The 246,882-nt window shown below is 34.1% G+C and overlaps 4 protein-coding genes across 5 annotated transcripts in view; all 4 read right to left on the bottom strand.

The window, feature by feature from the left end:
• Positions 1 to 6,816: 6,816 nt before the first annotated feature.
• N (neurogenic locus Notch protein) lies at positions 6,817 to 203,160 on the bottom strand. Of its 2 annotated transcripts, XM_023158033.2 has the most exons (17): positions 202,857 to 203,160; positions 188,261 to 188,339; positions 121,434 to 121,708; positions 116,305 to 116,500; positions 90,096 to 90,229; positions 49,333 to 49,689; positions 43,459 to 43,614; positions 30,986 to 31,168; positions 15,658 to 16,201; positions 15,568 to 15,588; positions 14,651 to 15,414; positions 14,298 to 14,592; positions 13,949 to 14,238; positions 11,445 to 13,896; positions 10,105 to 10,474; positions 9,829 to 10,048; positions 6,817 to 9,772 (listed from the first exon to the last, which is right to left on the bottom strand). In XM_023158033.2, exons 1-17 carry the CDS (start codon positions 202,942 to 202,944, stop codon positions 8,796 to 8,798), a joined length of 7,401 nt encoding a protein of 2,466 aa, XP_023013801.2. In that variant the 5' UTR covers positions 202,945 to 203,160; the 3' UTR covers positions 6,817 to 8,795. The 2 variants fall into 2 exon arrangements, with proteins under 2 accessions (XP_023013801.2, XP_023013802.2); XM_023158034.2 differs by lacking the exon at positions 15,568 to 15,588 and having other exon boundaries at positions 202,857 to 203,159.
• On the bottom strand, positions 135,798 to 136,709 carry LOC111503673 (vesicle-associated membrane protein-associated protein B/C). The gene has a single exon (XM_023158035.2). The coding sequence runs from the start codon at positions 136,597 to 136,599 to the stop codon at positions 135,919 to 135,921; it is 681 nt and encodes a 226-aa protein (XP_023013803.1). The 5' UTR covers positions 136,600 to 136,709; the 3' UTR covers positions 135,798 to 135,918.
• Positions 203,161 to 205,881: 2,721 nt separating the features above from the next.
• LOC141481544 (uncharacterized) lies at positions 205,882 to 206,574 on the bottom strand. Its single transcript, XM_074173170.1, has one exon. It carries the CDS (start codon positions 206,572 to 206,574, stop codon positions 205,882 to 205,884), a length of 693 nt encoding a protein of 230 aa, XP_074029271.1.
• A 40,288-nt stretch (positions 206,575 to 246,862) lies between these two features.
• The window catches only part of LOC141481543 (uncharacterized), a 1,307-nt gene continuing 1,287 nt past the window's right edge, over positions 246,863 to 246,882 (bottom strand). Inside the window, exon 2 of the mRNA XM_074173169.1 lies at positions 246,863 to 246,882. This exon is cut by the window's right edge and continues 1,088 nt beyond it. Within this exon, the coding sequence (XP_074029270.1) occupies positions 246,863 to 246,882 (20 nt within the window).

Genomic DNA, 246,882 nt, shown 5'->3' with positions numbered 1-246,882 from the left:
TGGCTACCCTTCCCATAAAATGGTTTGCTTTCTGGGCACACTCATCAAGGTCTTCAGTAAAAAACTGGAATATTATACCATGATTTTTGGTATCAGTGAAAAACAAACTATTTCATGAAGTTCATCTAAAGGTCAAAAATGTCTGTTTTGATTACAAGTGTCTTATTCTTACCTAGTTTGACTGCATCATCATATAAATCGTCAAACTCGGATAACTCGGGTGGAAATTTTCATAATTTATGAAAAATGGAAAATAAAACTTTTTCTCATTTTTCATGATTTCCTACCACGTAGTAACGGCTACATCTATCATTTAATTTAATTTCACCAAATCATCATATAAATCATCAAACTCAGATAAATCAGGTGGAAGTTTTCATAATTTAATTCCAAAGTATTTTGAAAGATTCTGAATCTTGGAGGCATAAAGGAGAAAAAACAACTGAATAAGACAAAAATACACAAGAAGAGAATTTTAATCACGTTTGTGACATTTGTTCCGTTCAAAATTGAAAACTAAAATAATAAAAAAGAAAAAGGAAAAAAGTGAAACATGCGATACAGTGATTGACATTAACTTCATAAGGATAAACTATAAAGATGAGAAGAAATTCGATTGCAACTAAGGTAAGCAGAAAAACTGAAGTCTATGATCAAATCATGAAATAATAACTCCCAACATTATGGAAAAAATACAATTGTGGAAAGTATTTATAAAATTACCGATTGAATTGAACAAATGGAAAAAGTTGTATAGTATTTCCAATACTAATTGGAACAGCACAGAGAAGGAATTCCCGTCTCGACATAGGCGTAGGCGTAGGCATATTATTTTTCAGTTACTTATTCTTACAATCATAGCAATTGATCACCCCATGAAAAAGTTATCTCAACTGAATTTTTCCACCATGGGTAATTATGAAAAACTTCAAAATTTAAGGTAGTTGATTTCCGAGTCTAAAATACAATGAAAACACAAATAATCACACCGAATTCTCGTGAAATATATATTTACAAAATAATAGAGGCCAACAAAATTGTTAGAAAAATCAAAATTCTTCGCTATATTCGGATGAGGTGGAATCATCATCGGGTTGAATAACGAGCGGATTCATGGAACTTTGCACATAATATTTGTTCTCTTCTTTTATAACGTGGGCCACACAGTTTTTCCACACATCACTGTTACCTACTTCATTCACCACTCGCCTTATATTGTCAAGCACCACAGCATTCAAAGTCGGTGACTAATTACTTTCCACAAGCTTTCTTTCATTGTGGACCAAACCATTTCAATTGGATTGAACACACAATAGTATGGAGACAAACGTAAGAGAATATGACCACGTGTTTCACACATCGAATCAATGATATACTCTTTTTTGAAATTACGTTGTTTTATGGTAGCCAGTAATACCTTTTTCGTTGGAATCTTTTCAGGTATTTCCATGTCATGATTTCGTATGAAATCAACAATATCTGTTTTTTGTTATTTTCTTTTGTGTTATTGTTTGGTATTGTAGTCAATTACCGAGAATGATACGAAACGTTATCCGTAACAATAACCGATATTGGAAGAATATTTGGGAAAAGCTGCTCACTGAACCAGGTTTCGAATAAAGCCGCAGTTATATCTTCGTGGTAATCAGCGGACGAATCTTTTATATTTTTGGCCGACAGACGCAAGGCGTTAGGTACGAAACCACTTTCGTTCCTGGCATGCAAAATTATAACACGTTTTCCCCTTGAAGAAGGTGTGTTCAAAGCACAATACTTGGTTTCGTCTACCCAGCCATATTTGACATCATGGGTGTCAAACCAAGTTTCGTCGAGGTAGATTATATGTCCGCTGGATTCTTGGTAGCTTTTCATTCGCCTCAAATATTCTTGAAGGAGTTGAACAATGCGTGTCGATTCCATTATGACCATCCGATTGTTCAATTTTTTATATTTGAAACCACAAGACAATAAGACACCTCGTAGAGTTTCTAAAGATTTGTAATTGTAATCGGGATATATATCATAAATTGTTCGCCGAATCACATCTTTTGTAGCACCATCAACGTTTGCGAATTTTTTATTCCTTTGTTTTCGTTTCATTGCATGGTCAATGACACCCCTTATTTTAATAACTCGAAGAACTGTCGAACGAGATAGTTTCGTTAACTCGCATATTCTATTCACAATAGCATTCTGTGAAGTGTGACAGTTTTCCTTCTTCAAGCATTCATGAATATTTAAAATTACTCGCTGAACTTGAACATGTAAATTCTTATTTTTAAATTCCGGATCCCTGTCGATTGACAAAGATTCCTCACACGTAATGTTATCATTTGTTTCAAAAGGTCTCCAGAAAGCCATATTGATGAAAGTACCGAAAAACACTAAGATTTTCACAAAAATCGGTTTAAATGATGAGATTTTAACCTTTGGTGTAAAAGTTGAAAACGTTTTCTAGAGATAAATAATACCAAACTGATATTTTTGCACTCGACGCGCGTTTCGATAACAAGGTTAGCATCTTCAGGATAATCAAATTGATACTGAATCTAACAAGGGTTAGCTGTTTATATACCTAAAGTTTTTTGGTCCGATGTGGACTTTGTTTGTTAAATGATGATTATCCTAATTGATTGTTTGGTAATTAACTAGTGGAACCACTACCTGTAAATTAATTTGTCTGCTTTTTAATCTATTGTTGACAAAGTAATTTGTAGGTAGTGGTTCCACTACTTAATTACCGAAAAATCAATTAGGATAATCATCATTTAACAAACAAAGTCCACATCGGACCAAAAAACTTTAGGTATATAAACAGCTAACCCTTGTCTTTAGATTCAGTATCAATTTGCTTCTCCTGAAGATGCTAACCTTGTTAGCGAAACGCGCGTCGAGCGCAAAAATATCAGTTTGGTGTTAGGGTAATTGATCTCTGGAAAAAGTTTTCAAAAATAGGTTTGCAAAACCACTCACTACCTCACCTAACCCCACGAACACGCAGCACTGATAAAGAAATATTGTGAAACGGCCAAATAATTAGTATTCAGCCAGTCCAGCTAGCCGAGCCTTTATTCCTTAACTACATTTGATAGCACGTTTACTAACTATCTGGGCGACTAGGAGCCACAGGCCAGAAATGTTTATGACTGTACCAGGGACGCTTTGAACATAAACGCACTGGTAGTATATACATTTCCCATTTGCCAGGTAGTGATTATGAACACCCCTCATAGTGCTCTTATTTTTATTGCCGTTCCAATTGAGAATGGATAGACTATAATTAGCTCCATTAATACACAAGTTGCAGGATCACAAGAAAAAAGACTCGAGTCATATTCCCAATTGATAATTAATAACCCAAACAAAATACAAATGAAATAAAACAATTTTACAAAAACACAACTCGTGTTTTTATAGCCAGGCGGTTCGACGTGGGTGCTTTGTTCACTCACTAAAATTGACTGCCGTGTTGGTCAGTGGTCCAAGCCCTAATCTGAACGATCGATTTTCACTTGCTATCATCCAACCCGTGTTAGGAATCACACGTTAAAAAGGTAAGACTACGTTAATCCAAGTTTTGACTTCTGAGGTTTGTCGTTCGTAGAGGTGCGACAGCTGGTTAACGGAAAAACATATTTTAAACAGATTTTTTTTCGCTATACAATAGCTTCTTCAGGCAGGTCTTTACTGACACGCCTGTGCCTGTAGAAGCTATTCTATAGCGAAACACGTGTTGCGTTTTTATAAAACTGTTTAGTGAAAATCTCGTAATGAAGTGTTTCTTGAATGTTATGGATTTTCATAAGTATCGGACAATTCCATCATATATTTAAATAAAACAAGATTCAAATAAAGTTATTGATCTTGATTAACTCAAAATTTCTGTTACCAGAATTTTAAAAAAACAGAGGAATTGGAGGTTTCGTAGTGAAATGTAAGGACAGGAGTGATTTCGTGAATTTGAAAAGAAAACAATTACTCGATTGGAGAAAAAAACTTTCCAATCCAAAAATAAAAATTGTGAAAACAACCACAAATATAAAACCTGCAGATATTGTTATCACAACAAAATCATTTCATAAATGAAGATGACATTTAAAAGGCAAATTTTATTAGCATGTTCCTCGACAAAATTGATACACGTTATTTGCTAAGTTTATTTAGAAAAATATTACAGGAAAATGATGGAAAACTATTTATTTCAGAGCAGAATTCACCTGTGTTTGATGTCAACAAGGTTTCACAATGCTTTGCTGTCACACATCAAGAAAATGCCAGAATGTCCTTGTTGTGGAGATAATAATCAAAAAGACAGTTGTCCAAACAGAACAACTTTAAAATACCCAAATTGTGTCAACTCCAATCAAAAATTCAATTCAAACCACTGCATCAATTTTTCAGCTACTAGCAAAATTAACTAGTTTATGGTTTACATCAAAGAAAAGTTCATTTTCGAATCAATTACGGATAATAAAAATTCAAAGTTAATGATTATTCGACATCAGGACAACAAAAAACCAACAACATATGACAAACTGGTTATTTTGTATATGAACGGAAGATTATCATTAATGAAGATAAATATTCTTGTAGTAACAGAAACCTGGCACATAACCATAAGCTGACATACTCCAGTCAGGTAGTGGGACATTGGTTTGAACAATAGTTTCAAGTTTTAGACTTCAAATGACGTAAAATATAATATTTTTAGAGGAATATGCAATTTAGACTATGAAAGAACAAAGGTTGATGCTCTGAAATACGGGAAAATTTCCCAATCACAAGAAATGTAATACTCTTCTCGACGCGCGTGTCAGCAACTAAGATGGCGTCTTCAGGAGATGAAAAAACCAATTCCTAACTCATTCTAATTGACTCATAGTCAAATAGAAGACATAATGAAATATTTTTCTTTTTCTAATATTGGAAAATTATCTTTCGATATAATAAAAGTTTTTCACAATGAAAACGATATCAACATTTCTAGAAAGAATATTGAAGTTATTGGAAATATTAAAACACAGTTGAAAGATTCTACACCTGATTTGAAAAAAATCAAACGTTGTTTACAATATAACATGTAATAATTGTGATTTAAATTACAATGTAACAACTTATAGAACATTATCAAACAGATTAACCGAAAATTCATGTGCACTAGCTCAAAATTCTATTGAAACCTGACACGAAATGAAATTTGATCAAGCAAAAGTTTTATATTCAGAAAAAATATGTCTAAAGGCTTTTTCAAGAAATGGTCCTAATCAACAAAAATCCTAATAATATGAACAAAAAAACAGAGATTGAAAATCTAAGTATAATTTACAATTATTCATTAGACATAGATACATCTCCGTAATATTCTCAATTTAAAATAGTCACACGTTGTATCATTGTGTAAAATTCATTCAATGTGCATTTATGAAATAGAAATCTTTTCAATCATAATGCCACTCCTGTCATTGCAGTAAGCTTTGAACATGACATTACTAATATCCTATACCTGAAAATTATGACATTATTAACAACAAAGCGCCCATTTTGTGAAAAATTTGCATCAACATTAAATTTTCAATTGTGAAACTCAGATATCGATCATCCGTCTGTCGAGCTCAAACCACCATTCACATAGAAAAATCCACTCACGCTAATTAACCAATTGCCATATTAAGACGTATTTTGTCTTACATTTTTCATAGGTTTTTTAAAGATTTCCATATGCTTTTAACGGTTCCTAGACCCTCTTTGAGCACTTTTAGACCGCTTTCTGATGTTTTCTAAATATTTTCATGTAAGCTCATATATTATACTCTTTACAATTGAAGTTAACAAAGTTGATCACATCCCAACCTTAAATTTTCTTCAAATTTGCAATTTTTCCATGCTGTGGATATTTTTATGATCAATATAATAATTTTGATGAGATGAAATTGTTTGAAAAATCACACATTATAGCCTTCAACAAGGAATTCAACAAGGCATTCAAAAAATATATTCAAGTATTGATTAGCAATCGATTAATTGGAGTGGTTTTGAAGCATATAATAATCTAACAAATTCTTTGAAAAATGTCTTCAAAATAAAGTTCAAAAAACATCTTGCAAAATATATTTAGTCATAAATTATTATATCATCACCAATATTTCATACATTTTTATTTAAGCGAATCAGTTGAACGTTTTCATTATTTTCTATATTTTTTTCCCAAGTATAAACAACTTATGTTTATTGGAATTGTTATTATTACTATACTTTGGAAGAGCTTTATAATTCAAGAAGTCAAATTCAACTCTTCCGTTCATGGTAAAGTAATGACAAATGCTTTAAAGGTTTTATTATAGTATTTAGTTAATATTAGTGTATTTAAGGTTATAAATATTTTACATTGTTTGACTTTCCATATATACACTAGTACACCGTGTTAGGAATCACACGTTAAAAGGTAAGACCTCGTTAGTCCTTAGCTCGCACAAGTTTCTCAACTTCTGAGAGTTGTCGTTCGTATGGGGGCGGCAGCTGATTAACGGTGAATAGTTCTATTCATAAGTTAAAAGATAAAAAGAAAAAAAAGACGAAAATAGAATAATTTCCCAAAAAATAAATCTAAAATGAGACAAAAATAGTTATGAATTTCTTATACATACTAGAGTTTATAATGAATGGATTATAAATTAGAACTTGATAGGACAATTTATTATGGACTGAAATGTCACACAAAATATAGTAGGGGAGAGGGCAAGAAATTCCCCGGATTTGAAGGTTATTTTAAATTTTCATTTGAGAAGTTTTGTAACTCCAAATCATTTATTAAAAAAAAAAAAAATATTATTACAAAACGTATTTATTTAAAAGTATATAGTACAAAGCATGTGACCTTAAACTAAAATAAAAGATGAAAAAGCAACTGCTGATAACTGGATAGCAGCATTTGCTAAAACAAAAACTAATTATCAAAATCATGATCATTACCATAAAATATCTAATCAGTACTTTTTACAATAAAAATCAGCTGATTTCAATAGGAATATATAATTATAAATATATGATCTACTACCAACTGATTTTTTAATATACACAAAGTGTAACATACATTATAGAACAGCAATTACGGCGTTAGTATCTTTATTTCTGAGATTCTTCAAGATGAAAGATATATTAACTCCTAAATCACGTTTCTACTGCATACGTTTGTCTATATGAACTGTATAACAATTGAAAGACATTTTTTCAATCCAAAAGGTGGAATGTGCGTTTTTTATATAAAAATTATCAAAAATATGATTTTAATTTATTCTTAATATCACTAACGTCATACGATATTGTCAAATTGTTGTTATAATTACATTTGAATCACAGACTCGCAAAATAAAACCTTACGAATTTTAAATTTCTGCACAAAAATACAAGGAAAAATAGAGAGACTGAACTAATCTACCAGTAAAATTACAAAAAAATGTCATGAATTTTGAGTAATTAAATTAATACCAAGAAGAAAATTCATATGTTTGCATTTATCAATAACAGATATTACAAGGATTTCAGAAAGAAGGAAAATATACTCATTTGTTGAAGAAATATAATAAATAAAATGTTTCTTTGCAAACATATAAATTTAAATAGTGAAATACTTGTTGGATCAATGTAACACTAATCTAACAATAATATACTAAGATATGTACAAAATGAATTTATGTATTCTATATAATATTACAAACACATTCAAAATAACAAGGCATATCAAGGCACAAGAGTAAGATTTTTGGATATTTGATTGGTCCAAATGGATGTTGGCAGTACTGTAACTTAGTACATTAGCCTTCAATCGATAGGCACTTACTAAAAATGAGACCACTTATTACATTGTGCCGCACTCAATCGATGCAAAACTTTTTAATTTTTATATAATGAAGATTATATTGACAGGTATATTCTTCTTCTAAATACAGAAATTAAAATACCAATTTTGAACAAAAAATTGAGAAACTGAAATCAACATTTTGGGATAACGATTGATAACTTCCTATCATTGTAACATACAGAAACATAAAATTGCATAAAAGAATAGGACAGGATATTGATTCAAAACTCCGGAGTTGTCATGAACCAGGAATTTTAGTAACTGAAATATACAGTTAAAACTCAGAAATTATGAAAAATAAATAATATATAAAAATGTTGATAAAAAAAACTTATCAGAATATGGTTTTGACACATACTAATTACTGGCAATAGTGTGCTTTACTTTGTAGTTGTGCGATATTCACTTTTGAAATTCTGTCACTAGTATTGAACACAATGAATTTTGTTCAAAATAATAGTTCAAATGCCATATTTACGAGTAGGTATTATTCTTCAATTATTTCTGGCAGTTAGAAAATAGTTTTGAACTGTGCATACTATAAAAAAATTAGGATCACACTTCTTCTTTCCTTTTGAATCACCCTGAGTTTTCAATACATTAACTGCAACAACATTTAACTTATTTCCAAAATATTCATGAATAACCTGTCTTGCTAAAATCCATTAGAAAACTTTGTTTATTTTATCTCACATGCTGAACACGAACATGAAATATGGAATGTATTTTGGTATTAAAGCAATTTACTTTCAATTATGTTATGAAATTTGAATTGAATATAAAATATTTGAGATTTTGAAAAATTGTGTGCAATACCATGAAATTGTGAGAATAAAAAAAACTTCCCAAAAGGTTTCACATTATTTGAGTGCGGCCTGTCATTTTGTGCAAAACATCTCAATCGAGATATAACAAGATCACAACTCGTGTCCAACACTTAAATATATATAGCATCGGAGCCTTTGTTGGTCTGATGTCCTGAGGACACATAAGTATTCGGACTGGCTATGTTTTCCGACCAATCCGAGTTGCATGACCGCGGTGAACTTGATGACCAATGTCCAGGACTCTCTGGGCTAGGAGTGGGAAAATTATCGGGTAGTAAATGGTCAGTATGTTGAGAAGGGGGTGTTAAATAATAGTTCTGATGTTGAAATTGTTGGGGGTGCAACGAGGCTGGAGTGGTACTCGTTAAACCAGAATAGGTCATGGGAAGATCAAGTCCTGTCTGACTGAAGTCAAAGCCCATCTGGAGAATTTGTGTTTGAGGAACGCCGCCGTGTTTTTGTTGTGTTGCTGCTCTCATAGCAGCAATATGCGTAGGACTGGTGGGAAGGGAAGGTCGGTTTTTTGCCGGAGATGGCGAACCGTTATACCCCTGGGGAGAGAGAGACATGTTTGATTGAACCGAATGAGGGGGAGACTGGTTGGAATATGGGGGACTGAGTGTATTAGCTTGCATTTGCCGTTGTTGCATCAACACTGGGTCTGGAAATATATTGAAGGCACTATAATTATTGTCCAAAGTGAAAGCATGATTATTTTGCGGGTTTTTCATAGCATCTTCGTAGGGAGGAGGTTGTTTGTTACCCATGAGACTTTGTAAACTCATGTTAGTGTACAGTGATGTCGCATCATATGGACTGGGCAGATTTGTCATGGGAGACTCAACTGGACTGAGAGTGGAAGTTATAGAATCTACACTTTGGGGAACTTCATTGTGTTGAGAAGTCTTCTTGTTATTATTATTATTGTTGTTCTTTTTAACACTGGCTTTCCGACGTATACTTCCGGGATTAGGTATTGCATCACCTTCTGGACTTGTAGGACTGCTATTTTTACTAGGCCTCTTAGATTTCTGCCTCTTAGGAACAATAACTGTTGGTTGTTGCAACATGTGACCAGTAGGCGATGCTGAAATTGTAAAATTTGTATTAATTTTGTAAACAAATATCCATTAGTTGACTTACTCATCATATTATTATTGGGAATGACGTTGACCATTTGTGGACTCCTGGGGACATGTTCGTCTAACAGTCGCACAATATCATGGTGCAGTCTTTCACTGGCGACATCTCGGGGTAGTCTATCCATGTGGTCAGTAATTTCTCTGTTTGCATAAGCTTCCAGTAAAGCCTTACAAGCCTGATATGAACCTTCACGAGCAGCTAGGAACAGTGGTGTTTCATCCTAAAAAACATTACATATTATACACAAACCAAGTAATAAAAAACAATTTCACCCACCTTATCATCTTGAGCATCTCTGTTCGCTCCATTAGATAATAAAATATTAACAGCTTCTACATTGTTAACGGCTGCAGCCCAATGGAGAGCGGTTTTTCCTGAGTTATCTGCAGCATTGATATCAGCTTCGGCACTTATGAGATCCTGTACCATTCCTTCAATAGCTAGACGTGCTGCAAGAATCAAGGGTGTAGTGCCCTCGTGCATTCTAGCATTGAGATTGGTGGCTCTGTTCCTTAACAAAATCTGGAATACTCCAAGAGCATCAGCAGCAACAGCTGCGTGAAGAGGTGTCCTTCCAGTGTTGTCTTGAGCATTAGCATCTGCTCCTGCATCTAGAAGCCTCTTTGCGGCATCTGCTCTGGCATATCTGGAAAGTAATTGTACTGTAATTATATGTGGAAGTTTCAGTATTCTTTCATACTAAAAACAAGGAAGATAACAAATTATATTGTCTGCCTATTAATGCCTCATGACATAAATACACATCTCTTTTACAATAAATGCAGTATCAGATATGCAGAAAATTCAATTTTTTATGTTCATACATTGATGAAGTTTTGTAATAGAGTACCTACAAATATTCAAAGTTTGAGATAGAAAATATCACTAGTCATAATGTAAAATATATTGAGTTGTACAGTAAGTGAGTAAGTTGTAAAGTTAAGTGAGTAAGTTGTACACCTTACACATGTGTTCATAAACAAGAGTTCTTGAAAAGGGTCTATTTTATTGAAAAATAATCTTATTTATTTCTATCCAGTGTTCAGGAATGGCATGGTTTCAGTGGAACACCATGATAGAAAAACTAACACATATCATATTTTCTTTTAAACCAAAACAAGATACTAAATAATAATACATTTCTATTTGAATTGAACTCATAATAACTAATAATCGACCACAACATTAAATTTGTAATCATCGTTTAATTTAAACCCTAAAACATACTAGAATAACTAAATGTTACCATGTTGAAACAAAATTTTCAATTTTGAATTTTTTTGGTTGGTGTGAGGTATTTCGTACCTGAATTATTTTTAGTTGAACACTAAACTTTTTTGTGTGGAATATTATTTATGAATCTTGAGTCACAGAAAATTCCTGAAAATCTGCCAAAAACATTGAACAAAAAGCCTATTTGACTCAACATGTAAACAACAAATAATAACCGAAAAATCATAGATGTGGGATATATTTGGATGTAAGGAATCTAATTTAATTTTTTCCCAAAAAAATCGGACCTATGCTACAATGACTAAAATCAGTCTGTCTGTATACTTTTTCAACAAATAATTTGAGACCCAACAGTTAATTCCAAAACAAGAAGTAATTATTACCTGGCCGCTAGATGAAGAGATGTCTCTCCTGTCTTGTCCATGGTAGCGTTCAGCTCTGCCCCTTGTGCCACCAAGTCTTGTATAATAGCTCCTGCTCCATCGTCCTCGTCTTCGTCGATGCCGGTATCCATTCCGCCGCCTCTAACCGCCGCAACCATGATGGGAGTCATTCCGCAAGGTCCTCTTGCATTTATGTCTACATGTTCATTTCCTTGAGGTGGCGTCAGCATAGCAACAGGCCTTATATCAGCGGCATCGAGATGTTGCTGTGTCCAACGAGGCTCGGCAGCTTCTTCATATTCTGTGATAACCGTGTGATCACTGGAATATCCCAAGTCGTTGCCTCTGAAACGTTTAGGCTGTGGCATATCGCTTTCATCATCTGACCATTGGGGAATGTGACCATGATGACTGTTGGGATCGACTTCCATTCCAGGTATTGATGGGTTTTTACTAAGATTTCGGAGTTCCTGACCTTCTGGACCGCGCCTACGAGATCTTCTTCTGGTTCCAGAGTTGGTTCTTAAAAATCCTTCAGGAAACCAAGTTATACCAGCCGCTCGTTTTCTTTGAGTCTGTACGATCAAAAACACGACCGAGCACAAAACAATTACCAACAAAACACCTATCAAAACATATTTCGCATTGGCCGGTGGATTTTCATCTTCATCTAATCCATTTGAACCATTCACCTGATAGATGGGAAAAGTTGATGACAGAGTATGTTTCGATGCCTTAGCTGCCAAAAATTCAGCAGCAGCACTAGCTGTTTGGAAACAGTTTTCCAGGTTTTCGTTTATTGTCGAACATTTTCTGTTATCAATTTCAAGGTATACTTTAACACCTGTTTGGGTTTGCTCCGAATAAACTATATGGTGTTTCTGCTTGAAATTGTAGTCCTGTAGGCTGTTTGTTGGTGCAGTGCCCATCCAAGGATAAATCATGTCATTTCCTAGCTGGTCTTTCTTTACCACCAATATAGTTCTCAGCTGATGACTAGTATCTCTTAAAAAAGCAACCAGGTTTTTCTTGAAGCCTTCCATATCCATTAAAATAATCATGGATATAACACCATCTGCTAAATTTGGCGGTTCGTTTTCACAATCCAAACCATCCCAATTACATTCGGCATTATTACAACCATAATCGCAATATCCATTTGCATAATGTTTTTGACAGTAAGCATCATAGATTGGATTACAGGCTTGAAGTTTCTTTTCGCAATCTCTTCCATCAAAAAGGCACTGGGCATTATTACAGTCCTCATTGCATTTGCCGTCTCCAAACACCTGCCAACATTTAGTAGGAGCTGTACAGTTCGCATAAGGATTGATTCCTAGTGAACAATCTTGACCATCGAAATCACAAGCATAAGTGTTACACTCTTCATCACACACCATGTCTCCTCTTTTCATTGGGCATTTGTTCATCAGGCACTGCTGACGCTGTTTTTCTAGATCTTTTTCGTAAAAGCTTTTGAAGTCTTGAGATGGCCTGATGGGTTTTCCGATTCCTGCTGGAGCGGTACGATCATAAATCTCGCAATTTTTACCAATGTGTCTAGCTGGACAGTAGCAAATGTAGTCACCTAATTTATTCTGGCAAACTGCATCAGGATGTAAACAGGGATTGCTATCGCATTCGTTTATCAGATCTACCTCACAATTTATGCCTGTAGTCTCAGGTGGGCAATCGCAAACATAACCACCTCCGTCTGATATTCGGCAAATTCCACCATTCTTGCAAGGATCTGAATCACAATCGTATCCACTAAACTCGCATCTGGTACCATAGAAACCGTCTGGACATGTGCATTTATGACCTGAATGAGTAGGAATACATACTCCTCCATTAACACAAGGGTTACCCGCGCATATATCTACTTTGCGCTCGCAATGGTGTCCTATATAACCAGGTCGACAGTTGCACTGATAGTCGTTCACCAGTTGAACACAGTCTAATGTTCCCGGATTGGAACAAGGATTTGATAAACATTCATTAATATCCCCTTCACATCGCGGTCCAACAAATCCAGGCGGACATTTGCAATCAAATCCTCTCACTCGATCTATACATGTTCCATTGTTGTGACAAGATTCGAGTCGGCAATCATCTATATTTATTTCACAGATGTAACCCAAAGTTCCAGGTGGACAAGAACACAGAAAGCTGTCAACCAAGTCATGACAAGTACCACCATTCTGGCAAGGATTAGGTTGGCAATCATCAACATTCAGTTCACAATTTTGGCCTTGGAATCCTTTAGGACATATACAACTGTAGGAACCTATCAAATCCTTACAGGTCGCACCATTCTGACATGGAGCTGATTCACATTCATTTATTTCTTTTTGGCAGTATGACCCAGTATATCCCTCCTTGCAGTGACATCTATGTGAATTTCCAATTGTTTCACAAGTTCCATTATTGCACAGTAATTTCCACGGAACACCTAAAAAATGAATTAAATACCTCGAAGAACTAAATGCTTATAATCGTATTACCTTTTTTTGTTGCAGCATCTTTGCAACTAACCATTTCAACATCACATACTTTTCCAGTCCAGCCAGGTCCACATACACAAGAATATTGATTTTTGACTTGTTGACAAGTAGAGTGGTTCTCACAAGGATTTGTTGCACACCAATCGACATATTCACCACAGTTCTTTCCAGTGTAGCCGAAAGGACAGTGACAGGTATAATGTGATGTATGGTCCTGACAAGTAGCGCCATTCAAGCACGGAGAACTGTCACATAGGTTGATTCTGTTTTGACAATTAGAACCAGTGTAGCTGTAAAGCAAATAATTGATAACAAATTGATGAAGAGTAATAATGAACACAGTACTTACCCAGGCTTGCATGTGCAAATATATGAGTTGATACCATCGATACAAGTTCCTCCGTACATACAGCTACTTTCAGTGCAGTCTTCATCATTCGTCTGACAGTTTATACCGGAGAATCCTAGAGGACAGGTACAAGTGTATGAGTTGACATATTGGTTACATGTTGCTCCATTTTGACAAGGGTTTGAAAAACATTCATCTATATCTATTTCGCATTGCCTTCCTTCAAATCCATTAACGCAAAGGCACAAAAACTGTCCTATCTCGTCCAAACAGGTTCCTCCATTCTGGCAGGGAGCTGAAGAAAATGAACAATAGGGTCACAGTTCAAACGCTAGTGAGAACATGTTACTTACATGAAGCACAGTCATCAGTGTTGGTGGCACAGTCTTTTCCTTGATAACCCCTCATACAAATACACATGTAGGATCCATTGGTGTTTCTACAAGTAGCGCCATTTCTGCAAGGTTTCGAAACAACACATTCGTCAACATCTTGTTCGCAGAATCTCCCGGTATATCCTACACTGCAGGTGCAGGCAAAGTCCATGAAATTCGAACTTGGTGTGCATTTGGCGTTGTGTTGACACAAATTTGGTTGACAAGGATCTAATCTCTCTTGACATTCCCTTCCAGTGAAAGGTACTTCACAAACACATTTGAAATCATTCACCAGGTCAATGCAGCTGCCACCATTTTTGCAAGGATTCATAGCACAATCGTCAATGTTGTATTCGCAATTGATTCCTGAATAACCAGGAATGCATTCGCAAGTATAGGAAGCAAGATGATCCCGACAGTTACCACCATGTTGGCAAGGATTTGAGGCGCATTCATCAATATTGATCTCGCACTGCTTTCCTCCATACCCAGGCAAGCAATGGCAAATAAATTGATTGACTCCGTCTTCGCAACTACCTCCGTGTTTACAGGGATTAGATTTACATTCATCAACGTCGCTCAGGCAGCGTGCATCGAAATATCCTCTGGGACATTCACATCTAAATCCGTTAACCAGATCAATGCACACCCCTCCATTTGCACATGGATTTGATGAACATTCATCTATGTCATTCTCACAATGCCTTCCAGTATATCCAGGTATGCATTCGCAAACATAACTGAAATAAAAAATCAATTAGTTTCATTTCCCTGAACTGAATCACTACATGCCTATAATGCTTTTGTTTTTGAGGACAACCAGATGCCCAGATTTCATGCACAATAGTAACATCCACAAACAAAAGACAAACAAACATCAACATATAACTTACGGATCATAATATGGGTAACCACTGAGTGCATGAAAAAAATTTAGAGCAAATTATTTCCTCATTTAAAACTGGGTTATTCTCTAAAAGTACCTGTTAATGCCATCCACGCATCTGGCGCTGTTCCTACAAGGGTTGCTATGGCATTCGTTGACGTTGATTTCACAGTTAGGTCCCGAAGTGCCAGGTTTGCAGAGGCACTGGTATCCATTGACCAAATCTTGACACGTACCACCATATTGACAAGGATTAGACTCACACTCGTTGATTTGATGTTGACAAAGGTTACCGGAATATCCGGGATGACATGTGCAAGTGAAAGAATTTTCCCCATCGATGCACTCTCCGTGCAAGCAAGGCGAAGAAAGGCAGTCATTGATGTTCGTTTCGCAGGATAATCCGTTGAATCCGGGAGGACATTCACAGGTATACGCGGCTATGGAATCGTGGCAGACGCCTCCGTTCCGGCAAGGATTCGATAGGCAGTCGTCTATGTTTATTTGGCATCTTGATCCGGTGAAACCCGTGGCGCAGGAACATTTGAAGGAATTGATAAGGTCGTGACAGATACCTCCGTTCAAGCATGGTTTATCTTTGCATTCGTCGATGTCAATTTCACATTGAGTGCCAGTGAAGCCTGTAATATATAACATCATTGCTTTAAACACATTTTTCAACATTAAAAAAAATTATTTATTACAAAAGTTCATATGAAAAAGCAGAATATGCCTACTAGAACAAGAAAGTACTTTCAGCTGATTTTTAGGATATTGAGGGTGCATTCGGTAATATGGCCTTTGAAGCAATAGCCCAGGCTCCGAGATTATATATATGGCACGGTATCCGGTTGGGTTGTCGAAAAATGGTTTGTTTCACTTATTCAATCGACCGTTAGGCGAAACGGTGTTTGAGCCCAGGGGCCTGACAATGGATTTTCACTACCTATCAGTTCAACCTATATCGCAGAAAATCGCATGTTAAACTATAAGATCTCGTTAATCCTTGCCCCGCACATGTTTCGACTTTTGAGGGTTAAAGTTCGTAGGGGACTATCGGCAAGCAAACGGAAAAACATATTTCGACAGACATATCGGCACAAAATTTACATTAGGGTACTAGAACATCCTGTTGATTCATTTGAATATATCTCTCTTAAATAACATTGAGTAACTATAAGTTATAATCATTTTAAAATGTTACATATAGATTCCTAGGGGTAAATAATGTTACATTATATATTTCAATTTTGTAGATAAACGTATTTAGCCCTCATTTTTAAATATATCCACCACTTTATTTGCTTTAATTCCGAAGGTAAACTGTTGAATATAATCAATCCTTTACTAAATAATGTTGAAATTTTCAAATTGAAGTTTACGTAAAAATCATTTTAGAATCTTCTACGAGTACCATGGTGGTCATGTATATTGTTAATACATGTTAATTGATCTGAGAGATAAGTTGGTAACACTTTTATTTCGAGTATGTTATTACTAGTTATCTGTCTTACTAACATCAATATTAAAGTATTCAACATTTGGTGTACGTTCCTCATAATTCAGTATTGCCCCCTAGCTTTATTTTGTAATTTTTGTAAGATATTACATTGCTCACAATTTAAAAAAACATAATTGTACTGCAACAATCAAAATTTACTACAATTACTGCCTTATACAGGGTGTCCCTGGACTTCCTCTTTTCCTCTCGGGAATGTATAGATGGGGTCAAAATATCACCAGTACTTCATATAACTTTTTTCCTAAAAGTCTTCGTAACCAAGTTACGAGATAGAAAATATCACTCAAGTTCAACTAATATTTTCGAATAATGGTAGACATCTCAGGATAAATGTTGTTGAATTAACGTTATCATTATTATTTCTGCTTTGATAATTATTCATTTCAAATAATGGTGGAGGAGCGGGTTTGATGTCGTCGAGTGAAACTACATTTTTATCAAGACTCGTTGCTCCGATCGACTTTCCACACGAGTACTTTTATTCATAAAATTGTCCAAGTAACCTTAATTTGTTGAAAAATATTGAAAAATATCTGTCATTTCAAAGTTTTGGGGTGTGGACCATCGGGGGTAGTCCGTTCCTGACTTTGTAGCAAAACAACTGACTCCTGCATGAAAGCTCATCGAAGGAATTCATTTGTTTAGTCAATTACCAAAATTTGGATGATTTTGAATATTCACTTGAAAAGTTATCAAAGAAAAACATTTTTCATTTTGTAACTTCGAGGGCCCGTTACTTGGTAACGAAGGATTTTAGGAAAAAAAGTTATATGAAGTACTGGTGATATTTTGACCCCATCTATACATTCCCGAGAGGAAAAGAGGAAGTCCAGGGACACCCTGTATAATGGTGAGTTTTGAAAATTTGGATACCTTGTTATTTATTCAATCTGTAACTTTTTCTGCAACCTTCATTTCAATTTAGTCAACATATGCATTCATACTCAACTGTAGGTTTATAAGTTCAAGTTTCGATTCAGAGCGAGATTGATATACACATCGATCAATACACATCCCCGTCTTTCAGGTGGAAGAATATGCAATCATGCACAAGGAATAAATAATTTGAGACCTCAACTGCATGGCAAATTCTGAACTCTGGTCAGTAGGGCAAAAACATCAGTCAAATAACACGGAACAGTTTCAAAGAAACGCAAGTTTTATGATTCATTACCTTAAATTCATTTAGGTATGGTTATTCCACCAAAGTAAGAGAAATATCCACATGATATAAATTCTTGGGTTATTTTACCGTAAATAAAATTGCCAGTCTACCATCAGAACCACATCTTTGTTTGGATCATTTGTCGAGGGTGAAACAAGTTTCAATCAATTTGGGACATTTCATTTTATTCAAGAAAATTACAGGGTTCCGCTACTTTCCTTCCATTTAACGAGGTTGCACTTCATTTAATCAACATAACAAATATCTGCTCTCATAAAAGAGACGGCAGGCATAATTACAATGTTGAAACACAAGAGTTGAATTGGACAGAGTATGATTAACCCACATATACTGGTACGAACTGGCCATTAAAACTGGGGTCACATGTAGGTACTGTGATTACAAGGGCGGTCAGTAATCGGTGGTATATACACAGGCATTTTTTATTTGCGAGAAAAATACATAAAATTCATCAATTATAAAATGAAAACCTGCCGGATGTTGGATCTAAAACATATATTCCATTAATTTTTTATTTACGAAATCAATTCACCCGTGAGGGGAATTCTTATTAAAAAAATGTATTTCGCAATTTCAAACGAAGCACGTACAAGAAGTATACATTTTTTTCCACCTTGGGAAAATGGTATATCAACAAAATGCAAATGAAAAATACTACGTATTCATACCAGATATTGACAAATTATCTTCTCAAACGGAAGGTGACCATCAATTTTCAACTTTCTGTCTCATCTCTGTAGGCAGTAAACATTTGAACATTCGAAATGGATTTAAAATTCACTGATGAAGCTTCTAAATTGTAAATGAACAGAAGGCGGTAAAGGTCGCTGCGGACCAGTATTTAATTGAATAATAATGCTATTACTGATGGTATCGTCTACAAGCAACAAATAAACCACCAACCTACGTGCTTAGCGATATACGATTAAAGAGACAGTTGAAGTAGTTTTTAAAAACTTTCATTTCAGAACTTCATCAAGAACAAAGATTTCAGCCTGCCTCAAATGTTATAAAAACAATTTCAATTTGTTTTTTCCCAACCAAAATGTTGCCATGTACTTCTCAATAAATTGTTCATTCAATTTGAATGAGAATTCACCGAACCAGGAAATTGATATACACCTTACAGTTGATTTTGAGAGTTAAAACATTTCACACTAAGTATGAAATACACGAACATATTGTATATAGGTAAGTATAAAAATTCTATTGTAAAAACAAGAAATGTCTTGAATGTTCGGATAATAATTGTATTTATTTTATTAAGTAGGCAAGCCTAATATAAAAAAATAAAGAAAAATTACAAATTCATAAATATCTCAGGACATTAACTATGTAAATATAATAACATTTTAAAGTACCTTTCAAGGAAAACCAAATATACATACATATCTATAGATTGTTAGGTTAGTTCACATTAAAAAACAAAAATTACAAATATCATAATGAGCTGTCACTAATATACTTCTTTAATGATGACTTGAATTGGTTTATTGAATTAGATTCTTTTACAAATTGTGGTAGTTTATTAAATTCGTTTAAGCCTTTATGAAATATACTATTCATTCCAAATTTATTGTTAGTTTTATTAATGTAAAATTGTTATTTCTTCTCGTATTGTAATCATTATTTCTCAATAAGAATTTTTGAAAGTAATTGGGTAGCAATCCTTTATTTAGCTTAAATATAAAGATCATAGTCATATATAATATACGTTCTTCAACTGAAAACCAATTTAGACACTGTAACATCGATTCAATTGCTGAGTAACGGCTATTTTATTTTTACCAAGTAGAAAAAGTAATGTTGTACAATAATCAAAATGAGGTTGTATTAGGCTTTTAAAAAGAGTCAACCTAGCATACATGGACACTTTTTTACATATACGAGAGAGAAAAAAAAGTTTTTTAGATATTTTTTTACAAATAAAATCAGCATGACTATTTAGTTTTAAATTTTTATCAACTATAAAACCCAAATATTTTATTTCAGTCACAATTTCAATGCTAACATTATTAATTTGCCCAAACAATTTGATCATACTTATAAGATGATGTCAAAATCATACTTTTTGTTTTACTGACATTTAGTTTCAGTTCATTAATAAATAAATATGTTTCAATGCTATTTAAAGACCTATTCATTTCAACAATTGCCTGATCCAAATTTTCATGTATACATAAACCAATGTATCATCTGCAAAAAGATTTATACAGTGTGATCCAGATATGTGATTAATATCATTTAGGTAAATAATAAAAAGCAATGGACCTGACAAACTACCCTGGGGTATGCCACTCTCAATTATAAGTTCATCTGACAATTCTTTTCCAAATTTAGTTTTTTGTGTTCTGTTTAATGAGTAACTTTGAATCCAATCAAAAACCATCCGTGATATCCCATATTTTAATTTTTCAAGTAGAATATTTCTATCAATTGTTTCAATTGCTACTATTTCAGGTTGAAAAATTAATAAATTCAATGAGATAACGCAGCAATTTCCCTCAATGCTTGAAACCACGAAAAGTTGAATGTTAGTCAACTTTCAGTGTTTTGCAGCCCTGTTCAACCTATTAAAATGAATATAAATCGCTGCTCCATGACAAGCGCTGTCATATTTTTCAGATAATTACAATTATTGTAACTAAATAATTTTCAAAAAATCCTAAAATTTGGATTCAGTGACGTTTTTTAAGTTTATATTATCGTTCCCGATAAGGTAAGACCAAGTTCAACCGATCAAATTACGTGCAATCCCATAGTTTTCGAAATTTTGATCAAGCAAACGCTCTCGTGTATAATTTAAAATAAAATTAGCTCGAATGTGGACTTGCACACATATTAACTTGTTCCACTCGAGATATACCTAACTGTTGGATATAAATCAACGAAGTGTCAGTAAAAGTATTCAATGAGCAAATATCTAAATGATACCAGAGCCCAAAAACATCGCATTCATGATTCAATATCAGATAACAAAGTTTCGATCTGCCTTAAATATCATCAGTGGTACTAAGTCGGGCCATGAATGCGATGTTTGAAGTCATTTTACCTCAACTAAATCGAACCTGAGTAGAAAATATAAAGTTCGTAGGTGATTTGGAGACGTTTTCAGTAAAATTTTGATTATATTATGAATATAACCTGTTTTGGTTGGTTTCCGGGTTTTGCCGTATTCTTTGGTTATAAATCTCCAAAAAAGATCACGGCAAAGCCCGGAAACCAACCAAAACATTGACGCAAGCCCTGAAAGCCTACATTCATATATAAATAAAACCTGTTATATATCGATTATCCAAAGTTTTGTTTTTCATAATAATTGCCTTTTAGACCTTTCGTATAAATTCGAAACAAAATAATTTACAAGCATTTCGAATCGAGTCGATAATATATAATTGATTCTGGATTCAAAAATACCGCTGTAGCAATACGGATAATGTGCAAAATTTTTTCTTTGAAATATTTCTATTTTACTGATCCTTTTTCAAACATCGGTCTCTCAAAAAATTTTCATAAAAAATTTGTAAATCAGAGACATTCTCGTGTGTCTCGTACAATGTGTCCTTATGTAATACTCAGGTAAATCTGATAATTAAAGTATTACTTCAACAAACTATATAGTATACTATTAGGTATTGGTCCACCATCGTTATTCATAATATTATTATGTTTACTTATTTCTAGATGCCTGTTTTTGTTAACTTATCTAACTAATCCTAATGAACTAAAGTCTATGAAATGGTTTTGTTGCAAAATATGATGGGCTACTGCTGACTTTTCTGGTCTGCTGTTTCTTAAATCTTATTTTAATGGATCTTTTTGTCTGTCCATAATATTTTGCATGGCAGTCCTTACGTTTGATTTTGTAAATTCCAAACTTTTCCGAATTCTCGACTTTGTCCTTTGGATTTCCTGAAAGACTCTGTATATAGTGTATGACTTGTTTTAAATACCATCTTAACACCTAGTTCCTTGAAAATCTTTCCAAAGTTCTTCGTGTAGGTATTGGTGAAATAGCTTGTTGAAATAATATTAAGAAAAATAATATTTCAATTGTTAGATTTACCTGACCATTACATAAGGACACATTGTGAAATTAATTTGAGACTAGGTAGTATATAAGACAACATTGTGAAATTGATTTAGGACGCAGGTACCTAGCAGAAGTATCTATGGTATGAATAAGGATATAACAGTGTACGTATATTTAGTTTAATCTTCCTCTTGAAGATGATCACTTGGTGATCGAAGCACGTGTCGAGGTGTTAAAATGGCGGTTTGGTGTTGGGAAAAAACTGCAGCAATATTCATTTCTACACCAAATGTTCCAAACAGTGCATCACAAGTAAGTAATCATGTACGTGAAAATCTAGCTTGCAACGTCGATTTACCTTTCTCTACTGTAGAGTGATGATCGATGAGTCAAGTTAACGTAAAATCCGGAATGATGAACCGTTTTCATAATAAAACAATTCAACAAGAATTTAAAAATAGTATTCAGACATTCCAGTATTAGAGGACGCAGATTTTTCAAACTCGCCAAGGCGCAGAAAGGTCTTGCATTGGCGGTGTGATCACCTATCAAAATATATGAAATATATTGAAGATATCAACCACAATGGTCAGTTCATAGACTTGGAATGTTCTGTTTTAGATGTGTATATTATCGACCGTATTAAAGCTTACAAGAGTTTTTAAGCTGAGACATTTTAAGAATACTTTGGTTTTTATTTTATTGTAGTACAGTATAGTATTTGGTAATTACAAAACTAAAGAATTAGGAACTTTCAAAACATTTTATGATTTACAATGGAGCCAGCAATCTTCGATGGGCGCATGTAGACAAACGAGAAATGAATATTCGATGTGGGAGTAGAGGGCATTGCCGGAGTGATGGTATTCGAGAACACAGCTTAGAAATGGGCGTGCTCAGCGCAAGAACCGTTAATAAAGTTTAAACTCATATAATTCACACACAGGTATAATAAAGATAGATGCTCGAGCAGTGGGTTATTATCATTAACATAGAAGATATGCAATGTGGGAGAACGGTACGTGGATGTCAATTTACAGAAAAATTACTTGAAAACTAAAACTACCGCTTCATTGGATGTCAAATGGAGCGGGGTGTGAAAATTGAAATAAAAATCGAAACGGAAATGCATATATCGCTGACCAATGTAAAAAGTCCGATAGAGGATGGGTTGAACTATTATGAATATGATTACAGTGTTAAAAACTTATTAATCATTAATTCTATTTTCATGACAACAACAACAGCAGTTTCTGGCTATTGGCCTCATCAGCGCGGTGCAGCCAAGTGTAAAGATGGGCAACACTTGTTTCCTGTTTTCGGCAAACAAATGTTGCCCAGAAACACGTGTCCGCGGTTTGCCCCCCCTTTTTTGAGTGTTTTGTCCACGAATTATTTCATTATTGATTTGTATCATACACACCCGATAAAATCTCTATCTGTATTTATATCCTGGACCCGGATGTCACGCAGGTAGCTATAGCTGCCTACGTGGTCATGTTAGATGTAGCCTGGGAATTCTAGGTCTTCTAACTGGAACCACAAATGTGCGGCTGGCTTTTGTTGTTGACTCCGTGCGTATGTGTTGTTTCCTGCTTTCGGCAAACAAGTGTTGCCCATCTTTACAGCGCGGTGGATGCACCGCGCTGATGAGGCCAATAGTCAGAAACACATGTCCGAGGTTTGCCCCCCTTTTTTGAGTGTTTTGTCTAAGAAAACGCTAAAAAACTTCATTAAGTTAAAAGTACTTACTCCCCATGTATCCTGTGTAAAATTGAATTAATAATTTTCTATTTTTGGTAAAATAATATTTTTTAACTCTCCCAACATTAGAAGTGGCACTACAATTTCTCAAATTTCTCAAACTATTCATTGACATGGTCCCTCTGCCCTTTTGTTAACTACTTTATGTCATCCTAAAAAGTATCAGATTGAAAATGTTTGCCGCCGTAAAAAACACTAATAACCAGAACAATTTTGTTTGTGATTGGTTGAAAGATTCTTTCATCATTCGCCTTTTGATTTTTCGAATCAAGACTTGTACACAAAATTACAAATGTTTTGAGGTCAGGAATTCTCCTTTCAGAAAAATTATATCCATGCCATTTGCTGTGTTTTTGAAACGTTTTCTTTATACTTGAGAAAAATTAACGTGAGTTCACCTTTTTTCGTATATTTTCACAAAGGCATTAAACATTCATTACAAACCAAGAGTCAACAACGCCTTCTTGACATTGACAATGCTGGAGATTTTTCTAAGAAATTTTTCAAGATACTCGATACTCGCTCACAAAACAATTTTATGCTTGGAACGAATGAAAATTTGAATTATTTGTATAATATAATTATTATCTATTACAGTCGATAAAAATCAACAAGTCCAGATTATGAAAATTGTACTTTACTATTCAAAAACAATTGATTCTTATTTATTGAAGTTTTATCAATCAATACTTAATAATTTTTTGTTCATTCAAAAATGAATTTTATCCTTACAAAATAAATTATTGTGCAGTTTCCAGCAGTGAGAATTGAAGTTTTCTCATGTTTTTGGTGTTTTCTCACTGGTAGGCACACTTTAACAGCAGATGTCTGTCATCACACTTGACCCAACGATGTTCCATGGTTCAGCATGGACTACAATATTTTACATTGAATTCTATGTCATTCATTGTAATTTTTTCGGTCTTTCTTGTTCTTTGTAACTAGCTCATGGTCTTGTACCGGAAAAATATAATTTAAAAACATTCGAATGTTTTATTGAATTCTGATTAAATAACACCGACTAGCTAACTTCGTCAATTAATAATATGTGAAACACACAAAGAAAAAGGATACATGTAACCCCCTTTTATTCGGTACACTTATAAATTTTGATATAGATAAGTGAGAGTATAGACTGTCATATTTATAGTCAAATATCAATTGTTTTCTTGAAATATTTACCCACATTATATTTGTGCCACATTCTGGAATAGGTATGTTTTGCAACTGTTTCAAATTGTGTAGGACAAAAAAAATTTTTCGAAACAATTTCACGTAAGCTTACACGACACTGAAACAGGTAGAATCGTTTTCACTGTGTAACCTAAAAACAGATAAAAAACCAAAATCTCATTATTTCGAATCGAAGATAACGTTCGCTCGACCTATATGAGAAATAACCGGTATAGTAAAAGGGCGATTCGCGGTCGATATTTAGAGGTCGTTAAAAAACGAACGAGTTCAAACTTGTTGTGACCCCGCATATCACCTGCCCCGAGAGATGATGGACCTGAAAGAACTTCCAACCTTTAAAAATGCGATCTGGCACGCAACCTACACATTATTAACCAAAAATTTCGAACGATTCTCGGGTCTGATTCATCACTAATGAGCCCGCATATTAAACGTGTAATTTTGGATTCGGTCGGTCGTATCCTGGCAAAATTGAAAGGTGAAATGATAATAGCTCCCACAAAACGTATGCATTCTTTTCTATAATCACGACCGATTACAACTTGTAGTTTTTTATTTTATTTTTCTGTGATTCTATGATTCATTACATATTCACAAACTGAAATAATATGTTATTATTTAAATTGGCAATGCTCCCTCGCACCGAGTTTTTTTGTGAGAAACATCAACGATGAACGAAAAATTCTACAATGTTAAGGTTTTCATTTGTTTCAATACTGCTTACATACAATTTTTTCAAAATATTAATTCATGATAAATGATATTTTTTTCAATAGTAGGAGTTGAATAAGAAAAAAAAAAGATCAGTTGGATAACTTTTATAGAGAACTCTATTTCCTTTGAATTACAAAGAAAGGAAAACTGTTTATGAACACCAGGGATTAGAGAAATTCTTTTGAGGAAACTATATAGACTCAATTTTATTTCCAGAAAATAAAAAATCTTGAAAAAATCATCCATAGTTCATCGTCTAGGATAGTAAAGTCTAGTGAAGAAAAAGTGAAAATACGGGAAATAGCAGTCAGTAACGGTTTCTCGAGGGATTTTGTAGATGATATTATAAGGAAGAAAAAGTTGAGGTTAAGAATGAACGAACTCTCGACATTCAGAATAAACGAAAACCAAGATAAATATGTCTTAGTTCCATACCACCAATACACGAAGAACTTTGGGAATATTTTCAAGGAACTAGGTATGAAGGTGGTATTTATTTAAAACAAGTCATACTAACTACAGAGCCTTTTAGAAAATCCAAATGACAAAGTCGGGAATTCGGAAAAGTCTTGAATTTACGAAATTAAATGTAAGGACTGCGATGCAAAATATTGTGGACAGACTAAAAGATCTATTGAAATAAGATATAAGGAACACTTAGCACACCTGAAATAGTTCATCAAGATTAACAAAAACGGCATCTAGATGCCTATGAGAGCATAGAAATAAGTAAACATTATATTATGAATAACGATGGTGGACCAATACCTAATAGTATACTATTAGGTATTGTATAACTAGTAGTATAATACTATACTACTATAATACTATACTACTAGTTATCAGATATACCTGGCTAGTAGATAACGCAACATGGTAAAATTAATTTTAGACAATTAAGACGCAGGTACCTAGCAGATGTATATATTGTATGTACATTTAATTTAATCTTCTTGAATATGATCACTTGGTGATTGAAACACGTGTCAAGGTGTTAAAAATAACGGTTTGGTGTTGGGATAAAACACCAGTAATATTCATTACTACATCAACGGTTCCAAACAGTGCATCATCTGGTGAGCCATACCTCATTATGGGCGTCAACATGACATGAGCTTCAATCAATAATAATATTTCAAAAATTTGAAAATCAATCCTGGTAATGTAAATGACAGGTATTCCTTTCAATTACTTTCTAGATTAATGCTGACGTAGCCAATCCCCCAAGTGAAGCTCCTGGTTCTTTTTTCACTCTTTTTGATATACAGAAAGTTATCCTGTATAAGAAAGACTCCACTTATAATTGTGCGGTAAAGATATATAATGAAGTTTCAAACTGAACTAATTTCACTATCTATCGTCAAATATAAAAATTGGCAGATTGGAAAAGAAAAGTTCACGAAGAAATTATCGAAGAGCCCTCGTGTAACATTGTAAAAATGAAGTCATTCTGTGACGTCAACATAAATATAATAATTCAGAAGAATCATATTTAATAGAACTGAAGTTTGCAGTTAGTCAATGTGAGATAAAAAATGCATTGCCGTTTATAGCAATTTAATATAGTTACTGACTACCCTCGTAACTACATCGACCACAGGCGTGAGTCAGAATATCATCGAGTAAACTATCGATAAGAACATTCTGCAGCACGCCACGTATCTCAAAGTGCCCTTATATGAACATAGATACTAAACAAGACGACTACCTGGATGTTTTACCAAATTCAGATATCCTGCAACTCGTATTGCAGGTTTCTCTTTACGCCGCTGCGGTAAGAATCCGTCTGTGTCGCTTTGAAATAATTTCCAATCAAGCAGTTACTAATTAATCGATACCCCACCTTTGTCTATAAATTTCAAGAAATAATTCAAATGGTTTATTCTGAGTCGAGAGTATACACAACTTTTACAAAGATGGCATATGTCAGATTTCTATCGAACTAGTTGACAAACTAGGCCCATAGAATGAATAACAGTTTAAAAAATTTAAAAACACATGAGTTAATAGCAACACAAACCAAAAAATAATTAGTTCTATGGCTTGATGTAACTGATGCCTTTCAATAAGTCTGAAATCAGAATAAATCTATTTACGAAAAAAAAAATTGTTGTAAAAAAACGTGTGCTGTTTTAAATTTTATTTTTTTTATGACTCCAATCTGGCAAACAGCTCCTAACCAAGTATTTATAACAATGGATATTTAGCACAACACGCTTTGTTACATCAAAATAAATTTTTTTGTAGTCATTAGTTACATGAAGCCATAGGTTAGGTTTGGTATCAAGCTTCATTGTCTTCCAGGCCAGTATGGCCAGGAATCCAGACCAGAGACAATCTGTTAAGTCTTTCTATCGAGGAGAGTCGTTTTTGGCAATTTGCTACCAAATGAGAAGTTGCTCGGTAGGAGCCAAGAGCCTCCAACGCTGCTTGACTATCCGGAACTATTTTTATTGACTTGTGTATGAGGTCGGATTCTTCTAATCTCTACGCACAAAATTCAATAGCGTGAATTTCCGCTTGAAATACAGTCGTGTAGGTACCTAGATAGGTTGATATCTCTGTCCTGGGTCTGTGACCGAAAACAACTGCACCAGAACCGGAAGGTGTTTTTGATCCATCTGTGAACCAACAACTATCCGCTCTTAATATTTCCTTCTCCCGGAGTATCCAGTCCTCTCTACTCGGGAACAGTACTTTATAAGACAGTTCGTAGTTTATAGTTGAAGGCATAAAGTCAGAGATCATTTCCAGAATGCTGTGACTTCCAGTGTCAACCAACAGTCTGTTGCACTCTGCATTAAATTGGTTTGTGTTGCTATTAAAGCGTGTTTTTTTAGTTTTTAATACTATTATTTATTTTTCAGTTTTTAGTTTGGCTTGCTATTTTGAGTCCATTTGTTTCAATATAAAATGTATACGCATGCGCAGACAGTGTGGTTGTCTCACTTGCTCTCACACAGAGACTGTGTGAGGAAATTTTTCAATCCTGACGATCCTGATCAGGATAATGAGATACACTCATCAAATTATTGTACTGACACCGATTCTTGATAAGTGTATAACGTTTCAAATCAATCTGTCTGTTTAAAGTTAGTCAAAATAGAGTCCAAACGAATCGGTTACAGACAAATAAACATACAAGTGAAGCTAATAAAAGCGTTTTAAAAAATAGGGTCGTGGTTCAATAAGAAACGCTTCCTACTGTTAACATAAATTCAAAGTGAGGCGTTACATGTCAATGCTAATTGCTACCATCCTAATGGCAAAACAAGAATCTTGGAACAATAAAAATAGTTTCTGTAAAAACGTTGAACACGGCAAGCGAATGAAAGGAATGCGACATGAGTCAAATAATTTTTCTTCTGCTTGCAAAATACGACACTGAATGTGATTATAGAGAACATCTATCTGAAAAGTGGAAATAGAAAAAATGTTGAAACATTCATTTTACATAAGTTTCTAATAAACTATTAAATGATTCACAAGAACATCTTTTGAATGATATTTTAAAATTAGTTACAGGCGTTTTTCTGTTAATAAAACCCTAGACGTATTTCTGCGACATGGGGTTATTGACACTAAATACAAATTAATACCTTGTTCATCACAAAAATTTAGATTCCTTCTTTCTCACCGTTGGATATTTGGGGAATTTCTTTTGCGGGTATTCCACGCGAATTTTCCAGTACTAGAAAATGTGTCGGATGCCTGCCAAAGGTGCGTACCATGTGCATGTAAATTTTTATCGTAACATAAAATGCAAATCAGTACGTATCCAACCTTTATGTTGCTAATTGTGAAATCCTCACGATTTCTTTCACGCAAATTTCTTGTGACGAAGATGACAGAAATAGCAGATTTTACGATCGAAATATTCGACAGCTTGGCTGGAAATTTTCCTATTCAAAAAACAATGTCAACTGATTAGGTTCCGATTTATTGAATATTGAATATCAATTATTCCATACCTTTGATAATGCTCTCGTTATCTCAGCATGTCATTTTTTCCAAAAATAAAAGCATGATTTCCCAAGTGACATTGATATTATATTACTGCTCTCTAAACTAAGACGATATGTAGCTGCAGCTCTATTTGAATAATCGTAAACAGGCAATGGTTGAATCATTTCCCTGAATATGAATAACGCTGTTTCACACGGTACGATAGATGGTAATGTGCACAATAGTCAAGTTTTGTTAGTTTAAAAACTACTTTCGAGAGCATCGAAGTGCGAAGAGTTACGTTATACAGGGTGTTTATTGAACATGCGGCAAACATTTAAGGGACTATTTTTTATACTACTCTAAGGATATTTTGTCCTTTGATGATTTTTTGGTAGGGCGTTTTGTTTCAAAGATACGGCGCGAAAAAGAATTTCGAAAATAACAATTTATTACCAAAAATTACATGTAATGTTTCTTAATTTACAAGAACTGTTGAAAATGACTACCCTTACTCGGATTTAAGAATCCAATCTTCTCCTCATCGACTTCCGAACTCTTTTAAAAACACCACCAAACACCAATCGTTTCCGATGGCGTTGAACCCAGCAAATTGAATGTCTGCAGCCGTTTGTAGTGATCGGAATGTTGTTGATAAGTACCAACGAAACTGTTAGATTTTCTATTATTGGTAGGTCCAGTGCAGTACGCTATACTTTTATTTCGGCTACGTTAATAATTTTTAAATTACCAAAATTGTTATTGTCGAAATTATTTTTTGACCCGTATCCTCGAAAACAAAACATCCTTATAATAGTCCAAGGAAAAGTCCCTTAATTTTTTGCCGCATATTTAATAAACACCCTGTATTTTGAGTTAATGAATAAACTTGTTGAATCTGTTCAAAAAACCCACACGTGGTAGGTCTTTTGATGCACCTATCGAGCTCTTTGTAATATTTGGCATACTGTACAACATTTTTTACAAGAAATTTATATGGACGTTATGTAACTCTGAATTTAGCCAAAATGTCATTTACTCGTGTAAAATAATTAAAATAAACTCACCTGGCATGCAAACACATCTGAAAGTACCAGGATCATCCAAACATGATCCGTCGTTATGACAGGGATGTGATTCACATTCGTTGACATTGGTTTCGCATCTTGGACCAGTGAAGCCTTGAGTACAGTTGCAGGCAAAACTTCCAGGTGTATTAACGCATATTCCATCATGCTCGCAAGGAGAACCTGGAATGAAGAAATAATTTAATGAAATATTTTACAACTGAAAAATGAGGAAAGCCATTGAAGTAAATTGTTGGCCACCAGTTGGCAGGATATCATCTGCAGAATACTTGCAATATTTTAGTTTACTTCTGCCTAAACGAATACTTACTTTATGGTTAGGTGCGCTTTATGAATGTATCTGATATCATCAAATCTAAAGTACGTTTGATATTGAAAAAGAGTAATGAAAGCTAATCATTAACAAAGACCAGAAAATTACAATTAGTGACCCAGCATAAGTGTCAGGAGTGGTGCTAGGCTGAACCACAAATGCAGTATCAGTGTCAACTGTTCTTGAAGGAGAATAAACTTGAGTAAGAAAAGGCGAATATCATAGATGGAACGAGTCTCCCAAAAGCGGTCCTTAGCAAAACCCTCGACGGTCGAACGAGATTCTTTACTGTTTTTCTCTGCAATACTAATCGTAAGCAATGTAGACACATGCGTAGTAATCTGAGAACTTTAGTAAGCTTGTCCAGGTAACTGAACTTATCAGTCTCCTGTAACAAGTGCCAAATTCTGGTATCTGATGTTGTGCTATGACGGGTCAATTTATAAAGGTTAATTTTAGTCCTAAGACAAGTAACATATCAGTTGTTATAGAAATGCTATTTATCTTGGTAAATTAGAATCTACACTAGAATGATGGACATTGACCAAAATATGCCAACTTCATTATAATATTATCTTAATTATGTTTCTATGAAGGCGTTTCTTTTGTACCAACAAATATGTCTCCTTCTGGATCCATTTCGTACAATAAGAATCTCTGTCACCTGTCAGCAATCAACCGCTATTTGTGGACAATGGATTGCTTGCTTTACTGACTTTTTCTCAATAATAATCTCAAATGTTGAAATTCGAAAAGGTGATGATTTGAATACAAAGACTGAGATAAGAATGTAAAACGTTGTGTAAATGCTTTTAGGAAAACATGGACATTGAACGTTTTCTTGAAACTAAAATCAAAACAGAAGTGAGCACAATGATGTCTAAATTGGCTCCAAATTAACTAATTACAAAGCTTTGGTTGTTTTAATTGAAATTTCTATAGGAACCAGTTTTTAGGATGTTCATACTAAAAAACATACAATATTTCAACTTCTCTATTCACGATCCAAAGCTCATGGGTTCGAACACAACTTCGATCAGAGAATTATTTTACTACGTGGGCAGAAAAGTCTCGAGCCTAACACATAGACCAAGTGATCATCTTCAAGAGGAAGATCAAAACTTAAAGATATGGTGTTGGGAAAAAGCTCCAGTAATATTTATTTACTTATAACTTACAAATGATAATACTCTTTAAGTTTCATTGAACATAAACCTATTTTAATGTGATTTTATGTTTGAAAGGTTTTTTTTCTAATGTTCATACAATATATGCTGCACTGATGATGTTGAATTGAATTCTAGTTAACTTTCAACAACATTTTTTTTTAAATTTTATTTTCTAGTTGGTTATTATTGTTAGATGACATATGCTTCATTTTTCAGTATGTATTGAAATTCATGTTCCAAAGATTAGTTGAACTTTAATTTATTGAATTCTATTAAATTTGGTACACATTCTTGACTAATAGTATTCTGATATGATACAACTCCTTGAAAAAATGATTCAGGTCCATGTACACATTCCTCAGTGAGATATGATAACTCTGTTATACATTGAAATATATATTTGGATTGGACCTTCACATAATAACATATAATTGGATTCGAAAAGACACGTGTTTTGGGCTAGTTGGCCCTTATCAATATAGTGTAGTCAAATGGCATAGATTGGGCAGTTATATGATTTCAAATAAATGCGCAACTATATGCAGACATCAACAGAAGTCAGTCGCACATCTGTGTTTTTCGTAAGAAGATCTAGTATTCACAAAAGGCAGCTATAGCTACCTACGTGGAATTTTCAATCTGGAAATGGTAACAATAGAAATGCTCTGATATATAAATCCAAGAGAAAGATTTATCAGCCATACTTTGCTTTTATTTTAGTGCAATGCTTGATAAAACTTTCCCTTTGATATATAACACTCAACTTTCAAATAAACGTAAAGAAAAAGTGAAACATGTCCATTGTGAAATGACAATGAAATATGTGAAAATACATTGTAAAAATACAGTGAAAATGGAAATATACAATGTAAAAAACACTTTATTAATAAGGTAAATATTACATAAGTTCTTCTGCAAAATTGCGTTACCCATCACAGAATTTTGAGTTACTTTTGAGGAAATTTACTTAAAATATTATTTAAAATTACATTACATATGCAGAATTATTCCAATTCATATTTTACTGTTTCATTAGCATTTGTGGGAAAACACATAAGTTCTCGTGTTATTCTCCATTATATCAACGGTTTTTGTTCTACATGATTTATAATGGACTGTCTTCGTTACAAGCACTGTTGTATTTTCACATGACATTACGTTGGTTATTTGTGGCCAACGTAATGTTATGTGTATTTAAACAAATGTGACACAGTGTAGACGATTCGGGGAGTTATTAACACAGCGTACCTATATAGATCATGAGCCTATACTGACCTTAGCAGTCGATACCGTTGACATAGAGAAAAAAAGTAGTGCAATTTCCAAAATTATTTTTCGACATGCTCATTATAGCATGAATTTGAATTTTCTGATCGAATTGGAAAACTATTGCGAACAGAAGCTATATATTTGAAAAAGCAAACGTGCACTTTTTGTGAGTAGAAGACATTGATCTTCTTGATTTATATAATTGACGATCAATTAGCAACTTGACCTGCGACCCGATCAACGACACCGAAGTAATTGCGAATACCGACCGCATAGCGGTATAGTAATTAATGGAACTTTTCGCTTTTAATTCGTCCCACAATTTCCCCTAGAGAAGCTCAATTAGTCCTTGGGAATATAATAAATAATATTATAATTAATTCATGTATATGCATATAATACAAAACGAAATGGAAGAATGATTGATTACGGTCTAGTCAAATCTGGAGTTATTGCGGTAGCTCGGTAGCCACTGCAAATTGCTAATTACCATCCATCATGGTTTTTCATCCCGTGAAACTGGTAAGTCCAACGCCCGGCGGTTATATGCAATGAACGAAACATGTGAATAACGAAATAATTATTTCGTTATTTTCACAGTCGGAAAAAGTTCAATTCAAGTAATTGATTTCATGTGGTAAGAGAAACACTATTTCTGAATTGCCTGCGAAATTCAAGTTCAAAATGTGAATGGTTTGAATGATAAATTCAGAAGAAGAATCTTTCATCAGAAACCCGGTGTCCAATTTGAAAGAAAAAAAAGATTATTAGAGACTCCATAACAAAAACGAGTGAATATTTCAGGACTATATTGAAGATCAATGAGCTATGTATACTCTTTGGAGGGCTCCAAAACATTATCATGCATAGTGCATGTGATCTCCTAGACAAGGCTGCTTGTACAGAATTGCACTAAGGAACAATTTTATTATATTTTTTAATAATATGCGGCTGGGTATAGGAATTTTTTTCAGGTGGAGTGTATAGGGACACAAATTGGCAGTTTCTTCAGCCGAATCAGTACTTGACATTTTTAAAAAATTTAACTTCAAAATACCGTATGTACACACTACAGGCGTTTACCCAATAGATACAAATGTGCGTAGTGATCAATTTTTGATCACGCATCTATCTTTGTTTGTTAGATGGATATAGTTTAGTGAAGTAGCTCGTTAAGCTTAGTTCAAAGTACTTTTGAGAGTTGCAGTTGGTAAGGGCGTGATAAGCCGTTAAGGAAAAAACACATTTCAACACAAACACAATCAAATATAATGATAAAAAAATCAAAACCTTAAAAGTATAAAAACTGCCAGTCCATTTTGTCAATTCAATAAGCATAGAAATGTTTATTCGAAGGATATAAAAACGGCTCCAATTTTGATGTATTGGTACTACCGTCTAATTTTCTTTGTTAAATGGGGTAGACTGAAAATTATTAAAAGTATCCGATTAGTAGTACCTTAGTTATAGTCATACAATTTTAATAGTAACTATTCTAATAATAGCGTAACAATCCTGATGAATAAATAGAAAGAACTGAAGCGTGTAATAATGTAAAATAAACACCTAATATGTTCTCTCTTACACTGACAAAAGATCTGATAGAATCTATTCAAAATTGTGTTACTTTTTTGTACATCAATACAAACAAACCGGTGAATAATAACTCCACGCTTTTTCCCCGGCTTGCGGAAAGAATTTAATACGATATAGCTAGAAGGCAATTAATTTTTTTGTCGCCGGTATAGTTTGCTTAGCTTATAACCATGTCTAAAGAAGGCATTTGATACACCTTTTGATTCGGTACAAGACTACATAAAAAAAGAACTGTGAATAAAAATAGTCGATCGATGTGGATCAGCGACCTTCTCTCGATTAGATACAGCATTGTCGAACATTGCTTATTCGATGACTTATCGAACGATGCCTGGCAGTAAGTTGTAAAAAGGCGTCGACGTATAGAACACGTACTGAACTGGGGGGTTTGATATCATCGATAAAGAGCCTAACACGGAAGACCCACGTTGGAAAAATGGAAAAATACACATTCTTCAGAAGAACAATAGGTTTTTTTTGAAATTCACTGAAAAATAGGCCTATGTTATGATTTTAGCTCATTTTCATTTATTTCGTCAGCACATATTTTATATTCCTTTTCTCAATTCCGAAATCTAGCAACATCGGAAATGCGGAACATCAGACACAACCATTTCCAATTTCAAGTTGAAATTATAATCCCTACTTCCCTACTAATATTATAAATGCGAATGTAAGTTTATTTGTTACGGTTTCACGCGAAAATTACTCAACCGATCATCACGAAATTTTGTACACATGTTCTTGGAGGTATTAGAGGTAACATAGGAAACTTTAAATATAGCTCTCATATTGATTCATTTCTATTGTACTGACACTTTCGATCGTCCAGCCTCGCGGCTCGAACCACCGTTTCACCTAACGGTCGATTAAATGAGTGGAATAAACCACTCACGCTAACCCAACTGGCCGCCGTAGTTGCTGAAAATCCCTATAAGAGTCGATAAAAACTCTAATTTCCTCCACAACTTTCGTTTAATTCCACTAGTACCGGGTTGGTAATTTCAGACGGAGCGAACGCACTGATGAGGAGCTAGTAATCCGAAACCGGACTGTTGGTGGTCATACCGACCAAATGTAATTAATTTCAACTTTTCATATATAAAAAGTTATGTGTGACGAATCTTCCAAAAGAAAAAACGATGCACAGATGCCTGATGGTTTTACTCAGTTTTCTGCGCGGCATAAGCTCGGTTATCTTCATTTTTCCACCGGGTATCTACCACATATACCTGCAAAAACGTAGGTCTCACATACCAGCAAGGGCTGGTATTTTCATTTGAACTTGGACACATATAATAATAATAAATTTCCTTTCGACATCTAAAATGTATAGGAATAGTCGTTAATGAAATACAATAAAATAAAGTGGTTACAAAACGAAACAAATACCACAAAAACTGGGTGTCACAATGAAAGTGCCGTTTAACTTGTCCATTTCGAACAAATCCCTGGAAAACATTACCAGTACTTCAGGCTTATTGCTGGATGTTTACAATTTTCTTTTGAGCCCAATTTTGGTTATCTGCAAATTATTCACCTTCTGTGATCCAGTGTTTCACATTTGCATAAAATATAACGAGCTATCTCTGTCCCTTTCTTCATTATCTCCTGTTAAGGTCTCCATTATACAACCCTATTTTGTTCAAATGTCCACTAAATGTCCACTAATTGTTCTGAACCGATTCCTGCTTTGTTGAAGTAGTTTTTTTATTTCTTCCTCAAAAGATTCATTCATAAAGATTTTCCAAGTTACTCATTTTCTGAAGATCTTAGATATTGATACCCCCACCACTGGTTCATCCCCGTAGCGTCGATGAATTGATGATTCGTGTCTTGCATACCTTGCAGCATTTTTGTTGCCTGTGGATCACGAGTGTTTTGGCACCAAATTATTCCAGTCCGATAATTTCTTAATATCATTTTTGGGTTCAGCAATGCCCCAGAGTACATTAGCTGTCTGTTGAATATTAAACCGATTGTTTCATTCAAGGATCAAATTAATGTTTCTTACGCATTGCAGGATTGCAACTTCTTGAATAGAAATAATGATATAGCGAATAGTTACAGTTTTCACAAATTAAAAAAGACTGATGCAGAAGCTGCAAATTGACCACTTCGCCAACCTGATTTTCAATGATAATGATACTTAAAAAAGTAGACTTCTGTGTAGCTTATGGGTTCAATTAAAATGTAAATTACAAAATATGCCGTGCAGAGATAACCGCAGGCGTTGATCACTTCATCTCGAGAAAGTATGCATGTACATACAATTTATTTTAGTTCCATTCGATGGGCAGAATAAAAATGAACATTCTGAACGTGACGGTAATGTTTTTGGCTTTTTATACGAATTAAATTTCAATTTAAAGGCAAAAAACAATACTCTCACACATTCCTCTTAGTGAAGTACATATTTATGAGATTGACAGAGAATAACTTTGTTCGAAAGTGACGACGATATTTTCAGTTGAATGGTCAAGGTTTGGACTTCCAATGTTTTGAGATATAACGATTTGAATCTCAATAGCAACTCAATTTGGCATTCCGAAAAAAGTGTTCATGTTTTAGGACACAGAAATCAATAAAGAAGCTGAGGAATATTTCATCAATAAATGTTGAAATCAACATTGTAAAAATATTTGATATATTAAAAAATGTATAAAAACTATCCAAAATAATTTCTTTAAAGCAGTAAAAAAATTTCAAGATAATAATTCTGAATAACTTTATTACCCAAAAGACATTGGGAAACAAAAACGGCTCATGTTCATGGGGGACTATCAGAGTATTTGTCACTTTGAATGTTGCATGCTTTTAAGGAAATTATGCTTTAGGTAGGAGACTTGAGTAGGAGCCTTGGCTCTCCATTCATTATGAAATCAATATATGCTGTATTTACAAGCAGAGTTTTGATGGAGCTATATTTTCTTTACATAATAACACGAGTTAAATTCACGTTTGAAACTTGTAGTTCACTAATTTGTCTACCTGAATAGTTTGAAGACCATTATAATCGGAAGTAATGCACATTGAAGATATTCACTTCTCAGAATATTTCAAGACCCAGAGTTACACTCAATGTATGAGACATATGATTTCCGAAGACAAAACATATTTGAGATGAAATTTCGGATCAACATTGAACTATAATTTTTAAAACGATTCGAAGTGGTACAGGTTACAGAACAGTCAAAATATTTTAGTGTGAGTTTACTTTGAATTTCTTGGTTATCAGTGATTTCGTTTTAAACCCAGGCACCCATTGGATTCAGCCCTCTAATGCAAAATAGGAGGATGCTATACTTTCAAATGACTTCTACGATGAGTTTCGATTTTTCTCCGATGAAGATTATCATGGATAGCTATTTAGTCATCTTCTTGTGAAATCATCGTTGAGCCCTGATCCCACTTGTTCACGAACCATGTTAGAATCGCCAAGTCACAGTTCGAAGCACATACTTCCATCATGTGTTAGAGTCCCATGCTGTGCCTTGTCTCGATGAATACCTCGTTTTTATGTTAGTGTTCTTAATTGATATCGCATTAATTCAACTGTTCCGGAGTTATATCTCTGTGTTATTTTGAATGCAAATCGCTGTATTAATTATTAAAGACATGTAACCAGTGTATATTCAGATTCACGTTACTATAAATTGTGTATTCTGGGCAAATGACTCGGATAAATCATGTTATCCTTAACTATTACAAAACTGGTTCGATCAATTACAAGGACTGATTGCTGGGAGCATTCGTAATGAGAAAAATATTATTATTATTGAGTTAGATCGCCGTTTAACGACGTTTCACTAGGAAAAAAGAAATTCTTTTGTCGACTTTTATAATCATAAAATCATTCCAAAAACGATATGAACGAATTTTGGGTACCTAAACATGCAAAAACAAACAATGAAGACTTTTAGACGGCCTTCTGAATAACCTTTCATATTTCTTATGACTTACTACACCTCCACTTTTTCCTCGCCATGATATATCACTATCCTATCAAAGGCAAAAAATCTACTTACTGAAAGTTTTGAAAACAGAACTGTTAATCAATTGTTAAGGTAGGTTTTCCGAAATTATGTCTATAACTATCGAACCGTACTGGCTTCGAAAGGGTGCAATTAAGAGTTGTAATTTTTATCTTTGTCATTGTCAAAGTTTTATCATAACTTGCCAGCGACTTCGTGAGAATAATAAGATAGAAAGTAGGTAGCCCTTGTTACTTCTGGATGACTTGGCTTTTTAAGAGTGAAAAATGTTTATGTAGACGGCATATAGAGTAAGATAAGAGTATTTGCTCACTTCCTTTAAGTTCAAGTGGAAAGTGCTAATTCAATAACGACAGAAAACTTGGAAATCAGCGATTTGATACTGTTTTGATTTGAATATTTGTTGAATTGGAGATTACTAATTTGTATTGAACGTGTTAGGAATCAGACGTTAAAAGGTAAGACCTCGTTAGTCCTCAGCTCGCACAAGTTTCTCAACTTCTGAGAGTTGTCGTTTGTATGGGAGCGACAGCTGATTAACGGAAAAACAGATTTTTTTTCAAACAGATACTCGTGTATAAAACTCCCCTGGCCGGCTGTTGTATGCTATTTGAAAAACTATTAGTTGAACCCTCAAAACTGGAAGTAAGATACGATGGAAAAATATCAAGTACTCGTGCCTTCGTTTTATTGTAGCGTTTAGAATAAGACGTATATATTTCTAGGTTTTTGTAGCGGATCTTAATATTGAATTATAGTATTGATTTCAGAGTTTTTAATTTCTTCGAATAAAGCATAAATTCAATATTGAGATTGAGATACAATAAATAACCTGGGTAGAACAGAAAAATATCTTGAGCACATTAAAGTTTGTGAGCCACTTATTACTATATTTGGAGTATGAAATCGAATGGGAAACATTCATAACATTTATTCAACTGCTAAAAACACCAGTAACTAGTTCTGGGAAAAGGAAATTATGTAGATCCATTTTATTTTTATCCATTTATTTATTCGGTCGTTAGATATTTAATATAAATGACTATTATATTGCTTTTCCGTTTCGATAAGTTTCTTGGCGACACATAACAATATAAAACGTGTAGAGTCTCTTTCATTTTCAATTTTTTTTGTTGAGTAGATCCCACTCCCGCACCACTGAATTGTGTCTTGGTTCTGGTCGAGAAACGGTACTACATTATACCATGATATCATAGAAATGTATGCTTCCTTTCTGAAATCTTGACAACACATTCTAGGAATTGTCCACATAACACCATTACAAACAAGCATTTACGGTTTTATGAAGTTGGTCAAAAAAGTATGAAATTGTTTTTCATCCCCTTCAGAAAGTTTATGAAAATTTGACCTTTCGTTGCCGTAGTAGGAAATGTATTTATTCCTGAACTTTTGTAATAATTAGAACTGTAGTGATATTAAAATTTTGAAATTCGAGGGTTAAAACGCGAAGAGTCTCAAGCATATGGGACCCCCGAAATTAATCTTCCGCTCGTACGAAAATTCGTCAGTTTCCACAAGTTGACAACCTAATTGTGGGTAGGTTTGCTGTTGCAGGTACTCTTAGGCATCAACTTTCAATAACTCCACTAATAGAAATTCGAATGTTCTACAAAAAACCATTTACAGAAAAAAAAATCGTGCTAGCAATGTTAATACTCTATTTCGAAGGAACCCATCTCAGTCCTATTATACTTTTCTTGTCGTCCCTGACACTAGATGAAGTAAAATTCAGTTACAGTTGAAGAATAATATGACTTTTCAGTTATTTCCGAGTTTCATCAAACATTTCACGTCACAACATTGCTCTAACTTCTCATCCATATAGTTGACAATTACATGTTACGCGAATTCATTGCTATAAATAATATTGCTGACAAGAATTATACGTTTTTTGTTTGAAGACTTATATTGTATATTTACGTATATAGGTACAAAAAACAAAAGTGCAAGTAAATGCTACTCTTATGCCCAATAAAATTTCACCATTCAATATCAACAGAAGAAAAAGTAAAAGAATATCCTCCCCAATAAAAAAACGGTCATATCAAAAACCTATGTATAAATCTATTAAAATGAGAAAAACATTCAAATGACAAATATCTAGACCGATTAGCTACCGCTTCTTGACTCCCGTATCATTTACACAACTTTGTATTCCTCAAGAAAGAACATTACTTAACATTTATATGCAAAATAAGAGAGTTATGGAGGATTACGCCGATTTATTAAAATTCTGAAATAATTGGATAGAAGCAATGCAAATGTTGAGGAGGACTTAATCTTGTTTAATGATCGTGTTCAATTTATCGAGAGAAAAAACGAAATAGGACGAGTAGCCATTTCACAAATAGCGTGTATGGTCATTAACTGCTTTTATGGCATGAAACCATTTTTGTGCCAAAATACTTTTTCAAGAACATAATTGACTTTCGAACCGAGTTACTTCATTGAAATGAAAGTGTCGGGGAAGTTCACAAGCTAACAAGTTATTTTAGATATCGAGGAAATTCTTGGGAAATATGAGAGTAATATGTGCACAAAATAATGAATATTTTCACTGACTCAAAGAAATAGAAGGTTTAGAAAGACGTTTTCTATAGTTCACAAGAATTGAAATGTTCACTATTTCAGAATACTAATGGATTGAATTGGACATATTGGCTTGAACACTTAAATAGATGTGAATGGTATGTGTATTTAAAAAATTGCCAAATCAAATATCGAAAATAAAGGTCTTTCCTAATCGAAGTTGAAATTTCAAAACGAAATTGAATGCAATTTCGTAATCAATTTTCCGTAAATATCTGATATAGAGCAGATATGCAACAAAAAAAATTCTTTATCGTCTATTTCTCTATAGTAAATCTAAGGTCCAATGTACAGAGTATATAATATACAATATTTACAAGGAAAGGGGAGGATCACTAGGATGAGACTTCAATATCGAGCCCCAGGACGTCCACAGGGTGAAGCGCCACTTCATAGTCACACGACAGGCCAATGAGCAATCATCTAGGCTACCAGCGTTCATCTCGGCCCCTCTTTGTTCATACCCATAGCCATCCCCAAGAAAGTTCTGGTTCAGCAGAATCATCACTATCAGAAGAAGACGTGATGAAAGATATTTTTAGATCCGACAATAGCTTGTTCTTATCTTTTTTGAACCACAGTTTGCTTAAGAGAAGGTTAGTTCTTTGAAAAGAGAATATAGGCCACTGATGGATTGTTAGCGTTAAACAAAAGCTCAGCTTGGAAATAGTTGAGATATTCTCTTGCAGGTCTCTATTTAGCAAAACTGTATTGATAAACATTGCAAAATACAAGATACAAAGTAAAGGTTGAAATTCACTGACTTTGTACTTCTCCAATAATATATACACAGTTGACAATTTACAAAAAACAATATCAATCAAAACTCACCACAAATATCATAAACAGAAGTTTCTCTTGAAAAAGGAGAAAACATTTATACTAGACATCTGTTATAAACATGAACTACACGAAATATATTTTTTCTTCCTCAATTTATACACCAATAACTCGTAATGCAATGAGGAAATGTTTCAAAACATAACCTATAAAACAGTATTCATATACAATTTCACTTACAGACACGCCAGGAACTTTAGGATGAGAACACTTCAACTCCTCAAGAAATTTTACGACTATTTGATACCGAAAAAGACAAATCTGCTTCATGACAGTTATTTTGATTCGAGACAGAAAAATAAATTTACTGAATAATAATAATTTCTAGAAGAAATTGTACAAAAAACTTTTTGGCTTCTGTTTGAAATTATTTCTTAGATAAAGACAAATTATATAAGAAACTGAATATCGAACACATTGTAGGTAACCTTTGGAACGGAGATTTTCAAGTTCAAACTCCAGATAGAACTATTCTGAATATTTTTCCAAGTTAGCCCGTTAGGTTGACAACTCGTTCAGATTTTCAGCGTGATTTATATTCAGAAAACGAGTGCTGCGTGTCAGAACTCGCAGACACTCCGCTGATACCTTCACGACGCACAGTAGTTGTAAAGTTTAGCACGTATCGGCGTTATTTACATGTAATAATTTGTAACGTACCTTGTTCGCATTCGTCTATGTCTTCCGAACAGTCGGTTCCCTTATACCCGGAGGCGCAACTGCATGTGTACGATCCGTTTATGGGACTTGTGTCGCAAATGGCATCCGCGTGACACGGGTTACTCGTGCAGGCGTCGTCCAAGTGGCACAGAAGACCTGAAAAAAATTAAGCATCAATTAAGCATGTAGCATAATTAAGATAAATCGAAACTTCTTCGACTTTCCTAATGTTATCGGGGACATAAAAATCAATAAACTTTCTGTTGGGTCACGTCCTCCGATGTTGAAAACTAACACTTGCCTTATTTTATGACTTGAAAAAATTACAATCAAGACATCCTTCATGAAAGTTGTTATTATTCATTGAGTTATGTCTCATGTATCCTATAAACCGGCCCTTACAAAAACAAGTTGGTACCTATAGTTTGCTCACCATTAGATCTAACAGTTCGAGCAAAGCGACCTCAAACGATTGACGTATAAATGTAATTCTACCCCGAATATTGGTTATTTTCTTTACTATTTACCAAGAAGTGTAGGACCTAGCAAAAAACATTTGACAATGGTTGATAGTATCTACTTTCAATGTGATTGGAGGACGTTGGAATAATAGAGCACATATTCTGTACCTGCCCCGTCGTGGATGAAATCGGGCTTACAGTTTTGGCACAGTTTCACTCTTGTCACCTGCTCTGAAAGATCACTCACCAAATAAACCGATCGGTTTTTAAAAAGCTGGACTCATTTCGTTGAGTTTGAATTGGTGTGACCTACAATAAACCCTCGCAAATTGTGGTAGACAGTCAAATAGGTTCACTTACTTTGGGACTACTTATCTACTTCCTTGAACCATGACTAAACCTTTGAAAGAACATGTTATATCAAATTATAATACCAAATGTTAGATTGAAATAGTCCAGAGCACCGTTTTATATATTTTAAGGTTAACATATTAGTTGCCTTAGTAGAGGCAAAAGAAATTTCACACTAAATTCTACAAAGCTAATATTTCTTCTGTCTCATGTTTCCACAGTACATATCAGAGAAGTTACACTCATTAACAATAATTAATATGAACATGTTACGTTAATGTCAAGACTGAAACTCTGTAGAATGACTAATGTTACGTAAAAATGAAGGATGTTGAAGAACTTGATTCCGCTATAGTTCCCTAAATATGATAGATAGCGAAACATTTATACAACTTTTTCGTAGCACCTATTGAATAGAAACGAAGTTTTTTGGGAAGATTTTTCAGAACAAACTCGAACCGTTGCTTATCCCAGATAAGCAAAGGTCTCCACGGCGATCTCTTACAAAGCCAAGCTTCAATAACGACCGCCGGATGGGACATTGTTTTCTGCATCTCTTCCGAGTTTTCTGTCGATCCCATAGCCGTTGAGTACAATCTCCAACAAAACATTTGTGGTTTAGACTAGCATCACTGATGAGACTTATGGTATATCAAAACAGCCCTGCCTGGAGTTGGGTCACGAGTGTTTTGTTTTTAGACTCTTCTCTGATTAAATCCATTGTCACAGTTGTTCGTTTCCAATCTGGCGTTTTCGACATCTTTGTCAAGACAAACAGCATGTGCAGTCAATTTCCAAAGATATATTTGAGCTCATATACGAGCACACTGGTCATCAGATAGATGATTCTTTAAGCTTTTTCCATTCTTTTCGGTGATGCTGTCAAAACATTTTTCATAATGCTATAGCGACCATGAGGAATTGTTTAAGACGAAGTGCATAATAAAATATATAAGTAGATAATCTTAAAGAATTAGATTACGTTATTTTACCTCCTCAAAAAATGTAAATTTATTGAACAGGAAATTTTTCGTGATGGACCAAACATAACTTGTTCCTCTCTGTTTTTCGAGGTCATTGCCTATCTCAAGTATTATGGAATATGATACAAAGATCAGCGATGATATCACATACGAAACTCGAAATGGCACTTCAACAGATATAAAGTTATTACGAATTAACAACGTTTGAAATCGTGCCTAGCCGAGTCGCCTACGATTTTTCCGACGTGGAAAGAGATTTGAAACTAGTCGTCGTTCTAGCTATGTACCAAGTTCGCTCAACTCTCTGACAAGAACGGCTCGCCACACCTACTTTACAGATTTACAGTGATACATAAATCGAACAAAGAATAACAATGCGTCCGTATTGACACACACATACACGTTTTTCGTTAAACATTGAGAATATAATGACCTGAGCTCGTCGAGGTTTCACAGAATGGATGTCTCAATTTTAATTCCTTCGAGGCACGCGATTTTTAATAATCGCTATTCGGATAGAAACTGGATCTCGAGAAATTCCTCGGTAATTCTTAAATACTGTTTTGCATTCTCAATCTTTACGGAGACATTCCAAGGGAAATGTTAAATTTTTACTTTATGAAGCAAATAAAATTGTATTTTGAAGAATTTCCGATATCTAGGTTTCAGAGAATATAGAGAAAATTAAATTTCTGGTTTATTCTCTGGTTTAGTTTTTTCTGTACTACGAAGTTATGAAAAAACGTTTTTTTCACCTTTTAAGGACAACAAAAAGGCTATATAAACTTTATCAATTTTCTCAGCCTCCACTGAATATGACAAAAACTATCAGAATATCGATGGGAGAACAGTTCTTCTATTTTTCGATTTTTTTCTGAAGGCATCTAAACCTCAATTTACCCAACCCAGTCATCGACAAAATAAAATCAGATCGATATTTCATTTCGTTAGTGAGAAACTGGAAAAAAACTTGACAAACAGACAGACAAACAACAAAATAGACCTAAAATTATAATTTTTCCGTTCTATTTATTTCGTATCTACGTACAGAAGTGACAGATCAAACAGCAACAACATAAAAGTTTTTTCTATTAGACGTATTTTAGTGAAATTTCAAACAAGGAAAATATAACGATCATCGAAACTTTTTAATTTCTATATTGAGATACAAAAATATACTACCTAATAATAAAAGTTAATCTAGACCGAAATGAGTTGCAATTAAGGCACTAGAAAGTAAGCTGTGTTTTTCAACGCGGGAACCACCTGAAATCTAGGTATGTTCTTTTCATGCTTTGAAAACTGTCGACTCGAAGCCTTACAAATTATTTTCAGCCCATGGTTCAGATTGATTACCGTTTTCGGAAGACTCGCCTCAACAATTTCAAAAAAAAAATAAGGACAGACTAAAAGGGGGTTATTAAATTGAGTGCAGCCATTATCATAAGCGCAACGGAAAATATTTATTTTTATTTTCAGAGACTTTTAATTATACAAACCTTAAAGCAGCAACGCGCGATTAATTGTTACCTTTCATATCGCGCTGATCTGTAAAGCACTGAAGGTATGTGTTCGTTTTCTTTCTCAATAATCTGTACGTTCTTGCAGATATTGTTTTGCCTCTTGTTTCCAAAGAACAATTTAAAGCATTCTTTTTTGTACTGAATGTTTTCAGTCGTATGTAGTCGAATACCAGTTTGGTACCAACTAGTTGCGCGGATTCCCAATTAAATACCGCTGACGATTGCTCGATGATTTTTCATTGTAATGAAGTTTCGATATACAAATTGAAGAACCAGTTTCAAGAATAAATGTCATGAAATGTTAACGACAGGTTTATAAACACTGTCAGTAAAGTGCTCCAGTATGTAAATTCATATATAAGTAATAATCTAGAACTACTTATCATAACGGTGTGTTTTTTACTGTAGTTATCTCATTAATGCTGAAGAATATACCTACAATGAAAAATTTGATATCAGAGATACAGGGTTTAATGATGCGTCAACATATAACAATAATTTATAATACATGTTGTACATAATTTGGGCAAATTCGGATTTGTGGTTTGTTACCTCCTTCACAGACAGATGGGGCGATGACAAACATGTTGTTTGTCATTCGCTTCAGCCTAGTTCGAGGAAAGATACTCTGAAAGAATTCGATTTTCAATAATGGGAAATCATCGACTTCATGTTGATGATAGACACTACCTTGCACTGACGAGTGGCCAAACAGCCCAAAACCGGCCTGCAAGTGTGTTCCAATAGTTGAAAATCGATTCCTGCAGGTGTATCGCCAACAGCATATGCAGGAATAACTTCCTTGAATCCTGCACTGACACCTGACAGATATAATCCAACGCCCTGCGTGGTATTATCGAGGGGAGTAGTTGTGTCAGTCCATTAACCTACAGTGTGGCCTGAATGAATTGTTCTTATAGATAATTCAATACATGTTGTATATCGTAGCCTAAATATATAATATGATATATAACAACAACCTAATATTTACCCAGAATTCACTGAAAAAGATAAAACTCTCAACAAAAAGAAAACTTGAATTTCAATTTTTTTTGTAATGATTGGAAGTTAACAGATCCAAGAATCTGATGATTACTGAAAGACCAAATGGAATTGAATTCTTCCCCTCGTTATTTGAGGTTGTTAACAATAGGAATGAACTAGAGGAAATGCTTTGATAACCCTGCATCTAATTACTCTAATGTTCTGAAAATAATTATGGTAATACAACTTTCTTGAAACTTAGCTTTATGTGAACTTTCAAGTATTAGGTAAGCAATACTTTGCTTTGCTTATTTTTGATGACATGGGAAACGGAGAGTGTATGAATGGCAACTACCACAGTAATATTCATTTACATACTTTCTGATCTGAACATATATACTTGTCTTTGCTTGAGCGGTAAGGATTAAGAGTTTTTCCCGGAATAAACGACTATTCTCTATTCGCTAAAACTGAATTTTAACGTATTTAACCGTTCCCTTTCACCATCAACGCTGGTAGGCCCCAAGGATTCATATTGCCTCCAATCATCTTTTTATTGCAGGTATATGAACGGCTTATTGGAAAAAACCAAAAATCCAATATATTCCTTTGCTGACGACAGCAGACTTATCTCGTCATTCCATTTGGATTCTAGGACATCGGCTACGGAGGCGCAGCTTCTCCGGCAGCAGGACGTTGCATATCTTAATGAGGAACTAGTAGTTTCGAATTGGGTAAAAGTAACCAGCTTCAATTTAATGCCACAAAAACCCAGGCATCGGTTTTTTCCAAGAAGATAAATGTCCCCGAACCGGATATAATAATGTCAGGTCAAACAAATCCGCTTTCTGCTTCGATAAGTTTGTTGGGGGTTGAAATGGACACCAATATGTCTTGGCACAATTATGTTGCTGGAATTGCAACGGCTGCTTCTCAATAGCTCGGAACACTGTTTTGAACCAGAAAGCAGTACACACCTCAGCAACTTTTGATGCTTTTAAAAACTTATATCAGACCTTCTTTGGAGTATTGATCTCATGTATGAAGCTCTGCACCCAAACATACCCTGAAGTTGCTGGATTCCATCCAGAAAAGAGCCATCCGCCTGATTGAAGACGCGAACATCACGTGCAACCTTGATAGCCTGGATCATCGAAGAAAGGTTGGAGATTTATATCTCTTGTATAGGTACTTTCACGGGAAGTGTTTAAGTAACTCGGCATATTTTATTCCACCAAGAGAGGTGCATATCAGAAATAGGCGACGGACTGTCGCTGCTTATCCTTTTGAGGTTCAACTCAGTGTATCTCGAACTTCACTCTTTCATCTGGCATGTTTCAATTTAATATTTGTTTACCATTGATCATTTTTTCCCATTTTTGAAATTCTTTAAAAATGTCTTGTCATGTAATGTAGATAAATCAAAATTATAAAAATGCTTACGTGATATGAGCTTCACTTGCTTTTGCTGACAAGAAGGACAGTGTTATGAATGACTAGATACTTACGAAATAGTAGAATATTCGATTACCCTATTTTGTCAAATTTTCCTTACGTTCTGAGAAAACTCACCTGTTTTTCCCACAGTGCACCTGCAGTAAAAACTCCCAACCCTATCGATACACGTGGCTCCATTGAAACAAGCGGCTCCTGCGCAGTCGTCGATGTTTACCGAACAATCCGGTCCCGTCCATCCGTTCACGCATATACAAGAAAAACTGCCGATGCTGTTGGTGCACGTGGCGCCGTTTTGGCACACGGACGGTCTCGTCGAACATTCGTCGACGTCCTGCTCACAAAATTGACCGGTGTAGGTGGACTTACATTTGCAAGTGTAGGAATTAATGCCGTCCACGCAGGTGCCGCCGTTCAAGCACTGGTGACCGGGACAGTCGTCAATGTTCTCTTCGCAGTTTTGACCACGAAATCCTGTAACAAGAAAAAGTTGACTGTTGTAATAATGCTATTATTTCATTATTTCTTCAGGCAACCACCCGCCCGAAAAAAAAGAAGATACGAGTATACATATTAGTACGTTTACCAGTGTTTTTCCTTAATTATTTGAAAATCTTTACATTCGATATTTTTCATGGCAGTATAAAACATCAGTATAAATCAAGGCATGATTTTGCCAGCGAAAGATCCACAGTTACATATCTATGGTAATTGCAAAAATATTCAAGTAGACTCCGTCTACACATACCTTAGAGCTATTCACAGAATGAAGGTTTTCTTTTACGGCTATTGAAATAGATACATGATTATCTTACAGATAGGACTCAATTAGTCAAAATGAATAATCGAAGATATTTCTCTATTCAAGATACTTCAGCGACCACCATAAATATCTCACTTGGGTTTTCTCCTGTTTTAACTTATTCATGATTGATACTGAACATATTTTCCAATACTGTTACTTTTTATTTTGAGCCGACGATCCGAAAATCTATTTCTGGATGAAAAGTATGGATGCAAAAAACTAGAAAAATCGTAAAACTCCCCAATCATTGTAAGCTCGTAATGGGATGCCTCTCTCTCGAAATCGAAAAGTGTTTTTGTATGTCACGATTTCTTATCATATACAATTGCCATATCGATGAGGATGTCTAGATCCTAATATTTGTTACAAGTAAAGCAAAGCAAATGTTTGGTTTCCTTTAAGGAATACTGGAAATAATAGTCCGGCTACATATTACTAAAAACGAGGCTAATCACTTCAATACTTCCACAAATACAATATGCTTCAACAATTTGGAATTTTATTTCTATCAACTAACACATAACGCCTTCAAAATAAGTTTCTTTGGTGCTTTGCTTTTAGAATGAGAGTTATATTGGCACTTATGAACTCAAAAGATAAAAATGAAGACACCGGAAGTGAACAGAAAACTAGCACGTGATCATATTGTGCAAATTATTAAAGTTGATATCTGCCGTTCTGGGCTGATTTCAAAATAACTACTGTCAATTAAGGAAACACCTCCATAACATGGGGCTAGTGGACATACCTTTATGCAGGATGTGTGAACAGGAAGATGAGACCGTCAGGCATGTCCTATGCGAGTGCCCGGAGTTATCGTTAAAAAAACAGTATGTATTCGGCGAGTCTTGGCCTACACCTGCCGATATATATGAGATGTCTCCGAGTGACCTGTCCACCTTCCTGGAAAGGACAGTATGGACGATGACCTAGGAGGACAACTCCTTGGGAGGATGTCCAATGGGTCACATGTGGCCTACGTGCTGTGGGCTTACAGTCACCCTCCCTACTCTACAGATACAGATAGCTAGTAGTAATGCTATGTTTGTAGTATCATATCATCGTTTGTAAGTACCTCTTAACCATATTCTTCATATTCTCCAAAACAAACACTTTTTCCAATATATACTTTTCGACATTTATTTAATGTTTGCCTACAGATTTCTCCACCAAAAACTTCTTAATTTTAGTTATAATAGTTTTTTTTATTATTTCATTCAAGCATATTGGAAGTTATGATATCTATAGTTTTGAAGACGGTAATAAAATTGAAATTATCACCGTTTCTATCACTTGATGAACCACTGTTATTTTCAATTCCATTTTGAATCAACAACGGACCTAATTAGTATACCTTCGTTTGAGAGGTTAGATGAAAAAGTAATTTTTTGTTTTCAATCTAATCGTAGCTCGTAACACATGAAAATTGATCTTAATTAGCAGATGAGGACAGCCAAGTTTTCCATTGAGTATATTATTCAGGGTAGTCAGGGAAAAAAGTAGTAAAGCATCAGTTTCAATGTTTGGTGAACGAAATTAATTCAATAAGCATCATGATCAGCCTACCTTCTGCTGAAATAGTAGTTACATTAACTGTATGTGACAATCACTTCAATGACTATTTCACATAGAATGGTAATGTTGATCGTTCATGCAAAATCGATTTTACCGAAAAAACCTACGAGCAACACATAAAAGACAGAAGCGATTTATATTCAATCGATGAAACATTCGATGTAATATTGTATTGTGAGTATAATAATAATAATAATGAATAAGCATGGATGGCTACTAACACCCTTGGCCTTTGGTGAGTTACGACACCACTTACCCAAGCAACTGGTGCAAAACCGGACCGGCAGCCCAGGCGCACCCGGGAAGGAGAACTCTATTCTCCCTTCGGTGCCGGCCGTGGGTCCACAGGGCTAACCACCCGGTGGACCCAACACTTGGTTCCCAATAATCAAGGAAGAGGCCCCCAAATCGACCCGCTCGGAAGGGTCACAGGCAAGGTGGCGGGGCCCATAACGATGATTTGCCTACCGACGACAACCCTGGCAACGACAACGGACGCTTTGAGTGGACGCATGAGCTGAGAGATAGTACGTGGCGAGATTGCATGCTCTGTGGTGTGAAACACATCCGGAGCATGCCGCCTTTTCCGTCCAAAATCTTAAGGATTACGTATCCTATCTTCGGCGGCAGGGCTATATATCTCCTCCCCAGCCTGCTAACGAAGTGGTAGAAGTGGCAGTTCTACCACCCGTTGGCACGGCTGGAGAGGAGACTCGCACCATACCACCAATTGGTGTAATGATGTCCTCTCTACTCTCGAATCTCAAAATCATACCGGCTTGCCGCACTAAGGCAGAAATCTTAGCCGCACAGATGCAAAAGGCTGTCATTCTTGGCTCACTGCGTTTGCTCAGGGCACATGATTCTCGGACCCAATGATCACTTACCCCACGGTGTGTGGAGTGGTCATTAGTTGATTATGCTGGCGCGCCCTCCCGAATGTATCGGGGCTTCGGGGGATTGGGCCTGACCAGCGCACACTACGGTGAAAAAAAGAATAATAACTTTATTCACAACGTATACAGATTAGAGTACAATTAAAACAAAATATGTGAATAAAGTGGTTTGGCGATAAGAGCAGAGCTCTTGTTTCGCAAGAAGATATAAAGAATATGTAAATATACAAATATTTGTAAAAAACTATGGCGTTCACGGAGTAGAAACTACTACTATTAAATTTTGTGAATTCGGTGTTATAATTTAACAAATTATATTTCGACTTGAGGTAAAATAGGCCGATTAAATACTAGACAAACAAAAAATAAGAAAAATAGACGAAACCTTGGAGAAATATTACACGTAAAGAAAGCCAAAAGGTTTTCCAAAGAACTATTCCCCCAAAAAAAAATATTCCCTTATCAATCTGACATGAGTTCATAATATATTATGAATTGGAAAACCCACTCCCAGCTCTTCATTCTTCTGAATAATTTTTAAATCACTTCATTTCGACAGAGTTACAAAAGTTAAACCCACCGTTTTCCTCTAGATGTTTTATCAGTCTTGGTACCAATGTAACCATATAGAAAATTAGCCGCCAACAAATTCTCATTGAGAAACGAAAGATTGTGCATGGATCATTAGCATACAATGCACATGGTACATTTCGCCTTTTGCTCTAGAAAAGGATAAATTCGATCAATTATTTATTTCGCAATCGAAAAGCCGTATCCTGAATATATCCGCCTGTTGATTCGTGAGGCGGCCGAGAGCAATCGTTTATTATTGATACACAATCGTTTTGCAAAAAGCCGTGATTTGTACTGTGCCCGTTCGAGACGACTAACAAACAATCATTAGGCTCATTAGAGAGGTCTGAAGGCGGGCATGTCATAATACGCTCTACAAAATAACACGGAGTCAAATAGCTGGAAAAATCTGATTTTCAGATTGGCCTGAGTAGATTGAGATACTAATATTAGTATATTGTCTCGACATTTGCCGTTGGTATTATCGCTAAGACCATTTGGACTTTGAAACCATATTTTCTCAATGTTAAATATCATATGAACCATGAATACTACTGGAGTTTTTTTCAACACCAAACCGTTATTTTAACACCTCGACACGTGTTTCAATCACCAAGTGATCATCTTCAAGAGGAAGATCAAACTATGCATACTTACAAAGCTATCCTTGAATTAATTTTACAATTCGCTTTATCTATATACTTGTCTCAACATAAGTTAAGAAAACTTAACTTAAGTTAAGAAGTTAAGTGAAGAACCTTCACTTGATTTAAGACAAGTATAGAAACTTAAGTTAAGAAGTCGAGTTACGCCAAACTTGAGTTAAGACAAGTATATAGATAAGGCAAATTGTGAAATTAATTTAAGACACTCAAGACGCAGGTACCTAAAACAGGTATATATGGTATAAATAAGGATAGCTTTGTAAGTATGGTTAGTTTGATCTTCCTCTTGAAGATGATCACTTGGTGATTGAAACACGTGTCGAGGTGTTGAAATAACGCTTTGGTATTGAGAAGAAACTACAATAATATTTATTACTACACCAAAGATTACAAACAGTGCATCACAAATATGAAACATATTTGATAATCTTATAGTACCAAGTTTTGTATCAGACCACATGTACAAAATACTAGTATAAAAACTTCTAGCAACTGTTTCGTCATCTGTAAACTCATAGTTTGAAAGGTAAATAATCTCCGAAAAAGTGATGATTTCATTCTCATTCCAGAATGTTTAAGAATTTGTCGTTCGTATGGGGGCGACAGCTGATCAACGGAAAAACAGATTTTTTTTAACAGATTCAGCTTTTTGAAAAAAATCTAATTTCAAGGAAATGGAAAGATTTATGTATCTTTTTTTCAAAAAAGCATTTTCTCAATGTTATACTCGTAACTATGATATGAAATGAATAATTTATTTTCGATTTATGGTATAATCAGACCATAAAGTGTCAAAAATAATTTCAACAATATTCTACTATTTTGCTATAGATTTTGTAGGTTAATACGTTTGCCAAAAACGAACGTTTTTTAAAAAGCGTTTATTAATGTACTGTCATTTTGACAACGTTCAGATTTTTTTCGGTTTTCCCCTAAACGATACTTCTCTAAATCAATACTAGTGTTTTGATTAATTGATTCCAAAACGTATTAGAAACAAAAATTATGATTTATCGCATACGAATTAACATGTTTAATATTGGCGACAAATTAGTTACCATATAATAAAAAAATGAAAAGTTACAGAAAACAAACTAACTTTCAAATTTCACACGATACACAATAATCCAATTCTAAATAACCTTGTATATTCATTATATTCAAATGTTTTGATTGGTTTCCGGGTTTTGCCGTGGTCTTCTTTGGTTATAACATTTAAACGTTTCAACTGCAACAGTCATCTTCAGTGGCGTGGTTGAAGTATTCTTCTTGACGAGTTTCAGTTGACACGTCAAGAAGGGTACTCCGACCACGCCACTGAAGATGACTGCCGCAGTTGCAGTTAAAACGTGATATTATAACTAAAGAAGACCACGGTAAAACCCGGAAATCAATCAAAATATTGACGCCAGCCGTGAAAGACTACATTCCTATATTATATTCAAATGGTTTTAACGAATAGTACTGGGTGGAAGCGGTTCACATCGACTACTAAGTAAAAGGTATTCGTGGTTTGAAACCCGATTGAAATTCCAACTCCACTTTCAGGGGAGTATGAAAACAATTTTTCGAATATAATTAATTTTTGAGGTTTAATAAAATATGTCGATAAATGGAGCGATGAAAAACATAGGATGTATTACTGGCAACTACCAAAGTACCAAACGGTTGTGTAGATAATTTGTCATGAAACTAATAACTAATACTCGACAAGGATCTCCGATAACTTCTTAACAATGTCATGTTTTTTACATAATTTTAATTGACTTCTGCTTTGAATGTTGTAATTATCACGAAAACTAATTTTATACTGTGGCATCCGTAACTTTAAGTATGGTCAAGCCGTTACCGAACATTCCAAAATGTATAGACAACGTACTGGTATCAATGTTATAACTTCTAATAATTTCCCAAATCCCTCATTATCATACACGAAATTGTTTTCTCGCGATGTCATGTAAATAACTGTAAAGTAATTGATATTTCCTTTCTTGGATATCGCTGTTTTCAATGGCATCATTTACTGAATATTACCGAAATAAAACCGTTTTATCCTCCTCTTGAAGATGATCACTTTGTGATCGAAACACGTGTCGAGGTGTAAAAATAACGATTTGGTCTTGGGAAAAAACTCCAGTAATATTCATTAGTACACCAAAGGTTCCAAACAGTACATCATAAATTTCATTTACTTATAATATGATTAGTTATAGTACGTATTTTGGTAATACTAACAAAGATTCTAGATTAGATATTTTCAATGAAATGGAAAATCGATTTAGAAAGTTCACCTTCTATGAATAACAATTTTCATCATTTGTGTCTTAAAATATCGACCTTATTTCGACAAATCACATCAGGTTACACCAAACCTATGAAAACAACCACTACAATTCTGACATAATCATAGTTCATTCGAGTGGATAGATGAAGTGTACATTGATATTTTTAATATTTCTGTATTATGTTATTATGTGCTTATTAAAGTATTTACTCGCAGATTGAGAAACAAAACCTGGCCGTTCCTTAACAAGCACAAGCCTACCTACTGAATGAAAGTTGCTTATGGAAATCAGGTGGTTGGCGATAAAAAAAGTATTCTTTTAAACGATCGCGATTGAAAATCAGCCAAAAAGCTTGTTATACATTTTGGGTACCCCAAACATATCGCGATATACAACTTTCGAAGCGATGCACGAAAGAGTCATTCGGAACTCAGATTCGAATCATTAATTATCGATCTGCAAGCGATGCTTCCGGCTGGGGCAAGTCGAGAAGCTCTTCTGTTCCTCATCTGGAGCGCAACAATTTCCCACGGTATGTGCTGCTATCTTGTATGCCCACGCCTCTTATTCGCTTATCACCTCGAATTCTCGGAGATATGTTCGTAACTGTGGTTTTATTTCCGGCACCGACCGGCCAAATAATTAAAAAAATAGCACACACACGAAAACAATAATTGTATCGAGAGTGTGTGAATTGTTCGATAAAGTGTTGCGGTAGGCATCGTCAAGGCCTTGATAAAGCGCTGTTTACAGAAGAAATGAATTACAGACATCAACATTGAGGTTAAGTGGTTTGTTTTCACTTTGGCTTTCGTTGAGGATGTTTTCATAGATACAAACCAATACTCAATAAACATGTTTTCTTATTTTCCTAAGAGATATGACAAACAAGAAAATAACCAAAGCAGGATGTGCGTTAACTTAAGAGCTTTTTCAGAATTCAAATATAATGGAGTTAGCCTGCAATGCAATATTCAAATGAAAAAATTATCACCCTTGCCTTTTCATGTTTTATATTCAAGGACAATTTGTAACTGACAAACTCGAAAACTACTTGAGAATTCAATGTATTTTTTTTCATATAAATTCTATAATTTTTTTATGAAAGTCATTATTTGCCATCCGCTGTGAAAACTATTGATGATATATAAAATAACATATAAAACTACTGCCCATAAAAAAATCTGCAAGACTACATATCTATTACAGTTGAGTGACAATAACAGTTTCAAATTAGTCAATCAAAATACAGTAAAATTGAAAGATGATGACATTCATATCATGAACCAACTTAATAGTCTCATAATCAAGGTTGATTATTACGACGGGTATGAAAGCCCCTGAAACAGTTTCGTGATAAAATTACTTCACTAAATTGCACCCGTGCTAAGACGGGGAGGATCGCTACTATTTTTAGGGTTTGAAGGTCGTCGATTTTTGGAATTTTTTCTTGACGTTTCGTTGGCGCAGGTGACTAGCTTCTTCAGAGGTTTAAAGATCCTGCGTGTATCTCCGATGACTGCTTAATAATGTATGATTTCCGTCGAGTAACATTTTATCATATTATTTTACAATGTCACAAGTGAAATTTTCCCTTAATATGTGTTTCATAAATGTTAAATTTGTTAAGAAGTTAGGTTCAAACTGTACGACTGTAAAACTAAAGTTCACAAAAACGTTCAAAGTCACTGCCGATTTTCTAACAAATTAATCACGATAATTATTATTATTATTGTATAACATATATAGCCGTTCAAAACAAACGGTCATTTGAAAGACCATAATATCGAATTATGTTCATTGCCACTGTCAGTATTCTTTCGACTTTTGTATGTTCTTAACTACCAAGACCTGGATGGACTATACTGAAACTTTCAAAATAGATTCCCAAAAAATGATTGGATGTGCCTAAATCTCGCAGACAAATGCTGAATAATTGTTTTTTCTGAAAATTTCATTTCTTTCTTCATATTTTATTATCAAGAATAACTTCAAAATTGAAATATTTGCTGATAAATGGAAATCCTTGGTTGAAAGGTTGATAAAAATGTATGTAGGTATTCATATTTGGTTTCTTCTTCTCGCTCTTCTCTTGTCAGTCTGAAATTCCATGATTCATTGTGTAGAAAAATCTTTGGTACTCTTTTTTCAAATTTGTCGAGAGATTGCTTCATATGCTCTATAATTCGAATAGTAACAAGCAATAAGAGCAATATCGCTATGAGCATTATATTGCAGAGTGTTAATCAAAACGAAAAGACAGAGATAAATAACAATATTCTGTCAACTGTGCAAAAAGCGTAGTTTTTACCAGATTGAACAAAATTTTGAAGAAAACATCTGCAAGAATATTCTGCATTCATTATACTATTATCTCTATGTATATAGTTGGTTCATTTGAATAAGGTAAATTCTGAGATTCTAAAACCCATGTATTCCGACGTTGGATGATATTTTTGAGTTGATTGAACGTCGACCTAACTACACGACAACCTTAAGATTTTGTTCATTTCTGTCCGTGATGATATGATGGGATAAAACTTCTATTTTGTTTATTATGACCATTTATTTGCCTGTCTCTGTATCCTCTCACTAACCATCGGAGAATTAATGTAATGTAATTGACCTCAATTTTTGAAAATAAGCTTGCCCACAGATACATAAACCAGTAGGTTTCATTCTCGCTTCCGTTCGACAATATCGTTATCGAAATTTTATTGTCGCAGCGGAAGGCGCACGAAACGGAAAGGTAGGTACGACCTCGCGAGTACCTTCTTTGCATGATGTAAACTTTCATAAATCGAAAATAAATTTGTAATCGCAATGTAGACCAAACAGATTGCAGCATTTACACGACCGGCACGCCACAGTCCGCCTCTCTCTAGCATAATGCCGGAGTTATGGGTATCGCGAATCCCATCAATAACGGTGGAATGTTCTACGGGCCCCTTTGCAACGCGCGGGAACTACCCGGGGTTAGCACGAGCTCCAGCTACGTCATTTGACTAACTATCGGCCTCGGGCAGCAGTTGAACCACCGATGGATATCCGATCAGTGTTGCCAACCCAATGAAGTTGTTTCGATCGAGATAGATGTCAAAAATAACCATAAAACTTCTCTATCTGAGATTTTACGAAAAGCAAAAAATTTAATACTGAATGGTATTGGGCCTGAGTCCTAAGACACTCTGAGATGGAATTGACTACTGAGAAAAAGTGGCATGGTGTAAAATCCACAAAAACCAGAAAGCGCAACAAATGCGCGAATATACTGAATATTTTGCGCTCTGTTGGCAACACTGGTCGTCTTTTTGTGTATCGATGATTAGGACGAGAGCACACCATTCGATTTTTGCAACAAAAAATCGAAGACCACTCATTTGATGTTTCTGGCAACCGGCGGTTTTGTTTTATTTCGCAAGGCCAGACAACAATAGAACGCGACGACTCGGCCCAGGGACACCGAAATATTCGGAAAAGCAAAAACAATGGCTGATTTGTGACGAAGGGTGATATTTCGAACTCTGGTGTCTTTCATGTATCAATGAAAGCAAAACACAAATTGGGAAGCTGATATGTATCGTACCAACTTTTTCGAAACCCTAGGCGCAAAATTCTTGGCACATTTTCTGAAAAAGCCATCCAAACCATCAATGTTTTAAGTGAGACTAGTGTTTCATTATTAATTCGTTTATACGAAAATATTGAAACAGCTATGCTAACAATCGGGCTTTTCAACATGTCTTTGGAAGTATGACATGGATCCCCTTTATGAGAGTCGTCCTAGAATACCATCGTTATTCGTACCATAACAAACACATTTAACTAACTGCTTTTATTTGAGCTGTCAGCAGTTGAGCTTACCTTTTTATATAATGAAAAAAATTGGAAAATACCGACAGATTACTTTCTTTCTGGATTATTCCATGATTTATATTAGTGACACAATATATTTTGTGAGATAAAATGATGAAAATGAACCGTACTTTTTAAAAAATGAAGCAAAATATTTCTGCATCGATTATAAACTTGCATTTTTTAAAAGAACTGCATTTGATTTGTAGATTTTAAGTAAATATTTTCGTGCATGAATTATATTCAGTGGAAAAATAGATAATTCTTCATTTAATTGGGTTTTCTCCGCCTTTTTCATTAGGTTTAAGCAAGCTCTAAAATCTCAGCTTTTTCTCAGGTCGAACCCCTGGCATCCCGTTTCATGGTTGAATTTTTGTGTCTCTAATTTATTATAAAGCTCACAGTTTCTCTAATCCACTTTCCAAAAAGAGTAAAGTTATTGAAACAGTTTTATAACGATTGGTGAAACTTGTTTTTATACATTTGTTAACGTTGTTTTTAGTAAAATCAGTTGTTAGAAATCATTTTTCAAGATGTCTTGTAATAAAACGAATTTATTGCTTCCATATATAGAATGAAAAGAATACATATACAGGGTGTTCCTTAAACACATGCTAATATTTAAGGAGGTGATTCTTAGACCCATTTTAAGAAAAAAACTTCCTATGGACGTATGTCCTAAACGCCTTAACTTTTGAGATACAGGGTGGCAAAGTTTTCAAAAATAATCAGTTTTTTAATAATAACTGAGATAATTTTGTAGACATCTTTGGCATATTTGGTACATATGTTCCATGCCTCAAGGCGCATTTTCTGCCACCCTGTATCTCAAAAGTTAAGGCGTTTAGGACATCCGTCCATAGGACACCCTGGAACACCATAGGAACACCCTGTATAATGCGAATTTGGCTCAAAGCAAAAGGCAAAGTTCAGTTTATAAGATGATATAAAATCAGCTCATAAACTGTTCTTCCACTTAACCTTAAACATGGTATATTTAATTATTTTACTTTGCCGAAACTGTACTTATTATCATGGCACATCCATAAATTTATTTCGCAGAGGCTGAAGACAATGAGACAATTTTAATAAAAAATATGGACTTGATGAATAAATTAAGATATGAAAATAGGATGTCCAGTAAAAATATGTAAAATTGTGGACACATTGGCGTGGTTGATGAAATTCTACAGACGAGAAGAAGGGTGTTTTTGTGTATTATACCAAAAAATATTTTAAATTGATAAAAGTAGGGTCTTTACTTCGAACTTTCGGAAGTTTGAAATGAGTAATTTATTATTTGTTAATTCTGTGAATATCAACAATCTACGTCATTTCATATACTATTTAAACTATAACTGATTACCATTTACCCAGTTACAATAAATTTAAAACTGCATTGTGAAAAAAAATAGTATCCATTCCATTCAACTACGATGCCTATGGAGAGTATCGTTTTTGGAAAAAATCGAGACTAGGAAATTTGATATACCCATTCGAAGAAGAATACGTCAAAATTTCAGTTTTTCTAACAAAATAAATTTTAATTATATGTGTAAATGAATATTCCAGTTTGTTTTGAAAAAATCTTCATTTCTCGAGCTCTTTTTCTCATTTCCACTTCCGAATATTTTTTAGAAACATATACATATTACTCAGTCTATAAGTTAGTCGTTGAATTATAATTCAAAGTTTTTTAACACCTCAATTTTCTTATAATCAAATTTATAACATTTTAAAAGGATGGAATTTAAATTGAATAATCAAGTAGTGAATTAAAAGAGTTTTTGTGTGCGAAGAGTAAAAGAACAGATGTTAACCAATATTTTTGTATGAAAACTCGAAATCATAAAAATCGGGGTTGTAAATAGAAGCAATCTGTTCCATGGCCAATATCACCCTTTTCTTGTTAACCTATTCATTCTTTCCACAAGGGTGAAAAATCCGGAAGACAATAGGATGCCTGCTTCAGAAGCATTTGAAATCAATATGATTCAATACCTTAGGCACAATGATTCATTTTATACTTGATTTGGAGTAGATATATAATTGATAAGACTTCATCTTTGAGATGAAGGCTTAAAATTTTACTTTAAAAATCAGGGAACACCTTTTTCTTAGCAACTACCTTTCCACACGAAATAAAGTTGAAAATTCGTCGTTGAGAGTTGTCAAAAAATCTGATGCAATTACTATGATTACTCAAACGATTTTCAGATGACTGCTTGTCCTATTTCAGAACCGTTGGCTAAAGTAGTATTATTCTCGGTTGGAAAACATTTATTGTTACAAACATCTTCTTATAAAGAATTCGAAAATTCACTAACTGCTCTGGTTTCAGTAGTTGCCAACTATATTACGAAAAATTTATAAAAACTTACAGTAAACTTCACATATATTTAAACGATACAAACTAAAACCTTGTTCAATTTGTAAATACAAAACGCATCGTCACATCGACGATTCCTCGAAGTCTATAATAGTTGGAATTGCCATATTCCCGGCGATGTATTATTTATACCCATTCGTGAATATAGTTTCAGAAGACAAAATCTTCCGATGCAAATGCTTGTATTGTATAACTCGTGAATCTATTCAAACAGATCATATCGGCTGGTTTTTTCTCGGCAAACGGTTATCGCGGATTCTCCACAATTGACCAGGCAATGTGCCCGGGAAAATACTAGGCGAAAGTGCCTCAAATCACGAAATATGATTCGTTATTTCGATATGAAACAGGAAGGTGATTTATACGTCCGTCTTAGTTTTCAGCTACTCATGGATCTGCAATGCTAATGTTAGATTACTTTTTGAGTCAAAAATAGATCAATTTAATAAAAAAAATACAGTTTAAATTGAATGGAGGGAGTGAAGGTCAGGAATGATTTTTGCGGAGATAAGATGATCTAGTTTGAACCTTAGCACTAAAATTTGTTGAAGAGTACTACTTTTTAGCCACAAATTATGTTACAAGTTTTTTTAACGATTGGGCCAAGACATTTCGCTATCAATTTACACCTAACCACTTCTCCACTACCCAAGCTGAAATTTGTTTGAGGCTTCAGTATCACTCAATAAATTAACATTAGGATTTAGAAAAACTTATTAACTTTAACTTGATTCTCAGGAAACAAAATGTTTCCTTTAATACTATGGTAATACCCAGTTCTCAAACTTGAGGCGCATATGGTCTTCTTTCCAAAGATTCAAAAGTATATGTTTATATTTTGTTGATGATCTGACATTATACGCAAGGATAACTTTGGACTTCACAAAACTTCAGTCAAAATAAGACTTATTGCAGATATGAGAAGTTATCAGAGATTCTCAGGTTTCAAAAGTCCAAAACTAAAAATTTCCACTACCAGAAATCGATCTGGAGTTGTTATATACTTTTCCTATGTGGAATCTTTTATATACTCGTATATCTGAGCACTTGGAACATTCAGAGAAAATTTCTTGATTATTTTATTTTCACTATCGATGGAATTTATCTTGAAATAATTTGAATTTCGAAGAACTCTGCAGTAAAGGAGGGTCACGGCTTCAAAACATCATCTACAGCAATTTTGAACATTTTAATTAAACCCTAATTAAATGATTATTAGTGAATATTTTTGTTATTTTTGACTCTTTCTCCGAAGGTTTTTCGAAAAAATATAATACGATTTTGCAAGATATTTTTGTTTCTGAATTTGTTTAATACTAGTAGACTAGGGGTGGAGACAAAAACTGAAAAGAAGAAAAGGTTTTGGCTTCCTACTTTTCCATATTGATATAAAAAAAGTGGGAATCTTCCAAAGAAAGGAAGGAAGCAGTCAATTTCATATGATTTTTACAACGTTTGGGCAGAATTCAACGTATATAAATTGACTTCTGATGTCGTGGAGACAGCCAAGGGTCAGCGTGTGAGTTTGATATGCAATATCCTCGGCCAGGCATGGTACCACATATTGAAAGGTAAGACGTCGGTAATATTGAATCCGTTCAAGTTTCGATTTATGAGTGTTGTTCAATGAAAATTCTCAGATTTTTTATGTTACCCACTACTCATAATGAGCTTGAATGATATATACATAAACTGTACACATTGCAAAACTATAACTTGCTGAAATAGTATTTCGACGTACATCCCACGAAAAACCATTAAAATGCTGAATTAATTATTATCATAACGAACTCGAACAATGGAAAAAGTTATTCAGAGTTCATCCATCAGTGCAATAGTTTCAGTAATTATATTTCTTCGCACATTATCAGTTCGTCATTATTCAAGAGTTGGATATATTCTGCAATCGTTTATTGCAAAGAAAGGAGTTTGAAAAATATCACGGGCATTTTTTTTGGCAAACGTTCTCTCCAATCATTAGAAGTTAACTACGGCGATTTATAATTTTTATAATTTTGGCATACATCACTGATTTGCACAAAAATTTTGATATAGGTTCCACTTACCCTCTATTTCAAAGTGGACCCTGCATCGGAAGTTGCTTTGACCATGAACGTGGATGCCATACCTTTCGAGGGTGAAAAATGTTTTGAAGAATAGATTTGAGAAATGAAAGAAATCCCAGTTCTTAGTAAATTTCCAACTTGCAAAATATTCAAATAACAAAAGTACGAATAATTCAAAACTGATTTTCTTGTTCCTTGATATTTATATTTAATGGGTTAAAAATAAGAAAACGAATCAAGCAGCGCTGTCAGCCGTTTTTAAAACTATTTTTATCCCTCAAATAAAACTATAAATAATAATATTTCTATATATATATATATATATATATATATATATATATATATATATATATATATATATATATATATATATATATATATATATATTTATATATAATTTGTCGACCTGAAACTAACCTAAGTACTAAGGAATCAAGCATTTCCAGTAAACGGGGACTATTAAGTTGATCATTTAAAAATCGAACATACTCTATGTTCAATGTCAATTGCATTTTTGTAAAGTGGCGATCAATTAAGCGATGTCTGCTTCTAATGAATGTATGTTTAAACTAGAGAAAATAGACCAGTCTCGTACACAGTAACCCACCAATCTCAATGAGGTCGTAACAGTTTATGTCAGGGGTCGGCAAGTAGTTTTGAGTGGAGTCCGGATACTCTGAGAATTTTTTTTTAACGAGGTCCAGAAAAAACAACTGATAATAATTAAGTGCTACCTATGTATTATTTTGGTTTGAAATAAAATTCTGAATTATAAGATAAAAGGCCCAAAATTAATGTGAGAAAACTACACCGACGGTCTTAAGCCAGTTTTTTATAGTTTTGGTTCACGATAGGAACAGCAAATTCAAGCGTGTTTTCTAGGTGGGCGTCCGTTAATTTCGAACGATTTTAAAAAATGCACTTTTGAGAAAGATGTCTCAACATATAGTGGCAAAATTTATAGCTAGTTTATTATAATCTTCATGTTTGGCCCAAAATTCTTCAGTGAATACCGTTTTATAAATTTGCAAAGACACATCTTCTTACAAATCAATTATCTCTATTTGAAGTGATGGCTTTGACAGATTTAACAACTTGGCAGCCACATCTGTCCATTCTGCCGCAACATCAACTAATTCGTACAAACACACACAGGCTAGAAAGGAAACTGATCAAACCATATTAGTTGTAGGTACTTGTAAAACATGTTAACTAGGCAACTTATTGAAGTAAAATAAGTACTAAGTTGAATTATATGTGACTCAAAAATAGTATTTTAATTATTAAAGGTATAGTATACCTTATTTACGTATTAATTTATACTTGGTATACAACACATTACAATATTTGGTGGTCCGAGGTTCGACCTTTCGCGGTCCATCTGTTGCTGACCGTTGCTGACCGTTGGTTTATGTGTTCACTGAACTCCCAAATCTTTGAAATTGAGATATTTCTCGAAAAAATTTGGAAATATTGACATTTATACAATCTTTGAAGCACCAGACCTCTACTGCACTCAACTCTTCTAGATGTGTTATACAATCATTGAAGTCTTATCTAAACAGCTAATTTCAGATTATCTGTATGTAGAGATGTGTACAGTACAGAAGATAAGTCATTCATGAATATGGCGAACAAAAAGGGTCAAGATTGGATCCTTGGAGACAGCTGAGGTAGCTGGATAATGAACATATTCAAAATACTGTATTTTATAAAGTAAAAAGATTCCGAGAGTTCAATCAAAGAATTAGATAATCGATTTGCATTGAGTTTGGAGTTGATTTTTTGGTCATTGAGCCTTGTGGACATAAAGATACCATTCAAAAACAAAAGAAGATTCTGGATAAAAAAAACGCAAAAACACGTTCGGAATGTTCCCGCGCACCGCCGTAGGCGCGTTCCGAATCGAACACCCTCGCGCGCCTCGTCGGGACGGCCCGAGGGGAATTGTCGTCATTGCCTGCACGCATCGGCGGCGCGGCGTTTCCCGCCCACCTCTGCGTTGTTGGCAGCACTGTGAGAAAATATCGGGATGCTCCGGCATTTATTAACATACTATTATTATTTTTGTTTCGAATACAATGCAGAACGAATGTTAATGGACGTTGCCGAGCGACTCTTCGAACCTGCTCATTTCACGGAAAGTAAATTAAAATGCTCATTTTTTGACGTACGCGCCTAGGTAATGTCGATTATCCAACATCGAGAAGGAAGAAAACGTATAGATAATGCTTTTGGAATAACCGAATTCACACTATAAACCTTAATGTTCAAACTATCAGGTATATAGTAATTCGAAGGCGATTAATGTAAATTACTGTAGAACATTTGCAAACAAATGTGCAGGTATAGGTTTATTCGATACGTATTATTGCAATTTTCACATATAACTTTGGATTTTTCAAGGGCATTTACAAGTGAAAACATTGCAAACCGAAAAATCAATTATTCATTAGAATGAAAAGTAAAGTACAAATTAGTAGAGATAATGACTTTTTCCAAGTTTTAATGACATGTATTTTGAAATATATAATATGACGTGTACTCGCCGTTATTATTTTAGTATCGCGTGAAATCTTATTATTCGACAATATCCGAAAATTTAATCCGAATGAATTAGTATTTGTACTCACAATCATTTAAAAAAACTTATCTGGCTGTGAACTAATAGTAATATAATTGTTTAATGGGTAAATAAATAAAGGAGCCCTGTATACTATTTTTTCACTGATATATTCCATTGGCAAATGTAATTTGATTGTTAGTATAATAAGTTTCAACATACTTATATATTATCAGTTACGATGTACGATGTAACCTGAGATTCGTAGCAAATGATGATCAGAATTATAGTTTTGTTCATAAATCCTTAGGAGATACTCATAAATATAAAGAAAACTTACATTGAACAGTCAAGTTACCAAGTTGAAAAGTGCAGGCGTTCTACAATGGTTACCCAGTAATCATATGGACTGGACCATCGAAAATGTATCGCAAATCAAATCTGCTAGAGCAAGAACTTTTAGCAAAAATCCAAAAGCTTGTACGGAGGACAAGTTTTCGACCTGAAGACGATTGTAGAGCATTAAGCGGGGTCATCATCCCCCTTTTTTATGGCAAGGGCGTCGATTATACCTCATCGAAAAAGGCTTTCAATTCCATATATATTCCTGCTTTGCTTGTACCTTTTGTAAGAGCTGCCTATTGACACTTTTAAACGTGTCAATTGAAACTTTTTAAATCTGTCAATTGACACTTCAAAACAGCGAATTAACAGTTTTAAATATTTCAATTATTTATTTAATCCTAAATGACATTGGAGTCCAGTGGGGTCCAATGACATTGGACCCCACTGGATGTATATCCGGATAACCTTCAATGATTATTGGGTCAGCCAGTTCAAATATTATTCCTCTCATTCGTATGGGAGTGTAAGGGAACTGATGAACATACATTGAGGTGATTTAGAACCCAAGTTCTGAAATACACAAAATGGAGAAGGTCCATTTACCGTTAACTTTCTATAATGTAATTTGGAAATTCCGTCTTTGTACTCTTGAGATTAGACGTTTTTTTATTATAACCCAACGTAACCTTACTCACACTAAGATAAATGTTGAAAAAACTTAGAGTTTACAGTAGAAAATTTCGTACATTTTCACTGATGAGGATAACACCTTCCAATTTGTCAATTATCAAATTAGAAAAGCGTTGACAAGTTTAAAAGTGCAAATTTACAATGTTTATTTCTATATCGCCGTAACTGCTTGAAATTTGTCAATTGACACTCTTTAATCTGTCTGTTGACATATATTTTTTAATAAATTTCATCGGGACAATTAGGAATTCTTTTTGTGCAGCGAATGTTGAGTTGTTGCTTGAGAAGAAAAAAACGTGTTTTTGTATTCTTTCTCTGACAGTTATTTGCCGTAATTTTTTGATAATCCTCTGTGTACACGAAAATATTTCTCTTCTAGAAAAATCTTGAAACTAGTTGCACTTGGTCCATATCTGAATGCATATGCCTTTGTTATGAAGATACATTCAACAAAGATATATCAAAAATATGTACTCTCGTAACTGCCTCGTAATAATGGTCAATAGCTGATTACATACAATTACAGAACAGAACACTATTATGCCTCCTAATAGCACACACATTATGTATAACGGACTGTTCTAAGTTCGATCAAAATGATTCTAGTTATTATTGAAATCATTTGAGTCGAAATAAAAAAGTTATCTATCAAGAATACAACCGCGTCAATTATTAGAAACTGATTGAAATTTGAGAGCACGATTAAAAAGTGTTCTCAAGACATACAAACGTCTGGTCGAATCTAAACAAAAAGTTAAGGTGAAAGTTATAGACGTCCGGACGGAATTTATTTTGATTCTCCTAAAATCCTCGACATTGAAACAAATGATGGGAATTTTCCACCTTGTAAAATGAAATTCAAACTGAATTTATGTATCATAATAACTTGTGACATCTTTTCAACTTTTTTTAAAAGTAAATCTGTGATAGACATTTTCATGCCTTCATTTTATAAGTAGTTATATGAAGTAATAGTTTAATATGATTGAATTATTGTGTGAAGTGCACATGAAAACAGGACAATTTTGAACGCGAAAATTACATCCGACAATATAAATTTCCCTAAAAGAAAAACGATTGTCTAGCGTCAAGCTATCATCATTATTAGGCTGTTTGCTGTAACATGTTTCTACAGCTATATCTAATATGATCAACAGTCCCTTATTTTTTCGATTTTTTAGGAAAACATTCGTATTTAAACATTACAGTACGTACCTATTCAAACCAAAATAAAGGATCTCTGCAATTAGATTTTACTTGAAGTATATATACATATTGCCCAATGTTCTCTCCAATGTAAAGTTGGTTCAACTATTGTTTATTGAATATTTATTTTGATTTTAGTATTGCAAAAAAGTTGAAATAAAAAAGCTCACGTCGATTTGAAACGAAAGGGTTCGACATGGAGAGCAGCTGCTATTGAGCACCTACGAGACAGGTTAGAATGTTTCAGTATTCAACAGCAATTTACATTATGAGAACTGGCTAAGGACTTCATAGTATGTAACATTACGGAGTCCATTAAGAGTACAGGATCTTTCAGGCAGGAAAAGTTGTTAATTGTTGCAAGCCATTTTCCACAGAAGTTTTCCACTTTTACAGTAGAGCATAATATATATTTTTACTGTCTCTCACCTACTGTCTTTTATGCGTCTTTCAAAAAACGATGGCGCAAAATGAAACCTACAATTCTCTACTCAGATCCTGAGGGTACTGAGAAAAAAATTTTCAATAATTTTCTAAACTGAATTTCACCTTCACATTCTTCTTATAAATATAGGCATTATCTCGAATTAAGAGTATAGTTTAAGAATAAGCGACCAACAAATATATGCGATTTTTATATTTTTGAACGTAAGTCACAAAAAACCCCCTGATTCTCCCACTGCTTTCCAGATCAGTAGAAAATAAGCTTGTAGCAAGCTTATTTTCTGACGGCGTAAACCTCATAAGCACTCAATACCTCCCCAAGATAGAAGATGCCATAAAAACGGTTCAACTAAACGATGAGGATTTCCATTTGAAACATCACCATTAAATTCCTACTACCGTATTGAAAAGGCATACTTCCAATCAAAGCGGGCATTACAGCATTAATGCTTGCTTTGTGATGAACTATTACATAAATCGCGAAAGAAGTTCCCATTAATATCTTTTATGACAACAATAAATCGTAATTACCTTTGAAATCCAAAACAAATATATACGAACGGATCCTAACATACAATACCATTGGATATTTTTTTAAGAAGCGAGAAGCCTTCTAGATATCTTGCTATGAATACAAAACAGGTGAGTTGGCAAAGAATGACCTGAGTGACGTGTAACGTTTGACCGGAGTATAGGATAGGAAAAGTAAATCTAACAATAGAAATAAATAGAGTAGAAATTGGGAAGACAAAATGATAAGAATCTTACGACGGTACTATATTAAGATACATTTTTCTGAAAATTTTTCAATATTCGGTAAAGTTTCACAAATCTTCTGTAAGCTATAATTGGAATCAAAACAAAACAAAAAAATAATTAAGCAAAGATTCTGGAAGAAGGTGCACTAGCTGATGTTATTGATCAATTTGCAATACATGCCCTAATATCACTTCAGAAGGTCCGTGAATGAGTTTAACCTTTACAAAATTAAGTTTATCCAAGATTTTGCTGTAGAGGATCACGATAGCGATCAAGATAAAATTTTCATTCACTTAATCGGGAATATTTATCATTGAAGGTTTTATATCTCGTGTTAATTCAAAAGAGGCTGCAGTATTTACATTTTAATATTATTTTGACCCCTTTTTTGAATACTGCAATATGCGAGTGTTTATTGTGGCTTACGCCTATTTGAATTAATTCAGATGTTCTTGTGAAGAATAATCCTCTACAAGCTTGAGAGACCATGGTACATTTTCCTCAATCTAATGGGGACCTAATATACCCTGAAAAGTAAAGTTGACGTTTTTTGCCATTTTTTTAGTTTCAATACCGAATGACTCATTCAAGGTTATTCATTTTAACTGGAATGCATTGTAAATAAGTGTTTTTTTTGGGTGAAGTGAATTCACATCTTTCGTAAACTATATATAGCTCAGCAGCATTGAACTATTAGTAGCAGAAAAAATTTTAAAGAACAATTATTTCAAGAGGTGATTGAAGAATCTACTGCTTATCACAAACACTAACTAGCTGGTCGTTTAGTTTGTTGAGTTCGATCGAACGGCCACCTAAACGAACAGACAGAAATTCCGCTTTTGGAATGAAGAATATCCCCGTATTAAAGGAAAGAGAACAGTCAAGTGATTCAAAAGCTGAATGTTCTGGCGGAATTTCTTTTTGGAATTAAAATAATGCAAAGGTAGTTATTTATATGATATTTTTTATTTTCCAGGACTTCGCCTTATCTGTGGCAAACGACAAATATCTACGTATGCCTAATGTTCAATAAAAACAACCATATCCAAAGAATATGTTATTGCTCTTGTTGTCTGCCGTTGTTTTTCCTATTTTTCTGATTAATTTTATGAACTTTCCGAGACGTTTTCTTCATTGATTCGAAACAGTTACGTTATTATCCTCTAAACAAAAATGACAATTATGTTGAAGACATAAAGAGGGAATTGATATTTCCTTAAATGGAGGTTCAATTTTACAAAACGTTTTGCCAAAATGACCAACACTGATGTATTTAGGTATTTATTTATGGCATACAACAAAGCAGCTATCGAATCTATTAGGAAATAACTCGTAAAATCGATTAAAGACCAATAATTGATATCACAAACAGTGTTAAAAGTTTGGAGTCTAATCAATCACTACATAGTGACAGAGAAACATACATCGATTCTATCTCTACAACTTGCTGAATATTTTAGTATACTTACGCATATGCTCTTTTATTAGTTAGTCAGATGCCGAGCTTTGTCTTTGGTATGTATTTGGACTAGGAATCGCACTATACAAGGTGAGACCCCTCCATAAGTTATATATTCGTGGAAAGACGCCAGTTGCTTAGTGTATAAACCTATTTCAAACCCATCCTGACTTCAGTAATAAATGATTTTATAACTGGTATATTTTGATACGATTAATGTCTTCGAAGTTTCAAAATTGAAATTTAATTCGGCTATTAATGAACTCGTCCAAATCATGTCCTATTAACTATATATAAACGTCGGATCCAGCCGAAACCAGTATTCGACAAAATACCCGCGTACACGTCAAATTATTACTCTGGCCCTCCTCGCAGCGGGACGCAAATGTAAATAAAGTGATATTTTATTAATTCTTCCTTCACTTCTCGTCACTCGGTCATAGCTGGATAGTAACCTTGTCATTTCCATGATTTTGCCTCCGAGATACTTTCGCTTCTCATTTTATATCTCCTATTTTCAAGAGAAGAAATTAACCGTCTCCTCCAGCATGACAAACGCCTGAAAAAGTGATAGGTTTGAAGATTAATTATAATTAAGCACAGAGCGACGAAGTTCTGCGAGATTCTGTTTTACTGTTTCCACATTCAAAAAAATTATCTGGAAGATTCTTCTGAGTTTCAAGTGAGTGGGTCTATTCGAACCTCCACTACAACCAGAAAGGATTTATTGGAGGACACTCTGGACTGTCTATAAATTGTTTGCCTCCTATGATCCAGTGCCTCACATTTCCATGAAATAATACGAGCCATCTCTGCTCCTTTGCTATGTTATCGGCAGCTAAGGTCTCTCTTGTACAGCCTACTACTTTCGGGTGTCCTCCAAATAGACATTGTCCAGTGAGTAGCGTGTAATTACTCTGAGCCGATTTATGTGTTGGAGCAGCTCTTAGGTTCATTTTTTCAGACGATTCCTTCATGAAGATCTCCTGGTAGTCTTTATGTTTTATATTTTTTGACCATAGATTTTGGTATCCCCTCAGCTGGTTCAGGGCCAACATAAGAAAAGAGAAATACATGAATTTCGTAAAACCAGAACAAACCTAGAGACTTTCACGGCCGGAGTCATAACTAGAAAAAAAATTCGGGATGATCAGCAGTTGCCGAGACTTCGAAATATAACCTTTGTCCTCGCAGTCAACACATATGTTTAAAATATGCTTTTCCGTTAACCAGCTGTCGCACCCCTACGAACGACAACCCTCAAAAGTCGAAACTTGTGCGAGCTAAGGATTAACGAGGTCTTACCTTTCAAGTGTGATTCCTACATTTTAGTTTTTCCAATGCATTTTGAGTCAACTAATATTTTTGAGGTATTTTAGTTGAAAAGTGCATTTGAAAATTCGGCTTGGATATATATAAGTGAATTAAAAATAAAAAGCACGTGGATGGATCAAAAACTTTTTGCGGTTTTCATTTACTGGTAAAGAAATATAGAAACAATTTTTGAAAGTAAATATGTATTTTTGAACTGGTGTGAACTGGAAATATAACTAATTTAGACCTCCATAACATATTTAATTAAGCACTTGTTTGCATTTTGATGATAATTAAATCAGTTATGTGATGGCCGATACTTGACGAAAATCCATAACTCATTTAAATAATACTTTATCGTGAAGTTTTCACTACACTGTTTAAAAAACCACAAGTAACCGCAAAAACACAAATAACCGGTTATTTGCGGTTTTGCAAACTATCTAGTGAAAATCTCACAATGAAGTGTTATTTAAATATGAATTATATCAGAATGAAGGTTTCATTTTAGGGCTGATTCCTTCGTGCGAAAATCAGAAGCTTACGCAATAGAGACCTGCCTGTAAAGAAACGAGTTTAATAACATTATTAAACTGGAGTAGATACATAAAACGCTACACTTCTAACATTACACTTTAATGGAAATCATAAAATTCAATTGAACTATGCAATCGATGGAGAACTGAAAAAAGTAATTTATTTTTCATGTCAAACGGTGGGAATTAGAAATAATTGGTCTGAAAGGAGACAAATCGAAAAATGATGTTTCAAGTAGGCAAATTGGCAATATCGATTTACAAACAACTTCTGGTATTATAAGAAGTGTGTAATGAAGATGCATTTTCAATGCGGATACTCAGCAGGGAAGAATTTCATTTATTTATTGACGGCAGTGAAAACTTCACCAATTAGCAAAACGGTGCTCTGCATAAACTTCATTCTGAAAAGTTTACTTTCATCTATCGGATCTATCCCATACTATTGATGAAAAGAGATTTGAGACAGTTATTTGAATAAAATGACATATAGTGTCGAAATTTGATGAATCAAGAAAATATTTGAGGAAATATGAGAAAATAATTTTCAAAACAGGTTGCTGTGATTTCATATTTGATATTGAAATCCTATTAAAAATAACTATTCGAAATCAGGTTTCAATATACGAGGTCCGACTAATAAATAACGAGACTGGTTACGAAAAAGGGTTTTATAATAAAAATTATTCTATTTTCGAATGCTCCCCTTCAATATACTCCCCTCCGCACGCCACACACCTTTCCATACGTGTTTTCCATGGATCGAATCAGTGCTGGAAGTCTTTTTTGGCGAAGACCTTTAGGAGTTCTGCCGTTTTTTTTGCTTTACGGCTTCCATCGACTCAAATCGGGTTCTTTTCAAAGCAGATTTTATCTTCGGAAACAAAAAAAAGTCGTTCGGTTCCAAATCGGGCGAGTACGGCGCGTGTTCAACCACTGGATTGCGTTTATTGGTCAAATACCGCTTCACAGATAGCGCGTTATGGGCAGGTACGTTGTCCTGGTGCAAAATCTACAACTCGGAACGTTTCTTACGAACTCGTTTTGGCAGTGTTGCCAAAACTGACAAATAGTGATTCTGATTGTCAGTCTGACCCTCTGAAACCCATTCAGTCATCACGATACCGTTAATGTCTGGAAAAACGATCAACATTACCATGAATTTTGATTTGGACTTCCATGCTCTCTCGGCCCTTACTGAAGCGCTTACAACACACAAAAACACTCGCACGAGATAGAGAATTGTCCCCATAGGTCTCTTGCAACAATTTACAGCACTCAGTCTGAGTTTTTTCAATTTAACGAGAAATTTGAAATTGATACGTTGCTCCTGTTTTTCGGCACGAAGAAAAAACACGTTCGTTTCAAACCGCCACTGCATAAATACTATAACGCAGTTTTGTTATTTAATAGCCGGACCTCGTATAGTCAATGACTTTTTCAACACTGAAATATATTTAATAGCCGGACCTCGTATAGTCAATGACTTTTTCAACACCGAAATATATTAAAATTGTTTTCCTATCATTTGGTTCATTTAAATATTGCAATGTCCTTTTTGGACATAATATGGATAATACTGATTTTTTTACTTCGAAATTGTCAGGTAAAAATTGGGGGTTCTTTACTCTTGAGCAGTTATAAAATGATGAAACTTTTTTCCAAATATTATGATAATTTTTCATTTCATATTGAACAAATCTTACTATGAAATAGCAATTTCTGAAAAAACATAAAAAACCTGATTCATCTACCTTTATAAAATTAACAGAAACCTTGGCGTTTCTTGCACAAGTTGCAGTCGATTTGAACTTAAATCTTTCATTTGATTGTCTCAACACATCAAATTTCATAAAGATGTAACCTGGTTTATTACGTAATATATAAAAAGATCGGTTGGTCAAATTGAAGCATCCGTCCACCAAATGTGTGCCTTATGTCGTTATGAAGATAATACAAAAATAACAGATATCGAGAAAACTCTCACGAAAACATTCAATCGTGTCATTATTCGTTGCATAAATGAATATCGAGGCGGTACCACGTAATGGCATGCATTGAAGCGGTTCGTATTTCCGCAAAAATTATTTTTGCGATCACTATTCAAATCGTAACCGCCATTTTTCGTCGATCATAAAAGAGTCACTTTCATCTTGATGAGCGGTTTGTACGACATGTCGAATATTACGGTAATCATACAGGAGAAGACGGAGAAGTTGGAGCATCCCCATAAGGAAACATTTTCAACTTGTAATTTAGACTATCTTTGGTAGAATGGAACACGTAACTGGGTCAGATGAACAGTAATTTGAATGTTGAATATAACACGAATGACTAGATCCACGTTTCGTACTTTATTTATTTAAATTGGACCTAATCAGGCGGATCTCGGTTCCAGGTCGTGTGCTCCACTCGATAAAAATAGTCATCGGCCGAATGAAACAATCGCTTGTAGCGTTCGACTGATGTATAACTATGTTTACATAGAATAAAATATCGTACACATCTGAAATGATCCACAATATCATATGAAACTATATATACTTTAAAAAAATATAGGTTTTCACGTCACGAATAAAAAAAATAAAATCTGCACTCTTAGGTCATGGTCGAAAGGACCAATGTATATAACGTAGAGGTATTGTTTCCTCGTATACTGAATTGGACTTCCTTTAATAATTTACTTATTGAAATATCATCCTTATTGAGATCAGCGAGGATTTTAAAAAAGAAATAAAATTTCAAGAAATGAAAGTTTCAAGACATCTTCAAATAGAGTTCAGTTCGTTTCTGCCATCAGTTCAAATACGACGACCCTGAATAAAGATGTAAAGCAAGATTATTTATATCCAGAAATCCTATAATAAATGATCATTTCTGAAATCAAAGCAACGTATCATTAGGAAAGTTTTTGGTGTTGCAGTTTTGAGGCAAACGTTTTGCATTCCATTTCTGAATGTTTCTTTTAGTTCATTGCTATCTACTTTCAAGTCAGCGTCAAAATAGTCACTATTCAATCAGCTGGAACTAATATCTAGCCTAATTTAATTCACCCCATTCGAAATTTGTCAAAAATCAAAGTACCACGTAATAGCCAGAAACGTTTGAGTGCAGTAGCAGCCAAATTGAAAGAGGAATAGTTTTCGGAGACGGGAATCTAGAAAATACTGGGTACACCTATATAATGTTTAATATTAAACACAGTTTGGTAGTTGTTTCCCGTGAGCTCTCTCAACATGAGCAGACATTTTATTGGAGTTTTATACAATGAGCTTAAATAGTTTTGTTGAAATTGGTGTTAAGGGGACTGGAGAAACACGAGTTCGGCTCCACCAATTTCACGAAGGAAATAGAGGATTGCACCTCTTCTTGCTGACCCGACATGAACGTGTCGAACGATATTGGGCCTTTCTTTCGTTCAAGCGACCCGGCAGCTATGTCCCCCTCTTCGACACGACTCCAATAATTATCGCTATAGCTCCAGCGCTATAGCGATGGCTTCAGTGTGCACTAGATTAGTTACTTCCATTATGTATGCACGGTTATGAATGATCGGTGTTAAATCAGGATCGGGTTGCTTATTTAATCACCTGTTGCATCGCTTATCGTATCGCTCCAGTGGAAACCGCGCCTCAGAGTGTGCGGGAGATCCCGAGGAAGTCGATTTTGCGTCGCTCTCAAGAACTCGGCTTTTCGCAGACCACATTCTGGCGAATTTTGCGTCGTAACTTGGACCTGCACCCGTACAAATTTTAACTAACCCAGGAACTGAAGGTAAACGACCTGGATTCTGGAGCAGTTGGCAACTAACCTTATTTTCATCGAAAAATCATCTTCAGCGATTAGGCTGTACGATTTGACACCTTTAGACTTTTTCTTGTGGGATTTCCTCATGTCGCAAGTGCATGCGAATGAGTCACAAACCACAGCGGTCCTCAAAGCCAATATAACCCATGCCATCGTTCAAATTCAGCCTGATTTATGCTCAGCCTGATTTATGCGTCAAAGACATGGAAAATTCGACGATTCGGATACGCTCCACCCAGAGAAGCCGCGTGGCGGGCATTTGAACGATGTTATATTCCACACATAATGGCATCAATAGGTTTTTCAAACGAACAAAAAAATTCGATATCACGCACACACTTGTTTTATTTAAATTTAAAGATAGGAAACGATTAATGAAAGACCTTATAGATATACATAACAAGTACTATGTTGCAGTATCGCTGCTGTTTAGGCCCATTTCTGAATGAATGGGTATGTGAACAAACAAAATTGTCGAATTTGGAATGGAACCAATCCACATGAGATCCAAAAGCATCAACGCATCCCGAAAAAGCCACTGCTTGGTGTGGATTTTGGGCTGGCTGCGTCATAGGTCCATATTTCTTTGAAAACGACGTTGGCCAGGCCATCACTGTCAACGGCGAGCACTATAGATCGATGATTTCCATCTTCTTCTGGCCTGAATTGGATGATCTGGACGTCATCGACATGTGGTTCCAACAGGACGGCGCTACGTGCCACATAGGTCATGCCACTTTGGATATTGTGCACGAGCGATTCGAAGGCGTGGTCATCTCACGTGGACGTGATGTGAACTGGCCACCGAGGTCGTACGATTTGACACCTTTAGACTTTTTCTTGTGGGATTTCCTCATGTCGCAAGTGCATGCGAATGAGTCACAAACCACAGCGGTCCTCAAAGCCAATATAACCCATGCCATCGTTCAAATTCAGCCTGATTTATGCTCAGCCTGATTTATGCGTCAAAGACATGGAAAATTCGACGATTCGGATACGCTCCACCCAGAGAAGCCGCGTGGCGGGCATTTGAACGATGTTATATTCCACACATAATGGCATCAATAGGTTTTTCAAACGAACAAAAAAATTCGATATCACGCACACACTTGTTTTATTTAAATTTAAAGATAGGAAACGATTAATGAAAGACCTTATAGATATACATAACAAGTACTATGTTGCAGTATCGCTGCTGTTCCAATGTTTTGACAATCAGAATCAACAGTGCTTTCGAAAAATTGTTCTACAGCGCCATCTAGTGGCGAGTTACAGAAAAAATGATAGCCTAGAAACCTTCTCTGTGAAAAATTACTTATACATGTCAAGTTTCATCACGATCGGTTGAGCGATGTAGAAGTTTATCACTTACCAACCAACAAACATCCATTTTTATATATTAGAAGATTATAGAAAAACCCAAAATGGAATTCTTCTTCAATAGATATACAAGAAATATGCAGCAAAAACGGTTATCCTGATTATGTTAACTTGGTTAGCGAAACACGTGCGAGAGTCACTATTTTTGTTCTGGTATGGGAAAAGTTTTTTTAATGGATTCATTTTATGCTAGAGAAACAGTTCAGTTTCACCTTTTTTGCTAAATGCCGATATTAAAATAGCAAGAGTCACTTTTGATAAGGGAAACAAGTTTTGGAAGACAATTTGGTATAAATTGTAGATGTTATTTCTTACCTATTGAAAGCTTTAATTCGGTTGCCTTAGATTTTTATCTAATGTTCCCCTTATTTAATTTTAAGGCGGTAATGATCTGAAAGCTATCATCAAAATCTCTACAATTCATTCCTAACATAAGTTGTATTTATTATCAGATACCTAATTAAGATGAAATAACTTCTACGGCAGTTCACAAAAGTGCATAACACACATCAAATGAAAATATATCTTTCAAACCTCTCGTGTATATACACTCATAGAAAGTTCACGTCCGCCTTATCGCTCTTCATCTCGTCACGTTACTTTTTCAAAACGAAATACCAACACAGATAACCTATAAGACCGAAGACAATTCTCTGCTACCTACGCAATTAATTCCATCTGATTTATTTTCGCAGCATCGCGTACCAGGTGCAGCATACTTTTATTTTATAGTGCGTTATATCAAAGTCATCGGCTACATAGTTGCCTCGAATATCTTGTGAAGCTCTCTCTCCCCATCAGCGTTGCCAACCCAGTTAAGTTGTTGCGTGAGGTTCATGTCAAAAATACGATCGGAAAGCATGAAACACAAAATCCGGTGTGTATTGCTACTTTTGGGTTTATTGATATTTATTATCGATGGTACGGCAGATAATCTGATAGATCAAATTTTATCTGTTTCACTTTTGCTCTATCTTCTGTTTTATTTACTTTTTTACGAAGGGTTAGAAAATCCATTTTTTCGAGAACAGATAAATCGATAGTTGGTATAGTCGAAGTAAACGATATTGTGCATATTCAAAGCGACGGCACTCTCAAAGACCAAAAAAACCAATACATAGAAAGCCGAACTTGAGCTGCTGCGCCAAAATCTTCAGAATTGGATAAAGAAACTAGGATTTAGGTTTGAAATAATAAACAAACGTCAAGCAGTTATGGAAAGCAGAAGAATTGTGGAATTGCGTAACAAATATTTAGAACAAATAACTAAATATAGACAAGAACGACGGCAAATTTTCTATTTGGACGAAACTTGGCATGACGCTCACCACACAGTTACGAAAGGGTGGACTGATGGTTCGACAATGTGTACGCCTAACATGCCTGGAAACAAAGGATCGCTACTAATCATTGTGTATTGCGGAGGAAGTAAAATATGGGTTTCGAATTCTTTGAAATTACGTGGAAAAAAACTTGAGGACTGTAATGTTGACTATCATAAGAACATGGAAGTTAATATTTTTGAGGAATGGTTTGAAAACACATTGATCCATAACACAGAGTGGTAATAGGATTGAGACATTCGGAGGTGAAATTGATTGAGATTAGGTGGCATTGTGTAAATTGCGCAAAACATCCGCAAAAACCAGAAAGCGAAAAAAAGAAGCAAAACACTGAAAATGGCCAATCTTGGCAACGCTGCACCCATTGCATCTCTGTGAAACGAGATCGTTCAATATATACCGTTGCATTTGTCGGACGGCACATGATATTCGTAATTTTCTTCATTATTCATTTCCACAAGTAGTTCGAGTACTAGTCGCATAAGTTTTTCTTTGAAACATCTTCAGTAACCGTTAGCGAGAGAACGGACGGGACGGTTAGTTGTTAGGCGTTTTCTTACAACCTGATGTTCACGGGAAACGACACACATAGCCTGAATACCTGATTTTGCAATTCATAAGTGTTGCATACATATACATGAGAAATGCGTGTCGATGCGCTGCCACAAAAAATTTGAAACTCGAGGTTAATGTTGCCCACCGGAAATTATTTCAGCATATCATTTAGGTCTTAGATGTCCAGGTCTTAGTTATTTGTTTTTTACTAAAATGTCCCAAAAAAGTATATTTGAATGGTTCTCACCCTGAAGTAGTAGAAACAGATCCTGAACAATTACTTTGATCATCATAAAACGGAGCGGGTTGCTTTAGTATTTTTTGCCTTTACTTGCAGCTTTCACCACGATCAGGCAAATAAAGTGTTCAAGATCCTAATACTAGCATCATCGAAGCCTATGGTAGATTGAAATAACTGTGTGTTTTTATGTTGATTTTTGAGAAAATGATTTTCATTCGGGCTTTTTAAAAACAAAACATTATTTACTATATAAAAGTGTTTATCATTCAATGATATTGTGTGACAGTGTGACTAAAGTCGAAGTCAAAGATCACCGGAACACAAAAATTTAATAAAAGTATATAAAATATGTAACAAAACCATATAATGTGTCAAAATGGTTCAAGCTTTCGCAATCGAGGTTTTCAGTGTCACTATTTCTCGGGTTTGAAGAGAAATAGTGACACCATATGAAGAGGTCAGGGGAAAAAAAAGGAAGGTCCATTATTATTAGATTTTGAGATTGAGGTTATTTTTTGTACATTATAACACAGAATCTTATAGCGCAGTCGTTGTAAGCAAAAAAAAGAGTGTACAAAGTTATTGCAATTCAAAGTTTAGTTGGTTTGGGAAAGAAAGATGAAGGTACCAGCAAATAGAAGTAACTGTCAGGAAGAAATTCCAAAAATCCACGACCTTCAAAGCCGAGAAATAGTGACACCATATGAAGAGGTCAGGTGAAAAATGATGAATGTCCATTATTAGATTTTGAGATTGAGGTTATTTTTTGTAAATTATTACGAACAGAATCGTATAGCGTAGTCGTTGTAAACAAAAAAATGAGGGTACAAAGTTATTGCAGTTTAAAGTTTAGTTGGTTTGGGAAAGAAATATAAAGGTACGAGCGAATGGGAGGAAAAAAGATGAGTGTCCAAGTAAGTTGGCGGCCTTGGTTCACTGTTTCGTTTCTTTTTGTATAGCCTATTCTTATTTTTGGATAGACATATGGGTTATGTTTCAAAATTAATAATAAATTTTGCTTGAATAATTATTCAGGCAACAACTGATCCAGCAGATAGACTACTATCTTTGTTAGAAGATTTCTTTGGTTTTATGTGTAGAGCAGTTTATGTAGAATAAAGGCTTTATTGATATTATATCCGTTACTCTACATTTTTAGGGCCTGATTCTAATTTTAGATGTTTTTTGAACTCAAGTACTTTTACGATGTTATTTCAAATTAATATATTTGGAAAAAATCTTTTTGATGGTTGTATAAGTTAACTTATATGTGTATTACAACATAATGTGAACAAAAATATTGTAGTTTAATTATGCAATTTGCTATGAATTTTGAAAAATTAAATTTACGCTGTCTCAAAATGAAGCGTCTTGGACACTCATCTTTTTTCTCCTAAACTCTTCATAATATAATGTGACAAAATTTACATTTTCATACTCTATGCTTCCTATTGCGCTCATAACAAAATATAGTTAGTCTTGAAATATCCTCAAATGTTTCTAATTGTTTGTGGAGTAATATTCACGATACATTTTCCAACAACCTCATATATACTCATATTTACTTGATCTGTGTCTATAAACTTGTTGACTCAATAGTTTTACCTGATGGATAAGGGAGTGAAATTGGAGGTCAGTATTGAGGAATGAAATACTCTGAAAAAATTTCGATTTTCAATTATGGAATATCATTGACATTTGGTTGATGATGACCACTATCTTGCACTGGCGAGTGGCTAACGAGCCCGAAACCGGTCTGCAAGTGTGCCCGTTCCAAAATTGAAGGTCGACTCTTTCAGTTGTATTGTCAATTGCATATGCAGGAAATTTTCTGTGAAAATTCCTGCATTGACGCCTGTCGGATATAATCCAACGCCGTTCGTGGTATTAGCCAAGAGAGTAGATGTTTTCTGATAGGCGTCAGTCCATTCAACCTACTGTATAGGTATATCCGAGACTGACTTGAATATTTAAAGTTTCTTTCTTTAGATTTGTTTACTGCCTGTCTTCAAGCATAGCACACTGACTAATGAGAAAGGTTCCAGTCATGCCATTCATTAACAAGATGTCCAATATTACTGGAGTTTTTCCCAACACTAAATCGTTATTTTTAACACCTCGACACGTGTTTCGATCACAAGTGATCATCTTCAAAGAGGAAGATTAAAACTCAGTTTTTTAAGGTTTAAGGTTCCAAACAGTGCATCATAAGATGTCCAATGTTTCATCAGTTTCTTCATTCAATTATCTTTCAGAATAAATTTTTGATAAATTTTATATCAATGCTCATTATGTGGAATCAGTTTCTATTTCTAAATACTCATAAGATCCACCTGAAGTTATAAAACACTACAGCAACATATTTTAAACATCAATATTATTCGACTGTTATTTCCAAAACTATACTTTCTTCACTAATAGAATTATAATTAGCTAATTTCTGATACTTTGAATGTTTACCTATTCATTTATTCGGTTGTTGAACTGTAATTTAAAATCAAAGAAGCTGTGTGGTATGTCATTCAGTCTACAGGTATTCGAATGCTTTCTATAGACATTTCTGAACCTGGTCACACGCTCATAAAAATAAGTACGTTCGGCTTTAATAAAATAACAACGATTTGAGAGCCATATGGTTCACTGATTTCAAATTTGTTTCAATATAATATTTTATTTCTCATACGGATTCATATTCAATTTATTCGAAAATTGCCACTTAAAATATAAAACTATTCTAGTGATCGTACTACTGCTTTCCATAGAATCAATGTAATTAATAATCAAGGTAACTAAACGATGAAGAAAATTATAGTATGATCAAACAAAATGTCTTTCATAATATATTTTCATTGTTTCCCCGATTTACATTTCATTAAGCACAATTAGCAGCTTATTTATTCAAATTAGCATGCAATAACAAAAGTTACTCAGACATTGAATCAATAAGTGTTATTCTATGGTAGTATAGTAAAACCGTAAATTATGGGAATTATGTCACAAATAGAGAAACAACTTATAGACTTGACTGTGGGGAATATACTTTATTGTTCTATTAACAATAGTTCAACTCTTTTATTGATATTTGAACTTCAAATGAAAATTTCTTAAATTCCCGCAAATATAAACTATTTTTAGTGAAAAGGAATGCAGAAAACGCTTTTTACTCGAAGAAATCATATTCACTAACCAATTTTCAATACAGTCATTAATAGATTGCCAAGCCAGAACAAGGAGAAATCAAACCACAATGAGGTCAACTAAATCCGGAATTATAATTAATTATAAAATATTTGTATTTAATCGACAAATGATAAGGTGATAAAATTTACGATGTTTGTGATTGTAAATTCACTATGAAATATTTTGAACAATGTTGTTCATTACAGGGGTAACTATTTCTTGAAAAACAAAGAAGCAATGAATATCGAATAAAAGATAACACTGGAACCTTTGGCGTTGAATGAATCCAAAACAAACACTCTCCTTGATGCGCGTTTCACCAACCAAGAAGATGATGAATAATTATCTATATGGAACGATCATTGATGTTTCTTTCAGAATTTGTTTCTAGTTGTGAGATTTGACAAAAAGGCATACAATATTCATTAATGAATATCTTAGGTAGTTAACTATACGCCTAAAAAGAAATAATTATTGATTGAGCTAGAAATGTCACAGAGACGAAACAGCTGTGGTAGGTGTGATACAAATTGTAGTTTCAGAAAATTTATATAAGGTATTATTTATCATTCCTACGAACAGACCAAGAAAAAATTGTCAAAGAGTTATAACTGTTTTGGTGGGTTTTCGAGTGTTGCCATGATCTTCTTTGGTTACTGTAGAAGATCACCCGGTATATTTAGATGAAATGTATGTACTTTAAATGTTCTTAGGGGAAGTAAAATAAACCATTATTTGCCTAGCTATCGTTTCATTCACATGGCGCAGTCGGTAGGATCATGCAGTAGAATGTATTTTTTGGCCAACTTCATAGGTAATTGTTCTATATGTATGAGAAAATCTCAAATGAAATAACCATTATGTCCACATGAAATACCATTATTTACCTAAAAAAAACAAATGATATATATGTAGTTGAAGAACCGAAAGTTTTGAAAGGTAGCAATGATGTTATATTTGTAGAAAATCAGAGTAGTAGAGGAAGAATAATAAAACCAGTTCATAGATATAACCCCATGATATATTAAAAAATGTAAATAAAAGAAGGTGTTTGAGTATTTTGTGTTAGGCAAAAGTAAAATCAATTTGGTTAAGTTTTAGTTTCACAATAGTATATGTTAATTTATTGTAAATTATTATTGGTGTATAATTTTGAAAAAGGGGAAGTTGTAGAGGATCACCAGTTATATTTATTTGAAATCTATGTACTTTAAATTTTCTAGAGGAAGTAAAATAAACCAGTATTTGCCAATCTATCGTTTCATTCAAGTTACAATCTCCAAACGTTTTAACTGCAACTGCGGCAGTCATCTTCAGTGGCGTGGTCGAAGTACTCTTATTGACGTTTCAACTGAAACTGTCATAACTGATTGGCAGGACTATTTTGTGTGGGCAGGAGAAATGAAATACTTTCACATCCTGAACTAAAATAACAAATGATAGAAACCACAAGTATAAGCATTTCAATTTGAAAAATACCTAATGAAGAGACTTCGTGTTCGACGTTTATATAGCAGGAACACTAAGAGGTTCCAGAAGTATAGACAGAATATAAATTTTCTGCCGTAACTGGTACCTTATATACTGAAACTGAATATTTGAGAATATGCAAAATAGTCTTTTCTTCGGATGGAATCGGAAACGACCTCACATCAAATCGCCATCGAAATATCTTTCTAAGAGCCCCAGAAAGTCCACAGGGGTTGCTAGCTCTTTTCTAAGGAGGAATGGACTATGTTTTAGGATGGCATTATGTTGAGTGCGAAAATAACTTTGCTTCCAATGAAGAAATGTTGATTTAGTACTTGAAGCAGTAGTAATCATGTGAAGAGGTACACTTTGAGATACTTACTATTCTATGTATAAGGATAACGCCTATATCAGTAGAATGGAGTACCTTTCTGGCCGTTCTGGACCCTAACCTACCTCATCACAAGATGTCAATCCCACAGAAAATGCATGGGATCCCTTTAAAAGAAGTATTAGAGGTTGTCCAAGTAATCCAGGAAACAATGAGCTGCTGAGACATTAGAGGAATGGGAGAACTTGTCCCTAAAAATATTTTTAAGTTGCTTTGTTCAGGAAAAGGCAACATAATTTTCCTTTTTTCAAAATTTAGAAAATGCAGCTGATTCCATTTTGTTCCTAACAGGAACTCTTAATGTTATCTTTTTTATTATATCTTGCAATACATTTTTTAGTAAAAGTTGAGAGCTAATATCGTATAATTAGTTTGTAAAAAAAAACAAACAACTTATATATTTGTTCAGTTGTGTATAATTTAAATGAAAAATTAAATGAAGAGGGAATGAGAAAGTCTGAATTCAGATGGAAGGGGAGAATTATAATATGGCCGGAAACGAAAAAAAAAACACTAAAAGCAAAAAATTGACGGGATGGAAATAACCAAAATGTTCACTTCATCTCAACATTTTCTTTCATTTTGGTAATGGGGACCCTAAATATATCAATGTGTCAATCGTGACAATTTGAATAACCCTGTTTCCTCGCCGCACAACTACAAACCGATTGTTCAGTTGTATCCAGTATCCATCGACAACAGAATCGAAATCTGATCGCTTCCTTAATGCATCATCATCCGCCGCATACTAAGTTTCTTAAGTCGAGTACAATAAAGTAGATGAATTCTGGATACCGTGGAACTATAGAATCGTACAAAGTGACGTTTACAATGCAGATTCATACTCTTTCTTCATGACGTACACAAGGAACACGAGAACAGGCGCTCCTTAATGCTGCGGAGCGCACAACAATATACCCATTCATTCGGATTGAAATATGACATATGCAGACATTCGACATACGTTATTCAGGCGCTACGAAACGTTTTTGAGAAAAGAACAGAACTCGTCAGCGGTTATGCATAACCCTTCTTTTCATTCCGTCTTCATGTACATGAAATTATTTTGCCTTCCGGATTCGTCTCGTACACTATATTATATAATATTGAATATTATAAAATATAATGGAGACAATAAAATCAAATATCATACGGTACATATCCGTTAGGTGTGATTACATTACTCGTTTATATTCCATTTTATCATAAACAACTCGTATTGTAATAAGTCACCTATACCGGACGTGTAACGTTAAGTACTATTGTTACATCATATTTCGCTTTATTTTGTTTTTTTTCTTAGACTAACACTAATACAAATTCCTATATTTAACAAATCATGTTATCATTATTATTATATGAAAAAAGGGAAAACTAATTTAACTTTTGTAGTTTCACTTTCCAAACAACAATCAACTTTCTATAACCACAATTCAATAATCCAACATATTTTTAGAGTTACCCAACAAATTCGTATCTCGGCAAGTATAGTTTATAGGCAACGTGAAACTTCCTAGTAGTTAAACAAATATTATTTTCAAATGTTGCAAATACTGTAAAACGAATTTGCCTTCTGTTTCTCCGTCATTAAGTGTCTATTTTCCTTTCTTTCGGAGTTTCTCTCATTTTTGTTTATTGTTGGAAAAGTAGAAAGCCAAACTTTTCAATGTGAATTATTTGAAATCAACTTTCAAGTGAAAAATAGCTTTGATGTGGATTTTACTGATTTTCGGAGCAGTGTTCAAGTTATCTTGAATGTAATAACTTATAAAAATAAGTTGCACTGGGGTTAATTTCAAAAGCAAACCCGATTCTGATACTAACATGAATAATGTGAAAGTTTTTGAAGTGATGAAAGAAGGTGTCCACTCTTTTTTTGTTTGACATATAAGGGAACAAAAATATCGTTAGGCGATAAATCCTTTAAAAAATAAATTGTATGATACCGTACTAGTGGTGGCGTTGTAATGATAAAAAATGACGCGACTTTTAAGAATGTTTTACTTTATTGCGTCGATGACTTTTGGCAAAAAATCATTGTTCTGTGAAGTCTAAAAGCAAACGATAATTTTCTTGGTAGTGCTTCATGAATTTACAAATTTTATAGGATTTGGTTCATCACGGAAAACCCAAACAAATGATCGTTACTTAGATTTTGATTCATAGGAATATATCTATGTTTCGTCGTGTTTGTATACAGATTTTGCGGTTGCTAGTTGAATTTTTTGTCAACCAACAAGTTCATGCAAAATCGAATGTATTGTGGTATGTGCAATGACAACATACGCTTTCATCTCACGGTATTTTTTTAATGACCAATATCAATTAACAATTGTCATATTCTTTAATTTTCAACTAATCCAGTTTAACACAAATGTTTACACTTATCAGACTGTGTTAAAATATTTTGCATGTACTATGCATCTATGTATATATATATATATATATATATATAAAATCCAGAAAGGTTAATGCAGTCAAGCTGCTGGAAAATAATTCCATGAAAATCAAAAAATAAATAGATAAGTACTCTTTGATCATTCCCATATTGATTTCAATTTAAGAGCCACCGGTAGACAGCTGTTTCAGCCTATCGGGCATCGTCAGTACCGGGCAAGCGGTCCTCGATTGAAGACAAAATGAGAAAAAACAAAAAAGTGTACTTGATAAAAATAGCTGCGTAAACACAAGCGAAACATAAGTGGAACCACCTATTGGTGTGACACCCAAGTCATTTCTAGAAACATGTGGATTCGTTTTCCGATGGCATTTCAGGTTAGCTTCCCAAATTTCTGCTACCGCAGTTGTTGGTTGATTGGTCAAACCACCAACACTGACATAAAAACTTGGCAAGTTGACGTTTACGCAGCTATTTTTGTCAAGAACTTTCTTGGTTTTTCTCATATATATATATATATATATATATATATATATATATATATATATATATATATATATATATATATATATATATATATATATATATATATATATATATATAACAGAATAATTAGTGACTGGATTAACTATAAATCGATTTAATTCGTGAGGTTGCAGTCAATAGCTGGGCTGTTACAAAGAAAACTCTTTGTTATATGTTTTTGAACCATTTCATATTTTATTCTCACGTTAGTAAGTTCTCCATATTTATATATTTTTTACAAGATATATAATCTTATTATTGTAGTTGTCCTGACGAAGGTGTGAAATATACCGAAAGCTTGACATATAACAAAGAGTTTTCTTTGTAACAGCCCAGCTATTGACTGCAACCTCACGAATTAAATCGATTTATATATATATATATATATATATATATATATATATATATATATATATATACATACAATTTACAATTGCATGTTAATGCCAATAACAGTTATATTTTTTTCACAAGACTGAACTATTACTATTATTATTATGTTATGTCAATGCTCACTAACAGGTGGAATTCCACCTGGTGAGTTGAATCTCCATTTATTCACCATATTATTATTAGACAACTCATCTGTTTTATGTATTTAAATGTGAATAAATTATTTGTATTGTATTGTATTTGTATACTAACAATTTTTTTTTTAATATTTATACCTGATATTGAACATTTGTTAATAAATTTGAATTCACATGCCGATCTTCTTCAATTCAAATATTCACTGTTATGCAGCAATACTAATATCATTTTGGTACATTTCCATAGCGCCACCTATTGGTCGTTTGAAGAAAATCTAAAAGGCATCCCTCGTAGTTTCAACAGAATATTATTAACTACCTACTACCGAAAAATATATTTATATATTTTTATGTAATATCATTCGCCTCATACTTTCGAACAAATGAGATATAAAGATACATTGACCCGATACTAGTTCAATAAAACATCCACGCTCTTAAGGTTCGGTAATTTTTCAACTACCTATAGAGCGACCGGTTCTCTGTAACAAATCGAAATTTCTCCGAAAATCGTCTGTTTAACCTTTAATACGCACCGCTGGAGCGTGCGGATTGAAATATTCTTGGAGATTTGGAGAATCATTCGAATCTTCCGTCGATCGACGATAACAAAGAAAGAAAGAAAGTGAACTTACCGGACGGACAATCGCAGGTGTAGGTGTGTTTGTCTCTCTGCCGACATTGGCCTCCGTTCAGGCACGGGCTCGGCTCGCACGGGATGTACTCGCTTTCGCAATTTTGGCCCGTGTAACCCTCCTCGCAGGTACATCTGAAACAGAAAGGAATTCGTTACTTCAAGTAGTTACTAAATGAAAAAAGAGTACCTCCTGATTATATCATTTACCGAAGTGTGAAATTTACCCAACATGTGATTTATCAAAAAACCCAAATATGATTTTACCCGGATGTGTCATTATATCACGTACAAGCAGTTTGAACTGCTTCTGCGATTCTTCTGTTTATTTGTTTTTTTGCATGTGTATTGGTTTTGTGATATTTTATTTCATTATGCAAATAAACATTATTATTATTATTATTATCAAAGGAAACGAGCTACGGTGCACTAAACCAGAAAACTGTGTGTGTGTGTGTGTGTGAGAGAGAGAGAGAGAGAGATAGAGAGAAAGAGAGAGAGAGAGAGAGAGAGAGAGAGAGAGGAGAGAAGATAGAAAGAGAGAAAAGTGCCACAGTGAACTATAATTATTAGTTTGGAAGTATTAGGACTACGGCAGGTATCACCCGACAACAATGATGGATACAAACAATAATTGAAATATCATCAAATATTAATTTTTACTTTTTTATTTGTTGTATATTTTTGACATCTCACACCAACCATTTGAACCATTCATTACATCATTCCTATTTCAAGTCCCTGTAGTTATTTTTTTTTAAATTAAATAAGTTATCTTATCTGATAAGTTTGTTCCATAAATTGTTTTTGTATTCGTTTGAAAAATCTCAATGTATTTTTTCTTTTTGAGAATGACATTGGTTGTTCAAAATTCATACATACCTAATTCTTTTCAAGAAATCGTGCACATGTATTATATTTTATTGATTGTATATTGATCACTTATAGAATAAAAAATGCCTTTAGTTCTTTATTGACATAATGAAAACAAAAGTTTCATTAAGAGTGATTCAAAGAGTTTGGGAGGAATACTAATAACAATAATAAATAAATTATTGTAATTACCTAGTAATCCTAAAATACCATGCAATACATTTGAATCAATCATTCTTTATTGTTTTCTTAACCATACAAGGTTCAGCAGTGAAACTTTAGACAAGTAATAAGTAATAAAATCTACATATCACATAGTCTTAGTCTAAAAGTAATGAATCGGATTTTATGTAAAATTGGGTGCAACGTCATTTAGTGCAAAAATCAGTTTTCATCATGAATTAAACAGACTGATAGGCAACCTCCGTAACTGAACTATATATATCCTTACAACAAAAAAAGCAACACAAACAAAGACAGATGCGTGATTAAAGCGGAATTCATTGTTTCATGTATATCGTTACAGTGTCGGAATGGTCAGTTACGTTTTAACGCCTATGAGGTGTACATATACGGTATTTTGAAGTTTTGAATTTTAAAAATGTCAAATACTGATACGGCTGAAGAAACTGCTAATTTGTGTTCCTACACTCCACTTAAAAAAATGTCTAAAGCCAGCCGCATATTAAAAAAAATAAAATTTCTGTCTTTCTTTAGTGCGACTTTGTACAAGCAGCCTTGTCTGGGAGATCACGTGCACTAGGCATGATAATGTTTTGGAACACTCCGTTTCTTGGTTGGACAGAGTATAGACTTGATTCTGTATTTAATGAATACTCAAAAATGAGTAGTATAAACTAGAAGCTTTCGTTTTCATCTTAAGAGATAATAAAGAATTGAAAAAGAATAATTTCGCATGATTCCACGTTTGTGTTATCTACCTTTCGAAAATAGTTTTTGTTCATTTGAATTTTGTAATGAAAACTATTGGAAAGGGCAAAATTTTTTAAAGTTTAAATTTTGCCTACCATGTACATATCTTGACATTTAAACGAAATCAACTGGTTCATGATAATGGTCAAATAAGTTCACCACGTCGCCTATTTTCAGTAATAATTACGTCACATATGTAAATCCAGATCGAGATTCAATTCGAAATACGATTGCAACGCTGGTAAATAATTGCTCATTCACTGAATACAATTCAAGTATTCATGGATTTCATTCCTTTTTCCATCATTGTGAGACATGCCATATGGTCGAGAAGGCCTTACCCTGCCTGCGGACTGAACTGGATTCGAAGTCCGATGACGTTTTTATCACCAGCGTCATTGAAATGCCAGCGTTGTTTTTTTTTCGAACGCTGTACCATTTTAGGTAAATTCTCAGACAATAGACGAATAAATACAGTGAAATGCTGACTATATCGAGATTTCAACCTTCGAACAGTTTATGATAATACACATATACCGGAATATTGAATGGAAAGGGTTGTGTCTCAATCAGCTCTGTGATAATAGAGGAAAACATTTCGAGAAAGATAAACTTTTCGAAAGTTATCAGTAGATAACAATGAACATAGAGAATTGTCTTGCAAATGATACAAATATTTTAGAACATCTATCACTTATGATTTTATTGAATCAAACAAGGAGCAAATTTCCAACTGACATTTTCTTCAATGTGTTCATTTTTGATAGCAATTTTATTGCATTTTTACAAACATGCACTTTCTAGAACCCCAACTGAAACTTCCAAGTAAAAATTTCCAAAATCCGTAGAATTAGGCTGAACAGGTTTTATCTTGTGAACTGTTTATTTTTGAGCTATTTGTTACAAAAATTAAGAACACTAATTATGATATTCTGACGTTATGGTTTGAATCTAACAGTTATTAGGTGAGTTAAGGTGTATTTTTATATTGACTCATTGATTTTCTGGAGATTTTCTTGTTCAAAATAATTCTCCAAAATAATCTCCAGAAAATCAATGAGTTTGTTCCAAAATTCCTATTTTATTTTGATGTTTTGTGATTTGATATTATTGAATGCTCTTGTTACAATACTGTATAATTTTGAGTAATTTTCGGTGTCAACGAAAAAAAAAACTTTGAAAATTATTTTACTCTTCAAAAAAAATTGACCGTGGTTAACACCATAGTTGTGTAATTTGTAATATTGCAGGCTTTTGAAATAAACCGTCGTATACAGGATGCTGTCTATTTATATTTTTAGCAAAAATTTTATTCGTACTCCCATTTATTAAAAAATGGAAAAAAAATCAAACTTCACTTAGATGGCCATGACTTCAAATCTAGATGTATTTTTCAATGCTGGACTACTTTTTTAAATAACATTTCCCGAAATTTTTCAAAATAAGAGTACTTTACTCTTGTCTCAAATCAAATATTTGAAGGCTCCTCGTATATTATTGTTAGTGCATGTTTAGTTTTAGGAAATGCACAAACTTTTATCAAGAATAACTTTTTGTCGAAAAACCTTTAATAAACAAGTTTCCTATATGGTGCATACTTTAGGGATGACACTGTATATAGTTACCCTCGTACATTGAATAAGATTAAAGTGATAATATGGAAACTTTTTCTCCATCAATGTGATGCTATAGAAGACTCTGAGAGATGCGATCAATTGAATAGGCAATAAGTACAAATGTTAAACGTACTGATACCACCACAGAACTTCCTACGATGATGCTAGTTCAGGAACAGGTCCAACTCACGAACGGTAATTGTGAAATTTATTACTATAATTATTTCCTGAACTGCTCATTCGAAATGTTTGAAATCATTCATCGATATCAACTTTGATATAAACTGACGTCGAGGCACACAAAAATGTATGTTCTCGGAGCCGAACTATATTATAATAATAATAATAATAATAGCGTATTTATTATCTTCTAATACATTCAAATCGAATTAATCATGTACAGTTCATTTCACCATTCACCATTCAATTGCTCTTCCACTTAACCTCACTATACATTTGACTATACATTTTTGAGTGGGTAAAAGTTGGCATTGAATTGAAAAACTTTAAAGCATACATCTTCAAATCGCAAGCCTTTGAAACTAATTCAACTGTGCCATTTCTTTTTGTGTAGGTAATGGACTTCTAGGTATTTTTAGAGTCATTTACAGCCATCATATATTAACACACAATAAACTTGTTTTTTTTCAATTTAGCTCAAGAGCTTGATATGATTCTTGATACAATTCTTGGTATATTGATTATAAACTGAATTTGAACATTCGAATCCCATTTTTTAGTACATACCTTTCAGATAACAGGAAAAAAAAGGCAAAATATTTCAAAAATTTGCATCAAACAATTTATATTATAGGTATTTTATATATAGAGGAAATATTTTATACATTTTTCTCCTAAAAGTATAATGCATTCATGTCTGAAATTCCGGAGATTTTCAATGTCTAATTCATTATTATTCACAACGGTTTCGTTGTTTTCAGTCTGGGTAACAAATAATTCAAGATTTGCCAAGACTTACAACTTACATCTATATCTCTAATGTTAGTATATTTCTATATCTATATGTATATCAATAATCAGTTTTTCTGCATTCCTGTGAAGTGCTAAAATCGCACTAAAGATGTTAGATATCAATACAGTTATAGATGCTTTGCACGAATGTGTCGAATAATTGTAGATTTATAAATAAATGTTTCTTTATTAAATACAATTTGGCAATACAAATTCCATATATTAATTGATCATCTCGAACATACATTTGTAGATCTCACGAAACATGATTGCACAATTCATTTAATCAAGCCATAACTTGAGGAATTTAAGTGAAGGCGATAGCATCTCTCCTTACGAAAACGCCATCTATGGGATCGACAGAGAACTTAATCCCCGAATATCAAAAATGAAATTATCTGTCGATCCTATAGATGGCGCCTTCGTAAGGGGAGAAGCCATCGCTTTTACTTACTCAGGCGGGTCCTTTAAGGACAATTGACTCTAACTGTTGTCCAGCTTAGCGCCACTGATAAGACCTATGGCGGGTCGGAACATAGCTGTCTGGTGCTGAATCATGAATGCGTTATGTTTGCGTTTTCAGTTTTGAAGTTATCAAATTTCAGCAAACTTTCTGCTAAATTATATCAAGTTAAAGTCTTTGAACAAATTATATAAAAACAATGAAAATTAATTACATACACAAAACGAATGACAAAATTCGGTGTATTAAAAACATTAAAAAAAGATCATAATTATTTCTGGTTACTGGATTCAGCCCAATGATTAACTTCTTTCGAGAATTACCTAGCATCAAATCTCGATTACAATTTCAGAGAATTCAAATGACAACAATAGAGCAATTTAAATAATAATTTTAGCTGAATTTTTCATGAAGAGTAACATCCCATTATCCTTTACCGCTTATTACGTACGTAGGTACACACACATGTAACTCGAAACTATTGTTGAAGTTGAACAACTGGTCTCATGTCTCGTCATATGCCTTTGAAGAAACCGGAACTATTAGAGGCAAGAGTTGACCCTCGCCTTCGTGGGGTCACAGAATACGATTTCTGGGGTTACGTTTTGATGGCATAACAAGTCCGCTGATGATGAAACATTTTTTCTCGGAAACAATAGTTATACCTAATGGTTCAAGTTTTGTACTGCACAGAAATAAAACATAAACTACGTGCGGTTAACAACTATATTTTGTAGAAATAACTATTATTGAGAACTTCTGAGGATTCAAATGTCAATTAAACCCCGAAATCATTCTTCGCTTGAAATTTTGTATATATATATATATATATATATATATATATATATATATATATATATATATATATATATATATATATATATATATACATTTTAAAACAAAATAATTTGAAATGATAGCACCAATGATCATCTTTTCAAATACGTCAATTCAAAATCTTTCGAAACTGAAGAATTCTACCTGATGTGAAATTTTCTCAATTAAACTTTTTGAAAGGTTCTTAAAGGTTCTTTGAGTTTTCTTTTGATTTCGTTCAAATTTTTTCTATATTTCGATATATTATGTTTTGATTTTTATATTCCTAATGATTTAGAGGCCTGACTAGTATTTGTTCGACCATACACACTCGTAACACAAAATATACTTCCTTTATGTTCATATAAGTAACACCAGGCTACTCTGAGGCTAGACTCATCAAATTTGTCCCGTTCGTTTTGAATAATATGTAGATTTGGTATTATCTACGTTTTTGTTCTGACTAAACTCTATTTGAAGGACTTAATGTTAAGTATTTTGGTTTCCCTATATAGTTGCTCTTTCGTGAAACTGGGCTGTTGAAAATTGAGTTTCTGGTACAATAAGAGATATCCAACAGTATGTTATTTTTAATAATCATCATCATAAAGTCATCACATCAGAAACACAACCTCTCTAGAACTTTTTGTCAGTTCTACGTCAACCGTTGATACCAAACGCCTATTGCCACAAAATGTTTAAATTACAATGGCTTATGTAGAAAATATAAAATCACAGCAGTCGAAATTTTTATTCAGGTTAGACTGAAGGGTTAGTAAACAAACGGAGGTTAGCGCTAGTTTTAGTATCAAAATTAACTATAAAATGTATTTTATTTGAGAGCTTGTGAAAAATGCACGATGTTGTTTCAGTATATGAAACAGCGAAAATAACTCTATATTGGAATAGACGTGTTTTTCAACAACATTTTCGTTTTTAAAATATTGTTTTATAGGTGATAATAACTTGGCCTCATCACAAAGTTTTTTCTATAAACCTTCGTTGATAGTTGGTTGTTTTCCTCTATTTATTTAGTGACATTTACCGAGTGTTTACTGCCATAGAGTAAATCAAAAAATTGTTTAGTTTTTCTTTGCCATTTTGCATAGGTATGTACAAAATTCGGATTCCGAAGTTTTGTAGATAAAAATCGTTCGTTAACTGAAAATATGTTGTTGTCACATTTGAAATGAGTAAAATGGAATATTCAGAAAACTGTCGCATTCTTTTTATCAATAGGTACAGGACAACGTGCAGACTAGTACTTAATCATCTCTGCAAATCCAACTATAAGCAGAATGACGATGATGATGAAGTTTCTCTTAATTCACATTCGAAGCCTTGAATTTTGTCGAGTTCACTAGTTCATTAATATATTTTGAAATGCATAAATGATGTTTTCAATAAACTTACGACTTTCAAGGATGAAAGTCCATACTAAATTATCAAAATTTGCTGAATAAATGAAGTGTGTGTGTGTGTGTGTGTGTGTTGCCTTGTTGAAGACCATGGTTTCGAAATATGTTTACACCATTTAACATTATCTTATCTTTTAAAAAATCAATGGCAAAGACAGGATGAACAAATCATTATCGAGTATTTACTTTTCGCTTTGGCGATACAAAGCAAACAGGTATATCCGCCGGTTTCTGTCTTATTCCACTTGAAGCAGCGCCGGTGTTTATCGATTGTTTGTTGATTATCAAGAAAATATATGAACCTAGTGCATAAGCTGACCTGAAGTGGGGTATCTTTCATCGAGTTGTTTTATCGTAAACAAATAGGAGATTCTAGGTTATTGTCTCATTTTCTAGAAATATCAACAATCGTCTAAAAAGTGTTGCCTCTGCATAAAGGCATAACTGTAAACATAGTTTAATGCAACTATTTGATCAAATATTATTCGATTCATAAAAAAATCTCATTAGTCTCTTGATCACCGTTTATTCACCGTTGATAACCGTGAAAACTTTGCGGTGTTTTCTCTATATTTTTTCTCGTACAGTCGTCAGTAACATCAAATCGTTTTCTAGTTAGTGTTCTATCTTTCCCAAAAAATCAATTATTTTTACTCCTATATATGAAGCAAAGAGTATTATGCCATCGATGGCTATTTTGTTTCAAGCTCATAGGAATATTCAAAATCTCTTCCACTTCAACAAGACCGCTTATGAAGTTTTCATCTTTTTCAAAGCTCACACAGATCGAACGCAATGCTTTTACCAATGCTTCATTCAGACATCTGAGGATCCAACTGTGATAAACAATATGATGGAAGCGTTTGATACAATTACGTCATTAACTTCATGGTTATCCACGTGATTGGAAACTAATTCAGCTTCAATAATTTCTTGAAACACGTCGTTTTTCTCATGATGTGGATGAGCCATCGGAAAACGTCAACATGCATAGATAAAGCCTATAGGAGCAACTCAGAATTGCGTTATGTCATAAAAGTTTCGACACCATAAAATGTACACCATATGACAAAAAATACAGGTATCCCCGTTCCAGTAGAACATTAACCAATATAATTGTCATGGTCTATCCTTAATTTAATGATAATAAAATCCAAATAGGAATTATTTTAATTGAGCTCTCATTCAACAATTTCTATGGAAACGATCGATCTTTATACGTATCTGAACGGCTCACTATAAAACAAAGCAATTCATGTTGAAACACTGTTCTCTACCCTACAAGGAATTATGACATTCTTCCTTAAGGGAAACTCGATTGTTTTAATTGCCAAGCATGGTAAATTGGTAAGTGAATTCAGGGCGAACAATCTGTTTGTAAATACCGATAAGATACTGAGAAGAGATCCTTGACATAAACTAATCAACAAGACAACACATACCTACGTGATGGCTTCAAGTTGTTTCCTGGTGATGTCAATTCAACTAAAGAAACGTTAATCGTAAATGAATTTTAGTGGTAATTTGGAAAATGTGCGGTTATGATTACATTGAATATTAGCAGTTATATTAGGCTGACGGCTAATACTCAGTGTAAATTGCTATAGGGATTACAAATTTTCAACAGGTATTTTTTTTTACTACTTGGGAGCCGTCTGAATTGTCCGTTTCCCCAAAGTATCCGTAAAAGTCTCCAGTTTCATGTGCTTGTTGTGTTTTCCTCACATATTTTTCATGACACCTATTCCAACAATCTTGTGCCCTGTACTAGTTTATATAGGAAACTTGATGAACGTATGTCATAATCTCCTGGATATAATTTGTGTTGTTCATTAAATTTTTTCCTCCTGTAATCCCTTTGTTGCATTGCCTGCAGTTGAGGTCTCCGTTATACAGCCCCGTTTTGTCCAGGTGTCCTCTAAATGGACAGTATGCAGTGATTGTTCTGAGCTGATCCCTGTTTTGTTGAGGCTTTCCCGTGTGTGTGTTCTGTGGTATATTTTCCCAGTATTCTCTGAGTTTAGTGCCTAGTAGAGCCTAGATGATGACAGCACGACCAGCTGTCGAAAGGGCTCGCATATAATTAAATAGGAGTTTGAAAATAAATGAAAATTAGTTGCGTCATTCAATATATATATATATATATATATATATATATATATATATATATATATATATATCGTCGACTATTCGATAGTCGACGTTTCGCCATCATCTCAGATGGCATTATCAAGACGAGTTACTGCTTCGCTTCGAGAGGTGTATATATATATATATATATATATATATATATATATATATATATATATATATTTGGGTATGTAGCAGACCAAAAATTAGTGTACTCGTATAACACTAATTTTTGGCCTGCTGCATACCCAAATATTGTTTCACTTATTTTCTGACTAGTCAGGAAAAAGACACTACCTTTTTCTATATATATATATATATATATATATATATATATATATATATATATATATATATACGATAATCCCTCTGGATTATTTGTATTTTCATTTCAATCTGTCATATACTCGTAAATATTGTTTGTCTGTGTATCGAAAAACATTCCTTCAGACTTTTCCACAATCGATTCGAATTGATTGTAATCATTTCGATTGAATCGGCAATTATTCAATGGTCCTACTAAAAAACCTCTCAACAGGAAAGCAACTATCCAAGTATATCGAATATATGAGAATACATCAAGTGAAACCCATGGATTTAAATTAATAAAGAAAAAAGTTACTTGATATTCAACCTATCACTGCATTAAGTTAACTCACACAAATTATAGGGTATGCGTAAAAAGTATATGGTATTTTTAACTGAGGTGTGTCTGTTTGAACAAAACCGTCCAGAGTTAGCAACCTGAGCAGGTGTGTTAATTTTAATGAATGTAGCTGAAAGCAAAACACTAGTAGTTTATGCCGCATTACAGGTTTCTTCTACCGACTAGTACTTTCGTGTGAACTTGATGGTACAGCAAGTGTCGTTGGCCGAGATACTAATTCACTAATACCAATGACGTGTATACTGTATATTCAGAACATATAGTTGGGGTAACGAAAGATTACACATGCGTCATCAATTTGAAAGTAATGAAAACGAAACGACGTGGCTACTACTTCGAACAACCTAACCTTCCAACGAAGGGGTGATTTTATCTCAAATTCACTGAAAAGTAACACTATGTTACGATTTTGGGAAAATTTTATGAAAATCGACATATATATTTCATTATTCATTTTGCAAATATCTTTCATTTCATATTCCATTTTACAACTCTAATATTTCACAAAGAAAATGTTCCTTTAGCTTTATGAAGTCAAATTTGTAGCATTAGAGAAAGGAAGAAATTAGGCATCTGTTTTATTTTTATGTAATTTATTGAATGGTAAAACAGACTGATCTGCATCAGAAACTAAAATCTTTGTTCCAAACCTAGCATCCAGACACAATGATACTTTTTTACAAAAAAAGGGAAAAGCGAACTTGATGTTGAAGTCACCAATTAACTTGTCGTAATGCAAACAAGCTCTCTAATATCGATATTTTTTGTTGCGGCTTATGTGCAATTAGAATAACTCTCATGCGAATCTAGGGTCAATGAGTATAGAAACGTTCACAATTTTTTATTTAGTTTTTCTTTTACTTATTTTTTCTTCTGTATATCAAATAGTACAATTTTTTTTATCACTAATGCATACTGTGTAAATGAGAAACTGTTGGGCAATAAACGCTATTATTATTATTATTAACGAAACATTGGAAAGAGACATTCCTGGTTTGAGTTCAAAATTCATAATTACGAAATAAAAGTTACTGTGAAACATGAATTGCCCATTAGTTGTGTCAACAATTATTTGTGTAGTATAAAATAATTGAAACTGTATAAACTTTTAAATCAACAATTAGAAACTGTCAAACGATAGTAATGAGTTATCCATTGGTTTTTAAAATCTGAAAAATTGTTGAGAACTCAATATTTCTCGTCGATGGATCAAGTGCAAGTTATCATTCAAACAGGAGCTCTTATTAAACGTTAACTTTTTTGTCTTCATTTTTCACATAGAGAATAAAAGGATAATATTTAAGTGTTTTATGACGCATGTGTAATCTCTCGTTGTCCCAAATTTATTCGCATTCTATGCAGTGTTTTAATACAAAAAAACCTAATCTGATGATTTATATTCATCTCACATGTGTGGTTTATCGGAATATTGAAAGTATATAATGAATAAAAGTAACTCAGTTTCTGCAAGAATATCCGCGACAATTTATTTGAGAAAATAAGGAACTGGAAGAGATCATCTTAAAGAGGAAGATCAAGTTTGATCTTAAGGATGATCATTTGGTGATCGAAACACGTGTCGAGGTGTTGAAATAACGGTTTGGTGTTGGGAAAGATCAAGTTTGATATTGAAGATGATCACTTGGTAATCGAAACACGTAACGAGATGTTAAAATAGCGGTATGGTGTAATATTCATTACTACACCAAAAGTTCCAAACAGTGCATCACAAGTACTACATTCTCTTATACTCGCGTATCGTTTTGGTATTATTTATTTACTGAACCATTATGAAATTGTATGGCTTCACATGAAGACATTATAATTAAGATATAGTTTATGAAGTTACAAATTTCGTATAGTAATATACTATTATAGGTTGCTATCGGTTACGAAAATGTTTATTCCTCTATTTCTATGACTTGGCGGCATGATTCAAAAGCTTTCTTTATAATGTCGTATACTTTCATCTTTTTATGGAGTGATTTTATAAATTATGTTAATTTGCTGATACCCCACAACACTATCGACTCATAGAGCCTTCTGACGTCATTGAATTCGGACAAGAATGTTTTCACGTGTGTAGTTGCTGTTTGAATTTCTGTCGAGCCGTTTTTGAAATTATTGTTTAAGGAAAATATTTAGCATACGCGATAACCATATATACATACAGGTTTACTTTTCTACCATTGAAAAGATCTGCAGTGGCCTATCTCAGTCGGCTACTTGGTTGTATTTCTATTCGCAGGGCCAAGCCATTCAATATTATTGAGCAATAATCGTTGGTTTCACCGATTTGGATTCAGCAATTCGAGAATAGCTGATAGTATTATTCGAAACTGTTTCATTCATCCAAAATCGTGGGAAGCTTTTTCTTGATTGATTACAACTAATTAAATAGTTATTGCAACTGAAGGTATGTGCGTTTATTGTTATACGTGTTATAGAGTAATTTGTAATGTTTAATTATGGTCTATGAAGTGATCTAACGATTACTTCAAATGTGAGTAATTATATTTCAAAATTCACCAAGAAAGGGCATAACCATCTTCTGTGTCGTATTATTGTTCATAAAACCCAATTGAAGTACATTCTATCATTATTATATCATGAGAACCCACAAGGAAGCTATAATAATCAAAAAACGTTCAGTACATTTGTTGTAGAGCAAGTAATAACTATAATCCTACAACATAATTGAAAAATATACTGAATTTATAACCAAGTTACTACAAAAATAGTTTATAGATTGACACAAATCAAGTTGAAACAACAGTGTATTAAATAAAAGTCAAAATTAAACTTGAACATAATTTGATACAAGATTGAATCAATTGAAGATAAAATTTCGAAAATTATTTTCGGTAGTTAAATATTCGACAACCTTACGACATCCTCCGACATTCCATCTCAAGAAAAATTGAATTCTTATTGGAGTTTCCTTTTTCTGATGAATTTGCCAGGCAGAGTTCCTCGCATTCTCCAACGTAAGGACTGGTTGAACGGCAATCTTTTTGGAAGTTTATAAACTACCTTGTAAAAATGTTGGATTAAAAAGTGTTAACTAAAGACTTTGATTGATATATTTTTAACAACTCGTAAATTACTCTGAGTGGAAAAGACGTTGATTTATTAGATAATGGTAGAAGATATAATTGAAATATTTGGATGATGGTTTTTTATCAATTTTTGTCTGCATGTCTAAAAATTTGGTGTTTATAATTATTCAAAAATTTCCTCCTGCAAATAGGCTCCACTGTCGAAGGAACGAATTTGATAGGATATGGATAAAACCGAATATTATGTAGAATAAAAACACAAATGATTAATACACAAAGTTATGGATCGAGATATTGTAGAGAAGGTTGGCGCTTCATGGTTATGAAAAAGAAAGTTTTTAAGTGAATAGACTTCGACCTTACAAAATTTGGGTCTCGACGAAATAGTTACCTACATTTCAAGGTCATAAATCAGAATATATTCAAATATTTCTGAAAAAAATATGTGTATGTGACGATATAATCGAAATTGATTCGATACATGGAACCAATAAAGATAGTATGGATACAAAGAAACAAAATTTCAAGAGTGATATGTATTAGATATACTATTTTGAACGAAGTTATGTCGGGATTATAACGAGAACCCAAAATTTGAGAGAAAAAACACTATTTAATACCTCAACTTTTGATGACAATTTACATAAATTAGTAGCTGACCCGGCAAAAGTTGTTCTGCCATATAAATTAGCTAATATAAATAAAAGGAATTAAATTCCAAACTTTGATATCGTCTTCAAACAGGTTGAGAAATCATTAGATTTTCAGATGTTTTGTGATCCATTTATGTGTTTTCTGTAGATGAAGCGTATTATTTCTTTATAAACCGAATTAAAATAACAGATGCGATACGAAGAATATTGCAATTTCAATGCATTTATTGTACAACGATAATCACGAGTCTACTCTCTCAATAGCGATCGAATTGTCAAGATGTTTCATATTTATACAATTGTACGCCAAAGAAAGGTGAAAATCATTTGTTCGTTCCTCGTTGGCTCTATCTCATTGAAAGTCGTGATCTGCGGCACTCTTCATGAATGTTTCCTTTAAGGAAATATTGTTCGATATATAAAGTTCAAAACACGACACCTTTGTTGACTTTATCGAAAAGAAAACACATAGGTATAACAATAATAAACAAGTTTCACGATATTTTTGGGACGTCAAAAAAAGCCTGTGAAAGGTTTAATATTACCAACTCATGCCCCTAGAAAATTATATAAGAAATATTGAACGAAAGCCTAAAGCTCTCCGATTTACACCTTACTCTCTCATCAAACGTTTCAAGTGTTCTCACATGTGCCGTTCTGCATCATGTGCTGTTCAGTGGTTCATGTCAATATTTAAAATTAAATCGAAATATTTTTGAAACTATTTTCAAAAATATGATCAAGATAATAGAACACTATGCTACGATGTTGCTTAAATTGCTTAGGTTTTTTTAAGGCATTAACTGCTAGGTTATTAGCCGCGTACTTGTTATTTGTTTTTCAGACTTCATCTATTATATTTGCGGCTTTCAAAAATGCCATCAAGTTTCTCAACGTTGGTCTATCATCACATAGAATTTCTTTCATCGTCCCAGTTATGTTATTGTTGTAAATCATGCCCGAAAGAAAATAACACCGGCCGCCGCTGGTAGCCATAAACCAGGCGTGACGTAGCTAAGAGCGCGCGAGTGTACGATGATTCCCCGCCACTCGAGAAACAGCGTGAATAATGCTACCGACTTCGACAGAACTTTGGCGAAATTTCTACGACATTCGATTACGATATTTAAAGGCTAGCCACGAGGATATCAACACAGTCAAGTGGACGTTACAGTGCGGTACGCAAACTGATCTAGTAAGGCGATAGACATTAAAATAATAGTTGAATTTTCAGTTAAAATGTTTGTGTATTTGAAGTGAAATAAAGTTGAGTTTGATCATTCAGTGTAGTCAATTACTGGTGAACCCACGGGGAAAAACATAACATTTTGTTGTCTCCAGGTTTCCTCATATTCTGTACATTCTGCAAGTAAATGTTGTACTGTTAGTACTGTTTGGCATTTAATACATAGAGGTTGTTGTTCTCCTAGGAGCAAGTAAAGGTATGTCATTTTTGTATGACCGATTCGCAGACGTGTGAGAACAACTTGTTCTTTTCTGGTCAATTTCAATGGTTAGATTCGCTCATGCACACTTGATTTTGAGCATTTCAGTTTCGCGTCAGTTTCATTCCAAAGAGTCTGTCAGATTCTTCTTTGGTTTTATTATAATTCTTCAGATCTTCTTAGATAATTATCCTGTTTTAATTTTCGAAAAAGTGTGGAAAGCAAGGTCGATGAGATAGAATAGAAGAGGTATAAAGAAAAAGATAATGAACAAGGAGGAAATGGTTGGTACATAAAGAAGAAAAATGACTCATGGTGGGAGGAATTAAATTAAAAACTCATTGTATCAAACACAGGAAGTGTATTATCATATTCACATTTCAAACAGTTTGTTGATTGTAAGTTTTAAAAACTTGGAATTAATCTGTGTTATTTTAAACGTTTTTGCTTTACTGCATATTGCAATTTTTTATAATAATTCCTCGGGATTTACCTCCACAATTAGACACAGCAATGAGGAAGTAGAATTGATATAATTCATTTACTTTAAAGTCCGTAGGGGTTGCGCCACTGATCCGACCCAAAACGTGAGTGCATCTGTGTCACAACTTCAGACAAAAAACTATAGCTACAAAAAACACCTCCATTTACTTAGGAGTTCATTGTGCCCATTCACACTCGAATAACAGACGTGTACCCATCACCACCCCTACTGATCGCTGAAGGCTCCTTTCACCAGAGGCGTACGATATGATTCAGTAACAGAAACAAATGGAAATCCGACAACGCCGTATATAAAGTTTTCAAGCTATGAGGTGTGACGAAATCACGAGTTTGATTCATGGGAAATATAAATAACGATCGAACCCGTTGAACGTAGTATCAATGAAAGTTTCAATTTACTACTCCGAGTTTTTAATTGATTCTAAGCATTTCTCAAAGAGATAATGTAATCGTAATTACCGATAATGATCAGCATTGAAATGATTGTTATTATTTCATTTGCATTGACATGAACAATAATGGTGCCCTTAGGGAAGGTCGTTCGCTGAACAAGATCTATTTTTTCGCAAACAACTAATTGATATTCAACCGGATCTATAATAATGCCGTTTTACTTTCCCCGAGAATGAATAAATGTTAATGTCACAACAAACACTGAATATAGCAGAATAATTTTAATCAATTTATTTATTATAAACTATTGATAAGTAACTAATCAACTGATTTCCGTCAATCAATTATATTTTATGGTGCAACTATCTTGGAAATTATTCAATCAGAAAAAAATAAGCTGCTTATTTAGTGAATAGATAAAAAAAGTTCCTTAGTAAATAGTTTTATATATATATATATATATATATATATATATATATATATATATATATATATATATATATATCACAGTGAAGTCTGTTGTGAATAAAATAAAATAATTCCAATATTCTAATATTCATTTATATTTCGTGAAATATTAAATGTTTAAGTGAGTTATATGACGTGAAATTTCAATAAACCTACTATTGAACTAAACAGTAACAGGAACATTTCAGAATACCCAACAATATATCAAAAACATATTTATCACAACTATTGTTTGCCGATCTTGTAAAAACATTTGTTTAAATAATAATTGCAAAATTAAGTTCCAAAAATTATGGAACTATTAAAATATCATTGAAATCGATAACTTCAAAGCAAGCAGAAAACAAAATCATAAATTTCAAGTACCTATATCAGAGAGAAAACTTTGGTATATTTAGCATACATTCATACTCACCAAGAGAATATTAAAATTTTTTCAGTAGTGATTTGTTATGAATCCATGAAAAAATTTTTGAAAGATTTAACAAATGAAAATTCAATAGTGTTTTTTTTGCCCGCGTTTTTTTTTAAATCCAGTAAATAATGTTGATTATGATGTGGAAACTGAATTATCAAATTAAATATTCCCTAAAAATAAACCAAATTTATATCCCAAAAACATTATTTGTTTGTAACTGTAATTATGAAATGCATCATTATGAAAATTATATCTTAAATGTTACATATTGAAATTTTTATATGCGGAAGTTTCTCTATTGGAAATCTACTTTAAAACTTGCGTGGATAGAATGAATGTTATGTTTCGATTAATAATTTCGCTCGGGGATAGCTAGCGCGGCGACTGGGAAGGTAAAAAAACCAAATACTATTCAAATGTTTTTTGCAATTACCACAAATAGTTTTTAAGTAAATCATTTTCGAATATTTTTATTTTTGAAAACAATTCGACCTGTATATCCACAAATTTTCATTATTTATCGCAACTATCAATTTTTGAATAGGCTCCCCCTACCACTCTTTAATAAATTGTCAAAAAACATCCACATATAGTCCGTGGGCATACTTGAAGACTGGCTATGAATCAAATCGTCTAAAAGAACAACTCGTTCAGACCAGTCTCAACTCCCTACAATGTACGTTAATGAACTGACACCTATCAGAAAACAACTACTCTCCTGGCTAATACCACGAAGAGCGTTCGATTATATCTGAAAGGTGTCAGTGCAGGAATCTCTCCTGCATATGCTGTTGGCGATACTACTGCCGGAATCGATTTTCAATTATTGAACGGGTACACTTGCAGACCGGTTTCGGGCATTATAGTGGTCATCATCAACATGATGGCCATAATTAAAATTTGAATTCCTTTCAGTGTATCATTCCACGAACTAAGCTGTATCGCCAACATCATATGCAAGAAATACTTCAGTGAAGATTCCTGCACTGACACCTGTCAGTTATAATCCAACGCCCTTCGTGGTATTAGCCAGGGGAGTAGTTGTTTTTTTTTTTTCGATAGGTCCATTAACCTACAGTGGAGGGAGTTGAGACTGGCCTGAACGAATTGTTCCTTTAGATCAGCGGTTCCCAACCTTTTTTCACTGCCGTACCCCTTGAGATAAATTTATTTCAAATTGTACCCCCCAAGAAAAAAGTTGCAAGAACATTAATCATGGAAAGTAAATATTTACGCAAGAGTTTTTTTTTATCTTTTATTTGACAATAAAGTTATTGTTCCAAAATTCGGCCTATATATGTTTCTACTAAACTTAGTAAATTCTAAATACCAACTGTAAAAAAATAATAACAAAGTAAATACAATGTTTCTTAGACTAGAATTAACAGTACGCCAGTACTGTACTGTACTTTTCAACCACCACGCACGTAACGTACGACAAACACATAAAAACACATAAAGTTCGCCATTACCAAATATTTTCGGCGTACCCCCAACCAGGTCGTACGCGTACCCCAGGTTGGGAAACGCTTCTTTAGATGATTTGATTCACAGTCAGTCTTCAAGTATGCCCACTGACTATATGTGGAAAGTTTTCTTTACTTAGAAGAGGGATTGGGCGAATTTTGGATATGCGGTTGGTTAGTACCTCGTCTACCAGGTGGGGCGATGACAAACATATTGTTTGTTGTTCGCTTCAGCTTAGTTCGAGGAATGATACACTGAAAGGAATTCGAATTTTAATAATGGAATATCATCCACTCTTTGTTGATGTTGGCCACTACCTTGCCCTGCCGAGATGCCAAATAGCCCGAAACCGGCCTGCAAGTGTGCCCGTTCAATAATTGAAAATCGATTCCGGCAGGTGTATCGCCGACAGCATATGCAGGAATAACTTCTGTGAAGAATCCTGCACTGACACCTATCAATATAATTCAATGCCCTTCGTGGTATTAGCCAGGAGAATATTTGATTTCTGCTAGGTGTCAGTCCATTAACCTATAGTTCAGGGAGTTGAGACTGACCTGAACAATTGTTCCTTCAGGTGATTTAATAAAACATGTAATAAAAACCCTATGAATTTCTCATTGATTTTCCAAAGTCATATATTTTGTATAAGAGAGCAGATACTGATAATATTTATAGAACGTATGTATTACTTCAAATTGTGTCGTTCGGATTCTTCATTTGGTTCACCATTCAACGGAACAAAACGAACCGAGCCTTGTATCGAGGGAAAGGCGTTTACTCTACGTTCGATTGTTATTTACGGACTTATTACACATACCTAGGTAATTTTGTAATAAACCTTTATACGCAGAGCTGGGAGAGACTATTAGCTGCACGCGAGACATGAAAGAAAGGATACGAAGACAAAAACATATATAAATACGCCAGATGAATCGAGATGGGGCTCCCCCTAGGGCAGATATAATAAAATAAATGTTACTATCGAACCCAAGAGAAACTCTAGGCGAAAACAAGCATAATTATCTAGCAGTTTATGATGATAAATCCGAATACAGTTATAGAAATGGAAACGAGTACAATGAATCGAGATTACATCCTGTTTTGAAACATATGAAGGGCCAGATTCTGGTTCAGGAATTATCAGAGGAGGTAGCCCTAGATGGAGATACTTTTTTATGAATGGGATCAGAACTGAAACGTTTGTGGCGTTACCGGTGAACAAACAAATAGGAAGAACCAACCAACAAAACAAATGGTATTCACTAATGTAAAGTTCTAAACTTTGTATTTGTAATAATGTTTCTTGTTCACTTTTTGTTCTTTAGGGACGTTGGAATCTTTTGCCTGATTTCATATTGAGATTATCCAATGAACTATTTATATTTTAAAATAAAATAAAAGGTAAAACAGCAACCTTTGGCGTAAAAAACACAAGCAGTTTTCCAATCACCGAGTTGGCGTCTTATCTCCTGAAAACGCCAACTTGATTGGTGAAACAAGCGTTGAGAAGAGTGAGTACTGGTGTTTGAAAAAGAGCTCGTTATGGATTTATATATGTTTTGGTACCAACTGTAAAAGGTGTCGTCACATTTGAAATAAAAAAGTGAAATTTCTTCTCAATCGCACCAAAACCGTTTCTCATGAGACATATATGACACGGGACATTCACATTATTTATGTGTATTTCTTAATCCCCACTTTCGGTTAATCACGAGCCAAAAAATATCGAAACAAGATTTTAATGAAGCAAAAACGTTTTATTTGGACCGGTCTCATAAGACCTTTTATAGTATTGATACATATCGGCAGCTTTCGCTCGTATAGCATCCCAGATAACGATGACCGACAAAATTAATCAATAATCACTAATTAGTATATAATATATTCCGTTGGTGCACCCATTACATTTAGCGGGGTTGAAACTCAGGTCAGAGATTGGAAAGAAACGAGAAAAAAGTAGTATCTCGATGAACTCAATCAGCATTGATGTAAATTTAGTTGAGATGCATGGACCACCCGCATTGAATAAAATTATACGTCCATTTAAAATTGTAATTAGGGCTCCAAAAAAAGATGGCAGTGATCTACTGATATGATCGTCGAAAAATTACGAATCAAAATATCAACACCCTGATAAGCGATCGATTGAAATGTTTCTCATGAAATTCAAATCAACATTTGCAAAACATCTTTCGGAAGGAGAATTCAGAAAACTTGCTCAGTGACCAAATAGAATTGTTAAATTTCAGTTCCATCAGATTTCGTTTAGAACGTTTTTGACATACAGTGCATTTCTTTAATGTCCCCCCCTTCATTTTTTGAACTTGTCAACTCAAATAAATTAAATTTAGGATAATGAAATTATTGCATGAATACTTTAGTTTCAGGTGAAATTGACAAATGAAACTTTCAAGATGGCGACTGGGCGCCATGTGAGAAACAAATTAAATGGAAAGGGAGGGCTTGTGACACATCAATTTGAAGCTTCTGACGAATACTTCATAACCCTAGAATAAGAAGTCAATATCTTCACCTACTACAAAATGGCGGAACATTTAATAATTTCCTGAAGACAAACACATTGATATCGATATTTCTAGAAATATTCCTTTTTATTTGCCATATTGCAATTCCAACAACCCGATAAGGTGTTAAGTTATTTTTTGTTTATAAAAACGACAAAAAATGTCAGTTCGACAATGAACATCATTGTTCAGTTAGAATATTCTCATTAAGTTTTCGGTTTTACTAGTTGAATATCCCAATATCCAGAAATTAACGTTTGGGCAGGAATATTGGGAAACCATATTGTAGGACCTCTATTTATTGATCAAAATTCAACAGCATATTTGCATATGCCTAAAACTACTGTTGTCCTCTCGTCACTGAAATCGTCGAAGCGAATCCTAATGAATTCGATATGGATATTGTATTCCAACAAGATGGAGCACCACCACATTACTCCAGACAAGTTAGAAACTATTTGGATACTACTTTTCCCGGTCGTTGGATTGGCCGTCGAGGTCCTACAGAATGGGTAGTCCGCTCGCCAGATTTGACACCTTTGAACTTATTTAATAAGGCTATTTGAAGCAATAGGTGTACGAAACTGTACCTACTTCAATATTGGATATATGGCAGAGAGAATAATAAATATTTGTAGAGATATTCACGTTTCTGTGTTTGAAAATGTTCGGCGTGAAATATTGGAATATGTCAAGAAGTTCAAGGCAACCATTTCGAGCATCTTATGAACTGACCTCAAGCTCATTACCTCATATTATGTAGTTGAATGTCGATGTATTCAGGCAATTATTAAAAGTTCCGCCATTTTGTAGTAGTTGAAGATATTGACGTTATATTCTAGGATTCGTCAGGAGCTTTAGAATGATGTATCCAAGACCTCCTTTCCTGGGAGTATTCAGGCATAAATTTCATTATCCCAAATTTCAATTTTTTGAGTTGACCCGTTCAAAAAATAAAAGGTGGGGGGATATTAAAGAAATGCACTGTATTATCTGACCACTGATGAAATTTTTCAAATACATATGTACTTATTTTATCATCAACACAATGGCAAACAGAATCAAAATTGAAGATATGCGGAACTCCTTGCTCAGAATCAACTTCACAATGGCAGATGAATGATCTATAATCTGTGAGCGTTTGACTTATTATCTCTCTCAATGCGAACATTGCCAGTTATTATTTGAAAGTCAACAATCAATTATATCGACCACTCCGCTTGAAAGTATATATCACTAACGCGAGTGAATGATTCTCGTTAATCATTTATACGGAATATAATCAGTTAAGTGTTACATTGAATGATATAGATACTTTAAAAAATGGTACTATTGAATTTGTCTAGGACAGGTGGGCAATCAAAATCAAGTTCTTTTCGAAACTAAACGCTGCGTTGAAATGAAACTGAACCCAGTCAACAAATTACGAAATATTTCAATACTCCTCTAAATTTAGACATACAAAATATTTTCTGTGAAATTCATTACACGAAGTTATACAAACCACATTACTCTCGAAGTTTTGAGGAGATGAATTGCCTGATTAGTCACTTAAGCTATTACAGTGAGTAACTCATTTTAGAATAATGTGGAAAATAACCTATGGTTGACAAGTGAGTAGGATTTGAGGAAAGTTAAAAAAAGAAAGTTCCAAACATAAAAGCAAAGCTTTTAAATTGAACAATTTGAACAAAGACTCACCTCCCAGTACAGACGAATATTTAGCGTGACCGGAACTCTATTTGTATTTTTCTTCTGTGTATTCCAGGGTGCTGTTCTTGGGACTGTTCTGTTTATCTCAACTAGTATATACATTGGTTTCATATTTCAATATGATATTCAAGAACTGGTCAAGTAACAAACTTCCAAATTCCAAATAGTGCGATGACGCACAAAGACCTAAGGGGAGACGTTTATCATAATAATTAACGAGGATTCTAATGGCCACTGCGAAGACAAATTTTTGACCGTATCCAAACAATGTCACAAACAATGGAAAACATACGCGATTATTCTATATTTTTGCCTAACTTGTCACCTGACTTACGTATCGGTTCTTTGATGCGACGCGCGTCTCCACAAGCCATAACGAAACTTGTTTGACGCTTACGTTACGGATCATGTATTACAAATGAAAAAGTGACTTTAGAAATTCTTCAAAATCAATTCCCAAATGTTCTCGGTTCATTTTTTTTGCGGCATCAACTGCTAGGTTATTAGCCGCGGACTTGTTGTTTGTTTTTCAAATTTCATCTATTATATTTGCGGCTTTCAAAAATGCCATCAGGTTGCTCAACGTTCGTCTATCATCACATAGAATTTCTTTCATTTATTGTTGATTTATTTAACAACAATTTGTTGTTGGGTTAAATGATGTCTTGAAGATGACATGTTTTCTTTTCATACAGTATTTTAAACTCAAATTCATCTGATTTGTATGGATAGAGATTCGATTAGCATAACACGGTAACGTGTACTTAACATGAAACGGTTTTCTAGAACGCAAAGGACCCGTTCGCGAGGAACGCGAAGGGAGCAGAAGGCAGTTAGTCCCGAGATTAGTTTTGAAAACGGTTCAGGATAAGTAACGAAGTCAGCAGTGATGGTAAATTAATAATTGTCGAGTAACTTCTTTTCAGTAATTCAAAAGAACCAAAGAGAAAATACCAGTAGGTATTTACCATAATTCGTTGATTAGCAGTGGAAAGGCACTTTTTACCGTTTTCCTCGAAGGTTTTAAAAATATAGCATTATAGTGCATCTGTCAAGATATTTTAGCAATGTGTTTTGGACTTTGTACGGTGATTTGATTAAGCATCTATTAGATTTCGTGAAAGATCCGTACCTACATCGCAACTGTATCCACTCACCGTACAGTCCAGATTTGACCTCTTGCAGTGTTTGTCTGTTTATACATAATAAGTTTTGCAATATTCTCTCGAAAGGTAGATTGGTGTTCTTGCTCAAAAAAGTAGGAGTGATGGTGAAAGTGTATTAGAATGGATAAGTGAGTAGATTCAGAAGACTGAATAAATATTTTTTTTTGTGAATAGTGCTTCATCATTACCTTTTAAACAGCCCTCGTAAAAATAATCATTTGGGAATTTCAACTCGGTTTCAGGTATGCTTTTGAACATTATATCATATGAAGCGTGGAGAGGGATATTATGAAGATTAACGGAATACTAAGCGAGTTTTTCCACCAAACCGACTAATTCTTCCGGAATACGAAAAGAAAGAGTACGAATCGAGCACAGAATTTATGATACACACTGAAGAAACCACTATAAATTTACCATTGCTAGAATGTCCCGGGGCAATCAACGCGGTTAGGTTGCGAGTGGGCGGATTTCTTGCATGTACCAATACGGATCTCCATTATACTCTCAGCGCAATTAGTTGTCTACAACAATAGATCTATTCTAAAAGTTCTCTTTGTCTACGTTCACCTATGAAAGATATTGTTCATTGAAATTTAAACTCAAAGAAAAACGATTGCTAAATACAGTGATTTCGAAAAGTGATGAGGATAAAATAGGTCGAATTTTATGGTTGATCACGTCTCAAATGGATGTAATATAAATACAATACAGCGCGATGACCGACAGTCAGATGTATTTCGAAAAATAATAGGAAACTGGGAAATATATCTTTTTTAATGTTTTATCCAATGAAAATAATAGTGTTATTCCAACATTTTCGGTTATACCGAAAGTTGGTACCAACTTCCTTAATTCAAATGTAAGTTTATGTACTTAATACAACCTCAGATTTTTTAAATAATTTTTATCGAAAAAAAATGATGGATTTTTTCCAACATTTCCGGTTATATAGGAAGTTGCTACTAACGTCTTTGATTCAAATGTAATACCCTGTATATTTTCACATTTTTGAATACCTCGCGTAATTCTAATGTGAGTTTGTGTAATATACCTTATACCAAAAATAAACCGTTCTCGAGATATTCATTCTTTACTCAAAAAAACTAGGTATTCGGCTCTCGAGTGATTCCCCTATAAAATTCAAAAGTTGAATAAAAAACGAAACTATCAAATCTATAATATATTAAATGCTAGTTGGAATTTCAACAAAATTGACAAAATTCCGGGATGAATGTCAAAGTTCGTGTCTCATCTGAATTTAGTCGGAATATCGGAATTTCGAGCTGAAATTCAGAACTTTGGGTAGAATTTACTGAGTACTGAAATTTTTTAATGAATTTCGACAGTCCGAGTTTTGAGAGTAAGAATTCTGAGTCTTCAAAAATTATTTTCTCACACGGATACATTGTATCTTAAAGAACATTTCGCTAACCAACTTGGCATCATTAGGAGATGAATCATATACTGATGATGGTGACTTGAATAATTTAACTTCAGGGGTTCGAATTCTACCTATTAACTTGAAAATATGAATACATCACGGATTCATAAATTAAAAGTAAATTGTAGACAAACGATGGAAAGTACAAAATTATCCCTAGTTTAAAAGTATATTTTGAAACAAGAGTCTGACTCCATGAAACATGGAGATCAAAAAGAGGATTTCACTCACAGAAGATATGGTAGTTCTGAAGTTTTTGTTATGTTGTTTAGAATAGTTGGTAAATATTTGAAATTCGAAAAAAAAATCCCCTATCTCGCGCCTGCCGTCATTTCGCTGTCTTTTTTTTCCACATTTTTTAGTACTGATATTTTCGGAGTTGCGCGCTTAGTAAAAAAATCAAAAATGTAATGCTAAGCTTCAGTTACAGCGTATTTCAGTAAAAACAAGTATCAGAATGGAATAAGAAATGCAATTATCTCTAGAAGTTCGGGAACCCTGCCGCCATTTCCACTTCCCGAGAACACACCACCATGTCACGGAATGAATGGCAATTGTCAATGTGGGGTTACAATAGCACAAACGCATTATTCCATTTTTACCTCCCCTCCTTCCCTAACGCAGGGTTGGTTTAAAATTATATGCACTCTGTAGATAACTGAATTCCTCACAAGTATTATCCTAATACTTGTGAGGAAACACAAAAACAAAGTTTAAGACAGTATCAAAAAGTAAAATTCACAAAAAAGCACGTAAGTAAAAATTGCTATGATTTTTTCGGTCTTCTCGGTATGGCGGAAGACGCGGAGTGGAGGGAATTGTTTATTTCAAACACTCACAACTGAAAACATATAAAAAATTTAGAAATACCGTATAATTTGTAAGTAAACGACCCCTCTATTTTTTGGACCTAGTTTGAGGGTTCAAAATTTCAGTTTCAAGCCGGAATTTCGAATTTAAAATAAAAATGTCGATTTTTGAAAATCTCTCAGCCAACTTCAAACACCCATACTTCACACTGGTAAGTGCTTCAAACTAATAGAATTTATAAAAAAAAGACTTACGTGTAGCTTCCATGTGTGTTATGACATTTGCCTCGATGACATGGATCCTGTTTGCATTCATCTTTGTCTTCTCTGCACGAAGCTCCTGTGAAACCGGGACCGCATGTGCATTTGTAGGAATCCCCTACAGACGTACACTCGGCCCCGTTCCGGCAAGGTTGCGACGCGCAGTGGTCCTGTTTCTCGCAACGAATCCCTGAAAATTAATGCATGTCAAATTGTAAGCACACAAGTTCAAAAAATAAACAAAAAAAAAAGATGAACGACAACAAATCAATATTTCAGAATTGGGGTGTCTTTGCTTTCTTTTTAAGTAATTTTATTAGTTGATTTTTACTTTATCAAAAGCACAAGGAAAACACTGATGTGAAGCTTTCCGTATCTACACACACATACACGACGAAAAAAATTGTGACACCCTAGTTTTCGCTGTTTCAACAGATTATTGTGGAAATATCAACGGTGTGTTATTAAACTCTATGAAAAAGTGAAACTGAGGAACCTGATATCAAGTTAGGGTTATGAACTATATTCTGCTTTACAAATATCTTTTGTTAGTGGAAAAAAACTTTTATGACACATTCTCCACAGCAGACCTTTCAAACTATGGGGAATGTGTCATCAGGATTCTTTTCCACTATTAGAATATATCTCAAAAATAGAAGGCCATACTATTTAAATATAGAGTTCACCAATTCTTTCCTATAAAAGAGTTGATTTCAGTTTTTTTCAACCCCTTGATATCAGAACCCTCGGCTTATTGCTAAGTTGCATCTTTTCATGGAATTGTATAACGTAGCGTAGATATTTCTATACGAACATAAATCTAACTTGTCACAATTTTTTTCGTCCTGTATATGTGTGGATGTGAAAAACTTTCGGTAAGAATAATTCATTTATCAAGAAGTATTCTCTATTTAAACTGTAACCTCAATTAAATAATCATGACAACGAAAGGTTTCACCTGTTGAAAACGTTTAGATTTGTTTGGCGGATAATTCCCAACAGAACCTGATACGTGACTCGTAATTTTTTTAATTCATTGCATAAACAAAATATTTGAAAAATAATTGGATTCCAAAACATCACACCGGATTTCATAATCGGCAAACAAGTCAAGATAATACTACTTCCTGATTCGTATTTACACTCAAAAGGTGTATAAGCTATTCAAACCTACCTTATGTACACAATTTTATCAGAAATAACGTTTGCGAATGAACTATTATTTCATCCATGACTTGCTGAATCGTGAAATGAATTAAATTTTTCAGAATTTTTAGAAAAAACCTTTTACAGTTGAATATGTGATTTGTTAGTAATGAGGCTCTCAAATTGACTAGAAGGCGTAAAAATACTGAGAGAGTTACATATCAATTTTCGTTCATCGTATAAAACAAAAAATTAAGTTACCAACATAAAACGTGAAGACGGTTATGAAGGTCGAAATGAGCTAGTTCGAGAATTTGAGTGAAACAACATTGAACGGATTACTCGGTTGTTCAAATTTGAGATACCGTTATTCTTCATGCATCAAGATTCAACCCACTTTAACAAATTCAATTTTACGTGAATTAATTGAAACACGATTTTTTATATCTGATTTTCACATTAGAAAGCACATCACAAGCACAATGATATATCAGCAATAAGGGCACCGCAGGACCCCATACCTTATATTATGTAATCTACTCGATAATGTCCAAAGGATGCGATGTAAGTTGGTGATATTGATATATCTGAAAACAGGTAACTGTGCTATTGACCCCATTTTACACCCAGATAATTACCAAAGTCAATGAAATCATTGATAATCATGTCCAAATGAAAAACAAAATGTCTAGCCCCAAGCGATAGCTCGTAAAATTCGCAATTGCCAGATAAATATTCGATAACTGCCAAAATATTACGAAACACCTTCTTATTCTCATTCGGCCGAATTCAAATTGGATATTGTCGTGAACGCAAGAATTAAATTCGTCTATAATTTACCGGATAAGGATCTAGACGACAATAGAAATTTTGCTGCTTCACTTATAGATCGTTAATCTATCAATATGTACCGTATTAATGTGAATTACTGCTCAGCGAAATAGATTTAAAGTGGATAAGAGTGATATTTCATAGATCGAAGATCACCACGCCATTTTAGACATATTATTACAGTTGTTAGCCTTAAGGAGGCACGAATACATAATTATCGTATCGCAAGAGTTTAAATAAATCTATCAAGTCCGAGCTCGAGGAAAAACTCTCAGAGAGATGCAACAGGCTAGGTTCAATCAACCGCTGTGGAATTTCGAAATTTACATGTATCGAAAGTTGTTATAAAATCTTCAGCGAGAATTTAACGCGAATGTACGAACGATTAATTGGACCTATTTGAGTATGCTACGTTTATTTATCTCCGTTAATAGCCCGGCATTCATATTCAAATGGCCTTCTGCATTTTTATGGTAAACAAAATCAAAACATTATCTGGATCCCGACACGAGATACGAAATATTTACAGGGATATTCTTTTAATTAAATGCTGAAGGATTTAATGACCGATACGTGTTTTTGTGAAGAAGCTCACCGATCTTCTGTAGAAATCTAAATAATAGGACTACAGTGAGGCGGTACAAAATATCGGAAGGGCCAAGAAAAACATGTGGGTACATTATTTGTCGCGTATTTAAATGGTGTCTGATAGAGCTCCATTGTGTCGAAGCGGAAATATTAATAAAAATATAAAGACTGATGACAAATTTTACTAAACTATCAGGTATTCCAACAGGTATGTTGAAAGTGGCCTTAGGTTCGAACTTTATTTTTGGTTACAAACAAAAAACGACCCTGTAAAAATCTTGAGTTTTCTACAGAAGTATACAGAAGTATAAGCATATAATGATAATACTTTCCTACGAAACTCGTCATTGAGTACGTACCCAAAGTAGAACCTGTGCGTCTGAGGTACGAGTATATCAATTAATGAAATCAATATAATAATACAAAAAAGGTAGTTGGTACTTTTAAAACACCAACAAATTTTTATTTAGTCAATGGAAATAATCTAGGAATGATTTACTTCCAGTGACATCAGAAAACATTAGTTGAAACATTCGTTAAAATATTAGAAGTTGCCTTTATAGTTTATATACCTATGTCAAAAGTGTATTGTTTGAAGAACTCAAAGTGGTATTAGAGATTTTCAGGTAGGTAACTCCGAACCTTTGGTGTAGTAATGAATATTACTGCAGTTTTATCAGAACACCAAACCGTTATTTTTAACACCTCGACACGTGTTTTAATCACCAAGTGATCATCTTCAAGAGGAAGCTTAAAGATTAAACTTCCTCTTGAAGATGACCACTTATTAACCGAAACGTGTCGAGGTGTTAAAAATAACGGTTTGGTGTTGGGATAAAACTCTAGTAACATTCATCAACTCCGAACTGTACATACATTAGTTATTATAAAATTATTGAAATAATCAGAGATTTTTCATATTCGAATAGATTTTCGTACAACTTTTACAGAAACCATTCCCAACTCCTCTGGCAAGTTCTGTTGGAGTATGTTGTATGACCTGCAGGGAGTATAAATACTTTCACGCATATAAATACCGCTTCGCATAGAAATTAATCTTTGAAAAGTAACTTTTTGTGTCTGACAATTGTTACTGTTTAAGTTTAATATAAGATTATATTTTCAATAACAGCATATTCAATTGCTTTATATTAGTTTCCCACTCCTATGTCCAATCCCTTTCTATTTTAGTTATTTTTCTATGTTCAGGTTTCAAAATGATTACTGTTTTGTGTCATGGGAGGTCTAATCTCTAGCATGCATCTTATCAGTTCAAGTCACTCGGAATTGTGATGCGAACATGGATGCGAATATTCTAAGCATAACCAATCTTAATTCAATTGTTGAATTTCATAAGGTGTCCGTCATATACTGTCCACAATTAATATCGAATGAAGTCAGGTTGGAACACGATGCCTTCGATCTGGAAAGATAACTCTATTAAGAGGATTTTCTACTAGCATTTAGCGCTTGGGTAAGTAGGACATACTATAGCAAATAAAGGTTTGCAGTTCAAAAGAGTTATAATGCAAGTTAAAATTGCTTCGGAAGTACAGTTATTTATAATTATTATATAATTTTCACCTTATTCAAAATTGTCATATAATTGCTGTGTCATTTGGGCAGCACTATCAGTTGCCGTTCGTGTTGTTTGTGATAAGCTGCGTTGAGAAGCAAACGAACTACTTTCAAAAAACTATAGAAAAAGTGGACGCGGTGGGAGCAAAAGTATATTTCAAGAAGGTATATTTCAGTTTGGAGAATTGAGAATGAGACAAAAATTGAGAAGTGAAGACGCAAATAGCTACAGGAATATTCCACTAACGAAATTGAAATTTGAAGACTCATCAGATCATCACAAAAACTTTCTTGATAAACAGGCGCATACCTGAAAGATTGAAAATAACACTTTCTGACTTCAAGTGATGGTTGTTTTCAAGTATAGTCAAAGTAAAAGATATTGTATACATTTAAAGGTGGCGGCACTCTCAAAGGCCAAAAAAACCAATACATAGAAATGAACCGGCAGTGAACTAGTGGACTGTAGATTTGGTGGTTCGTATTGGATAATTTTTACTAACCGAGTTTCATGATTGGCTGAAGAGTCATAAAATTAAATTTGAAGTGATGTAGGTTGCACGTTTACTTGAACTATAACAGGTTTACAAAAGGAAAGTACCCGTTTGTGGAGCTCTCACGAAGTTTATACCAGCGACAGTAATTTCTATCGAAATAGATAGTACTGGTGCAATTAAAATTTGCATGAAAGTCTTGGTTCACTCCTTTAAAGATTCACATTTTTAAGTGCGATGCAAATAAAACTTTCGCAAGCGATAAATGCTAGTGTAAAGCTCCCTTTAATACATATGACAAAAGAAAAGCAAGTGCTAAGTTAAGAAATTTCTTGTCTTTCACGAGAATTCTCTAAAGTATGGCTGATATCAAATGAAGATTGATTTAATTGTAGAAGGTTAATTCTACATCAGAAAATTTGTGACCCTCAAGATGGTGTTTCCACATGTGAAGATGCAATGAAAATAATAACAAAATTTTCTCACCTGTATATCCTGGTGCACACGAGCACTGGTAGGACTTGAGGGATCTGAGCGAGCAGGTTCCGCCGTTCAGGCACGGTTTCTCATCACAGGAGTTCGCGATTCTTATTTCGCACAACGAGGCCATAAAACCGAGCGGACACGAACACGAAAAACTGGGGGCCTCCCCGGGCGAAACGCGTACTTGACACGAACCGCCGTTTTGGCATCGAGGTCCTCGTGAAGTGTGGCAAGGATTCGGGTATTGGCAGTATTCTCCTACGTATTTTGACGTACAACTGAAAAAGAAATACCATTATCAATTTCGGAATTATCTGTTTGCTATATTTCTTCGCAATTTCCAGAGAAGAGAAATGTGACTGACAACCACATATCAAATATATTTAATGTCAAAATATTGGCTTTCTAAATGGAGTTTATCAAGTAGATAGTGAGATCTTTGACTATTAAAGAGTAAGCAAAGAAACATAAATGACTATTAGAATTGAGCGGGGCGGTCGCGGTCATGATTCATGGTATCACGGTAGTTGTTTATACAATAAGATACTTAATATACCACATCAACCGATATCAATTATAAGCGGTAAGACTAGGATAAAAGAGCCGGTTAGTACTTGATTATTAAGAGTCAAAATGTCATATTCAAATCTGATCAATATCAAAAAAATCAAACAGTTATTCTGTGCTTGGAAGCACATAAACACTTCTACAAACAGTTTTGGTCAAGTTTGGAAAACCACTATACCTCAATTCAATTCAAAAACGTTTATTCAAGTTTTAAATAATAATAACAATATATTTGTGTAGGTGTGTTTGTGTGGGGCCCTGCTATAGGCTTATGCCTCTTCAGGGTTTACTCCACCTCATTAAACATGGATTTTAATCAAGTGTCGGCTAATTAAAAAATATTTATTTCTATTCAAAGCTTTCTCAATATCTATAATAGAGATGAGAAAACAGAAACCATGCGTGAACTTCATAATAGAAGGAGAACTAGTTACTCAACGACCTACATGAAACAAGACTCAAAGAAGTCAAACATTAAAGAATTGATTGGCACGACCGATTTCTCCATTTAGTTATAATTAAATTTACAATATGTTGGTATCACAACTAATGAATTCTGCGATCTCCAGAGCAACTTCTTGTGGAGCTCACTTTTATTTTTATTGTAATTAACAAAGCTGACGATTCCATTTTCCCACACTCTTTCTTTATTGTAAAAGTCGTTTCAACTAGGAACGTGTATTCATCTCACACTTTTATTTATCGCAATACAACTTCTTGAAATGAAATTGAATTTAAGCCGTGTGTGAAAATTGTGCAATAAGCACAGCTCACACCCAAATAAGATTTCAAATTGTATGGTTCATATCAAACGAGTGTTGTCTCTTCATCTGTCTTTGAGCAACTAAATGAAGGTAGAGAACTGCCATCACCAAACGTTAGAAGAAAAAATTCGAAAGTCTCTCATCTTCTGCTTCACCACCGACCTTGGACAGAAATCACATTGTGGTCAATCATTCAGATCGCATACTAACTGAAGCTGAACACTTCTTTCTTGCCAAATAAGAAAATTACAATGTGGTTCCAGCCAAACTTCGTGCCGAAGACATAGTGGTCAACATCGAATCATCCATTAGGAGTTTGCCACAAGAGAGCGGAAATTTCATGAATATTTTAATTTTTGTTGAGATCAAATTCAACAAATTATACAAATTAGTAGAGATTTTGGTACATTCAATATGCAACAACTTTCTATTACTTTCCTCAAAACTCAAAAAACAAAGTTCATAAAGTTTTCCAACATTTTGTGGGCAAAAGTTAAATTTGCTTCAAGAGAATTCGGAGAAGGGACATTTTGAATATTTGAAAGGGGCTCTATGGAAATTGCTATTTGGGCATTGTGAACAATATGACTTTGACCAAACATCATGTTTGAATAATCTCCCATTTCATCTAGTTTCTTCAATGTTGATATCTTAAATATGGCAGAAGGTTTTTTATTCGAGAGAAATCCTAAGGGTTGCCAATTAGGAGGGGCATTAGGATCAGGCCAGCTGAAATACACTTGGCCATCCATTCCCTCCAGAAAAGGCACAACTCCTGTCAGAAACACTACTATATGATTTATGTTATCAGCATCATTAATAGTAGTTACCAACTGGGTTCCACTAATTTGCTAAAATTCTGTTTGAACCAATCGTCCAGAAACTATTATACCAAACATTGCAATTCTAGAAACTCAAGAGGATTGTTGTTAAAACCAAAGTTTCATTAATGAGTTTTCGTGTTTATCTTGTTCTGTAATGTTCTTCGATTCAACCTCAGGCGTTGAATCCATGTATCCATAAGTCCTTTGGAAGAATAAAGAATACTTGGGTACAGGTAACTCAAATATTTTCGATTGGTAGTTACAGTTCAGCCTTCATTGAGTAATAAAACAGAAGAAAACAAATTGGGATTATATTATTTATTACAGAATATAATGAATCCGGAAATAAATCATGTTCAATCATTAATAAAACTAGATGGAGTTTCGAGAAGATTGCAATTTCAGTAGCAAGTGAAGCCATTAAAATATCGATTTAAAAGCAGTTAAAATCTTTAGAGGTAGTATATCAACATTCCTCAATGTAATTATGCTGATACGTATATTATACCATTCGAAAATTGTATTGTATCTTGATTTGTCTGTGTTAATTTCGGTACCACTAGTCATTGATGGAAATAATAATGATTCAAAAGAAGAGTATATAGAAGTGAATAAGCTAGGTGGAATATACATTGTTTCGGATGAATTAATAAGATGTACTTGAAAAATATGCGCCTCTTTGTATCTGGTAATTTTCTTTATATCAATGATTATGCAAAAACAAAGGATAAATGCCACCTCAGACTCAAATTATCAGTAAGTTGGGGAATATCAAAACAAAAGAGTAAACAGAGTGTACACAAAGGGTTTCTTGATACCCAATCTCGGTGGGAAGAAATTTGGGATATCATCTTACTCTCTCTTCTGAATTGATTGTAATGTCACTATGAATACACCCCTATATGCCAAAAGTGTTGTTTTGGAAATTAAGATCCTTTTGTTTTCAGACCAGCTACCTTATATCTAGACACCAAAGAATAGCTGTTATTATTGTGGAATTATTTGACGTTCACAGATCATATCTATGAATATTTCTTTAAAATCATCTACCTGGATAATCTGAAATGCATCTGAATTTTCTGTACCTTCTACTGCCCTACCCACTTAGTAAATATTAACAAAGAATCGTAAGTAGAGGATTTTGGACAGGTAGACGTGTTTATATAAATACAATTCAAACTTTACGTCTTCTTGCTAAGAGACGGCGTACTTGGTATTACACGTTTTTTAGGGTTTGTCAACACACAACAGATACCGTGTTGTTGAAAACTTTTAATTTTAAGTAGTGTTTAAATAAAATTGTAAACAAAATATAATGATACGAATCAAGTAGTGAACAAATACAATGTAGGTGTGTTTGTTTACTGAGGAATAGGTTAGTCTTGCATATAGATGAAAAAATGTTAATCCTTTTCGTGGGTTATCATATTTTTAATTGTGATGCTGTGAAACAAATACAGAAATCCTAGACGATTTAGGGCATATATACACCGTTATTGAAACCATGTCTGTAATATTTCGATTAATAATACCCCAAATTATGATTAAAAGTATATTATAACGACCCAATCCGACTTCAGAAGGGTAGAAAAACTATATATATGCCTACTTTTTGTCTCTCATAACATCATATCAGCTTGTTCATGAGAAAGATTTCCATTTTTATCTGAAGGGCGTGCCTATTAAGATATAAGGACTATATAGAATTTTCGCCTTCCAGAAATTTCCAGAACAGTTCCGAACATTCGAGAACATATCGGAATGTGTTTATATTTTTTGTTACATTCACAAATTAGAAAAAACAGTTAATGAATGAATTGAAATCATGTTCGACGAATCCATCTCAAGACTAGATCAATTTGTTTTTCATTTGAATTTCCCACCATGGAAGTTGTACTCGATGGCAGTGAATACCAATCTGGAGTTCTTCCACTAGACCAATTAAAGGATCCGTGTGAATGATTTAACAGATACGGAAAAATGATAAATGAAAACTTATCTATATCTACCTTCTATTATTATGAAGGGAAACAGTTTCTTAACGAAAAATCTGAAAAAATGTATCGTCTACTTATCTTTATCGTTACCATGTTTTGCATAAGAGGAATATTGACCCAACTGATAACAAAATTGAACGAAAATCTGCAGGTCTTAACTTGTTCAAGTTTAAGAAAAAATGACACACCTGGTGAATTGAATAAATACGTGAATCAACTAAATTTATGAATGAAATGCATTCATTGATTCAAGGTGAATTCCTTGCCAGCAACGGAAAATACATGAAAAGTAGTTCTGTGTCGTATGAGTACATTCGCTCAGACAAATCATAGTTGTATCAATTGGGTTTGAAAGCAATTATTCTCATTGATAAAAACTTTTACCAATGTATAATTTTCAATTGGCAATTCAAAAATATACGCTTCAAACTCGTTTTGCGAGAAAACGGAATCGAGAATACTCGGTCACAATTACAGACACTAATAAAAGAATAGACATAGACTATATATATTTGATCTGGTCTACGGTAACAAGTTACGTTACCTCCATGGAAGGTTATAGAGTTCAGCTTCATTCCTAAAGACGTTTTTATGTTAATGACAACTGAGAAAAGGTGTATTTTTAAAACAGACATTCATCACATACTTCAGTTTCGGAACATACTGAACGGAAAGTTATCGAAGAATAAATAACGTTAGAAAATCTAGAAAGTGTTTCTGATTTATTTGAAAATTGTTCGACATTATCTCTTTTAATGAATCACGTATGTTGATGTTATTTTTTCTAGATAAATTAATTAATTTACTGAACATAATGATGAGTTGAAAACTAATAGACTTTGAAAGTGAGAAAAAACAAGGTCAACTGTTGAATTATTAATTAATATTAGAAAAGTGTTTTAGTGTTGTGCTGTATAGAATATTGAATATGGGGCATGAGAAAAAGAACTCAATATGAGAAAGACTTGTTTGGAAATAGCACGATGCGATATCAAAGTTATGAATACAGATACCACTTGCTTCATTTATAAAAATCAATAGCTACAAAGCTTATACGTTCATCAGATAACTTGAAAGTTCAGCAGTAACTTTCTGAATTTTTTTCTAAGGTGAATACACATCACTTTTTTGACCGATTACCAAGAACCATTAACAATAACATTGAGACAGTTGAAATTTCGCATCAGATATCACGGAAATTACAAACTATTATTCTTGTTTGTGATCAGAATTTTCAACAATAACCACCTCTTGAATAATTTTGATGCAAATGAAAATGAAGAAAATTCATGAATAAAGCACTCAAGAATTGCAAACAGCAGACACGTGTTTCTGGCTCATTGGCCTCATCATAAGTCCTCGCACAACTTTTAGGCTCTGCGGTCCTAAGTTCGAATCAGCTTTCTACCAGACATTTTTCATTCTCAAATGTACCTAGTTGAAGATAGATTCCGTTCTGGTGCTGGCGGAACTACGAATATCCATGCAAGGTGGCTCTGGCAGGTATTCACTTAGCCTACACTTGACAAATGAGCTTTGTGATTGTGACCCATGTCTCGAATTCCTAGGTTTTTTACGAGCGTACAATGTAGTGTTAAGATTTGTAAATCACCTCAAGTGAGACAAATTTCAGATCACCTACAATTGATGTAGTAAAGGCCAATTAAGTTAGAGAGAAAAAGAAAGGAACTTTTAGAATAATACAAAACACGCTTTACAAAACACGTTAGCCATTTGATTCAAACGTCTTTCAACACCTTCAGGCGACTGTTTCCAAATCGGGACTTACTCGCCAAATAACTCAAACTAAAATTATGTGAAGCGCTAATCATTTCGAAAGTTTCATATTGCGATAGCATTTATGGCCCTGCATTACTTCAATCTGATTCCCCTCCGTCTTCAACGAATCCAAAACAGTTGTCTTCGTTTTTTTAGCATTTAGCATACGACCACATTTCACCGGTCATGAAGGAATTAGGTTGGCTGCAACTAGAGAAACTCGGGACACTGCATCAACTCACAAACACCCACAAAGTCTTGAAGACCGGAATGCCACATTATTTAATGAAAAAATTGAATTTTTTCTCAAATATTAACAGCTTTTTTAATAGAAACAGGTCGGTGCTGGTCATTCCTGAACACAAGTCTTCTGTTTTTACTCGCAGCTTCTCATACAACGCAGCTAAATTCTACAATCTCCTGCCCAGTGAATTCAGATCCTACACGTTGAAAAACTTTACAAAAAGACTCAAAGAGCATTCATTTGAGTATAGTTCACTTTCCATGCTGACCGTGGCTAATGCGTTTACACAAAAGATTTGGTGACAGAATAATAATCATTTTAAAAAAATGTATGTATGTACTGTAATTTTCTTTTATTCTTTTCAAATTTCTTTTTTTTCTCGAAGGCTGAGTTATAAAACAGCTTTGCTGACACTCCGCCCATTCACCTCAATATTTTTTGTATATTCTGTATATTCTTACTTCAGGTGAATAAAGAGGTTTTATTATTATTATTATTATATTTGTTTGCAGCTAAATGAGCTTTTTAAGGTTAATTCAGTTTCAAATCAAGTTGCACCGTAATTGATAGAAACATAAATCAATACCAAAATAGTTCTATAAGGTGGAACGCTCAAGTATTTCATCTTTCTGTTTATGCAGTTCGTTCTCGCAAAGTATTTTAAAGAAAATGTATAGTAATAAGGTGAAATACGCGAAGAATGCGTTACGAGAAGTAAAAAAGAAATCAGCCTCAGAGAAACAACGTTCAATTGTTTGAATTACGCATTCAACGAATCCGACTAATCCAGAACGAATATGGCAAATGTCAATTGATGAGTAGTAGGAAGATAATGCGCAGAGGGACATCTGCGACCGAGTCATCAATTAAAAAGCGCTTATTTTAATTGTTTGGTTGAAGACAAAAGACGGCTTTGTGAGCAATCAAAACAAAGCAATTGTAAATCATGGTGCACACTGCGTGTCTTGTTCTTTTGCCATTAAAAGTAGCGATATCGTTTCTGGTCGCTCAACGATCTGTATGCCGCTGAAGAACGGTCAAGTTGTTTCGGATCCACATATGGTTAGGCTTTGAGTAATCTAGCGTTTTTGTCGATACCACTTCTGAAAACTATGTTTGCTGAAAAAGTATCGATCTCGCAAGCACATCCTGGCATTTCTGGTAACGATATATATCAAAAGTTTGTTTGGAAGTGATAGGCAATGTTTCTTGGTTAATGTGAGAGATTGAGTTTAAAAATATGGATATTTGTCTGAGAAATTTTTTAGGTGGAGTGGTATTCGTGAAGATTTTTTCCTGAAATATTCTCAGCTGAATGCATCGATGTAAGAATAAAATATCAATTCTCAAATTGATTCAATTTCATTACCTGAATGACGAGAAATTTTAACAAGAACATTTATTTGAAAGTACCATTATTACAGACATAATGTTCGAATAAAACAATCAGTGAGTATAAAACCACATAACATACAGGATGGTGAAAATAAATAAACAGTGCTTGTTACAGAAGCTCAAGTTTCAGTGGAACTATCACTTGTAACTGATTTTCTATTCATATATAATATGGTTAACAATAAGAATATATGATGACCATTGAGAATATTACAATAAAGAATTGAAAGTTGGTGATAAAATTTATACATTGAAAGTTGGTCATGAAATTGTCTTTAAAGAGCGGATACCTGGTAAAAATGAGATAAAATTTATGAATGTGATATAAAATTTGTGAATGTCATATAAAATTTGTGAATTTGTAAAAATGTGTATGTCCATTCATATTCAACTTTTATGGTTGACAAAATCATGTATTTCTTCTCTTTGGCAATTTAACAGCCAATTTTTTTTTATTCTTGAAGAGACTGATATTATTCATGTTCTTTATTACGACAGGAAGTGAAGAATATAGTCTTTGTGCCAAATAATTAAAATGACGCTGTCCTATTGTTTTATCGCAGTGTGGTACGCTTAATGAATTTTATTTACTTCTGGTATTATATTGATGTGCCACAAATTTGGATAGTATTTTATTTTTTTATGTTGAGGATCATAGCTAAACAAAAAAGTTGTCTGGCATCAAATAAACTCGATTCGTTAATCAGCTCTTTATTTCAAAATGTAATTGGTTTGCCCAACGTGATTGTGAATTGTGCTCAAATTTTCCAAGCGAGTGTCATTCACACCAACCCAACCTATGATGCCGTAGTTGAGCTGTGTTTGGACAAAGGCGTAGTAGAATACTTGTATGAACAGAGTACGTGAATGACTGAACTTGTATTTTTCAACAAAAGGTTTTCAGGGATAAAATCTGCCGTGCCTTGACATGAGACCTCAAAGCCGGCACCCGACTCACCCAACTTACGACTAGTCGCATTGACTGTATGTCGCGTATTCTTTTCTATTTCAATGAAATTGGTACTATTTCGAATAATGTTTCGATTCGAATTAAAAATGTCTTATACGTTTTGATTAGGATATTGAGATTCCTGAATATTATATATATATATATATATATATATATATATATATATATATATATATATATATATATATATATATATATATATAAATCGTTGGTATTCAAGAATTGTTGTCTTATTTTAGTGAAGTTACGTGAATCAGTGGAGTATGGCAATTTGTTTTTCAGTTCGGTCTTTTGTATCTGTTCATTGTATTGATGAGTTTTATTTGTTCAGCATATCCATTTGAGATGTCTCAGCGAAATTAGGGTCGAGTTACTGTCATAATTATAATATAAAATTAAAGCTGTGAATTTCTGAAGCATTTATGTTAATTTCAACGCTGCATGTCAATTTTATCGCTGTTGGAAAAAAAAGAAACGTTTTATCGTTGTAAAAGTATTTTAATGGCCTAGCCTTAAGCTGTTTCATCATTTTATCGGTTTCAAAGTAATAAAATATATTTTGCAATAATATATAAAGAGTATTGCTTGAGTCTAAAATGTATTGAGTATATCTTCAATGTATTTTTTTGCATTGACATAACATTGACATTCTTTCTGTAGACTTCATATACGTCACAAAATTAGACAGCTTCATCAAGAGATCAAATATTTTGTCTTTGAAAAACTCGAGACCATTGTTGTTGAACTATTACTGTAGATACGAATAAAATCATTGCACAGCCCACGAACAAAAAGCTTTCCTAACGATAACATAGCTTTCAGTGCTTCATAAGTCACGGACACTCATCTGCTATCGAAAGTACAAGTCACTAATGGTCTGGCTCTTAACCACAGCCCATGCACCAGTCTTTTCATTTGGATGGATTTGGTCGTAAACTCTTATCGGAATGAATAATAAACCTCTGTGTGGAATTTGATGTGGGCTGTCCCGAGTATAAATTGTAGCTGTCATCGCTCTACCGGTTCTTAAAAATCGCGAAAAAGAATATATATACTCCCTCGAATTACCTACCTTTTCAAGTCAACTCGCATAATTAGCCTGTAAATTGCATACTCGATAGAAGTTAGTAATAATTATTTTTCGAAATGATAAAATCTCATTAAACAGATTTCCGATTATCGTAATAAAGAATGTCATTCGAGTGTCTGTATTATGCAAACGATATGCAAATGACGAGTCAACTTCGAATAATTTACTTGAATTTCTGGAATCGTTCGAGAGCGACAATAAAAGATTTGGTGCTCTACCAGGGTCGATGTACTCAGTTGTTTTTAAAATTGTTCAAGAAGCATATTGATGAATGCGTAAGATATTTTAATGATACAGAATTGAATAATGCGTGTTTATGATCAAAATAACGTCCTGTTTGCTTTATTCTGTATGTGAAACAACGGTTCCGAACAGCTGTAAAACTATCGATTTAACTCGTTTATCACCTGTGTATACCGGGTGACCCAAAACTATACCATCTCTAAAGTTTCGTTATCATAAAAAATTGAGTACCAGCTTGAAAAGTGAACTTGAAACTTTATAATTTTGAGAAAAAGCAGTCTTAAAAGCTGCATCGATAAATATTATATGAAATATGAAAACAAAACATACCTGATCTCTTTACGGAATAACCTAACACCAAAACAAGCTTACTTTCAAATCAATTCAATTCAAAATGTACTTTATTGTCGAAGAAAAAAAATTATTATTGACACCCAAATAAATAAAATACATCAGTCAATTTACAGCCTATTAATTAGAGTAAAAATGGAACAATACTGTATCATTTCCATGCCATAGTAAGGTTGTATCGTCTGCAAACATTGCAAACTTCCCTTGTATATCGATATTAGATAGGTCATTCACATAGATAAGGAACAAAATAGGGCCGAGCACTGATCCTTGGTCGACTCGGGTTATTTTCGAGTGACTAGAATTTTGGTTCTGTATTGATCAAAATTTTCTTTCGATATTTATCAACTCCTGAACAAGTTTTGTGATATCGTATTCCTTCTTCAAGGTGCATACTCACTTGAGCATGAATACGACTGAGGCTGACCGATGCCGCATCGTTTGCCTCGAGTCATAAAAATCAGGTACTTTTTTCCTGGAAAGAATAACTTTCTTGAGGATTGCAAAAACTTGCTTAAGATATAATTCGTTTTGATAACATTTTATTCAACATCTTATTTAATAAGGATTTCTGATAAAGGTTACATTCGTGATCCAGCAGAAAATCATTGACAAAATTTGTGTTTCTTAAAAGCGGTGTCTGATAACAGAATCCTAAATGCATGAATTCTGATTTTATCTACTTTTAGCCACTATATCTTGTCTCAGACCACTATTTCCTTGTCCAGATACATTAAATGTAAATTCCTGGTTGCTGGTTTAGACTGTTTCGAGGGTAATATAATAATTTTGGAATTTACACAAAATTTAAAAAATACGCTTTCAGTTAACGGGCTGTCGCCCCCTACGAACGGCAACTCTCAAAAGTCTTGTGCGAGCTAAGGATTAACAAGGTTTGCCTTTTAACATACGATTTACAGAACGGAGATCGCAAAATCTATTAAATAGGTTTTGTTAACAGTTGTAAACAATTTTCAACTGTTAAGGGTTCAAGTGAGAGTGACTCGTTGAGGGCTGAATATCCTACATCCATTAGTTAATTTGGATAATGATATCGTTATGAGATATCTTCCAAGGATAATTGGAAACAACATAATAAAAAACATCTAACTAGCTAACTTGCCTATGAAGTCATTTGATTTTTTTTCATTAGATTAAACGGAAAAGCAAAGACAAAAATCGGGTGTTATCTATATTGAATATGTAACTATATACGGTCGTTAAACCTCCAATTGGTTTTAAAATTATTTTTGTGCCAAAATGTAGTTCCTTTTTGCAAAACCCTCAGAGACCCTCAAGATTTGGGTGAAATAATTTGTCAGAATTCATTCACTCAATTAATTTTTATTTTTGTAGTCAAGTAAATCGACTTATTGGCTAAATAACGAGTCGATAACTTATTCATATTGTAACTAGATATTTTAGCCAAAATAAACGGAGTCGAAGTATTCTCATTAAGTCACAAATTCTTACACCATTATAATCTTGAGCCGATGGGACAGTGCGAGTTTTTCAATAATGGCTAATCGTCAAAACAACCAGGTAGGTAATAATTATAATGACAGATTTGCATAACGGCATTCTTAATTACATTTATATCGTTCCCATGTAGACAGCCGACATGTTTTTTAATTTTATATGTAACATAAGGAAGAGTATATAATTACAATGTGTAACGCAATATTATTTTGGACCGCAACGTTTTTATTCTATTTGGTTATGTGAATTGATAATTTAGCGGAATCTTGTACGGCAGATGCTCCATCTTATTAAATCCCTTCGATCGGACAACAAACAAAAAGTATTTTTCGGTAACCAGATGGATTCACTTTAGTGAATCGTCACTCCTGTTGAAGAAATGTTGAGAAATTTACTTAAACGAATGACGGTGAACAACTTCAAAAAACGCCACACAAATATTTTTTTCCAAAAGAAATATTGACACAAACCTAAATTTTCTTGATTTAGAACTGAAAAAAATTGTAGAAAACAAAATCCCATAGAACCTTGAAGAATAACTATCAGTTTTCATGATGACTGGTATTGTCATTGTTCCAGAATATTCCATAGTTTTTCAATTTTATGTGGAAATTAGGGATAAGCTGCGAAAAATTTGTGTTAATTGTTAAATTAGGTGATTATCCATTAGTTAACCAAGAAATGTAACATATATTTATTAGATACTTAAAAACGTCACAATATTGAATGTACAATAATTTTCATAACCTAATTTCTTACTATCCTCTCAGATGTAATTAAAAAATCTAGCGGTTAAAAGAGAGGATAAAAAAATAAATATTTTGAGCAGTTTATTCGAATTATTTTTTTGAAGAAATAATTTTTATGAATGTATCCAGAAGACAAAGTTATTGATATAAAAATAACAATATACTACCTAATAAACCTATCTCAGTATATTTTTACTCCAAAAAATGTTTCCATAAACAAAAAGTTTGTTTATGGAAAAATCAAAAACCGTCATTTTCGGTTGAATTTTAAATGTACCATGTTAAAACTAATATACAACAAATAAGTGATAATGTAATTGTGAAATTACACTATAGTTAACCCAAAAGATTTACAACAAAAATTCTGCTGGATTCCATCCAGAAAAGAGACATGCGCCTGCTTGAGGACGCGATTATCAGTTCCAACTTTGATAGTCTGGGACATCGAAGAAAGGTTGGAGATTTGTTTCTCTTCTATAGGTACTTTCACGGAACGTGTTCAAGTGACTTGGCACATTTGATTCCACCAAGAGCGGTACATATCAGAAATACGTGACAGACTGTGGCATTGTTTTGAAGTTTAACTCAGTACACCTCGAACACCACTGTTAAAGAACTCTTTCATTTGGAAAACTGCGTTTATGTGGAATAAACTTCCTGAGAACGTTTTTCCAAATGGTTTTAATCTCCAGCGATTCAAATCCGATGTGAATCGCTACTTTCGCACAGGCACGGCTCGTAGAGTGCCTTAAGGATTTTCCTGTAGGGTTTGTGTTTTGTCTATTCGACACTCACTTTTGACCTAACCTTAAAAAAAGCACTAAAATCAAAATATTACGCTTTCATCAACTGATTTAACAATCCACAATAATCGATCGTTTTTCAATCATCTTGATGTTAAAGCTAAATGTTTGTACTGACTTCGCCAAGCAATTCGAACCACTATCGTTCGGTAATCAATATGTTATCGACGGGACGAGATTGAAGATTTGAACCTTTCATTATAACCAAGGCAGATAGTATCAACGATGTGTACAGAGTCGACTACTTGGACTAGCTACCGACCGTAATCGATAATAAACGGAAGGAACAATTTTAAAGAAAATTGAGTACTAGGTACTGGACATTATTATTAGACAATTTTCGTAAAATAAAGAGTAGTCGAACTTTCTTCCTGGATAATGAGGTATTCTGGTTGAAAAATTGAAGTTATATTGTATTTCAATGTTTCTGAATGGCTGATTGTCCTTGTTTTGGGTAATTTCTCAATATTTGGACAATACGAGTGGTTGGTATTTTTAGAAATAAGTTTCTGAATCCGAAGTTTCTTCAAGAATTCGATAAAAAGGACAGACATGGTTCCTTTAAATTCCTTTATTTTATTTATGAGAAAGTGTAACAAATTGGATACATTCCTACCCGAGTTTTATTTTAACTCAGTAACATTTCTGGCTTCCTGGAAAATTTAACAATTTGTTCTCCATATTTCATTCACTTTGAAATGTTTGCTTTTAGGGAAGTAAAAACCCATTCGACCGAGTCGGGGCGAGCCACTGAAATTTGACCGATAAAAAACTGAATGAAATAATAAGCAAGAAATGCAAAAGTTATACTATTCAAAATTGTATCAAAATTAGCTTATCTTCAAATAAATTAACGTTTCCACATTTTCACGAATTTCATCAGGTGCCATTTATTTTCAAGTTTGAGACTACCTTACCACCACCAAAAATTATCAATACAAGTATTATAAAACGTGATTAAAATCCTGGTCTAATTTAGCTTTTCATGTACATATTTGGCCAGTCATTAACTGGATTAATGCAAAACAGATTTTATCCGAATGAAATACTGAATATTTTCACCAACAATTTTGAGTACGTATGTATTAGAAGATAAGATAAAATAAAACAAATCTGGACAAATTTTTATTCCACAGAAAAAAACATTCCTTATAAAAATAATTACGGATAAATAAACAAGTAAATGTTCCAGCAATTCTACCGTACAAATATCCCAGGTGTTTAAAATTATAGTCAGAGCAGAAACTTCACGAAAGCAATGCCTAAAGCAGCCAATATTATTGACAAAGCCATATATATCAAAGGATTCATGATCACCGCTTGTGCCGGAAACACAACACGAACTTGTTCTTTCAACTGAAGAATTTCGTTTCTCAAACGGGCATTCTCTTCTTTCAAATAACTCTCTTCCTCCTTCAGTTGGTCCATCTCCAGCTTGGCCCTTTTCAGACTAATTTCGGATGGTTTTGTTACTGGGGTAGATGAAGCAGCCGGACTTAAATTTCTAGAATCCTCTATTTCGCTTTGATTGCTGGATATCTCAAAAGAACACCTGAGTTTCGAATCCATTAGATGTTCGGGAATGATTTCTTTCCAAATTTTCTCCATGTTCAACTCGCCACTCGGCGCAAACGCACTCTGCACCATGAATTTATGTTTATTCTTTTCCGTAGCATCGTACATGCATGGTTGAAGACATATCTCTATTTCTTTCTTTTCCTTAGGGTCTAGTATACCGGAATTCGGGCGAACACAGTACTTTTTCGGAGCGGTAGTTTTAATTTTGAACATTACCCTTTTATCCGTCGGATTTGTTAGTTTCATGCATGCTGTATTGGCTTCGGTGAAAGGCCCTCTGAATAGTAGTTCGTTTTGAGGCTCCAACTGCAGTACTTGTTCCAATTTGATGGACATCGCTCAACTTGATATCATAATGGTATGAAGTTAATAACAAGGTATAAAAATCAGGACTGTCAAAGTGACAGCTGATTTTTCGTTCTACTCGTCTTGCTAAAAATGGCAAATGCAGTTAGCAAATCAAAACACTTCGATATAGGGAACAATTACAACAAGAATAATTCAAAAAAATCTCGATTCAACAAAGAAAACAAAATAAATTGAGAAAAATATTTGTATATCTCCTTTAAGTTCGATACTCTTTATTCTGTATTGTGAAAATTATGGAGCTTCGGAAAATGACCATTGTCGAATCATAAACAAAGACATTTTATCGAGGAACGAAAAAATAATCAGTAGAAACTGCATCTGACAAACCTCAAAGTAAATAGAGACTGAAGCAAATATAATCATTTGCTTCACTTGTTCCATACACTTCACAAATATACTTCCATTTGGATAACGGAGTACTTGAAGAATAAACTTCCAGGCATCGGTTTTAGGAGCTTCTATAATTCATCTTTATATCAACTGTAAGTTGAACAAACAAGGGGGTAATGGTGCGATGTTCATGAAAAGATGCGAAATTAGTTTATGTTCTTGTGAAAAATCGCCAAACATATGACTGAAACATACTTTTGCTAGGCCATTTTGAAGACTTTCTTCAGCTTTTTTGGTCTGGTCTCCTCATTTGCCTGACCATGATGATGCTCGTCTACGGAGTTCTAAGCCGTCTGCCATCTAATTATTATTGTGTTTTACTATTCAAGTCGGTAACCAGGCCACAGTAAACCGAATATTTGCCCAGTCCTCTGGAGTACCCAAATCACCTTCAAAAAAAATACTAGGGATCCACAAAGTTATAAGTTAGCACAGGTACTTCAGAAACACTGTGTGCAAATTACTCTTCATTGCCAAGAACACACTGGAAGTTGCCGTTCTTGATTTGAATAAACAAATGTAACGTATACCCCGGAAGTGAATATTTTATCTAAAATCGACAATCAACATATTATTCCGAGAAAATGAGTTCAAATAAAATTCACCATACAAATAATACGTCGTGCATGTTCCGCGAAGTTCATTTCGAAGACGAAATAGTACAATTATTTGAGTTATGCAACAAATGCGGCACAACATACGGAAGTGAATCGAATGACATTTTGTTGTATTCATTTATTTCAGGCAGCAATTGTTAATGTTTGGTCACGAATATCATCGCGATTTACCATACGTCGGAGGCGGGTTAACTATCTCGTTGCTATCAGAGCAGTATTGTATTTTATGAAACTCTGTAGAGAGTAGGAATTTAGATGAGATGCATGATTTCGTGAATTTAAAACTTTATGGGGCAAATTCAAATCTTTCTGAAACTGAAGCTGTTGAGGAGATTTTTTTATGAAATATTCAACAGTAGATGTTTGTTGATTTTTGTATGTGAATTTGAAATGTTTCTATTAATATTTTTAATTTAAAAGAAATACTTATTTATTTTGCATGGACAATAGTTATATAAGTATGTTTGCAAGAAAATTTACTATATTAGTTTTCCCTGAGTAACACGACACACGATTTCTGAATCATTCCATTCCAACTTGGAACGAGTTCGTATCCATTGGCTATTGCTCAGCCTCCTATCTTAGGCCATAAAGAAAGTGACTTCCAATCAGTACAGTATCATCGAGAGCTGCAGAAGTTGACGCCAAGATTACAGCCAGTATTTATGAAAATCCATGAGCATAATCGCTTCTGATAGCCTTATTTATATCTTCAACATTATCTAAACTGTTTCTTTGATATATCAGAGAAATTTATTTATTTTCAGTCAGAGTAAATATGCAAAGAGACAGAGATTCGTTAAAACCTAATATAACCCCAAAAAGGTTAAAAATAATATTTTGGTCAATAAAGTTTGAAGTAAAACAATTAGGTCTATTATTTATCACATTGGGGTATGACTTATCTTTCTACCTATTTTTATCTGTCATTCAAACACTGGTAATCGTTAAATGCCTTGTGATTATAGTTGTTATTAAATGCAATAAATCTTCTCACACGTCTTTTGTCATTAATGTATTTTTTTTCAATTCTTTAATCATAATTATAACTTATATGGAATATAAAGTGCATTTTTAGATATTCCAACAAATATTATGAAACATTTTATATTTAATGGCTGTTTTAATGAGCAATAAACGCTAATCGGTACAAATTCAATATTGGATCCCATCAGGTATCACGATGTCTTTGAAGTACATACTTGAAAAGTGTCTATCCTTTCAAAAACCTAGAGAATTTGAATAAGGATAATAGTTATTACATGAAGGAAATCACGAAGTACTTCAGTAGTGCTAGTGGTAAAACTAATAAAAATGTAGACAGCAGCCCTGGGAGTTATGGATTTTAGGCTATCAGTTGGTAGCCGGGCGATTCGACGTGGGTGCTTTGTTCACTCAGTCAATCGGCCGATGTGTGAGTCGATGGTTCAAGCCGCAGGCAGAACGCTCGATTTTCACTCGCTATCATCCAACATGTGTTAGGAATCACACGTTAAAAGGTAAGACTTTGTTAATCCTTAGCTCACACAAGTTTTGACTTCTGAGGGTTGTTATTCGTAGGGGTGCGATAGCTGATTAACGAATAAAAAATATTTTAAACATACATATTTTAATATGTCATAAAAAATAATTTCACCGTTCTACTTTTGAAAACAGCATAATGAAACAAATGAGATATTACGCCCTTCAAAATGCAATGAAAATATTCAATCTAATAATAATGAATAGATATATAATACAATAAAATAAGATTTCCACTAATTTTTCGAAAACTTGGTATGGTAAAACTTAATCTAGAATGACATAGGTAAGTGGGATACAATAATGAGGTAGGCAGCGACAAAAAATGTTTGGCTTTCCAATTCTCCATCTTTATATAAAATACGTGGAAAACATCCAAAGGAAGGAAGAAAACAATTAAGTTCAAAATGAAATCTCAGGTACCAAATGAAAGAAAAAGGCTTCCCGAAACAACTACTTTCACATGAACATTGAAATACACGAAACAAAGAACATTCGAAACAGTTTTAATCTCACATGAACATTGATTTTTACGAAAACCACTTTTTCGTATTCAGTTTGTAGTCTAAATACTCTTTATGGAATTAAAAAACTTTCTCCTAATCTTTCCTAAAAATATACCCCATTCATTGTAGATACAAATAATGTTGTTAGTAATGGAAAGTCTGGAAAACAATTCGAAAAAGAGTGTTAGTTTCATAATTTAATGCAAACACCAAACATTACATTGAACACGTTATGCTTAATGCATGTATTTGTGATATCGGAACATTTTCATTGATTGAAGTTGTTTTGATAATAAGATTTGATAATAAGATTTGTGAAGTATCTTGCGAGATCCTACCTTCTTCCTCGCATTTGATGCATTCAGTACTGAAGATGTCTGGTAACAGACGAAAAGTTTGGTGCCACAAGTTCCTTTCGACCACGGCCAAATAGCCTGGATTTTGTTCTCTCCAGTCGCTACACTAATTATTGTCTTATAATAAGAAATAAATGTTGATATCTTGGATGGTATAAGAGGCCAAAAGTGATGCATCCTACAGGGGGCAGCGGATCCCGTCAGCGCTATTTCTACATGCATAGATTTCAACTTTACCAAAAATAATCACGAAAATGTACTAAGGATGCGTAGATGTCACCTTAGAGGAAATTGACATTCATGCTCAGTTCTTTGGCAATAAATTAAAGAACCCAATTTTATCAAATTCCAGCCAGTCATCTGCAGAGTTCTCTGAAGGGATTTATTTGAACTGCTGAAAGTCATCAATATTGAAAAAAACATTGCCCTCTGTATAAAAAAGCAATTAAGTAGTCTTTGAAAGACATTATTTTTGTGGAGAATTCAATGTCCCTTCATTATTTCTGGGCTTTAAACCTCTACAATCTGAAAAATAAATAAATCTGGATCAACAAAAAACCAGCTCAGGTATAATGAAGGATAGACTGAATAATTCACCTCAAAAAATTACTAAAATATAAAACTTTTGAAGAGTGAATTTAGTAACTTGTCATATTCAAAAATACTGACTTCAAATAAACTAAAATGTTGATACTTAGCTTTTTAAATATCGATAACGTTTCGAATAAACGTTCTTGTCCGTTCTCGAAACCTGAAAAAAATTACTGTTGAATATGCTTGTTTTAGAAATATGTGTATTTCGACAAATGGTTTCAAGAATGAAAAAGGAAGTTTTTTCGAAACGTTAGCCGCTGTGATAAAGCTAAGTATTAAATATTATTACACGTTGTTGAATTCGACTTGGTTATTAGTCAGACTTGTCCTTTGAGGACAGTTTAGTCTTAGTTCAGTCCAACTCCTCTGATGAGACCTATGGTGGGTCGAAATCGCTTCGACTGTTGATGGACCATGAATGAAACTTTGTACTCTAGATTCATCCAACAGTAGGACAGTATATTGAAACTATTTCAATATCATTCGATATGGGAACGAACTGAAAGAAAAGATATCATTTGAAAAATGATCGAATCGAATTGTATTAATTCAAATTTGTTGGTAAATTTTTGAAACGGAAAAAGTAATTGTTCGATAACTTTAGCACGTTGACTTCACGCAGAAACAGATCAAATTCCAATTATTCAGATTATCATACACCATTAAATTACATACAGAATTATGGGAAAATAAATATCGAGTTGATGAATATTTCGAATAATTGGGTGTATCGGAATTCATTCAAATGCCATTACTAAAATTAATTGCATTTGTTGATTTGGACTTGACACAAAGAAGAAAAAACATTAAATAACTAGTGATGAAGTTCAATTTCCTAGGTGGTTGAGATACTGGATGTGTAAAATCAAACGAAATAAGCCAAATATTTCACAGTTATCATCATCAGTCTTGGTGAAAATATCTTTTGAATATGGTAAACCAACAAAATTCTCATTTATTATTATTGCCATGTAATTGAAATGAAATGTCACTTTGGTAATCAGATTATCTACCAATTCTTTCGAATGGAGACAATAATTGAATATAATATGTCACATTCAAAAGTAAAATCACTACACATGGTATATTGTATGTTTTCATACTAAGGTAGATAATTTGTTATTGACGATTTCAAACCTTTCGAAGTATTTCTGGGAAAATTTCAATTACTAACACAAGTCAATTGGGGATTTTGGCGATGTAGACAGAAATGTTTCACTCATCAGCAGAATATTTTCTGTTCAAATACTGTCTAATACCTAATAATGCACAGTGTGAAGGATCCCATCCTTCGAAACATGTGACTTTCATTAATGACTCTATTCTATAACTATAACTTCGTTAATGTCGGATCCATTAAATCTTATAAAAATGGCGAACACATTTCTCCTAACAGATTTTCCGACATAAAATATTTCAGTCGCCGTAAATTTCAGTTAATTTTTTATTTTTGCGAGTCTTCGATTTCGGACCAATAATAAAAATTGTGATGGTTCATTGTCCCTTTTATAAAAAAAGACGAGATTCATTCGAAATATCAGGTTTCTTTGGTTTTTACACAATCTCCCATCCAGTGTCGAGACGAAAGATGACTAGGTACGGGGGCCAACTAGAAATTGTTTATCATCTGATATTATTTACACGCCTCCTTGTATTTCGGCATTTCTTTCAGTTAATCAAAAACAAATTCATTGTCGACATTCGTGATGCGATTGGCCATTTTTTAGGTCGCTACTAGAATTGAATAGGTTATTCAAGGAGGGATACTCAAGCATCTGGTTTTTAAAAGCCTGAGTCGCAGCGTATCACACATTACAAAGACCCAGTTGTGCTGGCAGATAAAGGAAAGAAAAAGAACGAAAGCCGAAGTACAGTATGTGTTGGCGTTGAGATCATTACCAGTTTTTCTGTCCTTCGGTTAGTCTTCATACCATAGGCGTACAAGAGAGTTACGTGATGCCTAAATACGTTTATACAAGAAGTCATCTAGCATAGTATTTCCCAACCTTTTTTCCTGGCGTACCACTTTACAAGTCAAAATTATTTTGCGTACCTTCACTCGTGGAGGTAACTATGGATGAGATATGTACATTATTTATTATTTTGCTAACCTAACTAACCTATTTTCCAACGATGAGTATGAAAAATAAAATTCTGTGTAGTGTTATAATACTTTATTAATTGATATGACCAAGGAATACATAAATATAAAACACATTATACTGTAAGAAAAATACAACAAAACTAGAATGCAACACTTGAATGAGGAGGCTGATCTTGATGCAATGTCTGGCTTAATATTGCTCAATCTTGAACGGATATCATTTTCCACACTAATGAGTCTATTCCGATACTGGTTTTTCAGGTACACAAGTGAAGAGAATGCTATCTTGCACAAGTAGGAAATTGTGAATGGAATTGAAAACTTTACTGCTTTGTCAGCTATTTATGCGTAGTCCGCACGCCTTTCAACCCAGGAGTCCACGAGCAACATTTTTGAAAACTTTTGCTGTATATAGTTCTGAGTCACAATTTAGTTCATACAACTGTTTTTATTAGGTTAAACAAACAAAATAATCTCGTCCTCGTTCTAACGTCTTCTTGAATTTTGACTATACACAGTTGCCGATTGTCCGTGAACTAATGATGACGCATCGGCCCAAACAATCCCGATATATAATACTCGTACTTGGAACATCACCACGTACCACCGCAGTAGCCTCTGCGTGGTACGCGTGGTACGCACTACAGGTACACAGTTGAATATTTTCTCTCGTGAACATTTTCGTTTTTTCTCTCACTGCTTTATTTTTGCCTTAACTACTTTTCTGAGTTTTTTTGTTCCTTTAGTTCCTTCGAATCAATTGCCTGTGTGTTTAAAAGTGGCCAACAATGTTTCTTGGTATATGTTCTTGTGTTCTTGTTAAAGTAGATGTTTCTTTTCAATTTTGTTTAGAATAGATATTCTCTTTCGTGTCCATTTTGAATTTTCCGAAAATTTTCTAAAAAAATTCATTTCCACTGCAATGCCACTTTCGAGTGTCTTCTGTAATATACATGACACATTTGCATCAGTTAGCGCCCATTGACACGGGGAGCTTCACGTCTCTCGCTCCCGAAATAGAGGAAGGCTCTTAGCGCCAAAATGCAAGAGTCCAATGGAGCTTTCAGAAGAAGAAGCAGAGCGGGAGTCGCCACGTCTCCTCCTCAAAATGTAAGAGGATGAGTGGAGGCTTTCACAAGGGGGGTAAAAACGGCTTTCCCTAGTTGACACACTAGTCATCACGGCAGATTACGATGTGGAGCTATAATTCAGTGCTGTCTGCAATCGACCCACTCTTTTGGATAAAAGTCCCGACATGTACAAGGACCGAAATGAAGTCGTGAAAAGTTTGGGTTTAAAAGTGACAGTTGAAGTTTATTTCTTAGTATTTTCTCTCAACTTCTCTCAACTGCAATAACCAATGTGAAATTTTTGTTTCTCCAAAACGCAAATCTAAACAAGAATATTCAAACACCAAATGATCCTAATCTCCAATAAAACCAATGAATAATTTAAATAAGATTGGTCAAGCATACATTCGTCCTTTTCGATACAAGTCGAAACCCTTATCTATTGTGGGTACTTAATGGGCCTTTAACAAAAGCTTTTTGTCTACCATTCGAAATTCGAACGACTCATCGTGTACATTATTTAGCCGAAGCAGTTTTTGGGCCTGTTAAAAATGTAATGGTAGGTACTCAAAATAGAGTTGAAATGATGATGCATCAATATCAGTTTTATAATGGAGTGGGCAACCTCTTACCTTGCATGTTTTGATTACCTATCTCCGAAAAGAATCATTTGTCCGGCTGCATTTCCCCTTTAATCTTCTTTGAATTTACACCATTTAATGACACTTTTTTTGTTTAGTTCAAGAAGGCTGTTGGGACGTTTATACCTTCTCCATTTCAGTATTTTTTTAATGACTTCAAAAAAGGAGGTTTCAACGCAACATTTATATGTATGTATTTTTATTGAAACCAAGACTGAAACTGGTAATGTTTTCATTTATTAGGGCTTCCATACGAATGAAGATATAAAAATGTATTGGTATATGTGTCTGTACACGTATGTTTGTATGTATGTTTTTCTACGCATTTCTCCCCACAACTATTATTCGGATTGTGACCGTTCTTTTCTATGGTTAACATTAACTTCGCCTCAGGGAACAGAGCCTGTTTCATCAAAATGGGTTCAATCGTTTTCAAGATATGAACTGATAGGTACAAGTGTGACTGTCTGGCTTATTGAAACAAGCTACGGGTGTCAATGGAAACACATCTCAAAACCTTAATCAAATTCTAGCGCATGTGTGAATGAAATCAAAGTGGCCGAAACGAAACTGACCTCACAGTACAAACCCGCGGCGAAAACTTATAAATTAACAATACGAATCAACAAACAATTACGAAATCACTTAAAAAAAATCAAACTCATGAAATGAAATTGAAATTATCTTTTCATACATACTGCAAAATAACAATTTGTTTTATACCTACTTTTGATTTAATTTTTATGTTTGATTTCGTGAATATAAAAAAATATTACTCACTTATGATTGCTTTTCAACAATTACTTTTCAACATTTTTCAAAAGAAGAAAGATTATTAATTATCCACATTGATGTGAATATAGATGATGCCATATAAATAATAAAAACGAATTTAATTCCCTGGTAAATGAGATTATTCATAACTTTTATATAGCAAATGAAAAATTGAAACTGAAATCAAAAAAATAAATACGTTCACATATACGTCACAAAACAAACGTAGATAGGACGGTAGCCTGGTTAGTTGACGTGGGTGGTTTGCTGGACACACTCAATCGACCGCTGTGTGAACCGGTGGTTTGAAACACAAGGCCAGACGATCGATTTTCACTTCCTAACGTCCAACCCGTGTTAGAAATCACACGTTGAAAGGTAAGACCTCGTTAGCCTTTAGCTCGAACAAGTTTCGACTTTTGAAAGTTGTCGTTCGTAGGGGGCTGGTTAACGGAAAAATAGATTTTCAACAGGAACGTCCATGTGAGAAATATTACATGACATGAATTGATTATTCGAAAAAAAAAAAGATTTTTGTGCGTTTTTACGCGATTTTACCCTGCCGGCTGATGATCTCAAGTCCTACTAAATTATTGAATGATTAACTGACTGTTGAGTCCCGACATCATTTCACAATTAGTAAGATTGAAACAACCTTGGACTAAATTTCCGAGTCAAAATCAACTTTAGAATCTTATATTACAAATGTACTATGCTCTATTTCTCTATCGCTCTCACATACGTTTACTTACTAGGATAAGAGATACAGGTCTATTTAAAATTACTAATTCGACTTCTGAAAGAGGTCATATCCTTTAGTGAATACCGCATCAGCTAAAGTGGTGGCGGGACATGAAAGTTCAAGTGTTTCTTAAACTTTCTCTGCAATGCACAATGATTGTTTGCAGGAATGTTAGACGTACACATTCTCGAACCATCAGTCCACCCTTTCCTAACTGTGTCGTGAGTGTCATATACCAAGTTTCGTCCAAATAAAAAATTTGCCATTGTTCTTGTCTATATTTAGTTATTTGTTCTAAGTATTTGTTATGCAATTTAGATGAATATCTAAAGGTTTTGGTAATCCCGTATTACATCGCTACTTGCGTTCATAGGGTTTGTTTTTAACTATTTTACGTATAGTTGAGAAAGGAATTTCGGTCAAATCTGATGTTGCTTGTAATAGTTTGTTTCCCTCGAAACCAAACTTGAGATGTAGATTCTTATATACATTGAAACATACTCTCTGTGTTTCAATATTCAAATGCATCCTAATCTCATTCATTGTTTTTCGCATTGTTCACAATCGCCATTGGAATCACTACACAGGAAAAAGTGTTGTTATCACGCTCGTTATTACTATTAGTACGCCACATTTTGAACAAATAACACAAATTTTCAGTTATTATAACTGCACTAATATAGAATTTCAACACTCAAATCGCGATCAGTTTCTAAACTGAACATTGACGACACAACGGCGATACTCATCCCCATATTCTATTCGCCACCGTAACATGACTTCAAATTTAATTTTATGACTCTTCGGCCAATCATAAACCTCGGTTAGTAAAAATTATCCAATACGAACCGCCAATTCTTCAGTCCACGTGGACTAGTTCGCAGCGGCATTATTTCTCTGTATTGTTTTTTTTTGCCTTTAAGGTGCCGATATCTTTAACTATTCACAATATAGGTTACTTCGACTATACTAGATGATTTTACTACATTCAGATGTTTGTTGTGTGGGGGAAAATTATAGACTGGCAACAAATCGATATCAAGAAAATGGTAATTCAATTCCAAAACAAGTATTTTCTAAACGAACATTTTCACGAATCACTAATCAAATTAACGGTTCAGAATGGTCGATGCCTTTAGAAATGGGCGTTGATTGGTTATTCAATTCTATATTTAATACGGAGACGATCTCCTCGATATATTCAATTCCAAAGAAACCTACACAATAATTACAGAGATATTTTGGAATCAACGAAACGAAACATATATACTAAACGGTAAACACCCACCCATAACTTTATTCTAATCAGGCTATGAATGAAAAGAGCTTGCGGTGCCTGTCATTCAAAATGTCAAAAGATACTACGGATGATATAAACGGCGTCTCTATGAACCTTTAATTCGAATATTATGTAAAATAGTACTACAAACTTTCCCGAAGTCATGTATAAGTCAACATCTAATTATAAGTCTGTCATGGTGTGCTCTCCAAAGATTTATTTCGTGAAATCAAATCTTCGATTGATATTGATGATATTAAATACAAGAAGTAGTTACTCGTAGGCGGGAAATTTATTATCGAAAAGTTGACCAATTACGCGTAAGTCTGGCATGTAGCATTCATTGAATAGGCGCCGCAACTGTGACACAAAGTTCGTTGTTCGATAATCGTATAATTATTTATTGTGTCGCAACCGAGAGCTGCAATTAAAAAAACCTCTAACAAGTGATGTTTGAATCATCGGTAGGTTTTTTATTCAAGTTTAAAAATATATTGAAAATTGTAAAAAAGCATTTCATTACCATTTACAAAACTTGACGTAACATAAATAAGTTGCAGCTTAATTTGGCCTTCGAAAATCGAAACAGGCCCAATCAAATTCATTGTTAAAAATGAATGCTTAGTTTCTCAGATAGTTTTATTTCAACTTTCAAAAACTGAAAAAAAATGTTCCCATTGTCTGAAAATAACTCTTTGACGTGTTTATGCTAATGTTCTCCTGATCGAAAGTGAATTCTAATGTTTGTCGAGTGATACATACAGATCATCAGAACAATATTAAGAAGTAACAATGAGGTCATCGTACGAGTCGTGAACAGAAATTTGGATAATGCCTCGCAAAGATAACTCAGCTCGAAGCAATGAGAGTTCGTGATGGATGAACCGGATAGTAATTTAAAGATGTCATGTTTTTATGTAGCGGGGACGACATCGTTATGAAGTGTTTTTATGTTTCTTTTTTCATTTCCTGGGTACCACGAAAATATAGTTTCCCCTTCATAGTTGAGTAAAACTGAAAAAATATAACATATTTCAATTTTCCCTTTCATTTTCTTTCCGGTAATCAGTAGCATGAAAATAAACTTCTCGAGTAAGGATCAAGATATAGAGAAAACTACAAAAGACTTTTATTTCGTTGTTAAGTTTTACGTAGCCTAGCGATGAAGGAATAGAAACGTCGATATGAAAGGAACAGAAAGCCAGTCTAGTGGAATATTTTTATTAGTTTACTAAAATGTCATGGAAGTGAATAATAACTAATGTCGTCTCCAAGTTTTATTTTTGATACCAATAAAGTCGTCAAGTCACAATGAAATTCAATAAATAGGTAACATGGGCCCAACAATATGCTTACATAATAAACTGTAATCAAGAAAAGAGAGCCGTTAGAATGTATACCTTTGATCATAATTGTAGTTAAATATAATAGGTACTGACTTTGCCATCTTCAACAACTTCTACAACTTGGTGGAACCCTCATTAACGTTATTAATGTTAGAACAACCAAAATTAATGATTTATTCCAATACAATATAATACTAATACCAATTTTTCAAAATGGAAACGGCGTTACCGGCACCCATCACAAAAAAACTTCTCAAATTAATAATTAATGATTAGTTTTACCATCATCAATCTGACCAGGTGTCAAAATGATCGGATAATGAGACAACCCAGTGAAATTAACTTTTTTTTTACCTCCTTTTCGTACCTAACTCAATTTCAAAAATTGGACAAACACGAGTTTGAAATATTTCATCAAGTATAAATATGTTTTATTATTTTTGTCCATATTTTACAAGTGCAGAATCTCTGGAAGATCTATTGTTGACAGTTTCCATCAATCATTGATCTGTTATTCTGTCACCAGAATCGATATTTGATGAACCCATAATAAACATGTTAACCAATATGTACTTAATCGTGAAATTTTTACATAAAGAGTTCTTTTTCTTCGTCTTGTAATTCTAAACTCAGATACTACTACAAACAAGTGGACCCCCAGTGACTGAAATACTTCAAAGCGATTATTTTACAGCTGAACGGTGAAGTCAGCAGAACTTTCTGAAAAAATCAAGTATTAAATCGAAGGGTAGTAGGAAGGGGAGGATAAAATTATGGTTTAGTACGAATTGACAAAATATAATTGATTCCAACTATATTCATGCAACAAACAAAGTGATTCAAACAAAGATAGATGCATTATCAAAGCATGATCATCACGCAAATTTGCATCTATTGGTTAAAATAAAGTCTCCTTACGCTGGCCAATCAGATTTAACTTGTGGTGTGTACATTTACGGTATTTTAAAGTTGAAGATTTTAAAAATTTCAAGTAGTGGTACGGCTGAAGAAAGTACTAATTTGTGTGCCTACACTTCACCTGAAAAAATTTCTATACCCAGATGCATTGCATTAAAAAAAATTCGGTCGTTACTTAGTGCAACTCTGTACAAGCATATATATATATATATATATATATATATATATATATATATATATATATATATATATAGTATATATATATATATATATATAAAATCAACAAAGGTTAATGCAGTCAAGCTGCGGTGGCTCTTAAATTGAAATCAATATGGGAATGTATATATATATAGATATATATATATATATATATATATATATATATATATATATATATATATATATATACTTCAATTTTTGTTCTTTTTTCGTGAATTGTTCACATTACCTTTCCAATAAAATGTGAATTGAAAACGAAACAGTTGTTTTTCCTGCAATAGAGCGCCAAAATGAAAAGTTAAGTAGCGAACACTCACATGTCTGAATTCCTTATGGCATTACCTTTTCAATGCTGTGTTACCCTTAGTACTTTCCCTAATCAAATTGTATGAGTGAACAAGGGGTGGGGAGAGAAGTATGACAGTTGAGGTAACGATAAGATTTGTCCCCCTTGGAATAAAAATTGACGTGTTTTTGCATTATTTTCACAACACATGTGTTTTGAAGAATTCGTTTTCGGTGTCGGGTTAAATCGAACCATAATTACAAATTTCTTCCGCCATTAAGGAACCACCTTCTTGATTTTTTGCATTGAAAAACAATTCATAATTTCTGACCCTGAAATCCACCACTTATCAATTTTGAATCAAATCGGACCATAATTGCAAATCTTGTCCGCCATTGTGAAGCCGCCATCTTGTTTTTCCCAAGAAAACCCATAATGCATTGTCACCGAATTTATGTCAAATTAGCTTGCGAATGAAGTATCATAATTTGGAATACGAAACAGTTTTTTCCCGCAAGAAGGCGCCAAAATCGAAAGTTAGGTAGCTAAAATTGACATGGCTGAATTCCTTAAGAAATTGCCTTTTTAACGATGTGTCACACTTACTACTTTCCTATTCAAATTGTTTGGGTGATAGTCACTGAGGGGTGGGGAAAGAGGTATGACAGTTGAGGTTATGATAGGAAGATGTCCCCCTTGGATTACAAATCGACATGTTTTTGCATTTTTTTCAGAACACATGTGTTTTCTGTTTCGTTTTCAGTACCCCAACCTGTATATATATAGAGAGGTAAATATGGTAAATTCGGGTTGTTCTTCAAGAAAACTTGTAGTTAAGGACTGTAGACAAGTAGAGGAAAGGTTGTTTTTTAGACTAGAAAATATACGTTACATATTTTTGTACAATGGAATCCGTTCTTTTTGAAACAGTTATGAAATGTTCTGCCAACCCAAAAATTGAAACACAAATATTATAATGATCATGATGTTACCATGAAACATAAAAAATAAAATTAGGAAAGCTGTAAATATTTTCTCATTTGAAATTATAGACATATATAAATACTAGGTCCACAGTGAGTGGGTCTACTCGACAGTATTCATTTATGTTCTATATGTTCTTCTAAGGTTCTTCTAATGTTCTTTAAAAAGTAGATGACGAGTTTCACCTAACCTGGAAATTAAATCAAACGAAAGTAGATACCTAATGGTGATTTTTATTGCACTCTGAAATATGAAATTAAATTAAGATAGCCATAAATATTTTTATTCAATGTCATGTCTAATTATGTGATTAGCTCAATAATTAGTTTAAAAAAAAATCTGTTTAAAATCTGTTTTTCCGTTAACCAGCTGTCGCACCCCTACGAACGACAACTCTCAATAATTGGTGTTTATAGATTTATTGTAAAACTAGTTTGCTAGGGAACTATCCAGATTGAGTGATCGAATACTGTAATGCGACACTATGCCACACTATGCCGCGGAAGGCATAGTGTGGCCCGGGCGGCCTAAGCCGCGTTGATGTAGACGCCCCGGGCGGTTTTGCCGGGTTAGAAAATGCCGGGCGGTTTTGCCGGGTTAGAAAAACGCCGGCCCGGGCCGTGCCGATCCCAACCCGCATAAAGTAGGTACAGATCAAAGGAAGCCGAGCCGAGCCGAACAAAAATATAGAGTGGGGACGTGCCGAGCGGCCCCGAGCGGCTTCAGTTACAATTAAACCTCCGACCGAACTAGACGAATTATTTTATTTTCGACTCAGTTTGTTTAAGTAGGGTTTTTTATTGTTCATTTTAAGTGATGGAGTGGAATGACGAACAAGTTTTAGTGTTAATAGACTTATATAGAGAACGTCGTCTTCTATGGGATAGTTCAGATTCCCAACATAAATTAAAAAACTAAAGACACGACAGTCTCACAGAGATTGCTGTGTCTTTTGGAGTGGATAAAAATGAAATTGAGCGCAAATGGAAAAATTTAACCAGCCATTTTTGGAGGGAAAAAAAAGAAGCTGAAACGAAAAGAACAGGGAGTGGCGCTCCCCTACTTCTAAAAAGTACTCTTCAACGAAGTCACCAGTCTTGGTGTTGAAACTTAATAATGTAGGTAGAAATAACCCGGTCGGCTTCGTTTTCGGTGTGGACGTCGTGCCGGCCCGAACGTACCCGGCCGGCTTAGCCCACCCGGGTCAACCCGCCCGGCCTACTGCGGCATAGTGTGGACTTTGCTTGAGATTAAATTACGGAAAATTAGTAAATAGTACTGAATTTTTGAGACTGATAAAGATGCAAGATTACTGAATATGGCAATTTTTTTCTTTTCATATTCGTCATTGTTACTCGTAAAAATTGAGTGCTTATAAAGAAAAACAGATTGATTTTATCTGTTATAATTTATATTATATGTTATATTTATTATAATTCAAATTATAAAATTAGTAAATATTGCATTTTTTTCTTTTCATATTTGTTATCGTTATTGGTTCATTTTCTATGAATAAATGTTATTATAAATATTTGTCACATTTTAATTTAATTTTTCATTATAAATTTAACGAGGCGATATTTATTGCTGAAAAAATATTAATGAAAATATAATTTCCTGATTCAGCACCGATAAAATCAATCAGTTTTTCTTCAAAATCCCTCAATTTATGCTGTTTTTCAATTATTAGCGAAAAAATATGTATAACATTTCTGTCTATTTTGTTCAAATGACAATGAAATGACAATGAAAGCAAAGAAAAATATATTTTTTATTAGTATTTCAAAAACAAATACTCAATGTTTCTTCTATAACGTGACTACATGAAAAAACTCTAGATTCAGATATTCAACATTAGAGGAAAATCGTTTTTCATATTTTTTAAGGAAGACGTAATGTAACGACTGACAACTGGTTTACGAATTTGGCTCTTGCTGATAGTCTAGACTCACACAAACTCACTTTATTGGGGACAATACGCAAAAATAAAAAAGAATTACCCCCTGAGTTTGTACAAGGAAAGAGACCAATTGGATCCAGTATGTTTGCATTTAGGCCAAATTGTACGCTGGTATCTGATATACCAAAGCGGAATAAAAATGTTCTGCTAATTTCTTCTCTCCACAAAGATGATGATATAAACCCAGTTAGTGGTAAGCCCGAAATTATTGAATGGTATAATACTACAAAATGTGGAGTACGTGGTGGACCAATATTTTACAGTATGATGAACGTTGCTGTGCTAAACTAAACAGCCTTATAATTTATTCTGGAAATAATCCCACTGCCAAAATAAAACGCAGACATTTTCTTCTGCAACTGGCACAGTTATTAGTATATGACTATCAGAAAATACGTGTAAGTAACATTATTAAATTTGCCGAAAACTTCAAAACTGCGACCTCAGGATCTTTGCGGTATAGAAGAAGCAACTGTTTCTGCTCAACCGGCATCTAACGGGGACGTTGCTGTGTTTGTAACTCGAAGAGAAATAGGCCTACCAAGTATTTTTGTGTATACTGTAAAAATATTAATTTTTAGAACATGCAAAAATTGTTTGTAATAATTGTTCCCAAGAAAGTCGTCCAGGACATTAGACTATATAAAATAATTTTCTGCATAATTAACTAGTGTTCTTATACATTTATGTGATGTTTAAGTCAAGTAGAAGTTTATATTTTGATTTTTAATTGAAAATTTTGTAATAAAACTCATCTTTACATGTAATTGAACCATTTTTTTGTTATCAGTCTGCGTCTACTAATATTATAAAAATTGGCGCATCTACTGCAGGGTTAAGGCGCTCTCAGAACGGTACATGTGCGAAACTAGCGATTCACATCGGATTTGAATCGCTGGAGATTCAAACCATTTGGAAAAACGTTCTCAGGAAGTTTATTCCACATAAACGCAATTTTCCAAATGAAAGAGTTCTTAAACAGTGAAGTTCAAAGTGTACTGAGTTGAACCTCAAAACGATGAGCAGCCACAATCCGTCGCATATTTCTCTTGGTGGAATCCAATGTGCCAAGTCACTCGAACACCTCCCGTGAAAGTATCTATAGAAGAGAGACAAATCTCCAACTTTTCTTCGATGTTCCAGGTTATCAAGGTTGCACGTGATGTTTGCGTCTCTAATCAGGCGGATGACTCTTTTCTGGATGGAATCCAGCAACTTCAGAGTTTGTCTGGGGGCAGAGCTCCATACATGAGAACAATACTCCAAAGAAGGTCTGATCTGAGCCTTATAAAGCATCAAAAGTTACTGAGGTGTGTACGGTTTACTGGTTCGGAACAGTGTTCCAAGCTTTTGAGAAGCAGCCGCTGCAATTTCAGCGACATGATTGTGCCATGACATACTGGTGTCCATTTTAACCCCCAAAAAACTTATCGAAGCAGAAAGCGAAATTGTCTATTGTAATATTGTAAGTCTCACATCGCATCGTTTATAGTGAAAACTATATAAAACAAATATAATTCAGGAGAAACCATACATAACCTATTAAATTAACGGGTATTTATAATGAATTAGTCTCAAATAGGTTTCATAGATATTTGTCATCTTTTCCTCTATTTGAAACATTTCCAATTTCTTCACCTACACTAGTATGAAGTAGAAAGAGAGCAAAATGAGGATGTGAGAATATAGGAATGAAATGAATTTGCATTTTTGTTTTCACCTAACAAAATGCCCGATAAATTAAGAAATATCATCACCAATCAAACGCCAGACTTTTTTGGCTCGTCTACGCTCAATAATTCACCCTTTTTTTTCGTTCTGGCGAGAAACAGTAGTGATATACCCGAGAAGAGCACAAGTAACAAAATGACCCAATTCGAACATCTGTTGAGTAACGAACTACGAAAAGAAGCGACGTTTAATGAAGGCTCAATTCACGAAATGACGTATGCGCTTGTTAATTACTCTAGTCGAACAGAATAATTACAATGGAATAAAACATGCACAGGCTTCAACTACCGACATCCATCACTTCGCTAATAATCACAGTGTTTAGCCGGATCGGCGGAAAAGAATGACTACCTAACCATTAGCAGAAACTCAAAACCGAGAAAAACACCGGTCAGTCATGAGCGGACAAAGGCAGGTAGAGAGATGCAAATAGGGTAACATGATTCAAGAGTAAGAGGGACTTCAACGGAATTTAAATTGCTGAACAATTCTGAGCATTATATACTGGGAATTGCTACTAGCCTAGGCTACACCAAAACACGCACTATCTGGTTTGTAGAGTTGCCAAATTGATAGAATAAGGAAATCAATTCTTGATATATCGACATAGAAAACAAATTTAAATTAACATTAACTATCACTATTGTGCCTATACAACTAAATAACAAATATTCATCAGCCACTCAACAATTAGTTAGGATCCGTGAATATAACTATATAGATAAATAGTTTCCTCAGGTAGACAGACACGTCTTAATTATATCCAATTCCAAACTGCAGATTCGGATAACGAATCGACACACCCCTAATCACGCGTTCAGTTTAGTTTATTTCGATCAAGCGTTGAAAACGGATAAAGGATTGACTTACTTTTCTGATTTGACTTACAAAAACTGGATAAAATAAATCAATTACCGAAAGTATTTTGAAGCAAACGCGCCCTTTATACCAATCGAGACGTGGTTGGTGTAGGTTCATTATTTTGAGATACAGAGAATTTTTTGGACAGGTAAACCATTAGACTTTTCCACAACCACATTAATACTAAATAATTGAATGTAATTTAAAAGAGACCTCAAAAATGTTTCGTCGTAATGAAAAAATCAACATGTTCGTGCACGGTATAACGGAACGTATCATCTTTATGAAAATATTTTTATTCGACAGAAAAATTACAAAAATATGTTGGAATAAAATAATTTGATATGAGTAAGTGAGTAAACCGATATTTAATTAATATAAAATCATTTGAATGTTTTAGAAAAACGAAAAGTATTGATTGTCTAATTTAATAACGAGATATTAATGCGACATATGATAAAGCTTCGAATCTTTATCGTTTTTGTTGTCTGAAAACTCTCACTTCTCAGCAGCCGAAATGAAAATGATATAGTTTCTCAAACTACTCAACACACATTATCTGATTCAAATACTTGTAAAATCGTGCACTCTTTCAGACTATATGAAAAGTATTTCAGACTTTATCAGAGAAACGAAAAACCTGCATTTTTTCAGACTTTATAAAAGAATTCGTCCATGACTGATTAATCCGATAAAATTTTATGAAATATTAAACGCAATGATAATAGCGATAATATAATGATCCATATGTGACGATTCACCTAACGTTTGTTAGATATTTGCCTATTTCTAGATATTAAGACTAAGACCTGTTAGGTAATACCCTACATTTTTCCAGCTCAGTATTGTATATTCACACAACAAAAGGTCCAATTTAACTATAATTATTTATTATCAAAACTCAGAACATCACAATACAGAATCTGGCCCACGCCATTACCCAACATATTATTCCCAATCCCCCCAACCACAGAACCTCAATTGCTAGTACCCCTCTAGGCACTGTCAATTGTCAGGATCCTGTTAAGGTGCATTCACAACGTAGCATATATTACACTCATAAAGTCTTCTGAAGACTTCTGAGGGTTGCTCGTAAGAAATACTATAATGGGAGGTGGAAACTATTTTGAATATATCACTACGACCCTGAACGGATACAGTTCTCAGTCAAAAACGACGTAGTTGCACCTCCCGAAAAAAAACAAAATGAGTCGAAACGCGAAGTTATGAACATAATCTTCTTCGATTCTTTTTTTTTTCAGCAGCCTCACGTAGCTCAAAATATAGTTATTTTCCGAAAGTTTGCGGCATCACAACTGTATTCCATCCACCGTACTATCCCGACTTGTCCCCTTGCGAATTTCAGCTAGACCTCAAAAAGTAAAGTACCCGTTTCAAATCACCAACTACGAAGTCATCAAAATATGAAAGCGCGGTGAGAAGCTGAGAAAGATGGACTGAAAGTGGAAGGAATATGTTTATCGAAAAGAGTCATGCAGATTTCAAAGAAAGGTTGAACAGTCCTCGTAACTCTACTTTTTAGTCCACTATCGTATGAAATAACATTTTGTAATTCAATTATTCATGATAATTACAGATTGAAACTTTATATGAAAACAGTAAGGAAATTGTAACATAACTAGAAAAAAATAAAATGTCTAACTAACTACTATTGAAATATTACTTTCAGTTTGGTTAAAATGCGTCCATTCAATGTCGTATTCATTCACGAATGTAACATTTTTCTATTCTTAGGACACACAGGCCTAAACTTGGCAGAGTATGTACCTGGAAAGAACCATCATCAATCAATATTGACTGGATCCCAGCTGAGAGATGCGTAGATTGTTTCAATCAAAAAGGTAATACTTATATGGAACGTGTCAAAGTTAGTTTTTTACAGGTAAATAAACGTCGTAGAATACGTATTAATTGATTGAGTTATCTCACACATTCATCAGAAATGCCTTTTTCTCCCAGCTTTACCGTCACGTCAGCATTAAAACTTATCAGGGCAATTAATCTGATAAGTACCGCACGAAGAATGGAGTATTTTAAGAAGAATCAGCACGTTTGACAGCCGACCAGATGAATAACGAAATCACAGAACTAGTGTTAAAATTACAAATATTTCTCAACGCATGATACTCTGAAATTACTACCACTCTCGAATAAGTAAGGAGTTTTTGTGAGTTTTTATTGGCCCTTAAATATCTCGTAGTCCTCCTAAGTTTTCTTATATAATGAAATTCATTCGTTTGGTCTTTAACGTTTTGTATGCTTTCATGAAGTAGCAGATAATAATGTTACCCATTGAAATGAAACATAATTTTTTTAACGTGTCGAAATAGCCTCTGAGGGAAATCTTACACAAATTGATGCCAAATTATTTCAATACGTATTCTGGAATTTGCGAGCAATGTAATTTTTTCAAGGATAAAACACAAGCACTACAGAAAAATCCATAAGGCGCTCTAAGAGCGGTGCCCGTGCGAAAGTAACGATTCACATTGGATTTGAATCGCTGGAGATTAAATCCATCCAGGAAGTTTATTCAACATAAACGCAGTTCTCCAAATGAAAGAGTTCTTGAACACTGGAGGATATGCTCATCTATATTACCCTAAAAAATGTACTACAAAAATCTTGTAAAAACTATAAACAATTCATTTATTTATTTACAAAAAGGTGTTAAACACATTCAAATCATAAACTCGCGTATTATAAGATGTTCTGATTACCCACATATCATTCAACTAAAACAATATATTTTCATGATGAAGCAGTGAATATAAGGCTAAAAAATTGTCATTCAAAAGGATTGCGAGTTCAGGAATCACGCTTGATAATTGCTCCAAGCTATTTATGTTGCTGATGGAGAGAAAGAGTCAAATATTATACATAAATCAATTCCATTATATAAGTACATACTTATCCCAAATATTTCTTGTCAGGCCTTCATAAACAATAATAGATGACTTTAGTGCTTATTGAATAAATTATACAACCAACATTATTATCGTCTGGGATCGCACTTCTAAAAGTAACACTCATGTTTTCGGGATTGTTGATCATCGTTCCCATCTCTAGATTCTCAACGTTTCGCCGACACGAGAGACTACTATCTTCAGAAGTGTAAATATTAGTATTTTACCTAGTTTTTTATTTTCAAAGAGAAACGATAATAAAACCTTTTGAAAATTTCTGAGGGTAGGTACCTCCCAGGAGAAAAGCTGATTGGCGAATATGCATTTTTTTGAATATTAAAATTAATCTTACTCAACTTACTTGAACCACTTTGTGTAGAATTGATGTTGCGTTCGGAAATTTTATATTATATTCTGTTTTATACATATTTTAATGAAAGAATAAAGGCGTCAGTCATATTGCTGTTGATTAGCAAAATTTTGCAACACATTTTCCAAACTTGAAACCACTTTGGGTGCTGTTTTTCTACCTTTCAATAAACTGTTAGATGTCCATCATCGATTCTATCTTGAATGTTTTAACCATATTCATGCTTTCACTAATATAATAATAACTTGGAAATGTCGTACATTTTTTGTTGAAAGATTTAGAAAAGAGTTTTGATCATTTCTAGTAGATATCAAATCACATAGCACATCCTGAATGGAAACACTTCTATAATAATTTTCCTTTGTATTTTTTTATCGATGTTTTTTTGCAAATTGCGTCTACAGGATATGTATTTGTAGAAAAATGTTAGTTCTTACCAAATAAAAGATCATGCACATTTTCATCCATTTGATATAAATTAGCATCTTTCCCGACTTTTCGAAAATAATAGCAATTTGAATATTTCAATTCATTTTTCGCTTTGACAAATATATTGTGCAAAAGGATTGACTTTTTATAGTTCCTAGTATTAAATTTCATACCAGATCCTCATATTTCTTTGCCAATTTGATTAGGTATATTATGCATTTCTGGAAAAAAATAAATTGAAGATGATGCAATTTTTCGTCAAAATATCAAAAAAAATTGAATGTCAACAACTAGCCAGATAGGAGTTAGCATATTTCAAGTTTTTTTTTTCCAATTTTTGATTCAAAAGACAGTAGGTCGTAGACAAATTATTTTTCATGTAAAAACAGCTAAAAAACACCACGTCTTTATCTATCTTGGGCGGGGTGATACGTTTTCAAGGGGTATACAGATCAATGTAATTTGCGACATGCGTTATACGAAATGTTTTGAAATGATTTCTGTCTCTGTCATCATTTCAAGTTTGTTTCATTTTCAAACAGTTACCTAGTTCGTTATATTCCTTTCAATATACTATTTTATCTATCCCTCTTTTCAAAGACCATTTTCTAAAGCATATCAATGCAATACGGTTGATCGTAACTTGGCATTTCAATCATTTATTCTCATTTTGAAGTATTTTCGTATTTCACATTAGGAAATTTTCGCCGGAAGTCAAAATGAATATATTGTTCGTACCTATACGGACTGAAAGGACAAAAACGTTATTTTTTCAGTATTTACCACACTAATAACGCAATTTTTTTCAAATATACCTACCCGATTCAACTTTAATTGATTCAAAGCTGCCACTGATCGTTTATCGGAAACATTTATCTGAAATGCTTCCCATTTTGGCGCTGTAGATACCCGTCAAAGTATCAGCATATCGTGAGCCATTCATCTGATTCCGATAGATACTGCCTAACCATTATAGCATCCTATAAAAGAGTTGGCACGTTTGGGAGCTAATTGGAGAGCCAATTAGACATCGACAGGGTCACGTGACAGCTGATGATTACCACACGGATTTCCTTTACCTTTCAGACCTCGCAGATGAAGTTAATATCAACGGTGAATTGTGATGTGTTCGGACCGTAATAACACGAACGACCTTGGATGAAAAGGTAATCGTATTTTCAACGGTGCGGTTCTTGAGCTTTCAACAGACCCCGCACCTCGCAATTCGTTCAACGTCTACTCTGTAACTTCTAGCTGGTTTCTTTTTTACAGCTGCAAATGATGAGATTGAGATGAACAATTAATATCAGTTCAGGAAAACTCACATCAACTAGATCAACATCTGAAAACTTAGTGATGACTGCGAGATTGATTGGTATCTATGTATTTCGAATAGTTTTAGAAATTTTTGGAAATATATAGTTCAGACAATCCAGGTATAGAACATTCTGCGTGTCGTTTCCAATCGGGAGGCATTGCTACAAGACGGCCCTGTCTTCGATAACCACGGGTACTGAATTGTATATACTTTTTTTGACAATTTCTGCAGAAAAGAAATCGATGAATTCAAGCAATAATGAAAGGTTGAATTCACACCTTTTCAGCAGTATTTTGGTTATTTTTTGGATTTTTTTTGTAACGCTAGTGATTCTAAGAACAAAATCTAGTTCAGTACAAAGACAATTTGAGAAGTAGTTATTGTAGATGGAAAATGTTACAATAAGAGAGAGAGAAAAGAAAAACTCCATAATTGCAATGTTGCATTGACTGTTGCGAAAGAACATCTACTATCACAATGACTAAATATTTGAATAACTGTTTTTAGGTCTGCGTCAAACACACATTTTTGAACCAGATTATTTTTTCGAAAGTCAATTTATTATAAAATAAAATATTGATTCGTCTTTGTTACATGTATAGGACAATGTTCCTGAAGATGGCAATCATTCTTGTTGGCGAAACGTTGAAAAATATTCAAACACGAAAAAAGTTATTCCAATGGACCACCTCACATTAAATCATGGGACTAGAATTAATAATTTGTATTAAGTCCTTGAAAACACGCACAAACACAAATGTTTTAACAGTGATAGGACTGCGTTATTCTCAAACAATTTCCAGGATTTCATTTATTAAAGTAATGATCTTCAAATGTTTTAGAACTACCATTGCCACCAACCAGCACCATGACAATCCCTCAAATTTTAGTGCCATACGATCTTCCGTGGATATTTTCATTTGTGAGTAATTGAAAACTAGTTTCTCTCACACAAAAACTGACCCAGAATGGAATCATTTGTCATCATGCAGTTGGGTATAATTTTAATATCCATTGCAAGCCATACACCTTTTTCCGTTATAGATTGCATAAAGCCCCTGAATAATGATCAACTTCGACATTACTTATCATGAGACTGAGTACATAACCTATTCTGTTTTTTGAAAATTAACGTCGAAAGGTCGAAATAGCGAAGAATCTCGGATACGGATTTCGCTAAAGCTATCATTAAATAAACATCAAGGAATACGTTTAGCATAATGGCTGGCAAAAAATTTAAATTACGGTTTATCCAGAAACGTTCTCGAAGGTTGCAACATTCACATCAGTATCAATTTCACTATCAAAAAGTTCCACGGAATGACGGCGATATTTTTGTACTCGCATATGTTGAGACAAAATTCTCGAGAAAAACATGGTGCAGAAATTTGAACAGATTTCAAATGACCGTGAGAGAAATAAAAAAGAGCGACTCTTTAAAACAGAACTTTGTTGAGAAATACATAAAAGAAATAAGTTATTCATTGGCGTAACTAATATTTCTCTTCCAGCATATATTTTATTAATATTTCTCAAGATATCTGAATTGAAGAAGTATTCACCCCAAGAAACAACTGAGCCTAACTTGATTCTGCTGTCTACGTCTGAAAAGTGCAATTTGTGGGTCCATACTTCAGTAAAAATGCAAATTGTATTAGGTACACAAGTCATGAATGGAGCAATCTTCAAAATACTCTACGATAATACGCGTACCTATGGCATTACCCACATCATCAATTGCAAATAGTCTTGATTAGACTTTGAGTGTGTGATAAAATGGATGTTGGTCAAACTAGATGAGATACTGAAACACATCGCATTTGTATTCTTATAGGAGCAGAACATATATGAGTAAAGTACTGTGATTATCCAAGCCTAGTTTATATTGTGACCACAAATCGAACATATTTACAAGAACTAAAAATGAAGACTATGAATAAATTGAAGAGCGATCATTCAAAATGAGATTCAAAGGCAGTGAAAATGAAACGAAAACAAAAATAAAAATGTATATATCTACATCGAATTCCATAACTAAGGAAGTTTTTGCGACAGGTAGACGACCTCAGACTTTTCGATGCTTTCTATAGTCTAGTTCAAAAACAAAGTATTTTTTATGAATTTGGCATGGATTTTCATCACGTCTATCAAAGACTGAGTTTTTGAGTTCAATTTATACAATTTTTCTGTAATTACAATAAAAAGTTTATTTTCAGGTGGTCTACTTCACTCAAGCAAACCAACTATGCATAGGAATATTACGAAAGCGAAAATGTATATGAATATTCTTTTCAAATATCTGTTTTCAACATTTTTGAGGCTCAGGCAGAATATAACAAGTTGATAAATGGAAATCAGGTTATTTAGTTATTCTTGGAAAAAATAATCGACTGGTATCAAGTGATTCTTTGGTTTATATTATCATACTTCGATGAATATTATCATTTCTCGGGTCAAGGAAAATTTTCTTAGTATAGATGCTAGTACAGTTTCCTAAACAAAAATTCAATTTTTATAGGACAACTATCTCATGAAAACGTTTTTAGATACATTTAAACAGTGTAACCCTACGAATTTGTCAGTAACAGTAAAACATAATGAAAATTCACTAATCTGTATAAATTGATATTTTCATTTTTTATGACTTAATATAGATGTCAAATTTTGGAACTGAATAGTTTCTGTTTTAGTGTTTTGCTATAAGTGTTACTATTTCACAATAAACGACCACCTCAATCTCCTGATTTAAATACTATGACTCGTGAAATCTAAATGAAAAAACTGAAAGCGGTTCAATAACTGAATTTTATATAGATTAAATTTGTAATATTCAATAAAATGTATCTCATTAAAATAAATTTCGACTTTTTGCACCTTCAGTTATGCAGTATTGAATGTTCCAGCCGTACTTGCTTCACTTATAACTTCAGTCTACGCTCATGAGCCAACCACTCCAACAATAAAGAAGTCTCGATTGAGTTTCCGTCTCTGTAGGACCCACGTGTTGAGCATATGTAACCGATACGTTACATATTTCCTTGACAGTGTATATGAATCGGTGCAGGACATATGGTTTCGGCTCCTCGAAACCATAAAAAGTATGAGAACTTCCAGATTAAAACTCCAAACAGCGTCTAACAAGTTGTTTTATTTAAATTTCAACTGTTCCAACACATTATTATGATTCAATTTACAATTCAGAAGAAAGCAAATTCTAGAGCAGGTGGTCCCAAATTTATTACTCACTACGCTATTCCTTTACAGTTTTGAACTATATATTACCAAAAATCAAACACAATATATATAGAAATGTAAAAATTATATTCGAACCTCTATAATAATTTGTATTTTTTCCCGGAACAAGGTATTCCAACTGTTGAGAAAATCAAGAGTTCTTGAAAAATCCTTTTTTTCTATTGACTCACTAGGTTAACTAAGTGAAAAGTTGAATGTTGAAATTCGCATTTTTTTCTTTCATAAATTGAAAATTAAAATGAAAGCTCTACTCTTTGTTGAAGTCATTTAAAAACTACAAACAAATTATTTAATGATAAACTAATGGAATTTTCAATTAATTTCAAAAAACAACATTACCTAATAAAAAACATATGTTAACGTAATGTCAGGAGAACCAATATATTGGTTCATTTATCACAGTTGGGTCGACGAAAGAATTCACATGTATCATCAATAAAATACGCGATAAAACACATACTTTTATATAATATTCTTTTTTTCTACAATTTTACGTTTGTGTTCGATAAAAAGAGCTCTTGCTTGCTTATGCTGATAGCTGGATCAGTACAAATGTGAATCGTAGGCAATTTCTAAGATATTGAGATTAATTGATGAGGTTTGACATGTTATATATTATGTTAATTACACAACACAACAAAGTTTTTGTTTCGGGGTTGAAATTAGATGATTTTATTGTATTTCCACATGTTAAAACCGAAAGTGACCATAAAAATTATATATTAGCTTTTGTTTTCAAGATATAGTATCATCATATTATATATATATGTATATTGAGGTCAAGACTACAACAGTGGAATCTTCTAAAACATGATGTGAAAATATCTCAGTACAGACAGCGTCAAAAAGATTTGCTTCCTTTTTTTGAGAAAAAAGAAAACCTCGTAGTTTGTTCTGATGTTAATGGTTTGATGGACTGCTTGAATTTGGATCACACTCCATCTGAATGGAGACTGTTTATAGACATCAAAACTAAGCTTAAAAGCTGTACTTCTGCATAATGGAAATCAGCTACCCTCTATTCCTATAGGTCATGCAGTTCACATGAAGGAAACGTATATAAATATGAAAACACTTCTCCAATCAATCAAATATGAACAACACAAGTGGCACATCTGTGGTGATCTGAAAGTCATTGCTATACTCCTAGGAATGCAATTAGGGTTCACCAAGTACTGTTGTTTTTTGTGTCTGTGGGACAGTCGGGATAGAAAATCTCACTATAAAAAAATGAACTGGCCTACACGAGACCTAAACCCTAATGAGAAAAATGTAGTTTACGAGCCTCTTGTAGATCCTAAGGATGTTCTCCTTCCCCCATTACATATTAAGTTGGGACTAATGAAAAACTTTGTGAAGGCCATGGACCAGGAAGGACAAGCTTTTAAGTACTTGAGAGCAAAGTTTCCCAGGTTGAGTGATGCTAAAGTCAAGGAAGGCATCTTTATTGGGCCTCAAATCCGTGAAATCGTAAATAATCCTGCTTTTTACATGATTTTAACAGGAAATGAAAAAAGAGCCTGGGAAGCCTTTAAGGGGGTTGTACATGGGTTTTTAGGTAACAAAAGAGATGATAACTTCACAGCATTGGTTAAAAGGCTTCTTCAAGCTTACCACCAACTTGGATGCAACATGTCCTTAAAAATTCATTTTCTTCACTCTCATTTTAATTTCTTCCCACAAAACTGTGGAGCTGTGAGTGACGAACATGGAGAAGGATTCCATCAAGACATTGCCTTAATGGAACAGAGATATCAGGGCCGTTGGAATGAAGCAATGCTTGCAGACTACTGCTGGTCTGTGTGTAGGGATGCTCCAGAAGTGTTTTATAAAAGACAAGCTAAACGACAGCGATCTTACAATGAATCGGATGGACTTAATTGAAATTTGGTGGTACAAACTTCTTTTATTTGTCAAAACACTAAGAATAATGTTTTTTTTTATTAATTTTGTACTTAAAATATTCTAAAAGAAACATAACAATATTGTTTTATGTACTTTCACTTTTCACGTATAGTATAACTACTCTTTAAGATTAAGTACTGTGTATCTCAAAAACCAGAGCTAATAAAAATTTTTCACTGTTATTTTCGTTTTTATCACCCCAAAATTAGTAGAAATTGACTAATTTAGTGTAGGAAACATTCAAAAAATATTTTTTTGTTGTGTTGTGTTATTGAAGAGTTTCTACGGCTATTTCATTGAAATTAAAAATAAAAAAGTGCAGTCGAAGATTCTTACAAATTAGCGTGACCTAAAGCTAGTTGTGAAAAACATATTCGCCACATTACAAATTTCTGGTGAGGTACACAAGTTTTTTCTTTATGTGTGTGTCCACATTTTTTTTTTTTCAATACAAACTATATATTTTAAAACAAACTGTAAGTTCAATGATTAAGTTTGTCGTTCAAAGATTTATTCTCAGGGCTGTGAAGGTGAAAGTTAGGGTTCATTTTGTCTACTTACGATCACATAATTGGCACCGTTTTCAGTAGTCAGAAAAATAATATATCAACGGGCGACAAATGTGACCATTACTCTTGAGAATGAACGTTGGCAGCGATTGCAGAAGCATTAGAGCGAGTAATGGCCATCTTTCGAAAGTGGAATAGGTACTTTACTTTTTCTATGAACTTATAATAGGATTACTTTAAAATGAGATTCATTTGTGAAGGATATCCCGATATCCACAATGTAACATAATTTATAATGGTTTTCCTGTGATATGTAGTAATTGTCACAAGTAGATGCTTCTTTGGGGTACAATTTCGACCTCTGTTGTGATAACGGTAATGAGGGAGGCATAAAATGAAAACAATGAAAAAATTGTGTTGAGACTTGGTATCGATAGTCATAAATGGTTTTCTTCGAAACCTGCCTAAAAGACAAGAAACATTACATCAAGTAGTTTGAAATCGAACAAACCAGCGTCTGTTATAAATTCTATTCATCGATAGCTTTGAAAAATAATTCAATAAAAATCACTGCATGACATGGACGAACACTTAAAATCAAACCTACCGTCAATTGGTTAATAGCAAGTATGGGATACTGCAACATCTGAATTTTCGTATCCGTCCGTCACTTAGTAGACGTTTCAATAATGAAGATGTCTCACTCGGCTGAAGGTCTGCGGAGGTCAGAGATCATACCTCAATAATGTACGCGTTAATAGGTTCATTGTGAAACTCGCCGCTACACCACATTTATTGCACATTCAGAATAAATATCTAAGTATGCATCGAAAGTATGTGTATAATGAAACATCATTATCGCTTCACAAAAGCGCTCTTAACGGACACGTGGCACTTGTAAACTTCAATTTAAAAGTTTAGTTCACCCTCGTCTGTATCAATCGCAGTTCGAAGTAATAATATCAATAAAAAACAATAAGTAAAAAGTGAAATGAATCCCTCGATAAACTAAGTGCGAGCACATGTCTTTTATTGGAAGGGTTAAGCCTCTGCAGTGGAAAAGTGTTATCCTCAACATTATGGCGGTTTTAATCCCATATGTGTAAATGTACGGCATGACATACTGCGAGAAACCACATTCGCCCCATGGACTTTTTCAGAGACATGGGAAAGCTATTGAAATGCTGTCTATCCGGCTCGAAAGACCACAAAAGAGAAATATTTATTGATATCTCAATTTCAACGTTATTATCGATAAACGATCAATATCTTGAATGACATAAATCTGTAGCGTTCATATCGAGCGGTTGGCTGAGATAATAGGAAATTCACTTCACCAGTATCTTATAAAGACGTTGGTTGCGTGGTATGGAATGAACTCATGGTCCGGCCACTTCGTGGGAAACAGGTACACAATGATGTCTAACTTGCTCACTCTACGTTATTTCCGCTTATTTTCAGACCACACGAGAGCGAGTGAGATGGACGATTGACCGAGAACATTAAGTCGGTGCTGCCTACAGAGTGAGTCGGCAAAACGTCTTCGGTGATTAACTAGATTGCAGCCACTTAGATAATGACATCGACGAGGATATTGATTCATCTGCTCCATCCTGAGTAGTTGAAAATCCAGTCAGTGGAGTTGATCAAATTTGGGAAAATATCACACCTTACTCAGGAAAAATTGTTTGGGGTTATATAACAATGAGGTACTGAATTGATCGATTTATCTTTTCTGAGTTAATCAAATCATGTCACATTCGTCTTTTAGAAATGGGCATAAAACGTTATGTATCTGAGAGTTACTATTCTTATCATTTTCAAATTCCAAAATACCATCACTTTGTTAAATCCAACATAAATTTATTCGATAAATTTGGTATTTTGATACAATTGAAATCGAGCAAAATGAAATAAAAAAAAGCTGATGTCGCTAAGCAATTGAAATTTATTAATAATATTTTGATTAATTCAGTATGAGTATTGAAAATTTTCAGCTGGATAAAAAAAATTTATCAGTGTACCAACTACCACTGAAATGTTCGATAAAAATCTCTCCATGAGACCACGGCTACCTAGCCCCGACAAAAATTCTATTTAAAGTTGTTTTGGATGGACTTTTTTCTTTCGGTTTGTGCCTGAAGAAGAAATTTCATAGATATATTTAACGTGTTTTCCTTTATTTGGAAGTGTTCGACTCTTTATATATTGTTGATTCAGGTTTTTATACGAAGAGGTATTAATGAAAATGATCAGTGTAATTTATTCAAGTAACACTTTATTGTGACATTTTCACTAGACAGTTTTACAAAAACACAACACGTGTTTCGCTATGCAATAGCTTCCTCAGACATGTTCATACTGAATGAACACTATGCATTTTTATCCAATATGGGCCAATTCCATCACATATGATCAGTGTAATATTGATCCTATTGACTCACCTTGCCTATGTTATTAGGAATGTATTAATGAAATACTATTTCAACAGATACTTCAGTCTTAAGCACGAAATTTGTTTCCAGTCTGTTAGAATGAATAAAAATTCCTGAGAACGTTTTGCTTGTGTTTTGTCCTTAAAAAAATTTAAGAAACACTTCATTGTGAAATTTTCATAGTTTTAGAAAAACGCAACACGTGTTTCAATATACAATAGTTTCTTCGGGCGTGTCTATACTAACTATAGTATAGACACGCTATACAGTAATTTCTTGCAGGCAGTTGAGCCTAAATTCAAGATGCTGAATTATCTGGGAATATTATCACTAAGTTATTTTTGCAAAAAATGCATTCGAATATCCAATTCGATGAAAAAATATAGGAAATTGATAGCACATGGTTTTTCTCAGCAAAAGTATGGTACACTATTCACCAACTATTTGAAAATAAATCATCAAAATATCGCCAAATTGAAGATATCATCAATTTGTTTTCTATTGACTGAAATGATAATGACAAACAAATATATGGAGTGATTGCGTCCATGGTACATCATGAGAATTCCGATAGGTGTATTTCAGATGTATTGTTGTACACAGAGACTTTTCAGTTTTTGTACTTCTGCAAAGTAGTCGATAAAAGTAGAGAATACGAGTCAAAATAAACGATGGCCAAAAATACCGAATGTCGACAAATACGACCAAACCCGATCACTAAGGCATATATCAATCAATTTGAAAACTATTTTAACTTCATGGGAAAACGTTTTTCATCTTTCTACTTCTCCATAATTGAACAAAAATGTAGAAAACTCCAAAGAAAGTAAGAAAGTAAGTATTGTACTTTCAATAATTATACCCTTTCTTTCAGATACAAGGTGGAAACAAACCGCTTCGAAATAACTAGTTTCATATAAACATTGGAATATATCATTTTTTCCCAATATGTCTGTACTATAAACATTCGTTATGAAATGTAAACTGATATCATCCATCATTCACTATATTAACTGAGGGTATTTCATATTTCACGGTAAATATATTTTATTCCGTAATCATCATTCTTAACCTCAAAATGGTTAATATTCCAGATTCTGGAAAATTTTAATTGAGAGATATCGGAGTTGGTAAATTGAACATAAACTATGTTTTTACTGAATAATTCATGGAGTGCCGACGAATTTTATGAAATTGACTCAAACTCGTAATTTGCTGTTACTTCTTGTGAATTTCACAAATGAAAGCAAAAGGTTAAGGTTTTTGGATCAATAAGCAAGTCGTTTCGTTTTCATAACTTTGTGCTCTTTTTTCTAGTACACAAAGTGAATAATCTTGTAATCTTTTGTTATCCCAAGGTTATGTCCTCACTTGCAAACGGCATCTTGAAGTACTGACCCTTCCCGGATTTGTGAAACATATTTTTATTGTTTTCCTTTTATTCCTTTTATTAAAATATGTTTAAAATATGTTTTTCCATTAACCAGCTATCGTACCCCTACCAACGACAACCCTCAAAAGTCAAACTTGTGCGAGCTAAGGAATAACGAGGTCTTACCTTTTAACGTGTGATTCCTAACACGGGTTGGACGATATCAAGTGAAAATCGAGCGTTCAGCCTGGGGCTTGAACCATCGACTTACACATCGGTCGATTGACTGAGCACCCACGTCGAACCGCCCGGCTACCGATTCATTTCAAAACAAAAGTTGTTACAATGGGGAATGTTCCTCCTGACGAAAATCAGGTAGTTTTCATAAAAGAGCTCTAAAACAACGCATTTTAAACTTATCATTTCAACCTTTTTCTTTAAAAAAATATTTAAATACTTAAAAAAGAGGAATGAAATAATGCTTTCAACATTTAAAGGGATGCGTTTCTATTTCACCATTTGGCAAAACATCGGTTATAGCTAATAAAGGACAATGAATCTGTTACCTGTATGAGACAAACAAAGATGACATATTTCAGAGGCGTGCTGTTCTGTTTACTTATGTTCCGAGTTCAGAGACATTCTGTGACATGACATTTTGTGCACCTAACCTATCTTCCTCTATATAAATAAATAACAAAACAACTGTTGTTTATGTGGCTTGTGGGGGTGGTATTGAACTATAATTTATATTTTGCTTTAATTGTTGGTTTATAAAGATAATTTTCCTTTTTTAAAGTAGAATATCTAGGTATGTATAAATTATTTCAACTTGATAAAGGCGCTGTTGCCAATATGTGAATTAGAAACAAATTCCTTTAAAAATTAAAACCTAACATTTGAAACATCAATTTGAATACTTTTCGAAGTGAATTTGAAAAACTCATGAATTAAACTCAACTTTATTTTGTTCAAACTTGCATTTGCTGTAATAACCCAAATTGAGGAGCATTCCCCATTGCGGCTTGAAGTACAAACCATCATATTTTGAAACAATTGGTAGGTACGGTAAATAATTTTGAAAAACTTGCAGACTGGAGCCATTGAATTAATTCCACCCTAAGTTAACCAAACTGCATAATTATGACTTTCCAAGAGGATTGTGGTGTGGCATGGGCGCGGTGTTGCCAACTTTTACGATCTGAGACTCGGTGGCCGTTTCGAGTCTACCACTTGCCAACTTGCAGCTAAGACGGTCCTTTCCCCCTCTCGACATTTCTTCTGCGGTCATGTCTTAGTTTTTATTCATAAATACTCGGTGGGTTTCTGTCTCTCTTCCTACGGAATAATTTCTGTCGGATGGTGAAGACTCTGATATTTATGTTTTGACAAGTCAACTACGTTCGTTGAATAACAAAGACATTCACGTATATCTTAACGCTCTATCTAGGCAGTATGACGAAAAATGGTAAAAAGACTGTTACCGAAATGGAAGATAACCATATGTCTTCAGAGTGATCTTGATCGTGATTAAAGATTTAGGTGAAGGAATTATACTATATAGACTTTTTATTGTTACTGTTGTCGTTATTTTTTATTACGACAGAAATGAAAAATATGAATTTCGAGGTAATTTTATGACAGAGTTGAAGTTTGCATTGTTGGTATTGACGAATTTGTTATAGTGTAAATTAGACTGAATAAATCATTTATTTCAGTTTTCATACAATTTTTGACAAAAATTCGTAAAGAATGATATACACTATTCATTCATTTTAAACTGAGCCCATCGACAGATAAATGTCCCATTTCGTTGGTAATTATAGATATCTTCCTAATAACGCAAATTTACAAAAAAACACAATATAGAAACAATAAAAAAAGACAAAAAAGCAGCTGTAAGGGTTTCGTAAAAACCAGTCTACTTGAAGAAAGACAAACACATTTATCAACGAGGATGAAGGTAAGCCTATAGTTTCCACTCTAGGAAAGAGAATGAATCAGTCTGGACTATCAATTAGTTCATGGAAAAAGTTGCCATTTGTTGAGTTCACTTTTCAAATGATTTTTCCCGTGAGTCGTTCTGAGTGAAACTGGCATTATAATCTTGGCCCTACATATGACCCACTGCTTAATTCGCCCTAGGTATTACAAGATCGGCTGATATTAAGGCCCTTGTATTACAAGAATGATTCAGTTTCATGGTGTATTGTTTTCGTTGAAGAATAAAAAGTATACTAGCTTTATAAAATAGCTACCTGATGTCAAGAATTTGTAGCTTGTGGTATAATGCATCAAAAAAAAAACGAGAAGGTTTACGGTATATTATTTTAGGATTCGTTTTTGTATATTTTCAAGAGTTCTGACAATTTTTTTGTTTATTCCACCCAATTATTCCATATTACAAAAAAGATTCTACTAATGTATAATAGAGAATTTTGAGTTGTTTAAGTTTGAGTATTACTTTCGATAAGTTTATTTGATTAACCATATCACTTTAATTTAATAAAATAAGAAAGAAAACATATTTTTGCATGATAAAATATTTTTGCTGGTTGGTCAAAAGGGAATGGGCACTTTTTTGCATGAACATTCAACATCAACCTTTTTTATGTTATATCTTACAATATAAATGAAATACAAATGAAAAGTGATATTTATCACTAAGAACGACATTTCTGCTTTTTTATAAGGACCTAAGAAAAGTACAGTTTTTCATTAAGAAATTATCAAAATAAGTGTTTTCGGAAAGTAAAACCAATTCTTTCGCCCATACAAACAGTTATGTAATATGACACTCTGAAATGAAAATAGGGAAAACCGTTTAGGCTTTCTACTTCTCCATTAATATATAAAGAGTGAAGAACTTCCTAACAAAGGCGGAAAAAAAATATATTTTTAATTTTATTATCAACTGATATTACTCCTGGTAGATGAGCAGTAGTCTTTCCCTAAAAATATTTTCTGTTTTCAATACAAATTTTCAGTCGAGTAATAATCGAATTATAATCATCCGCCTACTTTTATATATAGCAATCGGGGCCCTATTTCAAAGGAGGGTTATGTCTAATGTAACCTAATGTAAGTGAAAAAACAGGCGTGAACTAAGACCTAATTATTTGTTTCTTACATACTACGAATTATAATGATATTGAAAATGTTGTTGAATTCTACGATGTTCAAGATCCGGTCTTAATTTTCAACTTTAGATAATGAACGAAAGGAAACGCCAAGTTGTTTTTTGTCCATCTCTGAAAATTCATCGATGGCAAAGATTGACTATTATCTTTTCTGTTCTGGTTCAATAATGATAAGACATGTATTACTTCATAAATTACGACACTGAATATGATGGAACATACATATCTGTTTAAAAAAAATCTGTTTTTCCGTTAACCATTTACCGCCCCCTAACGAGAAACAACTCTCGAAAGTCGAAACTTGTGCGAGCCAAGGACTAACGAGGTCTTACCTTTTAACATGTGATACCTAACACGGGTTGGACAATAGGAAGTGAAAATCGATCGTCCGACCTTGCGGTTCAAACCACCGGTTCACACAGCGATGGATTGAGTGAGTGAAGCAAATCACCCCCGTCAACCCACCAGGCTACCGTCCCACCAAATTGATATATGATGAATATATTTTTTTACTCCCGTATGCGATATTTTGTAGGTGAAGTATCACTTCATGCACCGTGCGTGAAAGTATTTTTATGCACAGGTTAGAAGTGAGTAGTTGGCTGTGCTTTGAGTTTTATGTTTCACATGACAGTCTTACAATATTTCCAAGTTTGTTTATCACTAATTCATACACCACATTTTTCTTTTACTTTAACGAAAGTTCTCTAGGTGACACCGATATATAATCAACATATTTTCTAAACTTTCTCTTTCAACTCGGAAAATTAGCCATTTGACACTTTTAATATACTTTTTCCCGAGTCAATAACTTGAAATTTGTTAGAGAAAATTACCCCAATTTTTTTTTTAATGGTGTAAAATGATTCAATTCATCCTTACTGTTGATGTTAAAGATGAAGTAAAATTTGGTGTACACGGAAAAAAAAGATTTGTTACTTCAAAGAAATTTATTTAGTCTAATTTATTTCATCACTTTGATTAAATATCATTCATTCCAAACGACGTGTGTATTGTTTCGATTAGATGATAATTTTGCGGAGACAAAATGAAATTCTCATTTTAATTTCTCTAATATTTCAATTCAAGAGGTCTTTTACTTAGTCAAATGAATTGTGGATCATTTCAAGAATAACATTTATTGAGTTCTCAAAATAATTCGGTTGAGTCAAACAATAAAATTTCATCAAATCAAAAGTACGTCTGTTGAATGAAAACTTTCCAATTCAGTTTAACACTATGGGGTGCTGTTTTGACACTAATATATAACTGAAAATTTATTTTCACTTCAACAATACATATCAATACCTTTAACTAATTTTGGAAATAATTTCAAGACTATGGATAATTTCATTTCAATATTTTTATTATTTGTTGGTTTGAAAAATTAAATTGTTTCCTTGAAAGAAATGATATAGTTGAAATACTTCTAAGGAAATAGAGTGCCGGTCGGCACCATTTGCGTTTTCGCAAGAACCGTAAACTAATCACGAATGGAATAAGAATTAAAAATGGGTGTTGGGTTTTCTACAAGGAAATGACGAAGAGGTTTACAGTTTCTTTTTGATTATACGTGGATTGAAGTTTTTCAGTGTTCTCACAGGTATGTTGATAATATACTTTCTTTCATTCCATATTTTGAAATAATTATGAATAGCATGTATTGGATAAACGGACATCGTTTTTTTCAAGCACGTGCCCATAAATTTTTCTTGACAGCTATCTATAAAAGTGGCTTGAAGTTCTTATTGTTTAATGTAATGACTGAAGGAAAGCTTCCATGTTTTCAATTCTGTTTTTAAAAAAGTATAAGTTGTCGAGTGAAATGATTATCATTGAAAGGTAGGTAGGTATGCATACACTGGGTACCTAGTTGACCTTTGATTTTTGGATACGGAGGAATTGGACATTTTCAGAGTAAATACAATTAAGTCAGCGAAGAGCTGTACCTTTAGTTCGGATTCTAAATTTGTTACATCATAAATAATTGAATGGTGCCGTAAACAATGATTTCATTTTCATCATGATAGTATATACTGAATCCTTGAAGGAACATCTTTTTAAGATTTTTCTTTCAAAGAACATTGTGAAATAATCACAGTTTTCTCTTGTATTACTTTATTGAAATCAGTAATACCGAAAAAGGAAAGTTATTTGTAACATATTTACAGAAATAATGACATCCAACAAAACTACAGGAACTCAAAACATGCAATATAATCTCTTTTATTTTTAGACATGGAGGAATTTCATAATAACTTGGGATTAAATGACCTGATTGGCATTTTTAAAGGTAAAAAAATACATATATTATTCATCTCCTAATAATATACTTAAAACACATACTTTTCAGACAGACAATGATGTAACCTTAGACATAGCTAAAAGGCTCACTGATGAGGAAATGAAAGAAAAGACTCCCCCAATTGGCAAAAGAAAAATATTCAATCAAGGAAGCAATTGATGGAATAAATTAAGAATCATATATAACAGAGGTATGTCTTTCATTCATAACTTTAATAATAAATATGTATACCATTACAATTAAAAACATATTCAGTTTTCTCAAATAACTATATATTTTTGCGATTTGCTGTAGATACTTATTATTATTCAGGTCTATACCTAAGTAATTGAATGCTAGAATTCTTAAATTTAATAGATTTGAAGGCCTGAAAGTTATGATTGGAGACCTAGGTAAATTTTGTCATCACAATCATATTTCTAATCAAATTTTTCTGTGATGAAGTACGTCATTGTTTTTTTCCTATTATCAAAAAATAAGGGTATTTCCTTTTATTAAATTGGATTTGTACAAAAAATAAATAATTATATTTTTATATTTCTATGAGATAATATCTAAGCTAGTTAGTAGAAATTGATCCAATAGTATTATTGCGAAAATGTAGACTATCACTAATCTCTGTTCTCTTTCATTTTAGATCATTACTTCAGTGAAAGGTTTCGAAATCAACTCTAATTGTTTTTGAGTAGATATCACCAATAATAATAATAATAAATAATAAAATATGTTAATGTTTTATATTAGGATTAACCAAGTGTGAAAAATTTATATTTTCATTTAAATATTTGTAGAAGTCTATCATAATTTATTAATTGTTTGAATAAATTTGGTACTAAAATTTCTCGATTTTTATTTATATTTTGCTCATTCTCACGTTGAACAATTTTCCATGGCATTTACATAATCAGTATTGAATATGAAATATTATCCGCAAGACTCCCATCAGCAGCTGATTAAGAAATCGTGATACGTAAGTAGATCAATACTCCAGTTGAGAAAATGATACAAAGTGTATTTAATGTATTGAGAAATCGGATTGTTGAACAAACTATAATATATTCTCAGAATTATTCAATAATTTGATCTATTTTGATTGGAGATTTATGTAAATTCAATCACTTTTCTCAATATACTAAAAATATACGTAATGCTTTTTATCTACAAACTTAAAAAACATATTGAAGTTTTAGAGAAGAGAAAAGTCATTTTCTGAAACTACATTACTACCAACGAGATGCTGGTACTCAGATTAGTATAATATTTGGTTAATTGAATCCAATAACCAAATTCAAACAAGAGGGAAGGATTTTGATTTGTAACTTTATTTCATTTGGTACATCATTATTCATACTTATTTTGAACTTTAGAAATGCTTTATTCTATCAGAAAGATACTCACAATGAGGTATAAACATTGTTCGTTCAACTACTATTCATTATTTGATCAACAAAATCATTACTTCAGTGGAAAATTTCCCATTATCAAAACAAGCACAGTTCTCCATCATCCTGCAGATATATTATGTTTCTTCAACATAACATTTACTCAAATAGAAAATACATTTGATTATTTCAATCAGATCCACTATTTCACCCATCTTTAAATTTTGTTTGTTCAATAGAATATTCGAATTACTCTAAATCATTCTCGCTATCAATTAGACAAAATATTACTTGAATTCAATTCTTCTTTGAATTGAAATAACTAATGGATGTGATTGTTTCAATGAAATATTTGTTTGATACAATGAACATATGCTTGAAGAAATAGTTAGGAGTCAAGAATTCTTTTAACTTGCATCAACAAAATATTTTGTCGTGCATATATGACACTTTTATTTCTTTGAATGAAGTGAATTTTATTTCATTTAACAAATCTTTTTTTTCCGTGTATGAATCAGCCATTAGTAAATTCTTAATTTTTGTTTTGCTAATGAAAGCAGCAGGTGAATTAAATGAAGATAAAATAAAATATCAGCAGTCAACAGATCCGTAACAAATCAAACATCGATGTCCGCGATTGAGGATGACAGTGTTTCGTGTAAGTGAAATATTACCTCTTTTTTATATGATATTATGTATACTATAATTCCAAAATAATTGGCACTAAATTCTCTGAAATGACTGACGTTTTTGCCTTAATCTACCTCTTGCAGTGGCCTACGAACATTATACTGAGCAGATGAAGAAAATTGATGATGAAATATATAGAATCACAAACCTGAAAACAATGTTTTCGTTTCAATGCAATATTTCTGAGAATTTAGTGCCTATTATTTTAGAATTGTACTAAAAACAACCCTGTAAATGATATCTGACTCAATTCTATAACGAATGTTTGGAGTACAAATTGAATAGGAAAAAGTGTTTTTTGTATTATTCAATGTTCATTCGAAAGTAGTTGTTTCGAAAGTATTTTTCTTTCGTGTGATTCGATGTTTATATGAAAGTAGTTGTTTCGAGAGGGCTTTTTATTCCAGTTTGTATCTGAAAGTAATTTTATGCATGATTTACACATCTTTCTAAATACTTCATTTTGAAATTGATTGCTTTCTATCTTTGAATTTTCAACTGAAATAGAAATTAAAATTATAAAAAAAATAATTATCCTGAGTAAGATCAAATGAAACAATAGGTAGGTAGCAACACCGACATATTAGGCCGCACCGATATATTCAGTTAAAAGAGAAATAATCCAGAACATATCAGAATGAATAGGTGATATTCTGATACAATTTCGTTTGTCATATTTTCATCAGTATGATCCGAAGTTTGAAAGCAAATTTTCTAGTAGATCGCATTAGCATAACAAAAGAATCATTAACCCAAATTCTACATATTATATAATGCACACTCCCCCAAATTATTTATGGGAATCAAGTATTACTTCGCACATGTTAACTCAGAGTATCAAACCCACTACAAAATAATAAAAAAATCTGAACAAAGCCGAGGACGCGTATACTAGATCTCAACGCACATGTTTATCTAAATATATCAACCCTCGACAAAAAACTAGCTCGCCATGTGTAGGAAGAATAGGTGAAAACGTACCCCAAAAGGGAACAAAGGATACAGATTCTTTTCAATATCGAAATTTATATAACACGTTAGTGCCTCTCCCAGACGCATATGTTACGATTTATATGGTTAATCCCGATCCATCGAGAATAGACAAGTGGAGCAGTGCACAGAATGAGATGTGGTTTGCCGAAATCAATGGACCAATTAACCCTACTCTTATAATGAACCTATTGTTCGCAAATGGTTACCGCACAATTTCGTCGATTGTTATATCGCTGCTTCCTGATCGATAGGATTAATCGTTTCGGATTTTAATTGATGAATTTTAAACGGTCAGCGGTTTTTGAATGGCAAGTGCCACGATCGGTGCTTTCAATTCGTCATATCATTCATATGGAACGTAATAATTTGGTCATTTGTTCAATTGTTCAGAAGATTAATAGTAGATTATACGATATTACTTATGCCTTTGTTGTGAATATATTCATCAGAGATTCTTTATGTGTTTCTCAACGTTCTTATACTCTCAGAAAGTCCTAAGAAACAGATTTCAAAGTCGTTTATTTCAATATCTTCATGAAAAACACTTCGATTGAACGATTACTAGACTCTTACCTTACTGACGAGTTGACATTTATAATGGAACTGGTCGATACTCTATGGAAATTATTTATAACTGATTCAAACAACATTGAGATTTGTGAGACTTCCACTCATTAGTTAACAGTTAACATTAGTTAACTGTTTCGCTATACAATAGCTTCATCGGGCATGTTTGAAAATATGTTTAAAATATGTTTTTTCCGTTAACCAGCTATCGCACCCGTACGAACAACAACCCTCAGAAGTCGAAACTTGTGCGAGCTAAGGACTAACGAGGTCTTATCTTTTAACGTGTGATTCCTAACGTTTGGACGATAGCAACTGAAAATCGAACGTTCAGTCTGGGGCTTGAACCATCAACTCACACATCGGCCGAATGACTGAGTGAACAAAGCACCCACGTCGAACTGCCCGGCTACCGACCGACCGCATGTTCAGTACTATTGCATGGTGAAGTGTGTTCTGTAAACTGTCAAATGAAAATATCATAATAAAGTTTCAATCAAATACAAATCGGCGTTTGTTTGTTGAATATGAAGGTATCAGCTCATACAATTCTAAAAATTATTCGGATATTCCGAAGGATTTAGCTTACGACTACTTTTTAATTTATTAACGGTCTTTGTTTCTCCGAAAATTCTAAGATATATACATGCACATGACATGAAGAACTTTGGGATTATTGATGGTGAAACCGATTGCATTTGTTTGCAAAGTGATACAGGTGTTCTAAAACGACAGGTGTTGATATTTCAAAAGGGAAAACTATGAACTAGAATTAGAGAACTAAGAATTTGGCTTAAAAATTGACCGCCGAGGAGACTACTACTAAAATAAGCAGTTTTTGTTTTCAATCTATCCATCAATCTTCTCAACGAGAAATATTCACGCTAATGTTAGCAAAGTGTTTTATATGGACAAAGAGTAGATAATTATATATGCAAAAGATTTATAAGGTATAGTTCAAGTAAAAGATATAGTGCCCCCTACCTTCCAGCAGTTCCCCTTTAATAACACACACAACGGCGGTACTCATCGCTACATTCTATTGGTCACCGTAACATGACTTCAAATTTAATTTTATGACTCTTCAGCAATCATAAAACTCGGTTACTAAAAATTAACCAATACGAACCGCCAATTCTTCAGTCCACGTGGACTAATTCGTTGCGGCATAATTCCTTTGTATTGGTTTTTTTGGCCTTTGAATTCGCCGACACCTTTAAGGTTACTATATCGGTTACTTCGACTATACGTAACATTATTTGAGTTTCTATAAACATCAACGTTGCAACTGCTTTCTCTATTTGCCTTCCACGCCCTGTTAAAGGTTAGAAAACATTGAAAGGTTATTTTTATCACCCAACCAATGCTAAATTAGCTCTATTAGGTATTTTGATCGATTGAAAAAAGTATTTGTTTCTGAATTTCCTAAAAAATCAATGAGCTTTCATGAATGAAAATATTATTAACTTATGTAATTGAAAAAAATATTACATGTACTGTTTGCTTTTAAAAAATATATCGCTGAAAAAGTCAAAAAAGTCTACTCGGTTTGTTAGTTTCTTGCATCATAATGAGTGTAAAATAATTTTGGTAAAAACGATTTTGTATTTCTAATAATATAAGCACTACCCAAAAACATTAACTTTTCCATTACGCATGTTGATTATCTTTCTCATAACGTTTGTGCTCAAGCATCATATATACATATATGACATACGCATACATATGAAGACATATTGAATTGTTTTGTTATAACGAGCATGATACTAACCGAGCTGGATCACAAAAAAACATTTCCTGTATAATATATACTAGGTATCTACTATAAACATATTCATCATTATATCATGAAATCTAGTAAATATTTACGAGAAAACGATTAATGCGTCAACAAAACTTGATAAGTACATAAATTCTAAATTAATTTTCATGGGAACGTTATTCGCTTTGGATAAGGGTTCACAAAGATATGAGAGGCAGCTGTAGCAACATTTTAGATAACTAATTGGAATTAACATAAACAGTTACATCAGATAGATAGATCGCGAGAATTGATGTGTAGGAAATTAGTCTCATTAGATATTGAATTGACATTTTCAGAGGATGTGAATTCAGGAGATGAATGTAATTTTGAATAGCAGAGTTAACTCAATTACTTCATTTTAATATGAATCAATTTGACATTTTCGGAATTCCGAGAATGTCACATAAGGCAGGCAGTTAGGACACTATTGTTAATTTGATCGAAAGTAAAATTAAGTGTTAACTGATATCAAATTATTTTGCACATTTCAAGATATTTTCTAATACATTAAATCGAAGAAACAAAAATTAGGTATTTGTGTAATTTTTAAATTTAACTAATTTGTAGTCGGTACCAAGTCGAAATAGCGATATACCGACTTATTTATGGTAATTTTTGGAATTTGTATTCAACAATGTGAAATCTTGCTTTTTAAATACATGTAATAATTTTATGTGACCTCTCCAATACTGAGTTGTCGATTTAAGTGAAATGACAAATATTTTTCATCAGTTCGGACTTCCATTGTATAATATAATATAAATTGATTTGAAACCCCTGAAAAAAATTTAAAAAAATTAATAGGATTAACCGAAAATAACAACTTTATTAAACAAACACTGAAATTACAAAGAAATAACATACAACCAAACCCCTGAAAAAAATTTTAAAAAATTAATAGGATTAACCGAAAATAACAACTTTATTAAACAAACACTGAAATTACAAAGAAATAACATACAAGCAACAACCAAACAAATAAAAAAATTGAAATATTAATAAAAACTTAAAAATTGAAATGAAAAAATATTATTAACAAAAAATGAAAAATAAAAATTAAGAGATTTGAAACCAAGTTATGTCACGACGTTTCGATTGATAACAGTTATCACCCGAAGACAATTGTGGATACTAAAAATCGAAACGTCGTGACATAACTTGGTTTGAAATCTTTTTATTTTTATTTTTCATTTTCTGTTAATAATATTTTTTAATTTTTATTTCTCAGTTTTTATTAATATTTCCATTTTTTTATTTGTTTGGTTGTTGCTTGTATGTTATTTCTTTGTAATTTCAGTTTTTGTTTAATAAAATTGTTATTTTCGGGTAATCCTATCAATTATTTTAATTTTTTTCAGAGTTTTCAAATCAATGTATATTATATAAGACAATGGAAGTCCGAACTGATAAAATACACCACGAAACATTGTCAACCACCTTCAGACAAATATTTTATCATTATTATTTGAGTTCCAGAAGCACCGACTGCTAAGGTCATCAGCCAATTATCAAAAAATATACAAAATGGTGTTCGAAAGTTGTGTTGGTTCAAGTACAACTCACTTAATAACGTATTCTAAAAACACTTTATTGTGTGATTTTCTCACACGCCCGAGGAAGCCATTGTATGGCGAAACACGTGTTGTGTTTTTGTAAAATTATCTAGTGAAAATCACACAATAAAGTGTTTTCAGAATACGTTAGTTATGGATTTTCATCAAGTATCGGCCGATTCCATCATATAACTCACTTAATAAGTGGGGTGTAAAGATATAGTATTTCTTTTCCTATAAATTCCAATTTATTTAATAAAACAAACCGATATCTTTTTTATGCACAAATTTGAGAAAATACCCCAAGTCCTATTACCTCATTGGCATTTTAGGTCAAGAAAATTTCGTTTGATTATTTCAAGAGCTATTTTCGAATTTTCTCTGATAAAATTCCAGGGCTACAAACTGTACACTGTCGTCCATCCTCTCAAGTGTGATCTTTATTCAATCAACCTCAATTATTTACAATCCAGATATGACTAGAAAAAAACTATAAATTTTCCTAAAATCGCCATTTTTTGATCTACAACATTTCTGTATTTTTCGACAACTTCTGTCTCATAAGAAAGTTGTGCTGATGTGAAATCTGAATACCCTCAGACACTTACAAATGAGCCGATACTTATCCGGTTCTTTCCACATTTTATGCATTTTCCATTGCCATTCCAAGTTGAGCGCATAACCTTTACTGTATATTCAGCGGTCCCTCATTAGTTCCATTGTTTCCGAGACGTGTGGGTCTGATTTATTTCGATATCCCGAGTATATACGAGCCCGGGCGAAACCCGTATGGAATATATATTCATAGGGCGTACGAGAAAAAAAGGCGAGCATGTGTGCGGAGGTTTCGGAGCACAAAAGAACAGCGCACACAAATGCACACGTATAAGCCGAGTGGGTACCAGGTATAAAGTAATGTTAATCAAAATCAATAGTTGAGGTACCCTGTGGACAAAACTAATGGTCGGTTCTTCAGTTCATCGAATAATGCTCGTGTAGTTTTCATCCGAAGGTATTTTGACAAAAAAAGACAATTAACGTCTCCAGAATAAGTGCCTTTTCTTTATGAACTTCATAGTATAAAAATGCTACAATTATAAATATCAAAATCAATAATAATCCATCACTTTAAGAGATGATAGATTGGTTCCATAAAGTGGAAGGATCCCTGCAATGACATTGTCTATCTAGCTGTTGTTTATCTAGCAAACACTTTAGTTGAACAAAATGGAAGACTACATCATTCGTTATCGTGTATTCCAACCAGCGATAAAACAGCATATGAAACTTGTTTAAAATGCAAGATTTTTGCAACTGATGTGTTCGTGTTCTAAAAATCACTCGTGGGATAATCTGCGTTATTTGTTTACTACTTGAATTTTCAATGGTTGCAAATCATGACCGAGTGTCAAAATGATTGAAGAGGAGGATGTTCACCGAAAAATTAAATCCAGTATATCATGCTGAATCCGATGCTTTGGAGCATTCTCCTGAATGTATTCTCAACTCTTCTGGTAAAATATTGACTGCTGAGATAGAAAACTGATACCGAAACCAGGAAGGGACGACAAAAATGAGATATATGAATAGGACACAAATGAAAGACAGAAAAAAGACACAAGTTTATGATAATTATAACGAAGACCTGAGCATCCAAAAGAATGTTTTCTGTTCTGAAAAGATATCAAATAAACTGTTAAAAAATTGAACTCTAAAGCTGATGTTGTTTTCGTTTTTCTTTGTCAAGCAATGTCAATAAATTTGAAATACTCGCATATTTTGGCATGTCGTTTTGAGGTTATGAATCCATATTCATATTACCGAGGTCATTAAAGTATTCTGTTGCACGGTGGAATGAGAATTTCGAACCATGAATGTGAAATATGTCGTAGATGGATAACAAAATCAGAATTTGTACAAAATAATATGATTAGTGAACAAGAAGTTTTATGCTCAAGGGATTTGTGTCCAAAAGAAAGCGACAATATTCCACATGATTTATCAAAATACGTGGAACAACCTATTTGTTGTTGGTGTAAGATAATTATTAAAATGTAGATTTAGAAACTTTCTGTGAATGCTCTATAATTATCTATCCATCCATCGATCTATACATCTATCTATCAATCCATCCATTTATTCACCTAACCATCTATATGTGTATATACCTATATAGATTTTTATCTAGCCATCTATCCGAATAAATGAAATTTTACCCGATAATACTGTATTAGACAAACTATTTAATTTTATTCACTACTGTCATTTTCCTAGACAAAAACTGGATTTGGGAATATAATCTGAATATAAGAAAACGGTTTATCGAAATAATAAGAACAAACACTTCAATTTGTTCTATAAAAACGAATATGAAAATAAATATGACCGATTAAACTCAGCAAAGTTGCTTCATTTGTTTCTCATATGTTGTTAACATTTCGAAAGTTTATATATTTGGGGTTTTTATTCTCTGACAATATCGAAGAGAAAAGGTGAATCTTATTTGGCAACAAATTTACAAATGCTAGTAGCAATATCTTATAATACGTATGATGATGGTAAATATTGTTCAATTTGAAAATCACAATTCACTGCAGTTTTTGTTAATAATGATTCATATTCAACAATCCGGCAACAACAACGGAAATTATCGGAAACTTTCGTCTCGCATATTCAAGGTCAAAGAGCTTTGACACCTTTATTGTCTTTGGGGTTTTGAGGAATGTAAATATCATGTAAATTTCAATCAAACGCAGATCAATCTTTAGGAATGCGCTAAAAGTTTTTTACATATCTACAACGTATAATGATATGAAACAATGACTTGACAGGGTGAAGGAAATAATGAAACAACAAAACCTAATCGTCCATTGAGGTCGTCACATCTTCCTAAATGATGAATTATGATCACTGTTATGTGCATTCCAATAGTTGTGGTAAATTCAATGAGTTGATTCAAATGTAATAACCAATATAGGTTAATAACCAATTTGACCTAAAAGACACTAGAGGAAAACAATGGATATGAGATATGAATTATACTGGTTAGATTGTACAAAACATCATTTTTGTTCATTCCATTAGTTCGTTGATGAACAATGGAAAACGGGTTGGAGCGAATAAGAATCCTGAGCAACACCAGCTTTGACAATATTCTTGAGGTAGAGACATAATCTGTCGATCTGACAGATGATAAACCCCTATTGTGCAGGGCTAACTAAAGAGTATTGTCAGTTCATTTAGCCGTTTTATGAATCTATTCATTAGATGTTTCGGTATTGTGGATTATAATGCGAAAAGAATGGATGGTGTTGCCATGTTATGAATAATAACTGTTGAATGGAATGCAAATTGTCCAGCTAACAAATTTGCTCCTCATGTTGGCATTGCACCTACTATCTAGACTTTATGATGATGGAATTGTCGATTTGGACAGAAAAATTCTCAGTTAGCTATTCTATATTAATTTATAATCAACCATTCTTAACATGCCTACATAGGTTTCAAGCATCAACAAATATGTTTGGAGGGACGGTAGCCGGTTGGTTAGCGTGAGTAGTTCATTCTACTCATGCAGTGGTTCAATCCCGATGGCCCGACGATTGATTTATCACTGCGTATCACACTTTGAAGGGTAAGACCTCGGACAAGTTTCGAGAGTTGTCATTCGTAAGAGAACAATTAGTTAACGGAAAAATATATTTCAACGTATAGTATTCAGCTGAATCAGAGCATTTTATAGTAATGCCAACGGTTCTGCTAAACTAATGGTAAAAATACTTTTTCATATCGTTAATGACTGATGCCCATAAGCAATAAAAGTGTAGCGAACAAAGAACCTACTAGTTCCTAATCCATCGGCCACCCTGTAGATTCGAAACAGAATGAGACCTGGGCGTGCCTCGGCCACTCGACAACACACCAGATAATAGATAATCCTTTTTTCTACCCACACTGTGCTTGCTCTCTCTGCTGCGTGTACCTACCCAGCGGAGAGAACTGGCATCCTTACCTGCAATAATTTTATGTAGGCGCCCGAACACCACACGAATCTTTGATTTACACCAAAATAATCTTCATATTACAATCGGATTAAATGAGGGGCATACAAGACGATAAAAAATACCTACCCAAGAGTTTACGGATTGAAACGAGCATAAAAACATATTTTATGGGCTTTAGCGCAACCATAAAGTTTATAGCTGGCCTTTGTAACTGTGAACTAACGTCAAACAAAAAGGTTTACCCCATATTATCAAAATTAATTGAGCAATTATTCGGGACCGCTGTTTCTAATGAAGTTTTCTGATGTTACGACCATAAAAATATGTTAGATTTTCATAGAACCCACATAACGATAAAATTAAAGGAGAAGGATTTCAATTTCACAAAAGACAAAAAAAGCCTTCAATATTATTATTTTTCAGAATATAACTTACAAATTCCTCAATTGAATATTGTAATTCCTCGTAAATTCACTACTTCAATTATTTTCTTACGTCTCCAACTCATTGAAAACAATTCACCAGACGAATAGAATTCATTCATTTAAATAATAGAAGAACCACTTTGTAATTTGAAAAACTAAATCAGCTTCTAATTTTATCAAAATTTCCGAATTGAAATACATCACTGGGTTCTATTATTATGTTAACTAAGCAGAAATAAGCCAATAAACCAAAATTTTTCCAACTGGATTATTTTTCCTCAGTGCAAAACTGAATGAAAATTATAAAATAGCTTGAAGACGAAGTCATTTCTACTGACATTGTGGGCAAAGATACCTTAAACCAAGCTAAGCTGGAAAAGTACATAGGATAGATCTACTGAAAGTTACAGAAGCACTTTCTATGTAGACCCGCTTAGAAGGTAATGTTGAATTACCCCCAAGGCCTACACGAACCTGAACCAACCAACGAACCACCTGCAACTATACCCGGACCACTCGCAACAACTCCACTAAAGACAAATCCATCCACATACAAGAACCGCAATGCCCTAGGACTAAGATAACACCTCCTAACCCGACCCATGAACACAGAATAAAAGCATTGTACCCACCAAAACCAAACATAAACACCTAGCAACAAGAGAACATAAACTACTAACCTAAACTAAGCTACACATGAAAGAATTTTTTTTTGTAATTCACACACCCCCTGAAGAGGCACTAGGAGTCAAGATTTTTTCATAAAATTACAATTCTTTTGATATCTTGACAATGTATTTTGGCCATGTACCTCTACTTCAACATGTGAATGAGCAAAATTCCATATATTTTTATTCACATTCAAAAATATATTTATTGATAGGTACTGTATACTTTTTGAAAAAACGGTCAGTTGTTTTCCCCAATATTCAAATCCTAGAAACCCATTAGTAATTTAAAGGATGAGGAACTTGCTTATATACAGCTAGACCGAGAGCTAGAAACAATATTCACAATCAATTACAACAATCATTACACAAACATTGTTTCCTCAACTTGTATTATGATTCAAAATAAGCTCATAAATTTCAACAACGCGACAAAATAAAACTGATCATAATCGGAATAAACGCTTTGTAGTTTCCAATGATACTTCCCCTTTATAACGAACTATTTATTCTACAGTAGGGACCTATGACTGTAGAACAGAAAGGGTGCATTCTTAATTGGCACTTTTGTTTTCTTTCCCTGTTGCTGTTTTACCATCGGTAACATTTCATATGTTGGAATAAAGTTTCCAAAAAGAACGTGCGGAAAGAGGTAAAAGACTATGTATGTATACTTACTTGCAAAACCTGTCGTCCTTTGGCGATGAAAAGCACGTGCCGCCATTTTTGCAAGGACTTGGCGAGCACGAAACAAATCCTGAAACAATATAATGAGTGGTTGAAACGGCACATAAAAAAATCTGATAGAAAAATTGTAAATATTAGCATGGAAAAATTCAATAATTCACGTATTCCAATTTTGTTAATACTGAACAATTAAAAAAACAATACTGAAGGTTACTAGTTTCCAACAGAATAAGATATCTAATATATAAAAATGGATGTTTGTTGGTTGGTTGGTAAGCGATAAACTTCTACATCGCTCAACCGATCGTGATGAAACTTGACATGTATAAGTAATTTTTCATAGAGAAGGTTTTTAGGCTATCAATTTTTCTGTAACTCACCACTAGATGGTGCTGTAGAACAATTTTTTGAAAGCACTGTTCTGTAACGCTGCGCAAAACATTGGAACGGCAGAGATACAGCAACATCGTACTTATTAGTACTACAACTAGGTACCAAATTCCACACGGGCGAAGCCGCGGTCAACAACTAGTATTTTATAAAAAAATATTTTTCTCTTTCATGCAACGAACAGAATAGCCGGATTCGAATTCCAGTCAAGTCACATTTTAGCTTTTCATTTTTTTTTATGTATCTATATACATCAAATCTAATTTTTCTTATACAAAAAGAATTAAACAACAATTAACAACAATTAAAAATTAATTCAGAATGATAATAAAAATATATTCAAAAAATGAGAAAATAAATACCTAATATATTAAATATTTGAGAAGAAAAATAATTAAAAACATTTTTCAAAATTATTTCTTTTTCCACAATCTCTTCAAAAATTGCATGTTCTACTTTGGATCTTCAGTTCGAACATTCATATAATTTTACAACAATGAGAAAATTTATGTCGAGGTTAGTATAAAGAATATTTTATTATTACGACCTATCGCTAGCACTAATGTTACGTCTATGCTTGGTTCCAAAATAAATAATATATGCTTATTCAAATTTAATAACTTCATTTATTAATTCAAAATAACAACTGAACACTATATACTTCAACGACACATCAAAATGTTTGCACTTATTTCACTTTGTTGCTCGCAACTTTTTCTCGAACTGATTCGAGTTGGAACTAATTTAATCTGCATCTGCAGCTTGACAGAACATTCGAGGGCTTAAGTGTGTATACCAGGCATCCAGAATTTTTGTGTTCGTTCTTCACAAACAATCACAAGTATCCATTATAATATATAGTTGAGCAATTTTCACAAATAAAATTTTTATTCCAGACGCGTTTCGCTATCACTGTAGCTTCATCATTAGTAATGCAACTACCGATGAAGCTGCGGTGTAAAATAACACAAATAAAAATGGTGTTTGTGAAAATTGCCTCATTATTATCATGGTAGTGATACTAATATTCATCAAGTAACGGGTCAGTGTATATTCATAATCACCCGTGTACCAATGTGCGTTACGATCGGTTATCGAGCTTGTACCTACCAGTGGCGGTTCATTTATTCGCTCGACTTATAAGTTTTGCCATGGGCCTAACATTCTCTCAATTCCTGTCCCAAAGAGACTAAACAAAGAATGGAGAGATTTGATGATTTCAGATGAAGAAATATATATTATTATTACGAAAGTTTTCTAGATATATAATTCATACAACCTACACTGTACAGTTGCAAAGTTAATCAATAACAAATATTATAGACATCATTGTTATACCTAGCAAATGGTTGAATATCACTGAAAGATGAATGTTCGATCGCAGGATTGCATAAAATCAAAATGGTTAAGGTTAGTTTCTGAGACGCCTGAAGAATACTCTGCGCTGCTCGTTCAGTCAATCATATTTAAGATAAATTTTCATTGCGTGTTGTGTTTACCCTTACCGAATCCTCCCATAGATTTTCAAAACTTTTTAAGGTAGGGGAAGGATGGAATAACGTAAGTAACCATCGTGTTTTCCTATGGAAGTTTGAACTTATACAATTCGAGGTACTCACTCCGTCATAGATTTCCACACTGTATACTAAAAATTCTCACATGCACTCCATTTCTTCGCCGGCTAATACCTTCTTACGAATACATAAAACGTGTAGAAATAAAAGTAACGCGACAAAGAATGCGACAACAAACACCATCGTTAGATGCTTAGCAAGTTACCGTCCACAACGGTAAATTCACATAACACAAACTTCTTCATTAAAATAATTCGAGGCAAGTTTATAATTCGATAGGAAGTCGACGAGAAATATTTCCCACAACAAAATACGGAGGATTCCATCAAATTATTTTGAAAATGTTTTCAATTGTGAAATGACTGGATTGATTTTTTTTCCAGTCACCTATGAAATTGCAATCATAAACCGGTAGAAATACATTTTCTGTTGTCAAATTTATACATCAAATGCAACATAGAAAAAAATCTAAGACTGAGTGATTCCGAAAAAACTTGTTTCTTTGTGGACCAAAGTCCACTCACAAAGATCAAACAACTTATTTAAATACCACTTATCGTGAGATTTTCACTCAACATTTTACAAAATCGAGATATGTGTTTCACTATATAAAATAGCTTCTTCAGACGTGTTCAATACTACATAACAATGTCTACTTCGTATTTTCATATATTATAGTAATTTGAATGACTATTACTACCTTACAAGTTTCTGCCTAATAAATTCACTACCTATTAAATATTTACCATTATAGGATAAAATCTCACTTAAGTGAACATAATATAATATTGAAAACACCTGAAGAAGTTTTTGTATAGTGAAAAATATGTTGCGATTTTGCGAATTGTCATGAAAAATATCATAATAAGGTGTAATTTGAATACGTATTTCCCTTGTGCAAAAACGTTGGATTTTGATGTACCCCTCCTCCGAAATGAGAAGTTGTATACGCCAGTGGTCGGCCAACATAGCGATTTGTAGAAATTTCAAAAGATAATTGACGTTAAAAACCTTATACTACCATTCGTTAGCTATGAAATAATATTCTAATCAATGTCTGATTGGAAAAATTCATGTTTTTATCCTAGAAACTGAATTCACGTCTTATCAAAAAATACAAACTAAATTGAATAGCTACATACTAGACATTAAACCCTGTTATTAATAACTACCTAATTATTTTCGTACGTTGAAACACGAGACAATAAATGTATTAAATGCTACTAAGTGGTATGCAGCAAAAATAAAATTAAGTCACAGATGTCAATTCTGAAAATAAAATAGAAACATTAAAGCAGGAAAGCAATCTCCATAAACGATGTGAGGAGGCAAGCAGCGTGCCATACTTAAAGCATAATGAATTCATCCGGGATATGATCATTTGTTGGGTAATTTATTTATTTTTCAGCAAATAAAATTTACTTCTAAGAGCGTTCGTATCAAATCCTGACAGAGAACAAGTAATTACTTAGTATACTTTTCAACAACGAATATTTCGGAATGCATCTAACGAAGATAATATTTTATAGGAACTGAAAATATTCATTCATGAATGAGCAATTATATCGATTATTGAAACAGATATGGGTACAAATAAAATATCGGCAAATAAACAGGAAAATTCGAAGTGTGCAGAAAAAAGACTGAGACTCTGATCAGAAAGAAACATCTGGGGAATATGTACAACATACTAGTCTACGTAGTATTAAATGATTTCAAAAGTAACTCTTACACTATATAATCAAAAAGAAGGAACTAATAAGGAATACCGAAATAACTGACAAAAATGATACTGAACGAAAGTGAAATTTCAAGAAGAAAAAAGAAGTTCAATCTAGTGAGTGCACTTATCCCTCACCAGAACAAAAAAAATACTGTCTCTTGATGTGCGTGGTGATGCACCAGAGGTTCCAAATTCAAGCAAAGAAGTTCAACTTTGATCAAACTGAGAACTTTCGATTACTTTGGAGTCATTTTGGAAAAAAAGAGAAGAGATCGATTCCAAGAAAGAAAAGTAGAAAAACAAGCCTGAAGATATAGAAAGATGCTAAAAAACGAAAAACCAAACAAATGGGCAATACATATGCAATGGAAACAACAGCGACGAATGAAAGTTGAATTTCAGGACTTGACATTCCTCCGAAGGAGTAAGACAACGAAAGAGAAAAAAAATGAAAAAATTTTCAACTGCTGTTATAAATGAAACATCATTTTCTAACAGAAAAAAATTACATGAGAAGCTTTCTCACGAAAACATCACTCAATTGTTTTTTTTTTGTTTCGAATCTCTAATAATAATAAGAAATCTACCACCAATGGTGCATGCACACTTGATGTGGAATTTCCAACGATTCAGGTCATTCTCACAAGAGAAGTTCATTTATCAATAGAAACTAATGACGAATTACTTTTTTTTGCAAGTAGTTTTCATCAAAATATAATTGGACTGCAACTAATTATTTTTGGTAATTAGCTTATAGAAGGCCAATTGTTGGAACATGCGAATGAAAAATTATTCTAGAATTATTTTTAAACGCCATCATTAGAAGAAAACATCATTCAGAAATTCATTCATAAAATTTTTGATAAAAACACTAAATTTCAACACCTGAACAGCAATAGAACCGATTTACTAGAACTTTAACAATTTTCGTGGAATGAGTCCTTTCTATTTTTGACACACTGTGTGTAGAATTGTTAAAACGTACCCAATTACTTTCAAACTCGATAACTAATTGACGAATTTCAGTATATCTATTTTGCTCCGCTAAATAGACATATCCTAAAAAACTTGTTTATGGCCAATTCGATTTCATTCAATGTTACACAACATTTCCATATAATCTGTAAAATTTATATTTATCGTGGAAATTATTATACGACTTCTTATTTGAGAAGGACTTTTTACATCCACACATGTGTGTCGGAAGATAGCACACCATAGGAATATAAGTTGCAGCTGTCGTTGACGTCATTCATGGATGATCATTCAGCCATAGGCGGAGGTACGTCAAATATATTTACTATGATCAAGGACCCAAAGTAGTTGCAGAAAAAGAAGGATCAATCGTTTTTTTCTCAATTTCTACGGGTTCATTAAAAACAATGATCGTAAATTCAAAATAATAAGAAGATTAAGGAAGTCAATCGTCCAAATACGAAGTCCGAGTTAGAAGATAAAACAAAGACCTGTCATATGTTTTCACAAATCATTGAGGTTTCTTGTGCTTCCCTTGACGAAAGTGCTGAATTTATTTGATCAGTTCTCATGTCTATAAAAATCGCACCGAAGTCACAAATTGACAATTGAACAACTGAAACCAAAGCAAATATCAAAACCCTAAATAACCTATGTTTCACATTCAATTATTCCGATCAGTTGTTTATCCTTTGAGTAGCACCTTCATCGATAGAATTCTTTTTTCTATAACCCAAAAAAAATTTAATTTTACAAAAAAAACAAATCGTCATTCACAAAGAATAGTTAAAGACCATTAAAATGGACGTTGTGTATGTAATTATACTCATTTCAACTGAAAATAGTAAATGGTAGTTGATTACAAAATTTCTACTTATTATTTTCATTAGTATTGTCCAATCTAGCCGTTTTCTTTTAATGCAACATTTTTCCAGAAAGTCTTTCATTAGTGCATGTTATTTCAATAGAATTTCAATTGGCAGTTCTACACGCTGCTTTTTCGTTTCTAATTCAATATTCCCTGTGGATTTTATCATTGAGTGACTTCATCTTCTTTTCTATGTTACTTCATTTTTCTATTTATTAATGGCCCTTTGATTATTTGTGAAATTTCTTCAAACTTAACTTTCACTGTTATTCATATCTTTATTGTGAGCCTTCCCCATTTTCATTTTAAAAATGAATGATGAAATTTCACTCAAAAGATTGCAATGGTTTATAGTCCAATACTGGTTCCTTTTAGAAACACAATTGACGTGCTGGCGATGATAAAAGTAATCATTACCAATTTAATCGATCTATCTCAAGAACAGGATCTGTTTAAAAAAATTATATGTTTTGTAGGGGAAGTTCGTCATTCGCCACTTTTTCTCCTTATAAAACAATAGACTAATAAAACAACGATAAGAATAAAAACAACAATAACTATATCAATCATTTCAAACGATTCAACCAATACTGTTTTTCGATTTGAGAATGTAAAAACAGTTACTGCATCACGTGTAGGTAAGAATGTAAAGTAAAAACTGCAACGTAAGGTGGAACAAGAATCTCTAGATGCGAAGTTAATTATCAACTTTTGATAATGAACGAAAGGAAAGACTATTTCTACAACGCCAAGTTGGTTTCTGTCTATCTCTGGAAATTGATCGATGGCAAAGAATAACCATTATCTTTTCTGGTTCAATAATAATAAGACATTTATTACTTCATACATTACGTCACAGAATATGAAGGAACATATATACATATATATTATATGAATTACAGACTAAATGACCTATGATCAGCTTTCTGATACAAGATCAAGTGCTGTTGAGGCATGGTATAAAAACTACAAACTAAGATTCAACGATAATTTGTATAATTTAAAACATGAAAAAAAATATATCAATTTGAAAATTAGGATATCAATATGGAAAAAACTTCTTCATGATTTTTTCTTCAGGTTGTAAATGATATTGTCAAGTCAGATATCTGATATCGATTGTTTTATTTTGTGTCACTATGTATAAAAAACGAATTATTATTACATATCTCTACATTAGTTCTCAAACAATTTGAAAAATGAAATGGTTCAAAAATTGTTTGAAACTCACATGGATATAATGAATGATCTCGTAAAATTATTCTGTGAGTAGCCAATAGAAATAAAATCGTAGTCAACTATTTCCACAAAAGATGAGAATATGTTTGTTCTAGGATCCCGTGCAGACGAAGAAAACCCGCTACTGTTCTACCCCTCCGCATAGGTTCGTAGACTACACGAACCAGAAAGTGCGATAGGCAGAAGAACGGCACAGGGAAAACTGAACGTTGAGTAGAAATTAAGACCTTATGGCTGAGGGCGTAAGGTCGAGTTACCAGTCAATGTTGATGAATTTCGTGTCATTGAGATCAGTTATTCGAGGCATTAACGGTTCCGACAGGTGGTGTTTGTCGATACACAGTCCCTGGTTTCGGCATCAGCGAAAACGAAGGAAATTGTTTGCCATAAATATTTTACAAATAAAAAATATTTTGATATTCAATCCAATGAATTTCATTTAAATTATTCTATGAGATTTGATGTAAAAACCACGAAAGAATGTATTTACTTTACTTGGTAAATGACCAATGAATTTTGACGAATAAATAAATACATGACATAAAATATAGGTAGCGATTTTGTAAGTTATACCAAATACCTATACTATTATGACACCAAAGTTAAGTTAGGTTAAGTTAGATTAAGTTACGAGGTTACGTTAGATTATTACCAACTAAATGAACCAATATGATTAATATAATCTGTTGACATATTACCAAATAAAGTATAGCATGAAATTAAGTTTCACATTAAAATGGCGTTTTAGGTATTTAGTACAATAGAGTATTTATTTGGTGATAAGTTAGACATGAAGTTTACTCTGTGAGTACACGAAATAACAAATAGTATAAATACTACATATTTGTAACAGCTAATGACAAAATACTGGTAGGTATAAGCAAACGATATAGTGCAACTTACCTTCCAACAGCTCCCCTTTATATAGTTAGGGAGCTAACTAATTTCGTTATTCAATAATCATTTATGATTATATAAGAATCAAAATAACTATAACTGTATCATATAACTATAACTGTATAATATACATATAATACATATAATATATACAACACTTTCTTCGAAAGCTTCTGATAATTCCTCTTCCATATTATCTGTTTCACTATCACTGTCGTCATTTAAATCAATGATGAATTTATTTCCACTATCGATATGGAAGTGCCCAATCTCCAGGTCTTTTTCAACTGAAATGACTTTTACTTTTTTAATCCTTTTCTGCCAGTCATATTCGGTAATACTAGATACTCCTTCTTCAATTAGCTCTATTACCTTCTTATTAAATTTTGGAAAATTATTTTTACGCCTGATGCTTTGTTTCAATTTTCCCCAAATCAACTCGACAAATCAACACAAAAATAGAGGGGAAGTCTCAGTATAGTGTTTCCATACTTTTCACCAATATTCTCAAGGGCATACACTTTTTCCATTGTTTTTGTATTTGTATTTCATCTTTCATCGAATTTTTATTCGGTAATTTGATGAACTGTCGCGAATGATAGGAAGCGTTGTCAAGAACTATTACACTATTCGCATCCAAATTTGGGATCAATGTGTTTTCAAACCATTCCTCGAAAATATCAACTTCCATGTTCTTATGATAGTCAACTTTGCAGTCTTCAAGTTTTCCACATAATTTCAAAGAATTCGGAACCCATCCTTTACTTCCTCCGCAATTCACAATGATTAGTCGCGATCCTTTGTTAGCAGGCATGTTAGGCGTACACATTCTTGAACCATTAGTCCACCCGTTCGTAACTGTGTCGTGAGTGTTATACCAAGTTTCATCTAGATAGAAAATTTGCCGTTGTTCTTGTCTATATTCAGTTATTTGTTCTAAGTATTTGTTATTCAATTCCACTATTCTTCTGCTTTCCATAACTGCTTGACGTTTGTTTATTATTTTAAATCTAAATCCTAGTTTCTTTATCCAATTCTGAAGAGTTTTCTCACAGCATCTCACGTTATGGCCGGAAGTATTCAATTTCTTCCTTATGATTTCAGTTGTAGGAAACTCATTGCTTTTGTAACAGTCGTATAATATTTTTTCAATAATTTTATTAGACGAACATCTAGAGGTTTTGGAAATCCTGTATCACATCCCGTCTTGGGTTCATAAGGTTTGTTTTTGACTATTTTACGTACAGTTGAGAAAGGAATTTAGGTCAAATCTGATGTTGCTTGTAATAGTATGTTTCCCTCGAAACCCAACTTGAGATGTAGATTCTTATATACATTGAAAGATACTCTCTGTGTTTCAATATTCAAATGCATCTGAATCTTATTCACTGGTATCTTTTTCGCATTGTTCACCATCGCTATTGGAATCACTACACTGGAAAAAGTCTGCGTTATTATCACACTCGTTATTACTATTAGTACTTGTCTAAGGACGCTAAATTTTAAACAGATAACCAAAATTTCAAGTAATTATACCTGCACCAATATCGAATTCGAACACTCGAATGGCGATCAGTTCCTGAACTAAACACGACGGCCATAACCATCCCCGCATTTCCCGATTTCTATTAATCACCGTTACATGACTTCAAATTTGATTTTATGACTCTTCAGCCAATCATGGCTCTCGGTTAGTCAAAATTATTCAATACGAACCACCAAGTCTACAGTCCATGTGGACTATGTATTGGTTTTTTTGCCTTTGAGAGGCCGCCAACCTTTAAATGTGCACAATTTTGTTTACTTCGACTATACATACATTGTATTTACGTACTTATTACATTTTATTGCCAATAAAGTTGTCTAAATACTTTCGAACAATTTTGAATTTTATTTACAATGATTTCAAAAAGTATAATTACTTTTTTCAATTTCTAGCTTTTCAGTATTGGACTACTCACATCTCACTTGTACGTTTCGAAAATATAAATAAAATTGTGAGAGTAAGTGAACATTGCTTTGGAAATTTACGCCTAAAATTCAATTAGGCAAATTAAATATGAACATTACATTTCATGTTGAAAATGTAATGAAAAACTGCAGTAGAAAGTTACATAGGTATCTAATTATGTGATATCGTATATCGTGTAATATCATGTCTTTGATATATTGTATTTTTGTTTTTTTCCATTCAGCCCCTTTATAGCAGCTACCAGAAGACGTTTCATATTAGAAATAGATTTTGATGGCACAAATCCAGGCCTAAGTTTTTCCTGAGAAGTGATATTACCAGACGACATGTCAGAGTACACGATTCCGCTATCTAAGTCGATTAATTTATTCTGTGTTGAAGCCGATACACATATATGTTAATGGAATATCAAAGACAGCTTTTTTGAAATTTAAAGTATTTCGAACTAGAAAGCATATCCTACAATTCTATCAAAAAATGGAGATCATTCGTCTGATTGGAAACATGGAAACCTAAACGACACAAGCAACTTTGATTGCCTAAAACATTGAAGGTAGGGACGGGAAATGTGCGACTGACTCAATCCTCTTGATTCTACTGAGAATAATGCATGTCATAAGCATGCATGGGTATGCAATGGAAAGCCCTTTTCAATAAGGTATTACTCGACCCTCATACCGATTAAAAAACTGAAGGACTCCACATGCCGCTCAGTAGATACAAGGTTTTTGCAATGGTGTTTGGGTCTAGACATAGTGTTCCATTTGTAAAAGTGGAAAAAACGAATGTGCACCACTGTAGGTCACTGTGTTTCACGCTTATCATATCTCCACAAAAAGGCAAATCTATTCAAGCAGATCGTAACCTCTATAGCTTTCTCCATTCCATGAACACGCCCCATTGAGTATCAAGTGCAATCATTTTTACAGGTCGTCCAACACATATCACAAGAAATAAATTACCTTCCTATGAGATACTGAAGATTGTTCTCTTCGCTCTTCGATAATAGCTTCATTTTGAATTATGTTTCGGTGAAGGTATTCATATGTATGTTGAATTACTACACTTTTATATTGAACTGATAACTTTCTACTTCTTGCATAACCCCGTACTGTCCTGGGAACAGCCTCCATTTTGTGTACCGCGAGTATTCTACTAAAACCACGTCTTAGTTGAACTTTTTGACAATCTCACCTTTGAGTGATGATACAATTTTTTACAAAACCAACATCAACAACTGCTTTGAATCATGTTTAATACGGTAAAATGGTTGTATATTATTTTGTTGTTCGAAGGTGTGTCGTCAAATTATTGATAATGTAAACTAGTACCTTCTGACTGATCAAAAATCATCGAGATTCTTTATGATTCTCCATACAGGCAAGATTACTAAGTAATTGCCAGGTATAAGAATAAATAATAGTTTTGCACTGAGATAGGTGTTGGACGATAAACAATTTACCGAACTCTAACTATTCTGCTAAAATTATAGGTTGTAAGAACACTTAATGAAATGCGTCAATTATTTTTGAGATTTCTCCAAAACATAACAACGAAGACCACACAACGGCTAAATATAGTTTGCGTCTGAAGTGAATTTAAGATGGAATAGCTCAATATTGATTTACTATAAAAGTTGATTTCTTCAATAAAAAATGAGAAAAATAATCTTTTACCGTTTAAGTAGTTTCAAATTTTCACTTTTACAGTACATATTCAGCGCTGTAGTGAAATAAAAGCTTAAAATTGGGTTAAAATTGGCTTAAAATTAAAAAATACATATGTTGACGAAATAAGTACATATGAAAGTAATGGATTTTTTCGAAAAGAGAGGAGAATGTCTAGACAGTTTTGAAATAATATCTTGATATCAGTGTGCTTCGGCATAATTCTTCACTACAGAAAAGTACATTTAACGGGTTTCAGATCATCTCCTATTGACACCCACTTGGTTGGTAAATTACGCATCGAGAAAAGCGTCACAGTTCTACTGTGTGAGAAAAGTATTTTGTTGGATACGAATGGAGTTAAACCAAAATAAATTAAAGGAATAAAATAACGAAATACAGTATAACTTGTTTCTTGTTCAGAATAATGATGAACATAATCAAAAAATGAAAAAAACTGTAAAATGGAATGTACCAATAAAGATGTATAAATAAATAAGATGTAAACATTTCATACCAATAAAATAAAATAACTACTATTATATGCCATCACAACCAGGTAAGCTAATTAATATGTATGATGTAGTACCTATATAGAGGTAGAACTTCGAGAAGAACCCTCAAAAAGTTAAAATGTATGATTACTTTGAAACATTGATGAAATAACAAATAGATCCAACAAAAGGGTCCAACCTAGAGATCAAAAGAATTGAAAAATAAAAGAAATTACGCGAAATGATTCAGAAAGAATGAAAAAACTTAATAAGTGATCGACAGGAAGTACAAAATTTGGTTCAAATAGGCACCTTAAGATTGATGAAAACTAGCAAATGACAAGAAAATAGATGGTTTCAACTTAGTTCAAACAAAGCCCTTTGAATAATTTTGAAATCATGGTTGTGAAATATTTTATCGTGACTCTTAGATATACTTATTATGTTGTGTAGCGTTCATATGAATGATATTTGATTCAACTCAGGGAGAGTCTTATCTTCCAGTTTGTATCTGGAAGCAACTTCTGCGCATAATCTACACATGAAAAAAAACTTTTGAACTAAATTGCTTTCTTCCTGCCATCGAAATTTACTTCATTTTTTATATAAATATGAACGAGTAGAAAGTCAAACAGCCTTTTTCCGATTACGATTTTATTTATTGAAAAATTAGTGGATTCTGCAAAATTTACGTTAGGCTTTATCAAATCGAAATCCTTCACTTCTTGTAAATTTTGAATTTTCCATTATTCTAGGCTCGTAAAAATAATTATGATTATATACAACATTTTTCTTCTCAATCAGTGGGTTCTGCTAACTAACGTAAAACTACTTGTGCTGATGCACTGTTTGGAACCTTTGGTCTAGTAATGATTACTGGAGTTTCATCCCAACACCAAACCGTTATTTTAACACTTCGACGCGTGTTTCGATCACCAAATGATCGTCTCTTTCTCTTGAATATTGAATAGTTTAATATTCCTCTTGAAGATGGTCACTTGGTGATCGAAACACGTACCGAGGTGTTAAAATAACGGTTTGGTGTTGGGATGAAACTCCAGTAATATTTTTTATCAAAAAGCTAATAGAATCAAGATATCTCCGTAAAATGAAGATCAATAAAGTCGATAAGTATAGAGAACATTTAGCCTTCGAGAGTAGAGTACAAAATTAGGTTTAAATTGTCCAACCAACAACTATCGAAATATCGAATTCAGTTATAATCCTCAGGGTATTAGGTATCCAGTAGTTTAGCATTGGATCAATTTCATGAATTCTAATTACGTCAAACAATTAAGCAAAACTAAAGAGATGATGCGCGCCGCTAACTGTAACGAAATCAACAAGTTAACACAACAGGTTGGGAGTCTTTCCGCACTGGTGTGTGTGAAATGCTCGGAAATGCATCTGAACCACGACTTAGACATTCAATGGATGCGTATCTACTGAAGAAGAGACCGAAGCTATTCAATGAAACATGAATTTATTTTCTTAGTTCGTTAGTTTTTGAATTCGGTGAGGAATAAGTAGGTACTTATCTATTGACAACACTTCCTCAACACCAGAACAGAATTACAGTCTCTCGACGCGCGTTTCACTAACCAAATTAGCGTCCTCAGGAGATCATTATGACTGTACATATTTTGTTTAATAAGAAACTTCGTTGAGAGCACAAAATTATACTACGACTATTGTGACTTTAACAATATGAAAAATGTTATTGGAAATTGGGGTCGCTTCCAAGACAAATCGATAGCAACATTTTTGATTCACTTCAAGTGAATAGTTATACGAATTTAAGTGGAAGGGCAAGGTGGAAGGGCAATATATATATGTATATATATATTTTTTTTCAAGTTATTCATATTTATTTCCTGAGCTATAGAAATTACTTACAAATCGTAAAAAAGCGATCGTACAAAGGAATCATAAGAAAATAATCATAAATCATAAGATTTGCAATGTGAAAGAAAATTGATTCTCAACACAGTTATAATTGGTTACTTTTTTTTGCTTCAACAGTCTTCAACATTCAGAAATAAAATAATTTTCAAGCTTCAAAATCCCACCTAACCATAACAATAACATACGTTGATTTAAATTTCACAGACAAACAAATTAAAAATAGATAATAGACGTTCTCGATCACAGTAAACTATAATTTGAAACTAAATAATAAAACATCAAAATTTTTTCAATTGAAACCAGGTTCTGCAATCTGTTCAAAATCAATGGTCCAATACTTATTTCAAATTATTAACCTAAACTAACTGTCGTTCTATTATTGTTTGTACACTCAATATTGATATGTGAAAGAAATTCCTACGAGAATTAAATATTTGAACCACAACTACTGACAAACTAATTTTTTATAATTCAATTAATAAGTACCTTCTATTTTCTGATCCAAGTATTAGGTACTTATAGTTATACGCAGCACAAAAAAACTATACCTAGAAAATAACTATATACCTATTTATTTTTGAAATTTTGAATTACATCAAACTTTCCCGCTAGGAATGATGATCATTTCAAATTTAACTAGAAATAATGAAACTTTCAATAATGCTGTTTGGTAAAAATTCATGAATGGAAAATCAAATTCACCTAAATAATTCATTTCTCGTCCTTCAAAACATAAAATGTGGTAGTTTCAACTCTCCTGATTATTTAGGAACTTCAAATGACTTTTAATTCTTGCTTCTATCTGTACCTGAGAGTGTATTTTCCGTTTACTACTTCTTCTACTCAAAATTTGTAATATACTATGAAACTGAGGTCTACCCACCTGTTGTATGATGCACTAAGGAAAGTAGAATCGTCGTAAGGGCTATAATCCAAAAATAATAATCCTTGGTACTGTTAGTAATCCACATTTTAGTTTAACTTCCCACATGGGGCACAGAGAACACTTCCAATGCACTTATCACAGAAATACTTGTATCCACACACTATGTACAACACATTTTCGATTTGTTTATTCACTCAAATAGTTCAATTCATGTGAAAAAAAACACATTTTCTGTCGGATAATACTCGCACATACATACACGCTGCTTCGTGGTCGACTCGAATATGAGGGGGGCTTTGACAAAGACGCTCAAAGATGGCGGCTGTGAAGTGGTTATGTTCCTACGCGATAGCTCTCCAAATCTGTCAACCTATACGGTTGAAATTAGGGTTTGTTATATCATTCACCAAGAAAATACTGCTATATAATCTACATGTGTTCATTCCAAGTTGAAAGAAATTTGCGAACAAACATCGAAATGTAGAGAAAGTCCGTGAGAAAATGTGTGGAACTACTTTTCGTTACTACTTGTCGGAATGCGTCCTCAACTGTCTACCGGTGTTGTGTCAACGGCCAATCAGATGTTTCTCCCCACTGTCAACATTTGAGATGGCATGCTGAGTAGACGAATATATTAGATATATTATGTGGTATATTCTGCAACATATCTACATTTGCCAGTATGTTTTTATTTGGAAGCAGTTGGAAGTGTATTTGTTTAATAAATTAAAAATGCTCTTTTTATTTCCAATGTATGCTTCGAAATTGCCATTTCAAGGAAAGAGTGGAAATGTTAATGACTGATCGAACAAGAAACCCTCAATTTCCGTGAAAATTCAGCGCTGGTGGGGGATGTGAATGCTACCTATATAAAGACTTTGAATGAAGCAACCATTAGTTATTTATTAGTAAAACTGCGTTGTTATTTTAGACGGTCGTATGAATTGAAAAAAACAATCATCTTAAATATATGGTTCAAGTGGTTTACGTATTGTTTGTACCATTTTGCATCTTCATATTGAAAATGACAGTTATATATGACCAAGATATTTGCATGTAGGTATAATCTATCCAAGTCGCCTATTACTTTGTAAAAAACCATAAGGTAGATATCTTTTTATAGAAATAGGGAAAATTGTACTTCATAAGATACTCACAGATTTTCTCGATTTTTTCTGGGATGAAACTACATGATGGTAGGAACAATTTTTATTTTTAGTCAGACTCAATTAGTTTTCGGGATATAGCCTGTTAAAGTTTGTATGATGTCATGTTTTACCTTTTTTTAAAGCAATAAACTATTGCAATTCACATATTTTTCATTCAACAAGTCTTTTTCCACACCACCGTACCCTTTTCAATCCCTTTTCATTCACTTATTGCCAAGTTTCTTGAAATTAGATTGAAATTCCGTAAAATGTCAGGTGCTCAGGTACCTAGGTATACAACACAAATCACTTTTTGTAAATTGCATAACATTTTACTATTGGTATTAGAAAAGTCTCTACCAACCAAAAACTACGTTTTTCAATAATCACTAATAACTCATAACGTTTTTTAATTTATTAACTTCCACTTGATATATGACATTTATAGCTAAAATGAGAACAATAAATTTCATGGATTGATAGAAAATTGATAAATATTGATGTGCGCATTTGTTCAACTGTTGATGCCTAGTGGCGCACGTTTACCTGTCAAGCAGTTCTCTCTCTAAATTTCAATATTCCAAATGTCATTTGTGAAAAAAATTAAATAATACTCAATAGGGTAGGTAGGTACTCGCGGATTTCCGTGATTTTTACTGATGGGAAGATATTACATGATGCGGTAGGAATTCAGAATACTTTTCATTTTTAGTCGGTCTCAATTAGTTTTTTAGATATAGCCTGTAAAAATTCGTATGATGTCATATTTCACCATTTTCTTTATAGCAAAAAAACGATTGCAATTCACATATTTTTATTTGCTCATATTTTTCCATATCATCGCACCATTTTCTATCCCCTTTCTAAAATACATGAGGTTTTCAATTGAGTAGGTCAGGTTGGATGTTGAGAAAAGATAATTTCTTCAAACTTGGATATTAGAGAAAACGTTCATGTTCGAGGTTCGGAGGTCATGTAAGATGTGGATGAAAGACTATTTCAATTAAATATTCGAAAATCTTACCTTAATTGCGTCGCGCGAAGTTCTTCCTTCGCGTGACAATCCAATCAAACCCCAACTAACCTAACTTAACTCAACCTAACCTAACCTAATCTGACTGAACCTAACCCGATCTTACCTAACCAAATCTGACCTAATTTTTTTTTGTAAGGTGGAAACACTTATGGGCACTGGCCGCTTGGTGTCCATCACGAGCCAGTAGTGCCGGACTTTTACCGCCTAAAACCACCCTTTGCCCTCTCATACCCGGAACTGTCCTTTATGATAAACACAAATATGAGCGGCAACATCTGGTCACATGTTCCTTATTTTCAAGTCTCGCTACTTAAGTCTCCTTCTGTCTTAGGACTAGAACTCACCTTCTTCTGTCTCTTATTGTTTCATGGCATTTCGAACGAAACTTGCGACCTAACCTAACCTAACTTAACCTAACCCAACCTACCCTAACTCAACCTAACCCAACCTAACTTAACCTTACCTAACTAAACCAAACCTAACCTAACCTAATTCAACCTAACCTAACTCAACCTAACCTAACCTAAGTCAACCTAACCTAACTTAAGCTAACCTAACTCCACCTAACCTAACCCGAATCTAACCTAGCCTAACCTAATCCAACCTAACTCGACGTAACCTAACCTAAACCAACCTAACCTAACCCAAACCAACCTAACTCAACCTAACCTTTTTTTTGTCAGAGGAGAGGAAATCTTTAAAAAGATTACGGTCGTTCCGTGGTGGTGGATTTTTACCACCTAAAACCTCTCCTCACTGAGCTCCAAGTACTGGGACCGCTTTCGCATTACTTCGGTACTTGGGCTGCTGGCACATTATTAATGCTTTATATAACCATCTATGTGTCTTCTCTTGACATATTTGACATATGTATATATACATTTTTTTTATCACCTATCCTCCACTTCTTTGCTTTCGATGATAGATCGTACTGTGTTATAGGCATAATTCCATGGTTTTTCTCCACCCTGAAGACTTTGAAGACTTTGTTCTCTGCGCTGAAAATTCCTCCCGTTTTGCGTAAAAATGCAGTTCTTGCGTCTTGCCATCTTGTACAGATAAAAAGTGTATGCTCTACGTCGTCTTCTGCTTGACAGTACTGACAATTTGGCGATTCAGCTCTCCTGCAGCTCTCCTCCAGCTCTCCTCTCCTGCGGAAACAATCATGTCCCGAAAGTGCCTGGGAAAGGAAATAATCCACTTCACCGAAAGGTCTATTGGTCCAGACCTGTAAATCAGGTATTAAGGAGTATGTCCATCTTCCATGAGTTCCTCCTTTCCATTTTTGTTGCCAGCTGTGCATTAAGTTACCTCTTGCAATCGATTTCGGCACGCCTGAATATCGATTTTTTCTCTCGCTAGCTTGCAGTTCTATTGGAGGAATTGCCACTATGACGCCAGCCGCCTCTGCGGATATTGTCCGGTATGCGCTGCATATCCTTATCGCCAGTTTTCTCTGTATTCGGGTGAGTTTTAGTACTAGCTTTTTATTAGTGAGGGCTGTGTACCAGCAAGGTGAACCGTACAGCATCTGGGAGTGCACCACGCTGGATATGATTAATCGTTTCGATGCCCAAGGGCCATCTATATTCGGTATTAACTTTGCTAGTGCAGCCACGGTTCTGTCGGCTTTGACTACAATTTGGCTTATATGTTCAGCTAAGATGAGCTGTGTGTCTAGCCATATACCCAGATATTTCACAGCTTTGCTAAGTTCAATCGTTGTTCCTTGGATACCAAAACTTATTGGTTTCAGTTTCCTTCTCTTGGAGAGAAGGACAGCTTCTGTCTTCTCGGGAGCCAATTCCAAGCGCAGCCGGTGGATTTTTTCTGAGATACGGACCAGTGTCCCCTGTTCGTCAAGTTCACCAGAAGGTCTTCTGTTTTTGCTGTGACTAACGCAGCAACATCATCCGCAAAACCAATAAGTTTTATTCCGTCAGGCATTTCCGATTTCAGAAAGTCGTCATATAAAATATTCCATAGAGTGGGGCCCAGCACCGATCCCTGGGGTACACCACTACTTATTTTAATAGATTTGACACTTCCTTCACTCTCCAGTATTACCTCCCTTTCCGACAAGTATGAGAAGATATCTTATTAGGCTCTCCGATATCCCTCTGTCAGTTTGTTCAGAATCAACTGCCACGATGCATTATTGAAGGCATTCCTGAAGTCCACCGTTATCGCAACACAGAGAAGTCCTTGGGCCATGGCTTCCCTTGCACAGAGTATCACTTCATTAACTGCGTCCGTGGTTTGCCGTTGCTTTCGGAAACCATACTGATTCGCTGATAGTCCCCCGGTTTGTTCCAGTTCTCCGTTGATGCGCTCGAGCAGCAAATGTTCATAGAACTTGCCTTCTACATCCAGTAGGCAGATTAGTCTATAGGAAGAACGATTTTCAATTGGTTTGTCACCTTTCCTTATCAGAGTAAGCCTAGCTTTTTTCCATTCTACGGGGAAATTTGCATGATCTGCTGCATTATTGTAGACTCTAAGCACGTACTCTGGTTTTTCAGCGACTAATATCTTTATTACTTCTGATGATATTCCTCCTGGTCCAGGAGATTTATTACTTTTCAATTTTCTGCCGGCAGCTTTTGCCTCTTCGACTGTGAAGTGTGGAAGTCTACCACTGTTGTCGCAAATGAATGTTACCCCCTCATGAGTCGGAAAGAGGTGATTGGTCACCTTCTCCATTCCCACAGAATCTCCCTTGCCGCTAGTGAGGTTGTTTTAGAGTTTCACGTGTATTCTCTTCGTTTTTTAAAACATTCTTTTCGAAGGCTAGCAATTTCGTGATTCCACCAGTAGACAGGTTTCTTGCAGATTCCTTTCCTGGTTCTTGGCATAATCTTGTCACATATCTGTACCAGGTTTTTTGAGAAATTCTCTGGGGAGTACACAGTTTCGTTTTCTTCCAGTTCGTTCAGTATCGAATGGAGCTTTTCTCGGTTTAGCTTTTTCGTTTGCCAACCTTGAGTATGTTTAGATTTATAGTGTTGACTTGTCACTGAGAGACTCTTCATCCAGCACATTCCATGATGTTATGAACGGTCGAATTTTTTCTGTGGAGATTGTAAGATCTAATATAGAACCATAACTTCTATGGACAAAGGTAGGTTTGTCTCCTTGGTTTATGATAACCAGGTCCGTAGCCGCTATCCATTCTGTCATTTTGTCTCCTCTTGCATCGGTGAAATTCATGCCCCATTGTGGGGATTTAGCATTGAAGTCTCCCGCAATAATTGCCTCCTCTTTTTTGGTATGGATAAGTCGACCGATCTCGTGAAGGGTATCTTCTAGGTCTTGAATTTCATCGTTGCCGGAAGAGTAGCAACTGAAGACCATAAACTTGTTTGTGGTAATATATGTAAATCCTTGTCCATGTCCCTGATCTTTGATAGGTATGTTACCGTTGAGAATTGTGATAGTCGTTTTGAAGTCTTCTCCATAAACCCAGTCCTTCCTACCACGAATAGCATTGATATTTGGTTCGCTTATTATTATAATTTCTGCTCCAGTGTTTTTAGCTGTGGTAATCGCTAGATCATGCGCTTGTCGACTCCTGTTGGTGTTAATTTGTAGGATTCTTATCCTGATTGAGATGAATTTCTGATGCCTCCGACCTCTTCCTCTTTGAGATTTTTTGGCATTTGCGAGTTCCCATCTGGTGGCCTTCCAGATTGCATAGAAGGCAGTGTGGTTCGTTGTTGCACTCTACCGCCTTATGACCTTCCGGCCCACATTTCATATAAAGTTGTTCCCTATTCGGCCCAGTGCACTGCTCCTTCAGATGTCCACTTCTCCAACACCTGAAACATCGCTTATCATTTTTCTCTCATAGAATCTACAGGTAGTCCAACCAATTTTTGCTGATTTAGCTTCCAGTAGTTTTTCAGCGTCATTTTCGTGTAATATGATTGTAGCGTTTTGCTTATTGCCATAGGCTGGTCGAAGCGCTCTCACTTCAAACTCTTCCGTTTTTTTTTGAATGATCTTTGAAATTACTTCACGAATTTAATCCTCGGCCACCACCTCATCCATTCCCCTAACATGGATAGTCTTGTTGTTTTTGAGAAGGTAAGTCGTGGCTTCCGGCACTTTTTCTTCCAGTTTCTTTTCAAGTGCTTCAGCTTTGCTCCATCCATTCTCAACTGTTAGGATGACTTCATTTTTTCTACTCTTCCTGATTTGCCTGATTTCAGCACCCACTTCGTTGGGGTCGACTGTCTCTTTTATTTTCCGAAGCAGATCAGCGTATGATTTTTCTTTCATACGTACCAATATGGCATCCTGTCTGGGTTTTCTTGTCTGCTGGTTCTGTTCATTACTTGTTTGGGTGTTACTCATTACATTACTCATTACATACATTGTTTTTCCATCGTGTCCGCTTTGTTTTTGCCTATTCGCTGTTCTGGTCTTGAGATAACAGGTTTGATATCAGAGTCTGTGAACGCAAAAATGCCAACATACGATTTATTACCAGTCCAAGGAGACCATCTGTCTCAGGAATGATGAGCTTGTTTAGGTTATGTCTTGATGAGTGTTCCTTTATATTCGCTAAAGAATGAAAAAGTAGCTTGTCTGACTTATTATTTGCTACAATGTCTTGCTCAAGGATTGGGTAATACACCCATCTTGTCTGGTTGAGATTTCCATCATTATCTGGAAATTCCAGTGACTGACGCATCATAGCTATTTCACCAATCTTCTTATTCTGATGGACCAATCCCTCTCTACCTCCGAACTTCTTTATGATTTCATTTATATTTTTATCCTTGGACTCTATTCTGCTAGTACATAACAAGATAATAACAGATTCGTTTGGGGCATCCGTGCATGGTCTGTAAATTTTTGGTGCATGGATTAATAAATATGCCAGTGTTCCAATCTTCTTCAGGGACAGCACAAAAGTCTTCGTATGTCCCGTCTTTCCTCAATTGTTTTCTTCTTGAACTTAATTTTTGCTCTCTCACACAATTTTCGCATTTCACGTCAGAAATATATTCCGCATGCATTTTCTGTTTCTCTTCCATGGTTTTAATCTGCTTCCGTAGTTTCTCGTTTTCCATCAGTAGCTTCTGATGGCGGTGAGAAACATTGTCAGTATCGCCGAACCAATCTCTAGGACACATAGTTTCCAGCTTTTCTACGTGAAAGCTCAGGCTGCTACTGATCTCACAGATTTTCGTTTTCGGCTTGTAGGTTTGTTTTAGAACTTGCTTTAATGACTTCACTTGGCTTGTAATCTGCTTCAGCACTTCCATCAGCTTATGGGAATCACTTTTTATGCTATGATCTGTAGCGATTTCTACTCTTTTTCTTTTTCCTAATTTTTCTTCCACATCTGAAAGTGAAACTGTTCTTGGTCTAGGAGGTGTCCTAGCTAAAAGGTTTTTTTTTTCATAAAAGGATTCTCCTCATCATCGAGTAACCCTTCTCCTACTTCAATCACCAAGCTTACATTCATTTGATTTCCACGAGGTGGGTCGGTCATAATGTCCTGCATGGCAGGAATATCAGTATTTTTGTTTTCATGTGTATCAATCTTCATTGAATTCCCACGAGTAGGGCAGAAAGTAGGTCAGTCACAGCAGTGCTCCCGTACTGCGACAAGGTCTATATCTCTATCGGAAGCGACCAGATATTCGGCAGGCATCGTTTGTGGCACGGTCACGGGCGAACCATTCATCCCCCAGGCACGATAAGCTTACACCGTAGGATTCCCGGATTATTTTATCGAGGTTTACTCCTCTATAACTCAACCTAACCTAACTCAACCTAACCTAACCCAACCTAACCTACCCCAACTCAACCTAACCTAACCTTACATACCCTAACTTATTATAACCTAACCTAACCCAAATATAACCTAACTCAACCTAGCCTAACCTAACCCAATCTAACCTAACTCGACCTAACCTAACCCAACCTAACCTAACTCAACCTGCACACATCAATATTTTTCAATACTCTATTTATCCATGTCAATTATTTTTCTCATTTTAGGTATAAATGTCATATCAAATGGAATTTTTAAAAATCTATTCTCAACACTTAACCTGACCTCTGAATTTAAAAGGAACGTATTTGCCAATATTTAATTTTATAAAAACTGTCTTTTCTCAACATCTAACCTGACCTCCGAATTCTAAAAGGAACGTATTTTCGAATATTTAACTTTGAAAAATCTATCTTTTTTTTTTCAACATTCAACCTGACCTACTAAACTGATAACCTCATGTATTTTAGAAAAGGGATAGAAAATGGTGCGATGATATGGAAAAAGATGTGTAAATAAAAAATTAGACACCCGCTTGACAGCTAAACGTGCGCCACTAGTCACCAACAATTGAACAAATGCGCACATTAATATTTATCAATTTTCTATCAATCCATGTCATTTATTGTTCTCATTTTAGCTATAAATGTCATATCAAGTGGAAGTTAATAAATTCAAAAACGTTATGAGTTATTGGTGATTATTGAAAAACCTAGTTTTTGGTTGGTAAAGACTTTTCTAATACCAATAGTGAAATGTTATGCAATTTACAAAAAGTGATTTGTGTTGTACCTATATTTGAGCACCTGACAAATTATGGAATTTCAATATAATTTCAAGAAACTTGGCAAGTGAATGAAGAGGGATAGAAAAAGGTACGGTGATGTGGAAAAAGGCTTGTTGAATGAAAAATATGTGAATTGCAATAGTTTATTGCTTAAAAAAAAGGTAAAACATGACATCATACAAACTTTAACAGGCTATATCTCGAAAACTAATCGAATCCGTCTGAAAACATGGTGTTCTGAAATCCTACCATCCCATAAAATACAATTTAGTCATGAAATGTTCTGATTTTTTATTGTTATTTTTAACCATTCCATAAGTGGAATGCATAAACATTCAGTACTCTCCACTCCCGCTGTAATACAATCTCAACTGGTTGAGGCACTAGTTGAACACTCATCATTGTTATAATAGATTCAGCAGAATTGTAAAGGCAAAGTCTTTCAGATTCGCTAACTCGGGATACCTCTTGATGATATCTGCTTACAATTTGATTTCCAAATCTGATCCTGCTCCATTAGTGTCGATGTTGAAATGACATAGGTTTTTTGTAACTTGATCTTTGTTGAGTTGTTGCAGACGTTTAACCATCTTTGGCTTAATTGTACTTTATGGGATACTCACGGGTTGGACTAGAGAAAAGACCCAGCCGTTTCTGGCAAACTATTCAACGGATCAACCTGAAAATTCCACAGTATGCATACGTCAATATGACCTACACGCCTAAAATATTTTAGACGAAGCGGCGTTGTCGCTTCTACTATAAATTAGCGTCTTCTTTGATTTTTCAAATGGAACACCCCGTATATAATATCATATTATGATTCATTATCACTTTGTCAACGAATTCATATACTATTTCCCTATACCTATCTATTACCGTTTAGAAGATATAAATTAATTTCGATATTTTTTTTACCAAACATGAACTTTTATAAATGCTGATAATCTTGAACTTTCTTGCACTAAAACGATCAAATTTGAAATGGAGTGGAGTGGTACTATGAGGATCTTCACTCCGAGTCATATTTTCATTTGCCTCATACAGGGTCTTCAAAAAATGCAGATACTTTGATCTCATGAAAAAATGAGTGGAACTCACTTTTTTCAAGTGGAATACCCTGTATATTTCAACATTTTTGAGCTCTACATCCAATTTTAGATTAACTTTGTTCAGAACTGTTTCAAACGGAAATTGACGTGGTTTTCTAGCTCGTTTTTTTGAATTCATCACTTATTTTGGATATTCAACATTTTTTTTATACTTAGTAATATTTCATTTTGATCCAGTTTTTTAACTGTCTCAGATCAGTCAATTCGAAATTGGTATGTACCTACCTTAGAAAAAGTTACAATTTGTATACATTGAGGTATTGGTCTCTAACGTACAACAGTACACATTAATATTTTTTAATACTGTGCTTTGGACCAAAAAATGTGGGAATCTTCCAAAAAAAAAAGGAAGGAAGCAACCAATTTCAGAAATTAACGCTATACAAAGATTTGCAGATCATGCAAAGAAGTAACTTTCAGACACAAACTGAAAGAAAAAGCCCTCTTGAAACAGCTATTTTCATATAAACATTGAATTACGCCTACTTTCGAAATAAATACTTTTATATGAACGATACGAAAAACACTTTTCTCTATTCCGTTTGTAATCCAAACATTCGTATAGAATCGAATCAAATATAATTTACAGGATTTCTACACAATATAATTAATGAAAGGAGTAAAATTTCACTTACATGAAACACTGTCATCCTCACTGGTAGACATCCAATGTTTCGCCGTAAAAAGACCCTTGTCTCATCTGCTCTTCAGTACCTAAAAGTTCACTTCTTTGCATGATCTACACATCTTTGTAAAAGAGTTAATTTTTTGAAATTGAATGCTTTCTTTCTTTTTTTGGAAGATTCCCACATTTTTTTGTATCAAGATAGAGTAGTAGAAAGCCAAAAACTTTCTTTCCCAAAAATTATTAACTCCTAAAAATGTAACCCTTTCAATTTAAACTATAGGTATACAGGGTGTTTCAAATTCGATCCTCACCATGGTTGAATGGGGGAAGTTGCGTATTTACCTGATTAACAATATTCCGTTGAGAAAGTTCTGAAATTCCGATTATATCTGGAGACATCCGGAAAAACCAGGAATTTCGGAAAATGGTTTTTATTTTTTTCTGGGTTTATTTTTTGATGGATTCGAAAATAAATTGCACTACCACATTGCCACTTTTTCGTTTCGTCTTCCGGCCACCATCATCAACTTTATTTTTTCTAATGGGCGCTACATTGGATTCTTTCTGTTTTGAATATAACCAGATTTAACCTTTTCAATGATGTATCAAAAATTCTTTGTCGAAAAATTGGAGATATTGAAGAAAATTGATTCTCATCATAATAGACTTTGACTTTGATGTTTCTAAGTTTACCTTTCAATTTGTTACTCTCAATGACATTTTGTTATTGTACAAGTCATTGAATTTTTGGCGAAAAGGCTTTCACGAATGAAGAAAAAAGAGATATGATACAAATTTATTACAAATACGATAGAAACAGTGTTATGACATCGGAAATGTATTTAAACTTGTATCCCGAAAGACGACAACTACATCGATTTTGGTTCGTTTGAAAAGCCAATGAAAAAATACGGAGACGGAATCAACAATCAAAATTTAATAAATGAGGTGTGTATGATAAATTAGACATTGTGTCATTTTCAATGGAAATAGAACTTTGAACAAATAACAATAATTAACTAAAAAGTAAAGACGAAAGTAAATTACAGCAAATGCTCAAAATGCTGGCCTTGTTCATAATAACACAACTGTGGCCTTCTTCGAATATTATTCAATGCATTGGTAATTTCCCTCCTCCTTAATCTTCCAAACTCTCTAACAATGCTTTGTTGAAGGTCCTCAATATTTTGATATTCCCTCTGACCATAAACTCTATTTTTCAGTGTACCCCATAAGAATGTATCCATAAAACTTAAATCTGGAGACCTTGCTGGCCACCTCACCGGCCCATTATTTCCTGTCCATTTATCACCAAATCTTTCAGTCAGGTAATTAGATACTCGTCTGGTGTGAGGTGGGGCACCATCATGTTGAAACCAGATATTGTTATAGTTTTCCAAAAGTAGATCATCCAAATAGTCTTCGAAAATTGACATTAAAAACTGGTGATAGGTTTCTCCATTCAGAATTCCGTCAAATAAATGAGGATCTAAAATCCTATGTTAGTAAATTCCTGCCACACGTTAATACTAAATCGCACTTGAGGTCGAATTTCTCAGAACTGCCTGGGGTTGTTTATGCTCCAAATGTGTTCGTTATTTCGGTTATTGAATACCCCACAATTCGTAAATGTGCTTTCATCTGTCCAAATTACATTTTCCACGAAAACCGGAAAATCAGGTCTTCTTATTAGCCAATTACAAAATTCTAATCGCCTTTCGGGATCACCTGGATGCAATTTTTGATGTGATATGTGTATTCTTTCAACATTTTAAATAGCTTTTTTTGAGATGTCTCCAAGCACTAGTATATGACAAATATTCATTTCGGAGGATATTTGACGTGTAGATATCCCCGGGTTCATGTTCATCTGCAAATTATCAATTTTTATTGAAAAGGACACAATGTCTAACTTACCTCATACATACCTCATTTATCAAATTTTCTTTAGTTTCCTCGTTCATTCTCTCTCCGTATTTTTTCCTCGCCTTTTCAAATAAACCAAACTCGGTGAGATAGCAAATCTGAAAATACCATTATGTAGCAGGAAAAAAGTGGCAATGTGGAATTGCAATTTATTTTCGAATCTTTCGAAAAAATAATGCCAGAAAAAAATAAAAATCATTTTCCGAAATTTCTGTTTTTCCGGATATCTCCGGATATATTCGAAATTTCAGAAATTTCTCACCGGCATACAGCATATTGTTAGTCAGGTAAATGCATAACTTTGCCTCAATTTAACCATCTTCGTATCTCACATAGTTTCCAAGATCCCAATGGTTATGATTGAATTTGAAACACACTGTTTAGTTGAGTTAGATAAAGGTGTGGTTTGCAGCTTGTACACTGTAAAATATGAATATAAATTCACAAGATAATTACATTAATTAATTCGAAACTATGCTACTAGAAAAAGGGTACCTATTCAAAAATTATTATCATCAATTATATTGGTATATTTACGGACTACACTGTTGGAAAATATTTGTTAATTTCAACAATATTAAATTTTGTTACAAAAAAGTTGCTGAAATTACCAAAAATTTCTGTTCAATCATCTACTTAAATATTCCTGCTATTTGTTGAATCGATTAGTTGACAATCTCCACAAAATATTTTGTTAATTTGTGAAATGTTTTGTCAGACTCTCAATATTATGTTCGTCTTCTGAGCTATTGTTGAAGTTACCATAAAATTTTGCAAATATTTCAATATCAATTGTCAAATTGATAAGAAAGTTCGTTCACTTAAACAAGATTCCCACATTTTTTGTATCAAGATGGAGTAGTATAGAAGTGTTGGAGAAAATTGTGGTTGATAAATTATAAAAATTAGATTTGGAAACCAAGGAATCAAATTGTAACAACCACTGCGCATATCATTCACGAATAAAAATCTTTCCAAATCATGATGAAGTTCAAGAAGAAGATAATACTAATGATGAAACTGTGGAGGGTTGATTTTCAAGGTCCGGTAGTGGTGAATATGGACAAAAGTCACACAAATACAAAAAAATACCTGAGAAACAAATTGGAGTTTAGATATCGAAAGAATTCATCTGCAAAAGATAAACAATATATACACCAAATAAAATTCTAAGCGATTTTCAAGTGCAGATGTTTGAGGAAAATATGTTACACGATATTACAATATTATAGATATTTTCTTTTAGCATCCATTGAGATCCATCCATCTATTAAAAGATATCATGTCATTTACTGTTGACAGTAAAGTTGGCAACGCTTAACTTTTTTGAGTAGGTATAACATACTTAACAAAATAAAGCCCTACATGCGTTCAATTTTTCTTCATCATTTTGATTTAGGATTGAGTTTATTGAGTCCATAACAAACATAATATCAAATTCTTTGACCATTCTTCATATCCTACCATTATGCACTATGCTAGACATAAAGTAAAAGCGCACCCCTATATACCTACAATTTATTCAAGAATTGAAATCGAAATTCCAGCAGAATATCGCGAAGAAATAATAGTGCATCAGTCTAGGTAGAGACAATGTCAATATTTTAGGGTGCGGTCCAAAAAATGTAAGAGGTTTTGTCATAGTATAAGAACGTATGCGGAGTGGCGTATTCATATTGTTTACAATACGTCTCTCATGTCTGGTCCCATTAGGATAACCATGGGCGTGCCTATTTTTAATTGAATTAAAAAAATATATTCAATTGTCTTGTTGTTCTGAGCAAGAACTCTTTTTATTTATAATATTCTAAATACACTGCAATTATTATAATTGACATATTCATCTATTCAAGGAGATAAAATAACTATAACACATGTTTCATAACGAACTCATACCTTTTTTGAGTTTTGAAACCACGAGACATAAAAAGCACACCAGTTTTCAATTCAGATGTACTCAACACATTCGAGAATAATTTAATTTGAATAAAAGTATCAATTATTCTAAAGAACTATCCCGAAAATATTCACTTATATAATGAGTCAACTTTGGGTAAGAGAGTTGGTTCTCGAAATCTGATGAAAATAACTTGGCAAAGTATTCGATTTTAACATATAAAAATTGTTCAAACTTCAACATCACTTCTAGATCTTCATCAACATATGCAATCTCCTGCTGATGGTGAAGATGTGCATCTCTGGTACCCAAATGGAATGATCAGACAAGTGTGCTGTCGTCATAAAGCATTATATTGGTTTTTTGGTCACTGATGTACAATGAAAATAATGTTGGAGACAATATGGATCCATGGGGAACACCAGCGTAGATGGGAAAAGTATTCAAGAGATATCCATCTACTGCCTCTTGCACAGAATATTCATTCAGGAAGCTGCAGAGCCATACACAAAAATTATCCGACAAACCACAACATCGAAGAAATATCAAGCGCAACAGCTTTTGACTCTTCATGTTTCTCGATTGCGTTATTCCAAATATGGGTGACATATTATAGAAGGTCGGCTTATGATCTTCGTATCCGAAAGCCATATTGATGATCGCTCAAGTATTCAAATATATGGTGGTTTACGGCTTTCTCCATAATTTTTGATATCACTGATAGCAATGCGACTGGTCTATAGTTATTTGAAAGATTTTTCTTACCCTTTTTGGGAATATGCTGAACGCGAGCAATCTTCCAACAAGAAGAAAAAACCTCTTCCTTGTGAGACAGATTGAAAAATCTTCAAAATACAGGTGCGAGTTCATTTGCGCACTTCTTAAGTACGATGACGAACACTTCGTCGGAACCAGACGCCTTATTGATATTGAAGTATTTCAAAATTCGCTTGACTAGACGTTGTCGAAAAGTAATTTCCGACTTTGGGATTTCAGTGTGAAAATTGTGGGTGGTGCCTTTTACAGAAAATCAACTGTGGAGTGGGACGCAAATTATTCAGCTAGTAGATTTACTTTTTCTATAGCTGTTGTTGCAATCCATAACATCTTTATCTCCGACCAGAAGGATCTAGACCCGTTGGGACTGGCAAGCAATTTATTCCTAATTCTTTAGTTCGGCAAGCGACAGCTTGCTCGCAATTTTTGTTGAACCAAGATTTGCCGTTAGAAGTTTTGTCGAAATAGGAATATATGCATCCATCGATAATAGAATAACGTCCGTGACTTCAGAAGCACAAGTTGATGGATCATTAAATCTGAAACAAACATCTAGCCAGGGGAAATTTCGGAAATGGTCTCGAAGATCGGTAATGCCAAACTTTGCGCCGCTCAAATGGTTCCCCAACATTAATGGGTAATTCACTCAACACTGAAATTTCTGGATTGGTTGTTAGGTATAGATCCAGAAGACTAGCATATTCTCCATCACGGTCAGGAATCCTGACTGGCTCATTTATAATCTGAGTAAATCCGCTGCTTATTGCAAAAGCCTCAGCTTCGCGATCTTGTTCTTCGTTGATATTTAAAAATTTGAGCCATTCGATATTATAGACATTGAAGTCACCGATTATGAACATTTTAGCACTGGGATGATTGATTTGCAGAAAGTCAATAGAGTTTGCAAGTGAGGAGAATAGTGCCCTATATATTGCATATCGCTTGGCGGTCGATAAACAAGAGTATATGAATTCAGTGATCTTCTGTGAATTATTTTAAACCACATAACATCAAATTGGGGTTCCAGCGATCCCTTTCGTTGACAGAAGAAGAAATCGCTTCTGATAAAAAGAGAGATTCCAAAGTTACATCTGAATCGGGAGTGGAAATCATAGCCGGGATATAGAAAATTCAGAGGATTTTAAAAACACTAACTTTGGTTTCTACGGCTGCATGAATATGAAGACTATTTGTTTGCAGATGTTGGTGCACTGAGTTTATATTTAAGTTGAGTCCTCTGATGTCGCAGAAATTGATTTTGAAATTGCTAGTGGGCCTCTTAGCAACTGCAGTTACCATGCTATTTTCCTGTGGACTGATGTTAGGAAGACCATGCTGATTGCCAGAAGATCCGATTGGGGAGCTATTTTACCTCCAGAGTATTTTCACCCTGAGGGCGCCATCATGCAATTTTGCCTTATATTCCCACCCTTTTGAAACCGGAAACAGCGGCACACCACCGAAACGTTAGCCCGAAAGCAACTTTACGCTGCCTAAACTGTTGCATCTCACCGGGCGATGCCGGGTGGGCCAGCATCTACCATTGGTTGCTTAAAGTATACTTTAAAAAACCTCAGCAATTTATTATATGACAAACAGATCATTAATAGATTGTCAGAAAGTAGATAGTGAACATTTTGAACAGTTATTGGAATGGATTGGAATGAAAAACCTATCAAACGACAGCTTTTCTATTTGAAAAAAGCATCCTTTTGTCAATGAGTGATGCCGCACTATTGTTAGGAAATATTAGAAATCAAATCAAATCAAATCAAATTTTATTAAATCCGTTTTCCTCTTATACAATGGATTGGACGTGTCTGGTGTGGTGTAAAACCCCACAATCTTACTACAAAAAAAAGTTACTCCTAAAGTACAAGTTTACAGGTTAGGTTGACAAAATAGAATATATACACATAAATACAATGACATATAAAACAAGTATACAAGACATCTTGATATGAATATAAAAAAATCATAAAGCACAATAAACACTATGAACTCAGTTAACACTACTAGAAAGGAAGTCATCAAATTCCCCTAAGCTATAAAAACAATGATTCATTAAAATTTTCTTTAACCTACTTTTAAAAAATTCCGTACGTGTTACTATTTTTTATGTTATAAGGAAGCCTATTGAAGTAAGACGCTCCAATCATCAGAGGTGATTTTTTGTGAAAAGTGTGGTTCGATTTTTTTTGCAACAAGTCGTTGCAATGATGAGCCTTTTTCGTAAACTTTGTTCATCCTTGATAGCTTGTCTTAATATTACCACCATCAAGTCACCAAAAATCATTGAACTTATTGTGACGAATTTATCGCAAATTAAATGAAATTCTTGTGATTTACAGAATTGAACAAAAGACGAGACTGCTTACAGAGTTTTAGTATTGATGAGTTCAAACTCCGCAGTTACGTTTGCAGAACTGAATGTGAAAAAGATGGGGTTAATATGTGGGTTCCAAGTCATTCAACAGTGAAGAGTGAGATTTAGATGAATTTTGTATTGAAAATGTTTTCGTAGTTTGCGGTATTACATAAATTAATAATGGTAATGAGTATGAGTAATCGCTCTTTACTTAATTTCTACAGGTCGCTAGCTAGACAGCGGTTACTAGAGAAACATTTCAAACCTAATACTCGTATAATAGCTGTGGGTAACTTCATGTTGAGCTTTTTATGTATACATATTGAAAATTTCAATAAATTGAGTGACGTGCTCTCTCACTTCATTCTGCATGATATAATTAGTTGGTCAACTCGCGTGCCAAATACCTACTAGTATTCCTACTATTGATAATATATTCATTATCTTTATTGGTGATGGAATTGTTGCGAGTTTTGATGATAACCTGTTAAATCATGTATTCAAGTGCAACTTTGAAGGTCGTCCATAATATAATTTATATTATTAATGCAAAAAAAAACAATGATATGGTTGTTCTAATAAGTTACAAGACATATTTGAGAATAGTTTTCCTCTGTAAGAAGTAACAGCAGCAAGCCCTTCAACGAAAAATGGATTGACAATAAAATGTAACAGTCTAGCTTCTAGCTCAAACCTGAAAGATTTTTGAGTTATTGGATTTATATTGATTATCTAAAAAGCAACATTTCATCATACATATACCACCATATCGTTGATACTACAGGTCCAGTTGACCACGGCTAACCAGCCCGAATTTTGTTCTCTAATAATAATAATAATAGTAATAATAAGAAAGGACATTTATGAACACTGGCAGCCACTCATCTTAGACTCTCCAGCCCTATTTCAGTCTGAAACTTTCAGCAGAGAGCTTCGATAGTCTGAGCTCAATAAACTTCACAACCCTTTAACCCAGGATGACATTCGAAAAGCCCTTGTAGGCCCAGATGGCTTGAAGACGTATTGATAAAGAAAACCTCCAAGCACCTACCGCCATCTGGCGAGAGTTTTCAACTCATGATTAGACGGAGAGCAGTCGATTCCGGATTAGTTTATCGAGGGACAAACTGTTCTCGTCCCAAAAAACGGAGATTCGATTCCTAAAAATTACAGATCGATAACATGCTCTTATACATACGAATTCTCTACTCACCTCAGTCCACCGAGTATTTGAACGGATATATAAGCAGAGAAGACTCGCTAGATGTAAAGAGAACCTGGAAAAAAATCAGTCCTTGAGGGTGATGGAAGAGTACACGCATGCTACCGGTATGAAATTCGAGATAGATGAATGTGCACTGGTCCATCTTAAAATAGGACGATGCGGGGATCACGAAGATGGTGTGCAGCTGATATACGGAATCATCCTGCATCATCTGAATGCCGGAGAGACGTATACTTACCTCGTGGTGAAACAACGCCATTCACAAGAGGTGACAGCAGTAACTCTCTCCGGCATGTATCAGCACAAATTCCGACAAATCTGGTCATCAGAATTGTTGGTGAAAAACAAAGTTGCTGCTTTCCGTTCCAATCTTACTCCACTCGTTTGGAGTAGTGAAGTGAACTCGGGAGGAGCTCAACTCGACGCAAGGACACCAAAAATGATGCATGTTCATAGGAGTTGTCATCCCAAATCGTCCGTTTCATGGTTGTACTTCCCCAGACAATAGAGGGGCCGTGAAATTTTGAATTTGGAGTGTCTACAAGGCAGAATGGTACTGGATGGAGTCTGTAAAGTCATCAGGAGTTCGGATCGCCTTCTATGCATGGTAGGTGACCATAAGAGAGCAGGAATTAGAGCATTTCTCTTTAGGGCAGCTTCCAGAGCGGCTGATGACTTTGGTTCTGTTTCGACACTGATCGAGGTGATCACAACTCGGTCACAGAGTTGTTGAAACTCATTCAGCAAAAGAACCACATAAAAGCCGCAGAGATCACTTCACTACTGCGGCAACACTAGAATAAGCCAATGCTCCTTCACGGTATTGTCGGTATTGCCCTCAGTCCCGTGGGATATTGAATTCGTTGTGGAGAATGTGGAGTGCCGAACTGATTGAAACTACTTTTTACCCGCCCTTATGCTCTTACAAAAGGAGGAAATACGGATAAAATATCGAGATTTTCTCTTCGAACTACGCAGACTCTAAACCCGACCACTCGGGTTATTCTGATTATTGGATTGCTTGCTGGAATGATGCCCTCTCTACTCTCGAATCTCAAAATTATGACGGCTTGCTGCACCATGTCTCGCCAAGATTTCTGATCTTGGCAGGACAAATGAGGAAGGCACATGATTTTTGGACCCAATAATAACTTACTCTACGGTGTGGGAAGTAGCCATTGATTAATAATATTGGTGTACCCTCCCGACTGTGTTGGAGTAGTAGTAAGGTTCATCTGAGTCATAGCTCTAATCGGAAGCATCGTCCAGATCATCTGAAAGCCGCAGAGACGTTCAATCACATTCGGGAGAAAAAAAGCTACTCCTAAGAAGTGAATACAATGGTGAATTCTCTCTATGGTATTCGGCACTGTCGGGTAAAAAGTTTCTATTGCTGCGATAAACGTGTTCCAACGTAGACACCTCGTTCAGTGTCGAAAACTAAAACAAGTTCATCGACTGCTTCGACAGTTACCTTTAAGAGAAATGATTCGATCATAGCTTTGTCATGGCTACAGACCATACAGAGGAAAGGATCCGAACTCCTGATGATTTTATAGGTAACAGCCAAAACTATTCCATCATGAAGTACTCATACAATGAATGTCAATATATATTATATTCTGCTATTCTCTCAGTTCCTTAATTTCTTATACTATTAGTTTAGTCTCTTAGAATTCTGATAATTTTAAATTATTTTCTTTATTATATCTATTATTATATTATTAAGGCTTATGATATATATCTACCAAATGTTCAAACTCTATTAGTTAGTTAGTAATATTTAAGCACAAAACGAACTCATTCTGAGATCAGGTGCACTTAATTTGTAAAAAAACTGTAATGTAACTGTATTACAACTACAAGTGTGATTGAATCGAAAAAAAAAGACACTCAAAAGTACATTGCCTTCCAGTTGCCGGGGAATGTTATGACCTTAGAACGAAAAATTCAGGACGCAAACTCTTATCTTCACCGATCTTCACGGCTCAACACAGTTCCTCTCGGGTCCACTTGACTACTCCAAGAGAGAAGAGTAGTATCGAAACGGCAAGGGTTATCCATCCATAATGCACGATGTTAATTGTGAGTCACACCTTAATGTCAAGTTGTTTGCTCAACTTAATTTGACATTTCTTTGTTTCAGTGTTTGACAAATTCAACCATAGAGAGGTTCACAATTGTATTTCTTCGAAAATGAGGTCGGCCAAGCAGTTACCGTAAATGGTATTCGCTATCTCGAGACGATAACGGACTTATTGTGGCCACAAATTGAGGATATGGACGTGGACGATATGTGGTTCCAACAGGATGGTGCCACTTGCCACACAGCCAACGACACAATGGCTCTTTTGCGCGAGAACGGCCGTGTTATCTCATGTCGTGCCGATGGTAATTGGCCGCCACGATAATCCGGTTCAACACCATTGGACTTCTTTCTTTAGAGATATTCAAAAGTAAAAGTGTACGTCAAGAATCCAAAAACAATTCAAGAGATGAAGGATGAGATAATTCGGCATCGGAAAGTGGTATACCACCGAATCCGTAAAGAACATTTGCCCGATAATTTGTTTCAGAAATAATTGTCATAGATCCTTCTATCATATTAAAAAAATTACGATGATTCTTTGAAAATTGTTTTATTCACAATTAATATCGTGCATTTTGGTTAGACCACCCATTATATTTGTAGAGACTGTAGGACGACAAATCTTCTAGTTGGAACTTTCAATCTCTATCAATTTCATGAAAAATTTATTTTAAATATTTTCTCTTACATTAATAACGTATAAAACACATAGTCGAAATAATCTACAATTTAAACAGCATTCTTAGCTTGGAACAAACTTATCAAAATCATACTTCAAATTCAACAAATTTCTCAAATAGTTTCTCAATCGGCAGTGAAGCTGTACGCGTATGATACTTCCCTAACCGCTAACGATATCGAAATCTTCCACTTGATATCAAGTGCTGTAACAGACGTTGAGAAGTATAGAAAATCCTTATCCATCGTGAACATATTTGCTTAGAAAATGTTTTTAAGTGCACGTGTACACTATCCATGGAGGCTAAATTATAGAAACAATATTCTGTTTACCACTTAAGCTACTTCAACTTTTCCATTAGATGCGAACATATTCGAGAAAAAAAATGTTTAGGCTCTTTTGATTTGAATCTTATTTGTCTATACACTATATGCCTACCGTCTTTCAAACGCATTTCATTAGAATATGTGCGATCTGGAAGAAATTAATATCAACATTCGCCTTATCACTGCAATAAATGCATGAATTCAGATAAGGCTTACAAAACTAATCCAAAACAAGCATTGTTTCCAAACGTCAATACTCTACTTGACACACGTTTCACCAAAAAAAGCTGGCGTCTTCTGCAGATGAAGAAACCTAATATATGTAATTCCTAACTCCGAAACTGGTCTCTATTTATATCTAATAAGGTACAATTTCACTTTTCGACACACATCAATGATTTCGGGTAGTTATTCACGGGAAATTTTCTTGTGAAAGTTTTCGCTAATTTATACAGAGTAAAGTAAACATGGGATGTTATTTCTAGATTTTCGAAAATTTCAAAAAATCCAGTGGCATGTATCGATCTCCACAATTTTACAGTTTTCATTAATTCTATGGCCGTTCTCCAAGGCTCATTGAGCGACACTAGATTTGGGTCTCCGAAAACTGATACGTGTTGCGTGTTCTTCAAAACGAGTTTTAATAGATCGCTCAGTCTGACCGACATACGTTTTGTCACAGGCTTCACAGCTTATTTCATTAATCTCAATTTTCAACATCTTGTCTTTACGGTAACCTAATATTTGTTGAAGTGAACAAGAAGTTTTGTAGTCTACTTTCACGTTCAACTATGTATTTAAAACCGCGATCTAATCCGTTAGTGAATCGATATATTTTTGAATTTGAATTTTACAATAATTCTCTTAAATTAACGTTTTCTAATTAACTTATCTACTATATTAGAAGAATACACCCATTGCTTTCAGCTATGTTCTTGATAACGTTTCTCCCAATAGCAAATCTTTCTTTACTCAAGGAAAACGTAACAAGTCTATGGACAAGAAAATTCAGTTTAATAGTGTGAGCTATCAGGAATGTATCTGAAAGTACTGATAGTCTACCTATAGATCAAAACCTAGACCCGCTCACTTCTAACATAGTATAATACCTTTATCTTTATACTATGCTTCTAATCTCTCAGACATCCAAGAATGGTAACTGCGCGTTGTTTTCAATAAACGTATAGTCTAATCAACAAGTTCAAAAACATGAAAAATAGATATAAAGGTCCTAAAAATATGAGCGATAGCTTATTCGATTCGGAATCACCTCTAGAAAAATGTTATTGCAATTGTTATTAACAAAATAAGATGGAAAAAAAGGGTGTTTAGTTTTTCGTTAATAACTCAAAAAATATTAATATTCAAGCAATTTTGAAAAAAGCTCGTTAAAGAGGAGGAAATTTCCCATGAAAAAGTCCCGACTCCATTATTTATAATTTCAATTTGACGTTGAAAATAGGGTTCCGCGCGGCTGTTACAGCAATCGTGCGCTGCCGCTAAAGAGATTCATCAAAAGAAATAATTTTTTTATAACATAAAATGTCATTTTAAAAATTTGAAAAAATTCTAGTATCTTCTTAACACTTGAATGAAACGAGTCCTGTAGAAAAATAGTTTTATCACCATTTTTCAAAAAGTTATTCAATTGTTAACTAACAATTTTTTTTCTAATCTCCGTTGGCACTTATAAGTGAACACTGAACTTACACTATAACTCCCTTATATTTCAATAATTTTTCAAACAGCAACTGAATAACGTACTACATTTAACTGTACCTACTCTATCATTCCCAATTTCATATCGCCACCACTGATACCTTACATAACTCATGCATATTCAAACTATCAAAAGAAACAATGTGTCTTAGGAATGTGTCATTTAATTTCTCTCCGCAGCCATCATTTGCCTCCCTTGACCCGTCAACAATAATGCCAGTTCACATGTATAAATTATTTAATATTCGGGGATATGTTGTTGAGAGTTGAAAAAAAGTCCTCTACTTCAGATTTTTTATGTCGAAAATCGCAAATATATCGTCTACATATCGGATCTAAGTCTTTGGAAAGTAATCTAACTCCTCTTTTGGTTCCAACTCAAATCTACTCATGAAGAGATTAGCTATAAAAGGGATAGTAGGTTTCCCATTGCTGTGCCTTCATGCTGTCTTCAGAAACAGTTATTGAACTGGAAGCTATTCTGTTCCATGCAGATTTTTGTTAATTGTATGTATTCTCCGATTACTTCTCCACTGATACCATTGACCCTCAGAATATCCTTCAAATATTCAATAGTTTTTGGTAAACAATGAGAAAATATTAAAAAATACTAAACTCTCTCCATCTGCAACTTCACATCCTTAACCTTCTCTATGAATTCATGTAAATTAATAACTGTTTGGTTAGCCATTTAGCAATAAAAGTAAAGGAAATTATGGCGGAGACAATTGGTCGCACCGACTTACCAGGCTTGTGAATTTTTGGTATATCATATTTTAGGAGCTGTATGACTAAAAACCTGTAAACTCCTGTTCAAAGCCGCCACGATAAAATATTGACACTTTTTGACTGTGTTTTTCATTTGTGAAACTATTTAAGGCAATGGGTTCCTTTGTTATTTATTATTAGGACCGCTCCCAATTAAATCATCAATTCTCTGACGTGTAGAATATCACATTATTGCCTTTGTCTGCTTTTAGTTATGAAACGTTTTTTACCTTCATTATTTATATATTCATAATGAAATTATCATTAATTTTCATTGACAAGTTACTAGAAATTTGTTCTTCGCAAGCCTTCCGATCAAACCCTTCCGATGTCTCAGGTAAGTGCTGAATTGCACTTTTAACACTGATCACAACATCTTATCTTCCAAAACTTCACTCGGAGGTCGCAAAACAAATTTCAAACTCACATTTAATAGATCAAGTTCTTCCTTATCCAAAGATTGACTCGAAAAATTTTCAACAATGTTGAGTATTGCAGTTCTGGTATTTGAGAATAGTGCTCACAGTTTTTCTGCTGAAATATCAGGTATGACATTCAGCTGTACTGTTTCTATGCCAGACGTTCCCGTTCTACCTTTTCTCACAAAACCATAAAAACTGCCAGAGTAAGAATTTTTCTCGAAAAATTGACTTAAGAATGCGATAATGGATTTGAAAACAAAAAGTATTTTGAAGATCATTTAATATATTTGAATTATTTAAAAGATTTGATGACCTATTTGTGGTTGTTGAACGTGAAAATCTTGGAAAAGTGAAAGCAATAACCCAAGTAGGTGGGTATTCGACTGAAAGTTCTTGTAGGGGTGTCACACTGTTTTTCGAGTTTGAAAGCCGTAGATTTTTGGAATTTCTTCCTGACGTTTCACTGGCGCGAGTGGCTAGTTTCTTCAGAGGTTTAACCATCATGGCTTGCTGTCCGATGACTAACTTTTAGGCTTCGTAAAGCGTATTTATGCAGGTAAATTATTTGTATTGGTACTTGTATTTGTACCTGTACTTGTACCTGCACTTGTACCTGAAACATTAACAATCTTGCTGCCTGTTGTCATTCTGTTTGTTATTCTCGAATTCCTTAAAATGGGGTTCAATATTCGATTGAGGTTCACCGCTTCTTCTTTTCTGTTGAAATTCTCCGTGTGCTTATGGATCTCTATTGCCTCCCGTACCAGTCGGCTATAGTATCCCTGGTTGGGGGCAATTAGTTCTGTGTTTTCAAACAAAATTACGTGGTCTCCTTCACTAAGTGCGTGTTCTGCCACAGCTGACTTGTCCGTTTGGCCTAGTCTGCAGTTCCTTTTATGCTCTTTCAGTCTTGTTCCCATGGATCGTTTGGTAGTTCTGATATATACCTTCCCACAAGTGCACGGTATGCGATAGACCCCTGCTGCTGATAATGAGTATCTTTTGTCTTTAGCCGACCTGAGGCTTTGTTGTATCTTCCTCGTGGGTTTGAAGATTGTTTCGATGTCGTGTTTATCCAATAGTTTTCCAATTATTTCCGTGACCCTAGGGATAAACGGTAGATATGCGCGTGCAATCATCTGATACTTTTTCGCCTTTTGAACCGTGGTGCTTTTCGGTTTCATGGCTTTCCTGATTTCGGAGTCACTGTGTCCGTTCGATCTCAAGGTCACTTCAAGGTAATTTAATTCCCTCTCCATATATTCTGGTTCACATATTCTCCGAGCCCGTTCCGTTAGAGTGGAGATGACTCCTCTCTTTTGGCTAGGATGGTGGTTCGACAGTGCGTGCAAGTGTCTATCTGTGTGTGTGGGTTTTTGATACATTTTGTGGGTTAGTCTGGTACCAAATCGTTCTACTAGTACATCTAGGAAAGGTATCCGTTGGTCCTGCTCAATCTCCATGGTGAATTTTATGTTAGGTTGTTGGGCGTTCAAGTGGTTCAGGAAACGGTTCAGGCCGTCTCTTCCATGTTTCTAGATGACGAAGGTGTCTTCCACGTAACGTAGCTACAAGGTCAGCTTCAATTCAAAAGTGTCTATCGCTTTTCCTTCAAACCATTCCATGAAATAATTTGCTATCACTGGGCTAAGTGGACTCCCCATCGCAACGCCATCAAGTTGCTAATAGAAGTTTCCCCTCCATTGAAAGTATCTTCCTGTGAGACATGCTCTAAAGAGTTCGATGACGTCATTCGGGAACACGTGGGCTAACCCCCTTAGAGAGTCTTCCAGTGGGACATTGGTAAACAAGGACACCACATCGAAGCTGACCAGAATATCCGTCAGCTCTAGTGTTAAGCCCCTAATTTTACCAACGAAGTATGTCGAGTCCTTGACGTAGGAATTAGTCTTTCTCACATGAGGTTGTATGAGCAAGGCCAGATGTCTCGCCAAGTGGTAGGTCGGAGAGCCGGGGTACTGACTATCGGTCTCAGTGGCATGTTGGTTTTGTGTATTTTCGGAAGCCCGTAGAGCCTAGGTGGAACAGCTTCAGTTCTAAGAATGGCTTTCTGTGTGGTTTCCAACAGTGAGGAAGATCTAATGATTTTGTTCACGTTCCTTAACTTAGATTGCGTTGGGTCCCGTTGAAGTTTGCGATAGTTTGCCGGGTCTAGTAGTTCTTCAATTTTGTTGTTATATTCTTCCGTTTTCAGAATCACCGTGGCATTTCCTTTGTCTGCTGGAAGTATCGTGATGCTCTCAATTGAGTTCAAGCCCTTTAAGGCTGCAATCTCTCTTTTAGGGATGTTGCATTTAGGAGGTCGTGCCTGATTTCTTCTGCTTCTTCATCCGGTAGATTCCTGATGTCCGCTTCTGTACCAGCGATAATTTCCTCGTTTGGAACCTGTCGTGGCATGATCGCGAAGTTACCGCCTCGTGCTAACACTGACGTTTCATCTTCAGTGAGAACCCGGTTCGTTCGGTTTATGGCCACTCTGGACAAGTCTAAACGAGGGGCCTCGTGTAATTTTTCGAACTTCATATTTTAGATTTCAGACTTCAGATATCAATTACAGAAAGCGACCTTTTCATGCAAAAGTATTAAACTCCTATGACTTTTGTGAAATTGGTTTTTTATATTAAAATCAAAATTTATTTGGTCACACCGTACAAATTAGTTGTGCTAAGGTACGGTAAACGTGAGATCAATCATAGGGTTGGAGGTGATCTTACATTTACTATTTCGTGAACTCACGAATTTAAATGGCATGACAAAATAAAAAACTAATTGCATAAGAGCCATACAGGAAATTATGACCTGTGCCTATATCCATTATTCCGAAAATAAAAATGTTTCCTATGTTAGAAGTTCCAGGCTATCAAGGTTGCTTATGATGTTTGAATCTCCATTCAGCCGAATTGCTAGTCCAAGAAATTAGTCGACGCATTCCATAAAATTCTTAACCACGTATCATGTTAGCTACATTCACGTTCGTATGTAAAATAGACGACTGTGTTTTTCAGAATCAATTTCTACTTAGTTACTATTCACTCAAACTGAAAATTTGATTTCAATTAAAAATTTAAACTTTTTATTGTCAACAAAAGTTCTGAAATCCAAATGAAAAGAATATATGGCTGACTTATTTCTGATCACCAAGTGATCATCTTCAAGAGGAAGATTAAAGGAAGGAAATCTTCCTCTTGAAGATGATCACTTGGTAATCGAAACACATGTCAAGGTGTTAAAATGACGGTTTGGTGTTGGGAATAAACTCCAGTAATATTCATTACTACACCAAAGGTTCCAAACAGTGCAGCACAAGTATTCCTGATGTTTGAACTATTTGGGCTACTTTCGTAATTTTCTACTGTTATTTTTGATTTGCATTTATTGCAGCATTGAAACCAAGTACGATTCATATTAAAAAACGTGTGGTTCCGTTGACAATAAAAAAAGGCACTATGACAAAGAGAAAAAATTCATTAATATCTAAATTGGAAATAGAAGTCGTAGCTGAATATAAAAAATTAACGGTATTAGTTTAGCATTGTCTTAAAGTCAATGCTGGACTATAGTGGTTCAAAAATGGAGCTCTGAAAGACTACCAGATCCATTGAATGGAGCTCAGATTGGTGTTTGTCAAATTGTTATAGAAATTCTTCTAGATTTCATGAGAAATATCATCCGTAACAAAAAATCACCACGTTAGCCAAAACAATATAATTTACTACTAATGATTTGAAAATCAATAGTGTCGAATACCTTCGATAAATCGAACAAGAGTTCCCCAACGTATCTATTATTTAATGTATGTTTATGTATGTTTATCTAAGTATCCTGTTATATCGAATTGAAAATAAAATTGAAAAAAATTGAAAATTTAAATTTAAAAGTTTTGTGGAACAGAAGCCATGTTTATGTTTGGATAAAATACCAAATTGACTTGAAAATGAATGTATTTCATCATATACACATTTTTCGACTTTTCGGAATCGTTATTGGTCGAAAATTATGAAATTATCATCATTTTTAAAAATAGGACTAACTAATCCAGTTTTCAAATATTGTGGGAAATATTCTCTCTGAACAGAACGGTAAATTATCGTATAGTTACTGAAACATACCGAATGAAAAGTCTTCAATTCAATTATATTCTTTATTCACTTTCGTTTTTGATGTAACTTTTCATTTTTCAGTGTGCCTTGTTCATATAATTATTTTGTATATTTATATATTTGTTTTTCTCGTAATTATTCAGATTTTTAGTCACAGAGAATACTTTTTTAAATTTGACCCATTGCAATGATTTCGTGGTTACCCACCCTTTCTTATTAATGTTAAAATCAACAAGTTATCGTAAACATTTTTAACGCTAACGGATACAATTTGCTGTAAGATTTTGTTTTGCAACAGCTTCCTCGAGCACGAACGTTTATGTTATTATTAATGGAGCCACTTTTATAAACTTTGTTTGATTCTTCAATTTCTGAAAATGATTGAAGAGTTGGTTGATTAATTTCATTGATATCTCTGAAGGTCATGTTTTTACTAAGTCGTTTTGACTCAATTGGCATATATTTGTGAGAAAATAGTCAAAATAGACAGTTTTTGTTTCGTTTCTCTTGTTATTGATATTCTAAAATACTCCTGTGAGAGTATTCTTACAAGTTAGGTGGTACTATGCACTCATAGAAAGTAGCTGTTTCAGGAGGACTTTCTTTCAGTTTGTGTCTGAAAGTTACTTCTTTGCATGATCTACACATCCATATATAGAGTTACTTATTTTCAAATTGATTACTTCCTTCCTTTCTTTGGAAGATTCCCTCATCCCCTTTTTTTGTATCAAGATGGAGTAGTAGAAAGCCAAAAACTTTCTTTTTCAAAAATTAATCACTCCTAAAAATATAACCCCTTCAATTCTTTTAACTGGCTTACGCATATTTTTATCTTTATTCATTAAGAAGCTCTTAAGTTGTTACTTTTTATGTCTACTCTTATATTTATAAACTTGACTTTTACTCTTTTATATATAAATATCTTTTATATCCTCCAATTTAACATAGTTTGTACCCATGCACTATTTATATTTTTATCTTAATTTCAGTTGGTATGTATTGCATTTTTTTAAGTATGAACTACACAAGCTTTGTCTACAAGATTATGTCTTATATGATAATAAAGCATATTATTATTATTATTATTATTAACTGCCCATTAGATCATTACGACGTGATTCATTGTGAGATTCGCAAGAAGAGTTAATAATGATATCATGCACTGCAAATGATTGAATTTTTGAATTTTTTTTACAGAAATCCAACTCTCCAGACGGTTCATTTATGAAAGTTTCAAAAGTACCATTTGGCGTTAGACTATTTGTTCCTACTTAGACGAAAATAGATTGCATAAGTTTAAAATTCCAATTCTTCTGAAAGTTTGGGAGTTTTTCAATAAAATTTTCATTTTTGAACCATTTTCAATCAAAATCAATGTTCCACGATGTATATGGTTTTGTTTTGTAAAATGTACTGATAGAGAGTAGCCATGTTTTTGAAAAGTGTTATTATTAGCAAGGTTGTACAAAGAGAGTGTACATGAGTAGGGTGCTAATGCCGACTGAACGCCTCCCCCCACCCCTTTTGACCTTGAGACGTCACACGACCTTGAATGACGTCACCTAACCTTGAACGTCGTACACGTAGTATGAGCTTGAATGCGGTGTTTGACCTTGAGTGTGGGGTTTGACCTTGACGTTCGACACTTCGACTACCTTGAGCTTGCTCCATGGCATTGAATGTTGACCTTGAATGAAATCGTGACGTGTACAGAATATAACCTTGAACAGTGGGCGTTCGGCGTTGTCCCCTCCCTTGTTGGTAATTCCTATATAAGTTCAGAATATCGTATGACGTCACCTAACCTTGAACGTCGTACACATAGTATGAGATTGAATGCGGTGTTTGACCTTGAGTGTGGGGGTTTGACCTTGACGTTCGACACTTCGACTACCTTGAGATTGCTCTGTGGCATTGCATGTTGACCTTGAATGAAATCGTGACGTGCACAGAATATAACCTTGAACAGTGGGGTTCGGCGTTGCCCCCTCCCTTGTTGGTAATTCCTATATAAGTTCAGAATATCATGCTTCCACATTCAGTTTAGACACTCTAAAATACCCAAATAGGTAAACAGAAGTATTTGTCGAATTCCAAAGTGAAGACAACGAGTATCAACCCATCCGAGAGGGCGTTTTCGTCAGTGAGGTGAATATATATTTTATTTTAATTAACCGTAATTTCACTATATTTATGAATATGGATAATTTGAAATTTGACATTGAAAAAATTAATTTTTCTATAATTCAACAAAGTGAAGCTTTAGAGCAGAAACCTATAAACGCTCTGGTTATTGATAAAGAATATAAAATTGAAAAAATGTCAATGTATTCCACACGATATGGTAAATCAATTCAAGTAGTTTTATTGGATGAGGAAAGTGATACTCCTTTTAAAGCATGGCTTCCAAAACGTGTCACAGAGCAATTACCAGAAGACTTCATTCGTGAAGTGAATTCATCCAAAGCCAAATTCACACTTACTTATATGGGTCAAAGTTCGCAGGATTATCCTGGTGCTAAAACCCGATCATTGATGAAATTCAATGTTTTAGATTGAACATTTTGAAATTATGATTTTTTTTTGTAAATAGTGAAAATATGGTAGATTAATATAAAATATGTATCAACTTGGTCACTTCATAGACATAGTCAGATTTCAAGTGAGTATTTTTTTTTATATTATTTGCAAACTAATGAATGCCATTTATGAATTTTCAGAACTCACCATTCTATAAATATGTGGATGCAATATTCAGCCCAAGAGTGGCCGGAAGCAGTGGATTTGGATTCCGCCATAAGAAAAATGGCTTGGGAGATGGCTGATCTGAGTTTTGATGCTCTACATTCATCAAATTATGATTTGAGTGTATGTTACGATGCTGAAGAGGTGCGAAAACTTTTGGAGCTTAGTGAGAAGTATGAACTCAGTGTGGCATTGTGTCATAAATATTCATATGAGAGTAGAAATTTGGATGAGTTCTGTGAGTTAATAATTGAAGCAGACTTGAAACATTTTCTTCAAGACATATGCACCTACCTACCGCAAAATATCATAGAGAAATATCAATTGGAACCACAACTGGAAGAAGCGATAAATGATGGTGTTGTAAATATTTGAAATCTGTTGTATATGTTTGTGAATAAAATAATGTTTCAATCCATATTTGTTTGTATCTAATTGTTTGGTGAATAAAAGATATAACATAATTATTAAGTGTTTTATTATTCATCAATATCGAATATTTCATAGCATATTACATGTCAATCTTATTACAATCCAGTTTGAACAGAGCCATTAAGAGCATTATATGATAGAACAGCATCGTGGAGGATGAGTGCATATACTTTGGTGTTTGCTGGAAACTTCACCTTGCGTGTTTCGAATTCTATTTTGATGTCGACAATGGATGACTTCATAGCTTCGGGTTGATGGGAGCAGTCGATAATGAATAGTGGGTTGTTGCGAAAGCTACCAATATCCATCATCGGTTCACTCATAGTTTTATAATAGTAGCTACGTTGGAAGTTTTCATATGCATAGTAAGCTGATGAGTCTAACTTCTTGTCGAAATCCAGATTCCAACGCTCATATGGGTATACTTCAGAGTTCAGAGATAGTCGAATATTATTAATATTCACATGTGTGAATTTCGTTACATCTTTTGACATATTTTCGGATTGGTCGGTGTTTTGAAAGCCGATGATGATATATCGTGGTCTTTCGAGGCTGCTGGTTGTCTTCACCGCCCATATATCCGAGGATGTATCACGAAGTATGGGTAATTCATAAAGGTCCCACATACGATAAGCCACCTTCACTTTAGCATTATTACCATTTTTATTTATGCGATTCAATAGTTTCAGTTTCTGTCGATCTTCCGGCACAATGTGCCTGATTCTCCATTCTATTTTATTGATTTCCAAATCTGCATCGACTTCCCCAATGAATGAATTTTTGAATGAGCGAGCTATAATCAAAATGAGCTCCTGCTTCACATTCATTATCCCCTTATTGTAATCTTCAGCAAAACCCATGAGATACTTCAAGGGTAATTTACCACTAAATACATTGCTAACGGGATCGAATATATCTTGTTTATTCACATCGAGTCCCCATCCTATCGGTAGTAGCGAATTTGCATGCGTTTTTCCGAATGATATCATCGTTTTCATTGTGGTAGTTATGCCGGGTTTTCGAACAACAACCACTTGCTCACCACCCATTTCATAGCGAATTTCGTCGAAGAGAAAGGCGAGAGCATTATTGGATAGGTAGCACCGCTTTGTGGCATCAGATGGTGTGAACTTCCCCTCGATATAAATGTAACTATCTGCAATATCGAGTATGAGATCTTGATAATTGATTGGAATTCGTATTTCATCTGAATTTTTGTAATATGGTGAACCATACGGCTTATATGTATGCTCTTGAAGGCTGATGAGGGAATGGTCGAACATGGGCTCCTCGAACACTTCCAATTTATCACTTGTGGTGATTGTCGCCATGTTATTACTATTTTTTATATCGCACCTTCAAGCCAATAGATTTGAGAAAGTTCAGGCTACTAGCACTTATTCTATATCTTGACCGTTTGGCAGATATACGTGGAATGAATCGACTGCTGGATTTTCGCTTCTTTAAATGCACATGATCATAGCCTCCACCAAATACATTATGCTGACTCAACTGCTGCCGCTGCGGCAATCGCTGACTATTGAAGCACAACCCCATTTTTAGAAACGATAATCGCAGAATTTATAGTTCCATCAATGAATATCACCTGCTCAGCGTTAGGAAGTAACAAATACTGAGTAACAATTTGATCAACTTCAGCTTTATATTGACTTTTTTCACAGATGATCATCGCTCACCATCGTTTTTGCTCGATCGTTTGAATGCTTATCGAGGGTTGTTTTTTCAAATCAGATTGCAGCGATTTGATATCCTTATCCATATGCTCATACTTTTTTACAAATTCTACTAATTTCAGTCCAAGCGTAATGAGATCTTCCCTCACTGATACGGAATATTTTTCTACTCCATCTAATTTCAAATTAATTTTGTCAATATCAGTATCTAATTCTCCTCTCATCTTTGAGATGTAAAAACCGACATATCCTCGATTAACACAATCCGTACTCTCTTCAGGCTCTGCTATATTTTTCAAACGTTTATTTTCCATATCAAAGTTTCCATCGGTTGTTAATTTGAAACCAACTCCAGGCTGCCCACGCAAAACAGTATTTGAAACTGCCTTACTTCTGCGACCAAACTTATCGATGCTTCCTTTACTCATTTTCTTTATGATACACTAATGACAGTCATCGATGTTCTGAATCAACGTATGAGAAACGATGATTGTTACTAATGACTGTCGTCGATGTTGTGAATAAATATATGAGAAATGATGATTATTATAGCTTTATCAATTCCAATTTGACTATTATTTTTTCACCATTGAAATTGATCAGATTACCATTATCATCCAATATGCGAAGAGTGATATTGTCGAGGTACTGACGACCACCAGGTCGGATTGGCATATAAATAATATTTTGTGGCTCCTTGGTGAGTTTGTAACCGGGCTCTACATCAATATCAAATTCAAAGATGCTATGGATTTCATCGCCATTCGAATATGCTCCAGCTGTGACATTACAATCCACACGAATAATCCTCACCTTATTGATATTCACGGGCAATGTTGATTCATGTATTTCACCACAATTGAAAACATTGTCATCGAACCCTAGAAGTTCAGCAATGCTGTTTTCATGTTTGAGATGAATGTAATATTTCGATCGCATTTCACATTTCAGAGTGTTGTTGTTTGCACGTAGGAGAAATACTTCGTCGATATTTTCTTCAATTCCATTTTCTAGTTGCACTTCTTTGGATTTCATGAATCTTTGGATCACCTTATTAATTTCATCAATTTCATATGCCCCAGGTGGGATTTTTATAATAGTGGGGGGTGAGATAATTGTCTTCGAATAGCCGATAACATTATTCTTAGCATCTACATTGAATATGGAATTGTAGGAGTAGAAACCATGTAATCCCAGACCATAATTACTATTGGTATCCAATTCGATGGGTGGGTAGAAGTTGGCACTCAACTCGCTAGAGTATCCCGACAATGAAAACGTGCGTGACATGACTGACGAATTTTCGATGATTCATGTCTTTTTATTGCTGACAGCAGAAATTGTGGACCAATCGTCGCTTTTTCGGTGGTCTATCCATATCATTATGTGTGACTACATTCACATCATTCACTTTACAATAACAACAAAAAATTTTTCTTGTAGGTGGACCATCATTCATATCGGAATTACTACTGCTACCGCTGGAATCATTGTAATGCTCTTGACAGTACTGATACTTCAAGACATCAATATCATTTTGTAGGTTTTGTGGTAACTTATCCCATACAGATGCAATTTCATGTGATGCACACCCAATCAACACCTCTTTCGGCATATCAGCGAGTTGTTCTTTACTCATTTTTTGTAAAGTGCGTACTCTGGAATATGCGATCAATGAATGACTCATCCTCTTGATACTCTCCCTATCCTGTACTGGTGTTAACTCCATGTCTTGTTCTGAAGAAACTTCAAACACAAATGGCCACACCATACTGTGTTGAATCGTTGTTCACGCTTATAGTTATATGTGATAGTATTGATAGGATTCGAACCCATATAAAAATAGTGAATCAGTTCTTTGGGAGGGGGTAAGTCTCCAAAACTATCAAAATATTTTATCGAAGTTCCCCTTTTTCTATATGCTACCCAATGTGTCCCTTGACCATGTCGACTATCCAAATTTACTATGGCAGATTCATATCGGAGTGGTCCTGATTTTGGTAAATCGTCACGCATATATACCCCCCGAAAATATGGAATCGTCATTTTCTTAGCGTAATAGTTGAGGTCGATATTGGAGAGAGCTCTTTTAGGTAGCAAATTTATGAGTTTTTTGAATTTTGAGGTTTCAAATAGACTCCTAATCCTTTGCGGTAAGGCTTCAAGTAGATACCACTTCCTTGTTTACCTATAGCAATTGCCTCCATGTGTTTATTATGGCGATTTGTCTCACTCAACTGCTCCCTACTCGCTTTTGCTGCTTGAACTGCTTTCGTTATACCAGCAGTAGCACCGGCTAAACTACCTAGTGCTGATAAACCAGCAAAAATTGGAATGAGTGGTAGTATTCCACCAATTTTAGGAATCGGTATGATTCGCGGTGTGCGAATTTTCTTTTTCCCACCTGCAGCCCTCATATATTTGCGTGCTGCTTTGAGTGCAATTTCAGCTGCTCTTTTAGAATTTTTGACAACAAATTCACTTCCACCCGCTTTGTGTAGAACATCACGCACTTTCTGAACGATCCCAGAACCAAAAGCTATCACCTTAGAAGCTTTCAATATTTTTTTAACTTTTTTTTTCTTAATAGAACGCTTTTTCTTCGGAATGTGTGACTGCTTGGGAGATGAGTCACAACCCATACCAAATCGGCGTTTCCCTTTCATTATATTCGTAACTAGCCAAGCAGCTCCTTTTTCTCCAATAGTAGCGTCTTTTGCTTTGACACGATTCCAAGCACTTTCTGCAAGCTCCTTATCCGCTATGTGTCTAGCTGCAAGATTATCGGGGTTCTGTGAATATGCAATATCGTGTTTTTTGCATGCAAAATCCAGCTGATTGACACCCGAATCACCTCTCAACAATCTTTTCTGCAATTTGGTGCCCGGACCGCAATACTGATAGCCAGGTAAGTGTAATTCAAATGGTAGATTATTGATGAGGGAATTGATCAATCCTCTACCAGTTTTATTTGAATGCAATTCAGTAGATCTGCATCGACTCATAACCCCTATTTAAATAAAGGAATCGATGTGGAACCCTGCTTATATAGTCTCCAACTGTCATACAATGCGCATATTGAAGCAGAAGCAGCAATTTTCCATCGATAATTTCGATGAAAAAGTGGGTGGTGGATCGGGAAGCGGTGTCAAACAACGTCACGGATCTTTACTTCCACTTTCTATTCGCGGCCTGATTATTGGACCTTCTAACTGTGGCAAGACAAATGTTATGATTTCTTTGCTAACGCATCCTCTAGGATTACGATTCGCAAATGTTTATCTTTATTCAAAGTCTCTTTATCAACCTAAATACGAGTATTTACGTGAAGTATTATCTCCAATCGAAAGGTTGGGTTTTTACACTTTTGCCAATAATGCAGGTGAAATAGTAGAGCCTTCAGACGCCAAACCTGATTCGATATTCATTTTTGATGATGTTATGTGCGAGAAACAGGATGTTATACGATCATATTTCAGTATGGGTCGTCATAAAAATGTGGATTGTTTCTATTTAGCCCAAACATATTCACGAGTTCCGAAACAATTGATACGAGATAATGCAAATTTTATCGTAATGTTCAAACAAGATGATATGAATCTCAATCATATTTTTTCCGACCATGTATCACCAGATGTAACATATAAGCAATTTCAAGATATGTGTGCGAGATGTTGGGAAGATAAATATGGATTTTTAGTAATTGATAAGGATCGAGAAGTGGTAAATGGACGTTATCGAAAAGGATTCGACGCTTTCATATATCCTTGACGTTCTTGAAGAATTGAATCACTTGAGTGCTAGATAGTGGAGATAACACTTCATTATACAAATTCTTGGAGTGAATTATGGAGGGAAAAAATGATGATGAAATATGTTTAAAAAGAAAGTTAATTGAAGCAACGGATGCCGTTCGGAAGAAATTCAATTATATCAAAAGTAGTCGTCTAGGTGATCAATCAGCACTCGAGAGGATCTATGAGCCAATAATAACACCTTTGAAAGTAATATCTGCCAATACTGAAGGAGCATCTCAAATGAATCAAGTGATGCAGAAAACAAAGCCTGCTACACCATTAACAGCCAAAACTATAATTGAAAGTGAGTGGAAACCGAAATTTGAAGGGGCTTCCTCGAAGGATCTTCAAACCTCTCAATTGACAACTTTAGATTCACAATCACCTAGTGTATTCGATGATGGTGATGAAGTACAAAAGCATATAAAAAAGTTACTATCAGGAAATCCCTCTTACGATACAGTCTTTGGAGTACACATGAACACTGAAACGGGAAATTTACAAATGGGAGTAGCTGATGTGGAATTTATCGATGAGAAAATTGTGTTTACGAAAAATGGTAAAACTATTGGCTCTTATCAGGGCACTCCAAAACTATATAACTTGATATTCATGAAAGTACCATCGAGAAATATCCCCTCTTCCGATATGACCACATATGGTGATATACTCAAATTAACAAAGGCTGCATATAAATACAATGAGAGAAAACAAGGTCTTCTATCGAATAATTGGAAGAAATATAGAGAAATAATCCTACCATTATTATCCAATGGAAACCCTAGTAGAGAAGGTGCTGGCATGATCAAAATACCCACCCAGAAAAAATATATCAGAAATAAGCATACAGATTATGTTTATTGGAATGAACTCGAAGAATTGATTGATCGCCTTCGACTACTTTGGAGTTCACGACTGGCTGGACATACCGGACATGATAATGAAATATTAGCCATAATTGAGGAATTACGTGAAGAAGGATTAGTCTATTGACCGCAATATCATGAACATGATGTGTGAAACTGGCTCAGTCGATCACAAACGATCTAACTATGCATACCACAATTGATAAATTTGGTCGTAGAAGAGGTGGTGTTAGTAAACCAATAGTTGGAAGATCTGGTGTTGGATTCATTCTCACACCAAATGGTGATTATGATATTCAGAATAAGCGGTTTCAAAATGTTGGTGAACCTGTAGACAGTAAAGATTCTGTTACTAAAGGATATGTTGACGATCACATTAGAAAGGTCAATGAGACAACTCTGAAGTATTTCCAAGAATTCATTGCATCAACGCTACGTAACATCGGAAAACATATTGATTCAAAACATAATGAGGTGCAAATAATCATTGACAAAAATGCACTCATCACTTCTGCATTAGCTGATCAATTGAGTAATGTGAAAAAGCGAACTGACGTAATAGCTAAGTTGGTTGATACTTTTACTGAGCGAGTCATTGAAGTTTAATAGTCAATCGTTACACTTGCACCTGAACAGTAGAAAAGTGATTCCTCAATTTTATCATCTTGAAGAAGTCTTAGAGCAGTAATATGAGTAATGCAAAATGGCAGGTTGTGAAAGAAATACACAAGCCGGCGCGTCGAAATTTCCCCCGTCGGAAGACAATAATAAAGGGTTTTTCTGACTCGTGGCAGATGGATTTGATGGAAATGCAACCATATTCTAAAGAAAATGAGGGATGTAGGTACATCCTCATAGTTATCAACTGTTATTCAAAGTTTGTATGGTCAAGGCCGTTGAAGAATAAAACTGGTGATTCAGTTACTGCAGCTATGGCAAGCGTGTTGAAAGATGCTAAATATACTCCAAAAAATTTACAATCTGATCATGGTACTGAGTTCTATAATTCGAAATTCTCATCGTTAATGAAGAAACACAACATCAATCATTACTCAACATTCAGCACAAAAAAAGCTGCAATTGCAGAACGAGTAATCAGAACATTGAAGAGTTGGCTTTATAAGGAGTTTTCACTTCAAGGTCATTACAAGTGGTTGAACATTCTTCCTAGAATTACTCGTCAGTATAACAACAAAGTTCATCGTACAATTGGTATGAAACCTGCAGATGTGAAACAGTCTACTAAATTGTCAATGTATGCCGAATCTAAGAGTCCACATGTGAAACGTAAAAAAAGTACGTTTAAAATTGGGGATAGTGTTCGAATCAGCAAATATAAAAATGCATTCGATAAAGGTTATACAGCAAATTTTACAGCTGAAATATTCAAAGTTGTGAAAGTTAATAATACAGAACCTATAACTTATGCATTAGAAGATGTGAATGGGCAACCAATCAAAGGCTGTTTTTATGGGCTGGAGTTGAATAAAACGAAAGATCCCAATACGTATTTGGTGGAGCGAGTTTTAAAAAGAAAAGGACATCGCCTCTATGTAAAGTGGCTGGGGTTCTCTGAAGATCACAACTCATGGATCGATGAAAATTCTTTAGTGTAATGACATTATCATGATTGTACTCAATATTAGATAAAAAATAAAAAAATAGTGTATTAAAATTGTTTTATTTATTAAAAACTAAATAGAATAATAACCTTAGAAATGATGCAAGTAATATGTAAACTATTGGTTTTATTTTTCATAAATTCAACATATTGAAATCACTTCAAGATGTGTATGTTAGCATAAGATTTCCATGAATCCTCCGTCTCTCTATCCGCTCTTCATGGGTTAGACACCAGCACTCTCGAAAGTGGACATCTCTGTTGGGGTGAAATTGGCCGACATTCTCACACAATTGCCAATCATTTCTACAAGCACTGCATAAATTGTTCCAACAATCCACACTATATTCACCACATTGTAGACATCGCTGGACTAATGTATCGCAAGTCGCTACACAATTTATGCATATATTCCTTGAAATGCCCATATTATTACACATAATCTCTTTCGAACATTCTCTGCACTGCTGGCGGTAGTCACTTACTTCTAGAGTTGAACCATTTATCCTCTTCCGAAGTGGGTCTGGATTCCTTGCCACAACACATCTATGACACAGGCCGGTACATGGGTTGATATATGTTTCAGGCCAATACCCATGGCAGTTGTAACACACTATATGTTTGCCAATTTTGATTGGAAAGCCGCGTATTGTCGGTTTTGTATCCCACTCTTTAGGGAAAGACATATTCACTGATAGATGTACAAATATTCAATCGATGAATTTAACTACACTCTCACGCTCCCATGTTTCCCTCTTATAAACAGGTACCGTGAAGAGTGGGGTAGAGTGGAGGGAGCTACCACCACCACTGTCAAAAATCATATAAAAATCGGTGAGTGATTGTAAACTTCAGTCAGTATTCAAGTATCACCACAAGAATACATTAATATGTCTGCCCAGAGAGCTGCTGTGTTAGCATTATTATCTCAGAGAGATATTAATAACCATGAGCTGGTGGAAGAGTTTGAAGACGTTGGACAGATAGTGGGTGTTGACGAAGAAAATGATGGTGGAGATATGCAGTATGAGGTGAATGAGCAAGGTGCAGAAGGTGGCTTAAATATCGAAGACGATGAGGCAATTGAGCAAGGTGTTGGGGATTTAGATATTGATAATGATGAAGAAGGTCTTGTTGAAGAAGAAGATGAAGGTATCGCAACAGATTCGACTCACGAGACTGACGACAGCGGAGTAGTTATTGGCAATGTTGAGTGGTTGAATATCACTGAGACATTGGATGATCCGTTAGATTTGTATTGTGTAACGGATAGCCATGTCAGAATCAAAACGATTGACGGTGAAATAGAGAAGTTGTGTTGGTGTTGCTTCCGCTTTTATTCTGTGCGGAATAACAATGGAGGGTATTATGAGCACGTCGACATTCATTACACCGCCCGCTTCATGGAGATGGGGCAAACATGGTGTAAAGCATGTGATAGGCCTTTGACCAACTTTAGGAGAATAGCCGTCTGTATCATATGTAACAACACCCCACCTCTGGAGATGTAACCGTGGACCTTCAGGTCAACAAAAAAAAAACAGCCCTTTTCAGGGCTACATTATTTAAACAAAGAGTAGATATCTCATAATGAGATTGCAACAACACCCCATCTGCGGAGCAGTTACCGTGGACTTTCGGGTCAACAAAAATACAGCTCTTTTCAGAGCTACAAACAAAGTGTAGATATCTAATAATAAGATTGATCACTCAATCAAAGAAATAGAATATTTTGAGTGTCACATAATCATACGAAGAGTTAGTTTGTAATATATGGATATACCTCTAAAATGTACATCCATATACATATGAGGTATGCACAAATGTGTTATAGAATATGTAAGTTCTCTGAATATCTTATCTTTGTAAAATAAATCACATTGAAAAATGATTGTTTAAGCGTCCGAGTGGATTTGAATCTGTTTGATAACATACTAGCTCTCTCTTATCTGAACAATTGCAGAATTTATGTCAAGATTTGGAAATATAATTTTCATAAGACAATATTTCAAATTCGAGGGGTGTTTATTCAGAGTAGTCAATAAGATTAATTGGTATTGTAATTCAGAATATTTATTTCAAAGGTGGAAAGGAGAGAGGGAGGTAGACACTGCCCCAACCACGCAGTGTCTCGTGTACACCAACCAAACAAAATGTGTACTCCGAGGAAGGATAAAGGATGGGTGAAATAGGGAAAAATAGGGAAAAAAAAGGAAAGGATTACAAGTCGTCGTCGTCGTCGCTGTCATCGGGTCGGGGGAAGTACTGCCACATCACCGAACCCTCAGAAAACGCCATTTCCTCCGCAAATGCGTCGTCGTCCCAGAGATCGTCATCATCATCCGAGCTGCTCGAGTCTTCGGAGTGGTCTTCGGTACTGGTCACATGCAGTACCTGGACCGAAGATGTGGAAGGGTGATGAGGCGTGGTGGTTGAATCGGCCTCCATATCTGGATTCTCCATATCGGAATCCTCCAACTGAAGATCCGGGAGTGGCGCTGTATGTTCTTCCGCCTGGGGTCCGGTCGTGGAATCGGCTTCCTGGTATGTTGACATGCTGACGATAGCTACTCAACTGAAGATTACATTGAGGAACTCCTACATTTATACTCTTGCACAGGAGGGGGTATAGTGGGAGGCGGAGTGGGGGGGAGGTGGGGGTCGCAAAAAACGCGCCCCGGATGCAAGTGGCGGATGTTGAGCGCCCCAGGCCGCGAAGCGATCACTTCGCGATCGCCTATACAACCTTTCCCTTCGTTACTTATCCGAATATACATTGCTTGAAATTTCTTTATGATACGAATTTTTATCAACATTATTAAAATAATGTTCCAAAGATATTCAAAGATAATGATTAACTGTTTCCATTTTCTAATTAGTTCGTTTTATAGCGAAACAACTAACGTTTCACCGCAAGGGTGTACCGATATAGGCCTATTTTTTTCACTACTACCAAATAGAGTGGTTAGGTTGAATGCTGCCCCATCCACGCAGCATTCCGTGTGCACCAACCAGGTACTATGTGCACTCCGAGGAAAACCTAACCTAACCTACCTGATCATCATCATCATCATCTATAATGATGATGTCAGGTTCGGGAGAATCAACCACCACGATGATATTTGGTGGAGCGATTTGATGATCTTTAAGCCACAGTTGATCCACAAGTTCTGGGCTGGCAAATTCATCATGTTCAAACTCATCTTCGTCTGAGGTTACATCTTGTTCTTCATTCAGCTCTATTGTTGTATCTGAATACCCATCGAATTCATCATCGGGAGATGTTGAATCAACTACAGCAACTTGAATGTCACCATAGGACCAATTCTCTGGTGGGGCAAAATGAGGTTCACTGGTGGAATCAGCTTCCCGAATAATTGGTGTTGCTTGATTCATGATGAACGAACAAGTTGAAGAATATTGAGAATACAATCTTATTTATATGATTTGAAGAAAGTGGGGTAGAGTAAGGGAGGGGGAATATGTGAAAAATAAAGACCCACTAGGTTATTTATTCAAGTATTGATGTGAGAATTGGGGAATAAATCCAATATAATATTCATTAGATTCATGATTTTATTTTTACACATTCACATAAATGAAATTTGTTTGAATAATGTTGAGAGAAGTAATGATGAGAGAAGTGTCAAAAGTTTTGGAATTATACTCAGGGCATTACTAGAATCACTTTTATTTATTCTCTAGAAAAAATAACTATTTTACAATTCACACACTTTCAAATGATGGAAATTCTATACAATTATTCTATTTAACTAATTTTATTCTATATACTACATGTGACTAGAAAATGACTAGAATGAAGGAATAAATACTGCCCCAACCACGCAGTATTTTGTGTGCAACAACCAAAATAGATATGCACTCCAATATTCCTTATTTTATTTTTTCATTCATAACATTCATAACCTTAAAATTAACATGCAAGTTTTTATTATATTCCTAAAATTACAATTTTTTTATTCTAAACATACATCTAACTTAAACTAAACAAAAATATATTTACAAAAGGGGTTAGGTATTCAGGAACCCCT

The sequence above is a fragment of the Leptinotarsa decemlineata genome, unplaced genomic scaffold (genome assembly GCF_025532065.1).
Source record: "Leptinotarsa decemlineata unplaced genomic scaffold, Ldec_3_MD MMD2_tig00000199_RagTag_RagTag, whole genome shotgun sequence".
Classification (NCBI taxonomy): domain Eukaryota; kingdom Metazoa; phylum Arthropoda; class Insecta; order Coleoptera; family Chrysomelidae; genus Leptinotarsa; species Leptinotarsa decemlineata.
Note: the sequence above shows the minus strand (reverse complement) of the source record. Positions and strands in the feature narration are given on the sequence as shown.

Excerpts from the sequence above, each read along its gene's own strand:
- N (XM_023158033.2), bottom strand. The coding sequence starts at position 202,944 with ATGTGGATTACTAACAGTACCAAGGATTATTATTTTTGGATTATAGCC. Across the intron at positions 116,501-121,433 it reads GTGTGCACCAGGATATACAG|GGATTCGTTGCGAGAAACAG; the intron begins GTGAGAAAATTT and ends ATTAATTTTCAG. Across the intron at positions 14,239-14,297 it reads ATTTGCACATGCAAGCCTGG|CTACACTGGTTCTAATTGTC; the intron begins GTAAGTACTGTG and ends TTTGCTTTACAG.
- LOC141481544 (XM_074173170.1), bottom strand. The coding sequence starts at position 206,574 with ATGCTGTACGGTTCACCTTGCTGGTACACAGCCCTCACTAATAAAAAG.
- LOC111503673 (XM_023158035.2), bottom strand. The coding sequence starts at position 136,599 with ATGTCCATCAAATTGGAACAAGTACTGCAGTTGGAGCCTCAAAACGAA.